General features: G+C 43.3%; 1 long non-coding RNA gene across 1 annotated transcript; it reads right to left on the reverse strand.

Moving 5' to 3' along the window:
• Positions 1–97,405: 97,405 nt before the first annotated feature.
• LOC132815842 (uncharacterized) lies at positions 97,406–102,595 on the reverse strand. Its single transcript, XR_009644713.1, has 2 exons — positions 100,766–102,595; positions 97,406–99,228 (listed from the first exon to the last, which is right to left on the reverse strand). It is a non-coding gene; the product is annotated as an uncharacterized LOC132815842 (long non-coding RNA).
• Positions 102,596–288,358: the final 185,763 nt, after the last annotated feature.

The following is a 288,358-nucleotide window of genomic DNA, read 5'->3' on the forward strand; positions in this document are numbered from 1 at the left end:
GTACCAATCTTATTCCCCACTGTCAGCCTTAGATTGAATATTGTCGAGGTCTCTGTCTGTGAATACAGGCTGTGACGAGTCACAGATTTGGCTGAACATTGTCACCTTACGATGGAGGGAAGGTCAGTGATGAAACGACTGAAGATTGTAGGACCCAGGACATCACACTGAGCAACTCCTGCAGAGACTTTTAACAATCCTTTTGCTAAGTATGATTCCAGCCACCTGGCAGATTTCTTGCTGATTCCCATTGATACCAGTTTTGCTGGGGCTCCATGGGGCCACACTTGGTCAAATGCTGCTTTGCCTTCAGGGACTGTCACTTTCACCTCACCTCTGGAGCTCAGCTTTTTCATCCATGTTTGGACCAAGGCTGTCGTAAGGTCTGGAACTGAATGGTCCTGGTGTCACCCAAACTGTGTAACTCATAGCTACACAGGAGGCGCTTCATAGCACTATTTGTAATATTTTCCATTACTTTACTGATGGTTGAGAGTAGTCTGGATTGGATTTGTCCTGCTTTTTACAGACATGGCATAACTGGGCAACTTTCCACATTGCTTCCCCCATCTTGCATATGCTGCATGTACTGCATGCTATCCACTCTCTTATCCACACATGTCAATTTACTAACCCAATTAAAATGTACATCTTTAATTAATTTAACCAAGTGTTTCTTTCTTTTATGTATTATTTATCTAGCTTCAAACCCTGGGTAGATTCAGAGAAATATTTATTTATAAGCTTATAGTCGCCACCCTGCTTGTACTCTGGCATCGTATTGAGAATAGTTTTTCTCCTGTCATTCATTTTTCTGTTGTTGCTCTAATAAGCTCAAAATTAAATCCTTGGGACTGTCCCCAGTGATCTCTCATTCTCTCTGTATAAACTTCATCCTCTCAATAAATAATATTTGTGGCTTTGACCTGAACGCTGTGGCATTTTTTCCACCTTTTTAATGGAAACGAGCACTGAACATCGAATATAAAAACCATCCGATTGTTAGCTCTGCTCTCACTCCTTTAGCTCATCAGATGACAAACTTCAACTTTCAACTTCAGGAATAATGGTTAATCAATCACAGAAACTTTAACCCTTTGCAGCTATGCATGGGGAGGGTCAAATATGCCTGGGTCATAGAGCTCATTCAAAGCTTAAAATGAAATAACTAAGAAATGAGCAAGTCACTTGGTGGCACGTTGGCTTAGTGGTTAGCACTGCTGTCTCACAGTGCTAGGGACTAGGTTCAATTCCAGCCTTGTGTGACTGTGTGGAGTTTGCACAATCTCCCTGTGTCTGTGTGGGTTTCCTCTAGGTGCTCCAGTTTCCTTCCACGATCAAAAGGTGTACAGGTTAGGTGAATTGGCCATGCTAAATTGTTCATAGAGTTCTGGAATGTGTAGGTTAGGTGCATAATGAAGGGGAATATTTCGGGGTTACTCTTCAGAGGGTTGGTATTGACTTGTTGGGCCAAACAGCCAGCTTCCACACTGTGGGGATTCTAGTGAAGAGACCACAGGTTGCAAGAAGCAGTTGATTTGGGGGAGAGGGTATTGGGAAAGGTGGGGTTTGAAATATTCATAAATAATATGTATGTGCAATATGTTTTTGACTCTGCCTGAAGCTCAGCAAATTCTGGAAGGAGATGCAGCTAAATTGATCTGATAAAAGTCTATGTGATTGTACATGCTGATGATATCAATGGATTAATAATCCAGAAGTCTGGGCTCATGCTTTGTGGACATGGGTTCAAATCCAACCAAAAGAGGTGGTAGAGTTTAATTTCCACTCACAAATTTGTCATAGTGATGTTAACAACTGTTGCTGATTACCGTAAAGCCCCATCTGGTTCATTAATGTTCTTCAGGGAAGGAAATCTTTGCCTGGTCTAGCTTATAATAGACTCCAGACCGACAGCAATGTGTTGACTCTTCAGTGCCCTCTGAAATAGCTCCGCAAGCCACTCAGTTGAAGGGAACACTTAGGGATGAGCAACAAATAGTCACAGAGGTCTGCAGGATGGAAGCAGGCCCTTCAGCCCAACTTGCCCAGGCCACTCAGTTTTCACAATTAAACTAGTCCCTGCACTCGCCTGCACTTCATCGATATCCCATCCATGTACCTGACTAAATGTTTCTTAACTGACTAAATTGTACTAACCTCCACCACTATCCAGCAGCCTGTTCCAGACCCTCATCATCTGTCTGAAATAATTGCCCTTCTGGATCCTTTTGTATCTCTCCTCTCTCACCTTAAACCTATGCCCTCTAGATTCAGTGAGTCAGAGAGATGTACAGCATGGAAACAGACCCTTCGGTCCAACCTGTCCATGCCAACCAGATATCCCAACCCAATCTAGTCCCACCTGTCAGTACCCAGCCCATATCCCTCCAAACCCTTCCTATTCATATACCCATCCAAATGCCTCTTAAATGTTGCAATTGTACCAGCCTCCACCACATCCTCTGGCAGCTCATTCCATACACCTACCACCCTCTGTGTGAAAAAATTGCCTCGGAGGTCTCTTTTAAGACTCCCCTACCATGGGGAAAAGCTGTTGGTTATTGACTTTATCTATGCCTCTCATTATTTTACAGACCTCTATAAAGTCACCCCTCAGTCTCCTGTGCTCCAGGGAAAAAAAGTCCCGGCCTATCCAACCTCTCCTTGTAACTCAAATCTTCCAGTCCAGATAGGATCCTAGTAAATGTTTACGGCCTTCTTTCTAGTTTAATAATATCCTCTCTACAGTGGGGCAACTAATGTTGGGCTTGGCAGTGATAACTACATCTCATGAAAGAATTAACAAAATAAATTAAAAATAAAGTGTAGCAACAGTCTCAAATGAAACATAAACCAATTAGAATGAATGACCCACTTCTGTACTATAAGTTCTACAAACATATAAAAACAGAAGGGGCAAGAAATTTCAAGGCTATCTTGATGGAATACTATTAGAGACGCACCTTACATGACTTACATTATGTCACAGGGACCAGTAATGTTACTGATAGCTCTACTTAAGCAGAGAGGAAAGTGGCACAATATTTTGTTAATAAATTCAGCCTAGCTAATAGTCATATCATTGAAATCAGCAAGTTAACAACAGGCCTATCATTAACCAAGTATATTGACATGCAACCTTCCAATTTCAGTAGAAAATGAGTTTCGTGCTGCTAGTGTTATGGTTGTTTGGGGATGGATTTAAGGAGGAAATCACAGGTATTATAGACTTGGGAATCACTCTCAATCAGTTTGTGCTGGATCCTCCATGGAGCATTTTTGGATGGCATTTCACTGGGGATGGATTTAAGGAGGAAATCACAGGTATTATAGACTTGGGAATCACTCTCAATCAGTTTCTGTTGGATCCCCCATGGAGCATTTTTGGGTTGCATTTCACTGACTACTGTGCAAGAAGGTCTAAGGTCATATGCATTACGGAGCAGAAGCTGTTAATTATTGTTGCTAGAAGTTCACCAAAGTATAAGAACAAAATAGAGAGAAGTTGAATGTTGCTACAAGAGCAGGTCAGAGGCTAGGACGTCCATGGGATTTACCTGAATCTCTGTCTTGCAAATGTCTGGCCACCATCTACAAAGCACAAGTCAGGATTGTCATGGATTACTCTCCACTTACCTCCAGTAACAAACTTGATGCCATCCAGGAGAAAGCAGCCCACTTGTTCGGCCCCACTTCCTGAACCACCAACACACAGTGGTATTAACATGCACCATCGACAAGATGGAGACCATAACAACGCATCATAGCTCCTTCAACAACCATCTCAAAACCCATTATCTCCAGCATCGAGAAAAAAAGGGCAGCAGCTGCATGGCATCACCACCAATCTAAACCTTCTCGCCAAGCCTCCCACCTTCCTGATTTGGAGACAATTTGTCATTCCTTTAGTGTTGTTGGAACAAACCCTTGGAACTCACTCCCCAATGACATTGTGGGTCTTTCTGCAGCAAATGAAGAACAGCAGCTTAAGAAGGCAGCTCACCACAGTTTTCTCAAGGGCAATTAGGGAGAGGTGCTCAATAATAATCTTGGCAGTGATGCTTAAATCCTGAGGAAGAATCAATAATTTTAAAAAAATCACTTTTCACCTTTTCAGTTTGACCAAAAGTGTTTTGTAACCAACAAAGTACATTATGAAGGGTAATCATTGTGGTCATATAGACATTGTAATAACCAACATGTGCATAGTGAAGTCTTTGAAACAGCAGCAAGATCATATCCACACCATGTGCCGAAGTCTCCTAGGTTGAGGGATAAGTAATCTATAAAAAACTTCCTTGATCTTCTTCATAATGTTTCCATAAAAACTTCCACATTCTTCAGAGGAGGCAGATGGGTCTCAATTTAATGTCTACTTCAAAAGACAGTGCCTCATATAATGCAGCACCCTCTCACCTTGCTCTCAAGCCTAGATTATATGCTCAAGTATCTGGAGTGCGACTTGTCCCTAAAGACTATGAATTTATACCAGAATGGCATATTGCAGAATTGAATGTGATGTATTTATTGACATCATTCCATTCCATATAGCAAATTAATTTTGTATCCTTTACACCTTGAACATAATGCACACCGATGTAAATGTCCCAAATATTGTTGGCCCAAAGCCATCTTCTTTCTACGACGTACTCATACAGAATACAAGTATTGATCAGCTAATATTCAGGGGCTCTCAAATATCCTGCTTTGCCTTTTCTGGAATACATTAGTACTCTTGTCCTTGGTGTCCTTTCTGTTGTGAACTTTGATGTGGAAACCATCACATTTACGGCCTTGGTCCGGGATATCATTCTGTCTAATCCTATCAAGAATGTCTCCGCTCTTTGGGAAAGGCACTTAACCAAACAATTGTCTCAATGCAATGTGTAATTAATTCAGTCTCGTATCCGTTAGTTTTACAATTCACTTAAAAGTGGAATGATGACCATATGTCAATGCTTTATAATCAATGAACATCAGAAGGGAATAGATGCAAGAACAAGGCCTTGCTAGGAATATCATTGGCCAAATGATTGAAATGAGCTTCTCAATATAGAAAGATCTGTATGTGGTGGTGTAGTATTTTGTCTGGAATAGGGTGGTGGGTGGGAGAGATGGTGGGGATGAGGTGATTCTATACCTTCCCAATTCTCTTGTTTCCATGTTACAAAAAATGATGCTAGTTTCTTTTTTCTAATTACTCGATTAATGTTGGCTGCTGAAGAATCCTAAGGCCCAAAACTTTCTCTGCTGATCACAAATATTGGTGAGCAGGCTAGAGCATGTTTTAAGCCCTTCATTTGAGAGTCCTAATTATGAGGATAGGTGGCCATAAAAAAGGCCTGAAATGCTTCCTGTTCTAAAAAGGAAGACTCCATGAAATACAGATGCTTAGTGAGCATGGAATGTTGTTCCCCAAAATACTCTCTTTTGACATTTTCTTTTGCAGATTAATGCAATTAGGACGAATATCTTAATTTGTTGAAGGGCTATCTACAATATAGATGTCATTTATAGATGCGTGACTTTAAACTTTGCCACTGCTTACAATCACTTTTCCAATCATATTTGAATTAAAGTTCTGCTTTACCTGTCTACTTCATTGCTACATCTTTTCCTGTTGCTGTAGGGTGTAACTTGATGTTCAAGACAATGGATCACGATGATATTATCCATCTGTTAGTTAGGATCTTCAGTGTACAGTGTGTATGCAAACACCCCTCCAGTATTCAGTAAAAGGCTTGACCCTGCATCAATAACCATGGATGGGCATTGTCTGCCTTTGCCCTTTGTACACCCCAATTGTATTGTGCTTGGATTGTACTTGAGATCAGCAGTATGTTTGGTTTGTGCAAAGAAGAGAAATCAGGAGGTCTGCCAGAACAAGAAACAGAGAAACAAGTGCTAATAACTTAGCTAGCAGCACAATATGAAATTGCGTAAGTGCATACCACCTCAATGGCTAAAAAACATTAGATGTCAGGAACATAGAAACACAGGAAAATAAGGACAGGAGTAAGCCATTCAGCACATTGAGCTCCTTCTATCATTTAATGAGATTATGGCTGATCTATGGCCTCATTCCATATACGTGCCTTTGGCGCATATCCCTTAATGGCTTTGTTTAATCAAAAAAATGATTGATTGCAGACTTAAAACCAACAACTGATCTAGCTCCAAACCTCTACCACCCTTTGTGTGTAGAAGTGCTTCCTAACATCTCTCCTGAACATTCTAGGCCCTAATTCTCAGACTATGTTCCCTTGTGTATAGCTTATTTGTTTAAGACTTAGAAAATCAAATAATGGCTCAACAGTGCTAAGATGAAGGCTGGTCATCCATCTACAGTTGCTCAAGTGCCATTGGTATTAACTCAAGGGAGGAATCACTTTAAACCCAATCATTGAAAATAACTCACGAGTATGTTTGTCCACCTTGGAAATCGTGCGCCACTGGCCATGCATGCTGTGTGTCCTTGTGTGGATGTTAACCCTGATCATAGAGGCGCATCTCAGCTCCAATTTGATGGAAGGAGCCCTTGACCTTGATGTCATTTTGCTAAAATAAATCATTTTATTCATGATGACTGAATTTGATTTTAAGATTTTTGTCCTCCTGCTCCACCGATTTGATGGAAATATTTTTTAATATATTGAAACAGTAACCCTACTGCTCAAAACTAAACCTGCCCTGTCGCTATTGGCCTGTTACCTACAGACTCCCCTTCCACTTGGCATCTCCAGTAAGTCTCACAACCTCCCCCTCATCTCCCAAGAAGAGATGCCCCACAATTATCTGGTCCTAGACTTGGGAAGCAGAACCTGGTCATTGCTTATGGTCCTAGTCCCTCTCACTACCACGAGTGATATAGGGACTTCAGAGTTGTCTAAGACCATCAAGTGGCTGTGGGGTCACTGTGATTGATGGGGGATGGGGGATGTGGGCTTGGTGGGGAGCGAAGGGGACATACAGCATAGTACAGGCCCTTTGGCCCTCAATGTTGTGCTAACTTTTTAATCTACTCTAAGATCAAACTAACCTACATACCCTTCATTTTACTATCATCAATGTGCCTATTCAAGAGTTAATTAAATGTCCCTAACATATGTGACTCTACTACCAGTGCTGGCACTGCATTCCACACGCCAAACACTCTCTGTGTAAAGAAGCTATCTCTGACATCTCCCCTAAACCTTCCTTCAATCACTTTAAAATTCTGCCCCCTCATGATAGCCATTTCCGCCATGGGGAGAAAGTCTCTGGCTATTCACTCTACCTGTGTCTCTCATTATCTTGTATGCATTTATTAAGTCTCCTCTCATCCTCCACTCCACTGACCATTCCGGGAAAGAGCAGGAAGCCCACTATTTGGAACCTCTTGCCTGGAGTTAACGTTTCAGGTAGCTGGCCCTTGATTGGGATGAAACTGTCTGATCTGCTGAGTTTTTTCAACACAGTCTGTTTTCATTTCCCCAGGTAGGAAAGGGTCTCACATTGTAAAGCCAGCCTTCCATCCTTAAAGCAGACCATCCCTTTTAAAGGGAAAATGTGCAGAATAATATTGTCATAATCTAAAACATGAAAAGGATTAGGACCGGCATCGAATTTCATGTCCGAGGGGCTTTTGTACACACTTAATCACAATTTATACTCTCAAAGAACAAAGAATATTACAGCACAATGATATGCCTTTTGGCTCTCCAAGCCTGAGCCGATCCCAATCCTCTATCTAAAACTGTCACCTATTTTCCTAGGATCCGTATCCTCTGCTCCCTGCCTGAACCAAAGTCCTATACAACTGCAGCGTGACCTGTCAACTCTTGTACGCAATACCCCGTCTGATGAAGGAAAGCATGCTGTATGCCTTCTTGATCACTCTATTGACCTGCATTGCACCTTCAGGGTATAATTGACCTAAACACCCAGATCTCTCTGTACATCAGTTTTTTCCAGGGCTTTTCCATTTAATGTATAGTTTGCTCGTGAGTTGGATCTTCCAAAACGCATCACCTCCCATTTGCTCAGATTGAACTCAGTCTGCCATTTCTCTGCCAAATCTCCAATATATTTATATTCTGCAACATTGTCTGATAGTCCCTTCACGATCTGCTCATCAAAAATCTTAGTGGCATCTGCAAACTTGCTAATCAGACCACCTACACCTTCCTCCAAATCGTTTATGTATATCACAAAAAACAGTGGTCCCAGCACGGATCCCTGTGGAACACCACTGGTCACAGTTCTCCATTTTGAGAAACTCCCTCCCACTATTACTCTCTGTCTCTGTTGCCCAGCCAATTCTCTATCCATCTACCTAGTACACCTGGACCCCATGCGCTTTCATTTTCTCCATCAGCCTATCATGGGGAACCTTATCAAATGCCTTACTGAAGTCCATGTATATGACATCTACAGCCTTTCTCTCATCAATCAACTTTGTCACTTCCTCAAAGAATTCTATTAAGTTGGTAAGACATGACCTTCCCTGCACAAAACCATGTTGCCTATCACTGATAAACCCATTTCTTCCAAATGTAAAACGAGCCTATCCTTCATTATCTTCTCCAGCAGCTTCCCTATAACTCACATATGCAGAAATGACAGCAAAAGAGTGACACTGCTTCAAGTGGAATCACATCTCAAATCTAAATTCGTCTGTTTATGGACCATGGATCAGAGCTGTGATGTCTGTAACCATCACAGAAAGCAAATAATGGGTTTCACTTGTTGAGGTAAAATGGATTAGAACACAGAAAGTACCTACTCTCCAAACTTTGTACCATGTTCACACCTCAGTCATGTGTTGCCATTCCAAACTGCGTGCTTATTTTCCTCACAACACAAAGGCAGTGTTTGTTGCTGTTCTGTGAACATTTATCCCATCATGATCTCTCCAGCTATCTGATATGGAAAACATTTTAAATGCAATTAAACCTGCAACTAAACATTGACTGTCATTGATTTGATGATTTCTGGACCCATAGAATTATACTGTTCAGGCAATTTCCAGTTCACATTGCCCTATTGATTGGCATGGTAATTCAGTAGATAGAATGGCTGCCTTATAACACCAAGGACCTGGGTTCAATTCCAGCCCTGGGTGACTATCTGGAGTTTGCACATTCTCCCTGTGTCTGCATGGGTTTCCGCCAGGTGTTCTAATTTCCTCTCGCAGTCCAAAAATGTATAGGTTAGATAGATTAAGCATGCTAAATTGCTCATAGTGTGCAGGCTAGATGGATTAGCCATGGTAAATACAGAGTAACATGGATAGGAATGGGGTGTGTGTCTGGGTGGGATGCCTCTCAGAGGATTGGTGTGGACTTGATGAGCTGAAGGCCTGCTTCCACCTTGAGGGAACTCTGTGATTCTAATATACAGTATGTGCCTGACTATCTGAAAAAGCATTAGGTATTGTTCCATCCAGTGAATCATAAGTTCATAAGACACAGGAGCAGAATTAGGCCATTCAGCCCATCGAGTCTGCTCCACTATTCGATCATGGCTGATGTGCTCCTCACCCTCATTTTCCTGCCTTCTCTCCATATCTCTTCAATCCATTACCAAATAACAACCTGTGTAACCCCTCCTTAAATTTACTCACTGTCCCGGCATCTATTGTACTTTGGGGGAGTGAATTCCACAGACTCACAACGATTTGGGAGAAGTAGAGTCAAAGTGTCATAGAGATATACAGCACGAAGACAGACCCTTCGGTTCACCTTGTCCATGCCGACCAGATATCCTAACCTAATCTATTTGCCAGCACTTGTGCCAAATCCTTCTAAACCCTTCCTATTCATATACCATACACATGTCTTTTAAATGCTGTAATTGTACCAGCCGCCACCGCTTCCTTTGGCAGCTCATTCCATACACGCACCACCCTCTGTTTGAAAACGTTGGCCCTTAGATCCCTTTGAAATCTTTCCCCTCTCACCCCAAACCTATGCCCTCTAGTTCTGGAGCCCCACCTCAAGAAAAAGACTTTGTCTATTTATCCTATCCATGCCCCTCATGATTTTATAAACCTCTATAAGGTCACTCCTCAGCCTCCGACGCTCCAGGGAAAACAGCCCCAGCCTGTTCAGCCTCTCCCTATAGCTCAAACCCTCCAACCCTGACAATATCCTTGTAAACCTTTTCTGAACCCTTTCAAGTTTCACAACATCCTTCTGATAGGAAGGAGACAAGAATTGCACACAATATTCCAACAATGGCCTAACCAATGTCCTGTACAGCTGCAACATGACCTCCAAACTCCTACACTCAATTCGCTGACCAATACAGGAAAGCATACTAAATGCTTTCTTAACTAACTTATCTACCTGTGACATTACATTGAAGGAACTATGAACCTGCACTCCAAGGTCTCTTTGTTCAGCAGCAGTCCCCAGAGCCTTACCGATAAGTGTATAAGTCCTGCTAATGTTTGCTTTTCCAAAATGCAGCACCTCACATTTATCTCAATTAACCTCCATCTGCCACTCCTCAGTCCATTGGCCCATCTGATCAAGATTTCGTTGTACTCTGAGGTAACCACTACAACTGTCCCCTACAACTCCAATTTTGATGGCATCTGCAAACTTACTAACTATACCTCTTAAGTTCACATCCAAATAATTTATATAAATGACAAAAAGTAGTGGACCCAGCCACAAGGACCCATCCTTGTGGCACTTCACTGGTCACAGGCCTCCAGTCTGAAAAACAATGTTCCACCACCACCCTCTGTCTTCTACCTTTGAGCCAGTCTGTACCCAAATGGCCAGTTCTCCCTGTATTTCATGTGGTCTTAAGTTGATAACCAGTCTCCCACTAAGAACCTTGTCGAAAGCCTCACTAAAGCCCAAATAGAACACATCCACCACGCTGCCCTCATCAATCCTCTTGTTACTTCTTCAAATAATTCAATCAAGTTCATGACACATGATATCCCATGCACAAAGCCAAGCTGCCTATTTCTAATCAGTCCTTGCCCTTCCAAATACATTTACATCCTGTCCCTCAGGATTCTCTCCAACAACTTGCCAATACCAATGTCAGGCTCACTGGTCTACGGTTCCCTGGCTTTTCTTTACTCATTTCTTAAACAGTGGCACCGCGTTTGCCAACCTTCAGTCTTCTGGCACCTGACCTGTGACTATTGATGATACAAATCTCTCAGCAAGGGGCCCAACAATCACTTTCTTAGCTTCCCACACAGTTCCAGGGTACACCTAATCAGGTCCTGGGATTTATCCACTTTTTGTGTGTTTCAAGACATCCAGCACTTCCTCCTCTTTAAAATGGACATTTTTCAAGTTGTCACCAACTATTTCCCTCTCTACAGTCTATATCTTCCATATCCTTTTCCACAGTAAATACTGATGCAAAATACTCGTTTAGCTTCTCCCCCATCTCCTGCGGCTCCACACGTAGGCTGCATTACTGATCTTTTGAGGGGCGCTATTCTCTCCCTAGTTACCCTTTTGTCCTTAATGAATTTGTCAAAACCCTTTGGATTCTCCTTAATTCTATTTGCCAAGCTATCTCATGTCCCCATTTTGCCCTCCTAATTTCCCTCTTAAGTATACTCCTACTGCCTTTATACTCTTCTAAGGATTCACTCGATCTATCCTGTCTATGTTTGACATATGCTTCCTTGGTTTTCTGAACCAAACCCTCAATCTTTTTAGTCATCCTGCATTTCCTACACCCACCAGCATTACCTTTTAGCCTAACAGTAATATACTATCTCTGGACTCTCGTTATTTCATTTCTGAAGGCTTCCTCTTTTCTAGCTGTCCCTTTACCTGCAAACATCTGCCCCCAATCAGCTTTTGAAAGTTCTTGCCTCCCTCCAATTTAGAACTTCAACTGTTAGATCTGGTCTATCCTTTTCCATTACTATTTTAAAACAAATAGAATTATGGTCGCTGGTCCCAAAATGCTCCCCCACTGACTCCTCAGTCACCTGCCCTGCCTTATTTCCCAAGAGTAGGTCAAGTTTTGTACCTTCTCTAGTAGGTACAGCCACATACTGAATCAGAAAATTGTCTTGTACACACTTAACAAATTCCTCTCCATCTAAACGCTTAACACTATGGCAGTCCCAGTCTATGTTTGGAAAGTTAAAATCCCCTACCGTAACCACCCTATTATTCCTCCAGGTAACTGAAATCTCTTTCCAAATTTGTTTCTCAGTTTCCCACTATGTATTAGGCGGTCTATAATACAATCCCAATAAGGAGCTCATTCGTTTCTTATTTCTCAGTTCCACCCAAATAACTTCCCTGGATGTATTCCCCGGAATATCCTCCCTAAGTACAGCAGTAGTGCTATCCCTTATCAAAACGTCATTCCCCCTCCTCTCTTGGCCCTCTTTCTATCCTTCCTATAGCATTTGTATCCTACAACGTTTGTTTTCCTCAATTCTGTTTTAAATTTGCTACCCCTTATCCTAAGACTATGACCTTTCATCTTCGAATGCCCCTTAGGAGGAAGCGTCCGCTCCATATTTATTTTGTCCACACCTTTCATCATCTTGAATACCTCAATCTGATCTCCCCTCATTCTTCTAAATTCCAGACAGTATAGGCCTAAACTGTTCAATTCTCTGACTTGTCAGACTTTCTCATTTGTCAGACATCTCAGTTGCACCTCAATTAACTCACAACGCCATGCTCACTGACCTACTCTCAGTGCCTTTCAAGCAGCATTGTAAGTTTTACATTCGCAACCCTGACGTCAACTCTCTCTCTGGCATTGTTCCCCCCTTCCCCCCTCCCCCCACCCCGTAATCTCCTCCACCTCACAATGCTCTGATATATCTGCATTGAACTAACTCTGGCCTCTTGAACACCTCTGGTTTTAATCACATAAACAGTTTATTCAGTTGCCTAGATCTCACTCTCTGGAATTCCTTCCACGAACAACTCCATACCTCCACTGCACTAACTCTGCTCTGAAGTGTGCTGTTTAGGTTTGAATGCTTTAACCAAGCTTTTGCCTTTTTGCTCTATTGCACCCATATATGTTCATCCAATTGTGCATCATAATACTCCTAGGAAGAGCCTTGATGTTTTACTAAGTTTAAAAGAACCTGCAGCTATACAAATGCACATTTCTTCTATCTGTCTCTCTTACTTGTCACACAAACTTGTTAATAACTCATCCATTTTCACCAAGTACTCTCTGTTCGATAGGTGGACTTGGCTGTTTTTTTTAATCAAAAAAGCAAAATTAATCTTTTTTCCTTGTAAAGAATTGCTTAGTTTATGAGCCCATTAATCTTCAATAAATGAAAACGCTGTTGCTTCCCCATTTATTATCAGTTGGAAGCCTGCCAAGACAGAGCTCTGCAAATGAGCTGTATGTCAGCCCAATATGAAATTGTGACGCTGGATTTATTTCCACTGCATTTAATTCACATCGAGAAATGCTAAATGGTATTCCTCGTGTTTAAAGTGGACTCGGTCATTGAAAGGCGAGGAAAGGGTGAAATTCCCTGCAATGGATTCACACCAAGGTTTTGTGAGCCTTTTCCATGTGACACCAGTCCATGCTGAGGTTGTTTTTCTGAGCTGAGCTGCTGATGACAACCCCCAGATCTATGGGAATGAAAGACAAATCAATCAGATTCCGACCAATTGCTTTCGAGTGATGCCAATTGCCTGAGAAGAAAATTCGTTCTGCTTTGATTCGCTGAGCCTTTGGGCTACGAAATTCATGGCCTTAATTTCAGATACAAATTGGCATCTGAGAGAGAGGGACTGAGAAGACTGCGTATCTCATATTAAGAGATAGATAAATCTTTAGATATTGAAGGCATCAGGGGGAGTGGAGAGAAAGTGAGAATAGGGTTTTGAGATTAAAGATCAGCCATAATCATATTGAATGGCCAAAGTCAGAAGTCACACATGTCATCAGGTTATAGTTCAACAGGGTTATTTAAAATCACAAACTTTTGGAGCACTGCTCTTTTGTCAAGTGAAGTCCTATTAAATGGTGAAAAAGTGCAAATGGTCTACTCCTGCTGCTAGTTTCTGCATTTCTATGTTTTTAAGTATCCAGTACATCAGAGTTAAAAATCACACAACGCCAGGTTATAGTCCAACAGGTTTAATTGGAAGCACTAGCTTTCGGAGCAACGCTCCTACATCACACTGTAAATTTTTGCTATAAATTCTGTGTTAGGATTGAGCCCTCCAATATCACCTGATGAAGGAGCGTCGCTCCGAAAGCTAGTGCTTCCACTTAAACCTGTTGGACTATAACCTGGTGTTGTGTGATTTTTAACTTTGTACACCCCAGTCCAACACCGGCATCTCCAAATCATCAATACATCAGAAACATTCTTGTTATACCCCAGAAGAACTCTGCCCATTATGTTGGTAAAGGCAGGAAAGAAAATGTCCAAAGACATTGTTGGACAATAATAAAATCTTCTCGGTTGCATTATTATGTGTTCATAGTGTTTTCTGAAGCTATGAGTAAAAGTCAGAGGTGCTGAAAAACATTTTGCATCCGTCTTCAAAATTACTTACCAGAGGATAATATGGGATTAATAAAAATGAGAAACTTAAGATTAATGTCAGTAGAGAAACTTAATTAAATTAGAGAGAGTAAGGAGCTAAAAGTCAATAGATGCCAGGATCTGATGGCCTACATTTGATGACTGGAGATATTGTATTAGCAGGGATGCAGGATTGGACAGTAGTTAGAAAGAGGGATAAATGGGGCATTTTAAGTTAGCAGCATGAAAAAGATCCATTTATTCCTACGGCCAGTTTTCAGTTTGATAGCCAATCATTAATCCATAGGTGAGTGGGGGAGGGGATGAAGGTGACAGGTCGGGGGCAGGGGGACGGTGGAGTGGATAGGTGAAAAAGAAGATAGGCAGGTAGGACAAGTCATGGGAACAGAGCTGAGCTGGAAGTTTGGAACTAGGGTGAGGCTGGGGAAGGGGAAATGAGGAAACTGTTGAAGTGCACATTGATGCCCTGGGGTTGAAGTGTTCCGAGGCGGAAGATGAGGCGTTCTTCCTCCAAGTGTCTGGTGGTGAGAGAGCGGCGGGGAAGGAGGTCCAGGACCTCCATGTCCTTGGCAGAGTGGGAGGTGGAGTTGAAATGTTGGGCCACAGGGAGGTGTGGTTGCTGGGCGCACTGTCCCGGAGATGTTCTCTAAAGCGCTCTGCTAGGAGGCGTCCAGTCTCCCCAATGTAGAGGAGACCGCATCGGGAGCAACGGATACAATAAATGATATTAGTGGATGTGCAGGTAAAACTTTGATGGATGTGGAAGGCTTCTTTAGGGCCTTGGATAGAGGTGAGGGAGGAGGTGTGGGCACAGGTTTTGCAGTTCCTGCGGTGGCAGGGAAAAGTGCCAGGATGGGAGGGTGGGTTGTAGGGGGGGCGTGGACCTGACCAGGTAGTCACGGAGGGAACAGTCTTTGCGGAAGGGGAAAAGGAGTGGGGAGGGAAATATATCCCTGGTGGTGGGGTCTTAGCACTGTTCCCATGACCTGTCCTACCTGCCTATCTTCTTTTCCACCTATCCACTCCACCCTCACCCTGCCCCCGACCTATCACCTTCATCCCCTCCCCCACTCACCTATTGTACTCTATGCTATTTTCTCCCCACCCCCACCCTCCTCCAGCTTATCTCTCCACACTTCTGGCTCTCTCTTCATTCCTGATGAAGGGCTTTTGCCCGAAACATCGATTTTCCTGCTCCTCGGATGCTGCCGGAACTGTTGTGCTCTTCCAGCACCTCTAATCTAGAATCTGGTTTCCAGCATCTGCAGTCATTGTTTTTACCATCATTAATCCATGCCAATAATTATTATAAAATGAATGATAAAGAGGTGGCATGGTGGCTCAGTGGTTCGCACTGCTGCCTCACAGTGCCAAGGTCCCCCGTCCGATTCCAGCCTTGAGTGCCTGTCTATGTGGTGTTTGCATATTCTCCCCGTATCTGCATGGGTTTCCTCTGGGTGCTCCGGTTTCCTCCCACAATCCAAAGATGTGCAGGTCAGGTGAATTAGCCATGCTAAATTGTGTTCGGTACATTAGTCAGAGTGGGATGGGTTACTCTTCGGAGAGTCACTGTGGACTTGTGGGGCCGAAGGGCCTGTTTCCACACTGTAGGGAATCTAATCTAATCATAAATGGACACTTGAATAAAAATTACCTGAATTGGCATAGTCAGCCAATATGATTGGAAAATGAATGGAAAATCATGTTGGACAAAGTCATTGGAGATTTTTGAGAGGTGACTAATAAAGAATCAGTTTTTACAATCTATGTTCATGACTTAAACAATGCTCCTGAGACATCACTCTCCAAATCTTCAACATTTATGATGGGGAAGGCAAGTTGATAAATGGGTATGTACCTGACTTCGTACTAGAATGCCAAACCTTCACTGCAAGTCTGTTTAAAATCTGGAATTCCTTCTTTAATAGCACTGTGGATGTCCCTTTACCTCTGGACTGCAGTTGTTCAAGATAGCAGCACATCACCAGTTTCTCAAGGGCAGTTAGGAATGGAAAGTTAATAATGGTCATGGGTGTTGACTAGATACAGGAAGGATGTTCTTGATGATGGGAGGATCCAGAACCAGGGGTGATAGTTTAAGGACAATGGGTAAACCTTTTAGGACTGAGATGAGGAGAAATTTCTTCACTCAGACAGAGGTCAGCCTGTGGCATTTACTGCCACATAAAGTGTTTGAGGCCAAAATATTGTGATTTCAAGAAAGAGGTGGATATAGCTATTGTGGCTGAAGGGATCAAAGGATATGGGGGGAGCGGAGGTTGAGGGTATTGAGCTCGATGATCAGCCATGAGCATATTGAATGGTGGGGCAGTCTCGAGGGGCTGAATGGCCTGTTCCTGCTCCTACCTCTATGTAATACCTTGCAATTTTAGGGGTATATTCTGATCTGCCCATCAGACCAACCCGTCTGTCAACGGTCTTGTAAATAACAAACACCGAGTAAAGAAGATGCTGAAATAGGTCCTATCAATGCCATTCTACCTAATCACATCATTTGTCAGTGTATATGGTGCATATCAGGAAAGTCCCTAAGGTGGACAAATTTGCTTCTGTAAGGTACCCAGTCTACCTCATGCTAACTTGTAAATGGGTGCCGATCCAAAATGGCAGTGGGGTTGGGCTCCTGTACTGGAGCTCATCCACTCCGACTGCTTTTCTTTTCTCTTTCCCTCTCTTCTCTTTTTTTCCTGTCTTACATTGACCTGAGCTTGGACGGCATTAGCAGCGGTAAGAGCCCAGTGTGCAGGCCTTAAGCAGTCTCAAACCTGGCCCTGGACGTGTACCTTGTGTGGGCCTACTATGGACCCTGGGCAGACAAGGGTGCGGAGGAGAGTGGGCCCAGGGCGGACCTCTAATGAGCCACTACTTACTTTTCTGGAGCATGCACAGGACCCTGAATGATCAGCTTCTGTCACATCAGCAGACGCAGCACTGGCGCCGTAGACTTAGCGCAAAAGATGGCACCTGAGGATTGGCGACTTTGTTGATTGCAGCGAATCACTGATGGAAGGGCAAGATGGCAGCATTAGTGACGTGGGAGCAGTGGCAAGCGATGCGACTCTGATATTGATTGGGCAAGCCCAGGAGGCAGCGAGGCGGTGGCGGAGGAGAGTCAGGTCAGCGGCAAAGATGGCACCTGATGAGTAGTGACTCCAATGTTGGTTGGGTCCAATGTAGATGTCGGCAAAGCAATGGGGGAGCGATGGTGGCACAGGCCTCATTGATGATCAGCCAGTTTAGGACTGATGGACACTCTTCAAGCAATATCTTTTCTTTTCCTTATTCTTATTCAAAATAGTGCTGTCCAGTAGTCATAGAGTTATAGAGATGTACAGCTTGGAAACAGACTCTTCTCTCCAACTCATCCATGCTGACCAGGTATTCTAAACTAATCTAGTCCCATTTGCCAGCATTTGACCCATATCCCTCTAAACTCTTCTTACTCATATACCCATCCAGATGCCTTTTAAATGCTGTAATTGTACCAACCTCCACCACTTCCTCTGGCAGCTCATTCCATACAAGCACCACCCTCTGTGTGAAAAAAGTTGCCCCTTACATCCCTTTTAAATCTTTTCCCTCTCACCCTAACCCTATGCCCTTTAGTTCTGGACTCTCCCACCCCAGGGAAAAGACCTTGTCTATTTACCCTATCTATGCCCCTCATGATTTTATAAACCTCTATAAGGTTACAAATGAAAACGTTTCACTACATTTTACATTATTCTTACTGTAAATTACATGTGACAATAAATTCAAAAATCAAAATCAGTAAGGTATCTTAAACGTTTGAGTGATAGCTGAAGTAAGCGGATTCATGCTGATACTGAATGATAGCAACATGAGTGATGTTTGTCACAATCAGGATGTTGTCTCTAAACCAAAGAAATGATTTGCTCACCACACGACTGAGAAATTCAGTGTACGAAGTTCGATGCCAGTGTGATGCCACATATGTAAGGCATTTGCCCCAAAGACTGGTGGATTAAATCAAGCAGCATATCCAGTCTGAAAGAAGGGTCATATTAGACTCCATGGAGGTAAAAACAATGATTATGAGGTAAAAACAATGACTGCAGATGCTGGAAACCAGATTCTGGATCAGTGGTGCTGGAAGAGCACAGCAGTTCAGGCAGCATCCGAGGAGCAGCGAAATCGACGTTTTGGGCAAAAGCCCTTCATCAGGAATCTTCCAGCACCAATAATCCAGAATTAGACTCCATGGAGTGTGCCAAACCTGAGACCTGTGTGACAGCTTTTGGTCCAGCACTACAGAGACTGTTCTCTTTGACTAGACTGTTCTTATCTTGAGTCTGCTGCATTTCTGCTTCAACCTCATCTCAGAGTGGCTATTGTCTCTTGCAGTGGAATTCCAATAATCTCTTTGCTGTGTACACTTTTCTACAGAACACTGATCTTTGTTTACACCTCTCCAGTGCTGTCTTTATATTTTCTTCTCAGTCTTGTGACTACTGACATCAAAGTTCCATCATCTCACTAACAGACACATTCTCATTATACGACAAATAAAAATGACTCACACGCATCTCCCAAAAATGTTTAATTTTTTAAAAATTATGAATGCTGCTTTGGGAGGTCAGATTTTGGACTTTTGCCTGAACAGATTTGTTCATCAACAACTTGAATTTCTAATGCATCATCAGGCTTAGAGTTGACGTACTCAGTGACTGAACATCCAACTCCCTCAATCATAAATGGTCAATGCCTTATCCTGTGGCTATGACCATTATAGAATACCCATCAGGAGAACCTATTTCTCAGTGTCCACCCAGTCAAATTCCTGAATCATCTTCCACATAGCATGGTGGAATATCTCAAGGTGTTTCTTTTTGTTTATGATGTTTCTTTGTTTTTCCAGTCGTGTTTTTTATTGCTGGTGGAAAATTAAAACATTTCCTGATTGTTTCAGGCCAACTCTGGGTCACTGATTTAATTTTCTCCACAGTCTCTCACATTAATTCCTTTGAAGGTTAGTTTGTAAATCAACCTATCATAGAATCCCTGCAGTGCAGATGGAGGGTATTCAGCCCATCCAGTCTGCACCAACCCTCTGAAAGGCATCTTGCCCAGATCTCCCCCCCCCCCCCCCCACCCCTCCCCCTTCCTGGTCCCATAACCCATATTTCCCATGGCCAATCCACCTCAGCTGCACATCTGTGGAGGAAATCTTACATGGACAGTCACCCAAGGCCGGAATTGAACCTGGGTCCCCAGCACTGTGAGGCAGCAGTGTTGCCTTTGCATATTAGACAAACAAGAAATTAAGGTTGAGAACACAATCAGATAAGCCATGATCCTACTGATTGGCAGAGCAGGCTTGAAGGGCTGAATGGCCTAATCTCGCTCTTAAGTCCTATGTTCATGATATTAATTTTCCAAATCATAAGACCATAAGAAATAGAAACAGGAGTAGGCCATTTAGCCCTTTGAGCCTCTTCTGTCATTTAATAGGATCATGGCTGATCCTACATTCCTCAGGTCCACTTTCCTGCATTTCCCCCATAACTCTTGATTACCAAGATTCTATCTGTCTCAGCCTTAAATATACACAAGGGCTCTACACCCAGAGTTCTCTTTGGCCAGGAGTTCCAAAGTCTTACAACTGTTTGAGAGAAGAAATTCCTCCTGGTCTCAATCTTACACTGGGGAACCTTGATTCTGAGATATGCCCTTTGGTCCTACACTCTCCCATGGGGGAAACATCCTGTCAGCATTTAACATGTCAAGCCCCTTAAGAAGCCTATATGCCCTATTAAGAACCCTTGTTACCAGGTTTACTTAAGGCCAGGGGAGGAGATATTGTCCTACACACCAAGCTACCCAGATTGGGAGGAGAAAGTGAGGTCTGCAGATGCTGGAGATCAGAGCTGAAAATGTGTTGCTGGAAAAGCGCAGCAGGTCAGGCAGCATCCAAGGAGCAGGAGATTCGACGTTTCGGGCATAAGCCCTTCTTCAGGAATGACTCGCCGTTTCGGGCATAAGTCCTTCTTCAAGAATGATTCCTGAAGAAGGGCTTATGCCCGAAACGTCAAATCTCCTGCTCCTTGGATGCTGCCTGACCTGCTGCGCTTTTCCAGCAACACATTTTCTACCCAGATTGGGAATCCACCTGAAATGGTAGGGGCAAGGAGATTCCATAGTGTGCTTAAATAAGATGGACTTTATCGAGTTAGTCGGTACCCTCCTTTGATGTCACTGCTGTTTTACAAAAAGGAATTCAGAAAAAACTTGCAGGGCAAGGGGAAGGGAATGGGGAAACTTGGCTTTCTTGGAAGTCAGCACTGGCCCAATAGGCTGGACAACCTCCTTTTCTGTTTGTTTAGCACTCCTTGCTCCCCTGAAATGCTATAGCAGTGTTCTGAAGGATGTTGCAGGCTGATTAACTGGCTGCTTTGAAGCACACCATTGCTGCTTCATTGTCAGAGAGTCCTGGAGTGTGACTCAAACCCAGAGCTTTCCTGATCAAAGCCAGATGGACCAATTACTCCTGAGCCACTCGTGAATCTATGAATAAATAGCTACTCTATTAGTTTGATCTCAAGATCAGATGGTTGGGAGATGAGACGAGATGGTAAAGATGGACTAAATGGGGGCAAATACATATTGAGAGAAAGTGAGGACTACAGATGCTGGAGAGTCAGAGTTAAAAAGTGTGGTACTGGAAAAGCACAGCAGGTCAGGTAGCATCCGAGGAGCACTGGACTCGATGTTTCCGACATAAGCCCTGACACATTCCTGATAAAGAGCTTATGCCCAAAACTCTCCTGCTCCTCAAATGCTGCCTGACCTGATGTGCTTTTCCAGTGTCATACCTTTTGACCCAGTACATTTTCAGACTAAGGTAAGTCAAGGGTCCGTTCCTGAGGGAACAGTGAAACATTTGGTTGTGAGAATGGCAATAGGTGAATTTGATTTTAGAATGACAAATAAGCCTTTTTTTATCATTTTGCCTCATATAATGGTCACAAACCACTGCTTATTATCAATTGACAATATTAGTACAAAAATATTATTCTGAACTCTACGTTTTCCAACCTGGTCTCCTCTCTATCCCCCAATTCTTTTGTAATCCCATTGCCATCTGTGCTTCAGCTGTCCAGAGTTAATTTATTTCTGTATTTGTTCTCCTCCCTTAAGATCCTATTTAAACCCAGTACTCCTGAGCCACTCATAAATCTATTAGTAAATAGCCACTCTGATTGTTCGATCATGAGATCAGATGGTTGGAAGATGGGAGGAGATGGTAAACAAAGACTAAATATGGCAGAGACAGGATGTACATGTATTTGGAAAGTCAAGGACCAAATGGGGATAATCAACATGGCTTTGTACAGGGAAAATCATGTCTCATAAACTTTATTGAGTTTTTAAAAAAGTAACAAAGAGGATTGATGATGACAGAACTGTGGATGTGATCTATATGGACTTCAGTAAGATGTTCGACAAGGTTCCCCATAGGAGACTGATTAGCAAGGTAAGATCTCATGGAATACAGGGAGAACTAGACATTTGGATACAGAATTGGCTCAAAGGTAGAAGACAGAGGGTGGTGGTGGAGGGTTGTTTTTCAGACTGGAGGCCTGTGACCAGTGGAGTGCCACAAGGATCGGTGTTGGGTCCATGACTTTTCAACATTTATGTAAATGATTTAGATGTGAGCATAAGAGGTATAGTTAGTAAGTTTTCAGGTGGCACCAAAATTGGAGGTGTAGTGGACAGCGAAGAGGGTTACCTCAGATTACAACGGAATCTTGATCAGATGGGCCAATGAGCTGAAAAGTGGCAGATGAAGTTTAATTTAGATAAATGGGAGGTGTTGCAAATTGGGAAAGCAAATCTTAGCAGGACTTATACACTTAATGGGAAGGTCATGGGGAGTGCAGGTTCATAGCTCCTTGAAAGTGGAATCGCAGATAGGTAGGATAGTGAAGAAGGCGTTTGGTATCCTTTCCTTTATTGGTCAGAGTATCGAGTACAGGAGTTGGAAGGTCATGTTGTGAATGTACAAGACATTGGTTAGGCCACTTTTGGAATATTGCTTGAAAATCTAGTCTCCTTCCTATCGAGAGGATGTTGTGAAACTTGAAAGGGTTCAGAAAAGATCTACAGGGATGTTGCCAGGGTTGAGGATTTGAGCTATAGGGAGAGGTTGAATAGGCTAGGACTGTTTTCCTTGGAGCATCAGAGGCTGAGGTGTGACCTTATAGATGTTTATAAAATCATTAGGGGGATAGATAGGATAAATAGTCCCTTCCCTGGGGTGGGGGAGTCCAGAACTAGAGTGCATAGGTTTAGGGTGAGAGGGGAAAGATATAAAGAGACCTAAGGAGCAACTTTTTATGCAGAGGGTGGTACATATATGGAATGAGCTGCCAGAGGATATGGTGGAGGCTGGGAAAATTACAACATTTAAAGGCATTTGGATGGGTATATGAATAGGAAGGGTTTGGAGGGATATGGGCCGGGTGCTGGCAGGTGGGACTAGATTGGGTTGGGATATCTGGTTGATATGGACAAGTTGGACCAAAGCATCTGTTTCTGTGCTGTATACCTCTATAACTCTCTGCCTCTGTCTGTCTATCTAAGCTTTGTTTTTGCCACATTTCCTAATATCTCTTTGGCTCAATTTCAATATTTATATCTGGCTGCGTTCCTGTGAAACACCTCGGGCCATTTCGCTATGTTAAAGGTGTGATGTTCTACCAGTTGTTCATTGGAGATTACATACGTTCTCTCCTAGTCTTTTCAGACAGCGGCTTTACCGTCAATCAGGAAGTGAATCCTGGTGTGTCACATGTCATGTCAATTACACTGAAATGGAATATACCCTGATACTCAGTTCTAAGTCCAAATGAGAGGGAGAGAGAGTGTTCCTATTAGTATTTTATGACTCTGTGTTATTTAGGCCACCTCTTCCCTCATTGTAATTTATGGTCAACCACAACATTTCTTCATTCCAATAAATCCCTTCTTCCCTTTGCACTAGCCCATCCAAAGTGGTTATCCATTCATGTATGACTATATTAAAATTTGCCATAAACAAGCTAACATAAGCCAATTTTAAAAAACTTAAACAGATTTACAAGTCCGGGTTTCTTCATTTACTTTTACTTTATGGTTGGTTAAATTTGGGCTTTTCCAACTTGGGCTTAGATGGGAGTGGACCAAGGATATTGGGGGACACTTGGCTTTTTGTTATGTTCAAATGGTTTCCAGAATGAATTCCTGTCTTCCTTGGGGGTGGCCAGAGAAATGGCTCATCAGCCAACGGAATGGAGGCAGGTCGGAAATGTCCATATTTCAGGCCCTCAATTAAGAATGATTTCACGGCTCCATTGGCTAGATGCTCTATAATCTGTAATTTCTGCCTGTGAGGGTGCTTCCATGTAACTTGTGATATGAGTACATGCATGGCCCAAAGATCATGAAACAGAATCCTTTAATCAGATCATTACAATCATGAAGGGAAATTAAGGAATGAAGCCTGTCATTTGCACGGGTTAGAGGAATCCTTTGTCTGTTTGCTCCTTCTTCCCAGAAGCCCCTTTCTTTTCCAAGAGAGTGTCCATTTGACTGCTCCAGCTGGTCCCTCCCTCACCATCGCCACCTGCTGCTGGGTGTCTTAACACAAGTGATTGAGCACCCCCCCCCCCCCCCCCGCTCAGTGCCCTCCCTCTCCATATCCACATGCTGCCATAGGTTGTGTTACAGCCACTTTGAAGCCACCAATCGATCACAATATTACAGAATTACTCTGATGCTGACACTGACTCTATGGTCTAGACCAGCTGTATTACCTAGTTGTTGTGGTTCTGTTCGCCGAGCTGGGAGTTTGTGTGGCAGACATTTCGTCCCCTGTCTAGGTGACATCCTCAGTGCTTGGGAGCCTCCTGTGAAGCGCTTCTGTGATGTTTATATCACTATAAATGCCAGAGGAAACATCGCAGAAGCGCTTCACAGGAGGTTCCCAAGCACTGAGGATGTCACCTAGACAGGGGACGAAACATCTGCAACACAAACTCCCAGCTCGGCGAACAGAACCACAACAACGAGCACCCGAGCTACAAATCTTCTCCCAAACTTTGTGTTATCTAGTGCTTAACCTAACATTTATTTTGCTTGTTGGTTATCCAGCCATTTCCTCAGGAGAAAGAAAACTCCACATTTCCACAAGTGGTTCTGGTTCCAAAGCCTTCAGGAAAGCTTTCTCTTTGTTCTCGTTTTGAAATTTTCACTCTTGTGAACAGCACTGCATTTTTTCCCAAAAGGAATAGATCTGTGGAAAGATTTTGACAAATGCTTTAAATGTACATTAGGTCTGAAATGATTTCGATTCCACCACTACTTTGAAAGCCCGACCTGTTGATTACACACAAAGTATTCCCCGAGAAGGCTTTGATGACTTATTCAAAAGAACATGTACATGCTCCAGTTGCTTATCTCACGTTGTTCCAGACATATGTTGCTTTAAAATTCAGTTTGAAAGTGTTCTGCCTGTCTTGAGACATTGATTGATTGATTGATTTCAGGTGTTGGTGTTTTGGACTCCTTTACCTCAGGAGGATTGAGAATTAGGCATGATGCGTGCGCACCAAAACCTTCCCATAGACAATGTTTAAATGGTCAGCATCCACGGTCCCTTGCTTTTGTTTGAAGTACAAAAGCACTTTTTGACTGAAATCCAGATATTTTCTGAGCAAGTGTAGGCTTTTTCATTAGATCTCTGACTTATGCCTTGTTGATAGTGGATAGGATTTGAGGAGTCAGGAAATGAGCTACTCACTGCAGGATATTTAGCCTCTGTTGAAAGTGTGTTGCTGGAAAAGCACAGCAGGTCAGGCAGCATCCTGACCCAGTCTTGTAGCTGCAGTATTTGTATAGCTAATCCAGTTCAGTTCCTGGTCAATGGTAACCCTCTGGGATATTGATAATAAGAGATTCAGCAGTGACAATGCCATTGAATATCGAGGGGTGGTGGTTAGATTTTCTCTTGTTGGAGATGAGTATTGTCTGGTACTTGTACAGTGTGATAGTCATTTCGAGTCAGAAAGCTGTGCAGCACAGAAACAGACTGTTTGGCCCAACACATCCATGCCAAACAGACATCCTAAATTAATTTAGCCCTATTTGGCCCATATCTCTCTGAACCCTTCCTATTCATGTACCCATCCAGATGCCTGTTGTAATTGTACCAGTCTCCACCACTTCCTCTGGCAGTTTATTCCATACACTCATCACCCTCTGTATGAAAAAGATGTCCCTTAGGTCACTTTTAAATCTTTCCGCTCTCATCTTTAGTTTTGGATTCCCCTACCCTGGGAAAATGGTCATTGCTATTCACCCCGTCAATACCCCTCATGCATTTATAAACCTCTGTAAAGCGACCCATTAACCTCCAATGCTCCAGGGAAAATAGCCCCAGTTTATTCAGCCTCTCCCTATAGCTCAAACTCTCGCAACATCCTTGTAAATCTCTTCTGCAGTCTTTCAAGTTTCACAACATCTTTCCTATAGCAGGGAGGCCAGAATTTCACGCTGTATTCCAGAAGTGGTCTAACCAATGTTCTGTCCATTGTCAAGGAGAAAGTGAGGTCTGCAGATGCTGGAGATCAGAACTGAAAATGTGTTGCTGGAAAAGCACAGCAGGTCAGGTAGCATCCAAGGAATAGGAAATTCGATGTTTCGGGCATAAGCCCTTCATCTGGAATCCGAAACGTCGAATTTCCTGTTCCTTGGATGCTGCCTGACCTGCTGCGCTTTTCCAGCAACACATTTTCAGCTCTGATCTCCAGCATCTGCAGACCTCACTTTCTCCTCGAAGATTTTAACCTACTGTGAATCCTCTTGCAAGGATGCCTTCCTTGAAGAAGCTCTCTTCCTCCCTCTACATTCCTGATGAAGGGCTTATGCCTGAAACGTCGAATTTCCTGCTCCTTGGATGCTGCCTGACCTGCTGCGTTTTCCAGCAACACATTTTCAGCTCTGTACATTGTCAGCCATTTCAACTCCCCCTCCCACTCCTTCACCGGCCTGTCCATCCTGAACCTCCCCCACTGACAATTGGAAGCCACACGCAAACTGAAGGAACAACACCTAATATTCCATCTCGGGAGGTGACAACCCAATGGCCTCAACATAGAGTTCACCAGCTTCAATGTCTCCCACCCCCAGCTTCATCCCCACCTTCCTGATCTGCCTTGATCTGTCCACCTTCTTATTTACCCATTCACTCCATCCCTTCCCTCTGACCAGTCACCTGTAACCCCCTTCCTGCATCCTCTATCACAATCCCACCCACCTTTCACCCAGCTCCACCCTCTTCCCTCTATTTATTCATGGGTTCTTCTCCCTCTCCCCAAACTAATTAAGGGCTTTTCGCTCAAAATGTTGACTTTCCTGCTCCTCAGATGCCATCTGTTCTGCTATGCTTTTCCAGCTCCACATTTCACCGACAATGTCCTGTACAGCTGCACCATGACATCCTAATTCCTCTACTCAATACACTGACCAATAAAGGCAAGTGTACCAAACGTCTTCTGCACCACCCTGTCTACCTGCGACTCCACCTGCAAGGAACTGTGAACCTGCACCCCAAGGTCACTTTGTTTGGCGACACTCCCCAGGACCTTACTATTAAGTGTAGAAGTCCTGCCCTGATTTGCCTTACCAAAATACAATACCTCACATTTATCTAAATTAAACTCCAAGTGGCCCATTTGATCAAGGTCCTATTGTTATCTGAAGTAACCTTCTTTCCTGTCCACTATATCACCAACTTTGGTGTCATCTGCTTACTGATGAATCATTCTACCTTTATTCACATTCATATCATTTATATAAATGACAAAAAGAAGTGGAAATAGCACTGATCCTTGAAGCACACCGTTGCTCACATTGAATTTCATCAGCCATTTCCTGGATCACTCTCCCAAACTGTTTGATTCTTTCTGCAGCCTCCCCACCTCCTCAATACTACCTGCTTGCCCACCTAACTTTGTATCATCAGCAAACTTTGCCAGAATGTTCCTAGTCCCTTCATCCAGATCACTAATATATAAAGTGAACAGCTGCGGCCCTGCGGGGCACTACTTGTCATCAGCTGCCACTGGAAAAGAACCTGTTATCCCATTCTCTGCCTTCTGTCAGACAGCCATTCCCCAATCCATGTCTCGAACACTATGGGCCCTCACCTTACTTAGCAGCCTCCCGTGAGGCACCTTATCAAAAGCCATTTGGAAGTCTAGATAGATAATATCCACTGGGTTTCCCTGGTCTAACCTACTTGTTACCTCTTCAAAGAATTCTAACAGGTTTATCAGGCATGACTTTCCCTTATTAAATCCATGCTGACTTGTTCCAATCTAAGCTGAAAATGTGTTGCTGGTTGAAGTGCAGCAGGTCAGGCAGCATCCAAGGAACAGGAAATTCGACGTTTTGGGCACAAGCCCTTCATCGGGAATCCCTTCATCAGGCTTGTGCCCGAAACGTCGAATTTCCTGTTCCTTGGATGCTGCCTGACCTGCTGCACTTTAACCAGCAACACATTTTCAGCTCTGATCTCCAGCATCTGCAGACCTCACTTTTTACCAATCTAACCCTGCATTTCCAAGAATTTAGAAATCTCATCCTTAACGATGGAATCTAGAATTTTGCCAACAACCGAGGCTAGGCTAATCGGCCTATAATTTTCCATCTTTTGTCTTGATCTTTTTTTGACAAGAGGGTTACAACAGCGATTATCCAATCATCTGGGACTTTCACCGACTCCAGTGACCTTTGGAAGATCACAACCAAAGGCTCCACTATTTCCTCAGCCACCTCCCTCAGAACTCTAGGATGTAGTCCATCAGGGCCAGGAGACTTATCAATTTTTAGATCTTTTAGCTTTTCTTGCACTATGATCTGACCTTGCTAACCAAACTACCATGTGGAACTTTGTTGAACTTGATATTTGTAAGACCAAGTCCCAAGTGAGATATTAACCAGAAGATTATGAAGAATTTCTCGAAAGGGCAGATGAGGTAGTATTTTAATGTCTTATTCTAAACCATGTATGTCACATGACAGAAGAGTTGTTAATTTTGTATAGTTGAATTGTCACCTTCAAAATTCACCAAATTTCATCCCTTTGCTGCGGTAGAAGTGTCTTAATGAGATAAATTTGCCTTCCTTGCAAAGTTTTGTAAGATGACAAGCGATAGGACCCATTGATCATATGACCCAACGAGTAGGTCTGCTGTGTCCACTAGACAGTCACCTAGGATGACAAGGTTTGGGAATGGGGGTATCAGAAGAGGCAGCAACCATAGCACAGGCATCACAGCAAAAAGCTGAAGTCTGAGAGGTCATCTGGATTTGACTGTGAGAAGCTCCGCAGTTGGAACAGAGAATGAGTGACTTAATCAAGCTCCCATTGTTGGAGTTTCTATCCCCTCTGCCAGCTCATTCCCTCACTTCCTGCGCTGACACTCCCTTAGTCTTGAACTTTCAGGCTACAGCGATGAGGAGGCCCAACGCTTGGCAGGCCCCACTTCTGCCCCACACATTTGCTTAATTCATTCACAGGGTGTCAGCAGCATCACTGGCTAGGTCAGCACTAATCTTCCCACCACAGTTGCTCAGATGGCAATTGAGAGTCAACTGCATTGCTGAGAGTCAGACATAGTCCCGAACAAGTAAGACAAGAAGACCACCAGAAATAGGAACAGGAGTAGGCCATTTCGCTGCACTTTAGATGCTGCCTGAACTGCTGTGCTCTTCCAGCACCGCTGATCCAGAATCTGGTTTCCAGCATCTGCAGTCATTGTTTTTACCTCATGTGGCTCCCAAGCCTAGTCCACTACTTAATTAAGAATCACAGCTGATCTGACATTCCTCACACCCACATTCCTCTCTGTTCCCCATAACCCCCTTAGCAAAAGGATGAATTTTGATGAAATTTTGAAGTGTCAATTCCCTACTGATCAAGAATCTATCTATCTCAATCTTAATATACATGCAAACCTCTGAGAGCAGAAATTCATCCCCATCTCAGATTTTAAATCCCATTTATTTTGCGACTCTGCTCTTTGGGTGGCACGGTGCCTCACAGCACCAGGGTCCCAGGTTCAATTCCAGCCTCGGGTAACTGTCTGTGTGGAGTTTGCACATTCTCCCTGTGTCTGCGTGGGTTTCCTCCGGGTGTTCTGGTTTCCTCCCCCAGTCACAAAAATGTGCAGGCTAGGTGAATTGACTATGTTAAATTGCCCCGAGTGTTAGGTGCATCAGTCAGAGGGAGGTGGGTCTAGGTGGGTTGCTCTTCGAAGGGTCGGTGTGGACTTGTTGGGCTGAAGGGCCTGTTTCCACACTGTAGAGAATCTAATCTAATCTTTGGTCCTACAGTCTCCCTTGAGCGGAAACATCCTTCAGCATTTGCCCTTAAGAATCCTCGGTATGTTTCAATGCGGTTGCCTTTTAATCTTCGAAACTCCAATGAATGGAATCCCAACATGCTTAGCCTTTGCTCATAACACAATCCCTCCATACCAGGGATCACATAATGATCCTTCTCTGAACTGCCTCCAATGAAATGATATCTTTAGAGTCGTAGAGTCACAGAGATGTACAGCATGGAAACAGAGCACTTGGTCTAACTCGTTCATGGCGACCTGATAGCCGACCTAATCTAGTCCCACCTGCCAGCAGTTACCCCTTATCTCCCTAAACCCTTCCTATTCATATACCAATCCAGATGCTTTTTAAATGTTGCAATTGTACCAGCCTCCACCACTTCCTCTGGCAGCTCATTCCATACAAGCATCATATTCTGTGTGAAAAAGTTGCCCCTTAGATCCCTTTCAAATCTTTCTCCTCTTACCCTAAATGTATGCCCTCTAATTCTGGACTCCCCCAACTCAAGGAAAAGACCTTGTCTACTTATCCTATCCATGCCCTTCATGATTTTATAAACCTCTACAAGGTCACCTGTCAGCCTCCGACATTCCTGGAAAAACAATCCCAATCTATTCAGAGAAAATGCTGGAAAATCTCAGCAGATCTGGCAGCATCTTTGTTCAAAGGGTCAGTTAGACTCGAAGCATCAGCTCTTTTCTCTCCTTACAGATGCTGCCAGACCTGCTGAGATTTTCCAGCATTTTCTCTTTTGGTTCCCAATCTAGTCGGCCTCACCCTATAGCTTAAGTCCTCCAACCCTGGCAATATCCTTGTAAATCTTTTCTGAATCCTTTCAAGTTTCACAACATCCTTCCTATAGGCGGGAGACCAGAATTGCATCCAATATTCCAAAAGTGACGTAACCAATGTCCTGTAGAACTACAACGGGACCTCCCAACTCCTATACTCAATGCTATGACCAATAAAGGAAAGCTTATCAAATGCATTCTTTACTATCCTATCGACCTGAGACTCCACTTTCAAGGAACTATGAACCTGCACTTCAAAGTCTCCTTGTTCAGCAACACTCCCCATGACCTTCCCATTAACTATATAAGTCCTGCCTTGATTTGTCTTTCCAAAATGCAGCACCTCGCATTTATCTAAATTAACCTCCAGCTACCACACCTCAGCCCATTGGCCCATCTGATCAAAATCCTGTTACACTCTGAAGTAACCTTCTTTTTGTCCACTGCAACTCCAATTTTGGAGCCATCTGCAAACCTACTAACTAGAATATTGGAGCGGCACAGTGGTTAGCACTGCTACCTCACAGTGCCAGAATCCTGGGTTCAATTCCCACCTTAGGCAACAGTCTGTGTGGAGATTGTACATTCTCCCCGTGTTTGTGTGGGTTTCCTCCAGGTGCTCCGGTTTCCTCCCACAGTCCAAAGATGTGCGGGTTAGGTGAATTGGTCATGCTAAATTGCCCATACTGTTAGATGAAGGGGTAAATGAAAGGAAATGGGTCTGGGTGGTTGCTCTTCGGAGGGTTAGTGTGGACTTGTTGGGTCGAAGGGCCTGTTTCAACACTGTAAGTAATCTAATTTATATCTCTTATGCTCATATCCAAATCATTTATGTGAATGACGAAGAGTAGTGGACCCAGCACCGATCCTTGTGGCACACCATTGGTCACACTTTTCCTTAGATAAGGGACCAAAACTGCTCATAGGACTTCAGATGTGGGTCTCACCAGCCCCTTGTACAGTTACAGGATGGTAGGATGTGGTTTCCATACTTAAAGGACATCAGTGAACCAGATGCAATTTTACAGCAATCAACATGGATTTCATGGTCATCATTAGACCCATAATTCCAGACTTTTAGTGAATTCATCTGCGATAAATATGATTTGAACTAAGGTACTTACGACATTGCCTGGGTCTCTGGATTAACAATCAACAATAGACCATAAGACCATGAGACATAGGAGCAGAAATCAGGCCATTCAGCCCATTGAGTCTGCTCCACCATTCAATCATGACTGATACATTTCCCATTCTCCTACTTTTTTCCCGATAAGACTGTAGTCGCCTTTACTTCCTTACAGCTTGGCTTATGTTTCCCTCCACGTGACACAGGTGTGTGTATGTGAGTGTTGTGAGAGTGTGTGTGTGAGAGAGAGTGTGTGTGTGTGAGACAGAGTGTATGTGTATGTGAGAGAGTGTGTTTGTATGTGACAGAGTGTGTGTGTGTATGTGGTAGAGAGTCCAGGTGTGAGTGTGTGCACGTGTATATGAGAGAGTGTGTGTGTTTATGTGTGTGTGTGTGTGTGTGTGTATGTGAAAGAGTGCGTGTGTGTGTGTCTGTGAGTGTCTGTGTGTGTATGTGAACTGGCCATCACTTCCTTGGTGACTTTGCTCCACTAATTAGCTCAGGCTAACTGATCCTCCAATCACTTTCCCCAGCCACAATCCTGTGGGAAGTTCTGACCCTCTTTCTCACGATTGGTCACACCTGCTTCATCACGCCGTCTTTTTTTGTCCATGTCACATTGACTTGGTTGCCCTTCAGGCCATTTTATCAAATCAAAGCAAATCAAAATCATTAAACACAAACACTGCCTTCCGGGTCTTGTTCCCCTCACTGGTTAAAAATGCTCCTTGAAGGAAATTACCTCACAGAAATTCAGTTTTCCCTTTCCTGCCAAAAAGCTTTATGCCTTCAAGAACTGTTAAATGATACAAAACACAAGAATACTCCAAAACTTCAATATTGCTATCATAGCTTGAAAAATTTCTTTTAAACCTTCTCCTACGTTTCTGGTGAAAACAAAGCATGCAAAAGATGGTTATTTGCAAGAACTACTGAGATTACCCCATTCAATTGCCTTTTCGCCTGAAAATATTTGATTCTTCAGATAAATAGCTAATTCCTTGTAAAAGCCATAATTGAATCTGTCTGCAACTTAATCTTAAGCAGAACATTTCAGAACATAACAACTGAGACAGTGAGTAAAATAAATCCTAATCTCACCTCATTCCGTTTTGTCAATTGCTTTAAATCTAAAGCCCTGGTATCCAATCTTTTTTTTAGCACGAATGGTCCTTATTTCCTGCAGCAAATAACTCTTGGATTTAGAAATTGATTCAGATTAATCCATCATAGTTCCTTCTATTCTGAATATTGAATAAATGACAAACTTATTGGCATGTCACCTGTCACTTTGAAACTGATTTTATAAAATGCCTAAAGCATGGAGGTTGTCAGTAATTCCACTGCATTCATCAAAATTAATCTGAATGTTGGAACAGAATGTTTCCAGCATTAATGGATAGCAGTACCCTGCTATCTGCATTTATCATGCCAGTCAATACAATTTCACACTTACCTTGCGTTCTGCAATTGAATTGCAAAAGGAACAGATGGCATGGAATCATTTGCATACAATTCCCTCAATAAGCCTTTTACATAAGTTTGAATGATGATCAATTATATCATAAGGTAGAATGAATTTCGTCTTTAATATCTAAGCAGCAGCAAGCTGGAAAACGGGATTTAGAAAAGAACTACCCTGAATAATCAACGATATATTGTCAAGCCATTTGTGATGGCCAATTCATCAGCATCTTCTTGATAAATGAACTACCATACTTGAACTATGTCCTTTAATATCAAGCTTTTATAAAGTCTTTTTACGGGACAGAATAATTAGTTCAACATTTAAGAATCCAATCTATTGTATTAAATGGTATAAAAAAGATGTTGTGAAACCTTAAAGGATGTAGGAAAGATTTATAAGGATTTTTCCAGGTTTGGGGAGGTTGAGCTATAGGAAGAAGTTGAACAGGCTGGGGCTGTTTTCCCTGGAGTGTCAGAGGTGGAGGAGTGACTTTATAGAGGTTTATAAAATTAAGAGGGTCATGAATAGGCTGAATAGCCAAGATTTTTTTCCCCAGGCTAGGGGAGTCCGAAACTAGAGGGCATAGGTTTAAAATGAGAGGGGAATGATATAAAAAAGACCTGAGGAGCAACCTTTTCACACAGAGGGTGGTGCGCGTATGGAATGAGCTGCCAGGGGAAGTGGTGGAGCCTGGTACAATTATAGCATTTAAAAAAGTTCAGATGGAGATGGGCCAAGTGCTAGCAAATGGGGTTCGATTAATTTAGGATATCGGGTCGGCATGGCTGAGTAGGACCAAAGGGCCTGTTTCCATGTTGTACATCTCGATGACTCAGTGATTTTAAATGCCCTAATTGTGTAATACAGATGTAATGGGACCAAAGGCCTCCTCTTTGCAATAGATTTTCTATGTTTCTACATGCACATAGGATTGAGATTTGGCTTTATCTCATATAATTAAAACCCTTTTTACTTGCAGATAGTTTTTGGGGAAACACTGACATAGAAATGTACAATATGGAAACAGAACCTTTGGTCCAACTCGTGCATGCCGACCAGATATCCTAAATAAGTTGTCTCATTTGCCAGCATTTGGCCCATATCCCTCTAAACCCTTCCCATTCATATACCCATACAGATGCCTTTTAAGTGCTGTAATTGTACCAGCCTCCACTACTTACTCTGGCAGCTCATTCTAAACATGCACCACCCTCTCCATGAAGACATTGTTCATTAAATCCTTTTTAAATCTCTCCCCTTTCACCTTAAATCTATGCTCTCTAGTTTTGGACTCCCCCACCTCAAGGAAAAGACCTTGTCTAAATACCTTATCCATATCCCTCATGATTTTATAAACCTCTGCAAGATCAACCCCAAAGCCTCTGATGTTACAGGGAAAACCACCCCAGCCTATTCAAATGCTCCTGATAGCTCAACCCCCTCCCAGCCCTGGCTTGGAGATGCTGGTGATGTACAAGGTTAAAAGTCACACAACACCAGGTTATAGTCCAACATGTTTAATTGGAAGCACTAGCTTTCAGAGCGCTGCTCCTTCATCAGGTGGTTGTGGAGGACACAATTGTAAGACACAGAATTTATAGCAAAGGTTTATGGTGTGATGTAACTGAAATTATACATTGAAAAATACCTTGATTGTTTGTTGAGTCTTTCATCTGTTCGGACACCATGACATTTCACTTCTTTCATATATATATCACAAACGTTTTTCTAAAAGTTACATTTTCAGGTTAACTGTAACAATTGGTGTTAGCCAGACAATATGTCGAAGGTGTTAGCCCCCTGTGCTCTCTGTCTGTGCCATAATGTTTAGACTAATTCTAATCTAAAAAGTGAGTTAACAAGTCTTACATGAATTCATGCAGTTTTTGAACAAAGTACAATGTAACTCTGCAAGTACAAATTCACCTCACAAACGTATATGTGGACACACACTCCCACACTCACACATGCACCCCTCACAGACTTAGACACTCTACACTCACATACACACACATATACACTCTCACACTCATAACCCCCCACCCCAGACAGACAGACAGACAGACACACACACACATATACATATACGCTTGTGAGGTGAATTTGTACTTGCAGTTACATTGTATTTTGTTCAAAAACTGCATGAATTCATGTAAGACTTGTTAACTCACTTTTTAGATTAGAATTAGTCTAAACATTATGGCACAGACAGAGAGCACAGGGGCCAACACCTTCGACATATTGTCTGGCTAACACCAATTGTTACAGTTAACCTGAGAATGTAACTTTTAAAAAAATGTTTTGTGATTCACATATGAAAGAAGTGAAACTATCATGGTATTTGAACAGATGAAAGACTCAACACACAATCAAGGTATTTTTCAATGTATAATTTCAGTTACATCACACCATAAACCTTTGCTATAAATTCTGTGTCTTACAATTGTGTCCTCCACAACCACCTGATGAAAGAGCGGCGCTCTGAAAGCTAGTGCTTCCAATTAAACATGTTGGACTATAACCTGGTGTTGTATGATTTTTAACTTTGTCCAACCCTGGCAGCATCTTTGTAAGTATTTTCCAAACCCTTTCAAATTTCACAACATCCTCCCTATAACAGGGAGACCAGAATTGCACACAATATTTCAAAAGTGGCCCAACCAATCTCCTGTACAGCTGCAACATGACCTCTCAACTCCTATATTCAGTGGTTAAATCATGTCCATTTCCGGGTTGCTTTTACACTTAATGGGTTGTGGCTCAATTTAGCTGGTGCCCAATGTTGAATTGAAAGCAAAATGTTATAGATGCTGGAGATCTGAAGTAAAAACAGAAATCGATCAAAAAATGCAACAGATCTGGCAGCATCTGTGAACAGAGAAACAGCATTGACATTTTAAGTTCAATTTGACTCATCTTATGAATTGTCCGTTCAAAATAAATTCAAAAACAAAAACAAAGTGAAATCGCTTGGAAAAGCTGCAGGATGTGACTCTTGACTTGTTTTCATGGTCACTGGGGAAGAGATGGTCCAGACCATGTGAAAGAGTGGAGGCAGGATTGACATCTTTTCTGAAGTAAATCCATCCATCTTCATAGTAGCACTTATGCTCAACACAATCTAATTTTATGGTTTCATAATAAACAGATTATAAAGATCTCAAGTTTTTCTTTACAAAAGAATGTGGATTACAATGTAACAATGACAACCCGCCTGATTATGAGTGATAGGCTGATTGGCCTATCCTCCTATTTGGTGAACTTTTTCTGATTCTTGATGATTTCTGTTTGTGAAAAGGAAATGCAATTTATTTCTCAGTCCATCTTCTGTTTACATACATTGCCTGTTTCAAGGCATGAACTCATAAAAGTAAAAAATAAAACATTGTTGCAATGTGTAATCTGATTTCAGGAACTACACTTCGTCCATACCACAGAATGACCAAAAGGAACAGTAAGTTAAACATTGTATTTTCTTAAAATAGTTCTTCAACGTATGCATGTTTACAACCTGCTGTGCCTTACATTAATTGTGTGCATTGGGCTGGCAGTAAACTTGAAAGGTACATGCCTATAATAATGTGGGCATTGTTGGATGCAAGTCCATCAATTTTTTTTTGCATTTGTTCCCAGGAATGTGAGGTGTTGTTGACTGGGATACCACTTATTGACCATTGATCTAAGTGGCTTGCTCGGGCAATCACAGAGTCAGCCATGTTGCTGAGGGTCGATGGCGTCAAGTGTAGGAAAGACCAGGTGAAGAAAGGTTGCCTTCCCTGAAAGTCATCAGTTTTTTGGTGACAAGGAAAGGCTGAGAGACTTGGGGCTGTTTTTGCTGGAGAGAAAGTTGAGAGTGACTTAATTGAGATGTATAGAATAATCAGAAGAATAGATAGGTTGGACAGTGAGGGCCTTTTTCCTCGGATGGTGATGACTAGTACGAGGGGACATAGCTTTAAATTGAGGGGTGATAGATATAGGACAGATGTCAGAGGTAGTTTCTTTATTCAGAGATTAGTAAGGGTATGGAAAGCACTGCCTGCACAGTAGTAGTCTCGCTAACTCTAAGGGCATTTAAATGGTCATTGGATAGGCATATGGATAATAATGGAATAGTGTAGGTTAGATGGGCTTCAGATGTTAGATAGAACGGCGCAACATCGAGGGCTGAAGGGCCAGTACTTAGCTGTAATGTTCTCTGAATGAAAATGCATCTTGTGTCTAGAGCTCTGATATCAGGTAATTGCTATTGTTGCATTCTTTTCTTTCCTATGAACTGATTATGATTTCAAGGTCACCATTAGGTTAACTTTTAATTTCAATTTTTTTCAAATCAAATTTTAACATTGGCCATAATGGGATTTGAACCCCTTTCCCTAGACCGTTATCTTGTCTCTTGTGGTCCAGAGATATTACAACTGTTCCACCACCTCCATCGTTCTGGTCATCACATTAACCACAGTGATGGGATTGTAGCCTGATCATAGCAATCAATCTCTATCAATTAAGTGTACAAAACAGACTCAAAACTGAAGTGAGGGAAATGCCAGTGTTGGCGAGCTTTGTGAGTTATTGGTCCAAAGTCTTCTATTCCTCAAAAGCAGAGGGCATTTAATATGTGGCATAATGCAGCACAAACTAAAGCAGCTTGATTCTCTTAGGGAGTGAAAACGCTCGTGTCTGTTACTGTTAATTAGACCTGCCATTGCACATTTAGATTTAATTTAATGTTGGTGTGTCAAGTTGCTCGAGTTGTAGGCTAGTAGTGTCACAGTGAGGGAGACAGGGCTTTGGACAGCTGACTGAGCAGGGTAAGCATGTATAAATGTCTTTGACCAACAAGATTGAATGGTTGTGAAATCAACATTGTAAGGACGAAGAGGAAGTGCACTTTAAATTGAGTGAATTCAATGTCAAATTAGATACAGAAAGACAAGTCAAAAGAGGAAGAGAATGATTAGATTGACAGAGACACACAGAGTTAAAGAGAGAAAGCAACAATTTGAAAAGTGTTTAAAATTAAAATTTGACAACTCAAATTTCTAATGATTAGAACCTGAAAGAATGAGAATCTACACTTGTCATTTTTTAATTTTCTGTGCCAGAGAGTTGATTGACAGTAATGAATACTTATCACATTGTCAAAATGGTACTTAGACTCAAAATAACTAGATTTAACTTTCTGAAACAAGGCTAGTTCATATTTACTATTCCTATAAACCACACAAGTCACACTAGCTAACAGCAAAGTTTATAATTGTAAGTTTAAGCATGTAGCCATCCCTCACCTGACTTTGTTCTCCCAGATGCACATGAATAATAGTAACTTTAGTAGCCTTGACATTAATTTGACAGCAAAATGTATCTCATTATTATCGGAAAGAGACCATTATGATTTGTATTTGGAAGAATCAGTTTAAGTATTGCTGGCAAATTAACCTCAAGAAGTGTTTTCATCAGATAAAATTACACAAGGTTCCATACCAATTAGGATTGAATAATGAAATAATTGCTGATGTAAGGCATGTGCATCCTTCTCGAAGCTGTGTTCTACATTGTAAATATATGCAGAAACATCTGCTGTTCGACATTGGAATCATATATATTTCTTTGCAATGTTTTAGCAATTTCATAGGTCATCTTCATAAAAGTATTGTTGGTGATAATGCATGTCTGTACAAAGCATCCTTAACTGAGCTTCCTTTATCTCACTGTTGACTATATGGTTGAAAATTGTCCTAGATAAAATTTTTCCATATCCTGATCCAATGTATTTTGCTAGATTTAAAATTTTAAATGATAATTCATTAAACGGACATCAATACAACAAAGTGTTTGTTGCAGCATTCTCTGACAATTCAAGAAAAATTGAAAGTTGTCATTATAATGTGTGATGTTGGAGGACATTATTCTTTCAGTCAAGGTGGAAAACAGAGTACAGCAATTAATGATCATTCGTCAGAAGCATGACAAGGCACTACATTTTATAGTCTGATCCTCAATTCATGTTTTCAACAATCAAAGCCACAGAAACTATCCCATTGTCATGCAAGACCATCTGTGGCAGTAGATAGCACATCAAAAGAGTGCACTTTCAACAAAGAGAACAACATGCTTCACAATCCCAAAGATACTAATAGGGCACAGTGACGATCTTTGAAAAACCTCAGAGCTACTGCAGCAGCATTTTGAATCTAATCTCTGTTCTGCTACATTTCCCGACAAGATAAGGAAGCATTTGGTGGTCCGCTCATCATCTTTGAAAGTGCTGCAAGAAAAAATAATGAGAAGGGGTGATTGAGCAAGGTGACACAACAGGCATAAATTACGCTTTTAACTTGTCAAGAACATGCAGCAATGGAATACCTAGAACAGCATGGGTTTGAGGTTACACAATGCGTTCATTTAAATGTTGCTACATTGCATAGGCAGCATTGCTTGATAAAATAATTAAAAACAGCATTGTGTGCAAATTGTTCTGATTTATGGAGGAAATAAAAGTCACAATATTTAGCTTATTCTGATCCTAAATCACAATCAGCACATTCTCATTTTTTAAAAAACCTTTGATTTAAACAAAATTCCTCATGAATTTATGGACGGAATGTGTATCAGTCTATTTCAGTATTATGTGGTCCAGTGTGTTGACTGCACTGCACTTCAATTACAGGTTATGCAGTGCTGGCTGTGTCTTGTTCAATTTTCCACACAAAGGACGCACTGGAGGGCAGTGATCAATTCAAATATGAGCTTCTGGACTTGCTTTGCAGTTGTTTGCAGTCAGGTGGAGTTGACTGGGCCATTGCAAAGATCAAATCAATCTATAAGACAAGTACAAAGCAGGAAATTACAGGAAGTGAAAGCATACTACAGGTTAGGCTTATTAAAAATTCACCTTCTCCAGTGGAATCGTTCATGCAAATTGCATCACAACTTAGGACAACTGGCATTTACAGCATTGAAGGATGCTATATAGGCCTCTTTTTCTCAGTAAGCTCTTCGGTAAAGTAACACATAACTAATTAGATAGCTTCCTTTTTTCTTTCATTATAAACATTTAACCACTTCCTCTTTAGAAGTGCCTCAACCCATCCCAGTGAGAATGTGTTTCATGATCCACTTACCTCACTGTCAAGAAATTTCCTCCTTATTTTGTTCTCTGTTCTCATGGTCCTAAACATTACATATCAGTCACTTCCCACCAAGAGGAACTCACTTCTCCTGAGTTCCCTCTGCCAAAACCCTTCACCTTTGTAAATACTTCATCTCTGCTTCAATAAAAATAGATCCAGAGTGTCATCTCTCTTTACAAATGCTTTCCAATCCCTGGGATTAGCCAAGTGAGTCTACGTCAACAATTTGGACTATACAATGCACTTAACAAATCAGATATCTAGGAGCTTCTCAGGAGAGTTTGCACTGTCTAAGAACACAACATACTTAGGAGCAGGAGAATTCCACTTGGCACCTAGTGCCAGCACACTATTCACTAAAAATCTGGGTAATCTGTTTGAGGCCTCAATTCCACTTTGCTACTTATCCCTATGGGGATAAGGAAGCTTATAAAGTTGCCCAAAAATAAGTAAGCCGAAGGATTGGGAGACTTTTAGAATTCAGAAAAGGAGGACACCATTGAAACATGAGACTGGTGCATTGATAGAATGAGCTGCCAGAAGAAGTGGTGTTAGATGGTCAAACAACAATATTTAAAATGATTGGTATATGAATAGGAAAGGTTTCGAGGGATATGGGCTAAATGCTGGCAAATGTGACTAGATTAATTTAGCATGTCCATTTGGCATGAATGACTTGGAGCTGAGGGTCTGTTTCCATGCTGTATATCTCTGTGCCTCTATGCAGAGAGCTGATTCCTGCAGCAATTTGCCTGCACAGTAGCAAGATATTACCCAGAGTCACTATTACCATGTGTCAAACCAATATTTAATATAAAGTTATCAAAGCTTCTTTACTCTTAAACTAAATATGGTCCTATTTATAAAACCTAAAATACTGTTGCCCTTTCTAAAGCATTTTCTGCCTATGCCTTCAGCAAATTATTATGTGATACTGAGTATATTTGGTGAGCCACGATAGAACATAGAAAAAAATACAGTGCAGTACAGGCCCTTTGGCCCTTGATGTTGCGCCGATCCAAGCCCACCTAACCTACACTAGCCCACTATCCTCCATATGCCTATCCAATGCCCGTTTAAATGCCCATAAAGTGGGCACTGAGAACAAACCTTGAGCTGGTGCGGCTAATGCTTTGCCTCACATGATAGAGGGTGGTTTGCTTAGATAAAATTGGAATGGTACACTGTAGGTACCTCCTTCCCATACATCTGTAGGCTGTCACTGAATTAGATTTAAATATGTTTCCAGCTGTAACCTTAGGTTGATCCTGCTGGAGCAGTGGGGTTGGAGGATGTGATGGGGACAGAGAGCAAGACTGATGTGAAACTAGTACAGGTCGCATCTACCCAAGATGCTGAGAATAGATCAGCTCAGATTATCCAAAGGAACTGTTGACCTGTGATTTATGTCAATACAGTGTTTGGAATTGACTGGTTCAGCACCAACAAAGGTATGTTTCAGATAACTGCATTCAAACCAATAACCCATGTTTCATTGAGTAGACTGAGACCACATGAGTGGTCCAGGATTATACTCATTGGAATTCAGAACAATGAGGGGGATCTTATAGAAACAGATCAAATTATGAAGGGAATAGATAAGACAGGAGCAGGGATGCTGTTTCCACTGGCAGGTGAATCTAGAACTAGCCTCAAAATAAGGGGGAGCAGATTTAGGACTGAGTTGAGGAGGAACGTCTTCACCCAAAGGGTTATGAATCTGTGGAATTCCCTGCCCAGTGAAGCAGCTGAGGCTACCTTGTTGAATGTTTTTAAGGCAAAGATAGATAGATTCCTGAACAGTAAAGGAAATGGCATTGTGGGTCAACCCTTTAGCAGGTTCAAGAAGCAGCTCACCACCACCTTCTCGACAGGCAATAAATGCTGGCCCAGCCAGTGATGCCCACATCCCACAAAAAGAATTTTGAAAAATGAAGAGTTATGCTGAGTGAGTGGGTTTTTGGAGCGAAGTCCACAAAAAGATCAGCCATGTTCTTATTGCATGGTGGAGCAGATTCGAGGGGCCAGATGGCCTCCTCCTGCTCCTATGTTCTTATCTTCTTAACCCCATATCTCCATCAATCCTGTGCCACCCATAGACGATGAAGTCCTTCCAAATCTGCAATCTCCATATCCTGGAAGGTGAAGAGCAGCATGATTATGTACCATCCACAAGATATACTGCAGCAACTCACCAAGGCTTCTTCAATAGCACTTTCCAAACACACAACCTCCACAAATAAGAGGGACTAGGGAAGGAGATATATGGGAACATCGCCAATATTTACATTATGTATCAAGGCCACAGGACATTCCAACTTGGAAGCATATTGCTGTTCCTTCAGTGTCGCTGTATCAAAATCCTGGAACCCCCAGGTGCACCTATCCCAACCCAGGGACAAGCAATGGCTCAAGGTGGAGCTTGCCACCACTTTTCTCAAGAGCAATGAGGGACGGACAAATCCAAAGATGCTAAAAACCTGTGAACATATTTGGAACCAAGTCCTCCTCAGCCCAAAGCATGCCCAGTCTGGTTTGGGGATTGGATTTAATTCAATCGGTGCAAACAGCCAAGCCGAGCGGGTACAGGAATCGCAGTTTAAGGCTGAAACAGACTTTTTTCAACCCGATAATAATGAGGATGTTGCAACTCTGGCTGAGGAAAGTAACCCTCAACAAAATCCACTTCTCAGAGCATTTTTGTGAACGGTTTCATGAACTTCGATGAAAAGCATAACTCAACATAATAATCCAATGCATCCGGAACTCTCTTGTTATGCAGCTCTAGCCGTGGAGACTATTGACTGAAATTGTGGTTTGAGTGCTCGATGTCCCTTTGGGGGCCGAAAGATTTGCGACAAGGGTAAGACTTCAGAGTCAATTTGAAAGAAAAATCGAAAGGCTGCAAGGGACTTCAGAAGGCAGACAGCAGACATCCATCATTGTCATCTTGTATACACCAACTACAGAAAGGATGAAACTGGAATAGTCAAATGCAGTAAAAAGAATGTCCTGCAGACATTTAGAATCCTGCCAATATATGTACAAGATTTTGATTGCGAGCAACTTGAGGAACTATTTATGCATTAGTAGGTGCTGAGAGGTAAGAGAAGGCTGACAGTACACTGCTGATATTTGGATGATAATATCACACAATGTAATATCTGAACCTACAATATATCATTCAAAGGTAACAGCTAAGATAAATGAATATATCCACATTATCATTCCACAAAACATTTTCATTTAAATAATCAAAGGGTTCAAAGTTTATGGGCATTCGAGACTCTTTCATGCAAGTAAAATCCCCAGTCTTCTCATATTAATGCCCTCCGTACTGCACATTTCTAATAGCTGGAGGATACATAGAATCCCTACTGTGCAGGTAGAGGCCATTCGCCCATTGAACCTGCACCGACCCTCTGAAAAGCAGCCCATCCTATCCCTGTAACCTTGCTTTTCCCATGGTTAATCCACATAGCCTGCGCCTCCCTGAACACTACGGACAACTTAGCTTGGCCAATCCACATAAACTGCACATTCTTGGACTGTAGGAGAAACCAGGGCACCCAAAGGAAACCCACGCAGACACGGGGAGAATATACAAACTCAGCCTAATGATGAGTATTTACATATTCGGTTGAATCCGAGGGCTCTTCGGTCAAATGCGAGTCACTTCGAGTTTGTTGAAGTGATTCTTGCTGTGAGGACAAGTGAGCTTTCTTGTCATATCTTACTAAACCAGCGACATTAATTGGTATCTCAGCCCTTGAGGTGAGTAGCATGTCTGATTTCTGGCCATATCCTACCACATGACTATCATAGGTCACGTCGCCAGTTACCAGAGATTCTGGAATTCCCAAACTCCCTGACGATGGCTTTGTTTAAGGGGCTGTTGTGTGGCTGGACAAGTCCAGGAGCTGCCCTGCATGGTTCCTGGCAGATGGAGGAAATCAGCACCTCACTTGTTTCTCTGCTGCTCCGTTGGCAGCTCTTCCTTTATTTGTCTCAGCGCCAAGCCTCACTGGTATAGCCTCCACGAACCTCCACATCACTTGACCTCTTGTGATGTAAAGCTATCACTAGTGTTTTAGTGTTAGAATCCTTTGGAGGGTGGAATCGAGATTTTTGGCCTGAGGAAGGTTAGTTTTGAAGAAATTTGCGGCTGACATTCACGCTGTAGTTACAAAATGGACTCCCCGGTAACTCTGAGATCTCTTTACAATATCTGCCATTTAAAGTGGAATTTATGGTTTCTGTAAGAGCAAAGTAACTGGTGTCCATTGACCCTGTTCCACCATTCACTATAGCTGACCATTGGGTGACAATCACTCACCTTGCCAGCAGAGATCCCATGATTGTTTTACAGAAAATTGTCCCTCACTCCTAATTTCCCTCACTATGTTTTTTTATGCCATTAGTCTCCAGCAATCTACTGATCCCTGCCTTGAACATGATCAAAGACTGAGTTTCCATATTTCTCGGGAGTAGAGATTTCCAAAGATCTATCAACTTCCTCATGATGAAATTCAGCCTCCGCTCAGTCCGAAATGGCTTGCCTCTTATCTTGAGGTTCCATCACATTGTTCCAGACCCACCAGCGGAAGACATGTTATCGACATCCATCCTGTCCCACCTTGTAAGGAGTTTGTACATTTCAATGAGTGCACCTCTCATTCTTTGATACTGTCCAAAATACTGACCATAATGTCTTTGTTAAATCATGTTTAATTAACATTGTATTTAGTTTAATTGTTCAATTAAAATTTATAAAAGTGAAATCTTGCACATTACTTTTCTCATTAGAGTCATTGATAAACTCAATCTTCTCCTTGCTGGTCTTCACTGTGATCATTTTTGTTTCTTTGCTCCACCTTAAAACATATCTCTTTGAGAAATCAGTTGATCACTTGTCTAAGTATCTGTTTATGTGGTTCAGTTATTATTTAATAACAGACCTAGCTAAAACCTTGGGATGTTTATTACGAGTGCTGCACAAATGCAGCTATTGCTATTACTACCAACTGCGGGTGTGGGTTTGGTGATGGTGGCGGGGTTTGGGGGTGGACGGTGGGAGTTTGGTGATGGTGGTGAAGGTTGGGCTGGAGGGTGGGAGTGGATGGTGTGGGGTGGGGGTGGAGGGGTGGGAGTGTGTGGTGGGGTTTAGGGGTGGAGGGTGGGGGGTTGGGTATGGTGATGATGGTTGGGGGTGAGGGGAAGGGAATATGATGGCAAAATATGAATTCTCACAGCGTTTTACTCCAAAAGGTTTTGTCAGGTCAGGGGGGTTAGTACATGTCATCTCTCTTCTTTGTAACAAAACCTACTTTTGTACCCGAATCCTTATCTACTTTTCAATTCAAGGGGCCTGCTCCCACATCACTGTCTACCTGACCCTATGACCATGCATCAACCCACTTTGGCCTTGAATAGCTGCATCGGCAACATGACCTGAATGAAAATCTTAACCTTTGCAAGTACACCTTTTCCTATATGGCCCTAATGGTAAAGGTCAAGTTACCATAGTCCTAGATGACTGTAGGGCTACTATCTCGTTAGGAAAAGACAACTGGTGGCGGTTTAACCTGAGGGTCACCATACGTCAGGTGAGGGGTTGAGGTTGCGAAGGTGGGACTTTACACAGCACTTAGCTAGTCCTGGACTTGAATCAGCACCCTTGGCATCACTCTGCATTGCAAACCAGCTATCCAGCCAACTAGTCCATGCCTACACCTTCACCCTAAGCCTTAATTTATTTTTTAAAAATTGCTACAGAAAATTGGAAAGTGCAGACAACCAGCCTAACTTTTATTTACACTGTTTTTCTGCTAATTTACCACATGACTTATTTATGTACTCAATGCAGGTGCCAACTACGGAGTCAGAGTTGTTGGTGGTGATTCACTGTTCATGTCCTAGGGAAGGCTCCAGGCACTGGGTTAGCCTTCAGTTCCTGGCAGCTTGCTTCCAGCAGGTGCCTACTCCTTCACTGTAGGATAGGCCTTGCCAACCTGTCTCTCATTACCCACGTTGGCCCAGCCAACTCAGCCAATCACTGAGACTGAGATGAGAATGAGAGCTGAGGTATCAGTTGGGTTGCAGCTGTAGCCAGTTTACGGGGGGCTGAAAAGGCTGACTCACTGATTCCTGGGATACATTGTAAAATGAGGCCCTGAAGCTAAAATGCCACTGGACGGGCAATCCAGAGATCCACACTACCGCTCTGGATCACAGATTGAAAGCTCATTGCAGCACCTGGTGGAAGTTGAATTCAATTAATGAAAGAAAGAATCTGCAATTTTTCAAAAAAAGCTAATCTTGTGGTGACGAGGAAACCAATGCTAGTTGTGGCAAAAAAAACCCTCCATCAATCATGTCCTTTAGGGAAGGAATTCCGACAGTTCTCAGTTTGGTTTACATATGATACCAGATCAATAGCAATGCCTCTGAAATGACCCATGCAAACCATTCAGTTTCAAACTAATTTTGGGTCGACAGCAAATGCTGGTCATGCTAGTAATGGCCATAATCCATAAAAGAAAAGGCAGATTGACACCCCTACTGAAGAACACTGCATGGGGCATGAAGGCAGGAGCTCAATGGTCTCTTGCCTTGCTGAGTTTGGAATAATACTATGCCTTTAAGAGATGTGTTATGTTTTTCTTGTAGAGGGATGTTGCTCCAGTGATGCCAAAATGTCTCCTTCCGGCAGGCAGTTGGCAAACAGCTTTGAGCTCTCTCTAGGTGTTTTCTTTTTGAAATGAGACAAAAGAATCATGAATGGGCAGGATGGACACCTCCTGGCAGAGCGCTTTAGGGAACATCTCTGGGACACCCGCACCAATCAACCACACCGCCCTGTGGCCCAACATTTCAACTCCCCCTCCCACTCAGCCGAGGACATGGAGATCCGGGGCCTCCTTCACCGCTGCTCCCTCACCACCCGACACCTGGAGGAAGAACGCCTCATCTTCCGCCTTGGAATACTTCAACCCCAGGGCATCAATGTGGACTTCACCAGTTTCCTCATTTCCCCCACCACACCCCAGTTCCAAACTTCCAGCTCAGCACCGTCCCCATGACCTGTCCTACTGGTCTATCTTCCTTTCCACCTATCCACTTTCCCCTCCTCTCTGACCTATCACCTTCATCCCACCCCCATCCATCCACTGTACTCTTTGCTACCTTCCCCCACCCTCCTCCCTGACCTATCATCTTCATCCCCACCCCTAATCACCTATTGTACTCTATGCTATCTTCTTCCCAGCCCCACCCTCCTCTCATTTATCTCTCCACCCTTCAGACACTCTGCCTGTATTCCCAATGAAGGGCTTTTGCCCGAAACTTCGGATTTTCCTGCTCCTCGGATGCTGCCTGAACTGCTGTGCTTTTCCAGCCCCCCTCTAATCTAGACTGCAGTCCTTTTTTTTTACCTAGGATCACTCACACAGACCCAGAGGACGTAAGTTTTTCTTTCAGCGTGTTGGGGGGCTTTGCTGGCTACTGGAGCTGAATGTGAGTTCCCTGCTGCTTGAGCAATGTCTTAGACAAGGAGGCTTCCTCTTAAAAAAAAATCAAAAGAGGCAGGTTGCTTCTTTCAGCATTTCTTTCCACTGGACTGGAGAGGGACAGAACATAAGGCTAATAACTATGTTCCTGATGAAGGGCTTTTGCCCGAAACATCAATTTTCCTGCTCCTCAGATGTTGCCTGAACTGCTGTGCATTTCCAGCACCACTCTATTCTTGGCTCTAATCTCTAGCATCTGCAGAACCCACTTCTGCCTAAAACCGTGTTGTTGAGTTGGCTTTGCCAAGGGTGTGTTTATGGGATGCTGCTGATATCAGAACTGTTAATGATTAGTGGTGACATAACACATAATCTTGCTGAATAATTTTATAAAATTACACCAATCTTTTTGGTTTTATTTTAAATGTGCTGTAAGGATAAAATGTATTTTGATTAAGGTTTGATGATAGAGCAATCAAATCACATCTGCCTAACACTTACCTTTTTTAAAAAAACATAAAAGTTAGGGTCTAGGCTATCTCTATAATATACATTGGGATGTCTGGTCTGGACCATAACAAGTTGACAAACAAATATTTTCCCCATTTTTATAATTTGTTCATGGTGTGTGGGCATCGCTGGCTAGTCTAGCCTATCCCTAATTGCCCAGGGGGCAGATTGAGCATCAATAACATTGCTGTAGATCTGGAGTCACTTATAGCTTAGGCTGGGTAAGAATGGTCCTAAAGGATATTTGTGAACCACGTGGGTTTTTCCAACAATCAGTGACAGATTCATGGTCAACAAGAGACTCTTTTTTTAAATTGAATTCAAATTCCATCATTTGCCATGGTGGAATTTGAACCTGGGTCTCTGGATTAATGGCCTAGCATTAATGCTACTCGGTCATCACTTCCCATTGAACTTAAAAGCACAGAACGAGGCCATTTGGTTAATTGTATGTTTTGTGGATCTTTGAAAGAATTATCCATTTGGTCCCACATCATAGTCTTTCCCAATAGCAGTACAGCCTGTCTCTACTTCAAGTATTTATTGAATTCCCTTTTAAAAGCTTCTGTTAAATATATTTTTACCAATCTTTCATGATGTAACGACTCCTTGAAAAATATCTCCTAGCCTTGCCTCTGGCTCTTCTGTCAATTGGATCTGTCAAGTTGTTTCCCAACCTGCTTTCTGTTTAGTTACTCTATAAAAAAAGTTCATGATTTTCAGCGCTTCTATTAAATCTCCCCTTCACTCCCCTGTTCTAAGGAAAACAGCTTTTCTAATATGTCCATACTACTGAAGTTATTCATTACTGGTGCCATTTTAGTGAGTCTTCTCCGGACACTCACCAAGACTTTGGCAGACTTTCTGAAGTGTGTTATTTTACTTTAATTGTTCAAAGTTGTTCATGGGACATGGGTGTCCCTGATTGGGCCAAAACGTATTGTCCCAAATTCTCTTGGTGATGATAGTGAGCTGCCTTCTTGAACCACTTCAGACCATAGGTAGACCCACAATGCCATTAGGGAGGGAATTCCAGGATTTTGACCGAGCGACACTGATGGAATGATGATATTTTTCCGTGTCAGGATAGTGTGATAATTGCAGGTGCACATATTTCCATGTATCTACTCATTCTAGATAGTAGGGGATGTCTTTGAATGACAAATCTAACCTAGACAATTACCACCCCATCAGTCTAATCTCGATCATCAGTCATGTGATGGAAGGTGCCAACAATAGCGCTATCAAACAGCACCTGCCCAGCAGTAACCTGCTCAGTGACACTCAGTTTGGGTTCTGCCAGGGTCATTTAGCTCCTGACCTCATTACAGCCTTGGGTCAAACATGGACAAAAGAGTTGAATTCCAGAAATGAGGGGAGAGTGACAGCCCTTGACATCAAGGCTGTGTTTGACAGAATGTGGCATCAAGGAGCCCAAGCCAAGTTAAAGTAAATTCGGGGAAACTCTTGGCTGAGAGAGCCATATCTAATCGAGGGTAATGATTGTGGTTATTGGGTCATCTCAGCTGCAGGACATCTCTACAGGAGTTCCTCAGGTTAGTATCCTCTGCCCAACCATCTTCAACTGCGTCTTCAACAGCCTTCCCCCCCCCCCCCCCCCCCAACTGAACAGTCTGAAGTGGGGTCTTCCCTGATGACTGTGCGAAGTTTAGCAACATCTGAGACTCATCAGATACTGAAGCAGTTCTGTAACCACATGGAGGTACCGGTGTAGGACTAGAGTGGGCAAGGTTAGAAGTCCCATGACACCAAGTTGTAGTCCAACAAGTTTATTTGAAATCACAAGCTTCCAGAGCACTGCTCCTTCATCAGGTGAAGTGAAGGGAAGAACACAGGCACAGAATATTTAGGCAGAGAGATCAAAAGTTCACACAAGCGATCAAACGTGTCAGAGGGAGTGAGTAAAGTGTCAACAGCTGGAGTATTGCGTGCTATTCTGGTCTCCTTCCTTTTGGAAGGATGTTCGGGAACTTGAAAGGGTTCAGAAAGTATTTACAAGGATGTTGCCAAGGTCAGAGGATTTGAGCTATAGGGAAAGCTGAATAGGCTGTGGTCATTTTCCCTGGAGTGTCGGAGGCTGAGGGGTGACATTATAGAGGTTTACAAAATCATGAGGAGCATGGACAGGGTAAATAGACAAAGTCTCTTCCCTGGGGTGAGGGAGTCCAGAACTAGAGCGCATTGGTTTCGGGTGAGAGGGGAAAGATATAAAAGAGACCTAAAGGTCAGCTTTTTCACACAGAGGGAGGTACATGTATGGAATGAGCTGGCAGAAGAAGTGGTGGAGGCTGGTACAATTGCAACATTTAAAAGGCATCTGGATGGTTATACGAATAGGAAGGGTTTGGAGGGATATGGGCCGGGTGCTGGCAGGTGGGACTAGATTGGGTTGGGATATCTGGTCAGCATGGACAAGTTAGACCGAAGGGTCTGTTTCTGTGCTGTACATCTCTATGACTCTATGATTCTATAATCCAATTAATTGAGGCAGAGAGATAATTATGAAGAATCAAAAATAAGATAGTGCTAGAGACAAGTCAAATGGCTGGAATAACGTGTTAGGTATCAGAGTCACATGACGAGGGTGTAAACAAAGTAACAAGTAATCTAAAACTGGACAAACTAATTAAGTAAAAGAGATCATAACAAGTGATCAAGGAGAAGATGTTAAAACAGGATAGTGAAGAAACTTTTACAGACACAGAACAGTATGGTGGGGTAACATGCAATGCAACATGAACCCAAGATCACGGCTCAGTTTGTCTTCATGGGTACAGAACTTGACTATCAGTTCCTGCTCAGCAATTCTGTGTTGTTGTGTGTCTCTGACATGCCTGTTATATCTGTCAGCCAAGGCTCCCTGATTGAATCAGATTAACAGCCTCAATAAGGGAACTCATATTCTTTGAGGTCCAGTTGGCTGACATCATTACAATCACTACACCTAGCATCCCACCTCACTAACTGAAATATCACTGCCAAGGTTCCGATATCTCCTTCCTGCTTCCTCGCAGCCTGGGATACATCTTATCTGGGCCTGCTGATCTATGCACTGCTGAGGTTGACGAGCCCTGTAGTACTTTCTCACTCTGTCTTAATTTCTTCTAATATTTCACAGTCATGCACCTTTATCCAAAACCCTCGGGACCAGCTGTCTTTCGGATTTTGGATTTGGGATTAAATGACATTTTCATTGTAAAATAAAATTAAAACCGAACAGCAGACACACTGCAATTAATATGAGCACTGAGGCAGAATTGCTGCGTTCAGTGTTAGGCCACGCCACTTTGTTACATCTGAGTGACGTGGGTCGAGTGGGTGTGGAGTTGCTTTAATTGTTTGAATGCCAAACATCCTTGTTAATGAGAAAAAATCTTCAGGGAAAAAGACTTCAACTTTTGGAACTTTTCAGATTTTAGATTTTCGGATAAAGGATTGTCTACCTATATCTGCATCACCCCCTTCCAAATATACATTGAATCCATGTCTGCCAGGTCTTCACACACATTACCTCTGTGATTCCTCCAACTCTTTCCCTAGTTATTCTCTTGCTCTTTATATATTTCAAAGAAAACATTGCATTTTCCTTTACTCTATCCAACAATGCTTCCTCATGCACTCTCTTTGTTTTCTGAGTTGCCTTCTTAAGTTCCACCCTTTTTATATGCCCCCAGGGACTATTCCATATTGAGCCATATTGACTTGCCAGGCCATATCAGAGGGCAATTACGAATTGGTTATATAACTGTGGGCCTGGAATTGTGTGCGACTGCACCTATGTGAGGATCGTAGATGTATTCTCCAAAAGGACATTCACAAAGCAGAGATCTTTTACAACAATCTGGCAGTTTCATGATCATTTTTATAGAGACGAACATATTTCTCAGAGTTATTAATTAGTTGAATTAAAATTCCCCAGCTGCTGTGTTTATACTGAAGTCTCCGGACCATTAACCAGACGACAGTAGTTCTGAAGAAAGACTGGTTAGGTTGTCAGGTTGCAAGTGTAGAACATAGGCATATAGGTCCGACTTAGTCAAAGGCAAAGTTCAAGATTGATAATGGAAGTTCTTCAAGTAAACAACCAACACATAATGTGGACTCTCAGTGAGAGTATTGGCTGCCATATTCCTCGAATTATTGAAAACTCTTCTGGATATTGGTTTTCATGCGAGTTCTTTGTGTAACCAAAGGTTTTCAGACAAAACAAAGCACAAAGAAGAGTACAGCACAGGAACAGGCCCTTCGGTCCACCAAACCTATACCAACACATGAAGCCTCACTGAACGAACATCCTTCTGCCTCTACAAGGCCCTCTATTTCCTGCCTATTCATGTATCTATCAAGATTCTTCTTTAATGTTGCTGTTGTATCTGCTTCTACCACCTCCTCTGGTGTGCATTCCAGGCACTTAGCACCCTCTGCGTAAAAAATCTGTCTCTCTCATCTCCTTTAAACTTGACCCCATCTCTCTTCAGCTGTTGCCCCTTAGTAATCGACATTGCTATCCTGGGCAAAAGATTCCAACTATTCATTCATGCTGTGCCTCTCATAAGTTTGTAAACATCTATCAGCTTTCTGCTCATCATTTGACATTCAAGTGGAAACAAAGCAAATTTGTCCAATCTCTCTTCTTAGCTAAAACCCTCCAAACTAGGCTACATCCTGGTAAACCTTTTCTGTACCCTCTATAAAGCCTCCAGATCCCCTGGCAGTGAGACAACAAGGAGTACATGCTATGCTAGGGGGAGCAATGGCCTAGTGGTATTATCGCCGGGCTATTGGTGCAGAGACCCAGTTAATGTTATGGACATCCAGGCTTGGATCCCACTACGGCAGATGGTGGAACTCGAATTCAATGAAGTTGAGAATCTAATGATGATCGTGAGTCAGTTGTCAGAAAAACCCATCTGGTTCAGTGATGATCCTCAGGGAAGGAAACTGTCATCCTTACCTGGTCTGGCCTACATGTGACTCCAGACCCACAGCAATGCGGTTGACTCTTAACTGCTTTCTGGGAATTTAGGGATGGGTGATACATGCTGGCCCAGCCAGCGATGCCCACATGCTGTGAATGAATAAAGCAAATTCCCAGAAGTGATTTAACTACAGTTCAATGCAGCTGCAACGTGACTTGCCAATCTTTTATACTTTATGCCTGATTGATGAAGGCAAGCATGCCATCTACCTTCTTGACCACCTTATCCACTTCTGCTTCTACTCTCAGGGAACTGTGGAAGTGTGCACCTAGATCCCTCTTTACATTATTGCTCCTGGAGTTCTGCCATTTACTCTTTTCTTCCATCCTGCATTGGATCTTCCTTGCATTTGTCCAAACTAAATTCCATCTGTTATTTCTTCGCCCAATTCTCTACCCAATCTTACATCTTCTGACAATTCTCTTCACCCATCCGCAGCTCCCCCAATCGTTGTGTCATTCACAAACGTATGAATCAGACCACCTCCATTCTCCTCCAAATCATTTCTGTATGATTTTGAAGTAACAAGGATCCTAGCACTGATTCCTAGGAATACCATTGATCACAGATCCCCAATTAGAGAAAATAGCCTTCAAATGCGACCCTCTGTCTCCTGTGACCAAGTCAGTTCTGTACCCATCTTACTAGCTCACCACGAATCCCATGTGACCTCACCTTCTGTATCGGCCTGTCATGAGAGACCTTGTCAAAGGCCTTGCTAAGGCTCATGTAGACAACATTGACCACTTGCCTTTGTCACTTCCTCGAAAAATTCAATCAAGTTTGTGAGACAGGACCTCCTCCATACAAAGCCATGCTACCTGCTTCTGATAAATCAGCACGGGGCGGCACAGTGGTTAGCACTGCTGCCTCACAGCGCCAGAGGCCCGGGTTCAATTCCTGTTTCCACACTGTAAGTAATCTAATCTAAAAAAAAATCCGTATTTTTTCCAAATATGAATAAATCCTGACCCGAAGAATTTTCTTCAATAATTTCCCTACCATTGACCCAAGGCTCACCAGCCTGTAATATGTAACTTTGCAACAGCTCATATATACAGTCGTCACCTTTCAGAAATCAGCCTGTATATGGTCTGGCGATCTGAGCATGCTTGGTGTTATTGGCGGTTGAGCTGATGTTTTCTGAGCCATCCTACTAATCTCAAAGCAGACAGAGCAAGCAATCATCAGAAATATCACAGGCCCACTCACTGATGATTCAGATAATTTACATTCTTTTCCTAAATCGGACTAATAATCAAATATATGTAAAAAGATGCATTTTGTCTTAACTTTTTGTCTTGGAGATACGAGGATAATTTGTGAGATTGCCAATTCAAAGGGAAAGCCAAACTTTATCCTGCAGTCTGATGTCCCAAATATTCACAGTTTGTATCAAACAGCATATTCGTTTCACGTTTTGTAACAAACAAGTTACTGGCCTTATCCAACCAGCCTTCACTTGTGAAACTTGCAACATAATAGTCAACATTAGCCATGGTCCTGCGACTGAACAACCTGAGAGTGCAAAGAACCAGGCTGACTCCAATTTCGGATCGTCAATGAGTCACATTAGTATGTACTGGAAATGGTACCTATTCGGACATGGGACCCAGCTTCCTGCAGGCACGAAGCCAACATGTGTCTGTTCTCTCGCTTTGTGTCTGTTACAACTCAACATAGTAGGTGACATCCACTCACTGGTTTCTCAGAACAATCAGTATCAACCTGCCTGGTTTAAAATTTAAACAATACTCAGTCGTTTACTGTCAGTCGTGATTAATGGTTACATACAATGTCTCTACCGATCAGAGTCCAAGCAATCAGCATTCTCCTCTCATACAGTGTATACATTGGTTTTCCTCTTGAATTGGGGTGATGATGAATTGTTCTGAGGAGGGGAAGAAAGATTGCCAATTTGAAGGGAAAACCAGAATGAATGCTGCATTCCTATATCTCTAAATGTGCCAATTAAACATGTATCTGTGAAATTAATAATTGCCCATAAACATCACCCAGTTTTCTGTTTGTGGATCTTCCTGTGGCCTCACTTTGCTGGTGATATCCTACACCCAAATTCGCACCTCAGCTGTCAGCCCTTTTTTATTCCCACTCAGTCATTAATTAATGACAAAAATTTCCTCTCAAGACTGTTTCTTCCCATGTGTCTGCAGGCGAAGTGCTGTGTCATTTATTTGCATTAATGGTTGTGGAAGGATAGAAATATTTATGATGTAAATAAGGCTGTCAGTCCACTGATGAATATTTGCAATATTAAAATTTAACAGAATAAAATATGAGATTTGTTACTGTTATTAAACCTATTCCAAATATTTACAATTCTAAATATTGACCTACATTTCAATTCCCAGTACTAGCCTTACCTTGATAACAGACTATATACACTTGCATCATATTCTGCTTCAAGTGGAAGTAAGGAATGCAATTTTATGTCATGATACAAATACAAGCACGTAGAGATTGGTAATGCGTTTTCTTTATTTTGTATTACGATGGATTTTCTGGCAAGACTGAAGTGAATCAGAGAAACGAAGAATCCCTACAGTGCAGAAAGAGGCCAGTGAGGATGCATAGATCCTCTGAAGGGCACCCTACTGTTTTGGGTAAATCATCACAAGTTACCTTACCATGGGTGGCTCAGTGGTTAGCACTGCTGCCTCACAGCACCAGGGCCCCAGATTCAATTCCAGCCTCAGGCGACTGCCTGTGTAGAGTTTGCGCATTCTCTGCGTGGGTTTGCTCCGGTGTCCTCTCACAGTCCAAAGATGTGCAGGTTAGGTGAATTGGCCATGCTAAATTGCCCATTGTGCTAGGTGCATTAGTCAGAAGGAAATGGGTCTGGGTGGGTTACTCTTTGAAGGGTTGGTGTGGACTTGCTGGGCCGAAGGGCCTGTTTCCACACTGTAGAGAATCTAATCTAAAAAAAAACCTTTAATTCAGCTGTCCATTGAGACAGTCAAGTACTGAAACAATGATTTAAACATTTTTGCAAGCTGCAACCAAAACAATACCCCTCAAGTAAGCATGTTAAGCCTCACATCCAACTTGGCTATCACCTGATTAATGGTGGAATCTGGTCAGGATTTCAACCAACATGTGTTAGCCATCTTGACCCTTAATTTTTGTACGTGTCCCAAAGCCCAGAGAGATGCTTGGTGCCTGGAAAGCTGTGACTTCAATGCATCAACGGCATTGAAAGTGATCAGCACTCTGCACTTGTTGCTCAAGCTGTGTTTGTTGCAGCCATTTGAGTGCTGCTTGGAGATCTTTACATTTATTTTCCAGCGCCTGAGTCTTATGTTCTGACCCCTGAACCTGCCTCCTTTGCATTTCTGTTCATTGTCTCCGATTAATATTGATAATTTAGGAGGTAGACTGTCTTCTCCTGATTGGCAATCCGTAGGGATTTAAATTTTTCCTTTAACTCTGTGTTTACCGGCTGGAAAGCAACCCATTCCTGATTGACAGCCGCTAGGGCATCAGGTTTCAGTTTGAGCGCTGCATTTTCTGACTGTAGTTCCTCATTTTCTGACTTCAACTCACTTATTTCAGCATTTCTCCACTTTAACACACACTTCACGTCTTTGCAAAAAGGAAAAAAATTCCCATCAGACCATCCTATCTGCACTTTCCCATGGAACTCTTGACTGACTCCAACAAATGATCTGATTCCCAGGACTTGTAACATCGCAAGCTTCCTAATCCCCTGACAATTTTGACAACTTCTCATTCAAATATTCCTTAACCAAGCTCTCTCATTCAGGTTGTTTGTCTGCCATGATTTCAAATGATTTCAATTCTGATGCCAACTTCAATAACACAAAAGCTTAAATGTCCCAGTTAAATCTGAAAAATTGTTGCTCCTAATCTCATTCACACAGGCGAATTTCTGACCATCTAGTGGGGCAGCTGCCCTCTTAATCAGGCTCAGGCAGGATTTCTGACAATACAAGGCTGATAGGTTTGACTTTGGGTCAATTTAAAGTCGCTTCTTACTGAAGCCCACCCAAGGATGCCAACTGTTGGAGGTAAATCAGTACAAGTTACCTTTAATTCAGCTACTTACAAAGAAATCTCACAGTCAAGTATTGAAACATTGATTTAAACTTTATTACATGTAGCAACCAAAATAAGACCCCACAAGTAAGCAAGTTAAGCCTCACAACTCAACTTGGCTACACCTGATTAGTGGTGGAATTTAGCTACACATCCAACCAACCGTGTCTGTCTCTTGAAGTGCCCAGGGTTCGATCATCGCGCACTGTTTTTCTTTGAAGTTCTGCTGCTGGATTGTTGTGGTGTTGGATTCCTATACAATTTTCAGCCTTCGGGGTCTCTGATGTGATGATCCTTTAAGTCCTTTCATTCAAATTATTGACTATTCTTCTGATGCCATCACCTGCAGCTTTCCTTCTTCTCAGCAAGATGTCCTCTGTTCCTTGTTCCATTTGGGCCTTTCTATTCAAAGGCACAGCTTTCCAGCTTCTAACTCCTTCAATTCTTCTGCAGGGTGAATAGTTCTCCTTGTGCCATAATGCAACCACTTATCAAGCAGACGTCAAAACAGTTTTGTCCATGTAGCTTTGACTCCCTCTTTTCCCAGGAATAGTTAATTGCTTTCAATTCCTGTATACGTTTATAATTGAGCCACAGTCATAGAGATGTACAGCATGGAAACAGACCCTTTGGTCTAACTTGTAGATGCCGACCACATATCCCAATTCAATTTAGTCCCACCTATCAGCACCCGGCCCATATCCCTTCTCTCCTTCCTATTCATATACCCATCCAGATGTCTTTTAAATGTTGCAATTGTACCAGCCTCCACCATTTCCTCTGGCAGCTCCATTCCATACACGTACCACCCTCTGTGTGAAAAAGTTGCCCCTTTTATATCTTTCCTCTCTCACTCTAAACCTATGCAGTCTAATTCTGGACTCCACCACCCAAGGAAGAGACGTTGTCTATTAATCCTATCCATGACCCTCATAATTTTATAAACATCTATAAGGTCACCCTTCAGCCTCCAACACTCCCAGGAAAACAGCCCCAGCCTGTTCAGCCTCTCCCTATAGCTCAAAGCCTCCAACCCTGGCAACATCCTTGTAAGTCTTTTCTGAACCCTTTCAAGTTTCACAGCATTTGTCCTTGTCTTTCATTGTTTATTCGAGACAGAGTTATTGCTGCATCTTTCCATGTGTAACAGTTTACCTTTTGTTGACTCTTTCAATCTGTGAATGGTTACCGCAGTTTATAACAATCACAGCACACCCCACCATCCTACCCCCATAACCCCACATCTGATGAGGGCTAATTCACTAAACCTGCAGAACATTGGATTGTGGGAGGAAATCGGAACACCTGGTGGAAACCTGCACAGACGTGGGGAGTATTCGACCACACACACGACTCGTGCCGTATAGATGGTGGACAGGCTTTGGGGAGTCAGGAGGTGAGTTACTCGCCACAGTATTCTGACCTGCTCTTGAAGCCACTGAAGCCAGTGGGTCCAGTTGAGTTTCTTGTCAATGGTAATCCACAAACCATTGATAGAGGGGGATTCAATGATGGTAACACCATTTAATATCAAGGAGCAATGGGTTATGAAATACCTTGATGGTTCCTGCCTCTACCATCTATTTAGGCAGTTAGTTCCAGATGCCCAGAAATCTCTGGATGAAAAATGTTTTCCTCCAAAACCCAGCTCCTTACCTTAAACTGTGCTCCTGGTTATTCTTCCTGGAAGTGTGACGGAGAAATTTTTGCTATCTGCCCTGTCATAGACTCATAGAGATGTACAGCATGGAAACAGACCCTTCGGTCCAACCCGTCCATGCCGACCAGATATCCCAACCCAATCTAGTCCCACCTGCCAGCACCCGGCCCATATCCCTCCAAACCCTTCCTATTCATATACCCATCCAAATGCCTCTTAACTGTTGCAATTGTACCAGCCTCCACCACATCCTCTGGCAGCTCATTCCATACACATACTACCCTCTGCGTGAAAAAGTTGCCCCTTAGGTCTCTTTTATATCTTTCCCCTCTCACCCTAAACCTATGCCCTCTAGTTCTGGACTCCCTGACCCAGGGAAAAGATTTTGTCTATTTATCCTATCCATGCCCCTCATAATTTTGTAAACCTCTATAAGGTCACCCCTCAGCCTCTAACTCTCCAGGGAAAACAGCCCCAGCCTGTTCAGCCTCTCCCTGTAGCTCAAATCCTCCAACCCTGGCAACATCCTTGTAAATCTTTTCTGAACCCTTTCAAGTTTCACAACATCTTTCCGATAGGAAGGAGACCAGAATTGCACACAATATTCCAACAGTGGCCTAACCAATGTCCTGTACAGCCGCAACATGACCTCCCAACTCCTGTACTCAATACTCTGACCAATAAAGGAAACCATATCAAACGCCTTCTTCACTATCCTATCTACCTGTGAATCCACTTTCAAGGAGCTATAAACCTGCACTTCAAGGTCTCTTTGTTCAGCAACACTCCCTAGGACCTTACCATTAAGTGTATAAGTCCTGCTAAGATTTGCTTTCCCAAAATGCTGCACCTCGCATTTATCTGAATTAAACTCCATCTGCCAATTCTCAGCCCATTGGCCCATCTGGTACAGATCCTGTTGTAATCTGAGGTAACCCTCTTCGCTGTCCACTACACCTCCAATTTTGGTGTCATCTGCCGATGACCTTCATAGGTTCCCCCCTCAGCCTTCTTCACTCTAAGGAAAACAATCCCAGCGTATCTAGTGTCTAGTTATAGCTGAATCGCCCCAGTCCAGGCAACATCCCAATGAATCTCTTCTGCACCTTCTCCTGTGAAATCCCATCCTTCTTAAGGTACGGTGACCTGAATTGCTGTGCCCTCAACAATGCTTTATACAGTTCCAGCATTAACTCCCTGACCCCCTTGTGTTCTATGGCCCAGCAAATAATGGCAAGTATCCCAAATGCCTTCTTAGCTACCTTATCTAACTGCCTTGTTGTCTTCTAGAGTCTATGGACATGCACAGCATGGTATCTCTGACCCTCTGCACTTCCTAGAGTTCACTCTTTACCTTTGGCAAGATAAACAAATTCATTTGAATGTATTATTTGACTGACCCTCAACTCGATAAGCTTTCAGACCAGTGACGGAACCTAGTCAGTGCTGTTAGTGATGGATGTGGTCCCGAAATGGAATATCCTCTCTCTTGGGAGTATTCTGAAGGGCAAATGTTTTTCAGAATAAAACATATCTCTAGAATTATTAAAGCAGAAACAACTAATTTGAATTAACCAGCATATAGATTCCTAATGTAAACATTATCGAATATTGTTATAGAGCTATACAGCACGGAAACAGAGCCATTGTTTCAGGAGCAGCAAGGAGAGAGGGAGAGAGGAGCAAGGGCTGCTGGGAGGTAAGTTTCCCACTTGATAGAGATTTACCTGGAGAGTCAGGCCAGCAAGGCAAGAGGCTGACAGGAAAGTAAATGAGTGCTTTAAAAACTTACCTCATGAATAAGCGGAGCGGATGCTGAGCAGGAGTGGACGCGGGACTGCTGAGTGAGTGAAATAATATATTTGGACGGTTGCGTTACCCGAGACACTACTTAGGTCTAGTCTCCCACCCATTCTTCTCCTCTAACCAAATAAAAAGGTTCTGCGCGCCAGATTGATAAGGTATATAGTTTTTTCATTATTTATTTTTCAACAGTCTCTTTGTGAATTTAGAATACTGGGAATGGAGGTGAGGGCAGTCCTGCACAATAAGGGAGGTAACGGTCACCACCCGTGTCCCTGCTGACTGTATCTGTGGGAAGTACACCCAACTCCAGCTCCTCGATAACCGCGTTGGGGAACTGGAGCTGGTGCTGGATTAACTTTGGATCATTCGGGAGGTGTAGAGGTTATTGAGAGGAGTTACAGGGAGGTAGTCACAGCTCAGGTAAAAGAAGAAGATAGATGGGTTACCGTCAGGGGATAGAAAGGCAACTGGCTGGGCAGTGCAGGGAGGTACGTATGACCGGGGTAAGCAATGGGGCACAAGTCTCTGGCACAGAGTCTGTCCCTAATGCTAATAAGGGAAGGGGGGAGATGAGCAGAGCATTAGTCATTGGGAACCCATAGTGAGGGGGATAGATAGGAGGTTCTGGAGGAACGAGAGACACTCAAGGTTGGTGCCTTGCCTACCGGGTGCCAGGGTTCGTGATGTCTCTGGTCCTGTTTTCGGGATCCTTGAGGGGGAGGGGGAGCAGCCCAGTCGTGGTTCACATAGGTAAAAATGACATAGGTAGGAAAAGGGATTGGGTTTTAAAGCATAAATTCAGGGAGCTAGGATGGAAGGTTAGAGCACGAACAAACAGAGATGTTATCTTTGTTATCTCGTGCCACATGTTAATGAGAGGAATAGGGAGAGAGAGGAGTTGAACACGTGGCTATAGGGATAGTGCAGGAAGGAGGGTTTCAGATATCTGGATAATTGGGGCTCATTCCGGGGTAGCTGGGATCTCTACAAACAGATGGTCTTCACCTGAACCAGAGGGGTACCAATATCATTGGGGGGGGGGGGGTGAAATTTGTTAATGCTCTTTCGGTGGGTTTAAACTAATTCAGCAGGGGCATGGGAACCTAAATTGTAGTTCCAGTGTCCAGGACATTGAGATTAGTGAGGTCAAAAACAGGATTTCAAGATTGCAAGAGTTCACCAACAAGCAGGAAGGTGGTTTGTAGTGTGTCTACTTCAACGCCAGGAGCATCCAGAATAAGGTGGGTGGACTTGCAGCGTGGGTTGGTACCTGGGATTTCGATGTTGTGGCCATTTCAGAGGCATGGGTAGAGCAGGGACAGGGATTATTAGATTAGATTAGATTAGAGATTAGATTACTTACAGTGCGGAAACAGGCCCTTCAGGCCAACAAGTCCACACCGACCCGCCGAAGCGCAACCCACCCATACCCCTACATTTACCCCTTACCTAACACTACGGGCAATTTAGCATGGCCAATTCACCTGACCCGCACATCTTTGTGACTGTGGGAGGAAACCGGAGCACCCGGAGGAAACCCACGCAGACATGGGGAGAACGTGCAAACTCCACACAGTCAGTCGCCTGAGGCTGGAATTGAACCCGGGTCTCTGGCGCTGTGAGGCAGCAGTGCTAACCACTGTGCCACCGTACCGCCCACAATTGTTGCAGGTTCCAGGATTTAGATGTTTCAGTAAGAACAGAGAAGATGGTAAATGAGGGGGTGGTGTGGCACCATTAGTCAAGGACAGTGACAGAAAGGACGTTTGAGGACTTGTCTAATTAGGTAGTATGGGCTGAGGTTAGAAACAGGAAAGGAGAGGTTATCCTGCTGGGAGTTTTCTATAGGCCTCTGAATAGTTCCAGAGATGTAAAGGATAGGATAGCAAAGGCAATTCTTGATAGGAGCAGGAGTAATAAGGTAGTTTTTATGGAGGACTTCCAAATATTGACTAGGAATACTATTGTTCAAATAAGATGGGTCAGTTTTTGTCCAATGTGTGCAGGAGGGTTTCTTGACACAGTATGTAGACATGCCAACAAGGGGCAAAACCACATTAGATTTGTACTGAGTAATGAACCCAGTCAGGTGTTAGATTTAGAGGTAGGTGAGCACTTTGGTGATAGTGACCACAATTTGATTATGTTTACTTTAGTGATGGAAAGGGATAGCTGTATACTGCAGGGCGAGAGTTATAACTGGGAGAAAGCAATTATGATGCGATTAGACAAGATTTAGGATGCATAGGATGGAGAAGGAAACTGCAGGGGTTGGGCACAATTGAAATGTGGAGCTTACTTGAGAATCAACTACTGGGGGTCCTTGATAAGTGTGCACCGGTCAAACAGGGAGGAAGTGGTCGAGTGAGGGAGCAATGGTTTACTAAGGAAGTTGAATCTCATGTCAAGAGGAAGAAGAAGTCTTATGTTAGGGTGATATATGAAGGCTCAGTTAGGACACTTGAGCATTATAATTTAGCCAGTCAAGACCCAAAGAGAGGGCTAAGAAGAGCCAGGAGGGGACAAGAGAAGTTGTTGTCAGGTAGGATCAAGGAAAACACTCAAGCTTTCCTTAGGTATATCAGGAATTAAGAATCACGAAGTAAGATTAGGACCATTTAAGGACAATAGTGAGAAGTTGTATGTGGAGTCTGAGGACAAATGCTAGATAAACATTTTCCATCAGTATTCACACTGGAAAAGTTTTGTTCAGGAGAATACTAAAATACAGACTACTAGACTAAATGGGATTGAGGTTCACAAGGAGGAAGTGTTAGCAATTCTGTAAAGTGTGAACATAGGTAAGTCCCCTAGGCTGGATGGGATTTATCCTCGGATTCTCTAGGAAGCCAGGGAGGAGATTGCATAGCCTTTGGCTTTGATCTTTATGTTGTCATTGTCCACTGGAATAGTGCCAGAAAACTGGAGGATTGCAAATGTTGTCCCCTTGTTCAGGGAGGGGAGTAGAGACAACTCTGGTGATTATAGACCTGTGAGCCTTACTTCAGTTGTGGGTAAAGTGTTCAAAAAAATTATAAGAGATAGGATGTATAATCATCTAGTAATGAATAATTTGATTAGGGAAAATCACAACGATTTTGTGAAGGGTAGGTCGTGCCTCACAAACCCTATTGAGTTCTTTGAGAAGGTGTCCAAACAGGTGGATGAGGGTAAAGTGATTGATGTGGTGCATACGGATTTCAGTGAGACAATTGATAACGTTCCCCAAGGTAGGCTATTGCACAACATACTGAGACATGGGATTGTGGGTGATTTAGCGGTTTGGATCAGAAATTGGCTAGCTGAGAGAAGACAGAGGTAGGAAATACTCATCCTGGAGCTCAGATACCAGTGGTGTGCCTCAAGGTTCTGTTTTGGGGTTACTACTATTTGTCATTTTTATAAATGATCTGGATGTGGGTGTAGAAGGATGGGTTAGTAAATTTGCGGATGGCCCTAAGATCACTATCCAGAGATGTGGATAGTGCCAAAGGATGTTGTGGGTTACAGAGGGACATAAATAAGATGCAGAGCTGGGCTGAGAGGTGGCAAGTGGAGCTTAATGCAGAAAAGTGTGAGGTGATTCGCTTTGGTCAGAGTAACCGGAATGCAGAGTACTGGGCTAATGGTAAAATTCTTGGCAGTGTAAATGAGCAGAGAGATCTCATTGTCCATAAACACAGATCTCTGAAAGTTGCCACCCGGGTTGATAAGTTTGTTAAGGAGGCAGACGGTGTGTTCACCTTTATTGGGAGAGGAATTGAGTTTTGGAACCACGAGGTCTTGCTGCAGCTGTACGAAACTCTGGTGCAGCCACACTTTTGCGTACAGCTCTGGTCACTGCACTATAGGAAGGATGTGAACGTTTTGAAAAGAGTCAGAGGTGATTTACTTGAATATTGCCTGGTATAGAGGGATGGTCTTATGAGGAAAGGCTGAGGGACTTGAGGTTGTTTTCATTAGAGAGAAGAATGTTGAGAAGTGACTTAATTGTGACATATAAGACAATCAGAGGGTTAGATAGGATGGAAAGTGGGGGCATTTTCCTCAGATGGTGATGGCTAGCACAAGGAGACATAGCTTTAAATTGAGGATGATAGATATAAGACAGATGTCAAGATAGTTTCTTTACTCAGAGAGTATTGGGGGTGGGGGGGGGGGGGGGGGGTGCGCGGAACACCCTGCCAGCAACTGTAGTAGACTCAGCGATAGTGTGGTCTGCAGATGCTAGAGATTAGAGTCAAGAGTGTGGTGCTGGAAAAGCACAGCAGGTCAGGCAGCATCTGAGGAGCAGGAAAATCGATGTTTCAGGCAAAAGCCCTTCAGCTCGCCAACTTTAAGAGTATTTAAATGGTCATTGGATAAGCATATGGATGAAAATGGAGTAGTGTAGGATACATAGGCTTCAGATTGGTTCCACAGATCGTCGCAACATCAAAGGGTCGAAAGACCTTTACTGTGCTGTAATGTTCTCTGTTCTATGAGTTAGACAGAAGGGTCTCTTTCCACGCTGCATAGCTCTATATTAATATTCTTAAATGCCTAAAATACTATTATCTCTGAGTTTACAAGGGATTAATATGGTAACTGCAGCCTTTTAATACTTGCTTATTAGAACATTGAATTCTGAGTTACATTATTTTTGTGATTACATTATTATAGTAAATGATCTACATAAAACAAGATATTCAATAATGTTTCCACTTGGCAAGGAATGTTGGCTCTGTGTTCACCTAAAAATGGTTGCAACATAATAATTCTCCTTGAAATATGACACAATTTTCAATTCCACTTCTAAACAAAATGGATATTGAAACAAACATTTCAAGAAGATTATACTCACTGTGCCTGAATAATTCCTTAGTAAGTTAACCGTTCTTTCAGAGGAAGGTTTCAGACCCAATGGGTGGAATTTTATTGGGGCCTGAATGGCGTGGGCTATCATGAGAAACATGATGTTGCGCCCTGTTGTGATGGAGTTCAAGTGTCTCTCCTCATGGATAAGGGGGCCTGAGTTCAAGTCCTGCCTGCTCCAGAGATGTGTCATTACATCAATGAGCAGCTTGCTTAGAAAGCAGGTTCAATAAAACAAAATTCAAATTATGCACCAAGGCCTACCTCAATGCTGGGGACAATTCACTGCCTCTTTCAACTATGTTCTGGGAGTTGAGGTGAGATTTTCACTAGGGAGTAGCGAGTTGCCTGTTAATTGGGATCATTCCTCGCAAATGCCCTCAATAACTGCGCATCTCACCTCATTAACCTGCAGGTTCCCATCTGACCATCCACAACAGCAAACTCAAGAATTCTCAAAGTCTTGTTGCATGGCATATTGGGACATCACTCTGGCACAGTAGCATGTGCCAGCTGCCTACATGGCAAATGCAACTGCAAGTTTATTCAACAAATGGCCGTGTCAGAAAGTAGGTGTGGTCCAGTTCTCTGTCCAGTCAAGAAGCGAGGCCACTGTCAGTCAGAGGAACCTGGCAACATCAGTCACAGGGTGCAGTCTGCACCACTGCCCAGGGCCTTGGGCACAGTGAGAGAAATGATCCAAGCCCTCTATGAGGAAAGGGCAACAGTCAGTCTTCCAGGGCAATCAGGAGCAGTCATGAGAATGCCCGGTGGTCAGTCAGGGATCTGCAAACACAGCAGTCAGGGGTCGACATGAATTCTGTCCTACACCTGGGGAGGACACTGTCCTGGGGTCTGTATGTTGTTGGGTGATGTAGGTGTGAGGAGGTGGGATGGGATTGGCTTTAAGGGCAAAGGGGTAGGTGCACCCAAAGCTGGAGGAGGGAAGAAGAGGCATTTGTCGAGGATGGGGAAGTGGAAAGTGAAAGAGGCAAGATTTCTAGATATAATGAGGCTTCTGTGGAGGGCCTGGTAGATTATGGGAGGGGGATTTGTCAAAGTTCCCATCATCATGGCCTCCACAGGAAGAGAATAGAGGGCCATACTAGACATCTGTAACATATAATGTCAAGGCTCAGGGGCAAGGAGAAAAGTTAGAGAGAGAATTCAATGTGTGGCTGTCCATAATAGGGATCGGGGGAATGAGTGGGAATGGGATGTTGGGACAGTGCAAGGTAAAACAGAACATGGAGACTCTGAGGGATACCTGGTGATTGAGCAGGACCCTGTGTTGATGGTATCCAGGGCGAGCTGCGTTCTTGCCATTCATGAGATGCGGAACACAACTGGAAACTGGCTGGAACATTGACCAGGGTGGGCAGAGTCAGAAATAAATGAAAGAGTGCGATCCTCTGCTGGACTTTAAAACATTGGAAGGGCAAATACACAAAAGATGGATTTGTAAACTCCAGGTAAACTTCATTTCCAATAATTTCATCACCCCTTTGCAATGCATGCAGAGTGAATGTGCTTAGTGGTCAAATGCCCATAAAGATCATTTTGCACCATGCCATTTCACCAGCAATTTCTGTTTTTCTTAAAATTGTGTCCATCTCAGATTTAAAATTAACAACTGATCGGGCATCGTCAGTTGTGGAAGAGAGTTCCAAGCACCTACCACCCTTTGTGTGTAGAAGTGTTTCCTAACATGATTCCTGAATAGTATAGCCCCAATTTCCTGACAGTACCTTCTAGTTCTAGCATCCCTAACCACGGGAAGTTGATTATCTTTAACTACTCTGCCTGTTACAGCTATTATCTTGAAGATTTCAATCACATCATCTCGTAAACTTCTACATCTTGACAATACCAAACCTAGTTTGTATAATCTCTCTTCATAACTTAAGCCCAATATCCAGAATTATTCTTGTAAAGCTACAATGTCCTCCCTCCAAGGACAGTATATCCTTCCTAAAGTGTGGTGCCCAGATCTGCTCACTGTACTCCAAGTCGGTTTAACCAGGGTTTTGTGTAGCTGCAGCATAACCTCTACATCCTTTTACGCCAGTCCTCTGGAGAAAAAGGGCCAACATTTCATTGGGATATGGGCCAAATTTAGGCAAGTGGGACTAAATTAGTTTGGGACGATGGACAGCGTGGCCTAGTTGGACCAAAGGGTCTGTTTGCTGTGCGACTGTACAACTCTATAACTATTATTTTCTGCACCTGTTTACGACAATTTATACATCAATGCATATGAATCTCCAAGTCTCTTTGGACATCCACTGTATTTAACTTCATGCCATCTAGAAAGTATCCCGATCCATCCTTTTAGCAGTCCAAAATGGATATCCTCACACTTGCTTACATCGAATTCCATCTGTCACAGCTTTGCCCATTTACTGAATCTATCAATGTCCCTTTGTAATTTTATGCTGTCATCTATAATGTCTACGATGCCACCTAACATCGTGCAATCAGCAAATTTTGGCACAAAACTTTCTATGCCATTACCCACTTTGTTAATAATTACTGTTTGTAAATTAAGGCCCTCACACAGATCCTTGAGGGACACTGCTGGTCACATCTTGCTAATTTGACTACCTACACATTATCCCTACTTAAGACCATAAAACATAAGACATAAGACCATAAGACATAGGAATGGAAGTAAGGCCATTCGGCCCATTGAGTCCACCCAGCCATTCAATCATGGCTGATGGGCATTTCAACTTCACTTATCAGCATTCTCCCCGTAGCCCTTAATTCCTCGTGACATCAAGAATCTATCAATCTCTGCCTTGAAGACATTTAGCGTCCCGGCCTCCACTGCACTCCGCGGCAATGAATTCCACAGGCCCACCACTCTCTGGCTGAAGAAATGTCTCCGCATTTCTGTTCTGAATTGACCCCCTCTAATTCTAAGGCTGTGTCCACGGGTCCTAGTCTCCTCACCTAATGGAAACAATTTCCTAGCATCCACCCTTTCCAAGCCATGTATTATTTTGTAAGTTTCTATTAAGTCTCCCCTTAATCTTCTAAACTCCAATGAATACAATCCCAGGTTCCTCAGCCGTTCCTCGTATGTTAGACCAACCATTCCGGGGATCATCTGTGTGAATCTCCGCTGCACACGTTCCAGTGCCAGTATGTCCTTCCTGAGGTGTGGGAACCAAAACTGGACACAGTACTCTAAATGGGGCCTAACCAGAGCTTTATAAAGTTTCAGTAGCACAACGGTGCTTTTATGTTCCAACCCTCTTGAGATAAATTACAACATTGCATTTGCTTTCTTAATCACGGACTCAACCTGCATGTTTACCTTTAGAAAATCCTCAACTAGCACTCCCAGATCCCTTTGTACTTTGGCTTTACAAATTTTCTCACCGTTTAGAAAGTAGTCTATGCTTGTATTCTTTTTCCAAAGTGCAATACCTCACATTTGCTCACTTTGAATTCCATTAGCCATTTTCTGGACCACTCTCCCAAACTGTCTAGATCCTTCTGTAGCCTCCCCACTTCCTCAGTACTACCTGCCTGTCCACCTAACTTCGTATCATCGGCAAACTTCGCTAGAATGCCCCCAGTCCCTTCATCCAGATCATTAATATATAATGTGAACAGCTGTGGCCCTAACACTGAACCATGCGGGACATCGCTAGTCACCGGCCGCCATTCCGAAAAAGAACCTTTTATCCCAACTCTCTGCCTTCTGTCAGACAGTCAATCCTCAATCCATACCAGTAGCTCACCTCGAACACCATGGGCCCTCATCTTGCTCAGCAGCCTCCCGTGTGGCACCTTATCAAAGGCCTTTTGGAAGTCTAGATAGACCACATCCACATGGTTTCCCTGGTGTAACCTACTTGTCACCTCTTCAAAGAATTCCAACAGGTTTGTCAGACACGACCTCCCCTTACTAAATCCATGTTGACTTGTTCTAATCAGACTCTGCTCTTCCACGAATTTAGAAACCTCAGCCTTAATGATGGATTCTAGAATTTTGCCAGTAACCGTGGTTAGGCTAATTTTTGTCTTGATCCTTTCTTGAACAAGGGGGTTACAACAGCAATCTTCCAATCATCTGGGACTTTCCCTGACTCCAGAGACTTTTGAAAGATCTCAGCCAGTGCCTCCGTTATTTCCTCAGACACCTCTCTCAGAATCTAGAGTGTATCCCATCAGGGCCATGAGATTTATCAATTTTAAGACCTTTTAGCTTTTCTAGCACTTCCTCTTTTGTAATGGCAACCATACTCAACTCAGCCCCCTGACTCCCTTTAATTGTTGGGATATTACTCATGTCTTCCACTGTGAAAACTGACGCAAAATACTTGTTAAGTTCTCCTGCTATTTCCTTATCTCCCATCACTAGGCTTCTTGCATCAGTTTGAAGTGGCCCAATGTCTACTTTTGCCTGTCATTTGTTTCTTATGTATTGAAAGAAACTTTTACTATCATTTCTAATATTACTGGCTAGCCTACCTTCATATTTGATCCTCTCCTTTCTTATTTCTCTCTTTGTTATCCTCTGTTTGTTTTTGTAGCCTTCCCAATCTTCTGATTTCCCACTGCTCTTGGCCACTTTATAGGATCTCTCTTTTTCTTTAATACATTTCCTGACTTCCTTTGTCAGCCATGGCTGTCTAATCCCTCCCTGGATAATCTTTCTTTTCTTGGGGATGAACCTCTGTACAATGTCTTCAATTATACCCACAAACTCCTGCCATTTTTGTTCTACTGTCTTCCCCGCTAGGCTCTGCTTCCAGGCTATTTTCATCAGTTCCTCTCTCATGCCCTCATAATTACCTTTATTTAACTGTAACACCATTACATCCGATTTTGCCTTCTCTCTTTCAAACTGCAGACTGAACTCTACCATATTATGACCACTGCTTCCTTAGGGTTTCCTTACTTTAAGATCTTTTATAAAATCTGGTTCATAACAAAGCACTAGGTCTAGAATAGCCTGCTCCCTTGTGGGCTCCATGACAAGCTGTTCTAAAAAGCCATCCTGTAAGCATTCCATGAATTCCCTTTCTTTGGATCCGCTGGCAACATTATTTACCCAGTCCACCTGCATATTGAAGTCTCCCATGATCACCGTGACCTTGCCTTTCTGACATGCCTTCTCTATTTCCCGGTACATGTTGTGCCCCTGGTCCTGACCACTGTTAGGAGGTCTGTACATACTATACATTATCCCTAAATTTATGTCGACTGCCATTCAACCAATTTTCCAGCCATGTCAGTTATTTGCCCTCAGTTCCATGGGTTTCTATGTTAGCTAATAGTGTTTTATGAGGGACATTATTAAATGTCTACTGGAAGTCCATATGAACACTATTTATACATAGTCCCCTGTCCACTACCTTAGTCACCTCTTCAAGAGGTTCAAGAACAGATGTTTCGGATGACACGCTGTGGATGGTCAATTATTAAACAGCAGCTAGTTGTGGCTTCTAGGTAGATAGAAGAATGAATGAATGGATCCACCAGCCTTAAAGCAGCAAGAGCATCAATCTCAAAGCAAGATCTTTGTGTACTGACATTGGCTGAACTGATGGGCATGATAGTTTAGGATTCAGGGTGTTAGTCAATTGCACAAATCTCGTTTACCTGCCTCTGTGGAAATATGAACTCCCTTCCTAACAGCAATTGAGTGCATCTACACAACATGGAGTGCGACGATTCAAAATGGCTGCTCACTTCTAACTTCTCAAGGACAATTGGGATGTCCAACAAATATTGGTCTAGCCAGCAGCATCCAGATTCCATGAACGAATCCAAAAAGGTATATGCGAATGACAGTACTAATACAAAATCACCTGATTTGCAGTGAAGAAAAGTCGAATATAAGTCTAGTAAAGATTGAGATTGGGCTCAGCATCGCTCCTCAGTTTAGAATTGCTCCACAATATTATTTCGAACCAATGACAACAACAGAACCAGCCACCTCAAAATAAATACTTTATTCAACTAATAATGTCTACCTGGTTGAAGAAATAAATGATGTTCAGTGAGGGCAAGTTAATAGAGCAAGATAGCACACGTTCTATGATTTTTATTCTGTCTAAACCTGCTATGATGTGGAGGAGTAAAAAGTGAGGTCTGCAGATGCTGGAGATCAGAGCTGAAAATGTGTTGCTGGTTAACGCACAGCAGGTCAGGCAGCATCCAAGGAACAGGAAATTCGACGTTTCGGGTCAGAGCCCTTCATCAGGAAAGGGCTATGATGTGGAGGAGCCGATGTTGGACTGAGGTGGATAAAATTAAAAATCACACAACACCAGGTTATAAGTTTGTGCGAAGATTTGTAGCTCGGGTGCTCGTTGTTGTGGTTCTGTTCGCCGAGCTGGAAGTTTTTGTTGCAAACGTTTTTGCTGAAACTGACAACCGGAAGCGGCAAGGACAGACCACTATAAATACCGGAAGAAACATCAAAGAAGCGCTTCGCAGGAGGCTCCAAAGCACTGATGATGTCGCCTAGCCAGGGGATGAAACGTTTGCAACAAAAACCTCCAGCTCGGTGAACAGAACCACAACACCAGGTTATAGTCCAACAGGTTTATTTGGAAGCACTAGCTTTCAGAGTGCTGCTCCTTCATCAGATAACTGTTAGAATTGTGTAGGTTTCTATGTCATTCCCCTCATTCTTGTAAACTTCAATAAATGTAGTCTGAACCCATCCAGCTTCTTTCCATATGTCAGATCTAACCACAAGTAAACATTATTTTCTTCAGCTTTTATTTACATGCTTGCTAGTGCTATTAACATCTATATAATACAAGCATTATTGGGCCCTCTGTAATGTCTTAATAAACTGAATCGTGTAATCGACCAATTTACATAAAACAGTCACTCAATCAAAATATAATTCAAGCAGGAGAAAAGCCTGTTTGCTTGTGGTTATATCTGACATATTATGAGAGACTGGATGGGTTCAGACAATATTCATTGGAGTTTACAAGAATGGGGGGAATCTCATTGAGAACTGTACACCTCTAACAGATTTAGACAGAATACATACAGGAAGAACCAGGGATAATCAAGGATTTCAGAATGAGAGGTCGCAGTCTAAGGATACAGGGAAAGCCATTTAAGACGGAGATAAGGAGACATTTCTTTATTAAAATGGTGAGCTTGTGGAATGTCTGTTGCAGAAAGGCATTGAGGTCAAACCTTGATTTTTTTTCAAGAAGGGGATAGATCTAAAGGGATTAAACAGTATGAGGTGAAAGCAGGAACATGGGTGATGATGCATGATCACAATGTATTGAAAAACCTACTCCCGCTTCTACTTTCTAAAAATGAATACATTTATAATACCACTGGACAGCTCATAGTTCTTCACAGCCAAAGGGATATTTCTGAAGTATACAGTAATTTTAGTTTGAACAGGCTATAGGGCTGTGAGTGAGAGTGAGAGAGACACACAACTGGAGGTGTTGTAATAATCCTGTTGTTTGACCTGTGGGCCACCACACCTTCATGGCAACTGCAGATGGTGTGAGAATTGAGCCCACTCTGGCAGTCACACTAGCTATCCAGCCCAATGAGCCAAACCGCCTTTTGAAGTGCAGCTGCAGTAGGAAACCTGAACCCAATTTGTAGACAGCAACCTCCTAAAGCCAGCAACGTGATCATGAGCAAGCAATCAGGTTTAATAATGTTGATTGGGAGATAAACATTATCCAGGAGTCCCTTGCTCAACGTGCAACTAGTGCCATGGGATCTTTTATATCACTCCACGTGGGCGAAAAAGGGTTTAGTTTAATGTTTGATCTGGAATGCAGCACCATGGACAGCTCAGAGCTTCCTCTGTGCTGCATTGGATTGACAGCCTTGAGTTTAGTACTGAAGTCTTGGATGATGATTTGAATCAATCATCTTATGATTCAGAAGAAATGGAATATTGTCAATTCCTGATTCCCGATTGTCACTTGCAATCATGATACCTTATTGAACAACCATGAGGAAGAAATTGTAATCACATAGCATGTTGCATGACTTCAGGATGTCCCAAAGAACAAGTAGTGGAACAGTGGGATCTTGGTGCACAGTTCTCTGAGAGTGGAGTCACAGGTAGACAGGATGGTGAAGAAAGCTTTTGGCACACTGGCCTTCGTCAGTATGGGCACTGGGAGAAGTTATATTGCAGTTGTCCTTCCACTAATACTGTCTGTCTCCTGTTAGTCAGCCAGTTCTTTATCCATCTAGCTAGAACACCCTGGACCCAATGCGACATCACTTTCTCTATCAGCCTACCATGGGGAACCTTATCAAATACATGACTGATTAATTGGTTAGGACGCACTTGAAGTTTTGTGTTTAGTTTTGGTCACCTTGCTACAGGAAGGATATTATTAAACTGGAAAGAGTGCAGAATAAATTTAGAAGAATATTGCCAGGATGCACTGGTCTGAGTTATAGGGAGAGGTTGGACAAGCTAGGACATTTTTCTTTAGACTGTAGAAGACTGAGGGGGGACCTTATAGAGGTGTATAAGATCATGAGAGGCATGGATAGAGTGAATGCACTTAATGTTTTTCCAAGGGTTGGGGAATCAAAGACGAGAGGGCATTATAAAGAACTAAGAACAAAGAAAATTACAGCACAGGGACAGGCCCTTCAGCCCTCCAAGCCTGTAATAATCCAGGTCCTCTGTCCAAACCAGTGGTTTATTTTCTAAGTGTCGTATCCCTCTGCTCCCTGCCCATTCATGTATCTGTCCAGATACATCTTAAACAAAGTTATTGTGCCCAGCTCTACACCTTTACTGGCATTGCATTCCACCACCCTCTGTGTAAAGAACTTTCCACGCATATCTCCCTTAAACATTTCCCCTCTCACCTTGAGCTCATGACCCCTAGTAATTGAGTCTTCCACTCTGGGAAAAAGCTTCTTGCTTTCCACCCAGGTCTATACCTCTCATGATTTTGTAGACCTCAATCAGGTCCCCTGTCAGTTTCCATCTTTCTAATGAAAATAATCCTAATCTACTCAACCTCTCTTCATAGCTAGCACCCTCCATACCAGGCAACATCCTGGTGAACCTCCTCTGCACCCTCTCCAAAGCATCTCTATCCTTTTGTTAATGTGGCAACCAGAACTGTACACAGTATTCTAAATGTAGCTGAACCAAAGTCTTATGCAACTGTAACATGACCCACCAACTCTTGTACTCAATACCCTGAATGATGAAAGAAAACATGCTGTATGCCTTCTTGATAACCTATGTTGCTACCTTCAGGTAACAGTGGACCTGAACACCCAGATCTCTCTGTACATCAATTTTCCCCAGGACTTTTCCATTTACTATATAGTTCGCTCTTGAATTGGATCTTCCAAAATGTATCACCTCGCATTTGCCCGGATTGAACTCCATCTGCCATTTCTCTGCCCAACTCTCCAATCTATCTACATTGTGCTGTATTCTCTGACAGTCCCCTTTACTATCTGCTACTCCACCAATCTTAGTGTCATCTGCAAACTTACTAATCAGACCGTCAATACCTTCCTCCAAATCGTTTATGTATATCACAAACAACAGTGGTCCCAGCACAGATCCTTCTGGGACACCACTGGTCACAGTTCTCCATTTTGAGTTCTCCCTTCTGCTACTACTGTCTGTCTCCTGTTAGCCAGCCAGTTCTTTATCCATCTAACTAGAATACCCTGGACCCCATGCGACTTCACTTTCTCTATCAGCCTACCATGGGGAACCTTATCAAATGCCTTACTGATTAATTTAAGGTTAGAGGGGAAAGAATAAAGGGAACCTGAGAGGGAAACCTTTTTACAGAGGGAGTAGTATGCATATGGAATGAGCTGCCAGCTACCCAGCTGAGGTGAGTACGTTGGCAACATTTAAAAGGCATTTAGACAAATACATGGATAGGAAAGGATTAGAAGGATTTGGGCCAAGTGCAGGGAGATGGGGTTAGCATGGATGGACATTTTGGTCAGCATGGACCTGTTTGGGCCAAAGGGCCTGTCTCTGTGCTGGAGATCTGAGTCTATCTGAAGAACTTCACAGACAAGAAATTCCTTAAAGCATAGTCAGGGCTACACTGTGGGAAAACAGTGGCAGACAATGTGGTCATAGTGAAGCTCAGGCGCAGAACAACATAATAATAGAAAGTTCAACTTTTAATGTGGATAATAAATTGGAAGAACTGTTGGTTTACACTCAATGAAATTAATATGTAAACAAGAAATTATTAAATCCCACTGCACAGCAATGAATGTAACTTATAACAGTATGCTAATACAAAATTCCAACAGGGAGATGACGTACCCAGATAAAAACTACACACATAGTGTCTTACCCCGAGGTCTTTGTTCTGAAGTTTGTTGTGTCTTTATGATTCAAGTATTGAGACAGAATGCTGCCTCCATCTGTCTGGTGTTTGAGGAATGATTTCCTTCCCTTGAGCAGTCAATTTTATTTTGAAGGAGACAGACGACCATTGAAAGATCCTGAAGAGTTTGAAGTTGAAACATGCTACAACTGTTGTAAAGATGCAGTATTCCCGATTGTAACGACAAAACAATATTAACTCGGTCTTTCAAGATAAATGCGATGATAAAGAACTCATTTATATTTGTAAGACAATGTCAATGATCAAAAGACAGGAGGGATTAAACTAGGGAGAACAATACATAAATTGTCCATGTCCTCATCAAGAGGGCAGTTGTAAACTTTCTGTTTACAAGATTCTTGAAGAAAAACTCATATTTATCAACCACCTTTCATGGCCTCGGAATGTCCCAGAATGCTTTACAGCAAGCTAAGTACTTTTGAAGTGTGGGTCTTTTGTATTTCTCTGTTATTTAACTGCTGAATGGGCCTCTCGAACTCAAATAATGTTGATCTTGCTTTGTACACTTGCTGTGCAGCCATGACTGTGTATGCCTCACTGTCTTAGCATCCTATCACCTGTATGTCCTTGTTTGCTATGATCTGCCTGTATTGTTCACAAAACAAAACTTTTCATTGTACTTAGGTGCACGTGACTTCAATAAATCAAGTTAAATCAAATCCAGTCACTGAAACTTGGCAGTTGATTTAAGTAGTGCACACAAACAGAGGTGTAATAATGAACAAGGCAGAAGTGGGTACTGCAGATGCAGGAGATTAGAGTCTAGGTTAGAGTGGTGCTGGAAAAGCACAGCAGGTCAGGCAGCATCTGAGGAGCAGGAAATCAATGTTTCGGGCAAAAGCGCTTCATCAGGATGGAAGGCTTTTGCCCAAAACATCGATTTTCTTGCTCCTCGGATGCTGCCTGACCTGCTGTGTTTTTCCAGCACCACTCTAATCTTGCTGATGGAGTGGCAAGTTGAGAGGCTGGGAGTATGGTAGGGGGCCCAGAAGGGTGAAGGTTGTGAGTGGGTGCCTCTCCCTGTCACCATGACATTTTGCCCACCTTGGGAAATGAGTGGTATGTCACCGGCCGAGAACTCAGCTGAGCTACTTCCTTACTTTGTGGGCCTTTTGACCACTTTGTGGAAACAGAAGAGGTGAATCACTGTCACATGGAAAGAGCCATCTAGTAAAGCAGCCTTCCTGTAGGCTTGGAGGGGTTGTCAGGCCATCTATTTGAGTTCTCCATAGAGATACACCTGGGCAATAATATCTACCCCTGTACAATGCAGAGGCAGAAATTATGGGCCCAGTGCTGCTCCTGCCCTGGGATTATCCTCCCTTTAACTCCCAAAGCCCCCAACAAGAGGGCCTGTCACAATCTAAGTATAGCAGGCTCATCTCCAACCCCAGCACAGCCATAAGAAGACAAGGATGTAAGAGCAGAAGTCGGCCATTTAACCCATTCATGCCTGAATGGATAATCCTCAACTATACCTTCCAGTCTGTCCCCATAGCCCTTGTTTCCCTGACTGATTAAAAATCTGTCCATCCCAGCCTTAATGACCCAATCTTGACATCCCTCTCTGTAAAGAATTCCACACATTCACTGAGAGAAGGAAATCCTCCTCATCTCTACCTTAAATCTTATTCTGAAATTAGTCCCTTAGTCCATGGACTTTCCTACGAGGAACACAACCTCTCAGCTCCTACCCTGTCAAATCCCCTCAGAACCTTGCATATTTCCGTAAGGTGACCACTCATTCTTCTATACTCCGTAGGGTACAAGATACATCTACTCCATTTCACCTCACAAGACAGACCCTCCACACCTGGTATCAAACTAGTGATCCTTCCCTGGACTGCTTCCAACATCACCTATATCTTTCCACAGATTCGGGGCCCACAGCTGTTCACAGTATTTCAGCTGTGGTCTGACTAGTGCTTTGTGTAGTTTCAGCAAAACCTTCTTTCTTTTATATTCCATTCCCTTTGAAATAAAGGCCTTCCCATTGAACTTGGATGCTGGATTCATGAATGAGTACTTCCAAATCCCTGTAGTTTTCTGCTATCGATCTCATTTAAGTAATATTTAGCGTCACTTATTTTTCCCATAAAAATACATAAACTCACATGCTCCTGCATTATATTCATTTGGGGTTTTCCCACTCAGTTAACCCGTCTATGTCCCTCAGCAGGATCCTATTCCATGACACCCCTCTGTTGGCCAGGAACACTGAGGTTAGATCTCTTGTTCCTCTTCGAAAGAGTTAATGTGTGATCATGTTACATTGATCATGTGTGAGCGCATAGGGCCTCAGTGAAACATTATAACCAAAGGACAGCTCCTCTGACAGTGTAGCACTAGCTAAGTGCTACTTCGGGAATTTCAGCCAAGTTTTGAAGACAAATCTCGGATTTGAATCCACAATTGCTTCATCTGCTGCACATAACAGAATAAGGACAACTGATTGAACTTTTTATGCAGCAGGTACCTTCAAAGTGAACATGCTATTGTATTGCAGGCAACATGGCAGACAGCATGACAAACAACAGGGCAGACAGTGGGGTGGCACTGCTGCCTCACTGCGCCAGGGACCCAGGTTTGATCCCAGCCTTGGACGACTGTCTGAATAGAATTTGCATACTCTCTCTGTCTGTGTGGGTTTCCTTCGGGTGCTCTGGTTTCCTCCCTGATGAAGGGCTTATGCCTGAAACGTCGAATTTCCTGTTCCTTGGATGCTGCCTGACCTGCTGCACTTTTCCAGCAACACATTTTCAGCTCTGATCTCCAGCATCTGCAGACCTCACTTTCTCCTTTCCTCCCACAGTCCAAAGATGTGAATCGGCCGCGCTAAATTGCCCATAGTGTTAGGTGCATGAGTCAGATGGAAATGTGTCTTGGTGGGCTACTCTTTGGAGGGTCGGTATGGACTTGTTGGGCTAAAGGGCTTGTTTCCACAATGTAGGTAATCTAATCTAATTTGCACAAAAGCAAACTTCCACAGTCAGCATGTGAAAGTAGAAAAGGGACTGGATAATGCAGAGTATGACACACTACTTCTCCTTATCCATAATGGAATCAAAGGGCTTGGGTTCAAACGAAGAAGGGTACATTTAAAGCTAACCTAGGAAAATGATATCAACTGAGTGGTCAATTTGTCAAACATAGTCCTTGGGGAGACTGTAGACGCAAGAAGTATTGATTCATTCACATGCAAGTGAGATATTTATCTCGGAAGGTAACATTTTAAGATATGTTGAGTAATTTGAGACAAGACATGTGACAAAGGCAATGTGGTTTGGAAGAACAGTTGATTTTCACTGTGTAGTTTCTAAGGGTATCCACCATCATGCGTTATGTCTGCTTTTGAAGCCAAGTACTATATATGCTGAGGGACTGGAGTAAAGCCAACGAGGCTAAAACCAGCTCAAGCAAAGGAATCCAACTAAAACCAACTAAAGCATTCTGGGATTGTTTCCACTGGAGTTTAGAAGAGTGAGGGTTGCTGGATTGATGTCTCTAAGATCCTGAACAGACTGGATGAGATGGATGTGGAAAGGATGTTTCCTCTTGTGAGTGACTCCAGAACCAGGGGGCGCTGTTTTAACATTAGCTGGTCCCCTTACAGGTCAGATGAGGAGAATTTGTTTTCTCTCGGAGGGTTAAATGATTTAGGAATTCTGCCTTTGAAGGCAATGGAGACAGGGTTAAGGAACATTTATAACTTGGATATAGATAGATCCTTATGAGGTAGAGGAATAGTAGGTTAATCGGGGTAGATGGGAATGTGGAGTTCAAAACACAAGAAGCAGCCCCAATCTTATTGAATGGTAGAGCAGTCTCAAGGAGCTAAATGGCCTATTTTGCTCCTTATTCATGCAGAATAGAATCTCTACAGTGTGGAAGCAGTCTATTTGGCCCATCAAGTCTACACTGACTTTGTGAAGAGCATCCCACCGAGACCCCCCCCCCCTTACTCTATCCCAGTAACCCTGCATTTCCCATGGCTAATCCACCCACACTGCATATCCCAGGACACTATGGGCAATTTAGCATGACCAATCCACTTGACCAGCACATCTTTGACCTGTGGGAGGAAACCAGAGCACCCAGAGGAAACCCATGAAGTCATAGGGAGAACGTGCAGTTGCTCAAGGGTGGAATTGAACCTGAGTCCTTCATGTTGTGAGGCAGCAATGCTAACCACTGAGCCACCATGCCATATCCTTGCAAAATGTGAGTAAAGAACTGTAATACAAGACCAAACCATTACTGTCAAACTGTACAGTGACTAGATCAGCATTGGATGACAAACATCTATGCAGAATATGATGGTTGTAAATACCAAAGAACATAATTATTAAAAAAAAGTCATAAAAGAAGTCTTTACATGTAAATACATTGAGTTTCTGTTCACACACCCTGGCTTGGAGAAAGTATAGACTTTGTCATTGTTGCAGTTCCTGAGAGGAGCTTTGATCATATACTCAAACCACCAATAAGACTGGTTTAACCCAATGACATCACCTAACTTCATCCCTGCCTCCGGTTGTCTGCTGCTGAACCCTCATTCAAGCCCTGTTCACCTCTATTCCACCATACCCCTGGTTGTACACCCATATTCTACACTTCATTATTAACAATGAGGATATTCAGAATTCTTGCGGTCTTACCAACTCCACTCCACAAATAGCCCCATCACCAATGATGGGGGAAGCACAGTACATCAGTGCAGAAGGTAAGGCTGAAGCATACGTAACACCTTAGCCAGAAGTACTGAGTGGACAATCCACTTAAGCCACCTCTGGAGATCCCCAGCACCATGGGGGCCAGTGTGCAGTTCTAAACAAGGTCACTGGATCCAAAACATTAACTCAGATTTCTCTCCACAGATGCTGCCAGACCTGCTGAAACTTTCCAGCAATTTCTATTTCCATTTTCTTTTACAGTCTACAGCCGTAACGATTCACTCAGCGTAACGTCAAGAAACAGTTGGAGGTACTGGATACTGCAAAGGCTGTAGGCCCTAATAACATTCCAGCAATACGACTGAAGATTTGTGCTCCAGAACTTGCCGCAACCCTAGCCAAACTATTTTAGCACATATACAACGCCGACATCTATCCAACACTGTTAAAAATTGCTCAAGTGTGTTCTGTACACAAAAAGCTGGGCAAATCCAACCCAGCCAATTACCATCACATCTTGATCATTACTAAAGGGATGGAAGGTGTCATCAACAGTGCCATCAAGCAGCACCTGCTCAGCAATAACCTGCTCAGTGACACTCAGTTTTAGTTCCACCAGGGCCACTTAGCTCCTGAACGCATTACAGCCTTGTTTCAGACATGGAAATAAAGGTAAACTCCAGAGTTTTCCTCAGGAGCCCTGGAAAAACTAGAGTCAATGGGAATTGGGGGGACATTCTTCATTGGTTAGCGTCATACTGGACACATCCAAAGATGGTTGTGGCTTTTGGCGGTCAGTCATCTCAGCTCCAGGGAATCTCTTCAGTGGTTCCTCAGGATAATTTTGTGGACTGAACTTTCCTCAGCTACTTAACTGTTGAGCTTCCCTCAACTATAAGGTCAGAATTTGGCCTACCTGTGCTGTGGCAGTGCTCTAGAGGCAGTGTCAGTGGACTAGCAATCTAGAAACCCAGCCTAATACTCTGAGTACTTGGGCTTGAATGCTACTATGGCAAGTGGTGAAATTTGATTCCAATAAAACCTGAAATAAGATATTATCCTAATGGTGACCATGTAACCATAGTGATTGTTGTGGAATTCTATTTGGTTCATTTTGGGAAGGAAATCTGCCATCTGGACCGGCCGACATATGACTCCAGACTCAGAGCGATGCGATTGACTCTAAATTGTCCTCCAGGATTGCCAATAAATACTGGCCCAGTCAGCAATGCCCATAATCCCAGAAACAAATATTGTAAAATATTCAGCACCATTCACAACTCCCCAAAGGCTAAAGCAGTCCAAATGCAACAAGACTTGAACATTATGTCGGCTTAGGGTGGCAAGTGGCAAGGAGCATTCACACCACACAAGTGCCAGGCAATGACAGTGTCTAACAAGTGACGATCTAACCACTACCCTTTCACAACATTTCACTGATTCCCCCACTATCAAAATCCAGGAGGGTACCATTGACGAGAAACACAACTGGAAATGTTATATTAATGAAGTGATTACAAGAGCAGGTCTGAGAGTAGGAATACTGTAACGAGTAACTCCTGACTCCCAAAAGCCTGTCCATTATCTACAAAGGACAAGTCAGGACTGTGATGGAATAGTCCCCACTTGCCTGGATGAATGCAGATCCAACAACACTCAAGAAGCTTGATGCAATTCTGAAAAAACGCCTGCTAGATTGGCACTATATCCACTAATAACCACTCCCTCCACCACTGACGCTCAGTAGCAGCAGTGTGTACTATCTACAAGATGCACTGCAGAAATTCATCAAAGATCCTCAGGGAGCACCTTACAAACCCACGGCCTCTTCCAAAAAAACAGAAAAGGACAGCAGATAGATAGGAGCATCAACAATTGTATACAAGAAAAATCAGGGATGTTGAAAATCGGAACCACAACCAAAAACTGACACAGCTGGAAAAAACTCAACAGGTCACACAGTATTTGTGGAGAGAAATCAGGGTGAACATTTTGGGTCCAGTGACTGTTCTTTAGGACAACAGTATATTCTCTTCCAAATCACTCAGCATTCTGACTTGGATATATAGCTGTGTTCCTTTACTGCTACTGTGTCAAAATCCTGGAATTCCCTCCCTAATGGCATTGTGGGTTAACCCACAGCAGGTAGACTGCAGCAGCTCAAGAAGGCAGCTCACCACCACCTTCTCAAGGGCAACTAAGGATGGGAAATAAATACTCACCCAGAGTAGAGTACACACTTCATCAATACTATTCAATGAAAAAGAATGCAGAGAAGATCTACTAGGCTGTTACCTGGACTGGAAGGCTTGTGCTATAAGGAGAGATTGGATCGGCTGGGTCTTTTTCCCTTGGATGTAGGAGACTGAGAGCTGACCTTATAGAAGTCTATAAAATCATGCGGGGCACAGATAAATTGGATAGCTACCAGCTTTTCCCGAAGGTAGGGGAGTCTAAAACTAGAGGGTATAGGTTTAAGGTAAGAGGGGAGAGATACAAAATAGTCCAGAAAGCCAATTCTTTATCATCCAGCAGGTAGTGAGTGTCTGGAATGAGGTGTCAGAGGTAGTGGGGGAGGTGAGCACCATTTTGTCATTTACGAAACATTTGGATAGGTACGTGAATGGGATAGGTATGGAGGGAAATGGACAAAACACAGGCAAATGGGACTGGATTCATTATCAAACTGGCCAAAGGGCCAGGTTCCGTGCTGTAAACCTCACTGACTCTATGATTCTAATAAAGAATAAATGCAATTGTGGCTTTCAAATAAAAATAAGACAATCTCTGAAAAGGAACATTTATCCCATTACAGCGAATAGTGGGAGGACTGGTTAGGTTGTTCTTACAGACATCGACACAATGGACCAAACGGTCTCTTCTATGCTTTACTATCCTATGACTTTATTCCAGAATTTACATCAGTTACAGTTTCTATGAAATGGCATGCACATCGATTTGGTTAAGTTGGTGGTTTTCCCAGCCACCAAAGCATTCTTTAGGAAGCCAAAAATAACACAAGGCTTATTTGAAGGATTTTCGCTTTAGGCTCTTGTTTATGGCCACTTACCTTTAAGTGGTCATCTTCCCTTTAATTTACCAGGAAATCTGTAAGAGCTGCTGTTGCTTGCAATCTCCTTGCTTCGGTACTTTAGCAAGCTCCCAGCCTGGTGTTTGCAGTGACTAAATAATGAGGGTCAGGACCTGGGAAATCCCAGGACATTAGCTTTGCTAGAGACCTGGTGCGTTTTGTGCTCAGTGTGCAGACACTCCATCAGTTTTTGTGTGTTTCTGCATATAATCAGCTCCTTAACAGAATCTCGTATTAGATTTCATCAAAGATATTGAGGGGTACTGTCACTATATCTCAGTCAGCTTCTCAGTCAATTGGAATTTCATTAATATATAATATTGCAGATTTGATTAGTAAATAACTAATGAAAGAAAGTAAATCGTGCAGCAGAAATATTTCTTTTGAAAAATATTATTGTAATTTTTTTCTATGCCGCACTTGGTCAGACGCATGGAGGTGCCTTTTGTCGGTGTTGAATTTTTAGTGGTCTGATGCTGCCTTACAAGAGCCTCGCATAGAACATGGTGCCAATCTCCATTTGTTCTGCTTTATGTCATTTGTAGAGGTCAGATGGATGGTTCCCTGGTGGATCCTAAGGCAAAAATGGCTGTGGAAATAATTTACTTCATCTCCCTGATCAGAAACCTGGATAAAAGTTTCCTGACAAGTGAAAGACAGGCATGATTTACCTTGCAGATACCTTCTCTGGATCCATCGCTTACATGAATAAAACACAGAATAAAATAAATGCAGTTCTCAGTGACCTGACACCCCAATGCTCGCTGACTAACCTTGCATCTTTGCCTTGTAATGCTTCAATTTTATAACTCCCATCCTTGTCTTCAAATCTGCCCATGCACTTGTCCCTCTCCAGGATTTCCAGCAACTCTGTAGCCTTCAGGGATATCTGCCTGAATTCCTCTCAATCTGACCACTTTGCACATTCCTTCAATCTCCACCATTGGCAGCCCTTCAGCCCCTGCGGCTCCAAGCACTGGAATCGTTTCCCTGGAGCCTCCTGCCTCTCTCTCTCTCTCCTTTGCAGTCTGTCCTTAAAACCTCTTTCAACAAACATTTGTTCAATATCTCCTCAGGTGATTCACTGTCAAATTATGTTTGAAAATGCTCTGCTGATGTGCCTGAGAATGTTTTTCAAGGTGAGAGGTACTAGGGAACTATGGATTGTTGTATCTTGCAATGAAACACTGGAAATAATGTCACAATAGATTATGGACTGTTAACACGACAAGAGAAACATGAATATCTTGCTTCAATCCAAGCACCACGATGTTTCACTTCTTTTTTTCCAATCAAAGCACAACTGTTATTGTAGACAAAGGTAGGAGGCATACCTAATGTAAAGAAAGTTGGAGCTAAGTCCATCAGCTCCAGAACGTCTCTGCAGAAGTTCCTCAGGGTAGTGTCCTTGACCCAACCATCTTCAGCTGCTTCGTCAATGATCATCGCTCTGTCATTGAGGTCAGAGATTAAGCTTTTCACTCATGATTGCACAATGTTCAGCACCATCTGTGGCTCCTCAGATACTGAAGTAGCCCATAACCAAATGAAGCAAGACCTGGACGATGTCCAAGCTTGGGCTGACATTGGCAATGGATATCGATACCACACTAGTGATCAGCAGTTGTTATGCAACTTTGCTGTTATATTATAACTGTTACCACACATACATTTTGAAAAAAATGCTTGGTTGGATTGAATTGGTGAATTGAATTGAATTGAATTAATTGTCACATGTACCAGGGCACAGTGAAAAGCTTTATCTTGCGAGCAATACAGGCAGATCACAGAGTTAAGTAGCATAGATAAGTAAATAATAGGTAAACAGCAGCCAAAACAAAAACACAGATACAGGCAAATGTTAAGAGTTTGTGAGTCTATTCAGTTTTCTAACAACAGTAGGGTAGAAACTGTTTCGAAACCAGCTGGTTTGTGTTCAGGCTTCTGTACCTTCTCCCCGATGGTATAGGTTATAGAAAAGCATTGCCAGGGTGGGATGGATCTTTGAGAATGCCAGTGACCTTTCCTTGACAGCGGGCCTGGTAGATGGATTCTATAGATGGGAGGTTGGCCTTTGTGAGTTCAGGCTGAGTTCACCATTCTCTGTAAACACCTCTGATCTAGAATGGTACAGATGCCATACCAGGTAGTGATACATCCAGACAGAATGCTCTCGTTGGTGCACCTATAAAAGTTGGCAAGGGTATTCACCTTCATGCCAAATTTCCTTAGCTGCCTGAGGAAGAAGAGACGTTGTTGGGCCTTTGTAACCAGTGCATCCACATGAAGAATCCAAGAAAGCTTGTTGTGAATGACCACTTCCTAGTTTGACACTCCACTTGTTCCACCTCTGTGCTGTTAATGTGTACGTGGTCATGAGTAACATCCCGCCAAAAGTGAATAATGAATTCCTTGGTTTTGCCAGCATTGAGAGCTGGGTAGTTCTCAGTGCACCATTTTTCCAAGTCTTCCACCTCCTGTATGTAATCTGTTTCACCACCATCTGAGATTTGACTGACTATGGTGGTGTCATCAGCAAACTTGTAAACGGCAATGGTCTGGTATTTGGCGACGCAGTCATGGGTATACAGTCAATACGTAGGGGCCTGAGTACGCACACCTAGGGGGCTCCAGTGTTGAGTATTAGTGATGAGGATTTTAAAGCACTTTGAAATATCTGAAAGCCATGAGCAAAACTATGCCTGTGTTTCTCCCGTTCAATCCTCCAGATTAGATCTGTACTCTTCAGTAATTGAATATGAATCATTAGAACACTGCTTGGGGGAGGTCTGAAGAAAAAGAGAGAAAAAAAATCACAGGGTAATTTGTAAAGAAAACTATTACTATGTTGAAATACTCACTTGCTAAAAGGTTGCCAATGAGGTGAAAGAGTTAATTTTGTGGCCATCAAGAATTTAAGGGTTACTAATCTGTTTATTGCAACTTTATTTTGGGAAGGGAGTGTAGTGTGAGGCTGGAGGTGTCAGGTGGCCAACATTGGGATCATGGGAATTGGGATTCTTTGAGGCAGAAGTTCATGTGATAGGACATTCTGGCCAACCAAGGGTTGACAATCGTAGGTGTGAGCGTGGGTGCAGTGCTGTCTTCTGACCAGACTGGAAGCTTCACAAAGTAAGATCCATCCCAGAAACCTAGCACCACTACAGTCGGAACTTTACCTTGACCCTCGACTTTGCTTCACTACTGATTCCATTCCACAGTCTCTGCCCTCCACCAGGATTTGTGTCCCATGAATCATCATATCATTGTGAGAAATAGGAGCAGCAATGGGCCATTCAGCCCATCAAATCTGCCCTGCCATTCACAACGATTATGGCTGATTTGATTTCAGCTTGCCCAACGCCGTATCTCATCAGTGACCTCTTTCTGCCCAAAGTTCTGCTACAGCTAGACCTGGGATTCCGACAATCTCCACAAAAGTAACACCTGACAACTAAAATAGGTTGGAAAGGATATCCTCAGAGTTCCCTAGGGCTCATCACCTGCCACAGATCCCCTATCTCATCCCAATCCAACCCAGTGTTAAGATCAACCCCGCGACTGGCTGAAATTTCTTAATTTCTTACATTGTCAGCTGAGAGCCAACGAATATCATCATTGGTCAGACCACATTTGGAGAATTGTGTTCAGGTCGGGGAACCTTATTGAAGGAAGGGTGTTAAAGTCCTGGAGGGCACGTAAAGAAGCTTAACCAGAATGATACTAGAAATGAAGGATTTTAGATACAGAAAAATATTAGAGATATTGGGCTTATTTTTTCTTGGAGCAGAAAAGATTAAGACGTGACCTTATTAAGGTGTTCAAAATTATAAACAATTTTGACTGGGTATAGAAGGATATTTGGTTTCCAATAGTTGGCATGTCAGTAATTAAGGGCTCACAACTTCAAGATTTTCAGCAAGAGAGTTTCTTCTCCCTGAGACAGGGAGAAACATCTTTATGCAGAAAGTTGTTAGGGTTTGGAATGTGCTACCTGGGAGAGTGATGGAGATGGATTCCATCGGAAGATTCAAAAGCGAGCTGAAATATATGCTTGAAAGTGATGAGGTTAGAGAGCTATGGGGATAGGCTTGAAAATGGGCCGAGCTGGGTAGCTTTTTTGGGAGCCAGTACAGACTCAATGGGTCAAATAGCCTCCTGATGTACTGTAAAGCTCTCTGATTCTATGACTCTAGAGGCTTGTGTGATGATGCTGCTCCTTTAGCAAGTTACACTGTCCTTGGCTTTTATTTCAGAGAGGTCAGAAAAGTAACAATTCTGAAAGGTCTGGGTTTGAAGGGTTTTATGGCCCATTTGATTATAGATAACAGATACTGCCTCAGAAAAAAAAGACTCTCAATGTTTAAAAAAAACACTTGTACAATGAAAGGAGAGTGGCCAGTTTTCTCAGCTCAGCTTCTCTCTGCTTTGGTTTTTTTTTAGCAGTCTGACTGTTCAGAGCAAGCAGCCAGTTTTGAAGCTGTTGGCCCAAGAAACAGCTCCATGGGAGAAGGTATTCCATGCTGCCATCTCCCTGCCATCTCTCTCTCTCTGGTAAGACCCTGTGTTTGTATTTATCTTTTTTACCGAGGAGTGTTTATGGGGATTGTTGCAGGAAATTGGAACAGCATCATTAAGTTGGGGTAGTCTGTTGGATTTTCGGAGAGGTTACGTTATTCCATATTCTGATCTCTTTATTTTGTGCTTCATTTGGTCATCTTGTAAATAATTTCTGTTTTAGAACAAAGGATAAAGAACAAAGAAAGTTACAGCACAGGAACAGGCTCTTCAGCCCTCCAAGCCTGTTCCAATCCAGATCCTGGGCGGCACAGTGGCATTGGGCGGCACGGTGGCACAGTGGTTAGCACTGCTGCCTCACAGTGCCAGAGAGATGGGTTCAATTCCCACCTCAGACGACTAACTATGTAGAGTTTGCACGTTCTCCCCATGTCTGCGTGGGTTTCCTCCGGGTGCTCCGGTTCCCTCCCACAATCCAAAAATGTGCAGGTTAGGTGAATTGGCCGTGCTAAATTGCCCGTAGTGTTAGGTGAAAGGATAAATGTAGGGGAATAGATCTGGGTGGGTTGCTGTTCGGTGGGTCGGTGTGGACTTGTTGAGCTGAAGGGCCTGTTTCCACACTGTAATTAATGTAAAAAAACCCTGTGTGATTTAGGAGCACTGCTGATACCAATACTTAAGGAAAAACCAAGTAGGGCTCACACATGAATATCAGTGTTGAATAGTTTAAATTAATAATTTCTTAATACTAATAATGGGTAGATAAGTCTTGTTTTTAACACCTTGTTTCATTTATTGGTGGCTTAGCCTTGGAAACTTGGAAGCACATGAGTAGTAGGTATGTGCTGGAGTGGATTGAGGATTGACTCACAAACAGAAAGCAGAGAATAGGAATAAATGTGACATTCTCATATTGGCAGACTGTGTCTCGTGGGGTATTTTAAAGATCAGTACTTGGGCCTCGCCTGTTCACATAGTTCGGTGATTTGGATATGAGAACCAAATGGAATATTTCCAGATTTTCAGATGGTACAAAGTTAAGCAAGAGTGATATAAAGTAACTTCAGGAGGATGTGGACAGGCTCAGGGAATGGGTAAGGACACAGCAGATAGGTAATTAAAGGGTGGCATGGTGGCTCACTGGTCAGCACTGCTGTCTCAAAGTGCCAGGGACCTGGGTTTGATTCCATCCTCAGGTAACTATCTGCATAGAGTTTGCACCTTCTCCCTATGAGTGTGCAGGTTAGTGGGATTGGCCATGCTGAACTCCCCCACAGTATACAGGATAGGTGGGTTAGCCATGCTTTTGTGATCATGGCCGATTCAACATTTCTATGTCCCCAAAACTGTAACCCTGTCTGCCATGGCATTCCATCCCATGGGAAATGCAGGGGTACAGGAATAGGGTAAGGAGGGGGGTGGGTCTGGGTGGGATGCTCTTCAGAGGGTCGGTGTGAACTCGATGGGCCGAATGGCTTGCTTCCACACTGTAGAAGATTCTGTGATTCTCTAATGTGGATAAATGTGAAGTTGTCCAATTTGGTAGGAGGAATAGATGTATACAGTATTTCTTAAATGGTGAGAGGTTAGAAAGTATAGATATGTAAATGAGCCTAGTGTCCTTGCCAATAAGTCACTGAAGGTTAACATGCAGGTTCAGCAGACAATGAGGAAGGTTAGTGGAATGTTAGCCTTTATCACTTGAGCATTTGAATACACGAGTAGTGAAGCCTTGCTTCAATTGTGTAGAAGTTTGATTAGATTGTAGTTGGAATACTGTGAGCAATTTTACTCTCCTTATCTCAGGAATGATATTATTCCCTCAGGAGGGAATGCAATGAAGGAACACCAGACTTAGATACGCTCTTCCCCACAAGTGGAACCATTTTCTCTGTCTCTCAGAACCTTTCAGGACTTTGAAGTTCTTGGTTTGGCCACCCCTCTTGCCTTGAGAAAAGTGCTTCGGTCTGTTGATTCTTTCATGATCGGTATAACCTTGCATTTCTGGTCGCATCCTTGCAAAGCCTCTTTGTCTTTTGCCAGTGTGCCCATATTCTTTCCACACTAGTGAGAAAGCAGGGTTGCCACAGGAACATTGGGCTTGCTTTCCACACTAGTGAGAGAGAAAGAGAGAGACAGCTGTCAGAGGTTTTACCTGAGGATCAACACATCCTCAGGCAAGGGATAAAAGTTTAGAAGGCAGGATCTTTAAGGTAACCTCAGTTCGTGCTGGAATTGAACCAATATTGGTGATATCATCTGAATCATAAACTAGCCACCCCAACTAACTGACTGTTTCTATACTATGGCTCCCTACGGTGAACAGACTGTTCACATTTTCCAAGTGTAGTCTAATTGAAATTCAATACAAGTTCAGCATAATATCTGTTCCTTTCAATTCTATCCATTTAGAACTTAGCCTAGCTTTGCCTCCCTATAAACCTTTATACATGCATGAGTACTTTATGTGACTTATGTTTTTTATTTCACTTAGATTCTTGTTTTCCAAATAATACATGACCTCATTAGTTATTTTTAACCACAATCTAATTCCTGAGTTTGAGTTAGGTATACGCTGAAGTCGACAAATTTATTATTATTTCATTATAATGTGTTGCAGTAGTCCTTAACACCGGCTATCCTCAACATGGTAGTATTTTTAAAATGCATTTTGATTCCAGCATCGAATTCATAGAATCCCAACAGTGTGGATATAGGCCATTTGGCCCAACAAGTCCACACTGAACCTCTGAAGAGTATCCCGCCCCACACCTATTTCTCTACATTTCCCCTGACTAATGCACCTAAGCTAAACATCCATGATCACTATGTGCAATTTAGCATGGCCAATTCACCTAACCTGCACATCTTTGGACTGTGGGAGGAAACGGGAGCACCCGAGGAAACTCACGCAGAGAAAGTGCAAACTCCACACAGTTGCTCGAGGCTGGCATCGAATCCAGGTACCCGGTACTGTGAGGCATCAGCACTAACCACTGAGCCACCATGCTGCCCTTAATTCTTTTGCATAAATTCCAAACAATAACAGCCCCATCGCTAATCCTTCTGGGAGTCAATTTTACACCTTCTGCAAGTCTGATTAATATTGACTGACCCTGCTCCCTGCTTCAACACCACTAGCCACACGTTTTGCATATTTATTTATGTATACACTGAATTACTTTGAAATATTGACACTTGATAATTCAGCAAGTAATTTAAGAATACTAGTATTGAATTATTCAAGAATATCAACACTGAGAAAACATTAGCAATGATTAACTGAGTAAATTAATAATATCAGCACTCAGGAAGAAAAATATCATTTTCATTCATAGTCACTTATCATACCTCTTAGGCCATCCCAATGAAAACCAAACAAGGAACAATTCAGTGCAGTATGAGGCCCTTCAGCCCTCTAAACCTGGTACATTTTGCCCTTCCATACCCAAACTGTCTTCACTTACAGGATCCATATCCCTTCCTCTTCATATATTTGTCCATATTTTTCTTGAATGCTGCTGTCATGTCTGCTTTCACCACTTCCTCTGGCAGCAACTTCCAGGCACTCACCACTCTTCATATGAAAAACTTGTCTCATACATCTCTGTTAAACTTCTCCCCTCCCTGCACCTTGAACTTGAGTCCCCTAGTAACTGACTCCTCCACCCTGGGAAAAAGGCTAATACTTTTCACTCTATTTACACTGTTCACAACTGTATAAACTTCTATCAGGTCGTCCTTGCATTCCAGTGAAAACAAACTCAGTCTATCCAACCTGTCTTCACAGCTAAAATATCCCATACCAGGCAACTTCCTGATAAACCTTTTCTGTAGCCTCTCTAAAGCATCCACAACCTTCTGGTAGTGTGGTGACCAAACTGTGAGTAATATTCCAAGTATGTCTTAACTGAAGTTCTATGAAACTGCAGTATAACTTGTCTATCCTTTTACTCAATGCACCTTCCAATGAAGGCAAGCATGGTGTAAGCCTTTTTTACCACCTTATCTACCTGCTCTGCCACCTTCAGTGATCTGTGTACCTGCACACCCTGATCCCTCTGCATATCAATACTCCAAATGGTTCTGCTATTCACTGTATAATTTCCACCTGCAGTTAACCTTCCAAAATGCATCACCTCACATTTGTCCAGGTTAAACTCCATCTGCCATTTTTCTGCCCATGCCTCCAACTGATCTATATCCTGGTGTATCCTCTGACAATTCTCCTCACTATCCACAACTCCACCAAACTTTTCATCAAAATTTGCCTCACAGCCAATGGAATTTTTAATCACCATAGTAAATCTGTCCATGCAGCAGCCAAATATGCACGGTGTGTTCCTGGAAATGGCAATAAGAAAAATGACCAGACGCTCTTCTAAGCAATGGTGCTATATTAATGCCAATCAGTTCACTGTAATGAGTTGGTTAGGAACCACATGCCCCAGTAGAACAATAATATCAATTTCAACCAATTTCAGAATTCTCAGGCATCAGAAGATGAAAATAGGTGACTGCACCATGACTGAGTGTGCAATATTTCCCAACAATTACATTTCGAAACACAGATTGTTGAGATGAGATTGCCACACAGTGTAAACTGCACCATTCATAAAACGAGCAAACAGGAACTATTCGCTCCGATGGCCAATGTCATATATCATTTTTCAGGAGGTTCTTCTCCACCTTAGGCATTACCCACTTGATTAAAGCTGGATCTGAAACAATCTTTTCTCTTTATGTTTCAGCTACTTGCAGTGCCAGCTGTTTCTGCTTGTGCTTTTCTCGAGTTTGCCTTGAGCTGAATCACACGTTACAGTGAAATAAATTCTTAAATGAGTGAACGGTGAGGTAATTTGCGACTTTGACACTCCACATTTTAACTTGGCTTCAATGACATAAAGTTCAGGCGTGCACACACTCTCTTCAGCAACTCAGAATACTGAAGAGAAAAATATTGGCATCAGTTTAGCAAGCTGGATATAATGATGGATTTCTATCATATGTATATGTTTGATTTGATTTATTACTGTCTCATGTACCAACGTACAGCAAAAAAGGTATTGTTACAGGTAGGTTCTACGAGACAAGGACATCAGGGTAAGAGTACGGAGTGCAGAATGCAATGTTACAGCTGCTGAGAAGGTGCAGAGAGAGATCAACAGTAACTTGAAAGAGTTTCATTCAAAGGTCTGTTAACAGCTTTGTTTTACAGTGCTTATTTTTCCCCAGCACCCATGTTGTGTGTGTGTGTGCAGGTGTAGGATACAATGAAGAACAACAAGCGCGTAATTCTTTATTTATATTCAAACACCAGGAAGAAAAGAAACGCCCGAGTGGCCAGTGACAAGCATCGCCCTTCTCAAATGGCAATGTTGCATAATCAGACAGTGAAGAGGAGGGCAGGGACTAAATCAAAATAGAGTTGGAGGGGCTAATAAAACACTCCACTCCCTGCGGCGCCCACCTCTCCCTGAACAGCTCAAGGGTGTCGGTGGACACCGTGTGCTCCTTCTCCAGAGACACCTGGGCTTGGACATAGCCACAGAAGCGGGGCAGGCAATTGGCTCTAACAGCCCCTTCCACGGCCTGCTGCCTGGACCTGTTTATGGCCAGTTTGACCAGGCCCAGGATCAGACCCATGAGGAGATCCTTTGACTTACTCTTCCCTCCTCCGCACTGGGTGCCTGAAGATCAGGAGCATGGGATTGAAGTGCAGCCAAAAGCAGAGTAGAAGGTTCTCCAGAACACTAAAAAGGGAGAGCAAACCCCTACACCCCAAATATACATGATCTACGGACTCCACAGCACCACAGAACAAGCAGTTGGACTGGGAGTCCGTGAACCACCGCAATCTACGGTTGCAGGGGCCACTGCGTGCAGCACCCTCCAATCCAGATCCCCGAGAGAAAGGGGGAGGACTCCCACGTAGAGAGCTCTTCACTGGGGATCTCCACCACCCGGTGGCAAATGGGTATGCCAAGGGGTGCCCGGGCGATGGATGAGGGAGAAGAGGTGGACGGTGTACAGCAGAGGTCTGTACAGGGCCCGCCGTGATACATCCTTAAAAGGGACAATACTAAACTTTCGGAGGTGGCTCAGGTTGTGGGGCACAGGTTTCTGGGGGAAGTGTGAAATTTTGTCCGAGCCGGGGTGAGCGCAGACGGGATTCCACCGCACACCTGAGCATCCTCCAACTGGTGCACTGTGCCGGTTCCAAGCACCACTGTTTAAAGGCGTCGAATGGCCGTAGCCACAAACTGGACGTCTACATCTGCCCTGCAGCAATGTCCAGCCCAGACCCCCACCACCCAGGACGTCTCCAACCCTGGTGAGAAGCTGTTCATACGTGTAATGAGAACGTGAGTACCAATGATTTAAAGACGCTAAGTTTAGAAGTGATTGGATTGGGCTTTGCAAATTGATGTTGGAATGTGATTCTGTCGATCAGTTATCGAAACTAAATGAGTGAGGGACGACCAAATGTCTCACTCTGTGTCCAGGCAGTTGCCTGTGGTGCCATTCCCAAAGAGTAAGGATACTGTGCAACGTTGCAAACAAGTTCATAGAGGTTCCTCAAATAGGAGCTAGACCTGCCTCTTCCTGGGATGGAGTTCCTCCCTTAAAGAGGAAGGTGGTTTGTAACATTGGTCAGGACTCCAGTGGTCTCCTGGACTAGTTTTCATCACTGTATATCTCATGTGCTTGCCTCCATCGACAAAGCAATCACAGAACCAATTCTTTCACAGTCCATTCTTCTCTATCATATTGTTCACTCAAGCATTCCTGAAACACAATTGCTTCCCTTATTTCTCCATAAGCCCAAACCTGATATTTATTCCTCATTCCTCTCCTCATTCCTGATGAAGGGCTCTGGCCCGAAACGTCAAATTTCCTGTTCCTTGGATGCTGCCTGACCTGCTGTGCTTTGACCAGCAACACATTTTCAGCTTTATTCCACATTATCCAGGTTTCTGTTCACTCATACAATCATACAGTACAGAACAGGGTCTCCAGTCCATTGGTTCTGTATTATTTTCCAGGTGCTTCCCACCAGTCTAACAACTCTTGCTAAGACCATTGTTTGCTGTATATCCCGGCAGGGAAAATGCCATCTGGAGCAAGTGCCTTGTGCAATATCTCTCTGCTCTGTCCAAATATGGTCTCGCAGCATACGAAGCGTATAAAGTTCTGAGAGTTGTAGACTTTATGAATAGGGTGAAACTATTCTCCTTGGTAGAGGGGTCAGTAATGATGGGGCACAAATGTAAAGAGAAGGAGGTTTAGAGGAGATTTGAGGAAATCAGTTTTCCAACCAGACAATTGTGGGTATGGAACATAGAACATTACAGTGCAGTACAGGCCCTTCAGCCCTCAATATTGTGCTGCCCTCTGAAACCATTGGAACTCAGTGCCTTAAAGAGTGGTAGATGTGGAACCCTCTAGACATTCAAAAGCTATTTAGCTGTGCACTTAAAAATGCCATAGCACACATGGCTATAGACCAAATGCTGGAATATGGAATTAGAATAGATGGATGCTTGATGACCAGTACAGATGTGATGGGCAGCAAGGCCTTTTTCTGCTGTAAAACCTTCTATAACTCTGGCTGTCCGTGAGACTTACGACATGAACATGCTCCCTCATTTCTATCTGAACTTGCCGAATTTGACCTTCTGCACTGAGTAGCTCAATGCAAATTTAGAATACAGTCAGATGCATTCACTGATCTCATGCTCACAGCATGAAACATGAACAAAAACAATGGATTAGTGATGGATTAAGACAGGGATTAATCCGTAACAATGGATTAAGACAGGACTGTCTTGATAAGTGGCAATGCCCTATTGGGAACTTAGAATTACTAAACGTATCCAAGTTTCCGATCTTCTGTGATTTCCTGTGAGGATCTAGTATCATAGCATTGTATGTCACAAAAGAAAGGCAATTGTTGCATCATATCAGTCATCGCTCTCTCGCATTCACATGCTTAAGTTAGACAATAAGTTTTCAACCCACAGGCTTGAGCAAACAAACATCTACAAACAAACAAAAACATAATGGGGGGTGACACGGTGGCACAGCGGTTAGCACTGCTGCCTCACAGTGCCAGAGACCCGGGTTCAATTCCCGCCTCAGGCGACTGACTGTGTGGAGTTTGCACGTTCTCCCCGTGTCTGCGTGGGTTTCCTCCGGGTGCTCCGGTTTCCTCCCACAGTCCAAAGATGTGCGGGTCAGGTGAATTGGCCATGCTAAGTTGCCCATAGTGTTAGGTAAGGGGTAAATGTAGGGGTATGGGTGGGTTGCGCTTCTGCGGGTCAGTGTGGACTTGTTGGGCCGAAGGGCCTGTTTCCACACTGTAAGTAATCTAATCTAATGTCTGAAGGAGGGTCACTGGACTTGAAATGTTAATTCTGCTTTCTCTCCACAGATACAGCCAGACCTGCTAAGTTGTTGCGGCATGAAACCTATGGGCCACATATTGACACACCACTAGAAATTGTCCCTGTGAGTAATTCGACCTGATCAGATCATTTCTCTCCATGTATCACACAAATTACCAAAGAAGCTGAAGCATTCACTCTCAACCTCAGATTACTTTGGAATTATTCATCAGCTCAAGCCTGTCTAGATCTCGTTGCATTTGACCATGGACTGCTTCAGTCTCTGAGGAGTCACCAATGGTACTGAATATTGTGCAATCATCAGTAAACATCACCACTTTGGACCTTATGATGGAGAGAAGGTCATTGATGAAGTAGCTGAAGATGGTTTGTCCTAGGACGTGTTAAGACGGTTCAACCGTCCCCGTGTTCTTTTTCGGAGGAATGAGACACCGGGTCAGATTCTAAGAAACAGACTGCTTTATTCGAGAGAGAATCGGTTACAGCTAGACATTTGTCCAGCTGGAGAAGGCGTTCTGATCTATTGTTCTCTTTGTCTAGCTTTTAGCCCCTCACATCCCAGTGCTACATCCTTATTTGGTAAGAAGCGGTATTCTCTAATAGTATTGGTTCCAGAAGAGATAAGATTCAGTTACCTCAGTATGAGCTACGTGCAATCTAACACGGTTTCAATGTCCTGTTATCTGTTCACCCTCCCTGTGGCCCCATTATGCCATCAGTGTTTCAGTCTGTTCTTAGTGTAACATAATGGCTTACTGTTGTCTAGTGAAGCTAACAGTTTCCAGACTTGCTAGTACTACCTTACGTGAGCACTACCTAACAATAAAGTTTCTGAACACAACCTACCCTTAATAATGCTTCCTAACACTCCCTCCCTTGGCCTCGAAAGAGGCCACACAAAATACAGCAGTTCGCGCGCAGCAGTCAGGACCCGGATGGTCGGTGAGCGCCCCTCCATCGCTCCTCTGCAAGGCCGACCAATTGGCTCAACCGGGCTTGTCTGACTCTAGGGAGACATAGTTATAGTGGAGAGGAGTCCCTAAGCAGCATACAACTACAGAAAGCATTCCGCGATGCAAAATCCCTACTCTATGCGCCTCTCCAGTTCGCATACAATCGTTAAGGCACAAGAAGCAGTGAAATAATACATAACAGATGTAAGCACTTAAAAGTTGTAAACATATACAAAAAGCCACCTCAAAACCAACAAAACGATTACTGAGTATGATAACAAAAGCTAAGAGAACCAGAGGAAAACACAAAGTGGATGAGTTAGGACACCTGCAGAATGAAGCTCTGCTGTTCAAAGAACACCCAATTGTACAACCTCCCAGTAAAGTCGGTCGTATTATACTATGACACCTTAAAATAAAATTTCAAACTACTGACATAGTGTCAAATCTTTTTGCAATAGGATTCAATGAGCTCTCCTTCCTTCCTCAAGGGTTGTTGTTAAGTCGGTTCTGGAAAATGACACAAAACTGGCATTTTCCTTCGTCAAAAATACAGTGAATACAATGTCAAACTGCTGGGCACACGATTTTCCTTATATCAAGCTGCTTTGCAAGCCAGAAACTTGACCAGATTCCCGACACGGATACAAAAGCCAGGCATCTGCTAAAACCACATGACCACAGGCCATTATTCTGAAGGTCAATGCACGACTGTGCCTGTCTTAGGTTGTCCCTCACTCGAGGAATCTTACCCGTCATTGGCTAACCAGTCACCTTCACTTGACCAATAAAAACCCACATCCATTTTACAGCTGTCAAGTACGGACACGGGCAGTGGTAACTGGCTTATTATTGTGAACAGTGGCCGTCGAGACCAATCGAAGCCATTTAGGAATACCAAATGATGGCTAGGAAATCTCTTGAGTGAACAATAGTCTCTTGAGTCTCGAGGCATATAGCACTTCACAATCTCTAACTGCAGCATAAAAGCACAAATTTACCTGTTGTCAATTTGAACGGGAAAGAGAGAGAAAAAATACACTACTAGGGGGTCTCTGCACCTCAGCCCTCACATTCTGAGGCCCTAATATGGGAAGGATTAGAAATGAGAGATACAGTTATAAAGTAAAATCATAAGTTGTCCCGTGCTTCCCTCGCAGGCATATCTCCTCCATTCCCTCTGATACCGATCCCGTAATCTTTCCATCGGGTGCCCCCATCACAGGCTCCTCCAGCCCCGCTGCCTGGTATGCGGGTGGGGGGTTATCCTTTCCCGTCAGGGCATGGTCGATCGTATGTGTCACAAGCATCCTGATACATGGTATACAACAACAACCACAGGTAATAAAGATAGCAACAGAAATGCATAAACCAAGGGCCAGCTGTCCCAGCACAGTTCTCCATCTACCGAATGTGCTATTCAGCCAATCTATCACTGGGTTTTTTTTTACCCCTGACTGCTCAGAAATGATGCCAGTTGTCGTTCCCCTCCATGTCGTTATCAAAAATCATAAGCGGAATGGCTCTTTCTTCCCTTTTTAGATCAGGACACCCCCGCCCAAAATGCCCTATCCTTCCACAATAATGGCATCCTGCCTGTGGAGACCTTCGTCTCTGCCCCTGTCGCTCAAACTCTCTATCAAATGCTCCTCCTTGTCTCTCCCTACTCCCTTTCTTCTCTGCCCTACATGCTATCACTCGCTGCTCCGGTTGCTCACTTTTGGCTGCATTCTTCTCCTAATTACCTCATCAACCGCAGCTACCATCATTTACGCTTTCTGTTCCTGTCACTCGTCCTCTCTCTTTACAAACACTTTCTGTGCCCCTCCTAACAATTCATTTAATGGATTTATCCCACTTCACCCTTCTATCTTCCGTATCTTTCCCTATCCAGCATCCCCATATAAGTCTCCTTTCTCCCGCAGTAAATAGTAACATTCAAAATAGACATTAACTCAGCCCACAAATACAGACTGGGCCTCAAAAATAAATTAACTTGTTCTGACAATCCTATCGGATTCTCAACCAGGACCGTCATTTCCTTTTAAATGTTCCGACCTCCCCACTGGTGAGGGGAACACACACAAACCCAATCTCCTTGTCCCCTATCAACACTTCCCGAAGGGGACAAGTCGTTATGTTCTTCCCTGTCTCTTTCTTTTAAGAAATTTTCCAATGTTCCTATCTTCTCATATGCTCAAACACCAATTTATCAATTCATGCTTGACTACCTTTAATGTCTGTAACTAACTTGTAAGCATATTCATATATTTACGTCCATTTATTCAGTGTTTAATATTTAAAATGTAAAATGCATACAGTTCCCAATTTTGAAATCCACTGTAACCGTCCAGATTTAGTACCTTAATTTAGATCCAAAATTAGTTTTCTTATGTACTCCTGGTCAATCATTACTCAATTAAAATACTTTAGGTCGTAAAAATAATCAGAGCTGTCTTACAACAATTTGTCAATTCAAGTTAAAAACTTCTAACGCATGCACAATGGTCGAATCCAAGGTCACAGATAATAACCATGGAAACTTTCATTTCATACAACTACCCACTGTCGAACGAAACTTCGACTGTCCTTCATAAATTGCTTTTATGTAAAAATAAAAGAGGTTAGTAAGAAAAGTAGTTAGGGAGTCATGACTCATAAAAGAACAGGAGTTATTAGCCTTTAAAAAATCATGTTAAGATCACATAAAAAGAAATCACTTTAAACAGCAGTCCCGGAATTCAAGCTCTAGAAACAAAAACAAGAATTCAATCACCAAACAAACAGATGCATCTAAATCATGTTAAACAACCATAACAATCACATCCAAAACAGTCCCGGGACTTACGCCCTAGGTGACAAGACTTAAACATTCAATCACTATCAAACAGATGAACTCAAGCCAGAGCACAAAGTGTTAAACTGCCTGTTAGCAGAGAAGCTTTCAGCCAGTCTCTCTCTCTTACACAGACACACCGCTGACGCACGCAGCAATAGCTTTTTCTCTCTCTTTGGGCAACAATACAGACTTTTACAAACACAGAAATACTTATACACACACAGATTTTTACACACCCAGAGACTCTATCTTTCTCATAAACAGACTCCCTCTCACACACACACAGTCGCTCTGTCCGGAACTCTGTCTTTCTCTGTCCCCTCGTACCGTTGCGTCCGTTATTATGTCAGCGCAGTGGAAGCTTCCCAGTCCCCAAGTCCGTCAGCGCGTGGGTTTATACTCCCGTAACCCCAGTACCCGTGTCTTACACTATCCCCCGACCAAACTCCCGTTCCGGGAGCCGTGCGGTCCGTAAGCCACAATCGCCTCGCCTCCTACCTCCAGGATTTTGAAATTGCAGAGCTGTTTCCACGCACACCTGGAGAAATCACCGACTCACCACCAGGAGAGAAAACGAATGAAAGAATAGTACTCACCGATTCTAGGACTTTCAATCTGCAGTGATGTTCCAAAGCACACCTAGACGGTTCCCTTGTCTAACAATAGGAGGCTACAAACATATGCCTCACCGTCTCCAGGAATTTTAAATTGCAGGGATGTTTTAACGCACACCTGGAGAATTCATCCACCCTAGGACTTTCAAATTGCAGGGCTGTTTTAACGCACACCTAGAGGATTCACTTTTATAAACTTAAGAGACCAAAAATAAATAACTCACTGTCCCCAGGACTTTTGAAATTGCAGAGATCTTCCCACGCACACCTGGAGAATTCATCCACTCTAGGACTTTCAAATTGCAAGGCTGTTTTAACGCACACCTAGAGGATTCACTTTTATAAACTTAAGAGACCAAAAATAAATAACTCACCGTACCCAGGACTTTTGAAATTGCAGAGATCTTTCCACGCACACCTGGGGAACTTACTCTTCTTACTACAGAAACAACAAATAAAAAGAACTCACCGTGTCCAATACCTCCGGCTTATCCGGGATGCCCAACACACCTAAAGGGCTTACACTTAGATCAAGCGATTCTCTGTCGTCTACTCACGTCTGCAATTTAGGTTGGCGAAGGTATTCGAGACGTCGGAACAACTACTAATTTAGAGTGGTCAATGCCTACTGGAGACCTTTATACAAAAGGCGTCCCCGTACCCAGTTCAGAATGGCCGGCCGCCCGGCGGCTCTCAACCCCTGCCAACAAGCGTGTCTCCGTTCCCTCCGCACGTCAGGGGTCACCATCTGTTAAGACGGTTCAACCGTCCCCGTGTTCTTTTTCGGAGGAATGAGACACCGGGTCAGATTCTAAGAAACAGACTGCTTTATTCGAGAGAGAATCGGTTACAGCTAGACATTTGTCCAGCTGGAGAAGGCGTTCTGATCTATTGTTCTCTTTGTCTAGCTTTTAGCCCCTCACATCCCAGTGCTACATCCTTATTTGGTAAGAAGCGGTATTCTCTAATAGTATTGGTTCCAGAAGAGATAAGATTCAGTTACCTCAGTATGAGCTACGTGCAATCTAACACGGTTTCAATGTCCTGTTATCTGTTCACCCTCCCTGTGGCCCCATTATGCCATCAGTGTTTCAGTCTGTTCTTAGTGTAACATAATGGCTTACTGTTGTCTAGTGAAGCTAACAGTTTCCAGACTTGCTAGTACTACCTTACGTGAGCACTACCTAACAATAAAGTTTCTGAACACAACCTACCCTTAATAATGCTTCCTAACAGACGCTACCCTGAGGAACTCCCGCAGAGACGTCCCGGAGCTGGGATGACTGACCACCACCAACCAGGACCATCTTCCTGTGTGTCAGATATGGCTCTGAACAGCGGGCAGTTTATTCCCAGATACCCATTGATTCCAGTTTTGCTAAGGCTCCTTGATACCACACTTGGTCAAATGCAGCCTTGACATCAAGAGCTGTCACTTTAATCTCCCCACTGGAATTGTGCTGTTTGTCCAGGTTTGACCCAAGGTTGTAATGAGGTCAGGAACTGACTGACCCTGGCAGAACCCAAACTGGACGTCACTGAGCAGGTTATTGCTGAGCAGGTGCTGCTTGATAGCACTGTTAATGACACCTTCCATTACTTTACTAATAATTGAGAGTTAACTGGTGGGGTGGGAATTGGTGGTAATTGGAACGGGGGGAAGCAAATTCTGGAGCAGAAGCCTTCAGTACTATTGCCGGAATGTTGTCAGGGCCCGTATGTCTACGGTTTCCAGTGTCTCTAACCATTTCTTGGAATCACATGGAGTGAATCAAATGTGCTGTAGACTGGTATCTGTATTTCTGGGGACCACTGGAGGAGGCCAAGGTGAATCATCCACTTGGCACTTCTAGCTGAAGATTGCTAAGAAAGCTTTGTGTCTGTGCTGGTCATCAAATGTCTATCTATTGGAATTCTATTTGCCAGATCTTGGCCTGTAGCCCTGTGTGCTGTGACTCGCCTTGAATGCCTTGATGGTTTCTGCCTCTATCCTCTTTTAGGCAGTGAGTTTCAGATTCCTTACCAGACTGAGGACAAGAAGCATGTCCTCAATCCCCCTGATCACATAATAAACTCGCATTCGCTTTACACCTTCCACAACCACAGGGTATCACAATATACTCACAGCTGGAAAAATAAATGCGTTTGAAGTCGGTTCAATGCTGTGATGCAGAGAAATGGAGCAAGAGCTTTATGCATTGCAAGGTTCTGCAAGCAGCAATGAGATAAATGACCTAACCTTGGATAACTAATATCACATTCATCAGGCATCAGGATGTTGGAGTCTAAAGAAAATCGTTGAAGTTCCCTTCAGGTGAACTTTGCAGGAGATTGAATTCTGAATAAAGCCAGAAAGAAAAGTGAAGCGCACAACAAGAACCAAATCCATATAATAGCAGGATTCTTACATGTGTAACAAACAATTGATGTGTAGCACTGAGCACTCCATAATACAATCAATTTCAACACATGAAGGTTGGGGGTGGGGGGGAGGGGATGCGGTTTCCCTCAGTAATATGAATGGTGTGCATCTTCAGTGAGCACTTCTGATGCAAATGGCCTTATTATGCATGTTATCTGGGAAGCTTTTAACAAGCGGCCATCCACCAAGTGAGCCTTGATGGCTTTATGTATCTGGATGGCTGATTCCTAAATCAGACAGATCCCCACCATTCCCAGTTTAGAATTTAAGTTCAACAGGCAAAAGCGGAAAGTAAATATAATGAAGTCAAGGGGGCTGCAAGAACTTTAATAGCATCTTAAAGTTTTTGTTTAAGATTTCAAAGTGGACTTAGCTATAAATCAGCAGACCCAAGGCAGTTTGGTGTAATCTACATTGGTCATTGTGCACAACGTTGCAACACTCTGAAGTTGAAAGAGCCGTTAAAATTTTCAGATGTGGGGTCACCTACTAGAGGAGAATAGATGGAGGAAGAGGCCCATCTCCCTCCTGAAATGGTGGGAAAATATTAGACCCGGGGGCTTCATCCAAGCCAAGCTTGAGAAGCAGAAACAAACCTGCCTCCTCTCTTCCTCCACCCATTCCTCTGTTAGACTCTTCCCAATCCAGCCAACACTCAAAGATTGATGTGAGCTGACCTCTATATCACACAAGACATTGTCTCACACATGGGTGGAGGGGTGGCATAGTGGCTTATTGGTTAGCACTATTGCCTCACAGTGCCAGGGACCCAAGTTCAATTCCAGCCTCGGGTGACTGTGTGGAGTTTACACATTCTCCTGTGAGTGTGTGGGTTTGCTCCGGTTCCTCCCCCACCATCCAAAGATTTGCAGGTCAGGTGAAGTGGCCATGCTAAATTACCCATTGTATTCTGAGATATGTAGGTTAGGTGCATTAGTCAGAGGTAAATGTAGATCAGTGGGAAATGGGATACTCTTCAGAGGGTCAGTGTGGATTTGTTGGGCCGAAGGGCCTGTTTGCACACTGTAGGGATCCTAAGATTCCAACCTTCTAAATAGCAAACAACAACACTGAAACTTTGTTGTCAATTTTTACTTTTCAGAACAAAATTCACCAAGAAGTACATTCCAATGTAAATGATACCATTTTCTCACCCAACTCATCAGCTATCTTCTTTGTTTTATTGAGCTGTCAATCTGGTAAAGCTACAGCATGGGACTGCATGCTAGCTAACACTGGGCTCAGCATGCTGCAGGCAGAGCTATGCAATCCAGCGACTGATGGATCAAAACTGTCCTGTCCTGTCAAATCCAACTTGATAGTGAACAGCAATGGATAATTAAACATCAATCTGCATGTGGTATCTCCAGAAATACCTGAGGACACCGGATACCACAAAAACTAAAGGTGTCGTCAATATCCCAGCAGTAATAGTGAAGATTTGTGGTGCAGAACTGGCTGTGATCTTAGCCAAGCTCTTCCAGAACAGCTTCACCACTGACAGCTATCCACACAAAAAAAACAAAGGGACAACTCCAAATCAACTACATACCTCCCAATCAGTCTTTGCTCAATCAGCAAAGTGATGAAAGGGAAGAAACAGAGACGTGAGGCAACAATTACTGAGCAAAAGGGCTTTTGCCCGAAATGTCGATTTTACTGCTCCTCGGATGCTGCCTGAACTGCTGTGCTCTTCCAGCACCACTAATCCAGAACAATTACTGAGTAACAATATGTCCATGTGCACAGTTTGGGTACTCCCAAAACCATCCACCAATCCTAATGCAAACATAGATTAAAAACCTGAATTCAGGAAGTGAGGGGAAAGTGACTAGAATTGATATTAAGGCAGTATCTGACTGGGTATGTCAAAACTGAAGCCAATGGGAATGGGCAAAGGGGAGAAGCTCATCATTGATCTATGTCTAGCACAAAGGAAAATGGTTGTGGTTGTTGGACACCTATCATCTCAGCACCATTTCTGTTCCTCAGAGTTCGATAGATGTGCATTGACGCATGTCTGGAGCATGTGGGAGTTGTACCTGGGCCTCCTGACCCAGATGTAGGTGCATTGTCACTGCATCACAAGAATCCAAAGAGTTCCTCTGGGTATTGTCCTCAGGGTAGTGTCCCAGTGCCTAGCAACGTCAGTTGCTTCTCCAATGACATTCCAGACATCACAAGGTCAAAACTGGAGGTATTTGCCGATGATTGCAACATCTGGGATCTACTATTAGCCAGTTCTTTTTATAATTCATTCGTGAGATGTGGGATGCATTGCCTATTCCTAACTGTCTGGAGATAGTGGTGATTAATTGAGCTGCTGAAGTCCTTGGAATGTGCTTATGCCTACAGTTCTGTCAGCCAGAGATTTTCAGGATTTGAGCCCAGCTCCAGGGACTGTCCAGCGATATACTTCTAAGTGAGGATGGTGTGCATCTTGGAGTTGCATTTGGTGGCATCCACATGAGTGTCTGTTTGCATGGCAGATGTCAGTTTCTTTTTTTTTAAATTCATTCGTAGGATATGGGCATCACTGGCCAGGCCAGCACTCTTTGCCCATCCCATTAAGTGTCAACCAATTGCTGTGGCTCTGCAGTCACAGTTAGGCCAGACCAGGTCAGGATGCTAGCTTCCTTCCCTAAAGGAACTAGATGGGTCTTGCCAACATTCACCAATGGTTTCACAATCATCATTAAACTATTCCAGATTGTTATTGAACTCAAATTTCACAATCTGCCAAACCCAGGTCCCTAAACATTTGCCAGTGTTTCTGGATTTATAGTCTAGTGATAATACCACTCGTCCATCGCTGTGTCCAGCATACGACCTTGAGGACCCCCTGCAGTGATGTCCTGAGCCTGAGATGATTAACATCCAACAATGACAACTGTCTTCCTTTGTGCTAAGTATGTCTCCACCTTACAGAGTGCTTTCTCCTGATTCCCATGACTCTGGTTTGGCTAATGTCATTTGATGCCACTTTCAGTTCAATACTGTCTTGGTGGCAAGGGCAGATTCAAATACCTGAGCTCTGGAAGCCAGCATTTCTTTTATTCTTCCATTGAATGTGGAAATTGCTGACTAGGCTAATGTTTATTGGCCATCCCTAATTTAGCCTTGAGAAGGTGGTAGGGAGCTACCTTTTTGAGCCATTGCAGTCCCTTTGTTTCTTTTGTCTATGTTTGGACCAAGACTTCATTGAGGTGGATCTCAAACCATGGATCCATAAGTAGGTTCTTGCGAAGCAAGTGCCACTTGATAACGCTGCTGATGACCCCTTCCACAACCTTGCTGACACTGGGAATAGGTGGATAGAACAGCAATTGGCTGAGTTGGATTTATCCTGCCTTTTTATGGATAGGACATAGCTGGGCAATTTTCCATTGCAGTTTCCAGTGAGTTTGACCCTTTCTTGGTCCCACATTGAAGTGAAGCAACGTGGCAGAAAACTCTTTCGCTGAAGAGTCATAGAGACATAGAGATGTACAGCATGGAAACAGACCCTTCGGTCCAACCCGTCCATGCTGACCAGATATCCCAACCCAATCTAGTCCCACCTGCCAGCACCTTGCCCATATCCCTCCAAACCCTTCCTATTCATATACACATCCAAATGCCTCTTAAATGTTGCAACCAGCCTTCACCACATCCTCTGGCAGCTCATTCCATACACGTACCACGCTCTGCGTGAAAAAGTTACCCCTTAGGCACCTTTTATATCTTTCCCCTCTCACCCTAAACCTATGCCCTCTAGTTTTGGACTCCCCCACCTCAGGGAAAAGACTTTGCCTGTTTATCCTATCCAGCCCCTCATAATTTTGTAAACCTCTATAAGGCCACCTCTCAGCCTCCGACACTCCGGGGCAAACAGCCCCAGCCTGTTCAGTCTCTCCCTGTAGCACAAATCCTACAACCCTTTCAACATCCTTGTAAATATTTTCTGAACCCTTTCAAGTTTCACAAGATCTTTCCGATAGGAAGGAGACCAGAATTGTACGCAATATTCCAACAGTGGCCTAACCAATGTCCTGTACAGCCACAACATGACCTCCCAACTCCTGTACTCAATACTCTGACCAATAAAGGAAAGCATACCAAAAACCTTCTTCACTATCCTATCTACCTACCACTTTCAAGGAGCTATGAACCTGCACTCCAAGGTCTCTTTGTTCAGCAACACTCCCGAGGATCTTACCATTAAATGTATCAGTCCTGCTAAGATTTGCTTTCCCAAAATGCAGCAACTCGCATTTATCTGAATTAAACTCCATCTGCCACTTCTCAGCCTATTGGCCCATCTGGTCCAGATCCTGTTGTAATCTGAGGTAATCCTCTTCGTTGTCCACTACACCTCCAATTTTGGTGTTATCTGCAAACTTACTAACTGTACCTCTTATGCTTGCATCCAAATCATTTATGTAAAAGACAAAAAGTAGAGGGCCCAGCACCGATCCTTGTGGCACTCTACTGGTCACAGGCCTCCAGTCTGAAAAACAACCCTCCACCAATACCCTCTGTCTTCTACCTTTGAGCCAGTTCTGTATCCAAATGGCTAGTTCTCCCTGTATTCCATGAGATCTAAGCTTGCTAATCAATCTCCCATGGGGAACCTTGTCACAGGATTCAAAGCGATAACTCTGCTTTCTTCCCCCAGGTGCTGCTAGACCTGCTGAGTTTCTCCAGCAAGTTCTGGTTTTGTGTCAGAAAGCAATAGTTTCTGTGAAACTGCTGTCCTCTGGAGATGGTAACGGTGAATCATCCACTCGACACGTCAGGCTGAAGTTGAATGAAACTATTTCAGCCTTTTGTCTTTTGCCTTGATGGTCCGAGGATCCCATCTTTGAGGAGAGAGATACTTGTGGAGTCTCCTCCTCTAGTGAGTTGTTTTAACGTCTGTGATTTGATGTGGTGGGACTGAAGAGGTTAGATCTAATCCTTTGGATTGCAAGAGAGACTCAGGTCTGCTTACCACTTGCTGGTGAGGCTGCTTGGCATGCATTGTCGCTTCACCAAGTTGATGTTTTCTTTGGTTCATGGATGACCAGTTTTGAGTTACTAAATATAAATGCATTAAGGACAAAAGGGTAACTTGGGAGAGAATAGGGCCCCTTAAAGATCAGCAAGGCGGCCTTTGTGTGGAACAGCAGGACATGGGGGAAATACTAACCAAGTACTTTGCATCAGCGTTTATAGTGGAGAAGAATACAGAAGATACAGGATGGAGGGAAATAAATAGCGACATACTGAAAAATGTCCGTATTACAGAGAAGGAGATACTGGACATCTTAAAACGTATAAAGGTGGATAAATCCCCATGACCCAATCAGGTGTACCCCCGAATTCTGCGGGCAGCTATGGAAGTGATTGCTGGGCCTCTTTCTGAGATATTTGTATCATCGTTTGTCACAGGTGAGGTGCCGGAAGACTAGAGGTTGGCAAATGTGGTGCCACTGTTTAAAAAAGGTGGTAAGGACAAGCCAGGGAAGTATAGACCACTGAGCCTGATGTCGGTGATGGGCAAGTTGTCGGAGGGAATCCTGAGGGACAGAATGTACATGTGTTTGGAAAGGCAAGGACTGATTAGGGATAGTCAACATGGCTTGGTGCATGGGAAATCATGTCTCATAACTTGATTGAGTTTTCTGAAGAAGTAACAAAGAGCGTTGATGAGGGCAGAGTGGTGGGCTCTGTATGGACTCCAGTAAGGCGTTCGACAAGGTTCCTCATGGTAGACTGGTTAGCAAGATTAGATCCCATAAAATACAGGGAGAACGAGCCATTTTGATACAGAACTGCCTCAAATGTAGAAGGTGGTGGTGGAGGGTTGATATTCGAGGCTTGTGATCAGTGGAGTGCCACAGGAATCTGTGCTGGGTCCACTACTCTTCATCATTTATATAAATGAATTGGATGTGAAAATAAGAGGTATAGTTAGTAAGTTTGCATATGATACCAAAATTGGAGGTGCAGTGGACAACGAAGAAGGTTACCTCAGAGTACAATAGGATCTTGATCAGATGGGTCAATGGGCTGAGGAATGGCAGATGGAGTTTAATTTAGATAAACGTGAAGTGCTGCATTTTTGAAAAGCAAGTTAGGGCAGGACTTATAGACTTAATGGTAAGGTCCTAGGGAGTGTTGCTGAACAAAGAGACCTTGGAGTGCAGGTTCATAGCTCCTTGAAAGTGGAGTTGCAGGTAGATAGGATAGTGAAGAAGGCATTTGGTATGCTTTCTTTTGTTGGTCAGAGTATTGAGTACAGGACATTGGTTAGGCCACTGTTGGAATATTGTGTGCAATTCCGGTTTCCTTCCTATCGGAAGGACATTGCGAAACTTGAAAGGGATCAGAAAAGATTTACAAGGATGTTGCCAGGGTTGGAGGATTTGAGCTACAGGGAGATTTTTGAGGGGCCCTATTCTCTCCCTAGTTACCCTTTTTGTCCTTAATGCATTTGTAAAAACCTTTAGGATTCTCCTTAACTCTATTTGCCAAAGCTATCTCATGTCCCCTTTTTGCCCTCCTGATTTCCCTCTTAAGTATACTCCTACTACCTTTATACTTTTCTAAGGATTCAGTCGATCTATCCTGTCTATACCTGACATATGCTTGCTTCTTTTTCTTAACCAAACCCTCAATTTCTTTAGTCATCCAGCATTCCCTACACCCACCAGCCTTTCCTTTCACCCTGACAGGAATATACTGTCTCTGGACTCTCGTTATCTCATTTCTGAAGGCTTCCCATTTTCCAGCCATTTCGTTACCTGTGCACACCTGCCCCCAATCAGCTTTTGAAAGTTCTTGCCAAATGCCATCAAAATTGGCCTTTCTCCAATTAGAACTTCAACTTTTAGATCTGGTCTATCCTTTTCCATCACTATTTTAAAACTAATAGAAGTATGGTCGCTGGCCCTGAAGTGCACCCCCACTGACACCTCTGTCACCTGTCCTGCCTTATTTGCCAGAAGTTGATCAAGGTTTGCACCTTCTCTAGTAGGTACATTCACATATTGAATCAGAAAACTTTCTTGTACACACTTAGCAAATTCCTCTCCAGCTAAACCTTTAACATTATCGCAGTCCCAGTCTATGTCAGAAAGTTAAAATCTGTTGCCATAACCACCCTATTATTCTTACAGATAACTGAAATCTCCTTACAAATTTGTTTCTCAATTTCCCTCTGACTATTATGGGATATATAATACAATTCCAATAAGGATTCTTATTTCTCAGTTCCACCCAATTAACTTCTCTGGGGTATTTCCGGGAATATCCGCCCTTAGCACAGCTGTAATGCTATGCCTTATCAAAAACACCACCCCCTCTCCTCTCTTGCCTCCCTTTCTGTCCTTCCTGTCACATTTGTATCCTTGAACATTTAGCTGCCAGTCCTGTCCATCCTTGAGCCACGTTTCCATAATTGCTATGATATCCCAGTCCCGTGTTCCTAACCATGCTCTAAGTTCACTTGCCTTCCCTCTTAGGCCTCTTGCATTGAAATAAATGCAGTTTAATTTGTCAGTCCTACCTTGTTCTCTGCTTTGTCCCTGCCTGCCCTGACTGTTTGATTCGCTTGTTTTCTCAACTGTACCAGTCTCAGATTTATATTTTTTCCATACTATCCCCCTGGGTCCCAACCCACTGCCCCCCCTCTCCCGACACCACCTTACTAGTTTAAATCCTCTCAAACAGTTCTAGCAAATCTCCCTGCCAATATGTTAGTCCCCTTCCAATTTAGGTGCAATCCGTCCTTCTTGTACAGGTCACTTCTACCCCAGAAGAGATTCCAATAATCCAAAAATGTGAATCCTTCTGCCATACACCAGCTCCTCAGCCATGCATTCATCTGCTCTATCCTCCTATTCCTGCCCTCACTAGCTCGTAGCACTGGGAGTAATCCAGATATTACTACTCTCGCGGATCTCCTTTTTAAATTCCTGTCTAACTCTCTGTAATCTCCCTTCAGGGTCTCATCCTTTTCCCTTCCCATGTCATTATTTCCAATGTGTACAATGACCTCCTGCTGGTCCCTCTCCCCCCTTGAGAACATTCTGCATCCTCTCTGAGACATCCTTGATCTTGGCACAAGGAAGGCAACACATCATTCTGATTTTTCGCTGCTGGCCACAGAAATGTTTGTCTGTGCCTCAGACTAGAGAGTCTCCTAGCACAATCAATCTCTTGGTACCCGACTACCCCTCATTGCATTACAGCCAGTCTCAATACCAGAAACTTGGCTGTTCGTGCTACATTCCTCTGAGAATCCATCACCCCATACATTTTCCAAACAGCATACTTGCTTAAAATGGGGATAGCCACAGAAGACTCCTGTACTACCTTCCTACCTCACTTACCTTTCCTAGAGTTAACCTATTTATGTGATTGTATCTGTGACTTGTCTCCCTTCCTGTAACTGCCATCCATCACAACCCTTGCGCTTGTAAATTCCTCATTACCTCAAACTGTCACTCCGACTGATCCACTCTGGATCCGACTGATCGGATTCGCAGCCAATGGCATTTATTGCAGATATAATCCTCAGTAACACATAAACGCTGCCTAAACTCCCACATCCGACGAGAAGAGCATTTGACTCTATTAAGGGCTATTTTTGCTTATTCCAATCTGCAGACCCAGAAAATAGCACCATCTTATTCATCTACAAAACATTGCTCCAGGCTAACTTAGTACTTATGTTTTGTTTTTTAAGTTTTATCAAGAGACATATCTCAATAAAACATATAATCAAGAAAGAACCCATACTATTCACTACTGCAGACGTACAGCAAGGCCCCAAGACAGACTTAAAACTATTCATGTATCTGTTTCTGTGTTGTCTCCTCTCCCAAACAGGTTCCTCCAAGATTAGTTGTGAATTTCACTGTCTGTTAAGTTTTCCTCAACACATTCCCATGTCCAGCGATACATGAATTCAAACAGCAAAGGCAGTAACTGCAAGTTCACTACCGTGTCAGTTAGCAGTGTGGGTTTCTTTCTCTCTCTCTCTCTCTCTCCTGCACTGACCTCACTATGTGCTTCCTTTGTCTGTTCCTCTCTGTTTTAAAAGTGTTGTTGTTTTGACTTTTTTTTCCTCCAAAGTCCAAAAACAATGCAACAGCATATAAAACAGTAATTGCTGCTCCTAGAATTCAAGGCAATCACCTCCAGCACCTAAAATACCTCAAAAAAGGCACAGCCTTTATCCCCAGTGAAGTCTGAGGTAATGAGTTCTATGGATTCACAATCCTCTGAGAGAACCGGTTTCTCCTTATCTCAGTTTCGAACCTGCCCCCTCTACTCTATATCGATGACCTTTAGTTGGAGACTGTCTCACAAGGAGGAGTATCTGTTCAATGGCCACCTTAACAATCCCCTTTAGCATTTTATACACCTTAATCAGATCCCACCGCTCATTCTTCTGAATCCCAGCGAGTACAAGCTCAAACTATTCAACCATTCCCCATCCAACAGCCCTTTCATCACTGGAATCAGCCTGGCAAACCTCCCCTGAACTGTGTCTGGTGCCAGCACATCCTTCCTGAAGTAGGGCTTATGCCCGAAACGTCGATTCCCCTGCTCCTCGGATGCTGCCTGGCCTGCTGTGTTTTTCCAGCACCACATTTTTCAACTCTGGTCTCTAGCATCTGCAGTCCTCACTTTCTCCTACTTCACCCTTCTTCAAGTAAGGAGAGCAAAACTGGACAGAATACTCCAGGTGTGACCTCCCTAACACCTTATATAATTGTAACAATAAATGCCTGGGTTTGCTCTTCTTCTTATATGATGCATACATAAAAACACCTAGATCCAATAGTAGTGACACATTTTGAATCTGCTTCCCATTTTCATAATAATTTGCCCTTTTGTTTTTCTGGTCAAAATGAACAATCTTGCACTTGTCCACATTAATCTCCATCTGCCAGATTCTGGCTCATTCACCTAGCTCATCAATATCCATATGTCAACCCTTTATCTCCTCATCTCTGCTTACTTTCCAACCTAATTTTGTGTCATCCATGAACATTGCTAATTACACTTTATCTCTGCTTGTAAATCATTGATATAGATTGTAAATAGTTGAGGCCTGAGAACTGAGCCCTGTGGGACCCCACTAATTACAGTTCGCAATCTAGAGAAGTGCCCACGAAACGACACGACCAGCTATTCTTAGTAGCCATACACGTAGATGACAAGCAACATGAATTTGACTGGGACAACACTACTATTATAGGGCAAGCAAAACAGAGAACAGCCAGGGAATTCCTAGAGGCATGGCAGTCATCCACAGATTCTATCAACAAACACATTGACCTGGACCCAATATACCGGCCACTGCAGCGGACAGCAAGAACTGACAACCGGAAGCGGCAGAGACAAGCCACTATAAATGCCGGAGGAAACATCACAGAAGTGCTTCACAAGAGGCTCCCAAGCACTGAGGATGTCACCTAGACAGGGGATGAAACGTTTGCAACACAAACTCCCAGCTCAGCGAACTGAACCACAACAACAGTGCCCATTTATCCTGATCATCTGTTTTCCATCAGTCAGCCAAGCCAATACTCTGCTCTTAACACCCTGGGATCAAAACTTCTGGATCAGCTTTTAATACAGCACCTTGTCAAATGTCTTCTGGAAGTCTAGATATACCGCATCCACCAGATCAATTATCCACCTTGCGGTTACTGTGACAATACTATGGTTTTTAGAGGTGTATTTTGTCCTGTTGTTTTTTTGAGAGAGGTTTTGAGATGGTTTGTCTCTTTGAAGCCAAAAAAAAGTAAACAGGTTGTGAGGCCCTGGGTTTTATTTTTAAAGTTAGAATAATAGAAGCAGCCTGAATGGGTGGAGTGAGGTTCCCGCATGACGAGGGTTTTAGTTTAGCTTTCAGTCATCGTACATCATACATCATAAGCTGTCATACATCTCTCACAGCCACAGCAAAAAGCTTGAGTTCTCTCTCTGCCAGGATTCTCTCTTTCCTCCTGGACCAGAGTAACACTGTATGGGAGACAATCGATTTTACTGAATATGCCTTTGCCAAGGGTTTGTGGGTTGTTACGATATTGGAACATTTGCTGTTTACTTGTTAAATAATCCATTATTCTGTTAAGTCTTCTATTAGAAGTACAATTATACCAATTCTTCTTGCCTTTGTTTGTACTTTAACTGTTTTTTTATATTTCATATACTTACTACAGTATGGAAACAGGCCCCTCGGCCCTACAAGTCTACACCAACCCGCTGAAGAGTAACCCACCCAGAGCCATTTCCCTATCCTATAACTCTCCATTTCCCCTTGACTAATGCACTTAACCTACACATCCCTGAACACCATGGGCAATTTAGCATGGCCAATTCACCTAACCTGCACATCTTTGGAATGTGGGAAGAAACCGGAACACCTGGAGGAAACCCACACAGAACACTGGGAGAACGTACAAAAAAATGAAAGAATAAAGTGTGTTTTGCTTAAAACTGAGTAGCTTTTTCTTTCTTTCAAATTAGATAAAACTTAGGGTCTTGATGGCATTGGCGGCACGGAGGCATAGTGGTTAGCAGCGCCACGGACCTTAGTTCAATTCCTGTCTCAGGCGACTGACTGTATGGAGTTTGCACATTCTCCCCGTGTCTGCTTGGGTTTCCTCCGGGTGCTCCGGTTTCCTCCCACAGTCCAAAAATGTGCAGGTTAGGTGAATCGGCCATGCTAAATTGCCCGTAGTGTTAGGTGAAGGGGTAAATGTAGGGGAATGGGTCTGGGTGGGTTGCGCTTTAGCGGGTCATGTTGGGCCTGTTTCCACACTGTAAGTAATCTAATCTAATCTCCTTGACATAACTGAAAGTGGTCTGGCCCATAACAAAGTTATGCACGCATCCAGGATATAAATCTCTAATTCCAGATTGGGTTTATGATTATTGGACTCAAAAACAGTGAGTGGTGAGTGCTGGTGGAGTTTGTTTTCAGGTGTTGTATTTGCTTGATTTAAATAGAGTGCGCCTTGTGTAAGAATGGTTCTTTGAGTTGCTAAACATTTCCTTGAGGTGCAGGAAGTCACTCAAGAATATTTTACAGAAAGTGAGCAAGGCAAAGCTTTCGGAATTGTCAGGCAAGCTGAAATTGGAGTGACCTGCATCTGTGAGCCATGATTTGGAGATGCCGGTGTTGGACTGGGGTGTACAAAGTTAAAAATCACACAACACAACACCAGGTTATAGTCCAACAAGTTTAATTGGAAGCACACTAGCTTTCGGAGCGACGCTCCTTCACACTGCAAATTTTTGCTATAAATTCTGTGTTACGATCGAGCCATCCGCTATCACCTGATGAAGGAGCATCACTCCAAAAGCTAGTGTGCTTCCAATTATTGGACTATAATCTGGTGTTGTGTGATTTTTAACTTTGTATCTGTGAGGATAGGGATGATAATTGCAGCAATAGCTCTGCATTTACAATTGCCAGGAATGCAATCAGAATCATTGGAAATTGTGAAAGTTCAATTGGAAATGAAACAGCTTGAATTAGAGACAATGACAAAAAAAAAGAAGAAAGAATAGCCCTAGCAGACAAAAAGGAGTAAGAGATAAAAGAAGGGAAAAATGGAAGCTTTTGAACTTCAGAAGTTGGCAGTGAAAGAGGAAAATCAACTTAAAATAGCAAAGGTAGACGGTAGGAGTAGTGATGACGACAGTGATGGAGATCTGGTGGGGTTCTGTTTAAATACATCTCAGTATTACCTAAACTTGATGAAAAAGATGTAGAAGCCTTTTTCACTTTATTTGAGGAAGTGGCGAAACAAATGAAATGGTTGGTGACCATGTGGGTATTGTTGATTTGAACAAAATTGGTAGGTAGAGCGAGTGAGGCATTTGCATCACTATCAGGGAAGGTATCTGGGGCATATGAGGAGGTGAAAAAAGCCAGCTTAAATGCATGTGACCTGGTGCCAGAAGCCTACAGATAGTGTTTTAGCATTCTAAGGAGGGAAGCTGGTCAAAAGTACACAGAGTTTCAAAAGGTCAAACAAAGTAACAGTGTATGTGAATGAAGGCATTGCATATAGATCAGACATAGAAAGGCTGTTATTTTGGAGGAATTCAAAAATTTGCTTCCTAAAATAGTGAGAACAGATGAGGAAGAACAGAGAATTAAAACTGCAAGGTCTGAAGCAGAAATGGCAGGTAATTATGAGTTAGTTCATAATCAAAGTTTGGTTTCTGACATCAACTTCAATCTGTGAGGGATAGAAATTGGGGAAAAGAGGAATCCACAGGTGGTAAAGGAAAAGGAGATCTCGTAGAAAATAAGGGTAGTTCACCACAGAGTCAAAAAGGAAATCCACAAGGGGGTAAGAGAAATAAAAACCCTCAGGTGCTTTTACGATAATGAAGTGGGACATGTGAAGGCGCAGTGTCAGTGGTTTAAGAAAAGTACGGGGAAGACAAATATAGAAAAATAGGAAAAGTCAATGGGGTTTCTGAAAGTGGTAAAGGAGATCGCAGAGGAAGCTTATCGGCTGCAAAAGAATGTACAGTCTGCTCAGGGTTTGGTTGTTAAGAAAGTACCAGATCTCTTTAAAGAATTTATCGTGTGGGTAAGGTTTACTCATGAACCAGAAAGAGTAAGTAAATAAATTCAAACTTTAAGAGATACAGGAGTAAGTCAATCTTCGCTGGTAAGAAATGAGGCGGAATGAACTTTGGAAGGAGCATTGCCAGAAAAGGTGATGATATGTGGAATTCATGGTGAAAAGAACAGTATAAGGTGAGGTAGGAGAGTGTGCTCAAAAGTAGTGGTAGAGTAAGAGGGAAATTCTCTGTTCTGGAAATACAGTTTATTCTGGAGAGTGATGTAGCTGGATTCCAGCTGGGATTAATACCTACTGCGATTGAAAAGCCATTGGAAAATCAGGTGACTGAGGTGTTGCAAGAAGTGTATCCTGGGATTTTTCCTGACTGTGTGTTAACAAGATCAAAAAACCACAGGCTGAAACACGAGGAGATATCGAAGAATAAAGATAAGGAAGTTGAAATTCAATTATTAGAAACTATGCTTGCTCAAAGGGTTGCGAAAAAACAAGAATACGTGGAGGACAAAATAGATATTTTTAGTAAAGATAGGTTAGTTGAATCACAACAAAAAGATGAACTAATAAAGCAGTTGTATCTAAAAGCATACACCGAGAAAGAATGTGAGTGTATCCCAAAATGTTACTATCTTAAAAATGAAGTCTCAATGAGAAAATGGAGACAATTGCATATTCGGGCAGATGAAAAATAAGCATACATTTCTCAAGTTTTATTACCATTGGGTTATAGAACGGAGGTATTGTGGGTAGTACATGAATTATTCAAAGGAGGTCAGTGGGAGGAAGGAAACTCAAGCCAAAATATTAGAACATTTTATTGGCCTGGGCTATATAGAGATTCGCATAAAGCAAATCATCCGCCAACATTTCTGCCACCTCCAATGGACCCCACCACCAGGGATATATTTCCCTTCCCACCCCTTTCCGCCTTCTGCAAAGACCGTTCCCTCTGTGACTACCTGGTAAAGTCCATGACCCTAACAACCACCCTCCCATCCTGGCACCTTCCCCTGCCACCGCAGGAATTGCAAAACCTGCGCCCACACCTCCTCCCTCACCTCCATCCAAGGCCCTAAAGGAGCCTTCCACATCCATCAAAGTTTTACCTGCACATCCACCAATATCATTTATTGTATCCGTTGCTGCCCATGCGGTCTCCTCCACATTGGGAAGACTGGACTCCTCCTAGCAGAGTGCTTTAGGGAGCATCACTGGGACACCCGCACCAATCAACCACACCGCCCCGTGGCCCAACATTTCAACTCCCCCTCCCAGTCTGCCGAGGACATGGAGGTCCTGGGCCTCCTTCACCGCTGCTCCCTTACTACCCAACACCTGGAGGAAGAAAGCCTCATCTTCCGCCTCGGAACACTTCAACCCCAGAGCATCAATGTGGACTTCACCAGTTTCCTCATTTCCCGTCCCCCCACTTCACCCCAGCTCCAAACTTCCAGCTCAGCTCTGTCCCCATGATCTATCCTATCTGCCTATCTTCCTTTACACCTATTCACTCTACCCCCTTCTCTGACCTATCACCTTCATCACCACCCCCATTCATCAATTGTACTCTATGCTACTTTCTCCCCACCTGCACCCTCCTCTCATTTATCTTTCCATTCTGCAGGCACCCTGCCTGTATTCTAATGAAGGGCTTTTGCCCGAAATGTCGATTTTCCTGCTCTTTGGGTGCTGTCTGAGCTGCTGTGCTTTTCCAGCATCTCACTAATCTAGATCTATATAGAGATGTGATTGAATGTTGACAGACATGCCACACATTTCAGGTAATAGGAAAACCTCCCGCAGTGATAACACCAGCACCGTTAATACCCATTCCTACATTGAGGAGCTTTTTTATAAGAGTCTTAAGTGATTGTGTAGGACCCCTACCTGAAACAAAAAGTGAGAATCAGTATTTGTTCACTATAATGGATATATTTACTGGATTTCTGGAGGCAATTCCATTATGCAGTATCACAGTTAAAAAGATTGCAGAAGAGTTATTCAAATTTCTTACTTGATACGAACTATTCATACAGATATAATCAGATTTTTAACATCAAAATTATTCAGTGAAGTTACGGATGGCTCAGGAATAAAACAATTAAAATCCATTGCGTATCATCCAGAATTGTAGGGAGCATTAGAATAGTGGTGTCAAATTTTAAAGACTATATTAGTCAAAAATATCCGGAGGATTGGGATAAAGGAATATCATTTGTGTTGTTGAAATTAGGGATGCACTAATAAATTAACTACATTCAGTCTAATTAAATAGTTTTTGGACATGAAGTGAGAGCACCACTAAAATTAATTGACAAAATATTGATAAGTCAGAGTTCAGAGACCACAAATTTAGACTGTGTATAAAATTTTAGGTACACATTAAATAGAGTGGGTGAATTGGCTGGACAGCATTTGAAAGTAGCATAGCATGTGATGAAGCAGGAAGCAGGCAAGAAACCAAAAATTTGTAGTTTCACCAGAGGAGATAAGCTGTTAGTATCACTACCAGTGAACCTTTAAAAGTAGGGTTTAGTTTGCCTATTAAATCAAAAGGAAATTGACGGAGGTGAATTCCAGATTGAAGAAAAACTCTGTGTCATGTGTAGAATAACTTCACAGAGTCTGGAATCCCATCACCAATTCAATTTTGTTTAAATATGGAGAGTCCTTGACACTGAACCAGCTCCCTCAGAGCCAGCTCTCAGGATGTCTGATACTCCTGTTTTTTATCTGTCAGCCAGGGCTGTTTGAATTGAGCTCATATTTCATGAGGTCTAGCTGGCTGACCTTGTTACTATCATTACATCCCGCTCCCTCAGTGTCAGAGGACATAGGCTGTTTTCTCTTCATACAGCTCCTCCTGAGGTGTTTTAGCACCGGGTCAGGTTCCCACTGACTTTGCCTCAGATACGGGCAGTGTGTAACATGCAGTAGTTTGTCTCTTGTGCCTGGAGTATCTCAGAAGAAATCCATTCTCGTCTTCAAGCAGCAAAGATGTCGAGGAAGTGACATCGGCTGTGTCCATCTCAGATTCTGAGGTCTCTTCCAATGGAACACTGCCCCTCTCACCATGAATTCTCCATTTACCACCTTTTCTGGTGATACTCCTTCCAAAGCGTGTTCCTCCTCATCTCTCACCAACAAAGTTTGACTTGCTCCTGTATCTCTTAAAGTTTTAATTTCTTTACCACCGGTCTCACCAGCTTTTCCAACTGATCCGAAGATCCCATCTTCCCATGTAGGACCATTTATGTGGTTTCCACAGTAAACATGGAAGGAAACATAGCCAGCTGCTTCTCATAAGGGATCAGAAATAAAGTTGTATCATTAATGTGTAAAGGCTCCTCCGTGTAGGTTCTCAGTCAAGCCAAGGTCTTGTGCAAATTTAAGGGTTGAGCCCAGAATAAATTTTGTTAGAGACTACTTCTACGATCACTGAAATGGCCACACTTGTATCAATCTCCATTCGAATGGGGTGATCATTTAAACAGGCATTTATTTCAATTGGTTCTGGTTTGGGTGTTGCTAAGCAATTTAACTGTTCCAAACCAGATGGAGGTAAAGGGTGGGCACTCTCCTGGATCCCAGCTTATGAACTCATAGAATCACAGGGTCCCTATTGTGTGGAAGCAGGCTATTCAGCCCATCAAGTCCACACCGACTCTTGAGTGATGTGGTCAAGGAGGATTACAAGAATAATCCTGGGGATGAAAGACTTGTCATATGAGGAACGGTTGAGTACTCGATGGAGTTGAGAAGGATGAAAACACTCAGCCTGTCTTCCAGGGAAGACCGTGCGACACAAGAAGCAACTGTCTCTGTTCCTGTGATTATTCCAGCCTCAAAGTGTTGGGGAGTGTTTTCTTCAATCCAGGGGCAGCGTGTTACTTCACAGCAGCGGGGACCCATGTTCAATTCCCACCTCAGGCAATTGTCTGTGTAGGGTTTGCACATTCTCCCTGTGTCTGCATGGGTTTCCTCTGGGTAGTCCAGTTTCCTCCCACAGTCCAAAGATGTGCTGGTTGGATGAATTGGCCATGCTAAATTGCCCATAGCAATTGCTGCTACTGAGTGTAAGTGGTGGAGGGAGTGGATGTTTGTGAATGTAGTGCAAATCAAGCAAGCTGTTCTAGCCTGGGTGGTATTGAACTTCTGGAGTGTGTTGGAGCTGAACTACATCCAGGCGGAAGTGGGTACTGCAGATGCTGGAGATTAGATTCAAGATTAGAATGGTGTTTGAAAAGCACAGCAGGTCAGGCAGCATCCAAGGAGCAGGAAAATTGATGTTTCAGGCAAAAGCCCTTCATCAGGAATGTTGAAGGTCTTTTTGCCCGAAACATTGATTTTCCTGCTCCTCGGATGCTGCCTGAGCTGCTGTGCTTTTCTAACACCACTCTAATCCTGAATTACATTCAGGTAAGTGGGGAGTATTCTATTCCATTACATTCCTGATGAATGTTGATGGTGGACAGGCTTTGAGGAGTCAAGAGATGAGTTACTCGCTGCAGGATTGCTATCCTCTAATCTGTTCTTGTAGACACATTGTTTATTAGACTCATCCAATTCGATTTCTGGTCAATGGTAGGACCAGGGTGTTGATAGTAGGAGATTCAGTAATAGTTATACTAATGAATTTCGAGGGAGGGTGGTTAGATTCTCTCTTGTTGGCAGTGATCATTGCCTGGGACTTGCTGGAGCTAATGCTATTTGTCATTTGTCAGCCCAAGATTGAATATTGTCCAGATCTTCTTGTATTTGGGCAATCGATAGTATCTGAGGAGAATTGAATGGTGCTGAACATCCTGAGATTGTTGGAGAACATCTCCACTTCTGACCTTATGATGGATGGAAGATCATTGATGAAGCATCTGAAGATGTTTGGGCCTTGGATTCTACCCTGAGGAAATGACTGGCATCCAGCAACCACAACCATCTTCATTGGTAAAAACTATGATTCCAACCAATTTCAGCTCCTGGAGAAAGGGGTAAAGAGGAATTGTTTGGTGCACCATCGAGAGACAGCTTAAATACCTGATACCATCATTCCATCAGTGACAGAGGCAGTGAGAGTCTACTCACTGAGCTAGGATATGGTCTCTATGTTATGTTCATTGGATTTGCCCTTGATGGCTGGGTCACCATTGATTGCCTGTTCTTAATCATCTTTGGTGAATTTTAACATCATAAATGCATAAGTTTGGACTCATGTTGGAAAAACTGATGTAAAAAAAATCTCTAACCCAACCAAATTCACCATTTCCAGTCTTAATGGAGATGGAATGGAACGGCTTGGTGTTGGAAAGTGCAATTAATCTGCTTCCAAGAGACAGGCCTTAGATTTATGTACATGTATATAATGAGGTTTTGTGCCCTATTGTTTTCTCGATTCCAGCTGGCCTTTCAGCAGCTAGAGGGAGGTAATAAGGGTAACTTCATTGAGGAATGTTTCTAGCACAGCTTGTGGGCCGAGAGGAGCAGGAGTCTTACTTCACAGCACCTGCCAGTCAAACTCACAAACCTTCACGGTGTTCACTCCATCATGATCAGATAACCATCCAGTGTTCTCCACTGTCTCCTTGTGGCCTTCTCAATCTCTTCTGCTCTTCCGTGACCTTCATCCCTCTTCTCCTGATCTCCTTCTCCTCCACCTCTGCCACACTCCACCCCTGTCTGCCGCTTATCTGAACCAGTGTCACCGTCTGACAAATGGCCAAATTCTCAATAAAAACAAAGGACTATGGATGCTGGAGATCCAACATAACAGCAGAAAATGCTGGAGAAACTCATCAAATAAACAGTATTTTATTCAAGCCTGATATGACTCATCTTGGGAACACAGTCTCTCAATGTGGCTGTCTCTAGCCAGGATCAATTGGGTCAACGGGCTGAAGAGGGCGGATAGAGGTTGATTTGGATTAGTAAGAGATATTGCATTTTGGTAAAACAAACAAGGGCAGAACTTACACAATTAATGGGCACTGGCTCATGTTATTGAACAAAAAGAACTCTGGGTTCAGGTACATAATTTGTTGAAGCTTGCATCACACATAGAGAGGTTATGAAGATGTTTAGCATGCTTGCCTTCATTGCTCAGATCTTTGAGTGTCGGAGTCAGGACATCATTTTGAGATTGTACAGCATGTTAGAGTCATAGAGATGTACAGCATGGAAACAGACCTTTCAGTCCAACCTGTTCATGCTGACCAGATGTCCCAACCCAATCTAGTCCCACCTACCAGCACCCGACCCATATCCCTTCACACCCTTGCTATTCATATATCCATCCAAATGCCTCTTAAATGTTGCAATTGTACTAGCTTCCACCACTTCTTCTGGCAGCTCATTCCATACACATACCACCCTCTGTGTGAAAAAGTTGCCCCTCAGGTCTCATTTATATCTTTCCTCTCTCACCCTAAACCTATGCCCTCTAGTTCTGGACTCCCCAACCCCAGGGAAAAAACTTTGCCTATTTACCCGATCCATGCCTCTCATAATTTTGTAAATCTCTATAAGGTCACCCCTCAGCCTCCGACGCTCCAGGGAAAACAGCCCCAGCCTGTTCAGCCTCTCCCTATAGTTCAAACCCTCCAACCCTGGCAACATCCTTGTAAATTTTTTCTGATCCCTTTCAAGTTTCACAACATCTTTTTGATAGGCAGGAGACCAATATTCCAACAGTGGCCTAACCAATGTCCTGTACAGCCGCAACATGACCTCCGAACTCCTGTACTCAATACTCTGACCAATTTTTAAAAAAAGCATACCAAACGCCTTCTTCACTATCCTATCTACCTGTGACTCACTTGGAGCGATGAACCTGCACTCCAAGGTCCTTACCATTAAGGCCCTAGGGAATGTTGCTGAACATTACCTTACCATTATAACTCCTGCTAAGATTTGCTTTCCCAAAATGCAACACCTCACATTTGTCTGAATTAGATTCCATCTACCACTTCTCAACCAATTGACCCATCCGATCAAGATCCTGTTGTAATCTGAGGTAACCCTCTTTGCTGTCCACTACAAACCTCTCCTGGAGTTAAGTATCCAGTCCTGGTCTCCCTTTCATAGAGGGTTCAGAAGAGATTTATCAGGATGTTGCCAGGAATGGAGGTCTGACTTATAAGGAGAAATGGAAAAGGCTGGGACTTTTTTTTTGTTGGAGTGTAGGCAATTGAGGGGTGACGTTATATATAGATTTATGAAATAATGAACAGTATGCATAAGGTGAATAGCAAGTGTCTTTTCCCTAGGGTGGGGAATGTCAAGACTAGGGAGCATATTTTCAAGATGAGAGGAGAAAGACCTAAAAAAGATGGGAGGGGCAATTATTTTACACAGAGTGTGGTTCGTCTGTGGAATGAACTTACAGAGGAAGTGATGGATGCGGAGACAATTAATGTTTAATATTTAAGGATGCTTCGATGAGAACATGAAGAGGAAAAGTTTGGAGGGACATGGGCCAAGTGCAGATAGGTGGGACTAGTTTAGTTTGGCATTATGGTCAGCATGGACTGAATGGCTTTATGAATCTACAAACTTGGATTCTCGAAATAGTAGTTCTGTCTTGTCATTAAATGTGACAGGAGCTGAGGGAGATTTTTATTCCTGGAAAACTAGCCCTCCAAACCACTCACCCACTCACGCAACACACACAGTTCCTCTGGCTTTCTCCCTGCTTCTGCATTAGTATGGGTCCAATGGTTTATATTGATTCCGAAGCCTCACTTCCGAGTCTATGAGCCATCAAATGTCTGGCATGATCACCTTACTGTTCATTCTCTGGTCTGGATGTTGTCCAATCATGTCCTTGACTTGCAACATTCAGAGGGATTTTAGCCATCCACACAGCTGTTAGGGAAATTCAGAAGTAGGATAGCAAGTGTGTCTTCCCTGCAATCATCGTTATCATGAGAGCATATAGAGAATACAAAGAAAATACCGAAATAAAATAAACCAAAGAACTATGGATGCTGAAGATCAGAAACAGAAACAGGAATTGCTGGAAAGACTCAGCAGGCCTGGCAGCATCTGTAGAGAGAAAGCAGAGTTAACATTTAGGGTCCGGTGACCCTTCCTCAGAGCACACCTACCAAGAAAATACCTACATTGGCTTCACAAGTGACAGAAGAACATTGAGACTTGTTTTAGGTGGGGTTTCCATCCATTGCTCATCTTTAAACTCTTAAAAACACAGAAAATAGGAAAAAGAGAAGGCCATTCTGCCCTTCAAGCCTGCTGTTTCATTTAGTCTGATCGTAGCTGATCGTCCAACACAGTACAGTGTTCCCACTTTCTCCCCAAGCCCTTTGATCCTTTTAGCCTCAGGCACTAATATCCTTAAGGGAATCCATCTTGAGCAGGTCTGGCCTACACGTGACTCCTGACCCACAGATTGATGCTTAACTGCCCTTTGAGCAATTAGGGATGGGCAATAATGCTGGCCTGGTCAGTGATGCTCACATTATTGCCCATCCCTAATGAAATCAATTATTAAAAAAACATTCTATTTACCTCTTTCTTGAAAACTTTCAATTTGTTGGTCTCGCCCACTTTCTGTGGTAGTGAATCTTAAAAGGTCACCACTCTCTGGTGAAGAAACTTCGCATTGCATCCTCTATCCTTAGACTGTAATCCCTGGCCTGGACTCCCCGGACATCAGGAACATCCTTTCTGCATTCATTCATTCAAATTCTCCATGAATTAATGAAATGCAATGTGGCCTTGATAAGATTTTTATTGACGATCCCAATGTTTTCCCCAGTGACCACAAATATCATTCAGGAATTAAGGTAAAACTCATAATTGAGCTAAAACACCTAATTTCTTGGGTTATCCCTTTCTACTTTTATTAATGATTTGGAGATGCCGATGCTGGACTGGGGTGTACAAAGTTAAAAATCACACAACACCAGGTTATAATCCAACAGATTTAATTGGAAGCACACTAGCTTTCGGAGCGACGCTCCTTCATCAGGTGATTGTGGAGAGCTCGATCGTAACACAGAATTTATAGCAAAAATTTGCAGTGTAATATAACTGAAATTATACATTGAAAAATCAGACAATCAAGCCCTCCACAATCACCTGATGAAGGAGCGTCGCTCCGAAAGCTAGTGCTTCCAATTAAACCTGTTGGACTATAACCTGGTGTTGTGTGATTTTTTAAATTTTTATTAACAAATAGTCTGCTCCTTTCACACTAGTTTTTAAAAGATCTTGGCAAATTCTGATTAGTTCCTGGGCTGTGTCTTTACTCACTTTCTTCATCACCCTGAACAACACAATCTGAGGTTCGGGCAATTTTCTATTTTAGTCGGATTCATTTTATTAACACGGTCCCTATTTAAATATTCTACCTCCTCCAGGCAGGAGATTCTGCAGCTATTGTTACCAACCATAAAAGCTGAAGCAAGTTACCTTTCACTAATCCCCACCAGCCTCTCACTGTCAAGCTCAAGAGTCACTTTTATTTTTAATTGATTCCACAACTTATTTGACAATCAGCATATTTCTTATGCGCCTATAAAAAAAGAGCCTTTGCAATTTTCCTTCACATTGGCTACCAATCTTTTTTATGTTCCCTTCATTTCCCATGTCTTTACCTTCACACTATGTTAAAACACCAGGAATTTTACTTCTTTTGGAAAATGGTGATGCTTTATATTCATTTTGTGTAGAGCATTATAGATGGAATTAAACTATCTAGAAATGGCACTGTTTGAGAAAGCAGTAGATTAAAGTTTTAAAACTGTCACACAGTGGGCATAGATTGAAAAGAAAAGTTGTGTAATACTCTTACAGATTGGTCCACTCATTTTGTCATTGTAAAGGTTGCACTCTTGTTGTTATGGTAAATAAGAATGCATTTGACTGAACGAATTCTACAAGCAATAATCCTTTAAGTGTCCTTGCACTGTCCTTTGTACAACCATCAAGCAGAGGGTTACAACGGGTCGACAGCCAACCGATAGAATAAAAATCAATCTTAAGACATCAAATAAAGTTATTGGACAGTAATCATTCCCACTCCTTGCCATTGCATCTTTGATAGTGTTGGTGCTGTGTGCTAACAAAACAACAGATCAGTGAGGCATCAAATCCCATTTGACACAATCAGGCAAACTCATTCTTCTGATCTTTCTGAGTTCTCTGCCTGAACGTGTTCCGATCCACAGTGAGTCAACTTCCAGAATGGATAGAGCAAGGAGGCATGTCCTGAATACTCTCCAGACTGAATGAGGAACAAATCCTATCCTGTTGGAAACTAGGAGTGACCCTGGACTTGTTTCTGTAAAGGTTAAAGATGAGGAAGTACGTGCAATGTATTCATAGAATCCCTACAGGAAGGTGGCAGGCCATTCTGCCCATCGAGTCCACAACAACCCTCAGAAGAGCATCCCACCCAGACTCATCCCACCCCTGTATTGAATTGAATTGAATTAATTGTCACGTGTACCGAGGCACAGTGAAAAGCTTTGTCTTGCAAGCAACACAGGCAGATCACAGAGTTAAGTAGCATAGATAAGTAAATTATAGGTAAACAGTGGCAAAAACAAAAACACAGATACAGGCAAATGTTAAGAGTTTGAGAAACCATTCAGTATTCTAACAACAGTAGGATAGAAACTGTTTCAAAACCAGCTGGTGTGTGTGTTTAGGCTTCTGTACCTTCTCCCCGATGGTAGAAGTTATAGAAAAACATTGCCAGGGTGGGATGGATCTTTGAGAATGCCGGTGGCCTTTCCTTGACAGCAGGCCTGGGAGATGGATTCTATAGATGGGAGGTTGGCCTTTGTGATTGTCTGGGCCAAGTTCACCACTCTCTGCAACCATCTCCAATGTTGAATGGTACAGTTGCCATACCAGGTAGTGATACATCCAGATAGAATGCTCTCGATGGCGTACCTATAAAAATTAGCAAGGATATTCGCTGTCATGCCAAATTTCCTCCACTGCCTGAGGAAGAAGAGACTTTATTGGGCCTTTGTAATCAGTGCATCCACATGAAGAGTCCAAGAAAGCTTGTTGTGGATGACCACTCCCAGGAACTTGACACTCTCCACTCATTTCACCTCTGTGCTGTTAATGTGTGGGGGGGCATGAATAACATCCTGCTGAAAGTCAATAATGAGTTCCTTGGTTTTGTTGGCATTGAGAGCTAGGTTGTTCTCAGTGCACCATTTTTCCAGGTCTTCCACCTCCCATCAGTAGTCTGCTTTGTCGCCATCTGAGATTTGACGGACTATGATGGTGTCATCAGCGAACATGTAAATGGCCTTAGTCTGGTATTTGGCGATGCAGTCGTGGGTATACAGTGAGAACAGTAGGGGCTGAGTACTCACTTCTGGGGGCTCTAGTTTTGAGTGTCACTGAGGATGAAATATTGTCCCCAATCTTCACTGATTGCGGCCTGTTGGTCAGGAAACTGAGGATCCAGTTGCAGAGAGTGGGGCTTAGTCCAAGGTCACTAAGTTTAGTGATCAGTCTCGAGGGGATAATAGTGTTGAAGGCTGAACTGTAATCAATGCGTGGGATTCTTATGTAACTATTCTTGGTGTCAAGATGTTCTGGGGAGGAATGAAGGGCAAGTGATGTGGCATCTGATATGGATCTGTTAGTCCGTTAGGCAAATTGGAGTGGGTCAAGAGTAGTGAGGAGGCTGAAGTTGATTAATGCCATGACCAGCCTTTCAAAGCATCTGATGACCACTGAGGTTAAGGCCACTGAGCGGGAGTCATTGAGACATGCTGCATGAGCGTTCTTCGGCACAGGGATGATGTTGGCCCTCTTGAAACAGGCAGGGACAGTGGCCTGCTGCCGGGAGAGGTTGAAGATGTCCAAGAAGACCTCTGCCAATTGATCTCCGCATGCTCTGAGTGCACAGCCTGGTATTCTGTCTGGTCCTTTCGCTTTCCTTGGATTCACATGAAGGAAAACTGAGCTGACCTCTGATGCAGTGACTGTTGGGATAGGTTTGTCAGGACTTGTCGGAATAGGTATTACCTCTCCGCCGAAATTCTGCTCAAAGCGAGCATAGAAGGCATTGAGACGGTCTGGGAGGGACATGTCACCATCTGCTATCTTGCACTGTCTCTTTATAGATCCTGTGATGTCATTCAGTCCTTGCCATTGTTGTCTGGTGTCTGTCTGAGTCTCTAGTTTGGATCAGTATTGGTCCTTGGCTGTCTTAATGGCTCTACGAAGGTTATACTTGGATTCTTTATATTTGAGTGGGTCTACTGATCTGAAGACGTCACACCAGGTTTTTAGCAGATTCTATATGTCCTTATTCATCCAGGGTTTCCTGTTGGAGAACATCCGGATTGACTTCCTTGGTATTCAGTCCTCCACACACTTGCTGATAAAGTCTGTGACGGTGGTGGCGCACTCATCCAAAGTACCTGCAGACTGTTTGAGCATGGCTCAATCACCTGATTCCAGACAGCACCGGAGTTGATCCTCTGCCTCCTCTGACCAGCACTGGACCTGTATCTGCGAGGGGGTCTCCTGCTTGAGCTCTGGAAGCCAGGAGAAGAAACATGGCATTGTGGTTGGAGTTCCTGAAATGAGGCAGGGGGATGGAGTGGAAGGCATATTTCACAGTGATGTAGCAGTGGTCTAAAATGTTCGGGCCCCTCGTGGGGCAGGTAATGTCCTGGTGGTACTTAGGCAATATCTTCCTTAGATTTGCTTGATTGAAGTCACCAGTTACAATAAACAGGGCCTCGGGGTGTTCTGTCTCCAGGGTGTTAGTGGTGGAGTACAGCACATCCAAAGGTTCCTCACCATTGCTTGTGGTGGTACGTACACAGCAGTTAGTATAGCAGCGATAAATTCCCCTGGTAGATAGTAGGGGCAGCATTTGATGGTGAGGAATTCAAGGTTTGGAGAGCAATGGCTGCCAGAGTTGCAATGCTGTGTAACACTGCATTTCCCATGGCTAATACACCTAGCCTGCACATTGCTGGACACTATGTACAACTTAGAGTGGCAAACCCACCTAACCTGCACACCTTTGAATTGTAGGAGAAAATTGGAGCATATGGTAGAAACCTACGCAGACACGGGGAGGATTTGCAAACTCCCCTTAGACAGTCACCCAAGGTTGGAATTGAATCTACATCCCTGGTACTGTGAGATAGTAATGCTAACCACTGTGTCACCCTAATAACGGTGGAAGATTTTTGTTGTGTTAGGAAGTTAAAGGAGGGATAACTTTACTGCAGTTTACTTAGGAGTCAACTAATACATTAATGTTTAGCCAATGTCGATTTTAACTTGTTCCAGTGAAAATCAGAACATGAAATGTTGTTGTGTGAACATTTGATTCTGGCAGTGGGAATTTGATTTTTTTAAAAAAGTGACCAGTGTTTACATGCAGTGTAGTGTCTGAATTGCCCGTAGTGTTAGGTGCATCAGTCAGTGGGAAATGGGTTTGGGTGGTTTACTCTTCAGAGGGTCGGTGTGGACTGGTTGGGCCAAAGGGCCTGTTTCCACACTGTAGGTAATCTAATCTAATCTAAACCTTGAAGAGGTTGAGCAGGCTTTGAGGAGTCAGGAAGTGAGTTACTGACTGCAGGATTCCATGCCTTCGACCTGCTCTTGTAGCCACTGTATTTATGTGGCTGTTTCTGTTTCCTTTCCAGAAAACGACAAAAAGGAATTGGTGGTGATAATGCTACTGGACTAGTTATCCTGTAATCCCAGTTTATACTCTGGGAATATGTGTTCTAATGTCCCTATGGCAGATGGTGAAATTTAAATTCTATCAATAAGTGCAAATGAAGAAAAACTACCTGAATGCAAGCATGAAATTATTGTTGATGGATGCAGAAACCTTGTTTGATCAACTGATGCCCATTAGGAAGGTCATCTTTATCTAGTCTGACCTACATGTGACTCCAAACCCACAGCAATGTGGTTGACCTCTGGAGTGGCTGCAAAAAAATGCTCAATTGCATCCAGTAGCCAAAAAGTCTAAGGAAAGTCATGAAACCAGATGAATGACATGATATTGTTCAAGGCACCAGAAGAGACAATGGGAGGACCCAGCCATAGGGTTCTCATCATATCAGCCTCTCCGCTGAGCTCATTTCCTCCTACCTTGACTCCACCCTCTCTGCCCTTGTCCAGACCCTGCCCACCTACATGCACGATTCCTCTGATGCCCTTTGCCATTTTGACAGTTTCCAGTTCCCTGGCCGTAACTGCCTCCTGTTCACCATGGATGTCCAATCCCTCTCTATCTCTATCCCCTACCAGGATGGTCTGAAAGCTCTGTGCTTCTCCTTTAAGCAGAGGCCTGAACAATCCCCGTCCATCCCCACTCTCCTCCGCCTGGCTCTCCTCACTGTACAGTTTCTCCTTTAATTCCTGCCAAGTCAAAGGAGCAGCTATGGGCAGCTGCATTGGTCCTCGTTATGCCTGCCTCTTTAGGGGATATGTGGAACAATCCTTGTTCCAGTCCTACACTGGCCCCCTCCCATAACTCTTGGTAAATCTACAACTGTTTTGGTATTGCTTCATGCTTTCATCTGGACCTGGAAAATTTATTCATTTTGCCCCCATTTTCCACCCACTATACCTTTCACATGGTCCATCTCTGACACATCCCTTCCTTTCCTTGACCTCTCCACCTCCATTTCAGGGAATAAACTGTCCGCTGTCATCTGCCATTGGCTCCCATAGCTACCTTTACTACAGCTATTCCCACACCATGACCTGCTAGGACTCTATCCCATTCTCCCAGCTCCTTCGCCAATGTTGTATCTGTTCAGATGATGCCACTTCCCAAAACTGCACTGTTGACATGTCTTCTTCCATGACCACGGTCTCCCACCCACTGTGGTTGATAGAACACTCAACTGATCACTGTGCTTCAGCCCTTGCCCCTTCCCATCATCAATAGCAGTGTGATAGAGAGCCCCCATGTCCTCACTTTTTATCCCACCAGTTTGCAGATTCCAGGGATCATTCTCTCCCATTTCAGACAACTCCAGCACATCTTTCCCTCACTCCCTGTTTGCATTTCACAGAGATTGCTCCTCCTGAGATACCCTAGTCTACTCCTCGATCACCAACACCCCCCTGCCCCCCACATTCTCACAGCACCTTCCCATGTAACTGAAGGTGCAACACCTCCTCCCAAGGGCTGAAACAGTCTTTCTAGCTGAAGCAGCATTTCACCTGTCCTTCCTCCAAACTAGTCTATTGTATTCGCTGCATCCAATATGGCTGCACTACATTGGAGAAACCAAACGTAGACTGGGTGAACACTTTGGAGAACACCTCTGGTCAACACGCAAACATGACCCCAACCTTCCCGTAGATGGTCATTTTAACACAGCATCCTATTCACAGTTCCGTTAACCTGTCCTCGGCATGCTGCAATGCTCCAGCGAATCACAATACAAACTGGAGGGACAACATCTCTTCTTCAGACTTTCCAACCTGCTGGGCTCAATATTGAGTTCAACATCTTCAGATTGTGAACTCAGCTCCACTCCTTCTCATTATTTTAGCTTTCCTTGTTAAGTTCTCTGTCACCATGCCCTCTCTCCCCTCATCCCCCACTCCAGTGGGACTGTCTGTTCTTTCCAGTCTGACAATTAGACACACCATTGTCCTGCCATTCTCACATTCCAATCCCTTAATTTGCTCTATCAACATCCTTTCTCCTCCCCCATCACTCCATGCCCCCACTATTGTGTAAATACTGCCCCCACCACATTTTAGTTTAGCTCTGATTAAGTGTCATCTAGATGCAAAACATTAGCTTTCTTCCTCTCCTTGGATGTTGCCTGACCCGCTGCGATTTCCAGAATTTGTTGTCTTCAGTAAAGTCTCCTAGAAGCTGTGTCAAAAATTGAGAGCACTGTCCCACAGACTTGTCCAGCAACAGAACAATCATACACATTGAATCATAAAGGCCGTGCCCCCATCACAACCACTTCCATCAGTGGTGACACTATGGTATACAGTCAGTGAAATGTACTCTGGGAGTCCTCAACATTGACTCTCAACCCCATGAAGTCGAGCAATAGCAGGTCCACAACATTATAAATCTATAAGCTATCAGAGCAGAATTAAGTAATTCAACCCATCAACCCATTCAATCATGGCGGTTATGTTTCTTAACCCCATTCTTCTGTCTTCTCCCTCTTGCCCTTGATCCCCTCACTAATCAAAAACCTGCCTTAAATACAATCAATGGCTTGGCCACCATAGCCTTCTGCATCAATGAGTTCAATGGATTCATCACTCTCCGGCTGAAGAAATTCCTCCTCATCTTAGTTTTAAAGGGTTGTCCTTTCACTTTGAAGCTGTGCCCTTGAGTCCTATTCTCTCCCACTAGTGCAAACACCTTCACCATGACCACTCTATTCAGGCACCTCAGTACTCTGTAAGTTTCAATGAGATCACTCCTCAACCTTCTCAACTACATGGAGTACTCAACCGTTCCTCGTATGACAAGTCTTTCATCCCCAGGATTATTCTTGTAAACCTCCTTGAGACCCGGTCCCATATCAATATATCCTTCCTTATATATAAGGGCCAAACTGCTCACAATATTCCAAATTCAAAAGACCAGAGCCTTATACAGTCTCAGCAGAACACTTATGTTCTTGTATTCTAGTCCTCTTGAAATGAATACTAACATTACACTTGCCTTCCAAAATGTCAACTGTACCTGAACGTTAACCTTTAGAGAAGCCTGAACTTGGATTCTTAAGTCCCTTCTGGACTTAAGAATTCACCAAAGATGATTAAGAACAGGCAATCAATGGTGACCTACCCAGCAAGGGCAAATCCAATGAACATAACATAGAGACCACATCATAGCTCAGTGAGTAGACTCTCACTGCCTCTGTCACTGATGGAATGATGGTATCAGGTATTTAAGCTGTCTCTCGATGGTGCACCAAACAATTCCTCTTTACCCCTTTCTCCAGGAGCTGAAATTCATCTGGAATGCAATGGAGTAGAATACTCCCCACTTACCTGAATGTAATTCAGGATTAGAGTGGTGTTAGAAAAGCACAGCAGCTCAGGCAGCATCCGAGGAGCAGGAAAATCAATGTTTCGGGCAAAAAGTCCTTCAACATTCCTGATGAAGGGCTTTTGCCTGAAACGTCAATTTTCCTGCTCCTTGGATGCTGCCTGACCTGCTGTGCTTTTCAAACACCATTCTAATCTTGATTCTAATCTCCAGCATCTGCAGTACCCACTTCCACCTGAATGTAGTTCAGCTCCAACACACTCCAGAAGTTCAATACCACCCAGGCTAGAACAGCTTGCTTGATTTGCACTACATTTACAAACATCCACTCCCTCCACCACTTACATTCAGTAGCAGCAACTGCTATGGGCAATTTAGCATGGCCAATTCATCCAACCGGCACATCTTTGGACTGTGGGAGGAAACTGGAGCACCCGGAGGAAACCCATGCAGACACAGGGAGAACATGCAAACCCTACACAGACAGTTGCCTGAGGTGGGAATTGAACCTGGCTCCCCACTGCTGTGAGGTAATAGTGCTGACCCTGGATTGAAGAAAACACTCCCCAACACTTGGCTACTTTGAGGCTAGAATAATCACAGGAACAGAGATGGTTGCTTCTTGTGTCACACGGTCTTCCCTGGAAGACAGGCTGAGAGTCTTCATGAACTGAAGTGTACCCAACGAAAGGGAAGGGAAGAATTTCTCCACTGCAGCAAAAGTGGGTAGAAGCAGAGCGGGAAGTCCACAGGAAGATAGCAGCCCTACCCTGGAACAGTGAAACTTGAGGACCCAGGACCTCAGGAGAGCAGTGAAGGTGAGTTACACATCAATTCTAAGTGCCAAGACTCTCCTATGCAGCATGGCTCAGCTCAGCATGTTATAATCCTCCATTCTCCACCCAGCTTACACCTCTGACTGATCCACCAGCTTCTTCCCTCACCCTATTCTGGTCTTACACCAGGATCCTTGCCTCCTCTCCACACAAACCATTATGAACCCTCATGCCTCATTACTTATGGAAGAGAAAACTTACGAAGTGACTGTAGCCCAAGGATGAGAGGGTGTGGGCCTCCAGTGACAGGCATCATGCCTGCTATCTCTGTGGTTCGTGTGTCAGGAGATTGTTTCCCAGGAGCCTGGGCATGAACAGCAACCCTGATGTGAGAGCTCAAGCCTTGTGTGGCACTGGTGCCGTTTGGCATGCAGTCACTGTGTTGGAACTATTGCCACCTCCCCACTAATTTCTGGCCAACACCACCTTCCCACCATCTGGATGCAGCTGAGGTAAGAGTTTCTGGTGGTGCTGCTCCTCCTGTTGCTGACATCGATCTTCCTGCTGGTCCTGTTCCTCCTGCTGCTGGTCTTAATCCTCTACCTACTAGTATTGCTCCTCCCGTTGCTGGTGAGATTAGATTTTCTACAATGTGGAAACAGGCCCTTTGGCCCAACAAGTCCACACCGACCCTCCGAAGAGTAACCCACCCAGACCCATTTCCCTCTGACTAATGCACCTAACACGTGGCTAATTCACCTGACTTGCACATCTTTGGACTGCAGGAGGATACCAGAGCACCCAACGGAAACCCACGCAGACAAGGGGAGAACGTGTAACCTCCACACAGACAGCCACTCGAGGCTGGAATTGAACCTGGCACCCTGGTGCTGTGAGGCAGCAGTGCTAACCACTGAGTCACCATGCCGATCCTAGCATGTGCTGCTTCTCCTGCTGGTCTTACTCCTCCTGCTGCTGGTCCTGCTTCTCTTGCTCCTGCTGTTACTCATCCTGTTGCTGGTCTTACTTGTCCTGCTGCTGGTCTTGCTCCCCTTGTTGCTGGTCTAGCATGTCCTGCTATTGGTGTTACTCCTCCTGCTGCTGGTGTTCCTCCCCCTGCTGCTGGTGATGCTCTTCTTGCTGCTGGTGTTGCTCCTCCTGTTGCTGGTGTTGCTCCTCCTGCTGCTGGTGATGCTCTTCTTGCTGCTGGTGATGCTCTTCTTGCTGCTGGTGTTGCTCCTCCTGCTGCTGGTGTTGCTCCTCCTGCTGCTGGTGATGCTCTTCTTGCTGCTGGTGTTGCTCCTCCTGCTGCTGGTGTTACTCCTGCAGCTGCTGGTGTTGTTCCTCCTGCTGCTGGTGTTATTCCTCCAGCTGCTGGTGTTGCCCGTCCTGCTGCTGGTGTTGCCTCTCCTGTTTCTAGTGGAATTCACCAGAGAGTGGCTTCTGCTCCTGACACATAGTAGGGGTTGGGGGTAGAGAACCATAAGCTGCCTCCATTACATGGGGAAGACATGGAAGTGCAGCTGAAGTGAAATGCTGGACAGCTTGAGGGGATGCCTTCCAAACTGTTGGCAAGCACCAGTATTACAACCTCCCCAGGTGAGGGAAGGTGAAACTGGTTCCCATTTTTGCCGCAAACAACCACCTCTACCCTTGCCACTGAGATACAACGAGAACAACTTGAAATAAAGACACCCTTGGTTTATGGATACATTCTTCATTTATAGGAAGAGTGAGTGTATCAGTCAATACAAGCGAGTAAAAAATAACACGGTGCACAAATATGCAGATTGGAAATGAGAAGTGAGTAAAAAGATAACAGTTACAAAAATATCTAAGATGTGGCGCGAGGCAGCACGGTGGTTCAGTGGTTAGCACTGCTTTCTTACAGCGCCAGAGACCTGGGTTCCATTCAGCCTCGAGTGACTGTCTGTGTGGAGTTTGCACATTCTCCCCATGTCTGCGTGGGTTTCCTTCGGGTGCTCTGGTTTCCTCCCACAGTCTAAAGATGTGCAGGTCAGGTGAATTGGCCATGCTAAATTGTCCGTAGTGTTAGGTGCATTAATCAGAGGGAAATGGGCCTGGGTGGAAACTCTTCGGAGGGTTGGTGTGGACTTGTTGGACCAAAGGGCCTGTTTCCACACTGTAGGGAATCTAATCTAATTTAATGTGGGGGTGCTGTTGGGGATTGGGGTGGACAAAGTCAGAAGTCACATGACATCAGGTTATAGTCCAACAGGTTTATTTGAAATCACAAGCTTTCAGAGCTCTGTTCCTTCCTCAGATGAAATGAGAGAGTAGGGCAGGCACATACACACACAGGCACACACACGCGCACGCGCACACACACACACACACACACGCGCACACACGCACACACGCACACACGCACACACACACTTTATAGGCAGAGAGATCAAGGGCAGAGGAATACAACTGTTGTGAGTGAAGTGTTAGATAATGCATCTCTGCAGGTGACCGAGAGTGTTAGACAGTGCGTTAAGTGTTTATAAAGTTAATGTCAGTGCTGTGCTGTCATAACGATCAGGCACAGTGATAGGAATATTCAAAAGGTGACATCTCAGGCGGACACTGAATTGTAGCACAACACGGCACTGATATTAACTTTAGAAACACTTTACACACAGCCTCACACTCTCAGTCACCTGCAGAGACATATTAGTTCACACTCCACTCACAACAGTTGCATGAACTTTTGATCTCTCTGTCCTTGATCTCTCTGCCTATAAACTGTGTCTGTGTGCCCTGCTCTCTCACTGCGCCTGACAAAGGGGCTGTGCTCTGAGAAATATCGATATCACTGCTTGGTTTGTCCATATGCCGTGTATGTTGTGACAGTGCAGCTGTTAATTTGGATGATTCTGGTGCTACTGATTCCAGCAGTTGAGCAGTTGATTTGGAGAGGCCGGGTTCGCAGATTCACTCAGAACAGTTGTCTGGTTTCCAGTTTGACTGTGACATCTCACTGACAACCTGTTGCCAAGAATCAGAGAGAGTCTTTTCATCATTTGTCCTGCAAGTACAGAGATATCCAGGGGATGTTCACAGCTGTACCTTCCACAGCAGACTCTCTCCCAGTGGCACTAAAACTCCAGGCTCAATGATCAGACGTGCAGTTGAATTTTATCCCTTCACTTGTGCAGTCCTGGCAGGAGATAACATAGACATATTTTTCACACACCAAAAGAGAAAATGCTGGAAAATCTCAGCAGGTCTGGCAGCATCTGTAAGGAGAGAAAAGAGCTGACGTTTCAAGTCTAACTGACCCTTTGTCAAAGCTTTATCACACAGACTGTTTCCTTTTTATATCCCATAATGTCTGCAGTCTGCAGTTGTACCTCATAGGAAATTGTTCAGCTTATTTTTTGCATTGCATCTCTTACTTTGAAGCATCCTTCTGAAATTTCTGGAAACCTCTCTAAGTGTGACATTCCAGGGTCTCTCCTGAACAAAGAACAAAGGACAAAGAAAATTTACAGCCCAGGTACAGGCCCTTCGGCCCTCCAAGCCTGAGCTGACCTAAATCTACTGTCTAAACCTGTCGCCAATTCCTAAGCATTTGTATCCCCACCTACTCATGCATCTGTCCAGATGCATCTTAAATGAATCTACCGTGCCTGCCTCTATTACTTCTGCCAGCAACGCGTTCCAAGCACCCACCACCTTCTGTGTGAAGTACTTGCCATGTGTATCCCCCTTAAACTTTTCGCCTCTCACCGTTATTGAATTCTTCAAGCTGAGATAAAACTTATCTCTATCAACCCTTCATAATTTTGTGAACCTCAAACAGGTCCCCCTCAGTCACCTTTCTTCTCATGAAAACAATCCTAACCTACTCAACCTTTCTTCATAGTTAGCACCTTCCATTCCGGCAACATCCTCGTAAACTTTCTCTGCACCCTCCCCAAAGTGTCCGCATCATTTTGGTAATGTGGCGACCAGAACTGTACATAGTATTCTAAATGTGGCTGAATCAACGTCATGTACAATTTTAACATGACTTGCCAGCTTTTATACTCTACATCCCATCCAATGAAGGCAAGCATACTATATGCCTTCTTGACCACTCTATCCACCTGTGCAGCAACCTTCAGGGTACAATGGACCTGCACTCCCAGGTCTCTCTGCTCATCAACTTTTCCCAAGGCTCTTCCATTTACTGTATAACTTGCTCTAGAATTAGTCTTGCCAAAATGCATCACCTCCCATTTGCCTGGACTGAACTCCATCTGTCACTTTTCTGCCTAACTCTCCAGTCTATCTATATTCTCCTGTATTCTTTGACAGTCCCTTATGCTTTCTGCCACTCCACCAATCTTTATGTCATCTGCAAACTTGCTGATCATACCAACAGTGCCCTCTTCTAAATCATTTATGTATATTACAAACAACAGTGGTCCCAACGGAACACCACTGGTCACCTTTCTCCATTTTGAGAAACTCCCTTCAACTACTATTCTCTGTCCCCTGTTGCTCAACCAGTTCTTTATCCACCTAGTTAGAACACCCTGCACACCATGTGACTTCACTTTCTCCGTTAGTTTACTATGGGGAACCTTATCAAATGCCTTACTAAAGTCCATGTATCTGACATCAACAGCCCTTCCTTCATCTAACAACTTGGTCACTTCCTCAAAGTACTCTATTAAGTTGGTAAGGCACAATCTCCCCCGCACAAAACCATGTTGCCTATCACTGATAAGCCCATTCTTTTCTAAATATAAATAGATCCTATCCGCCAGTACATTCTCCAGCAACTTTCCCACCACCGACGTCAGGCTCACTGGTCTGTAGTTACCCAGAATATTCCTACTACCCTTCTTGTACAGGGGGTCAACATGAGCAACCTTCCAGTCATCCGGCACCTCACCTCTTGAGATTAAGTGTATTCCAAACAGTCGCTGAATTGCATTCTCAGCCCTCCCCAGCTTGTATATTCTTTATTTTTAAATCAAAACAATCCATTTTACTTAAGAGTTCAATATTTCTGTCAGCAATTTGGAATTACGATCTGTTGTCATGATGCGTAGCAAGCTCTGAAAATACTCTCAGATAGAAGAGGTGCTTTGAACAGCCGTCTTATACCTGGCTATTTTCGAATGAAAATCGTTCCTCATCTTAGTTTCACCGTGGAAAAGTTTCTCACTGAACACTCCCCTTGGTGACCTAACTGAGAGATCAGGATCAGTTTCCATAACTTGTGATGTCCAGTATTTGTGATGTCCAGCAGCTCCTAATTGGCTTCTGAGCAACATTAAGCCCTACTTCACTACTTGTATCAGGACTGTGCAGCTAGTCAATATTTTGCAAAAATAAAAACTAATTGCTCTTTAAATAGGCACAAAGAGCCTAAAAGCTGATTCCCAGAAGTCAGTTGACTCCTCTTGTTAATTCAAGGTCATCCAACATGCAGAGAGACTGGTGTAATCTCTCAGCATCAGTCACAAAGGGAACGATTCACAATTTGCTTAATCCTCAAACAACACAATGAATCCTTATAAAGGTTAAAGAATTCAAAGAAACAGGAGATTGGATGACCCCACACAGGCAAGTAGAGCATCATTGACTTTGTGTTGTCGAACAATGACTCATAGAAAGTTAATATATCAATAACATTAAGTTTGATCTGTGTAAGGCAGGCTCTGAGGTACTGTGTTAAATAAAGCTTCTCTAGAAAGGCTGTGGAGAGGCATTCTCATTGTGAGAGAGTTCTCAGCCAAAGAGAATTCAAGAAAAAGAGATTTTAACAATCGCCCATAATTCTGTCAAAAAGAATTCAGGCAATCACAAGTGTCATATTCATCAAGCTCCTGAAGAACAAAAATAAATCTTTTTTGTCTCCGAAAGCCTTCTCTACCTACTGAGTCCACCTTTATCACATCCCAATCTTCAACTAAAGAAGCCATCAATGCTGCTGGGTCCTGATTTTAATCTTGAACCTTTACTTTAGAACAGAAGACTTTAAAGAAACTAACAGGCAAGCAATGATGCAGACTGATCTTACTTCCGTTGTATCCACATCTACTTGAAGATTAGATTAGATTACTTACAGTGTGGAAATAGGCCCTTCGGCCCAACAAGTCCACACCGACCCGCCGAAGCGCAACCCACCCATTCCCCTACATTTACCCCTTTACCTAACACTATGGGCAATTTAGCATGGCCAATTCACCTAACCTGCACATCTTTGGACTGTGGAAGGAAACTGGAGCACTCAGAGAAAACCCACGCAGGCACGGGGAGAATGTGCAAACTCCACACAGACAGTCACCTGAGTCAGGAATTGACCCGGGTCTCTGGCACTGTGAGGCAGCAGTGCTAACCACTGTGCCACCGTGCCACCCACGGTGTCTTTATAATCTGTATTTTAGCCCATAATTCCATCACCGACATACTTAAAAACTTTCAGGATGACTTGTACAATGGAAAGCACCTTTAAAATTGCTCAAGATTCAAGCTGTGACGCAGATTGTTTTTAAATTGGAACACTCAGAAAACAAGAAAAATGGAGTTCAAAATGAACTATGTCAGTTCACAGTTCACAGACCAGTGAGAGGACAGGTCCAATGAGATTGTGACATTTGACAAACCCAAGCTGCCCTTCAGTGCTTCCTGGTAATATCTGGGAAAGGGGGAGAGAAATCACATTGGGATCTTAACGCAAAGTCAATTTCCAGAATTCTTGCTCACCCCAAAACCTACCCCTACTGTACTACAGCAATTCAGTTCTGCTTCTCTCTCAAGAGTTGCTGACTATTTCAAACATTTTCTGTTCATGTTTCTGATTTATGGCATGTGCAGTATTTTGCTTTTGAGGTATTTCATTGATGTAGCTCTCTAAAGAACACCTTGTGTCCAGTGGGAGAGTCGAGACCTGTCAAAGGTCATGACTTTGCGAAGTAGCTGTACTGTCTCTCCAGAAAAACACCAGAGTGAAAGACTGGATCCAAAGACATAAGGAGCTGTCTAAAGCTACATGTACTTTGCTGAAATTGCTGAGCTATCCTGTACTGTACACAGTCCATTTAACTACACTGCACAGAAATGCTTTTTGGCATTGGCAAAAAATAACTCACCAGACCACTGTCTCTGCTCTCATCTTACAGGAATCAACTCAAGAAGACAGGCTCTTCCTTAAATGCAGGCTTTATTTTTAGCCTGATTCCCTTTGATGTTCTTGAGAGAGTTTATTTTTACCTCACTGGCCTGTCTTGAATTTAGCCAAGTATTGATTTGGAAGTGTTTAATGAGGGCGTTCTTGTATACCTTACACTTTTGTCATTGGTTCAGCTTACCGTAACTAGTGAGGTCAAACCATGTGGCAGCATTCCAAAGGAACTTTAAGACGACAGAGGAGATTAAACCCCATGTTAAAGGGAAAAAAAAGTTAACTCGTCACTTCCATCTTAGTCAATTTACTGCAGCAACAGAATGCTCAATATTAACAGAAGAATACATCAGTCATGCAACAATTAAGAGTAAAAACTAATACTGAATTGCTACAAAATTGGCATCCCTACATTTATGCCAATATTCCATGATATTACAGCAAAACTGTATGGTCAACTTTAACCTAGAAATATCCTAATGCAGCTTGTGTTAACAAAATAGTGATTTTTTTTATGATTCACTGATCAGACCTGGGCATCGCTGACAAGGCCAGAATTTATTGTTTGCCCTTGAAAAGGGCAGAAAAAGCTGTCCTAGCGAGGCATAGAAAGAATCCTGGAATAATACAGCACTGAAGAAGGTTCTGTTAGGCTGTGAGGGCATTGTGGGAAGAATTCTCCACATGTGTACTTGACTGTAGGGAAAGGATATTTTTCTTGCAAGTTTTCTTTCCTCATTCAAATGGAGAAAAGTGTAAACCAGCTCTTTACCCGAACATTAGGTGCTCAGCACGTGTCTAAGGAGCTGCAGCCCAAAGCTGTAGGGTTTCACCTCTTACCATCCCTTATGAAGGGTTATGTTCATTAAATGAATGTTCGCTCACATCAATGCAGACCTGACCTTACTACATGGTAGCAGTGGGAACCAGACCTATAGCAACAGAGGAAGGATCACTCAACCTGAAACATTAACTGTGACTTCTTTCCACAGTTGCTGCCAGATCTGCTGAGCTTTTCCAACAATTTCTATTTTTGCCATAGATACATAGGCCACTGGAACTAAAGAGAAGTTTGGAGATAGGACAATAATATAATAAGGGGAAAGTGATGACGTTGTGGTATTATTGCTGGACTATTAATCCAGAGACCCAGGTAATGCTCTGGAGACCAGGTTTGATCTCACCACAGCAGATGGTGGCATTTGAATCCAATAAAAATATGGAAATAAGAGTCTAATGATGATCATGAATCCATTGTTGATTGTCAGAAAAGCCCATCTGGTTCACTAATGTCTATGATGATGCTGCTCCTTTAACAAGATTGTTCTAGCCTTGGCTTTTTTTCCAGAAAGGTCGTAAAAGCAGCGATTCCAACAGGTCTAGGTTGGAAGGGTTTTTGGACCATTTTGAGTATAGCTTACAGATACTGCCTTAGGAAAAAAGGCTTTCAAGTTTGAAATAAACAGACTTGTACAATGAAAGGGGAGTGGCCAGTACTCCCAGCTCAGCTTTTCCCTGGTTTAGTTTGGTTTTAGCAGGCTGGCTGTTCACTGAAAGCAGCAAGTTGAATTTGAGGCTGCTGACCCAAGAAATAGTTCCATGGAAGATGGTCTTCCATACTGAATCCCTCTGCCATCTCTCTCTCTCCTGTACAACCCTGTGTTTGATTTTACCTTTTGTGCCAAGGGGTGTTTATGGGGATTGTTGCAGGAATTTGGAACAGCGTCATTAAGTTGGGATAGCCTGTTGGGTTTTCAGGTAGGTTGTTATTCAGTATCCTGTTTCTTTTGTTTGTGTTTCATCTGGTGATCTTGTGAATAAATTCTGTTTTGTTTAAGTGGTTGGACCAGCTGCATCCCTCCTGGAATAGCCACTTCACACCTGCTCAAAATAACGAGCAAAGTTAGGGATGGGATACTTTCTTGAAATGTTTTGATGGGGGCCTGGCCTGGTCCATAATAGATTGGGGGCTCATCGGGAATTGTTTTTCCAAATTGGGATTAGTGTTATTGGACTTGAAGGCAGCAAATGGTACATGTTAGTGTCTTTTGTTCCAGGTGTTGAATTCAATTGGTTTAAGCAGTGCCCAAGCAATGGCTCTTTCAGCCAGCAAGAGTTACTGGGGTTGGAAGAAGTGACTGTAGAGGTTTTACAAAAAAGGATTAAGGCTAAGCTACTGGAATTAGCAGATAAAGTGGGATTGGAGCTGCCTCCTTCCGTGAGGAAAGGATAGATAATTACTGCAATAGCTCAGCATTTAAATTTGCTGTAAATTCCGTCAGAACCTTTAGAGATGGTTAAAGTTCAATTGAAAATGAAGCAGCTTGAGTTAGCAAGGAAACAGCAATAGAAATGAAATGGTTTGCATTATAATTACAAGCAGGAGACAGAGAAAAGGAAAAAGGGAGGGAGTTTGAACTTCAGAAATTGGCACTTAGACTGGAAAGTCAGCTTAAAAGGATGAAGCTGAAGGCTGAAGGTTAGCTTAGTGAGGAAGAGAGTGAGGATGAGCAAACCCATGGCAGCCAAAGGCCTGGTGAGAATCTGTTTAAATATAATCAAGCATTGCCTAAATTTGATGAGAAGGACGTAGAAGCCTTTCTTATCTCATTTGAATAGGTGGCTTACCAAATGCAGTGGTCAGTGACCATGTAGGTTTTATTGATCTAAACAAAAGTTGTAGGTACAGCTAGTGAGGTATTTGTATCACTATCAGAGGAGGTGTCTGGGGCGTATGAGGAGGTGAAGAAAACCATCTTAAATGCATATGACCTTGTGCCAGATGCCTACAGACAACATTGCAGGAATCTCAGGAGGGACGCTGGTCAAACCTCTATTGAGTTTGAAGTAATTTTTATAGGTGAATAAAGTCATTACCAGATTACCCAATTGCGTCGTACATATTGATGACCTGGTGATATTTCAGTCAAGCATGGAGGGAACATTTGCACTATTTATAAGAATTATTTGATCGCTTTGAAGGCAGGCTTGGTGATAAACCGGGCCCAAAGTGAATTTGCAAACCCAAGTCACCTTCTTGGTGACTTCCTGTTACTGAACACGGACAAATGGCCCCTCAGGATGCAAAAGCCAAGGTAATTGGGGAGTTTCCTATACCATCATCAAAAGGAGCAGTACTCCGGTTCCTGGGCTTGACTGGATTTTATTGAAAATTCGTAATAAATTTTAGCAGCGTGGCTGTTTCACTCACTTGAGTTGCTAAAGAAAGGCAAGGAATTTCAGTGGACAACAGACTGTCAGAAGGCATTTGACAACCTGAAAGCTGGATTAACCACTGCCCCAGTGTTAGCCAGACATAATTACGCAAAGCCATTCAAGATGGCTATCGATGCAAGTGATGTAGCTGTTGGTGCTATGCTCCTACAGGAAGACAATGTGGAGATAGAAAGACCCATCAGGTATTTCTCCAGGAAATTGAATATTCGTCAGCAGAAATATTCGACAGTTGAGAAGGAGACCTTGAGCTTGATGTCGGCATTAAAATTCAATGTTTATGTCACCAGTAATGTATCTGAGACGATCACATACACTGATCATAACCCATTGATATTTGTGGAGAAATTAAATGACAAAAATGCCAGACTCTTTAGATAGAGCTTGGTTTTACAGCCATTCAATTTGGAAATTGTACACATAGCAGGACAAGAAAATGTGTTGCTGACACACATTGAATGAGAAACAGAAGCATTCAGTGGCGGAAAAAAAACCAGACTGAAACAGAATGTAGTTGCACGTATTTGCAAGAGTATTGGCAATGTCATGTACAGGGGTGTTATCGAGTACTAACTGTTTAAGATTAAGGGGCTTTAAAATGAAGCCATCTTTAGATATTGAGTGTTCATTTTTTTTGAAGGGGAGAGGTGTGATGATGTTGCTCCTTTAACAAGGTTATGCTGTCCTTGGCTATTTTTTTTCTGAGAAGTCGCAAAAGCAGTGATTCCGAAGTGTCTGGCTTGGATGGGTTTTAGGGCCAGTTTGATTTTCACTAACAGATACTGCCTCAAGAAAAAAGGCTTTCAAGTTAAAAAAAATACATATGTAAGGGGAGTGTGGCCAGTTCTCCCAGCTCAACTTTTCTCTGGTTTGGTTTGGTTTTTTAGAAGTCTGGCTATTCACAGAAAACATTCAGTTCACTTTGAGGCTGCTGGTCCAAGCAACAGCTCCATGGAAGAAGCAGGCCCTTACTGGTCCTCTCTCTCTGACATCTCTCTGGTAAGGCCCTGTGTTTGATTTTATCTCTTGTGCCAAGCTGTGTTTATGAGGATTGTTGCAAGTATTTGGAACAGCATCATTAAGTGTAATTTGTTGGGTTTTTGGGTAGGTTAAGTTATTCGGTATTCTGTCTCTTCTCTTTGGGTTTCATTTGAAATCATGTAAGTAAATTCTGTTTTGTTTAAAACTGAGTGGTTTGACCAGCTGCATCCCTCCTGGAATACCCACTTTACACCTGCTCAAAACAACTCGCAAAGTTAGAGTCTGGGCTACTTTCTTGAAGTGTTTTAATGGGATCTGGCCTAGTCCATATCACATCCCTTAGCGAAGGAGACTGGTATGGCCTACATATGACTCCAGACCCACAGCGATGTCATTGATTCATAACTACCCTCTGGAATTAATCCCAATTGGGGATGGGCAATAAATGCTGACAACATCAGAGACCCCCCAATTCCCATGAAAAAAAATACCAGTTGCAATAATACTCAGTTGGAAGGTGATAGAACATTTGGCAGGGATGTGTGTTGTCGGGAGATGCAAAGACGGTAAGGTTTAGACAGGTTGTGTGAATGGGAGCAGGTCAGGAATATGATGTGGATAAGTTTGAGGTCAACAACTTTGCTGGATGGAATGCAAGTGCAGAATATTTCTCAAACAGTGGGAGATCAGTAAGTACTTACTTCCAAAGGATGGGTGTCCTTGTTCTTCAGCTGCTGAAAATTAACATGCAGTTGCAAGCAAACAATTTGGAAGGCAAATGCTGTGTTAGCCTTGATAACGGGTACAGGTGCGAATAAGACTTGAATCATTATGTAAGATGTGAGAGAGAGTGCACCTGGCATATTGTGTTTAAATCTTGTCCTCTTGCCAAGAAAGGATATATTTACCACAGAGGGAATGCTGCAAAGATTCACAAGTCTGATTGGTGGGATTGTAGGACAGTCCCCAGAGGAGAGCTTGAAGAGTTTAAGCCTGTCTTCTCTCAATTTTAGAAGAATGAGAGGCAATCTCATAAAAGCTTATACAATTCTTAAAGGGACAAGCAGAGGGTATTTCCCTTGGCTATGGAGTTTAGCACCAAGGGACAGAGTGTCGGAGTAAAAGGCTGAAATGAGGAAGAATGTCCTTAGAGGTGGTGAATCTTTGGAATTCTCTATCCCAAAGGGATGTGGAAACTCAGTCATTAAGTCAGGTCACAACAGCTAGCTTTCTACTTACGAATGGCATTAAGGGCAATTGGGGATAGTGTGGGAAGTAGCAATGATGATCTCAAATGGTGGAGCTGGCTCAGGAAGCTGAATGGCTTACTCCTGCTCCAATGCAGTCCTACAATCCTAAAGGTGATGTACAAGAGCAGCCCAGTGCTCTGATCCCAGGAGTGTGGAAAAATAAAACATGATGAAGATACAGTAGCAACAGGAAGCAGAAGATCACAGACTTCAAGATCCACCAAGGCAACAAACTGGAGGAAAGGGGACCCCACATGACCTGGGCAAGGATAAGATGAAGCCCACCACTGGGACTGTGACAAGTAACATGAACATCAATCAGTAACAGTGAGTAAAACATTACAATGAGTCAGACATCTTTACAGGAATGAGGATGGAAAGAGAACTCAGAAAGCTTGCTAGCAGAAGGTGTGCAAAGAAACAGGGTGTGCAGATTCTATGAAAGTAGCTAGGCACAGCCAGTATTACAGAGCATTATGAGTACCATTGTCTATTACATAGTTACATTGGCAGCATGGTAAAGACTAAACAGACTCCAGCCAGGTTGTTCAGGTTGGATAGCATGCTGGGGAACAAAGTGACCCACAGGAGACACTTGAGTCCCTGATGTTGCAAACTATAAGCTGAATTCAGGTATCCTGATAACATGGTTAATGGAAAGATTGGTAATTTTAAATTGGGTATAGGGGCAGTTGTAATTATTTGTTTTGATGACTATCTATGATTGAAATGAAAATTGGTTCCATTGTTCAACTTCGCCACACAGGGGGTGTTAAAATCAGAGTGAGAGGAAAGATGCATTTTACAATTTCTCACAATGGAAGGGAGACCACAGGAAGCTAATACACCATTATTATACTTGTTTATTCAATAGTGAAGCTATAAATATTCCTCACTTAACAGACACTGGAGCATCTTCCAAACCCACAACCACCCGTATTCAAAAGGACAAAAGCAGCAGATATATGGGATCACCACCACCTGAATATTCTGCTCCAACCAGCCACCATCCTGACTTGGAAATATACCTCTGTCTAAGGAGCCTTGGTTAATTTTTGCAGAGCCTCTTGCTGTTACTGCTGTGACTGAGCGTCAGTGGTTGGGGGAATGGATGCTTGTGGATGTGCTGTCAATCAGGCCGGCTGCTTTGTCCTGGATGGTGCAAGTTTCTTGAGTGTTATTGGGGCTGCACTCATCCAGGTAAATGGAAAGTATTCCATCACACTCCTGACTTATATTTTGTAGATGGTGGGCAGGCTTTGGAGAACCAGGTGGTCAGTTACTTGCTACAGGATTTCCAGCCACTAACCTGCACTTCTAGTCACAGTAGAACTTAATATCCATAACTATGTGAGTCCAATTGAGTTTCTGGTCATTGGTAACCCCCGGGATGTTGATAGTGAGGGATTCAATGATCATAACAGCATTGAATGTCAAGGGACGGTGGTTAGATTATCTTTTACTTGAAATGGTCATTGCCTGGCATTTGTGTGGCATGAATGTTACTTGTCACTTGTCAGCACAAGTCTGGATATTGTCCAGATATTCCTGCATACAGACACAGACTTCTTTAGTATCTGAGGAGATGCGAATAGTGCTGATCATTGTGCAATCATCAACAAACATCCCCACCTTTGGCTTTATGATCGAAAGAAGACCATTGATGTAACAGCTGATGATGCTTTGCTACTTCTCATCTCACATCTGGAACTCTTTTGTTGGGGCTTGACCTAACTATGTGGTCAGAAGTGGTCCTGCCAGGATGCAAACTGATGCTAAGTCAATGTTTAGCATTGTCAGTTACTCCTTCCACCACTTTACTGAGAGGAAACTAATGGGGCTGTAATTGGCTGGGTTAGATTTGCCCTGCTATTTGTGTACATACTATACCTGGGTAACTTTCCACCTTGTCAGGTAGATGCCAGGGTTGCAGCTGTATGGGAGCAGCTTAGCTACAGGCGCAGTAAGTTCTGAAGCACACATCTTCAGTCCTATTGCTGGAGTGTTGTCAGGGCTCAGTGCTTTTGCAGGATCCAGTGCTTCTTGCCAATTCTAAAAAACTAGAGTGAATTGAATTGGCTGAAATCTGACATCCCTGATGTTGGCGACCACTAGAGGAAGCCAAAATAGATCAACCGCTTGGCACTTCTTGCTGAAGATTGTTGCAAATGCCTCAGCCTTATCTTTTGCATTGATGTGTTGAGCTCTTCCATCATTGAGGATGGGGATATTTGTGGAGCCTCTTCCTCCAGTGAGTTGTTTAATTGTCATCCACCATTCAGTATAAGATGTGGCAGGACTGCAGCACTTGGATCTGATCTGTTGGTAGTTGGATTTCTTATCTCCATCTATCATTTGCTACTTATGCTGTCTGGCGTGCGAGTAGTCCGGTTTGATAGCTTCACCAGGTTGATCCCTAGTTTTTACGTATGCCTGGTGTTGGTCCTGGCATGCCCTCCTGCACTCTCCATTGAACGAGGGATGATCCCTTAGCTTGATGATAATGGTTAAGTTCTGGAGTACTATACTTCTTCTAATGATGACTCACGATGTCTCATGAATACCCTGTCTTAGGTTGCTAGATCTGTTCAAAGTTGCACACAATAGGATATGAGATAATCTTGATGTGAAGTCCCTATGAGGCCTGTGTGATGGCCATCCTTACCATTATTGCCACCGACAGACCCATCTTCAGGAGGTAAGGATGAGGTCAAGTAATCACGAATCTATCTTTCTTAGCCTTAATGATACACAAAGACTCTGCCACCACAGCTGCCTGTGCAAGAAGCTCCAAAGATTCTCAACCTTCCGAGGGAGGAAATTCCTCTTCATGTTAGTCTTACTTTGGTATCTCTTTATTCTAAGACTATGCTCTCTGGTCTTAGCCTCTCCCATGAAGGATAACATGCTCTCAACATTGACCGATTAGCCTAAACTCGGTCATGGGTAAGATCTGGAATCCATGGCGAAGGATGAAATTTCTGAATACTTGAAAGTATATGGTGAAATAGGGCAACATCAGCACAGTTTCATCAAGGGGAGGTCATGCCTGACAAACCTACTACAATTCCTTGAGGAAGTAATGAGCAAGTTACACCAAGGAGAGCCAATGGATGTTCCCAACCTAGACTTCAAGAAGGCCATTGACAAGGTGCCACACAGGAGGCTGCTGACTAAGATAACAGCTCATGGTGTCAGAGGCAAAGTGCTAGCATGGATAGAAGTTTGACTGTCTGGCAAAAAGCAGACAGTGTGGATAAAAGGATCATTGTCAGGATGGCAGCCGGGACCACAACTTTTCACTTTATACATTAATGATCTAGATGAAGGAACTGAAGGCATTCTGGCTAAGTTTGCAGATGATACAAAGATAGGTAGAGGGACAGGTAGTATTGAAAAGGCAAGGAAGCCGCTGAAGGATTTGAACAGGTTAGGAGAGTTGGCAAACAAGTGGCAGATGGAGTAAAGTGTGGGAAAGTGTGAGGTCGTGCACTTTGGATGAAGAATAGAAGCATGGACTATTTTCTAAATGTGGAGAAAATTCAGAAGTCTGAAATGCAAAGAGATTTGGGAGTTCAAATCCAGGGTTCTCTCAAGGTAAACTTGCAGGTTGAGCCAGTAGTTAGGAATGCAAAAGCAACGATAGCATTTGTTTTGAGAGGACTTGAATATAAAAGTAGGGCTGTACTTCTGAGGCTCTATAAGACTCTGGTCAGACCACATTTGGAGTATTGTGTGCAGTTTTGGGCCTGATATCTAAGGAAGGATGTACTGACCCCAGAACGTGTTCAGAGGAGGTTCACAAGAATGGCCCAGGAATGAAAAGCTTAACATATGAGGAACATTTGAGGACTCTGGGTCCATACTCGATGGAATTTAGAAGGATGAGGGGGCATGTAATTGAAATCTACAGAATACTGAATGGTCTGGACAGAGTGGATGTTGTGAAGATGTTTCCATTGTAGGAGAGACTAAGATCTAGGGCATAGCCTTAGAGTAAAGGGAAGACCTTTTAGAACAGAGAAACTTCTTCAGCCAGAGAGTGGTGAATCTGTGGAATTCATTGCTACAGAAGGCTGTGGAGGCCAGGTCAATGAGGATATTTAAGACTGAGATAGATAGGTTCAAGGGTTATGGAAAGAAAGTGGAAGAATAAGGTTGAGAAACTTATCAGCCATGATTGAATGGCAGACTCAATGGGCTGAATGGCCCAATTTCTGCTCCAGGTCTTATGGTCTATCAAGCCCCTTAAGAATCCTGTATGTTTCAATGAGATCACCTCTCATTCCTCTAAACTCCAGTGAATAGAGTCCCAACCTGTTTAGCCTTTGCTCATGAAACAATCCTTGCATACCAGGGATTATCCTTGTGAACCTACTATGAACTGCCCCTAATGATGTTTTATCTTTCCTTAAATAAGGAAACCAAAACTGCTCAAAATATTCCAGATGTGGTTTTACCAGCATTTTGTACAGTTGCAGTAAGACATCACTACTCTTATATTCCAACCACTTTGAAATAAGGGCCTAGATCCCATTCGACATTCTTATCTCTGAGTGCTTCCTCCAGGTATTGATTAATGTGGAGGAGCACTGATTCAGCAGCCAAGGGGAGGTAGGACGTGATAATCATCAGGGGTTTCCTTACCCATATTTGTTAGCACATGCTGTGAATTGAGGGGTGCCGGTGAATGTAATACATTAATCTAATATAGAAGACATTTGTAAGGTGGCACACCAAAGGTTGGTGTGAAAATAAAAGCCCATGGTATGAGGATGTGCCATACTGGCATGGAAAGGTGATTGGCTGGCTATCAGAGAGGAGGTATTAATTTGCGTTTTCTCCAATCCTTGCTTTTTAACACAATCATTTTCCCATTTTAATCCACAATCAAATATCCAGGGAATGGGAAAGGCAAGGTCTTCGCAGGTGCTCCATAAGCAGAGAAATGGAACAGGATCAGAGTGGCACAAGTCCAGGGCCAACACCAATCTCCATCAGGTGCTGAACGGCTTCCAGATGAAGAAGCTACCATTGATGGAACAGGAGACCCACTGTCTATTATCCTCTGGATAAGCAAGGCTTAGTATCTTCAAAGGCTAAGGGTGTCCTGGGACATTGTCATAGAAGTGTGCCAACTGCTGGAGTAGGACAGTGTGCCATGAGGGTTAGTGATAATCCTATTCCAGTGGTCATCAAGGTGAGAAATGCATTAAACATCAATGCTGCTCGCTCCTATGAAGGATCCACTGGGGACCCATGAACAATTTCTCAATTCTCAAGCCACAAATGCATTGAGACTGTTTCTGGGACACTGTGTTCAAGATCACCCAGCATCATCTTATTTCCCTATGACGACAACTGTGCTGCAGCCTGGGCAGGAGGCTTTGGCAATACGACTGGCTTCTCCCAGGTGTAGGACATTAAAGACTTTACACACTCGCAGTGAGAGGAGTGCATCTTAATGCAGCTGAACTGATGAATGGAGAAGAATTCCATTCCATCGATGTGCAAGAGATCTATGATCCTTGATACCACATTATAGAAGCCTATTTCAGTTATCCTCAGGGTTACCATAAGGTATCTCATGTTCCTGCTTCATTTTAAAACCTGGATGCTTTACCAGGGTGGTTGTTAGGCAACATAGGCTTTCCTTTGTGATCATGTCCAATGGCTATATTATGTAAAAGCCCTGACTGCGGTTGAGCGTAGATACAATGCAGACCATTCTTTGACAAGGGCCATCATGGAGCTAGCAACAGAAATCTTGAAGATGAGGTTCCAATTGCTTGCATCTGTCTGCTGGCATCTTGCAATACACCCAAGACAGAGTTCTTTTTGAGTTCATTCACGGGGTGTGGGTGTCTCTGCCTAGGACAGCATTTATTGCTCAGGGGGCAGTTAAGAGTCAACCACATTGCTGTGGGTCTGGAGTCACATGTAAGCCAGACCAAGTCAGGATGGCAGTTTCCTTTCCTAAAGGCCATTAGTGAGCCAGATGGGTTTTTCCAACAATCGACAATAGACTTATGGTCATCATTCGATTCTTCATTCCAGATATTTTGTTGAGTTCAAATTCCACCATCCGCTATGAAGGGATTTGAACCCAGATTCCTGGGATATTATCTGGATTAACAGTCCAATGACAATACCACAAGGCCACCTCCCCCTGTGTGTATCACATAATCCTTGCATGTTGCACAAAGATGGGCTGTGACGAGCTGGAAGAGCAGCCAAAATCTTCCTTTACTGGTCAGAGCATTGAGTACAGGAGTTGGGAAATCATGCTATGGTTGTACAAGACATTGGTTTGGCTACATTTGGAACATTGTGTGTAATTTTGATCTCCCTCCTATCAGACGGATCTTGTGAAACTTAGAAGACTTCAGAAAAGATTTACAAGAATATTGCCAGGGTTGGAGTGTTTGAACTATAGGGAGAGGCTGAATAGGCTGAGGCTACTTTCTCTGGAGGATGGGGTGTTATAGAGGGTTATAACATCATGAGGGACATAGATAGTATAAATAGACAAGGTCTTTTCCCGGAGGTGGGGAATCGAGAACCAGAGGGCATAGGTTTAGGTTGACAGAGGAAAGATTTAAAAGAGACTTAAGAGGAAATTTTTTCATGCAGAGGGTGGAGCATGGAATGAGCTGCCAGAGGAAGTGGTGGAGTTGGTACAATTACAACGTTTAAAAAGGTATCTGGTTGGGTATATGGATAGGAAGGGTTTAGAGGAATATGGGCTAAGTGCTGGCAAGTTAGACTAGTTTAGGTTAGGATATCTGGTCAGCATGGACAAGTTAGGCCAAAGAGAGAGGTCATGGAGAGAAACCTTCCATGAAACTTGCCAAGGCTAACACTGAGCTGCTTTCAAGTAAAATTCAAATATTGAATGAGGGAGCATGCTCGAGGGGCTGAATGGCCTCCACCTCTTCCTATTCCTTATGGTCTATGGCCTGAAGTCTAACTAGTGATTTATCAAAGTTTACCACAACACCATTCTTTTTGTTCTCCAATTAGAACATAGAACATAGAAAAATACAGTGCAGTACAGGCCCTTTGGCCCTCGATGTTGCGCCGATCCAAGCCCACCTAACCTCACTAGCCCACTATTCTCCAAATGCCTATCCAATGCCTGTTTAAATGCCCATAAAGAGGGAGAGTCCACCACTGCTACTGGCAGGGCATTCCATGAACTCACGACTCACTGAGTAAAGAATCTACCCCTAACATCTGTCCTATACCTACCACCCCTTAATTTAAAGCTATGCCCCCTCGTAATAGCTGACTCCAAACGTGGAAAAAAGGTTCTCATTGTCAACCCTATCTAAACCCCTAAACATCTTGTACATCTCTATCAAGTCACCCCAAACCTTCTTTTCTCCAATGAAACAGCCCCAAGTGCCTCAGCCTTTCCTCATACGATCTTCCTACCATACCAGGCAACATCCTGGTAAAACCTCCTCTGCACCCGTTCCAGTGCCTCCACATCCTTCCTATAGTATGGCAACCAAAACTGCACACAATACTCCTGATGCAGCCCCACCAGAGTCTTATACAACTGCAACATGACCTCAGGACTTCGGAACTCAATTCCTCTACCAATAAAAGCCAGTACGCCACATGCCTTCATCACAGCACTATTTACCCGGGTGGCAACTTTCAGAGATCTGTGTACATGGACACCAAGATCCCTCTGCTCATCCACACTACCAAGTATCCGACCATTAGCCCAGTACTCCATCTTCTTGTTACTCTTACCAAAGTGAATCACTTCACACTTACCTACATTGAACTCGATTTCTGCCCAGCTCTGCAGCTTATCTATATCCCGCTGTAACCTGCCACATCCTTCCTCACTGTCAACAACTCCACTGACTTTCATATCATCCGCAAACCTGCTCACCCAACCTTCTAGCCCCTCCTCCAGGTCATTTATAAAAATGAAAAACAGCAATGGTCCCAAAACAGATTTTTGCGGAACACTGCTAGTAACTGCACTCCAAGATGAACCTTTACCATCAACTACTACCCTCTGTCTTCTTCCAGCCAGCCAATTCCTAATCCAAACCTCTAACGCACCCTCAATGCCATACCTCCGTATTTTTTGCAGTAGCCTACCATGGGAAACCTTATCAAACACCTTACTAAAATCCATATACACCACATCCAACATTTTACCCTCGTCCACCTCCTTAGTCACCTTCTCAAAGAATTCAATAAGGTTTGTGAGGCACGACCTGCCCTTCACAAAACCATGCTGACTATCCTTGATCACATTATTCCCATCCAGATGTTCATAAATCCTATCCCTTACAATTCTCTCCAAGACTTTGCCCACAACAGAAGTGAGACTCACCGGCCAATAGTTACTAGGGTTATCCCTACTCTCCTTCTTGAACAAGGGAACCAATAAATCCTTTATTTATAAAACAAAACATATTTTTCTAACAGCAATCTCCACTTCCTCTGCCATTTGACAATATTCAGCATGGTGGCTCAGTGGTTAGCACTGCTGCCTCACAGCGCCAGGGACCCAGGTTTGATTCCAGACTTGGGTGACTGTCTGTGTGGAGTTTGTGCATTCTCCCCATGTCTGCGTGGGTTTCCTTCGAGTGCTCTGGTTTCCTCCCACAGTCCAAAGATGTGCCGGTCAGGTGGATTGGCCATGCTAAATTACCCATTGTGTTCGGTGCATTAGTGAGAGGGAAGTGGGTTACTGTTTGGAGGGTCAGTGTGAACTTGGGCTGAAGGGCCTCTTTCCACACTGTAGGGAATCTAATAAAAAAAAACAGAATAAGAAGAGTTGCATCAGCCCTTAATAAGAAGAATCACAATATTTCTCCACATCTATGTTTACACGTCAGGGATCTCTGTGACTTTTCATTGTATAATTTTATGCCACTCTTACTTTACTGTTGCAAAGCTTTATTACTGTGTAGAATATTCAAAAAACAACTGACTTTTCAACACAAACATTGATGTGGTACTTTCTCAAGGACAATTAGGAATGGACAATAAAGGCTAGTCTTGCCAGGAATTGTCATATTTCCATAAATTAATAACAAAACCTAGATATTGTGCTGAAACATCCTACAAAAGCCATTCCTCAGTAATGTAATCAATCATCTGTCACATCTCCATTTTCCAGTGAAACTGTTACCTCTGGCTATTAACAATTGTTATTAATCCTTAAGAAGACAGTGTACTCATTATTTCATTTTAATGACCAGCATTTTTTTTCTCTATATGAATCAATTAAAATGATTTAGAAATTGCCACAATTATTAACTTTATATCTGTTTTCTGCCAGCTGAAGTCAATGTGTAATAAATAGTGCATACACATGCAAACTAAAGCAGAAGAAATCCATGATAACACAGCAGGTCATGTTACATCAGAATCAGCAGTAATTTACAATTCATTCTTGTACTGCATGTCATAGTAATGTATTTGTTACATTGATGGTCGACAAGGAGACCATGACTTTACCATTTTACATTGGTGCCATCTCTCGTGATGCTAAACCAAACCCTGCTTTGCTGTGGGTTCAGTAATCTTGCATTTCCAATCTTTGAGATTCCAACCTTTAAGGGCATTTAAATGGTCATTGGATAAACATATGGATAAAAAATGGATTAGTGTAGGATAGATGGGCTTCAGATTGGTTTCACAGGTCAGCGCAACATCGAAGGCTGAAGGGGCTGTACTACGCTGTAATGTTTTATGTTCTACAGAGAGTCGGTATTGGACAGATGAGTGAAAACTTTGTGGTGATCGGTCTTGTCCTGTACAGGCCTAGTTTTGTTCTCATCATTCGATCAGATACCGTTTAACTGCTTGCTTTGAATCTGTCAAGAGTTATTTATGTTCCCATATGGTGGGGTTCAACTTTGGGATTCAGGTGCCTTTATATCCAGTTTGAGCTCAGCTGGCTGTAGAGTGCCCTTATATCATGAGATATTGTTTCATTGAAGCCAATTCAAGGAAGGTTCACTTGGATGATCCCTGGTAAAGAGGAAATATCGTGTCAGTAAAGACTGAACTTAGTCGAGTTTAGAAGGATGGGATATGATCTCATTGAAACACATCAGATTCTTAAGGGCTTGAGAGGATAAATGTGGAGGAGATGTTTCACCTCATGGGATAGTCTACGACTAGAGGGTGCAGTCTCAGAATAAAGGGGCAACAATTTAAGGCTGAGATGAGGAGGAACATCTTCTCTCTGAGGGTTGTGAGTTTTTAAGAACTCCTTGCTACAGAGGGAGCAGAGTCATACAGCATGGAAACAGACCATCTGGTCCAACTCATCCATGCCAACCAGATATTCTAAATTAATCTAGTCCTATTTATCAACATTTGGCCCATATCCCTCTAATCCCTTACTATTCATATAGCCATCCAGATGCCTTTTAAATGTTGTGATAGTACCAGCCTCCACCACTTCTTTTGGCAGTTCATTCCATAAGCACACCACCCTCTATGTGGAAACATTGTTCCTTTGGTCCCTTTTATATCTTTCCCCTGTTACCTTAAACCTTGGTCATCTGGTTTTGGACTTCTCTACCCTAGGTAAAAGACCTTGGCTATTCACCCTGTCCATATCCCTAATGAGTTTATAAACCTTTATAGGGTCACTCCTCAGTCTCCAAGGTTCCAGAGAAAACAATCCCAGCCTATTCAGCCTCTCCCTGTAGCTCAAACCCTCCAACACTGGCAACATTCTTGTCAATCCTTTCTATATCCTTTCAAGTCTCACAGTATATTTCCTCTAGCAGGAAGAATAGAATTGAATGCAGTATTCACCCAAAACATGACCTCCGAACTCCTATACTCAGAGCACTGACTAATGAAGGCAAGTGTACCAAGTACTTTTTTTCTCTAGTAAAAAGTGAGGTCTGCAGATGCTGGAGATCAGAGCTGAAAATGTGTTGCTGGTTAAAGCGCAGCAGGTCAGGCAGCATCCAAGGAACAGGAAATTCGACGTTTCGGGCCAGAGCCCTTCATCAGGAATGAGGAGAGGGTGCCAGGCAGGCTAAGATAAAAGGTAGGGAGGAGGGACTTGGGGGAGGGGTGATGGAGATGTGATAGGTGAAAGGAGGTCAAGGTGAGGGTGATAGGCCGGAGTGGGGTGGGGGCGGAGAGGTCAGTAAGGAGATTGCAGGTTAGGAGGGCGGTGCTGAGTTCAAGGGAATCGACTGAGACAAGGTGGGGGGGGGGGGGGAAATGAGGAAACTGGAGAAATCTGAGTTCATTCCTTGTGGTTGGAGGGTTCCCAGGCGGAAGATGAGGCGCTCTTCCTCCAACCGTCATGTTGTTATGTTCTGGCGATGGAAGAGTCCAAGGACCTGCATGTCTTCGGTGGAGTGGGAGGTAGAGTTAAAGTGTTGAGCCACGGGGTGGTTGGGTTGGTTGGTCCGGGCATCCCAGAGGTGTTCCCTGAAGCGTTCTGCAAGTAGGCGGCCTGTCTCCCCAATATAGAGGAGGCCACATCGGGTGCAGCAGATGCAATAGATGATGTGTGTGGAGGTGCAGGTGAATTTGTGGCGGATATGGAAGGATCCCTTGGGGCCTTGGAGAGAAGTAAGGGAGGAGGTGTGGGCGCAAGTTTTGCATTTCCTGCGGTTGCAGGGGAAGGTGCCGGGAGTGGAGGTTGGGTTGGTGGGGGGTGTGGACCTGACGAGGGAGTCCCGAAGGGAGTGGTCTTTGCGGAACGCTGATAGGGGAGGGGAGGGAAATATATCCCTGATGGTGGGGTCCGTTTGGAGTTGGCGGAAATGACGGCGGATGATACGCTGTATATGGAGATTGGTGGGGTGGTAGGTGAGAACCAGTGGGGTTCTGTCTTGGTGGCAGTTGGAGGGGCGGGGCTCAAGGGCAGAGGAGCGGGAAGTGGAGATGATGCGGTGGAGGGCATCGTCGATCACGTCTGGGGGGAATCTGCGGTCCTTGAAAAAGGAGGCCATCTGGACTGTACGGTATTGGAACTGGTCCTCCTGGGAGCAGATGCGGCGGATACGGTATTGGAACTGGTCCAGTTTTTTCTCTATCCTGTCTACCTGCGACTCCACTTTCAAGGAATTATAAACCTGCACCCATGTTCTATTTGTTTGGCAACACTCCCCAGGACTTTACCATTAAGTGTTTTAGTCCTGCTCTGATTTGCCTTTCGAAAATGCAACACCTCACATTTATCTAAATTATAGTCCGTCTGCCACTCCTCAGCCCATTAGCCCATCTGATCAAGGTCCTGTTGTACTCTGAGGTAACCTTCTTCGCTGTCCATTATACCTCCAATTTTGGTGTTATCTGTAAAACCTACTAACCATTCCTCTTATATTCACATCCAAATCATTTATAGAAATGACAAAAAGCAGTTCACGCAACACCCATCCACTGGTCACAGGTCTCTAGTCTGAGAAACAGCCCTCCATCCTCACCATTTGTTTCCTATCTTCAAGCAGACCTTTTATCCAGATAGCTAGCTCACTCTGGATTCCATGTGATCTAACCTTGCTAACCAGTCTACTATGCGGAACCTTGCTGAAGTCCATATAGACAATATCCATCACTCTGCCTTCATCAATTTTCTTTGTCACTTTCAAAATTTTCAGTCAAGTGTGTGAGACACAATTTCTAATGGACAAAGCTATGTTGACTATCCCTAATCATTTCTCAAATTTCCACACAAATGTAGGTCCTCAAAATACCTTCCACCAACATATCCACCACTGATGTCAGGCTCCTGGTGTATATTTGAGGCGGAGATAGATTTCTGATCAGTAGGGGATCAAGAGTTATGGGGAAAAGACAGAATATGAGGAATGTCAGATCAGGTATGATCCTATTGAATGGCTAAGCAGGTCCGAGGGGCAAAACAACCTATTTCTGTTCCTAATCTTTACAGTTTCATGGTCTATACTTTGGAAATCTTTCACATAAGCCTGAGAATATGATCCAGTGAAGCTGAGCTCTGATAAGTTTGCTCAGGATATTGGGCATACATTAACTTGTGAGAACTTTGTTCTTAGAGGTTTTCGAATTGGTAAACAGAGCTTAAGTAGTGAAAGTTTAATGCATCTCATTGCTTTATGTGATGCTGGTAAGAAGTCCATGCCTCACAGCTATATGAGTGAAGTGAGAGCCATGGCCTGATGCACTGGTGAAGTCTTGGTTTGAAGGGGACACAGGAGGCAGTATCAGTGGGGCTTACATAATGGGAGGGGCTAGCTGATCCTAAAGGAGGGCCTGTTATGAAGTCCTTTGACAGGCCTCAACCGGTGGTGCAATCAAGCTTTTCTGTCAGGCTTGGTCCTCCCTGCACCCCATTATTCTCATACCTGAGCCAACACCTATCCTCTGGACCTCAAACTTATGATGGAAAGCAACCTACTATTAATTGGCCACTTAAGAGCTTTTCTGATGAAGGGCGTACGCCCGAAACGTCAAATTTCCTGCTCCTTGGATGATGCCTGACCTGCTGCGCTTTTCCAGCAACACATTTTCAGCACTTAAGCGCTATCACTGGGGTAAAGATAGGAAGGCCACTGTGGGCTTACAGTCAGTTCAGGGCAGGTGGCAGGGTGACAGGAAGACCACCCAGCGAATGGTCAGCACTGTATTTACAAACCTGCCTGAAAATTGGTTCAGGTTGCTGTGAAACTGGGTGCCCACCTTTCAGTCAAACACTGGTCCCCCATTTTATTAATGAGAAATGAATCATTGGCTCTTCAAAATCCTTCCACAATGACCACATCACATCCTCTCGACCGATGCTGATGGACTTGCAAAGTGATTCCTGTAGTTTTGTCTTTCGGATCAGGTTCATTATGACAGAGCATTGAAATCATTTTTCTTTCACCTTACATGCTGAATAAAACATGTCTCGCGGACTTCTTGTTGTTTCAGCGTAAGTACAGAAGAAACACTTGAAAATTGATTATATTTTCTGCTTTGCAGAGATAGGGTAATAGGCCATGAATAATGGAATGCAGCTCACTGAAGCTGGAAGTGTTATTGTTTCATTTATTCAGAGTTATTTTAATTATTCGTGAGAGTGGTTGAATAAATAGGAACTTGCTGCCGATATTTGTGAATGTGACTGAATACTCCCAGATGGGTTGCATGCACTCTTCCCGTACAGAATAGAGATAGAGATAATTGGACAATTTCCCCTGTCAATCAAGTTACAAGGTTCATGTAGTACTGGAAGTTCAAAGGTTAAGTTATAAGGAAACATTACACAAACTCAGGTTATATATCGCCTGAAATCTTGAAGCTAAAAGGTTAGGTCTTCCAAATATTAAGGGCAACATTAGGGTCAATAGATACCACCCTACCAACCTTCGCATAAACCAAATCATCCGCCGACATTTCCGCCACCTCCAAAAAGACCCCACCACCAGGGATATTATTTCCCTCCCCACCCCTTTCCACTTTCCGCAAAGACTGTTCCCTCCGTGACTACCTGGTCAGGTCCACGCACCCCCCTACAACCCACCCTCTCATCCTGGCACCTTCCCCTGCCACCGCAGGAACTGTAAAACCTGTGCCCACACCTCCTTCCTCACCTCTGTCCAAGGCCGTAAAGGAGCCTTCCATATCCATTAAAGTTTTACCTGCACATCCACTAATATCATTTATTGTATCCGTTGCTCCCGATGCGGTCTCCTCTACATTGGGGAGACTGGGCACTTCCTAGCAGAGCGCTTTAGGGAACATCTCCGGGACACCCGCACCAATCAACCACACCGCCCCATGACCCAACATTTCAACTCCCCCTCCCACCTGCTGAGGACATGGAGGTCCTGGGCCTACTTCACCGCCGCTCCCTCACCAGACGCCTGGAGGAAGAACGCCTCATCTTCCGCCTCGGAACACTTCAACACCAGGGCATCAATGTGGACTTCAACAGTTTCCTCATTTCCCTTTCCCCCACCTCACCCTAGTTCCAAACGTCCAGCTCAGCACTGTCCCCATGACTTGTCCGAACTTGTCCTACCTGCCTAGCTCCTTTTCCACCTATCCACTCCACCCTCTCCTCCCTGACCTATCACCTTCATCCCCTCCCCCACTCACCCATTGTACTCTATGTCACTTTCTCCCCACCCCCACCCTCCCCTAGCTTATCTCTCCACGCTTCAGGCTCTCTGCCTTTATTCCTGATGAAGGGCTTTTGCCCGAAATATCGATTTTGCTGCACTTTGGATGCTGCCTGAACTGCTGTGCTCTTCCAGCACCACTGATCCAGAAATAATTTCTGCTCATTGGGAAATCTAAGAAGGGGAGGAATAATGTAAAAATTAAGATTGAAATTGGGAAACACGCTTCCACAATAAGGGGACTGGTAGAAGCTCCAACATCTTATTCTCTCACACATGATGTCAAATCAATTACAAATTTTAAATCTAGCACTGGTAAATTGTTAGACGGAGGTGGGTACTGCAGATGCTGGAGATTGGAGTTAAGATTAGTGTGGTGCTGGAAAAGCACAGCAGGTCAGGCAGTATCTGAGGAGTTGGAAAATTGACATTTTGGGCAATAGCCCTTCATCAGAAAAAAAGCTGATTTTCCTGATGAAGGGCTTTTGCCCGAAACATCGATGTTCCTGCTCCACAGACATTGCCTGACCTGCTGTGCTTTTCCAGCACCACTCTAATCTTGCCTTGTAGATTGTTGTTAACCAGTGTTTTAAAATTATGTGAGTCTTTGGAACTCCTTGCCACGGAGACCTGTGGGATATATACACAAAGAATCTTTGCGTACATTTAAGGCTGAGCTGGATAGGTTCTTAGTCAAATGTAGAAGCAAGGTTTATGGAGAAATAGCAGGAAGGTGGATGTGAGGAATGTCAGAAAAGGTATGATCCTATTGAATAGACAGTTCTTATTTCCTGCTCCTATTTCATATGGTGTTATCTTATGTTCTGGGACTAAAACGGTTGCATAGATAAATTTCAAATCGGTTAGAATTTCACAAAACCATAGAACAAAGGACAGATTTACGTCATCTAGCCAATCAAGTTTGCTCTAACGTTCAATGAGATCATGGCTTATCTGATAAGCCTTAACTCCATTTTCCTGCCTTAGCCCCTATAACCCTTGACACTCTGACTGATTTACAAAAATGTTTATCTCAGCCTTGAATATACTTAATGACCCAACCTCTCCATCCCTCTGTAGTAAAACATTCCACAGATTCAATACCCTCTTGAAGAAAGAAATTCCTCTTCATCTCTGCCTTTAATGGGCTGCCTCACTCTGACATTATACTGTCTGGTCCTACAAGAGGAACCTTTATTGCGTCCAGGCCCAAACTATTTAACTTCTTCTCACAAGGCAATGCTTCCTTTCCCAGGATCAACCTCTATGACCACCTCCAATATGGTATGCCCAATTTGGTTTCCACCAGAGCCAATCAGCTACTGACCTCATTATAGCCTTGGTTTAACAAGGACAAAAGAGCTGGATGGCAGAGATGAAGTGAGAGTGACAACCCTTAACATCAAGATCACATTAGAGTAAGTGTGGCATCAAGGAACCTAAGCAAAACTTGGATCTATGGGAATCAAGCAGCCAATTCTCCATTTGTTGGAATCATACCTGGCACATAGAAAGATAATTACGATTGTTGGAGGTCAGTCACCTCAGCTTCAGACCATCTCTGCAGGAGTTCCTCAACCATCTTCAGCTACTTTATTAATGATCTTCCATCCATCATAAGGTCTGATGTTTGCTGATGATTGCACTATGTTCAGCACCACTTGAGTCTCCTCAGATACTGAAGTTGTCCGTGTTCAAATGCAACAAGATTTGGGCAATATGTAAGCTTGGGGTGACAAGTGGCAAATAGTGCCACACAAATGCCAGGCTATGACCATTTCCAGTAAGAGACAATGTAACCACAATCCCTTGACAGTCAATGGTGTTACCATCACTGAATCCCACAAACAACATCCTGGGGATTACCATTGACCAGAAACTCAACTGAACTTGCCACAAAAATACAGTGGAGACAGGAGCAGGTCAGAAGCTAGGAATACTGTGGTAAGTAACTCACCTCCTGACTCCCCAAAGCCTGTCCACTATCTACAAGGCACAAGTCAGGAGTGTGATGGAATACTCCCCACTTGCCTGGATGGAACAGCTCCAACAACGCTCATGAAACTTGACACCATCCTGGACAAAGCAGCCACGTGACTAGCACCACATCCACAAGCATCCACTCCCTGCACTACTAACTAGGAAAACGTGAGCACTGTAGATGCTGGATATCAGAGTCTAGAGTGTGGTGCTGGAAAAGCACAGCAGGTCAGGCAGCATTGGAATAGCAGGAGAATTGACGTTTCAGGAATACGCCTGACCTGCTGTGCTTTTCCAGCACCATAATCTCAACCTTGCACTACTAATGCTCAGTACTCTGGATGTATCCTATTTACAATATGCAATGCGGAAATTCGCTAAAAATCTTTAGATAGCACCTTCCAAACCCACAACCACTTCCATCTAGAAGGCCAAGGGCAGTATATACATGGGAGCACCACCATCTCCAAGTTCCCCTCCAAGCCTTCCTGACTTGGAAATATTTCACTGTTCCTTCATAGTTGCTAGGTCAAAATCCTGGAATTCCATCCATGAAGCCATTGTGGGTCTATCTGTAGTGCATGGAATATAGCAGCTCAAGAAGGCACCTCACCAGCACCTTCTCAATGGCACCTCAGGGTGGGTAAAAAAAGCCAGTCAGTGACGCCCACGTCCCATGAGTGAATGAAAATATATTCTTAGAAATGAGGAACTGAACTATTCAGAGTATTCCAGGTGTGATCTCATTAAACTCTTGATAGATTTACCAAAACTTCCCAATTTTTATACATCATTCCCTTTGAAATAAGAGCTACTGTTCCTTTCTCATGAAGAAGGGCTCATGCCCGAAACATCGATTTTCCTGTTCCTTGGATGCTGCCTGACCTGCTGCGTTTTTCCAGCAACACATTTTCAGCTCCGATCTCCAGCATCTGCAGTCCTCACTTTCTCCTCATTACCTGATGTACATGATGCTAGCTTTTTGTGATTTATGCACATGGAATCTCAAATCCCTCTGTGTTGAAGCTTTCTGCAGTCTTGCTTCATTTAATTAATATTCAGTTCATTCACTCTTTCTGCCAAAGTGCATAACCTCACATTTTCCCACATTAGATTTAATCCGTCAAGTTTTTACCCAATCTCTTCCCCCTGCCTTATTTCTCTGCAGATGCTTTGTGTTATCATCACTACTTGCCTACCTATTTTTATGTCATGTGCAAATACGGCTATTGCAAATTCACTTCCCTCATCCTGCAACATATTTCCCCACATTCAATATCTTCCATGTCCTTCTCCAGAATAAGCACTGATGCAAAATTCTCAGTTAGTTTCTGCCCCATCTCCTGTGGCTCCACACATAGGCTGCCTTGCTGATCTTTGAGTTGCCCTAATCTCTCCCTAGTTACCCTTCTGTCCTTAACGTATTTCTAGAGGAAGCGGATGTGCCGAAAATTTTGTCAAACATTAAGATTGACAAGTCGCCAGGCCCGGACCAGATTTGTCCTCGGCTGCTTTGGGAAACGAGAAATGCGATTGCTTCACCACTTGCGAAGATCTTTGCATCCTCGCTCTCCATTGGAGTCGTACCGGAGGACTGGAGAGAGGCAAATGTAATTCCTCTCTTCAAGAAAGGAAATAGGGAAATCCCCGGCAATTACAGACCAGTCAGTCTCACATCTGTCATCTGCAAGGTGTTAGAAAGGATTATGAGGGATGAAATTTATGATCATCTGGAAGAGCATGGCTTGATTAAATGCAGTCAACACGGCTTTATAAGGAGCAGGTCATGTCTCACAAACCTTATCGAGTTCTTTGAGGATGTGACTAGAAAAGTTGAGGAGGATTGAGCTGTGGATGTGGTGTATATGGACTTCAGCAAGGCATGTGATAAGGTTCCCCATGGTAGACTCATTCAGAAGGCCAGGAGGAATGGGATACAAGGGAACTTAGCTGTTTGGATATAGAATTATCTGGCCAACAGAAGACAGCAAGTGGTAGTAGAAGAAAAATATTCTGCCTGGAAGTCAGGGGTGAGTAGTGTTCCACAGGGCTCTGTCCTTGGGCCTCTACTGTTTGTAATTTTTATTAATGACTTGGATGAGGGATTGAAGGATGGGTCAGCAAGTTTGCAGACAACACAAAAGTTGGAGGTGTCATTGACATTATAGAGGGCTGTTGTGGGCTGCTGCAGGACATTGATAGGATGCAGTGATGGGCTGAGAGGTGGCAGATGGAGTTCAACCCGGATAAATGCTAGGTGAAGGATTTTGGAAGGTTGAATTTAAAAGCTGAGTACAGGATTAAGGATAGGATTCTTGGCAATGTGGAGGAACAGAGGGATCTTAGTGTGCAGGTATATAGATCCCTTAAAATGGCCACCCAAGTGGACAGGGTTGTTTAGAAAGCATATGGTGTTTTGGCTTTCATTAACAAGGGAATTGAGTTTAAGAGTTGTGAAATCTTGTTGCAGCTCTATAAACTTTGGTTAGACCGCACTTGGAATACTGCGTCCAGTCTGGTCACCCTATTATAGGAAAGATGTGGATGCTTTGGAGAGGGTTCAGAGGAGGTTTACCAGGATGCTGCCTGGACTGGAAGGTTTATCTTATGAAGAGAGGTTGACTGAGCTCGGACTTATTTCATTGGAGAAAAGGAGGAGGAGAGGGGACCTAATTGAGGTATACAAGATAATGAGAGGCATAGATAGTCTCTGGCTATCGACTCTATTTCCCACGGCAGAAATGGCTAACACGAGGGGTGATAGTTTTAAGCTGGTTGGAGGAAAGTATAGAGGGGATGTCAGAGGCGGGTTCTTTACACAGAGTTGTGAGAGCATGGAATGCGTTGCCAGTAGCAGTTGTGGAAGCAAGGTCATTGGGGACATTTAAGAGACTGCTGGACATGCATATAGTCACAGAAATTTGAGGGTGGATACATGAGGATCAATGGTCGGCACAACATTGGGTGCTGAAGGGCCTGTTCTGTGCTGTACTGTTCTATGTTTTATGTTCTATAAAATCCCTTTGGATTCTCCTTAACCCTATTTACCAAAGCTATCCCACGTCCCCTTTTTGCCCTCTTGCTTTTTCTCTTAAGTATACTCCTGCTGCCTTTATACTCTAAGGATTCACTCACTCTCTCCTGTTTATACCTTACATATGCTTCCTTCTTTTTCTTAACCAAATCCTCAATTTCTTTAGTCATCCAGCATTCCCTACACCTCCCAGCCTTTCCTTTCACCCTAACAGGAATATAATGTCTCTGGGCTCTTGTTATCTCATTTCTTTAAGGGTTCCCATTTTCTAGCTGTCCCTTTATCTGTGAACATCTGCCCCCAATCAGCTTTTGAAAGTTCTTGCTTAGTGCTGTCAAAATTAGCCTTCCTCCAAGTTAGAACTTCAACGTTTAGACCTGGTCTATCCTCTGACATCACTACTTTAAAACCTGGATCTAACATTTTCTCAAGAACAGATATCAAGCTAACTGGCCTCATATTGCCTCATTTCTTTTTGTTTTGTCTCCTTCCCTCTATAAATAAAAGTGTTACATTGACAGTTTTTGATCCTCTGGAACTTTGCCAAAATTGAAGGATTCTTAAAGATTACTACTAATGCATCCATTATCTTTGCAGCTGCTCCCTTTAATATCCTAGGATGCAACTCATCAAGTTCACACAATTATTCATCTTTACCCCCATTAATTTCTCGTGCAATTTTTTTCTAGTGATAAGTATTCTATTTATTTCCTCTTCAATATTTTCCAAATTTTTGGACTGCTATTAGTGTCTTCTGTATGAAGGCTGATACAAGATATTTACATATTTCCCTCAATATTTGCCATTGTTCCTCAACCAACTTTGCAGCTAATCTTCTTCCCCAGTCCACACCAATAAACACGGTCTTAATTCATTTGTAATTATTCTTATTTAGGTTTAGTACAGTTACTTCTGATCAACTGCATTTGGCCAGTGGTGCAATGGATAATGCATCTGACTTTGGAATCAAATGATTGGAGGTTTGAGTCCTACCTGGTTCGCGTGTGTTGCGCTAGTTGTTGGTTGACTGTCTGTCAGGTGTTGCAGGGATGGGGTCAGTGTGTTTTTGAATTGGAAACTTGCATTTGGGTCTTTTTAGTGGGTGGCATGGTGGCTCAGTGGTTAGCACTGCTGCCTCACAGTGCCAGGGACCTGGCTTTGATTCTCATCGTGGGCGACTGTCTGTGTGGGCTTCTCTGGGTGCTCTGGTGTCCTTCCATAATTCAAAGATATGCAGGTCAGGTGAATTGGTCATGGTGAATTGTCCATTGTGTTGGTGTATTAGTCAGGAGTAAATATAGGGTAGGGGAATGGGTCTGGATGGGTTACTCTTTGGAGCGTCAGTGTGGATTTGTTAGGCCGAAGGGCCTGTTTCCACACTGTAGGGAATCTAATCAAGTTTCTCTATCTTCAAATGAATGCAAAATGTAACCATGTTATGTCAATTGTTTCCTTGGAAATCTTTTCCTTGGACGCCATTTGTTAAACTTGCCTCATTACACATCATGTTTCAATGTATGTCAGAAGAGACTGGAGGGATTAAATGTCTTGCTCCTGTTTCGGTGTTCCTCATTATGCTGTAAGTGCTTTGTTTCATTTTTATACATATTCTTGGTATTATGCAGTTATCATTTCACCAAGGATCCCAGCTGACTTTTATTTGGAGCAGTTTTTGTTGTCTTAGTTGTAAAGATGCTTCTTACAAAAAGTTTGCAATTAGACTTTATTTGCTTTGCTGAGCAAATGGACAGGCTGCATTACTTCGGGTAAAAAATGAGGTCTGCAGATGCTGGAGATCACAGTTGAAAATGTGTTGCTGGTTAAAGCACAGCAGGTTAAGCAGCATCCAAGGAATAGGAAATTCAACGTTTCGGGCATAAGCCCTTCATCAGGCTGCATTACTTCCCAGCTCATCTCGACTTCATTGACTGACAAATTGCAATTTATTGCCTGGCATAATGGTGCCAGTAGTGGTGTCAATAGATACTCTGATCAAACTACATAGAGCTTAATAAAGTCAGGATGGCAGAAAACAGAAGAATAGAGGAAAGAATCACCAAGACATCATGAGGTTAAAACCTAATAGCCTTCATTCCATTTATTTATTTTTGATAGAACGTGAATGTCACTGGCTACTATCAGCATTTATTGCATATCCCCAAATGCCCAAAGAATATGGTTGTGAGCTAGCTTCTGGAACCTCTACAGTTCCTGAGGTGTAGGGACACCCATAATGCTGTTATAAAGAGATTGGTCAGATTTAGACCCCACAAGGACTGGTAACATGTAGCTGGGTGGGAGGGTGAGCTGTGGAGAGGATGCAGATCCGCATCAGCAGGATTTGGACAAGTTGAGTGAGTTGTCAAATACATGGAAGACACAATATAATAATGATATATGTGAGGTTATCCATTTGAGAGCAAATGGCAGAGGGACTCTGACTCTTACCTGAATGGCTATAAATGGAGTGGGGAAACAGTGCAATGAGATGAGGGTGTCCTCATACACCAGTCACTGGAGGTAAACACACAGGTGCAACAGGTGGTAAGGAGGGTAAATGGTATGTTGGCCTACATAGTGAGACAATTAAGAGTGTAGGAGCAGGGATGTCTTGCTGCAATTGTACAGGGGCTTGGTGGGGGCATACCTGGAATATTACAGTTTTGGTCGTCTTATCTGAGGACGGGAAAAATTTCTGGCTGCAAGAGCTGCTCCTTTTTTTTTTAGGTATTTAGGTGTTGGAGGTGATTTCCTGGAATTCCAGGAGCAGCAATTCCTGTTTTATATGCTGTTGCCTTGTTTTGGAACTTTGGAAAAAGAGAAGTCAAATCAACAGCAGTTTTAAAAGGGAGAAGAGCAGATAAAGGAAGCACATGGTGAGGACAGTGCAGGAGAGAGAGAGAGAGAGAGAGAGAGAGAACCTGCACAGTTACTGCCATTGCTGTTTTGAATTCAGGTGTCACTGGACATTGGAATGCATCTGGGAAAATTAACAAACCGTGAAATTCACAACTAAACTTGGAGGAACTGTTGGGTGAAGTTCACAGCACAGAATCAGATAAGTTAATTTTGTTTTACGTCTGTCCAACAGAAAGGCTGCAGTAGTGAGTATAGTGGATTCTAGTGAAGCAGATTGGTTTGTTGTTTCCCTGGTGCCAGGATCAAGGATGTCTCAGAGAGAGTGCAGAATGTTCTCATGGGGGAGAGGGGCCAGCAGGAGGTCATTGTCCACATTGGAACCAATGACATTGGAAGGGAAAAGGTTGAGACTCTGAAGGGAGATTACAGAGAATTAGGCAGAAATTTAAAAAGGAGGTCCTCAAGGGTAGTAATATCTGGATTACTTCCAGTGCTACGAGCTAGTGAGGACAGGAATAGGAGGATAGAGCAGATGAATGCATGGCTGAGGAGCTGGTGTATGGGAGAAGGATTCACATTTTTGGATCATTGGAATCTCTTTTGGGGTAGAAGTGACCTGTACAAGAAGGATGGATTGCATCTAAATTGGAAGGGGACTATTACACTGGCAGGGAAATTTGCAAGAACTGCTTGGGAGGATTTAATTTAGTAAAGTGGGGGGGGGGGGGGGGGGAAACCCAGGGAGATAGTGAGGAAAGAGATCAATCTGAGATGGGTACAGCTGAGAACAGAAGTGAGTCAAACAGTCAGGGCAGGCAGGGACAAGGTAGGACTAATAAATTAAACAGCATTTATTTCAACACAAGGGGCCGAACAGGGAAGGCAGATGAACTCAGGGCATAGTTAGGAACATGGGACTGGGAGATCATAGCAATTACAGAAACATGGTTCAGGGATGGGTAGAACTGGCAGCTTAATGTTCCAGGATACAAATGCTACAGGAAGGATAGAAAGAGAGGCAACAGAGGAGGGGGAGTGGCATTTTTGTTAAGGGATAGCATTATAGCTGTGCTGAGGGAGGATATTCCCAGAAATACATCCAGGGAAGTTATTTGGATGGAACTGAGAAATAAGAAAGGGATGATCACCTTATTAGGATTGTATTATAGACCCCCCCAGTAGTCAGAGGGAAATTGAGAAACAAACTTGTAAGGAGATCTCAGCTATCTGCAAGAACAATAGAGTGATTATGGTAGGGGATTTTAACTTTCCAAACATCGACTGGGACTGCCACAGTGTTAAATGTTCAGATGGAGAGGAATTTGTCAAGTGTGTACAAGACAATTTTTTGATTCAGTATGTGTATGTACCTACTAGGGAAGGTGCAAAACTTGACCTACTCTTGGGAAATAAGACAGGGCAGGTGACTGAGGTGTCAGCGGGGGAGCACTTTGGGGCCAGCGACCATAATTCTACTCATTTTAAAATAGTGATGGAAAAGGATAGACCAGATCTAAAAGTAGAAGTTCTAAATTGGAGAAAGGCCAAATTTGACGGTATTAGGCAAAAACTTTCAAAAGCTGATTGGAGGCCGATGTTCGCAGGTAAAGGGACGGTTGGGAAATGGGAAGCCTTCAGAAATGAGATAACGAGAATCCAGAGAAAGTATATTCTGTCAGGGTGAAAGGGAAGGCTGGTAGCTATAGGGAATGCTGGATGACTAAAGAAATTGAGGGTTTGGTTAAGAAAAAGAAGAAAGCATATGTCAGGTATAGACAGGATAGATCGACTGAATCCTTAGAAGAGTAAAAAGAAAGTAGGAGTATACTTAAGAGGGAAATCAGGAGGGCAAAACGGGGACATGAGATAGCTTTGGCAAATAGAATTAAAGGAGAATCCAAAGGGATTTTACATATATATTATAAAGGACAAAAGGGTAACTAGGGAGAGAATAGGGCCCCTCAAAGAACAGCAAGGCAGCCTTTGTGTGGAGCCACAGAAAATGGGGGAGATACTAAATGAATATTTTACATCAGTATTTACTGTGGAAAAGGATATGGAAGATATAAACTGTAGGGAAATAGATGGTGACATCTTGCAAAATGTCCAGATTACAGAGGAAGAAGTGCTGGATGTCTTGAAATGGTTAAAAGTGGATAAATCCCCAGGACTTGATCAGGTGTACCCGAGAACTCTGTGGGAAGCTAGAGAAGTGATTGCTGGACCTCTTGCTGAGATATTTGTATCATCAATAGTCACAGGTGAGGTGCCGGAAGACTGGAGGTTGGCAAACATGGTGTCACTGTTTAAGAAGGGCGGTAAAGACAAGCCAGAGAACTATAGACCGGTGAGCCTGACCTCGGTGGTGGGCGAGTTGTTGGAGGGAATCCTGAGGGACAGGATGTACATGTATTTGGAAAGGCAAGGACTGATTCGGGATAGTCAACATGGCTTTATGCGTGGGAAATCATGTCCCACAAAGTTTTTTGAAGTAACAAAGAAGATTGATAAGGGCAGAGCAGTAAATGTGATCTATATGGACTTCAGTAAGGTGTTCGACAAGGTTCCCCATGGGAGACTTATTAACAAGCTTAGATCTCATGGAATACAGGGAGAACTAGCCATTTGGATACAGAACTGGCTCAAAGGTAGAAGACAGAGGGTGGTGGTGGAGGGTTGCTTTTCAGACTGGAGGCCTGTGAACAGTAGAGTGCCACAAGGATCAGTGCTGGACCCTCTATTTTTTGTCATTTATATAAATGATTTGGATACGAGCATAAGAAGTACAGTTAGTAAGTTTACAGATGACATCAAAATTGGAGGTGTAGTGGACAGCAAAGAGGGTTACCTCAGATTACAACAGGATCTGGACCAGATGGGCCAATGGGCTGAGAAGTGGCAGATGGAGTTTTATTCAGATAAATGTGAGGTGCTGCATTTTGGGAAAGCAAATCTTAGCAGGGCTTATAAATTTAATGGTAAGGTCCTAGGGAGTGTTGCTGAACAAAGAGACCCTGGAGTGCAGGTTCATAGCTCCTTGAAAGTGGAGTCGTAGGTAGATAGGATAGTGAAGAAAGCGTTTGGTATCCTTTCCTTTATTGATCAGAGTATTGAGTGCAGGTGTTGGGAGGTCATGTTGCGGCTGTACAGGACATTGGTTAGGCCACTGTTGGAATATTGCGTGCAATTCTGGTCTCCTTCCTATTGCAAAGATGTTGTGAAACTTGAAAGGGTTCAGAAAAGATTTACAAGGATGTTGCCAAGGTTGGAGGATTTGTGCTACAGGGAGAGGCTGAATAGGCTGGGGCTGTTTTCCCTGGAGCATCGGAGACTGAGAGGTGACCTTATCGAGGTTTACAAAATTATGAGGGGCATGGGTAGGATAAATCGACAAAGTCTTTTCCCTGGGTTGGGGGAGTCCAGAACTGGAGGGCATAGGTTTAAGGTGAGAGGGGAAATATATAAAAGAGACCTAAGGGGCAACGTTTTTATGCAGAGGGTGGTATGTGTATGGAATAAGCTGCCAAAGGAAATGGTGGAGGCTGGTACAATTGCAACATTTAAGAGGCATTTGGATGGGTATATGAAAAGGAAGGGTTTGGAGGGTTATGGGCCAGGTGCTGGCAGGTGGGACTAGATTGGGTTGGGATATCTGGTCGGCATGGACGGGTTGGACCGAAGGGTCTGTTTCCGTGCTGTACATCTCTATGACTCTAGGATGTTTTTGCTCTTGTGGCAGTGCATGAATGGTGTGACTTTTATTTTAATGCAGGGAAATTACTCTCTACGGGAAAGGCTTCTCCTCTTTGATGTTCACAATCTAAATGTGGGTGCATTTACTGTACTCATGAATCAACAGCCCACAGGGGTGCACCACCTTTGAGCCAGTTACAGTTCCACAAATAATTCCTGTGGGTTTTATCTTGAGGGCAAGCAACTAGCAGTTTTGTCATAACAGATAGATGCTAAGGAATATCTGAAAGGAAAATAAAGCTTTGAGAGAAGAACACAGAGTTCCAGAACTGAGTCAGTACCAAGGCACAGCTGCCAGTTGTGGAATGAAGTAAATTGGGATGTATAAGCAGTCAGACCCAAAAAACAACAAACCAGTGAATGAGACATACTCATCTGACTCAACCTGGATACTCAAACAGAACTTCCGTGTAACCAAAATGATTTCAGGTTCCCGTCCAGGGATTTGGAAGAGTGCAGTGCTCTGTGAGGGCTATGGGATGGAGGAGGTAATACTTATTGGGAAGAGCAAGGTCACACAAGGTTGTGAAAATGGGAAGGAATATTGTAAAACGAAGGCATTGCCAGTGTGGGTCATTGAGGGCAGGAACGTTCTGGGAACACAAATTTGATGCAATTTGGGAAGGCATGTTTGCGTTTTGGTTGATGACAGCAAACAGAATGTGTCTAATCCCAGCGCTTCACCCATTGCTTCACGTTTGCCGGTGTTAAAGCAGAGGCTCCGGGGTGATGGAGCAGCTTAACAATCAGGAAGTCAAGAAGGATTTGTTTATCTCAGATCTCGACGAACTTAACAGCAAGATCCCATTAATGTCTTTGGAGTCTTTTCTTCGGGCTGCAGAATGCCAGATTGAGAACTTGACTGAGTGTTGGAGGGTAGACATTTCACTGCAGACAGGGTTTGAGGGAGTGTGGAGGTGGAGGCCGATCAGGGCCTGGAAGAAAATTATGGAAGGGCCAATGAGTTTAAGGTTGGGAGGTCCATTGGAGATATTGAGGAGGCAATGGGACCTTACACGATATGGAAAGGTCAGTGGTGTTCAATTGCTGGGCATATTTAATCGATTTTCTGGAGTATGATGTAGGTGAAGGGACTGATGGAAATTCTCCTATTCCTCCTGGATCTGGGCTGATCCACCAAATTTTTGGATTAGTGGTGTTGGAAGAGCACAGCAGTTCAGGCAGCATCCAAGGAGCAGCGAAATCGACGTTTCGGGCAAAAGCCCTTCATCAGGAATAAAGGCAGTGAGCCTGAAGCGTGGAGAGATAAGCTAGAGGAGGGTGGGGTGGGGAGAAAGTAGCATAGAGTACAATGGGTGAGTGGGGGAGGGGATGAAGGTGATAGGTCAGGGAGGAGAGGGTGGAGTGGATAGGTGGAAAAGGAGATAGGCAGGTAGGACAAGTCATGGGGACAGTGCTGAGCTGGAAGTTTGGAACTAGGATTTACCACCAAATTGTATCCTCTGCAGCAACCCACCCCCAGACCAACCAATCCTCCCTTAAAACCAGCCCCATACGATCTTTATAGTGTTTGTAAAAAGCATTAGTTCAGAGTAGACAAGAGAGTGACCCCTAGTGTATTGACCATTACTTATCCCTCATTCTTAACGGATTGCCTGACTATTGCTCCAACTACCCTGATTTACAATGCCAAGGATGGTTCAATTTATTTCATCATCTGTGAATCCCTATGAGATGAACAGTCAATAAGTGTAGGTTCTTTGTTTCTACAGTTATTTTCATCGACCTGTTTCGACATCTTTCCAGACAGGATGGATGTTAGCCCTGTACTGTAAGGCTTGAACTGAATTATGGTGGGATTTGTATCCATGTCCCAAGGGCATATAAACCTTAACTGCTCGCAATACAAAGGTCACAATTACTGGGCTACTTTTTCAGACTGATCGATAGAACACATTGGCCAGTTTATATAATCAGAGGTTGGCAATTCAGATGAGAACCATAGAGATCTGTGGAATTTTAATTCCAGAAAGTGCATTGCATGATTTTGACGGATTCCCCACCTGAGAGCCAGACTGACAAGATTAGCTTCCAGCTAGTTGGGACTGACCTGAGCTGATAGTTCCAGAAAGTGGTCGTAGTCCTGATGGTGGAGGTCCAATTCCCGATCACACCGCTTTGAATCCTAAATCCAGTATTATGGAGGTTCAGATGGAGCATTGAGGGGGAAGTGTTCCAGTCCTTTCGGCCCTCATGTGGTGCTGTAAAAGTTTTTACCTTAAGCCTGAAGCTAAATTGGAGGCTTGAGTTGCCAGACTTTCTAAGGTTTGGATAAATCAGCCAGTCATTGTGAAATATGCAAAGCAGATTAAACTGGAATCTGGAAGTTAATTAAAATAGTTAACTTTTTCAAGTGATTCATGCAAGTGAGTTAACTGCCAATCCTCATTAATCCCCCTCCCTCACCCTCACTGATATTGAGCACAACATGGTTGATATCTGAGGAAGGATCACCTGACCTGTTTCTCTAGCAGAGGGGCTTTGCTCCTCCAGTAATTTCTATCTTTGTTTCTGATTTACAGCATTCACAGTTCTTTCAAATGTTAGAGCTGAGTTGGAGATGGGTTTCAATTTATTTTAAGTTTTATTTCTGAGAATGTAAACTGTCCGATTTTTGGTTTGAAAATACAACCCATTACGACGGCAACTATGCTGCAAAAGTAGCTTGTAGTTTGAGATGTTCTGAGCTTATAAAATGCAAATATTTCTTTCTTCCTGTCATTCTGTAAAGAACATTTGGCGCAGAAATAAAGTAGCGTTGCTGAGTGACATTTTCAACTCATTATTTTGATTAAAATCTGAAAAATCTGATTAATCGTCTGTGGAATGTGAATCTTTATTGAACAAGATGTGAGTGTGTCAGATAGGATCGAATTTAAAAAATCTACAAGTTCCGTTCTTGTACCTCACTTCAGCAGATTTGAAAGAAGGTATTAGGTCAATGTGGAAAAGATATTATCTGAAATCACAGGAAATATATGACAAGGTTTTTGTGAGACTGATAGGCTTGGTATCTCTAGATAATCAACCATAGAATCTCATTATTTCTGATAAAGAATTTCAAAACCTAACTTAGTATATGCTAGGTCACCATGGAGGTTGTGTAATTATTCACAATAATGAGAATTTCAATCAGGTCCGCTCCGCTTGAAGAGAAAGTAAAAGTGATGAAAACTTGAGTCACATTTTCAAACTTCTCAAAACATTTATGAACTTATTGAAATTTGCTGTGTTCGAAACCATAAGGAACTAGGACACAAAAAGTGGTGATTCAGTCTCAACAAACAATCTTCTGACACAAAGGCAAACAACTTTATTCCCAATCCTATAATCCTCTCCTTTGATCACTGCTCTAACTTACAAACATACGAACAACAAACAGGAATAGGCCATTCAGCCTTTCCAGTCTGGTCCACCATTCAATAAGATCGTGGCTGATCTGATTTTAATCTCAACTTGACATTACTGCATATCCCTGATAATCTTTCATGCATTTGGTAATTGAGAATCTATCTAATTCTGCCCTCAAAAAATTTAAAGATTTTATATCCACTGCCTTTTGAGAAATTATATTCTAAAAACTCACAACCATCTGAGAGAGTTATTTTTCCTCCGTCTCTGTCTTAAATATATAACATCTCATTTTTAAACTATGGCCCCTAGTTCTAGATTCTCCCACAAGAAGAAGCATCTTTTCCACACCCACCTGATAAATCCCTTCATGATCTTAGGTTTCAATTCAGTCATCTCTGACTCTTCAAAACTCCAGAGGATCGAGGCCTAGTCTGTCTAACCTTTCCTCATAAGTCAATCCACCCATGCCAGGTATTAGTACAGTAAACTTTCTCTGAGCTGCTTCTAATGTGCTAATCTCCTTCCCACGTGTACAGTAACCAGTACTATACGCAGTACTCCAGATACAGTCTCATTAATGCCCTATATAACTGAGGTATACCCTCCCTACTCTTACATTCAATTCTGCTCACAAAAATCACAACACTCTATTAGTTTTCTTGATTACTCACTATATCTGCATATGAACCAGCTGCAATTCATGCATCAGGACACCCAGATCTCTCTGCATCTCAGAGCTCTGCAACCTCTCACCATTTGGCTTTTCTTTTATCCTGTCCACCAAACTGGACAATTTCAAATATTCTCATATTGTACTCTATTTGTCAGAGCTTTGCCTACTCACTTAACCTATCTATATCCCTTTGTAGGCTCCTTGGGACCTCATCACAACTCATACTCCCCTGTATTACTGGGCAAATTTAGCTAGCACATCTTTGTTCCCTTCATCTTAAACATTTACATCAATTGTAAAGAGCTAAGACCTTAGCACCAACCCTTGTGGCACACCACTTGTGACATGCGAGCGTGAGAGTTGAGCTGAAAATTAGATCAGCCGTGATCTTATTGAATGGTGGACCAGACTGGAAAGGCTAAATGGCCTATTCCTGTTTGTTGTTCATATGTTTGTAAGTTAGAGCAGTGATCATAGGAGAGGATTATAGGATTGGGAATAAAGTTGTTTGCCTTTGCGCCAGAAGATTGTCCGTTGGGACTGAAACACCACCTTTTTGTGTCCTAATTCCTTATGGTTTCGAACACAGCAAATTTCAATAAGTTCATAACTGTTTATGCTAGGATGAGATGTGAAGGCTCAGTTAGGGTGATTGAGAGTTATAAGGTAGCCAGGAAAGACCGAAAGGGAGAGCTAAGATTTGTGAGGAAGGGACATGAGGAGTTGTTTTCCAGATAGAATCAGGGAAAACCTTAAAGCTTTCTACAGGTATATAAGGCATAAAAGAATGACTAGAGTTAGATTAGGGCCAACTGAGGACAGTACTGGGAAGTTGTGCGTGGAATCAGAGGAGATAGGGGAAGTGCTAAATGAATATTTTTCATCAGTATTCTCACTGGAAAAAGACAATGTGATGAGGAGAATACTGAGAAACAGGCTACCAGACTAGATGGGATTGAGGTTCACAAGCAGGAGGTGTTAGCAATTTTGGGAAGTGTGAAAATAAGTAAGTACCCTGGGCCAAATGTGATTTATCCTAGGATTCTCTGAGAAGCCAGGGAGGAGATTGCCGAGCCTTTGGCTTGGATCTTTATGTCATCATTGTCTACAGGAATAGTGCCAGAAGACTGAAGGATAGCAAGTGTTGTTCCCTTGTATACAAAGGGGAGTAGATTCTGGATTAGTGGTGCTGGAAGAGCACAGCAGTTCAGGCAGCATCCAAGGAGCAGCAAAATCCTTGGAAGCTGCCTGAACTGCTGTGCTCTTCCAGCACCACTAATCCAGAATCTGGTTTCCAGCATCTGCAGTCATTGTTTTTACCATGAAGGGGAGTAGAGACAACCCTGGTAATTATAGACCAGTGAGCCTTACTTCGGTTGTGGGTAAAGTGTTGGAAAAGGTTATAACAGATAGGGTTTATAATAATCTCGATAGGAATAGGAATAGTTGATTAGGGATAGTCAACACAGTTTTGTGAAGGGTAGGTCATGCCTCACAAACCTTTATTGAATTCTTTGAGAAGATGGCCAAACAGGCGGATGAGGGTAAAGCAGTTGATGTGGTGTATATATGGATTTCAGTAAGGTGCTTGATAGCCCCATGATAGGCTATTGTACAAAATACGGAGGCATGTGATTGAGGGTGATTTAGAGGTTTGGATCCGAAATTGGCTATCTGAAAGAGGGTGGTGGTTGATGGGAAATGTTCATCTTGGAGTTTAGTTACTAGTGGTGTACTGCAAAGATCTGTTTTGGGTCCACTGCTGTTTGTCATTTTTATAAACGTAGAATGATGGGTTATTAAATTTGCAGATGACAAGAAGGTCGATAGAGTTGTGGATAGTGCTGAGGATATTATAGGTTACAAAGGGACATAGATAAGCTGCAGAGTTGGGCTGAGAGATGCAAATGGAGTTTAATGCAGAAAAGTGTGAAGTGATTCACTTTGGAAGGAGTAACAGGAATGCAGAATACTGGGCAAATGACAAGATTCTTGTGAGTGTAGATGAGCAGAGAGATCTTGCTGTCCATGTACATAGATCCCTCAAAGTTGCCAATCAGGTTGATAGGGTTGTTAAGAAGGCATATGGTGTGTTAGCTTTTATTCGTAGAGGGATCGAGTTTTGGAGCCATGAGGTCATGCTGTAGCTGTACAAAACTCTGGTGAGGCTGCACTTGGAGTATTGTGTACAGTTCTGGTCACCGCATTATAGGAAGAATGTGGAAGCTTTGAAAGGGTTCAGAGGAGATTTACTAGGATGTTGCCTGGTATGAAGGGAAGGTCTTAGGAGGAAAGGCTGAGGGACTTGAGGCTGTTTTCGTTAGAGAGAATATTGAGAGGTAACTTAATTGAGACATAAGATAATCAGAGAATTAGATAGGGTGGACAGGGAGAGCCTTTTTCCTTGGATGGTGAAGAATAGCACAAGGGGGCATAACTTTAAATTAAGGGATGATAGATACAGCACAGATGTCAGAAATAGCTTCTTTCCTCAGAGAGTAGTAGGGGCATGGAATGCACTGCCTGCAGCAGTTGAAGACTCACCAACTTTACGGGCATTTAAATGGTCATTGGATAGGTATATGGATGAGAATGGAATAGTGTAGGTTAGATGGGCTTCAGATTGGTTATACAGTGTGGTGCGACATAGAGGGGTGAAGGGCCTGTACTATGCTGCAATGTTCTATGTTCTATATCCTATGCTGCCAGCCTGATAAAGACCCATTTATTCCTACTTTCTGCTTCCTGGTCTCAACCAATCTTCTATCCATGTCAATATATAACCCCTCAGACAATATGCTTAACATTTTCTGCCTTTAGTGCAGTAACTAATCAAATGCCTTCTGAAAATTAAAGACTGTACATCTCGTGGTTTCCCTTTAGCTTCAACACATGTCACTTCAAATAATATCAATAAATTAGTTAAAAGTGATTTCCCTTTAACAGATCCATGTTGGCTCTGCCTGATTACCTCAAACTTATCCAAGTGCCCTATTATAACATCTTTAATAATAGTCACTCGACACCAGGTTATAGTCCAACAGCTTATATGAAATCACAAGCTTTTGGAGCACAGCCCCTTCCTCAGGTGAAGTCACTTCACCCAACAAAGCAGCAGCGCTCTGAAAGCTTATGAATTCCAATAAACCTGTTGGACTATAACCTGGTGTCATGTGACTTCTGACCTTGTCCATCACCAGCACCTCCACATCATCTTTATCGATAGTTTCTAACATTTTCCTTATGACAGATGTTGAGCTAACTGGCCTGTAGTTTCCTGCTTTCTGTCTCCCTCCCTTTTTGAATCAAGGAGTTACATTAGCTGTTGCGTTCCTGGATACCCACTTATTCAGAGAAAAACCTGAGGGATGTTTTCAATTGGTAAACAAAGAGAAAGGCAATTTCCAGAGAGGTAGCAGAGAAAGATGAGAGTCCTCACACCTAAGTGAGGGTAGCAAGGTGAAAGAGGAAAGTTTTCAGAGATAGGAGATTGTGAGGAAAATAATGTGGAAACAATGCCTTCTTGAGTGAATCTGAGGTGATTCCTGTCTGTAAATCTCGTCAACAGAGGACCAGATTCCTTACGTTGAGTTCCAACGATGAGCTTCTGCAATGAGTCCTATCATAAATAAATAGAAAGTCAGAAAGTGCAGGAGAAACTCAGCAGATCTGGCAGCATTTCAAGTCAGATATTATGTTTTTTCAATGTGTTCTGCGTTTTCTTCAGTTTGTGTTGAATAAAATCTAATCCATGATAACAGAACAAGATGATGCATTAACTGGCATCAGTATATGAAGATCTTAGAAAGTTGTCGATTAAATCTGTTATCCATGAGAATCACAGGTTTTTTTTCAATGTGATGAAATTGATTTCCCTGATTCAATGTCATTATTTTCAAACACAGTGGAAGCCAACAGAAGAAATCAAATTTCTACAGAGAATAAATCAAATTGTCAGCAGCTTTCAGGTTAAATGTACATTTCCAAAGGTAAAACTGTACAAACTGTTCTGCTTAGAATTCATATAACAGTGGAAAGCTGATGGAAATGGCAAAGAGATGAGTTAAAGAGGAAACAATTAAACTGTTTTGTAGTGGGTGAAGTTGGGTGACATGATGGCTCAGTGGTTAGCACTGCTGCCTCACAGTGCCAGGGACCCAGATTCAATTTCACCCTTGGGTGTCTGTGTGGAGTTTGCACTCTCTCCCCTTGTCTGCGTGGGTTTCCTCGGGGTGCTCCAGTTTCCTCCCTCAGACAAAAGATGTGTAGGTTAGGTGGATTGGCCATGGGAATACAGAGTTATTGGGTGGGGGAGTGGATCAGGGTGGGATGCTCTTTGGAGGGGAGGTCTGGACTGAATGGTCTGTTTCCACACTGTAGAGCTTCTATGATGCTATATTGACAATACGGTACAGAAATATGTCATTCAGACCAACTGATCCATGTTTTATATAATTATCATCCTATCCTTAATTAATTTCACAGTGGTTCAAAAATTGTATGAGCGCTTGTAATCTGAATTGCAAATTCTTGTCAGCTGTACAGAGAAAAGCACACTTGTTCAAAGTGTTCTTTATAAAATGATCTCACCCTGGTTTTTCATTAAGTATATTAAGATGATTTTTCCCACTGCTATAGATCATGTGGTGGGCGAACACAACAAAATGTCATCTGCAGTGTCAAGTAAAGATAAAAAAAAAGGGATTTTTGAGACTGAGGTCTATTGGCAAAAGCTAACTTAACACAGTAAGTCAGCGGGGAGGTTAAACCATTTTCGCAAAACTGAACATTTTAATCAGAGAGGCCACTGTATAGGTAAGAGGCTGAGATTTGAAAAGAAATTCCACTTAATATTCACGTAATAATACCTGTAACTTTCCTGGAATGCAAATCAACATAAAATGCAACTCACCAAATGTCTGCACTTTATTTCAATAACGATAATTAAAAATACAGACACAGGATTTTTTTTCAGCTCAGTAAAACAGAGAGAGAAATTTTTCAAAGAATAGATTGGGCCAGAGGGTGAATTTTTTTTGGAAGAATGCATGCTAATAGGTAATAAATCTGGATTAGTAATAGCAGAGTTTATTGCAGAACAGAAAGGATCATTTTTATATGAAGCAATGAATAGAAGAGAAAGAGAAATTGCTGATTAATCTGTCAGTTACGAATGAAGGCAAGTAAAGCAAATAATAAGTTCTCTGTGAATCTAGCAAAGTAGTGTACTATATATCAAGATTGCTAAAGGTCAAGTGAATTTTGCAGTTGGATTGGTCCATATATAATACAGAATTAAGTTCTTATGCAACATGTGAACTACAATTCTTACGTAATAATGAATCTTGTTCATTTTTAACAGAAAGTAACATGAATAATAAATGGAAAATTATATCATGGTGAAGGAAAATGGTGTAAATAAAATTCAAACTAAATGAAGAGGGTGATAAGCCATCTGGTGAAGGACATATGAGAAGGACAAAGGGTCAAACAGTGTATCAACGTTAATCTTTTAAGAGGCAATTGAATGTTTCCTTCAGTTCAGTTGGATATTAATGCTCTCCATCCCAACTGTGTTCTCAGCTGAATTTCAGGAGCACATGCTATGAGGGGTGGGGTTGGATTTGAACTTGTACACGGAGCTGTGTTGTTGAATGGGTACCTGGTTATCCGGACTGGAATTGCTGGTGCATCAGGAACCTGGAAGCAAGCTGCTGGTTTCTGCCTTTAATCTCATCGTGTCTGCTGTGTGCATGAAACCTATTGTGGGAGAGACAAGAGCATTACAAAAAGACCTCCTTTTCAGCTGTCTGATGTCCATACTTAAATGGGTCGGTGTGGGTTTCTTGGGCTTGGTAATACATGCCTGAGGAAGTGTGAGGTGAGCACTGCAGTGTTTTAGGGACCAAGGAAAAAAGCAGGTAATCCTTTACACACTAAGAATTAGCACCTGCCTCCTTGCCTTAACAAAAGGTCGATTGCAGAGGATTTATACTAAGAGCATATTTTGTCTTGTGAGGTCAAGCTGACTACTTTAATCCATTGCTTTTTATCTGCATTTTCCTGCCATTAAACATCCATTCAGCAACGGAGCTGCTTACTCAGTTTTTCTATGGACCTCTGACACAGAAGATGAGCTATAGTAACAGAGGCAGCAGCAGCATTCCCCTCTGCTGCATTAACTGAGAAGATCCACAGTACAGAGCTTCCTGGACAAGGCTGAGCACTCGTGTCTCTGAAAGTGCAGGGTTTTCGAATCAGATGGTTGCTGATATGTGTAGCCTTCTGCAAAGAAACCTCCTGAGCAAACCCAACAGGCACGCGAGCTTATCAAAATCACTACCACCTTCAATTTCTCAACCACTGGTTCTTTCCAGCAATCAGAATGCGATCTTTACTGAATCTCATAGCCTCTTTCCATTGGCTTATTTACATGAGATGGCACTTCTGAATGGATATGGCCATTCAGACTGTGTAGGACAATGCCTTTGCAGCTCTGGACAGCTTTCCACAGATCAACAGTATCAATGACGGCACTCCAGCAGCAGTCAAAGTGCCCAAAACCACTTCCACTACATAACTGTTCGTCTTACCTAGAACCACAAAGGCATCAGAAACAAAAGGCAGAAATTGCTCGAAAGGCTCAGCAGGTCTGGCAGCATCTGAGGAGAGAAATCAGAGTATAGCTTCATGTCCTTCCTCAGATCTAAGCTATCATTATGTTTATCGTGGGAAGATTCCCAGACAGCTTCCAAAACCCTTTCCTCCCATCCCTGAGATCTTCGCACCTCAAAGTAGAGTTCTAGCATTTTGACCCAGTGACAGTAACGGAATGGCGATATATTTCCAAGTCAAGATGGTGAGGGGAACTTGAAGGTGGAGGTGTTCCCATGTATCTGCCTCTCTTGCCTTCTAGATGGAAGTGGTCATGGGTTTTGGAAGGTGCTATATAAGGATATTTGGTGAATCTCTGCAGCACATCTTGTAAATAGTACACACTGCTGCTACGGAGTGTTGGTGGTGGAGGGAGTGGATGCTTGTGGATGTAGTGCCTATTAAGTAGGTGCTTTGTCCTAGATGGTATTGAATTTCTTGATTATTATTGAAGCTGGACTCTTGATGTGTGCATTTAAGATGGCAGACGGGCTTTGGGGGAAGTCAGAAAATGAATTACTCACTGCAGGATTCCTCGTCACTGACCTGTTTTTGTAGCCACATTATTTATATGACTTGTCTAGTTTAGTTTCTGGTCAACAGTCATTCCCAGGTTGTTGGTAGTAGAGGATTCAGCAGCAGCAATGCCATCGAATGTCAAGGGGTGATGGTTAGATTCTCTCTTATTGGAGATGGTCTTTGACTGGCATTTGCGTGGCATAAGTGTTAGTTAGTAATTATCTTTCCCAATATTAATTAAGGTAAAGCACACATATTCGGATGGAGTTGCAAAGCGATGTCTGGACACGGAGTCATTGGTGCAGCTGCAAAGTCAGGAGTGATTTGAAAGGATTGGAAAAGTAAAATGCTGGTCGATTTGGGTAAGAAGCACATTAGGATAACATAGTGTGCAGCTTTCATATATTTATTGTGCAGTCACACCTCTTCCAGCATTGTATCCAGAAATTTGGCACCACGTTCCCACTCCTGGCCTCCTCAGCAATGTCCAACTCTACATTCTCCCTCTTTATTACAAGGAAACAAAATATCCCTGGAAGTACTTACATGCCAGAGTCCCATCTTGAGGCAGGCATCAATAAGGTGTGGTGCTGCCCTGCAACTTAGCAACTGGAGCATTTTCTGGCTCCATTTAAACATCTGTGCCAATGTTCCACATCTCACCCTGAGGGACCCTTTCAACAGTTAAGCTGAACCAAACTGCTGAGGAGACTACCACCAGCCACTCTTGTGCTAATTGGTTGGGGAAACATGCAAGTGAGATCCAAGTTGAGCTCTGGACATCTGCAAGTAACCTGACTCTACCTCCAAGTAAACTATGAGCTCACAGCTAAATGGAAGTTTGTGCAAGGAGAGCTTAAACATTTTAATGTTATTGCTGTGACATTTAGAAGATTGACAGGAGGAAAAATGCAACTAGAAGCATGGAAGGAAACAGAACACCCGATTTCCAGGGGAGTCTGACTGTGTTTTTGCATCTTCTTCACTGAAAGAAATTGAATAATGCCATCTGACTCAATAACTCCTTGCTGTTGTTTTGTTTTGCTGTACATGAAAAGCTTTGGTCAATCCTATGTTTCATGTTATATTTACACCTTGCTACATACATGCTGGCTTATACTGCTTAGTTGTAGAATGTCGCAACATAGAAACAGACCACTGGTCCATCAAATTTGAACGATTTTTTACATGCGCCCCATTGTCCAACCCCTCTCCTCACAACCACTGCTTGTTCTACATATCCCTTAACCTTCAAGCAAATAACAGCTTCTCTTCAGAAAAAGAATTATCGTCTCTGCCTGAGCAGTTGTTTTTGGGAATGAATTCCATTTTCAAATCATCTCCTGAGCAAACAAAGGCATCCCAATACATTTTTGTTTCCGATTGCCTTAAATGCTGACCCTCATGCCCCAGTATTGTCTTGCTGACAAGTGAATGTTACTTTACATTGTGTTAGGTTGAGCCGCCTCTGCATAACTTTCACATCTTTCGAAGCTACCAGTGACACTACTGGCCCATCTCCACTCACCCACCCACCAGACTCTTTCATAGCCCTCACCAAATTTAATGCCCACCCCAATCCACCCCTACTCAATCTAGGTCCGTCAATGGCTTGGTCACCGTCTTCACTTGTAATGCTTATTCTCCTAAAGAAGGAAAATAAAATAAATGCATTTATAAGCATCATGAGATGCCTCATAATTGTTCAGAAAAGTGTTTCATATAATGAGGGTGAGAAATGATAGCATGCACAACTTGCATTTTCAAGGAGCTGATGAATATCGATTTGTAACTAGTATTAAGAACCACAGCGTACTGGCACTTAATTTAAACAAATTCCACAGACACCATTCCTCAATATTTTCCAATTGTCTGCTAATATCAGCATTGACAGTCCAGGTTGAAAATAGATTAAATATTTTAGCTGTCAAGGGTAAGAGTGAATTATTGATGCGCTAAACTCTTAATATCCTATTCAAGAAAGATGATCATTTGACCATCTATCTCCTGCTTGGAAAGAATTTCATTCATTGTCAACCTGAATTGATTGTTCTAAATGAATCCTTTTATCAGATACTGCCCAACTGCTTTTGACAGTCTGAAACTCTCCTGTCTGCATCACAAATAGAACATTGAAGCCTCCATTACCAAGAACAATCTTTTCCAAGTTGGACCTTGCGCCTTCATCTGAGCTACCAAGCCCAAGTTGAGGGTTAATCTGTTGATGGATCTGCTGCCCATGTTCGGACCAAGCCTGTAATAAGGCTGCTGCTTGATTGTGGAGGTGCCAGTGTTGGACTGGGGTGGACAAGAGTAGAAGTCACACAACACCAGGTTATAGTCCAACGGTTAGTTGAAAAAACAAGCTTTTGGGGCACTGTTCCTTCATCAGGTGAAATCACTTGATCAAAGATCAAATTACTCTAATTCACTGGTTGTTTCTCCTGTGTTCACTTTTAGAAAAATCAAACCAGGAGACAGTTGGACAAAAGATCATCTTTCTTGAATAGGACATTTAGAGTTTATCACATCAAAAAGTCACTCTAGTGACAAAATGGTAGACAGCACACAACAAAGTAATTTGGTCCATTGAGTTTGTTTATGGCATCTCCTGACCGAATAAAAGTGAATGACTTTATGACACTTTGACATCTAAGAACATAAGAATAGCAGCAGGAGTAGGCCATCTGGCCCCTCGAATCTGCTCTGCTATTCAATAGGATCATGGCTGATCTTTCTCATGGACTGAGCTCCACTTACCTGCCTGCTCACAATAACCTATAATTACTGTTCAAAAATCTATCTGTCTTTGCCTTGAAAATATTCAGCGAGGTGGTCTCAACTGGTCAGGGAATTCTACAGGTTCACAATCCTTTAGGTGAAAAATTCCTCCTCAGCTCAGTCATAACTCTGCTCTTTGAGGTAATGTCTCCTAGTTCTAGTTTCACCCGCTAGTGAAAGCAACCTCCTGGCTTCTATCTGGAAACAACAAATGCTGGAGATCACAGCGGGTCATGGAGAGAGAGCGAGCTAACCTTTCAGATCGGGATGACTCTTCATCAGAGCTGACATGAAGTGTGAAGGGGGCAGCATTTATGCAATACTTCAGGCGGGGTTGGTATTGGGTGAGTGGGTATAGGGTGCTGGGGGAGGAAAGATATTGATGGTTCAGATTAAGTGATCGGAATTTGAGAACAGTGTGTCTTAACGACCAGCCTTGAAAGGGCAAATGATCCCATTGGGATGGGGAGAGGGAAGAGAGGACATGATAACAGAATATAACAAGCTAAAAGAAAGGGAAGAAATGGGAGCTGGTTCACAATTTGAAGGTGTTAAGCTCAATATTATTTCCAGAATGTTGTAAAGTGCCCAATCTAAAGATGAGATGTTGCTCCTTAAGTTTGCGCTGTGATTCACTGGAATACTACAGCATGCTGAGGACAGACAGGTGGGCGTGTGAGCAGAGCGCTGTGTTAAAATGACCAGCTACAGGGGAAGGTTGGGGTCCCTCTTTCTATATTACCTATTCCTTTCATAATTTTATGTGTATCTATAAGATCACATCTCATTCTTCTAAATTCCAGTAACTACAGTCCTGCTGTACTCAATCTTTCCTCATAAACCAACCCTATTAACTCCAGAATCAACCTAGTGAACTTCCTCTGCACCCTCTCCAGCGCCAGTCATAGGTAAGGAGACCAAAACTGTACACAGTACTCCAGGTATGACTTCACCAGTACCCTATGCAGCTGCAGCATAACTTCCCTGCTTTTAAACTCCATTCCTCAGGCAATGAAGGATGAATATTCCATTTGCCTTCTTAATTACCTGCTACATCTACAAGGAGAAAGTGAGGTCTGCAGATGCTGGAGATCAGAGCTGAAAATGTGTTGCTGGAAAAGCGCAGTAGGTCAGGCAGCATCCAAGGAACAGGAGATTCGACGTTTCGGGCATAAGCCCTTCTTCAGGAATGATTCCTGAAGAAGGGCTTATGCCCGAAACATCGAATCTCCTGTTCCTTGGATGCTGCCTGACCTGCTGCGCTTTTCCAGCAACACATTTTCAGCTGCTACATCTACAAACCAACGTTTTGTGATTCATGCGCAAAGACCCCCAGGTTCCTCTGCACAGCATCATGCTGCAATTTTTCACCGTTTAAATAATAGTTCATTTTGTTGTTATTCCTACCCTTCTGCATTTGCAAAGTGTCTAGATCTTCCCTTTATCCTTCTTGGAGATAGATCATTATGCAATAATAAAAGATACTAATTCACAATATAACTTGTCTACACTGACCCACAGATTCACAAACTACCCCAATGCATCACTAACTACCTGATGAAGGAGCAGCGCTCCGAAAGCTTATCATTCCAAATGAACCTGGTGTTGTATAACCTGGTGTTGTATGATTTTTAACTTTGTACATATAATGAGTAAATAATAAGACTGTGTTCAACGTTAACAAGGTGGAACTGTGCACTATACAGCCCAAACTCTTACCTTTATAACAGCAAATGAAAAATATTCAGCTGTGAAAGAATGCCTTCATATAAGTAATGGGTGAGTTTTTATTCTTTCATGGGGTACAAGCATTGCGGGCAAGGCCAGTGTTGGTTGCTCATCCCTAATTGTCCTTGAGAATGCTCACGACTCATGGAAGAATTAAAAAGAACTTTGGTCATTTGATATCAATGAACAGCCTTGACAGGTCTAATATTCTGATGTTAAAATGTGAAGAGCAGATACATAAGCTGCAAAAACACATTTTATTAGCAGGAAGATTGTTACATTAATCTCTTCCTTCAGGTTTTCATCATCAAAGAACTTAAAAGGATCTTTCAAGTTCGTGCACGAATTGGAAAGTCTCCTTCATGGTGCTGCTGTGCCTGTGGAGCCAAATGCATTAGATTGTAAACATTATTTTTCATTATTGGAAGCAGCAAAGAATAATGAAGCCTCATGATGGCACACTGTCAGTTCGAAAGTCTCCAGTCACCCACAGTCCTGACTGGTTATTGCACATCGCCTCTCATAATGAATACAAAAACTAACCTAATTCCCGAGTGGCTGATTTTCCAGTGCAAATTCAAAATTATCTAATTTGCACAGCACCTTTTTAAATAAATAGATGGGATGAAATAATTGTGCATTGCCTATAACTAGCTATTGCAATTTTTTATTATTTCTGAAGAAGTAGAATTTATCTGGTCATCAAGAGACACATTACACGAAGATGTAATACGCATCATTGTCTGTCTGACCATGTTATGGAGACAGACTCATACAAATTTATCTCTGTTGTGCAGTCCCAGCCAGGATACAAGGGACATCTTTTAGTCTGAGATGTGATTGATTCCTTTGCCATTTTCAAGCCTCCACTTCCTCTGTTGTAGTCTTTTGTTACTTTTTCAGTGCAAATTTGGAAAGTTTTCCTTGAAAAACGTATACAGTTCCACACACGGGTGCACACACACTCACACATGGATACACAGACAGCACATACGCACACACACACAGACATACAGACACACAGATGCACGGACAGCATATACACACACACACACAAGGACACACAGACACACACAGCACACATAGATACACGGACAGCACATACACACACAGCACACAAGGACACACAGACACAAACAGCACACACAGATACACGGACAGCACATACACACACAGCACACATGGACACACAGACACACGGACAGCACATACACACACAGCACACATGGACACACAGACAAACGGACAGCACATACACACGCATCACCACGGACACACAGACACACGGACAGCGCATACACACACAGATACACGGACAGCACATACACACACAGCACACAAGGACACACAGACACACCAACAGCACATACATACACAGCGTACACAGACATACAGACAGCAAATACAGACACACAGACAGCAAATACACACACAGCATACGAGGACACACAGACACATGGACAGCAGATTCACACACAGCACACACAGACACAAGGACAGCGCATACACACACAGCACACATGGACAGCACATTCACACAGCACACACAGACACACAGACACACGGACAGCACATACACACACAGCACACAAGGACACACAGGCACATGGACAGCACATGCATACATAGCGTATACGGACATACAGACACACGGACAGCAAATACAGACACAGCACACACAGACACACAGACAGCAAATACAGACACAGCATACAAGGACACACAGACAGCAAATACACACACAGCACACACAGACACACGGACAGCAAATACACACACAGCATACACGGACACACGGACAGCACATACACACAAACTCACACATGGACACACAGACACACGAACAGCACATACACACACAGCACACATGGACACATGGACAGCACATACACACAACGCACAATGACACACATACACACACAGCACACATGGGCACATGGACAGCACATACGCACAGCACACATGGATACACAGACACATGGACAGCACATACACACAGCACCCACGGACACATGGACAGCACATACACACAGCACACACGGACACACAGATACGTGGACAGCACATACACACAGCACGCATGGACATACAGACATACACACAGCACATACACACACAGACACAAGGACAGCACATACATACACACACAGCACACGGACAGCACATACATACACACACAGCACACGGACACACAGACACACGGACAGCACATACACACACAGAGCACACACGGACAGCACGTACACATACACTCACACACAAACTAGATATCCTAAATTAATCTAATTCCATTTGCCAGCACTTGGCCCATATCCCTCGAAACCCTTCCTATTCACGTACCCATCTGGATGGCTTTTAAACGTTGTAATTGTACCAGCCTCCACCATTTTCTCTGACAGCTCACTCCAGACATGCACTACCTTCTGCTTGAAAATGTTGCCCCTTAGGTCCCTTTTAAATCTTTCCCCTCTCACCCTAAACCTATGCACTCTAGTTCTGGACTCTCCCTCCCTGGGGAAAAGGACTTTGTCTATTTATCCTATCCATGCCCCTCATTTGTTTGTAAACCTCTATAAGGTCACCCCTCAGCCTCCGGCATTCCAGGGAAAACAGGCCTTGCCTCCTCAGCCTCTCCCCATAGCTCAAACCCTGCAAACCTGGCAACAGCCTTGTAAATCTTTTCTGAAAACTTTCAAGTTTCATAAAACCCTTCCTGGAGGAGGGGGTCTAGTATGAGTAGGAATTTCTTTTTTCAGGATGGTGAGTCTTCAGAATTCTCTGCTCAGACAGCTATGGAGACTCAGCCAAGATTGAGTTCGATAGTTTTCCACATGGTAAAAGAAAATAGGGAAGGTTTAGAGGAGCTGTACAAGATTTCAGCGAGACCATATCAGGGGTACAGCTTTGGTCTCTTTATTTGGCAAAGGAGCTAATTATATCAGATGCAGTTCAGAAAAGATTCACTCACTCATGACTAGAATGAGGAGATTGTCCCAAGAGGAAGGGTTGGGTAGACTGGGTCTGTATCAGTGGAGTTTAACAGAATGGAAAAACTTAATAAAATACGTGTATCCTGAGGGATGTTACAGAGTGAATCATGGGAGAATGCCTTCTCTTTGTGAGAGAGATTATAACTAATCCCCGCAATTTATGAATAAAACATCTCCCTTTTAAGACAAAGGTAAGGAGACATTTGTGCCTCTCAAGTTGTTAGTCTGTCCAATTCTCTTCACCAGAGAGTGTTGGAGACTGTGTAATTTTCAAGGGTGAGTTAGATAGATTTTTGCCGGACAAGGGTTCAAATGATATTTTGAGGAAAATGGAAAGTAGGAGTGAGACTACATCCAGATCAGCATTGATCTCATTAAATGGTGTAGCAGGCTCAAACAGGAAAACTGCTAACTACTGTTCCTGAATTCAAAGTTGCTATGTTTAATTAATTGTGACTTGTAGGATTCTGCTCACAATCTGATTACTGCTATTGTTACGACACAGGGTAAACCCCTCTGCTAATTTAAACCTGACACACATAAAAGTTCACCTTGCACTGTAATCTGTTAAATTTCGAGAGGGAAAGAATTATCCCAGAAATCATCATTTTAAGTAAACAAAATAACAATTTTATTCTTTAATTCCAATAGAGATCATTAAAACCAACAACTATTTACAACTCCTTTCTCTTCAACCTATCTTTTACCTCCCACTCTCCAATTCTGGTCTGATAAAAAACCCAATTAAGATTTACAAAAAAAAATGCATATTTCAAAACCAGCCAGCTATCGAATCTTCTCTTTGTTTTTTTCCTCTGTAGATATTCCTCTGTCGTCTTTTCTTCAGTATTCTGCTTCACACGTCTTTCATATGAACAGGTACCTTTCAGAGAGCTATTCAGTTAGTAGTCTATACTTGTTGGTTTTCTTGGCAGTTCTCTCCCTAACGGTTCAAAATGTCCAGTTTTAGACCATAAAACATCAAATCATTTCATTAGTTTGATGTTGTCAAAGTACTAAATTCAAATTTGATTGGATTTTGGTATCTGGGGCTAACATATAACTGATTGGCCAAATTTGCCTTGTTTTTGTATCATGGCAACTCATCTGCACTATTGGTTTCACAGTCAAATGTTACATTTTAAATTCTTTCAGCATACCCTGTGTCTCTCTAAGTCTGTGCCAGCTTCCAGTGTCTCTTAAAGGTACAGTACACACCTTTACCTTCATTTCACCTTCTCCCTTAAGAAAAAATGAACCATTGTAAAGAAAAGATGGGTTCATTTCTTTCTCTATTCCTTAACCAAATTATTATGACATACATATAACTTTAATCTAAGTCTATATTAACTTTTTACCATACATATATATAAAACATTGAATAGATACTAATGTCATCTATACTTTGTCAGTTAAATCCACGATAAAACATTTGCAATTACATTCTTATGATCCCAAAATGTATGATTTGTAAATTACAAGTCTACAAGTTAATACTTCAATGGAATAGTTGCATATTCTTGACTTTAAAACATTCTAAGACTATAAGCAGATTGTGATCCGTGTACACTACTGTCTCCGACACATTGTTCGTGACGTACACATTAAAATGTTATAAGGCAGTACCAAACTCAATAGTTCCTTTTCATTTGTGGAGTACTTCCTCTGGCGGATATTGAGTTTCTTTGAAAAGTAACCAACTGGTGGTTCAATCCCACCAATATCTTCCTGTAGCAGTCCAGCTCCAATCCCTATGTCACCAGCATCAGTAGCAACTTTAAAGGGCTTTGAAAGGTTTGGTGTAGCTAAAACTGGTGCAGTGGTTAATATTGCTTTTAAATGGTCGAATTCCCCCAGCATTGTTCTATCCACTGAAACTTTGTGGTTTTTCTTCAGCAAATTGGTTTACAGTGCGACTACACTTCTGAAATTTGGAACAAACTTCCGATAGAATCCGCTTTTTCCCAAAACTCAAAGCACCTCAATGGCCTTTGTCTTTACATTCCGTGGGGTCAACCTTCCATGACCGATGTTATCTCCCAAGAACTTCACCTCTGCTTTCACAAATTCAGTTTTGTTTAAGTTTCTCACCAGTTTTGCTTCGTGCAGTTGTTCAAAGAGCTCTACCAACTGTACCATGTGATGTTTCCAGGACGTACTAAAGATTACTACATCGTCCAAATAGACTGCACAGTTTATTAGCCCATCCACAACTCTGTTCATGAGTCTTTGAGATGTGGCGGGTGCATTCTTCAATCCAAAGGGCATCACTTTAAACTGATACAGCCCATTTGGGGTGAAAAATTTATTTCACCGTCTGTGATAAAGGTACCTGCCAATTAGCAAGCAATAAGTCCAACTTGGTGATGTAACTGGCTTTCTTGATATAATCCTCCAATCTCAGTATTGGATCTGAGTCTGATTTTTGTAATAGCGTTGACTTTGCCATAATCCACGCAAAAGCGTTGAGTCCTGTCTGGTTTGAGAACTAAAACAATCAGTGAACTCCACTCACTCTGGCTCATTTTGATGATGGCCTCATCGAGCATGGTCTCCACCTCTATCTGGACCTGTCTGGTTTTGAAAGGATTAAGCCAATACGACTGTTGTTTTATTGGAGCAGCATTCCCTACGTCTACTTCATGTACAATAGCATTAGTCCTCCTCATCTGATTCTGACACATGTCCTTATACTTGCAGTAACAAACCTTTTAACTGTGTTCTATGCTCCTGAGACAGATAATTTATTAACCTATCCCACTCCTTAAAGACTTCTTCATTTTTTAACATATTTTGAGGCACCTCAAAATCCATAACATTGGGATTTGATTCCTCACCCTGCGGGGCAGTAACTAACACAGTTCTTTCTCTCTACTATAATTTGGTTTCAACATGTTCACAATACATACCTTTTCTATCTGACACCTTTAATGGATAGTTCACCTGACTCAACTTTTTATCAATTTGATAGGCACCACTAAACCTGGCTTTGAAGGGTTCTTCTATCATTGGTAACAGTACTAAAATGTTTTCCCTGGGAAACGTCCAAGTCTCAGAGCTTTTATCTGCCACCTGCTTCATTCTATGCTGTGCCCTCTTTAGGTGCTGTTTAGCTAACTCACCTACTCGATTTAATCTCTCCTTCGCCTCTGTTACATACTCTAAGTGTGAGATCTCTGACTTTGGTCCTGTCAATTTTTCTTTAATTAATTTGAAAGGGCCTCTCACTTTATGCCTGAATATTAACTCGAATGGAATAAACTGAGTAGATTCATTTGGGGCATCTCTAATGGCAAACAATATGAATGAGATCCCTTTATCCTAATTATTCGGGTAATCCTGACAGTATGCTCTCAACATGGTCTTCAAGGTCTGATGCCACATTTCTAAAGCTCCCTGGGATTCAGGATGATACACACTGGATTTAAAGTGCTGTATACCTAAGCTATCCATAACCTCCTTAAAGCCGAGCAGTAAAATTAGACCCTTGGTTCAACTGAATCTCTCTAAGTAGCCTATACCGTGTAACAAAAACTACTAATCCACTACCAACTTTTTTGCCTTGATACTCCCTAATGGAATTGCCTCCGGAAATTTGGTAAACATATCCATTATGGCTAACAAGTATTGGTTCCCACTTTTAGCTCTCAGGAGGGGACCTACACAATCAGTTATAACCCAAGTGAAAGTTTCTTCAGATGCAGGAATGGCAACAGAAGTGCTAGCTTTTGAGTGGGAGCAGCAGCTGAGTAAAAGTGAACCTGGGAGACTACAGCTAAGGTAAGACAGTTTGTTTTAAAATTACTTACCTGTAGCGGGCAGCGGTGTTTTTGTTTCTCTCTCTCTTCACAGAAAGAGCGGGAGCAGCAGAGGAAGTGACGGCGAGCAGAGGGGCAGCCGGGAAGGAAAGCAGTGAGTATACAACTCAGAAAGGCAGTTAAACCCGAGATTCTACACCTGTAGTATCTCCCACCCACCCTCCTCCTCTAACCTTCTTAACTACTCTAGTTTTTTTTTAAGGTAAGGATTTTTTATTTCTTTACCAGTGACTAGTTAAAAATTTACTTTGTTTTTTGTGTGTATATATATTAATTCCTTTTTTAGGGAAAAACTATAGCAGAGAGGTATCAGAAAGTATTCTAACTCAAACTTGTACGAAGTAACTAAGTAATTAACTAACTAAGCAGAAATGGCTGGGCAGGTGATGTGCTGTAGCTGTATGATGTGGGAGCTGGCTGATCCCATTGTGAACGGCAGTGACCACATCTGCAGCAAGTGTTGGTTGCTGGAAGAACTCCGGATCAGAGTTGATGATCTGGAATCTGAGCTTCAAACACTGCGGCACATCCGGGAGGGGGAGAGTTACCTGGACGCTTTGTTTCAGGAGGCAGTCACACCTGGGAGATTAAGTAATTTACATTCAGCTAGTCATCAGGCACAACAGAGTGTGACTGTAAGTGAGGCAGGTAGGGGGAGCCTGAGTTCAGGAGTGGAGGAGCCTCAGCTCTTGACCTTGTCCAACAGGTACGAGATTCTTGCTCCCTGTTCGGATGAGGAAAAGGGCTCTGGGCAGGATGAGCAACTGACCAAGGCACCATGGTGCAGAAGGCCATTCAAGAGGGGGGAGCTAATAGACAAGTAGTGGTTATAGGGGATTCTATAATTAGGGGGACAGATAGTATCCTTTGCAAGCCGGATCGGGAGTCTCGCATGGTGTGTTGCCTGCCCGGTGCCAGGGTGCGGGACATCTCCGACCGGCTTGAAAGGATATTGGAGCGGGAGGGGGAAGATCCATTTATTGTGGTCCACGTTGGTACTAACAACATAGGCAAGACTAGGGTGGAGGACCTGTTTGGGGATTACAAAGCACTAGGCAGGAAATTGAAGCACAGGTCCTCAAGGGTCATAATCTCCGGATTACTGCCCGAGTCAAGTGCCAATTGGCATAGGGACAAGAAAATTAGGCAAGTAAAACACGTGGCTAAGGGATTGGTGTGGGAAAGAGGGATTCCACTTCATGGGGCATTGGCATCAGTTTTGGAACCGGGGGGATCTGTACCGTTGGGACTGTCTCCACCTGAACCGATCAGGTACCAATGTTCTAGCGAAGAGGGTGGTCAGTAGGACTTTAAACTTCTGAGTTGGGGGGAAGGGAAAGTGAAAGCGACAGGGAGTATGGAGTTAAATGGAAAGATAAGCAGCAGGATAGTATGTGTCCAGGCGGATTTAAAATTGAGGCAGACTGAGAATGCAGAAAAAAGCAAGGATAACTTAGGACATCATATGACTTCCAACATCTCTAATGATAAGAAAGTTAGCAGTAAGGCACTTTACCTGAATGCTCGTAGCATTCATAACAAAGCCGATGAACTAATGGAACAGATAATAGTGAATAATGATGACGTGGTAGGCATCATAGAGACTTGGTTACAGGGGGGTCAGGACTGGCAGTTAAACCTCCATGGTTTTTCAACTTATCGAAAAGACAGAGAGGTGGACAGAGGGGGTGGGGTTGACTTGTTAGTTAAGAACAAAATTAAATCAATGGGATTGAATGACATAGCGTCGGATGATGTGGAGTCTGTGTGGGTGGAATTGAGGAACCACAAAGGCAAAAAAACCATAATGGGAGTTGTGTATAGACCTCCGAACAGTGGTCAGGACCAGGGACGCAACATGTACCAGGAAATAGAGAAGGCATGTCAGAAAGGCAAGGTCACGGTGATCATGGGAGACTTCAATATGCAGGTGGACTGGGTAAATAATGTTGCCAGTGGATCCAAAGAAAGGGAATTCATGGAATGCTTACAGGATGGCTTTTTGGAAAAGCTTGTCATGGAGCCCACAAGGGAGCAGGCTATTCTGGACCTAGTGCTTTGCAATGAACCAGACTCTATAAAAGATCTTAAAGTAAGGGAACCCTTAGGAAGTAGCGATCATAATATGGTAGAGTTCAGTCTGGAGTTTGAAAGAGAGAAGGCAAAATCGGATGCAATGGTGTTACAATTAAATAAAGGTAATTATGAGGGCATGAGAGAGGAACTGACAAAAATAGACTGGAAGCAGAGGCTAACTGGGAAGACAGTAGATCAAAAATGGCAGGAGTTTGTGGGTATAATTGAGGACACTGTACAGAGGTTCATCCCTAAGAAAAGAAAGATTATCCGGGGAGGGATTAGACAGCCATGGCTGACAAAGGAAGTCAGGAAATGTATTAAAGAAAAAGAGAGACCCTATAAAGTGGCCAAGAACAGTGGGAAATCAGAAGATTGGGAAGGCTACAAAAACAAACAGAGGATAACAAAGAGTGTAATAAGAAATGAGAGGATCAAATATGAAGGTAGGCTAGCCAGTAATATTAGAAATGATGGTAAAAGTTTCTTTCAGTACATAAGAAACAAACAACAGGCAAAAGTAGACATTGGGCCACTTCAAACTGATGCTGGAAGCCTAGCGATGGGAGATAAGGAAATAGCAGGAGAACTTAACAAGTACTTTGCGTCAGTTTTCACAGTGGAAGACATGAGTAATATCCCAACAATTAAAGGGAGTCACAGGGCTGAGTTGAGTATGGTTGCCGTTACGAAAGAGATAGTGCTAGAAAAGTTAAAAAGTCTTAAAATTGATAATCTCCTGGCCTCAATGGGATATACCCTAGAGTTCTGAGAGAGGTGGCTGAGGAAATAGCGGAGGCATTGACTGAGATCTTTCAAGAGTCACTGGAGTCAGGAAAGGTCCCGGACGATTGGAAGATGGCTGTTGTAACCCCCTTGTTCAAGAAAGGATCAAGACAAAAGATGGAAAATTATAGGCCAATTAGCTTAACCTCGGTTGTTGGTAAAATTCTAGAATCCATCATTAAGGATGAGGTTTCTAAATTCTTGGAAGAGCAGAGTCTGATTAGAACAAGTCAACATGGATTTAGTAAGGGGAGGTCATGCCTGACAAACCTGTTGGAATTCTTTGAAGAGGTGACAAGTAGGTTAGACCAGGAAAACTCAGTGGATGTGGTCTATCTAGACTTTCAAAAGGTCTTTGATAAAGTGCCACACGGGAGGCTGCTGAGCAAGGTGAGGGCCCATGGTGTTCGAGGTGAGCTGCTGGGATGGATTGAGGATTGACTGTCTGACAGAAGGCAGTTGGGATAAAAGGTTCTTTTTCAGAATGGCAGCCGGTGACGAGCGGTGTCCTGCAGGGTTCAGTGTTGGGGCCACAGCTATTCGCATTGTATATTAATGATTTGGATGAGGGGACTGGGGGCATTCTAGCGAAGTTTGCCGATGATACGAAGTTAGGTGGACAGGCAGGTAGTACTGAGGAAGTGGGGAGGCTACAGAAGGATCTAGACAGGCTGGGAGAGTGGTCCAGGAAATGGCTGATGGAATTTAACGTGAGCAAGTACTATGGTCTTGCACTTTGGCAAAAAGAATAAAAGCATAGACTACTTTCTAAATGGTGAGAAAATTAGTAAAGCCAAAGTACAAAGGGATCTGGGAGTGCTAGTCGAGGATTCTCTAAAGGTAAACATGCAGGTTGAGTCCGTGATTAAGAAAGCGAATGCAATGTTGTCTCTTATCTCAAGAGGGTTGGAATATAAAAGCAGAGATGTGCTACTGAGACTTTATAAAGCTCTGGTTAGGCCCCATTTGGAGTACTGTGTCCAGTTTTGGTCCCCACACCTCAGGAAGGACATACTGGCAATGGAACGTGTCCAGCAGAGATTCACACGGATGCTCCCTGGAATGGCAGGTTTAATATATGAGGAACGGCTGAGGATCCTGGGATTATATTCATTGGAGTTTAGAAGATTAAGGGGAGACTTAATAGAAACGTACAAGATAATACATGGCTTGGAAAGGGTGGATGCTAGGAAGTTGTTTCCATTAGGCGAGGAGACTAGGACCCGTGGACACAGCCTTAGAATTAGAGGGGGTCAATTCAGAACAGAAATGCGGAGACATTTCTTCAGCCAGAGGGTGGTGGGCCTGTGGAATTCATTGCCACAGAGTGCAGTGGAGGCCGGTACACTAAATGTCTTCAAGGCTGAAATTGATAGATTCTTGTTGTTGTTGTGGTTCTGTTCGCCGAGCTGGAAGTTTTTGTTGCAAACGTTTCGTCCCCTGGCTAGGAGACATCATCAGTGCTCTGGAGCCTCCTGCGAAGCGCTTCTTTGATGTTTCTTCCGGTATTTATAGTGGTCTGTCCTTGCCGCTTCCGGGTGTCAGTTTCAGCTGTCCGCTGTAGTGGTTGGTATATTGGGTCCAGGTCGATGTGTTTGTTGATGGAGTCTGTGGATGAATGCCATGCCTCTAGGAATTCCCTGGCTGTTCTCTGTCTGGCTCGCCCTATGATAGTAGTGTTTTCCCAGTCGAATTCATGTTGCTTGTTGTCTGAGTGTGTGGCTACTAGGGATAGCTGGTCGTGTCGTTTCGTGGCTAGTTGATGTTCATGTATGCGGATTGTTAGCTGTCTTCCTGTTTGTCCTATATAGTGTTTTGTGCAGTCCTTGCATGGTATTTTGTAAACTACATTAGTTTTGCTCATGTTAGGTATTGGCTCCTTTGTTCTAGTAAGTTGTTGTCTGAGCGTGGCTGTTGGTTTGTGTGCCGTTATGAGTCCTAAGGGTCGCAGTAGTCTGGCTGTCAGTTCTGAAACGCTCCTGATGTATGGTAGTGTGGCTAGTCCTTTTGGTTGTGGCATGTCCTCATTCCATGGTCTATCTCTTAGGCATCCGTTGATAAAGTTGCGCGGGTATCCGTTTTTGGCGAATACCTTGTATAGGTGTTCCTCTTCCGCTTTTCGCAGTTCTGGTGTACTGCAGTGTGTTGTAGCTCTTTTGAATAGTGTCCTGATGCAGCTTCGTTTGTGTGTGTTGGGGTGGTTACTTTCATAGTTTAGGACTTGGTCTGTGTGTGTTGTTTTCCTGTGTACCCTTGTGGTGAATTCTCCGTTCGGTGTTCTCTGTACTATCATGTCTAGGAATGGGAGTTGGCTATCCTTTTCTTCTTCTCTCGTGAATCGGATTCCTGTGAGTGTGGCGTTGATGATCCGGTGTGTTTTTTCTATTTCCGTGTTTTTGATGATTACAAACGTGTCATTGACATATCTGACCCAGAGTTTGGGTTGAATTTGTGGTAGGGCTGTTTGTTCTAACCTTTACATAACTGCCTCTGCTATGAGTCCCGAGATTGGTGATCCCATGGGTGTTCCATTGATTTGTTCGTATATCTGATTGTTGAATGTAAAGTGTGTAGTGAGGCACAAGTCCAGTAGTTTAAGTATGCCGTCTTTGTTGATAGGTTCAGCCTCCTGTTTTCTGTTCTGTATGTCCAGTAGGTTGGCTATTGTTTCTCTGGCTAGGGTTTTGTCAATCGAAGTGAACAGTGCCGTCACGTCGAATGAGATCATAGTTTCTTCTTTGTCTATGTGTGTATTCCTGATGGCGTCCAAGAATTCCTGTGTTGATTGTATGGAGTGTTTAGATCCGCTGACCAGGTGTTTCAGTTTCTGTTGTAGTTCTTTGGCCAGTTTGTATGCTGGTGTCCCTGGTAGTGATACTATGGGTCTGAGTGGGATATCTGGTTTGTGTACAGAACCACAACAACGAGCACACGAGCTACAAATCTTCGCACAAACCTTGAATTCTTGTTGTCACGAGGAATTAAGGACTACGGGGAGAATGCTGGTAAGTGGAGTTGAAATGCCCATCAGCCATGATTGAATGGCGGAGTGGACTCGATGGGCCGAATGGCCTTACTTCCACTCCTATGTCTTATGGTCTTATGGTCTTATAGTTTTATTACCACCTGTGGCTTACTTACCATTTGGTATGTATGACACGTATGGCAAAAGTTAACCAAATCCTTGTGCATTCCAGTAAAAAGTGAGGCCTGCAGATGCTGAAAATCACAGCTGAAAATGTGTTGCTGGTCAAAGCACAGCAGGTCAGGCAGCATCGAAGGAACAGGAAATTCGACGTTTCGGGCCGGAGCCCTTCCTGATGAAGGGGTCTGGCCCGAAACGTCGAATTTTCTGTTCCTTGGATGCTGCCTGACCTGCTGTGCTTTGACCAGCAACACATTTTCACCTTGTGCATTCCAAGCCAGTATAATTTTTTTTTTATCTTAGCCTGAATCTTTCATACCCCAAGGTGACCTCCTACAGGTAGTTCATGTGCTATCCGTAACACATGTTGCTACAGGCAACACAATCTGCCGTCTTAGGATTCTATCTTTCAACTAATAACCCTCAGGAATATTCCACGCCTCCTTTTCAGAGTACACACACGCACACACACACGCACACACACACACATTCACACACGTTTTACCGTCTTATCTTGCTGTTGCAAGTCCCTTAGCCTTTCAGGACTAAATACTTCTGTCTGACCCTCTGCCTGTTCAGGCTTTTCCTGCACCATTACATCAAACAGGGTATCCACTAACTGAACCTCAATTCCTTCATCTTTCTCTTTACTTTTCACTTTGTGCTGTGACTTACAATAGTGGGATCTGGTTACCACACAATCTGCGAAAATACCAGGATATTTCTGTTCTAACTTCTCAGTTTTTTGATCTTCCTTGGGTTTCTCCACAACAAGAAGTGTCACTCCCACCTTGGGCCCTGTTTAATCATTTCCAAGAACAAACTGGATTCCTGGAACTGACACTCTGTCAATCACTCCCACTGTAACTTCCCCAGTCTTGAGTTAACACTCCAACCTGATCTTACATAGGGGAACGCTAAATTTCTGTTCATCTATCCCACAAATTACCACACTCTCAGATAACAGATCAAAAAGAGTGCATAATCGCTCATCTCTTACTATTAGAGATTGTTTAGATCCTGTATCTCTCAAAATTATAACTTCTTGTCCTTCTCCCCCTGTGCTTTCTGAGTAAACTTTACCCACAGAGGTGCATCTTTATAGAGACCAATTACTCACTCCACACCCGGGCCCTGCCTAGGCTGTGCACTCTCCTGCAGCTCCTCAGCTCTTCTTGGGATATCCTTTACTACCTTCATTAATGCCACTGGCTTAGCTTCTTTTACAACATCTTTTCCCACAGTGCCTTTCTTTAATGACCAACACTGTGACTTTACGTGTCCCACTTTGCCACAATGGTAACACCTGAGGGCTTTCACCTCCTTTCCACCCTCTTGGGCTTCTTTTTTATCCTGTGGTAAATATTTATCAGTGCTCTCTACTCTTGGTTTCATAGTGTAGGATCTCCCCTTCTCCCAACTTCTATCCCTCACAGGACAAAATTCTGGCCAGGAGCTTGTCTTATGCACCAAAATGTATTCATCTGCAAATTCTGCTGCCCTTCTCATTTGCTGAACTTTCTGATCATCCACGTGAATACTTATCATCTCTGGAAGTAAGTTTTGAAACTCCCCCAGCAAAATAATCTCTCTTCGAGCCTCATAGCTCTTATCTATCTTTAAGACCTGCACTCATCTATCAAAATGGCTATGATTAATTCTTTCAAACTCAACATAACTTGGACCAGGTTCCTTCTTAATGTTTCCGAATCACTGTTTTTTCTGAGTGAGCAGTTGTTGTTGCAAGTGATGCACAGGTTTGTCCCTCTGAGACAGGTAAGAAGGGGTAAGATTAAGGAGCCTTGGATGACGAGAACAGAGGAGCTTCTCATCAAAAGGAAGAAGGCAGCTTATGTAAGGTGGAGGAAGCAAGGATCTAGCACAGCTTTAAAAGGGTACAGACTCGCTGTAAAGGAGCTCAGAAATGGACTGAGGAGAGCCAGGAGAGGGTACAAAAAAGACTTGGCTAGAAGCATTAGGGAGAATCAGAAGGCATTTTACTCATACGTGAGGAAGAAGAGAATGATCAGGGAGAAGGTAGGGTTGATAAGAGATAGCCTAGGGAACTTGTGCGTGGAGTCTGAGCAGATAGACGAAGCCCTGAATGAGTTGCTTTGCTTCAGTTTTCATTGAGGAGAGGGACCTTGTTGTGAAAGAGAACTTTGAGGAGTTGGGAAACAGTCTTGAACAGATCGAGATTGATGAAGTTGATGTGCTAAAAATTTTGGCAAAGATTAAGATTGATAAGGCCCCAGGGCCAGACCAGATTTATCCTAGGTTGCTAAGAAAGGAGGTTGCTAAGCCACTGGTGAAGATTTTGCCTCCTCACTCTCCACAGGAGTCGTATCGGAGGATTAGAAGGAGGCGAATGCTGTCCCTCTTTTCAAGAAGGGGAATAGGGAAATCTCTGGCAATTACAGCCCAGTCAGTATTACATCTGTGGTCAGCAAAGTTTTGGAAAGCATTCTGAGGGATAGGATTTATGACTATTTGGAAAATCATAGCGTGATTAAAGGCAGTTAGCATGGCTTTGTGAGGGGCAGGTCACATCTCACAAATCTTATTGAGTGCTTTGAGGAGGTGACAAGACAGGTCGACAAAGGTCGAGCAGTGGATGTGGTGTATATGGACTTCAGCAAGGCATTTGATAGAGTTCCCCATGGTAGGCTCATTCATAAAGTCAGGAGGTATGGGATACAGGGAGATTTGGCTATCTGGATTCAAAATTGGCTGGCTGGCAGAAGGCAGAGTGGTTGTGGATGGAAAATATTCTGCCTGGAGGTCAGCAGTGAGTGGTGTCCCAAAGGGCTCTGTTCTTGGGCCTCTGCTCTTTGTAGTTTTTATAAATAACTCGGATGGTGAGGTTATGGGGTGGGCTAGTAAAATTTGCTGATGACACAAAGGTTGGAGGTGCCGTTGATAGTATCAAGGGCTATTGCAGGCCACAGCGCAACATTGACAGGATGCAGAGCTCGTCTGAGAAATGGCAGATGGAGTTCAACCTGGATAAATGCAAAGTGTTGCATTTTGGAAGATCGAACTTGAATGCTGAATATAGGATTAAAGACAGGGATTCTTGGCAGTGTGGAGGAACAGAGGGGTCTTGGTGCGCAAGTGCATAAATCCCTCAAGGTTGTCACTCAAGTGGATAGGGTTGTTAAGAAAGCATATGGTGTTTTGGCTTTCATTAACAGGGGGATCAACTTTAAGAGCTGCGAGGTTTTGCTACATCTCTACAAGCCTCTGGTGAGACCACACTTGGAATATTGTGTCCAGTTCTGGTCACCCTGTTATAGGAAAGATACGGAGGCTTTGGAGAGGGTGCAAAGAAGGTTTACCAGGATGCTGCCTGGACTGGAGGGCTTGTCTAATGATGAGAGGTTGACTCAGCTCGGACTTTTCTCTCTGGAGAGAAGGACGAAGAGAGGTGACCTGGTCGAGGTATACAAGGTAATGAGAGGTGTGGAGAGAGTCAATAGCCAGAGACTTTTCCCCAGGGCAGGATTGACTGGCATGAGGGGTCATAGTTTTAAGATATTAGGAGGAAGATATAGAGGGGACATCAGAGGAAGGTTCTTTACGCAGAGAGCTGTGAATGCATGGAATGTGCTGCCTGTGGGGGTGGTGGAAGCAGAGTCATTAGGGACATCTAAGTGACTGCACATGGACAGCAGTGAGTTGGGGGGTGCATAGGATATGTTAATTTATTTTAGATCAGGAATAATTCTCGGCACGACATCATGGGCCAAAGGGCCTGTTCTGTGCTGTACTTTTCTATGCTGTATGTTCTGAGTTAATACACATCTGGTATCAATTCATAAGCACTTAAAATAGCCTGTTCGACCTCTTCGTTATCTCTTGATCCCTCATCTGACAGTGCGGCAAATGCCTCCTTAGCTCTGCCTACCCACTTAGTCTGAACTAGCATCACCCATAAATCCTCAGACCACTCCATCTGCCCAGCCAATTTTTCAAATGAAATAAAGGTGGCTTCAACATCTTTGTCATCAAAACGTGGCAGAGTTATGATGTATTGATATGTAACATTACCTTCTCTTTTAATCTCCATCCTGTTAACTTGAATTTGCTGACTAAGTCACTACATGCCAAGTTCAAATTTTCTCTCTTTTTGCTCAGCTAAGAGACCTCTCTCTCTTTCTTTATCTTCTATCTCCATTTTCCTCAATTGCAATTTAAGTTTTTCTACCTCTACAGCGCTTGTCTGTTTCTCTGACATACCTAAGTATTTGAGTAATTCCCTTACAATTTCAGCTTTATTTTTGTCCTTGGTTAAACCAAAATCTAACCTATTTGCTAATTCTAAAAGTATGGCCTTTTTCTTTCCTTTTAAATTTTCTTGCAAATTTGAGAATCATCTTCAAACCCCAGAATCTCTTTAGCAATTTTAAGAGCCATTTAATCAACCACAAGTTACCAAAATTAAACAAATTGTCTCATCTACATTCTATTTAAAGATCTAGGACACTAACCAGCCAGTGTTTAAACCTGCTGGGATTTTATTGTACCCCCAAATCCATTCATATCTGTTCAAATCTCAGATTGAATCTATCTAAACCTATTCAAATCATGGATGAAAACCCCCAAACTGTTACAACAAGGGGTAAGCCCCTCTGCTAATTTCAATCAGACACACAGAGAAGTTTACCTTGTGCCGTAATCTGTTAAATTTTGAGAGGGAAAGAACTCTCCCAGAGGTCACTATTTAAAGTAAAAGTTAACAATTTTATTCTTTAAGTCCAATAAAGAATATTAAAACCAACAACTATTTACAACTCCCTTCTTTTCAACCTATATTTTACTTCCCACTCTCCAATGCTGGTCCGATAAAAATCTCGATTAAGAATTACAAGAAAAAAAGTAAATTTCAAAACCAGCCAGCTATCGAATCTTCTCTCTGTATCTTCCTCTGTAGATTTTCCCTCTCTGTCGTCTTTTCTTCAGTGTTCTTCCCAGGTTTTCGTATGAACAGGTACCTTTGTTGGTTTTCTTGACAGTTCTCCCCTTAACTGTTCAAAATATTTGGTTTTAAACCCCAAAACATCACATCATTTCATTGGTTGATGTTGCCAAAATACTAAATTCAAATTTGATTGGATTTTGGTATCTGGGGCACAATGTAAACTGATTGGCCAAATTTGCTTTGCTTTTTTTGTACCATAGCAACTCAGCTGCACTGTTGGTTTCACAGTCAAATGTTACAGCACACTCAGCACACTCTGTGTCTCTCTAAGTCTGTGCCAGCTTCCAGTCTCTCTTAAAGGTACAGTACACACCTATACCTTCATAAAGCTTTTGCTACATGAAAAGAACATGCTTCAAAAAGAAATTTGTTAATTTGAAAGTGCTTTAGAATGTCATCAGGTTGTTATAAGACAGAAAAAAAAAATGCATTGTATTATCCATGCCCAAATGTCAGGTCTAGAAAATGCTACCAGAGGCTTCAGGCTACTGAACAATATCATTATAAGAGATTCAACTGCAGAGTTGCTGCAAGTGATTTCATTATTTCACATTGATACTAAAAAACAAGACAATGCCATTTTGTTGAAACTGTTGGTTGAGTCATCAAAGTCAAAGTTCAAGAATAAGACGGAACCAAATGGGATTAAATCCAATACTTAGCTTCATTGTCACATGTACTCCCACAAACAGTGACATGTTTATAAGCTGCCACTTACAGTGCTAACATACATACCACAGCTCCTAGGTCCAGATTCTTAAGGTACAAATTCTTTTGAAAATAAAATTAGGAAAATGCAGAAAGATAAAAGTCCCACAATAAATTAGAAAAATAGAGAAATAAGAGTTCAGAATATAAGTCCTGCCTGCATTGACTGCAATGGGATTCACGGAATCAGGTCCACATTGAGGCCAGGCATCAAGACTGCGCAGAGGCCGAGAGTCTGAGTTCATACTCAGGTCAAAAGTGGAGACCACTCTGAGGCTGGGAATCTGAGTCCATGCTGAGGCCGGGAGTGGAGTTCACACTGAGGCTAGGAGTGGAGACCACACTGAGGCCGGGAGTCTGAGTCCACACTAAGGCCGGGAGTGGAGTCCACGCTGAGGCCAGGGAGCGGAGACCACACTGAGGCCAGGGGTGGAGACCACACTGAGGCTGGAAGTGGAGACCACACTGAGGTTGGGAGTGGAGACCATGCTGAGGCCGTGAGTCTGAGACCACACTGAGGCCGTGAGTCTGAGACCACGCTGAGGCCGTGAGTCTGAGACCACACTGAGGCTTGGAGTCTGAGTCCACACTGAGGCCGAGGGTCTGAGTCCACAAGGAGGCCGAGGGTCTGAGTCCATACTGAGGTTGGGAGCCTGAGTCCATGCTGAGGCCGGGGATGGAGTCCACACAGAGGCTGGGAGTACAACTTCACGCTGAGGCCGGGGATGGAGTCCACACAGAGGCTGGGAGTACAACTTCACGCTGAGGCCGGGGATGGAGTCCATACAGAGGCTGGGAGTACAACTTCACGCTGAGGACGAGGGTCTGAGTCCACACTGAGGCCGGGAGTGGAGACCAAGCTGAGGCCGGTAGGCTGATTCCACACTGAGGCCGGGAGTGGAGACCAGGCTGAGATTGGGGAGAGGAGACCACACTGAGGCTGGGGAGTGGAGACCACACTGAGGCTGGGGAGTGGAGACCACACTGAGGCTGGGAGTCCGACTCCACTCTGAGGCTGAGGGTTTGAGTTCACACTGAGGATAGGAGTCCATGTTGGTTTTCATTGGGGACATCGCCAATGTTGCCTGAGGACAGGAAATAAAAAGAAAATGAAAATCAAACTGAAAAGAGGGTGATGGAGAGAAAAACAGACGAAGCAGGCACACTTCAGCTCTGGAGTCCTACTCCACCAATCAAAGATAAGTTTATATAAATTTGGCAATTTTAAGGATAGTTACAGCACGTGATAATCTGAATAAAATACTCTAATCTTACTGTTACATTATTGAAAGACTATTCCATAAGTTCTACCAGCTCATGTTATTCGATGTACTTCACATGCCTCTTGATACAAATTTCTAATTTATTCACTTTCCCACTTTTGTCGACTCTGTTTCTGTTGCTGTTTATGCCCAGTGAGGAGTATCTCTGTCACATCATCACAAGGTAGCTCCATGGTCCCAAAGCAGTTGCACAACAATTTTTACCCAAGCTTCTCTCTCCCCTATCATAAACACTCATCACCTTCACATATACTCTCAAGTGAGAAAACTAGATTATTTCTCTAACAACATTTCCTGTATACTTTTCCTTATATCTTCCAATTCTCATTTATCTGTTGTTTGTAAAGATATGATCTGACATTCCTTCCAAGCAGCTGACAGTGTGCTCTGTATTTGATTTGGTGTCTAATTCTGCAATTGGTTGAAATCTTAGGAATTGTGCTTTCACACTTTCCAATTTGCTGATTTATCAAATGGATTTGACATTGTGAATTGTTCTGGTGCAAAGATTCAGTCAAGAGAATTTTGGTGCATTGACTGATTGTTGATGGGTATTTGAAGCTGTTGATTATTATTGGAAATCAGAAGATGATTGTTATATTTTTGATTTCCTTGTACTACACTAATTTTCTTGTCTTGTTATATTCTTAACTGCTTGAGGTTGTTGTTGTAGTACTCACATTGAAAGCTGTTAAGGTTTCTCAGAGCCGTTTGTAAAGTTTCCATGTAAAGTTTGGTGTCCCTTTACCAATATGGCCTCTTCATTACAGCTAAATGAAGATATTCCTTTCCAGGGTGGCCGAAGGATTTTTAAAAGATCTGTAAATACAAATTTTCTCAAAATGACATTAATCAAGAAGATTCAATGGAAATTTGACTGTATCAAAGTTGGTCACTGTGGTGTCAGGCATGTTGAGAGTTTTTGGCAATTTGACGCCACGTGGTCAGGCTTACATATTAACTTATCTCAGAGGTTGTTTTGGTTAAAAAAAAGTAGATGAATCTTCATAGTTTCTGAATAAAATTTTGTATAAACTGGTAAAGTAACATCATTAGCTTCACTATTAGATACCTGAAACTTTGTAAGTACCGTGAAACAATTGAATTGAATTAATTGTCACGCGTACCGAGGCACAGTGAAAAGCTTTGTTTTGCGAGTAATACAGGCAGATCACAGAGTTAGGTAGCATAGATAATAAATAATAGGTAAACAGCGGCAAAAACAAAAACACAAAAACAATCTTTATACCTGCTTTTTAAATTCAATTTCTGCTCATTTCTGAATAAATTTCTTAACTTTCCTGTTGTTAAACTTTTTTAACAAGTAAGAACTATAGAAATTGCAAAGTCACTGCTGGAAGTCTTAATAATACTTCCCAGATGAATTGGAGAAACTCAACAGGTCTGGCAGGATCTGTGGAGAGAAAACAGTGTTAATGCTTCGGGTTCAGTAACCATTCTTCACATTAACACTGCTCCTCTCTCCACAGACTTGTTGAGTTTCACCAGCAATTTCTGTTTTGATTTGGGCCCATTAAGTCTGCACTGATCCTCTGAAAAGCATCCCACCCCAACCCAATCCTTGTAAATCCACATGGTTTTTTTTAACCATAGTTAATCCACCTAAACCAGACATTCCTGGAAATATGCAGGGCAATTTTTATCCTGGTCAATCCACCAAACTCATACATTAGAACATAGAACATAGAAAAATACAGTGCAGTACAGGCCCTTCGGCCCTCGATGTTGCGCCGACCGAAGCCTACCTAACCTACACTAGCCCAATAACCTCCATATGCCTATCCAATGCCCGCTTAAATGACCATAAAGAGGGAGGGTCCACCACTGATACTGGCAGGGCATTCCATGAACTCACAACCCGCTGAGTAAAGAATCTACCCCTAACATCTGTCCTATACCTACCACCCCTTAATTTAAAGCTATGTCCCCTGGTAACAACTGACTCCATTAGCGGAAAAAGGTTCTCACTGTCAACCCTACCTAAACCCCTAATCATCTTGTACACCTCTATCAAATCTCCCCTAAACCTTCTTTTCTCCAATGAGAACAGGCCCAAGTGCCTCAGCCTTTCCTCATACGATCTTCCTACCATGCCAGTCAACATCCTGGTAAACCTCCTCTGCACCCGTTCCAGTGCCTCCACATCCTTCCTATAGTATGGCGACCAAAACTGCACACAATACTCCAGATGAGGCCGCACCAGAGTCTTATACAACTGCAACATGACCTCAGGACTCCAGAACTCAATTCCTCTACCAATAAAGCCCAGTACACCATATGCCTTCTTCACAGCACTATTTACCTGGGTGGCAACTTTCAAAGATCTGTGTACATGGACACCAAGATCCCTCTGCTCATCCACACTACCAAGTAGCCTACCATTAGCCCAGTAATCCATCTTCTTGTTACTCCTACCAAAGTGAATGACTTCACACTTAGCTACATTGAACTCCATTTGCCACCTTTCTGCTCAGCTCTGCAACTTATCTATATCCCGTTGTAACCTGCCACATCCTTCTTCGCTGTCCATAACTCCACCGACTTTCGTGTCATCCGCAAACTTGCTCACCCAGCCTTCGAGCCCCTCCTCTAGGTCATTTATAAAAATGACAAACAGCAATGGTCCCAAAACAGATCCTTGTGGAACACCGCTAGTAACTGCACTCCAAGATGAACCTATACCATCAACTACTACCCTCTGTCTCCTTCCAGCCAGCCAATTCCTAATCCAAACCTCTAATGCACCCTCAATGCCATACCTCCGTAGTTTTTGCATTAGCCTGCCATGGGGTTCCTTATCGAACGCCTTGCTAAAATCCATATACACCACATCTACTGCTTTACCCTCATCCACTTCCTTGGTCACCTTCTCAAAGAACTCAATAAGGTTTGTGAGGCACGACCTGCCCTTCACAAAACCATGCTGACTATCCTTGATCACATTATTCCTATCCAGATGTTCATAAATCCTATCCCTTACAATTCTCTCTAAGACTTTGCCCACAACAGAAGTGAGACTCACTGGCCTATAGTTACTAGGGCTATCCCTACTCCCCTTCTTGAACAAGGGGACCGCATTCACTATCCTCCAGTCTTCTGGCACTATTCCCGTAGACAACGACGACATAAAAATCAAGGCCATTGGCTCCGCTATCTCCTCCCTGGCTTCCCAGAGGATCCTAGGATAAATGCCATCAGGCCCAGGGGGCTTATCTATTTTCATCCTTTCCAGTATTCCCCAGACCTCTTCCCTACATACCTCAAGGTCATCCATTCTAATCACTTGTGACTCAATATTCACATCAGCAACCGTGTCCTGTTCCTGAGTGAATACTGACGAAAAGTATTGATTTAGTGTCTCTCCAATCTCCTCCGCCTCCGCGCACAACTTCCCACTACTATCCTTGACTGGACCGATACCTACCCTAGTCATCCTTTTATTCCTGACATACCTATAGAAAGCCTTTGGGTTTTCCCTAATCCTACCAACTAAGGACTTTTCATGTCCCCTTCTCGCTGCTCTTAGCTCTCTCTTTAGATCCTTCCTGGCTACCTTATAACTCTCAATCGCCCCAACTGAACCTTCACGCCTCATCTTTACATAGGCCGCCCTCTTCCCTTTCACAAGGGATTCCAATTCCTTATTAAACCACGGCTCCCTCACAAGACCCTTTACTGCCTGCCTGACTGGTACATACTTATCAAGGTCACCCAATAGCTGCTCCTTGAACAAGCTCCACATATCATTTGTGTTCTTCCCTTGAAGCCTATTTTTCCAATCCACGCATCCTAAGTCATGCCTCACCGCATCATAATTTCCCTGCCCCCAGCTATAACTCTTGCCCTGCAGTGCACACTTATCCCTCTCCATCACTAAAGTAAAAGTCACCGAGTTGTGGTCACTGTCTCCGAAGTGTTCACCTACCTCCAAGTCTAACACCTGGCCTGGTTCATTACCTAGAACCAAATCCAGTATAGCCTCACCTCTTGTTGGCCTGTCTACATATTGTGTCAGGAAACCCTCCTGCACACATTGGACAAACACCGACCCATCAAACGAACTTGAGCTATAGCTTTCCCAGTCAATATCTGGGAAGTTAAAGTCCCCCATAACAACCACCCTGCTACTTTCATTCTTCTCCTGAATCATCCTCGCAATACTTTCCTCTACTTCTCTCGGACTATTAGGAGGCCTGTAGAAAACTCCTAACAGGGTGACCTCACCTTTCCTATTTCTAACCTCAGCCCAAACTACCTCAGATGGCAAGTCTTCCTCCATCGTCCTTTCCACCGCTGTAATACTATCCTTGACAAGCAATGCCACACCTCCCCCTCTTTTACCCCCATCTCTGACTCTACTAAAACATTTAAACCCTGGAACCTGCAATAGCCATTCCTGTCCCTGTTCTACCCACGTCTCTGTAATGGCCACAACATCGAAGTCCCAGGTACCAACCCACGCTGCAAGCTCACCTACCTTATTTCTTATACTTCTGGCATTGAAGTATACACACTTCAAGCCACCTTTCTGTTTACAGGCACCCTCCTTCGAGATCGATGCCATGTTCCTAACCTCCCTACACTCAAGGTCCTGTACCCTAAAGCTACAGTCCAGGTTCCCATGCCCCTGCAGAGTTAGTTTAAACCCTCCCAAAGAGCACTAGCAAACCTCCCCCCAAGGATACTGGTGCCCCTCAGGTTCAGGTGTAGACCATCCTGTTTATAGAGGTCCCACCTTCCCCAGAAAGAACCCCAGTTGTCCAGAAACCGGAATCCCTCCCTCCTGCACCATCTCTGTAGCCACGCATTTAACTGTTCTCTCTCCCTATTCCTCGACTCTCTATCACGTGGCACGAGTAACAAACCAGAGACAACAACTCTGTTCGTTCTAGCTCTGAGCTTCCAACCTAGCTCCCTGAAAGCCTGCCTAACATCCTCACCCCTCTTCCTACCTATGCCGTTGGTGCCAATGTGGACCACGATCTGGGGCTGCTCCCCCTCCCCCTTAAGGACCCGGGAAACACGATCAGAGACATCACGTACCCTTGCACCTGGGAGGCAACATACCAATCGTGGGTCTCTGTCGCCGCCGCAAAACCGCCTATCTGTGCCCCTCACTATTGAGTCCCCAATAACTATCGCTCTACCTTTCTCCACCCTTCCCATCTGAGCAACGGGAACAGGCTCCGTGCCAGAGACCTGAGCCTCGTTGCTTACCCCTGGTAAGTCATCCCCCTCACAAGTATCCAAAACGGTATACTTGTTCTTGAGGGGAATGACCGCAGGGGGTCCCTGCACTGGCTGCTTCCTCCCACTCCCCCTCACTGTCACCCATCTCTCTATAACTTTCGGAGTAACTACTTCCCTAAAGCTCTGATCTATGACCACCTCTGCCTCCCGAATGATCTGCAGTTCGTCCAATTCCAGCTCCAGTTCTCTAACACGGTCTTGGAGGAGCTGGAGATGGGTGCACTTCCTGCAAGTGTAATCAGCAGGGATGACCATGGCATCCCTCACCTCAAACATGTTGCAAGAGGAACATTGCACTGCCTTCACTGCCATCACTGGATTGTGAGAGGAAACCAGAGCACCCAGACGAAACCAGAGCACCCAGACAAAACCAGAGCACCCAGACGAAACCAGAGCACCCAGACGAAACCAGAACACCCAGACAAAACCAGAGCACCCAGACGAAACCAGAGCACCCTGACAAAACCAGAGCACCCAGACAAAACCAGAACACCCAGACAAAACCAGAGCACCCAGGAAAAACCAGAACACCCAGACAAAACCCATGCAGACACTGGAAGAATGTGTAAACTCCATTTCTTTGCTTTATTCCCAGACGGTCAGTTTTGTTCACTTTGGAATAAAATCTGCTTTAGATATCTGGTAAGGAATCTCTTTTCCCAAGAACTCCACCTGAATTTGCCTCCTTAGCTACGCGTGGGCTTTTAATATTCTTACCGCTTATGTTTTCTTAAAAACATATTAGCTATCGGGAGAGGTTGAATAGGCTGGAGCTATTTTCCCTAGAGTGTCGGAGGCTAAGGGGTGACGTTATAGAGCTCCAGGCTGAATACTTTCCATCCACCACCACCCTCTGTCTTCTTTGGGCTAGCCAATTCTATATCCAGCCAGCCAGATTTCCTTGTATCCCAGGCATCCTTACTTTCTGAATGAGCCTATCATGGGGAACCTTTTAAAACACCTTGCTAAAATCTATGTACACCACATCCACTGCTTGACCTTCATTAATGTGTTTTGTTACATCGTCAAAGAATTCGATAAGACTTGTGAGACAGACCCACCCCTCACAAAGCCATGCTGACTATCTCTAATCAAACTATGGTTTTCCAAGTAATCATAAATCCTGTCTCTCAGAGTTCTCTCCAATACTTTGCCCACCACTGATGTAAGACTGATTGGTCTGTAATTCCCAGGATTCACTATCTTGAACAAGGGAATAACATTTGCCACCTTTCAATCATCCAGTGGACAGTGAGGACTCAAAGATCATCAACAACGGCGCAACAATCTCTTCCCTTATTTTCTCTAGTATCCTAGGATATATCCCATCTGGCACAGGGTATTTATCTCTCCTTATGTTTTTCAAGATTTTCAGCACATCCTCCTTCCTAACATCAAACTGTTCTATCATATCAGTTTATTTCACACTGTCTTTGAAAATGTCAATGTGTGAATACTGAAGCAATGTATTCATTAAGGTCCTCCCCGACTTCCTCCAACTCCAGGCACAAGTCTATCCCTGATTGGCTCTACCCTCACTCTGGCCATCCTCTTGTTCCTCACATAAGTATATGATGCCTTCGGGTTTTCCTTAATCCGACCCACTAAAGCTTTCTCATGCCCCATTCTAGCTCTCCCAAGTCCATTCTTCAGTTCCTTCCTGGTCACCTTGTAACCCTCTAGAGCCCTGTCTGATCCTTGCCTCCTCAACCTTAAATCAGCTTCCTTCTTCCTTCTAACTGGATTCTCCACATCCCCTGTCACCCAAGGTTCTTTCAACCTGCCATCCCTTCCTTGCCTCAGCAGGACAAACCTGTCCAGCACAATCAGCAAGTGCTCGCTAAACAATCCCCACATTTCCAATGTGCATTTCCCTGAGAACATCTGTTGCCAATCTAGGCACCCCAGTTCCTGCCTAATAGCATTGTAATTCCCCCTTCCCTAATTAAAAACTTTCCCATAACATCTGCTCCCATTCCTTTCCATGAGTATAGTAAAGGTCATGGCATTGTGACCACTATCACCGAAATGCTCTCCCATTGAGAGATCTGACACCTGACATTTTAAATATTGCAATTGTAGTGGCATTCGCCACTTCCTGAGGAAGTTCATTCCACACACAAATCACCCTCTGTGTAAAAAAAAATTGCCTCTTATATCTTTTTTACTCTCTCCTCTCATCTTAAAAACAGACAAGGTCTTTTCCACAGGGTAGGGGAGGCCAAAACTAAAGAGCATAGGGTTAAGGTGAGAGGTGAAAGATTTAGAAGGGACTAAAGGGCAAGTTTTTCATGTGTGGAATGAACTGCCAGAGGAAGTAATGGAGGCTGATACAGTTACAACACTTAAAAGGCAACTGGATAGGTATATGAATAGGAAGGGCTTAAAGGGGTATGGGCCTAACAATGGCAAATTGTTCTTGATTAATATAGGATATCTGATTGACATGGATGAGTTGGGCCTAAGGGTCTGTTTCTGTGCTGTACAACTCTATAACTCTATGACATAATCTAATTAGTCTACTCCACATGTTCCTCAGTAAATGTTTCTAACTTCTTCACTTTATTACCTTTTTATCATTATGTTCACACTCTGCTATTTATGCCCAATGAGGTGTAATGCTATGGCATCATCACAAGGTTACTCGATGATCCTGCAGTTCTTAAACAATCAATTATACTTTTTTGAACAGAATGGGAAGAATCAGCACTCACATCTTGGGAAATACATATTGCTCAAAGTCTGGTCACTGTCACATTGCTGTCTGTCGAAGATAGCTTTGCTCAAATTGACTCCCATGTTTCTAACATTACAACAATAACTACACTTGAAAGGTATTTACCTGACTGGTAACAGTGCTTGGACACCCTGAGGTGGTAGAGGATGCTTTGCAAGTACAAGTCTTTCTTTATTGCTCAGATGGATGTAAAAGATCTCATGAAGAAGTGTGAAAGAAGATAGAGGTGGTCTGTTACTGTCCTGACCAATACGAATCCTTCATTCCATCCCAAAGACAGATATTCTGGCCACTTACCTCATTATGCGTTGCTGTGTGCCAGTTGACTGCTGCATTTTCATTTCGACAGCAACTATCCTCCAAAAAATACTTCATTTCCTGCAAAGCTTTCTTGGTGTTTTTCTATCTTGTAGTAAGTGGTACATTTGTGTAAGTCTGTGTGTTTTTGTTTTGAAATACAAAATAAATGGAGACGATTACATCTGTTTAACACTAGAACCAAGGGCAGTGAAAAACTGTTGGTGGACTCTTGTAAGGAAGGAGAAAGTGAGGACTGCAGATGCTGGAGATTAGAGCTGAAGAATCTGTTGCTGGAAAAGCGCAGCAGGTCAGGCAGCATTCAAGGAGCAGGAGAATCGATGTTTCAGGCATGAGCCCTTCTTCAGGAATGAGAAGGGTGTGCCAAGCAGGCTGAGATAAAAGCTAGGGAGGAGGGAATTGGGGGAGGGGTGTTGGGAATGCGATAGGTGGAAGGAGGTTAAGGTGAGGGTGATAGGCCGGAGAGGGGCTGGGGGCGGAGAGGTCAGGAAGAAGATTGTAGGCCAAGAAGGAAGGCCCTGGATGACTTGTGGGGTGGCAAGAGAATTTCATGTAAAATCAAGTGAGGTTTTGCTCGACTCCCTCACCAGAGAGCAGTGAGTTCATTAACAGGAATTACCGTTTGTTACCATCCTCTTCAGCACCTTGTTGCATTAACTGACTGGTTCATAATCCATTTCCTGCAGAATAGAAACTAGACACTGAGAATTTGCACTTGCGATAGGGTTAGGCATGCAAGGCTATGGGCCAAATGCAGGAAAAGATGAGATTAGAATAGTTTGGCACTTGCTTTCGACCAGCAGGAACTTAATGGGCTGAAGGGTTGCTTTCTGTTCTGTAGACCTCCAGGAGGCTCATTCCTAACATGAGAGCCAGAGTGGGTGCCAGGTTCCACAAGTTCACTTTATGTTGGGAGAGTGGTCCAGGAAATGGCTGATGGAATTTAACATGAGCAAGTGCGAGGTCTTGCACTTTGGCAAAAAGAATAAAAGCATAGACTACTTTCTAAATGGTGAGAAAATTAGTAAAGCCAAAGTACAAAGGGAGGTGGGAGTGCTAGTCGAGGTTTCTTTAAAGGTAAACATGCAGGTTGAGTCCGTGATTAAGAAAGCGAATGCAATGTTGTCTCTTATCTTAAGAGGGTTGGAATATAAAAGCAGAGATGTGCTACTGAGACTTTATAAAGCTCTGGTTAGGCCCCATTTGGAGTACTGTGTCCAGTTTTGGTCCCCACACCTCAGGAAGGATATACTGGCACTGGAACGTGTCCAGCGGAGATTCACACCGATGATCCCTGGAATGGTAGGTCTAACATATGAGGAACGGCTAAGGATCCTGAGATTGTATTCATTGGAGTTTAGAAGATTAAGGGGAGACTTAATAGAGACGTACAAGATAATACATGGCTTGGAAAGGGTGAACGCTAGGAAATTGTTTCCAATAGGCGAGGAGACTAGGACCCGTGGACACAGCCTTAGAATTAGAGGGGGTCAATTCAGAACAGAAATGCGGAGACATTTCTTCAGCCAGAGGGTGGTGGGTCTGTGGAATTCATCGCCATGGAGTGCAGTGGAGGCCGGGACGCTAAATGTCTTCAAGGCAGAGATTGATAGATTCTTGTTGTCTCGAGGAATTAAGGGCTACGGGGTGAACGCTGGTAAGTGGAGTTGAAATGCCCATCAGCCATGATTGAATGGCGGATTGGACTCGATGGGCCGAATGGCCTTACTTCCATTCCTATGTCTTATGGTCTTATGGTCTTATGTTCCTCTGGGTCTCCATCTTGAATACCCAGTACCAACAACTCTGGGCATGCTCCAGGGCAGTGGATGTATGTACCACACATCTATGGATACTGACATCTACCACATGCCACCTTCCCACACCATCATGGTACTTCTCCGATCCAGTTCCACTTCTGCACTGCCATGCTGAACTTTGGGGCTCACCAGCAACTTTCAGCAGTGAGCTTAGACTCATAGAACCCCTGCAGTGCAGAAGATCCACACAGCCTGCACATCTTTGGATTGTGTGAGGAAACCCACGCAGACATAGGGAGAATGTGCAAACTACAGACAGGCAGTTACCCGAGGGTGGAATCGAACCTGGGTCCCTGGCGCTGTGAGGCAGCACGGCTAACCACTGAGTTACCATGCCCCCCTTAACTCCATTTTCCTGAATCCTTGAAAGACCTACTTGACCAATGTGGGGCTTGACCTAATAATGTAAGATTAACGGCATTACTGACTGAGCTAGCCAGGCCAGAATAAAGAGCTTGTTGAAAATTATACATCTAAAATAATGTATGATTTATCCCTTTTGTGTTGAATTTTATTTAATCTTGGTCATTCATATGGATGAACCTACAGCCTGCATACATTTTAAGCTCAGCGGTGGCCACGCTAAGAGATTTGTGGCTTTATTTATCAGGTTGGGCAGGACTCTGCCGCCAGTCTGAGTTGATTTATCTGCAATTTTCCAGATATAATATCCACAGGCATTTGTTACTTGTTCCAACAATGACTTCAGAGGCAGCTTTCATTTCTCCCATCTGTGAGAAACACGTTGAATAAATCCAATCAACACCTAATTTCTCAGCCTTCTGACACGTTCTGCAACCTTGTAATAACTTTACCTGTGTCAATCTCACACAGATTACTGCATTTCTAAATAACACCAGCAGACCCTCACGGACTTAAACAAGTTGTCTTAACAAAGCTTACGTGGCTAACCAGGCACTTTGTACTGAAGTATAGCACAATGCTCAGCAACAGACTACAAGCCATAATGAGGTGAAAGTGAGGACTGCAGATGCTGGAGATTACAGTCAAGAGTAGAGTGATGCTGGAAAAGCACAGCAGGTCAGGCAGCATCTGAGGAGCAGGAAAATTGATGTTTCAGGCAAAAGATTCCTGTTGAAGGGCTTTTGCCCGAAACGTCGATTTTCCTGCTCTTTGGATGCTGCCTGACCTGCTGTGCTTTTCCAGCACCACTCTAATCTTGACTAAAAGCCATATTAAGCAGGTTCGTGGATAAAGTCGGCAGCTTCTGTGGTTCTGGCTGCATGGCCTGATACCAACAGCACCTTATACAAAAAAGATCCTGCAGACCTATGCGTTACTCCAGACTCACAGCAAGATTGTTGATTCTTCACTGCCCTCTGAAATGGCCGAGTAAGCTACTCAGTTCTATCAATTGACCAGCCCAAAGCAGGTGGACTACAGCAATTCAAGAAGGCAGCTCACCACCACCCTCTCAAGGGCAACTTAAAAGCTGGGAGAAAGTGAGGACTGCAGATGCTGGCCTTCTTCAGGAATGAGGCTGGTGTGCCAAGCGGGCTGAGATAAAAGGTAGGAGGGGTGGAATTTGGGTGAGGGGCACTTGGAATATGATAGATGGATGGAGGTGAGGGTGATAGGCTGGAGAAGGGGTGGGGGCGAAGAGGTCGGGAAGGAGATTGCGGTTCAAGAGGGCGGGTGCTGAATCCGGGGGTTGGGACTGAGATAAGGTGAGGGGAGGGGAAATGAGGAAGCTGGAGAAATCTACATTCATCCCGTGTGGTTGGAGGTTTCCTAGGCAGAAGATGAGGCACTCTTCCTCCAGGCGTCGTGTTGCCATGATCTAGCAATGGAGGAGGCCAAGGACCTGCATGTCCTTGGCGGAGTGGGAGGGGGAGTTAAAGTGTTCAGCCACGGGGCGGTTGGGTTGGTTGGTGCGGGTTTTAGGGAACACCTCTGGGAACCACACTTTTCAACTTAAAAGCTAACCAGCCAGCGATGCCAACATCTCATGAATTAATAAAACAAATCTACATTGCAGAGCGATTAAGGAAGTGATCCTAGACCCAGTGGATCCATTGATGATTATTTTCCAAGATTCTATAGACTCCGAAACAGCTCTGATTTTGATGTGGGCGGGAGGGGAGGTGGGGTTGGGAGCGAGTGGGTGTAGAGGGGGAGGTGGTATAAGCTCATGTAAAATTACTATTTCAAACAGGAGATTATAGAGTGGTTAGCCTGACATCAGCAGGTGGGAAAGTGCTAGAGTCTGTTGTAAATGATTGAAAACAGAGTACTTGGAAAACAATGGCAGAATTGGACACATATGGATTCATAAAAGGGAATTCATGCTTGACAAATTGACAAGAAGTTTTTGAGGATGGAACAAATAGAGTTAACCAAGAGCAACCAGTGAATGTGGTTTCTTGTGATTTCAAGAAAGCTTTTGATGAACTCTCACATGAGAGATTGGCATGGAAAGATGAATGTATATGGGATTGGGGCCAGTGTACTAGAGAACTGGTGGGCAGACAGGAGTAGGAATGAATGGGTCATTTTCTGAGCAGCAGTCAGGAACAAAAAGGGTACCACAGGGATCAATGCTTGGACCTCAGCTACTCACGACATACATTAATGATTCAGAAAGAAGGAAATGCAATAGCTCCAAGATCACAGATAACACAAAGGAGGGTGAGCTGTGGGGAGGATGCAGAGATGTCTCGGTGGATTTGGGCATGTTGTGTAAATGGATAAATGCATGGCAGCTGAAGTATAATTTGGATAAATGTGATTTTGTAGCAAAAACAATGTCGGATTATTATCGGAATGTAGATAGTTTGGTAAAGGGAGAGTTCAATGAGGCCTGGGTGTACTTACATAGAACATAGAACATAGAAAAGTACAGCACAGTACAGGCCCTTTGGCCCTCGATGTTGCGCCGACCGAAGCCTACCTAACCTACACTAGCCCAATAACCTCCATATGCTTATCCAATGCCCGCTTAAATGACCATAAAGAGGGAGAGTCCACCACTGCTACTGGCAGGGCATTCCATGAACTCACAACCCGCTGAGTAAAGAATCTACCCCTAACATCTGTCCTATACCAACCTCCCCTTAATTTAAAGCTGTGTCCCCTAGTAACAGCTGACTCCATACGCAGAAAAAGGTTCTCACTGTCAACCCTATCTAAACCCCTAATCATCTTGTACACCTCACTGTACATCTTGTACATCAGTCACTGAATATCAGATACAGCAGGGGGTGAACAAGGCAAACAATGTGTTGGCCATCATCATGAGAGGATTTGATAAAGGAGCAGGAACATCTTCTTGCTGCAATTGTGCAGCACTTTGGTGAGACCACACCCAGAGTACTATATGCAGTTTTGATCTGATTATCCAAGGAAGGATGTTCTGGCTATGGAAGGAGTGCAACAAGGATTTACCAGACGGATTCCTGGATGGCAGGACTGTGGTATGAGGAGAAACTGGATCTATTAGGACTATATCCATTGGAGTTTAGAAGAATGAGAAGGAATCTCATAGAAACCTACAAAATTCCAGCAGCACTAGATAGGGTAAAGACAGGAAAGATGTTCTTGATGACCAAGTAGTCCAGAATCAAGGCTCACAGTGTCAATACGGAGGATGCCATTTTAGATTAGATTATTTACAGTGTGGAAACAGGCCCTTCGGCCCAACAAGTCCACACCGACCTGCCGAAGCGCAACCCATCCCGGCCCATTCCCTTACATTTACCTCTTCACCTAATGCTATGGGCAATTTAGCATGGCCATTTCACCTGACCTGCACACTTTTGGACTGTGGGAGGAAACCGGAGCACCCGGAGGAAACCCACGCAGACACAGGGAGAATGTGCAAACTCCACACAGTCAGTCGCCTGAGTCGGGAACTGAACCTGGGTCTCAGGCGCTGTGAGGCAGCAGTGCTAACTACTGTGCCACCATGCCACCCACAGAGTGGTGCTGGAAAAGCATGGCAGGTCAGGCAGCATTCGAGGAGCAGGAAAATCAATGTTTCGGGCAGGAGCCCTTCATCCTGCAGCGGAGAGTAACACTCATATACCTACTGCATAGGTGAAACAGTCAGCTTCACCCACTTGCTCAAACCTTTGAGACCTTCCCCTTTCAGGGTAATTTGAGGTAGACTGGGTAATTTCCCTTCGAGCCTTAGGCCTTTTGATGAGCTTGCACAATATAACATGAACAATGAACTGATCAAGTTGCTAATTTCCTTCAGTGTAGCTTGGAAGCACCAGTAATCTTCCCAACTCTTGCTACCTGCTTCCGGGGAGAGAATCTAGGCTAAGGTTTCGGGCCTACAATAACTTATCCTTGGAGTATTCTCTACGGTTTGGGTCTCTGTAACGTGTACCAAGGAAGGGTACATTTCTCCCTCACTGTGGGTGCAACAAACCTTTACTAATACACCCCCTGGCATGAAGGGACTTGAGAGTAGGATATTGAGTATAGAACCCAGAAAAATGAGGGGTGATCTCACTGCCAAATGCAAGACTCTGAGAAGGTTCGATATGGCAGACAGTTGTTTCCCTGAAGACTATAGAATGAGAGGACAGCCCTTGGGTAAGGCAGTGTCCACTTCTGACAGAGAAAATGAGAAACTTTGGGAAAGTTGTGAAACTTTGAAATTCCTTTCCCCAGAAACAGGAGGTGAGTTACTCATCAATAGTTTGAATCTCTTCAGTGCAGAAAGAGGCCATTCAACCCAATGAGACTGCAGCAACCCTCTGAAGAGCATGTCACCCAGACCCAACCCCAATCTATCCCAATGGTATTTCTACCATGGCAAATCCACCTAGTCTACACGTCTTTCGACTATGGGAGGAAACTGGAGCACTGAAAGGAAACCCATGCAAACATAAAGAGAATGTGCATGCTCCACACAGAAAATGGAATCGAATAAAGGTCCCTAGTACTGTGAGGCAGCAATGTTAACTACTGAGCCACCGTATTACCCAAACTGAGTGGGGGTGCTCAGCTATTGGATATTCAAGATGGAGATTGCTTTCAAAGGGAATCAAGGAAAACTGGGAACAAGCAGCAAACTGGAAGATGAGTTGAAGGCTCAACTATGCTTTGATTGAAGGGCAGTATAGCATTTAGGACGGACTGTGGCTCGTATTTCTTCATTTTTTTTTACATACCATAAAGCTACCCAACAGCCTGTCATGATTTTTTTTGGCATCACATGACAAAAGCATTTGTGAAGTAGTTCCTTCAGTCATCACTCCACAGTGAAATTGGCACTCTGTCTGTCCAGGCTACAGAATATTTTATATTTTGGAAACAGAGGAATTCTTGCCCATCCTCCAATCCAATACAGAAAGAAACAAAATGTACTTTGAACTAACAGAAGCATCATTCATGCTGGAGGCATGAGCCAGGGTTCAGTGAAGAGAAATGGCAGGTTAACATCTTGAGTGCACCTCTGACATGTGCAGAACTGAAGCAGTGTAATTACCAACTGAGAGTGAATGAGTGGCAGCAGACTAATAGTCCAGCACTCTGTTCCGATTAAATTGACTGTTGCGTGTACTTTATGTGCAATAAGTTGTCAGTCTGTATTGACTTGCTGGACAGAGACAGTTAGAATTAGAAATCCACTGATTATACAGGAGCTGTGATTGTGTAATGCTGCAGGATTATTGTTACTCTTAGTGCAGAAGGTGAAAAAGCTAAACTTATAGCGTCCAGGAGTTAGACCTAGCTTATCAAACTTTTTTTTTGCATGGTGAGCCACGTTTGAATGTTTCTCTCACTCAGAGGGGTGGTGAAAAAGTGTTGGGAAGGAAAGTGAGGGGACAAATTTACCTTCCGTACAGTGAAGTGAACACAGGCTTGATGAGGTACTGAGACTATCTTTGCTTACAAAGCTTATTTACTCAATTGATGTGACAGCACTGAGCATTCCATAGAAAACGGCAGAATATTCGTTTCAAGGATAGAGTCAGAGAGTTGTACTGCACGGAAACAGACTCTATTGGTCCAACTCATCCATGCCGACCAGTTACCCTAAATAAATCTAGTCCCATTTGCCAGCATTTTGACCCATATCGTCTAAACTCTTTCTATTCATATAGCCTTACAGTTTCCTTTCCAACACTGTAACTGTACCAGCCTCCACCACTTCCTCTGGCAGCTCATTCCATACACACACTACCCTCTGCTTGAAACAGTTGCCCCTTATGTCCCTTTTAAATCTTGACCTGCTCACCTTAAACATATGCCCTCTTGGTTTGGACTCTCGTACCCTGGGAAAAAAGACCTTGGCTATTCACATTATCCATGCCTCTCATGATTTTATAAATCTTTATAAAGTCACCCCTCAGCCTCCAATGATCCAGGGGAAATAGCCCGACCCTAATCAGCCTCTCCCCACAGATCAAACCCTCTGATTCTGGCAACCCTCAAGTATCAGAAAATGACCATCTCCACTCCATCAAGAAAGAGTCTCACCGTTGTCATTTGATGTTCAATGACATTACTGAAGCTGAATTCTACCAACCAACATCTTCTGGGTTATCTCATTACTATGGCTTCAAGAATAGATCGGGGCCAGGAATTTTGTACAGAGCAACTCACCTCCGGTCCCCCACCTAATGAGCAAGATCTACAAGGTACACAGGTCAGGAGCTTGATAGAAATGTTTCTACTTGCATGGATGACTGGAACAGCACTTGGGAAACTTGACACCATCCAGAATAAAGAAGCTGACTTGATTAGCACTTCATCTGTCACTTTCAATATTTATCCCTTTCACCACTGATGCCAACTGATGGCAGTGGGAACTGTCTACAAGATGCATGACGATAACTTGTAGATCCACCACCTGCAAGTTACATACCATCCTGACTTGGAACTATATCGCTGTTCCTTCATTGTCGGTCAGTTAGAAGCCTGGAGCTGCCTTCATGAAATTACTGAGGGTATACCTACATCCCAAGGCCTGCACTTTCTCCAGGTAGATTGGGAATGGGCAATAAATGTTGGCCTAGCCAGAGATGCCCACATCTCATGAATGCATTTTTAAAAGTCCTGACTCACAGAACCCATCTTGATTTTGCACATCCATTTAGATCCATAGAAAGGTTATAGCACAGAAAGAGACCATTCCGCCCATTGTGTCTGCGCTGGCCGTGAACAAAATCTAGCCACCCATATGATGTCTCTTCTTTTGATGTCACTACACAGAGTATTCCGGGCTATGCATCAGGAGTGATGCTGACTTTGATTTGATCCTTTTAAATCTTAAGAAAGGCTGATTGCAGAACTGTCAAACTGTGCAATGAATCAATGGATGGGCTTGCTTAGGACTCCAAAGCAACGTACTGGCTGGAAAAGAGGAAATCCTAGGTTCTTTTACATGAAGATTGAGGGTAAAAGGCCAAACAGGAGAAGGTTTATGAGGGGCCACAGTGGTATTTTGTGAGTGGAGTCAGAGGATTGAGGTAGGGTTCTAATTGAATGCTTTGCATCCATGTTCACTAGTGAGAGGGATTCATAGAAATCGGGGAGAGAGTCACTGGCACAATTAAAGAAATTAGCGTAAAAAAAGAGGAGGTTCTGAGTGGTCTGGCAAACATAAAAATTGCTAAATCTCCAGGGACAGATCAAATGTATCCCAAGTTGTTTAGTGAGGCAAGGGAGGAAATAGCAGAAGCTTGTAGAAAATGTTAATTTCTCTCTGGCTACAGGAGAGGTGCCAAGGATTGGAGGAGGGCCACGGTAGTACAGTTATTCAACAACATGGCAAAGGATAAAACAGGCCAGTCAGTCTAACCTCTGTGGTGGGGAAACTATTGGAAGCAATTCTGTGAGACAGAATTAATCTGCACTTGAAAAGTCAGGGATTAATCAAGGACCGTCAGCATGGTTTTGTTAAGGAAAAGTCAGCTCTGACCAACTTGATTGAATTGTTTGAAGAGGTGACCAGGTGAGGTCAAAGTTTTTGATGTAATCTTCTCTGACTTCAGCAAGGCTTTTGGTAAGGTGCCACATGGGAATCAGAAAGCAAAAGTAAAAGCCCAGGGAACCCAATTAAACTTGGCAAATTGGATGCACAATAAGCTAAGTGGCAGGAAGCAGAGGGTAATGGCTGAGGCATATTTTCTAACTCGAAGTCTATGTCCAGTGGGGTCACACGGGGTCAGTGTTGGGGCCCCTTGCTGTTTGTGGTTTATGTAAATGATTTAACTTTGAATGTAGGAGGGCTGATCGGTAAGTTCACAGAAAAAAAAACTGGTATGATAGTAAATAGTGAGGAGAATAACCTTAGATTACAGGAGGATATAGATTCCCAAAATGCATCACCTCACAGTTGTTTAGATTAAACTCCATCTGCCATTTCTCTGCCCAACTTTCCAACTGATCTATATCCTACTGTATCCTTTGCTAATCTTCTTCACAATCCCCATCTTGGTTGTGGTGAATGAAATGACTTTAGATTAGATTAGACTTACAGTGTGGAAACAGGCCCTTCGGCCCAACAAGTCCACACCAACCCGCCGAAGCGAAACCCACCCATACCCCTACATTACCCCTTACCTAACACTACGGGCAATTTAGCATGGCCAATTCACCTGACCCGCACATCTTTGGACTGTGGGAGGAAACCGGAGCACCCGGAGGAAACCCACGCAGACACGGGGAGAACGTGCAAACTCCACACAGTCAGTCGCCTGAGTCGGGAATTGAACCCGGGTCTTCAGGCGCTGTGAGGCAGCAGTGCTAACCACTGTGCCACCGTGCCGCTCTCCCAGAATCCACCTCAGTTGCTTCTCACTACCCATCGTTGATTTGTAAGGAAAATCATTTTTCACTGGGGGTGGTGGAAATCTGGAACTCACTCGCTGCTGAGGGGTGGCAGAGACAGAAATCCTCATAACATTTTAAAAATATTTCGATGTGCACGAGTAAAGCCATGACATGCAAGGCTATGGGCCAAGTGCTGGAAAATGGGATTAGAATGCTTTATAGATCATAGAACATAGAACATTACAGTGCAGTACAGGCCCTTCGGCCCTCGATGTTGCACCGATGTGTGGAACCAATCTGAAGCCCATCTATTCTACATTATTTTATTTCCATCTATGTGTTTATCCAATGACCATTTAAATGCCCATAAATTTGGTGAGTCTATTACTGTTGCAGGCAGTAATTTGTTGTTTCATTTGTTGTTTTTGATCAACATAGACTCAATGACTATCAATGTTTGAAACTCACGCTGTCTATAAGCTCTCTTCAATTTACAATCATTTTGAAACTCGATAAGCTCCATTTGGAAGATGTCACCTGCTTCAATAGTCGCTTCAGTTCCAAACGGGTCAACAGACAGCTTCCATTCATCACTGGGGCCCCTGAAGCCAACAAATCTAAGCTGACCTTTCCTTCCAAAGCTGCTGACCAGCAACATCGTCATGGTTCACTACCTGAGCATATGTCATTGACAACGTTGTGAAATGGACAGGGAGGAAAGGGTCGTGTGAGGGAGCCGTGGTTTAATAAGGAATTGGAATCCCTTGTGAAAGGGAAGAGGGTGGCCTATGTAAAGATGAGGCGTGAAGGTTCAATTGGGGTGATTGAGAGTTATAAGGTAGCCAGGAAGGATCTAAAGAGAAAGCTAAGAGCAGCAAGGAGGGGACATGAAAGGTCCTTGGTTGGTAGGATTAGGGAAAACCCAAAGGCTTTCTATAGGTATGTCAGGAATAAAAGAATGACTAGGGTAGGAATAAGTCCAGTCAAGGATAGTAGTGGGAAGTTGCGTGTGGAGGCTGAAGAAATTGGGGAGACACTGAATGAATACTTTTCGTCAGTATTCTCTCAGGAACAGGACATTGTTGCCGATGTGAATATTGAGTCACAATTAATTAGGATGGATGGCTTTGAGATAGATAAGTCCCCTGGGCCTGATGGCATTTATCCTAGGATTCTCTGGGAAGCAAGGGAGGAGATTGCAGAGCCATTTGGCCTTGATTTTTATGTCCTCATTGTCTACAGGCCTAGCGCCAGAAGACTGGAAGATAGCAAATGTGGTTCCCTTGTTCAAGAAGGGGAGTAGGGATAACCCTAGTAACTATAGGCGGTGAGTCTCACTTCTGTTGTAGGCAAAGTCTTAGAGGAAATTGTAAGGGATAGGATTTATGAACATCTGGATAGGAATAATGTGATCAAGGATAGTCAGCATGGTTTTGTGAAGGGTAGGTCGTGCCTCACAAACCTTATTGAATTCTTTGAGAAGGTGAGTAAGGAGGTGGATGAGGGTAAAGCAGTAGATGTGGTGTATATGGATTTTAGTAAGGCGTTTGATAAGGTTCCCCATGGTAGGCTACTGCAAACAGTATGGAGGCATGGCATTGAGGGTGAGTTGGAGGTTTGGATTAGGAATTGGCTGGCTGGAAGAAGACAGAGGGTAGTAGTTGATGGTAAAGGTTCATCTTGGAGTGCAGTTATTAGCAGTGTTCCACAAGGATCTGTTTTGGGACCATTGCTGTTTGCCATTTTTATAAATGACCTGGAGGAGGGGCAAGAAGGTTGGGTGAGCAAGTTTGCAGATGATACAAAAGTCGGTGGAGTTGTTGACAGTGAGGAAGGATGTGGCAGGTTACAGTGGAATATTGATAAGCTGCAGAGCTGGGCAGAAAGGTGGCAAATGGAGTTCAATGTAGCTAAGTGTGAAGTGATTCACTTTGGTAAGAGTAACAAGAAGATGGAGTACTGGGCTAGTGGTCGGATACTTGGTAGTGTGGATGAGCAGAGGGATCTTGGTGTCCATGTACACAGATCTCTGAAAGTTGCCACCCAGGTAAATAGTGCTGGGAAGAAGGCATATGGCGTGCTGGCTTTTATTGGTAGAGGAATTGAGTTCTGGAGTCCTGAGGTCATGTTGCAGTTGTATAAGACTCTGGTGCTGCCGCATCTGGAGTATTGTGTGCAGTTTTGGTCGCCATACTATAGGAAGGATGTGGAGGCACTGGAACGGGTGCAGAGGAGGTTTACCAGGATGTTGCCTGGTATGGTAGGAAGATCATATGAGGAAAGGCTGAGGCATTTGGGGCTGTTTTCATTGGAGAAAAGAAGGTTTAGGGGTGACTTGATAGAGGTGTACAAGATAATTAGGGGTTTAGATAGGGCTGACCATGAGAACCTTTTTCCACGTATGGAGTCAGCTATTATGAGGGGGCATAGCTTTAAATTAAGGGGTGGTAGGTATAGGACAGATGTTAGGGGTAGATTCTTTACTCAGCGAGTCATGAGTTCATGGAATGCCCTGCCAGTAACATTGGTGGACTCTCCCTCTTTATGGGCATTTAAACGGGCATGGATAGGCATATGGAGGAAAGTGGGCTAGTGTAGGTTAGGTGGGCTTGGATCGGCGCAACATCGAGGGCTGAAAGGCCTGTACTGCGCTGTATTTTTCTATGTTCTATGTTCTGTGTTCTATGTTCTTCATGTCCAATTGTCGTAGGAGCAATTCTAAACCTAAATAACTTGAATACACCCAAATAGTTTCTTGATAAAGCTGACATGTCCTGGTCAGCCATAGGTATGCAGTATCAACCAGGAATGGCAGGTCATTCAGCCACTCATCATCACTCAGAAACCTCTTTCCTTCTGTCTGATGCCAGCATTTCTATATCGGCTGGAAGGCTTGGAGCTGCCTAGGATAATCCATCGTGGACCTTGTGAGATAGGCTGCTGAGATCATCTTTTTATGTCACTTGCAGGGTGTTTGCACACCAAGATACAGTGATGCATGATGACTTTCTGCATTTTTACATGTTCAGCAGATAGCAGTCTGGTTACAGTGGAGCCTGTATTGTAGTACATCTAAGACGTGTGTTCCTCATGGTATTGGTAACATGTCTATAGCGGACCACGAAGGACATTTATACACAATTGAATTTCAATCCAATCTTTTTTATATATAATAAATTGCAATCAGAATCATGTATATTTTGTTATATTCCAACAGATGTAAATGGAAGCACTAGCTTTCGGAGCACTGCTCCTTCATCAGGTGGAATGGAGTACACAATTATAAGACACAGAATTTATAGCAAAAGTTGACAGTGTGATGTAACTGAAATTATGCATTGAAAAATACCTTGATTGATTTTCAATGTATAATTTCAGTTACATCACTCTGTAAACCTTTGCTATAAATTCTGTGTCTTACAATTGTGTACTCCACAACCACCTTATGAAAGAGCAGCGTTCGGAAAGCTAGTCTTCCAAATAAACCTGTTGGACTATAACCTGGTATTTTGTGATTTTTAACTTTGTACACCCCAGTCCAACATCAGCATCTCCAAATCATGTATATTTTGAGTTTCCTAAGTTATCCAATATATACAGGGCTGTTCTTATGCATTGTCAGCCCATAATTCTCATCAGTTGCTGTGTATGCATTGCTAACATGGTCTTTAAAACATGCTGGTGCCTTAGTTATATTTGTGCGTATTGCTGTTGGCTGCTCCATCTGGGTGATCTTCCTTTTTCAGGGAGTGTCGTTCACATGTCATTTATTCACAGAAGTGTTACGGTGCCATAAAAGGTAATTCAGTCCATCATGTAACTCAGCAGTTAGCACTACTGCCTCACAGCACCAGAGACCTGGGTTCAATTCCACCCTCAGGTGTATGCCTGTGAGGAGGTTGCACATTCACCCAGTTACTATGTGGGTTTCCCCTGGGCGCTCCAGTTTCCTCCCACAGTCCAAAATGCACAGGCTGGGTGGGTAGGCTGTGGTAAATGTGGGGTTACAGGGATAGGGGAGGGGTTTGGGTCTGGGTAGCATACTCTTCAGAGGGTCAGTATGGGCTCAAATGGGCCAAATGGCCTGCTTTCACACTGTAGAGATTCCATGATCTATGTCTGTAGCAGTTGTCCAAATAAGCATTGTGATTTAGTGCCATTCTCTTGCCTCTTCCCCATACTCTGGGACATTGGGCTGTACGTTTTGAGGGGTGGCACACTGGGTGTACCCACAGACTGGGAGTACCCACAGATAGGGAGGACCCATTCCCTGGAGTTACCCACACACTGGCAGTGACTACAGTCCGGGAGTATTCAAAGTCTGGGTGTACCCACAGACTGGGTGTACCCGCTGGGGTACTCTCATGGGATCCTCAGACTGAAAGGATTAAAGGCAGGATAGGAAAGTGATAAAGAGCATTGAGGTTCATTTACTTAGGGGATTTGCTGCTGTCTGGAATAAGTGCTGATATCCCATGTCAAAAAGCATGTCACTGAATATGAAAAAAACCTTTTTATGACCAATGAAAAATCGCTGACTCAGCAAATCCCTCACCGATTGAAGCATGTCAGGCTGCAGTCAGAATGACAGATTTTTTTTTAAATCAGCATGTCATGATAGTTTTGTATGATATTTTACTTTACTTTTACATTATGCTCATTTGTTGAGCCTTCCAAATAGCTTCTTCACAAAACATTCAAAAGCTTCGATTAAAAATGGATTTCTTGGAGGAATTCATAGCTTTCTCTGAAGGCGATTTATTAATGTGTTCAGTTAGTGAGAATCATTGGAAACAGCTATAGACCACGTTCTAGCAAATTGCTCCCAAGCTATTTCTTTCTGAATGGTATAAGCTACAAACATAACCTGGAGCTGGAAAATGAATGCACTAAACTAAGTGTTATTGCTTGGCTGACAGTTGACACACTTATTTGAAAGAAATAGTGGCAAAATAATGTGTCTTATTGAATGCCATACATCTATCTTTATGGATTAGTCACAGATGAAGCAGAGATCCCTTAATTTTTAAATGGTTTCTTTGCTTCTGCCTTGGAAAACAAGCCTGCAACATTATTATCAGCTTTATAATCCATTTGACAGAGTATCCAAGGAATATAACAATGCCAAAGTAAGGCTTATTAAAAACTATACCATGGTAGCACAGGAGACTGAATGAAATGCCAAAGTCTAATTAGGGAATTCTTTACAGAAATAAAAAAAGTTGGAGTGAAACCCTGACAGAAATAAATTAATAATAACAAAAAAAAACATGGTCCTGGGGATAGCAAATCCCTAAACTTAATATCAACAATTAACAAAAAAATCAAAAATATTCAAAGGATTTTAAGAAATAAGTGGCTTTCGGCTCCTGGTTGAAAATCAATTATGAAAAGAAATCAGCATTTCCTCCTCCTGCAATTACACGCTTGCTTCTTCTGCATGGTCTAAGTCTCACTGACATTGTAGGAGGGATTAGAACTGGTAGACATTGAATCAAAGGAAAGTGGCCCCCTTTCAGGTTGAGTTGAGTAGCGTCCTTTTCCACTCAGAGGGCCTTGGGTCTGCAGAATTGTCTTCCCTAGACAGTGGTGGGGGTGGCAGTCTGGATGTGGTGGGGGCAAAGTGTGTTGGTAATTGACTATTTTAAAGACAGAAGATTGGTTAATTCTTAACCAACAAGGGAGTTAAAGGTTACTGAGGGGTTAGCAGGAGTGTGGAGTTGGAACCACAATCAGATCTCATCAAAATGTGAAGAGGGCAGTTAAGAATCAACTCTTAGGGCAGCATGTGGCTCAGTGGTTAGCACTGCTACCTCACAGAGCCAGAGGCTTGGGTTCAATCCCACTCTCGGGCAACAGTCTATGTGGACATTCTCCCCTTGTTTGCATGGGTTTCTTCTGGGTGCTCTGGTTTCCTCCCACAGTCCAAATATGTGCAGATTGGCCAGTTCCATACGCAGTATGTAGACAGGCTGATGAGGGAGAGACCATTTTGGATTCGGTGCTCGGCAATGAACCAGAACAGGTGTCAGATCTCACAGTGGGAGAACACTTTGGTGACAGTGATCACAACTGCCTCACATGGATGGCACAGTGGCACAGTAGTTAGCACTGCTGCCTCACAGTGCCAGAGACTCGGGTTCAATTCCCACCTCAGGCAACTGTCTGTGTGGAGTTTGCACATTCTCTCCATGTCTGCATGGGTTTCCTCCGGGTGCTCCGGTTTCCTCCCACAGTCCAAAGATGTGCAGGTTAGGTGAATTGGCCATGCTAAATTGCCCGTAGTGTTAGGTGAAGGGGTAAATGTAGGGCAATGGGTCTGGGTGGGTTGCTCTTCGGAGGGTTGGTGTGGACTTGTTGGGCCGAAGGGTCTGTTTCCGCACTGTAAGCAATCTAATATAATTTAATCTAATTTACCATAGCCTTAGAGAGAGAAAGGAGAAGTTACCATGGGAAGATATTTAATTGGGGAAAAGGAAATTATGACACGAACAGACAGGAGTTGGGAAGTACAGCCTGGGAGCAATTGTTCCACAGGGAGGGCACAGCAGACATGTGGAGACTGTTTAAGGAGCAGTTGTTGCGAGTGATGCATGAATTTGTTCCTCTGAGACAGGTAAGAAGGGGTAAGATTAAGGAGACTTGGATGATGAGAACAGAGGAGCTTCTCGTCAAAAGAAAGAAGGCAGCTTACGTAAGGTGGAGGAAGCAAGGATCATGCACAGCTTTAGAGGATTACAGGCTTGCTGTAAAGGTGCTTGAGGAGAGCCAGGAGGGGGCACAAAAAAGGCTTGGCAGGACGGATTAGGGAGAACCCAAAGGCATTTTACTCATACGTGAGGAATAAGAGAATGATCAGGGAGAAGATAGGGTTGATCAGGGATAGCGGAGTGAACTTGTGCGTGGAGTCTGAGCAGATAGGGGAAGCCCTGAATTAGTTTTTTGCTTCAGATTTCACAAAGGAAAGAGACCTTGTTGTGAATGAGAACTTAGAGGAGCCGGGAAACGGGCTTGAACAGATAAAGGTTGTAGATTTGGTTGTGCTGGAAATTTTGGTAAACACTAAGATTGATAAGTCCCAGGGCCAGACCAGATTTATCCTAGGTTGTTCCGGGAAGAAAGAAAGGAGGTTGATAAGCCACTGGCGAAGATTTTTGCTTCCTCAGTCTCCACAGGAGTCGTACCGGAGGATTGGAAGGAGGAGAATGGTGTTCCTCTTTTCAAGATGGGGAATAGGGAAATCCCTGACAATTACAGACCAGTCAGTCTTACGTCTGTGGTCAGCAAGGTTTTGGAAAGCAATCTGAGGGATAGGATTTATGACTATTTGGAAAAGCATAGTGTGACTAAAAGCAGTCAGCATGGCGCTGTGAGGGGCAGGTCATGCCTCACAAATCTTATTGCATTCTTTGACGAAGTGACAAGACAGGTTGATGAAGGTTGGGCAGTGGATGTGGTTTATATGGACTTCAGCAAGTCATTTGATAGGGTTTCCCATGGGAGGCTCATTCATAAAGTCAGGATGAATGGGATATAGGGAGATATGGCTGTCTGGATTCAGAATTGGTTGGCTGGCAGAAGGCAGAGAGTGGTTGTAGATGGAAAGTATTCTACCTGGAGGTCAGTGTTGAGTGGTATCCCACAGGGCTCTGTTCTTGGGCTTCTGCTCTTTGTAGTTTTTATAAATGACTTGGATGAGGAGGTTGAGGGGTGGTTTAGTAAGTTTGCTGATGATACAAAGATTGGAGGTGCCGTTGATAGTATCAAGGGCTATTGCAGGCTGCAGCGTGACATAGACAGGCTGCAGAGATGGGCTGAGAAATGGCAGATGGAGTTCAACCTGGATAAATGTGAAGTGATGCATTTTGGAAGGTCGAGCTTGAATGCTGAATATATGATTAAAGACAGGATTCTTGACAGTGTGGAGGAACAGAGGGATCTTGGTGTTCAAGTGCATAGATCCCACAAAGTTGCCACTCAAGTGGATAGGGTTGTTAAGAAAGCATATGATGTTTTGGCTTTCATTAATAGGAGTATTGAGTTTAAGAGATGTGAGGTTTTGCTGCAGCTCTACAAAACCCTGGTGAGACTGCACTTGGAATATTGTGTCCAGTTCTGGTCATGCTCTTATAGGAAAGATGAGGAGGCTTTGGAGAGGGTACAAAGAAGGTTTACCAGAAGGGCTTGTCTTACCAAGAGAAGTTGACTAAGCTTGGATGTTTGTTCTTGGAGCAAAGAAGGAAGAGAGGTGATCTGATCGAGGAGTACAAGGTCATGAGAGCATGGATAGAGTCAGTAGCCAGAGACTTTTCCCAAGGGCAGGATTGACTGCAGTGAGATCATAGTTTTAAGGTGTTAAGAGGAAGGTATAGAGGAGATGTCAGAGGTAGGTTCTTTACGTAGAGAGTTGTGAATGCATGGAATTCGTTGCCAGCTGTAGTGGTAGAAGCAGAGTCATTAGGGACATTTAAGCAACTGCTGGACATGCACATGGATAGCAGTGAATTGAGGGGTGTGTAGGTAAGGTTATTTTGTTTCAGATAGGATTAATCCTCGTGGGCCGAAGGGCCTGCACTGTGATGTACTGTTCTATGTAATTGGCAATGGATTTGTGGTCATTGTAAGTTTGGAAGAGATTACAGAGATAAGGAGGGGTGAGGAATTTAAGCAATAGGGCTTCTGGTGTTAAGGTGTAGTCTCTAAAGTAAAAGGGAGGAAATCCTATTCCAGTGATACAAAGTCCAGGTTACACCATGTCTTGAGTACTGTGTGAAATTCTGGGCACCGCATCTCCAAAAGGATATATTGACCTGAATGCACTGAAGATTCATCAGAATGTAACCGGTCTAAAGGGTTGGATTATGAAGTGAATTTATACACAGTAATGTTTCCTGGGATACAGAAAATTAAAGACTGAGTTCATTAAGCTGTCCTGATGAGAGCAAGACAAAAAGCTTGAACAAATGTTTCTTTTCCCAGCAAGATTCAAGTTCTGTACAACCAACAGATTAGAAATAACGTACTAAAACCACTCAGCAGGTACGGCAGCTCCTGTGGGAAGAAAGCAGGATTAACATTTTGAGTCCAGTGACCCTTCGTCAGAATAGATGAAGATTCACAAGACTGAACATATTCACTTTCCTTCTTCCCACAGATGATACCAGAGCTGCAGGGTCTCGGCAGCAGCATGAGCTTTTGTTTCAGGTCTCCAGCATCAGCAGTTCTTTGTTTTATTTTAATAGAGTAGAGTAACTCTGTGTTGTCAGCTTTTATAACAGGAATTATCATAGATGCTGATGCATGCACTGACCTTTGAAGTATTGAAAATTCATCGCAGAATATTGAGTTGACTTACATGCAAAGTTTTTTGTTACCCTTTATTCATTCACAGCATCACTAGCTAGGGCAGCATTTATTGCACATCCCTAATTGTGCAGAGGGCAGTTAAAATTTAACCACATTACTGTGAATCTGGAGTCACATGTAGGCTAGAGCAGGTATGAATGGCAGTTTAGTCCTCTAAACGACTTTAGTGAACCTGATTGATATTTCCCCAAACAATGTATTCATGGTTATCGTTAGATTTGTAATTCCAGATATCTGTTGAATTCAAATGCCACCATTTGCCATGGCAAGATTCTAACCCAGGCCCCCAGAAAGTTATCTGGGTTGCTGGATTAATAGTCCAGCTATAATACCACTAGGCCATCACCTCCCCTATAACCACTGAACCACAGACATTGATATGGCTAGTTGCCATCTTTGTCAGGCGCAGCCCTGTGTTGGCATTTCTTAAACTCCCGTTACACCTTCATATTGCAATCCATACCAGATGTTCTTTATCTTGAGTATTTGATAAGTTAAAGTTATGTGACAATAGCATGTTATGCCTGAGAGGAAGGGTTTGACCTATACATATATTCAGAGATATGAGAAACATAACATGAGCAGCTGAAAAGTTGTGATCGCCTTAAACACTGGGTTGACCTATATACCTTGAACTATGGTGCAATCTGAACAAAAGCACATTATTGCATGTCCTCACACTGTCAGCTACTTTACATATTAGGGTCTGAGTGGCATTTAATTAAAAGATGGCAGACAAAATCAATTAAAGTTGAAGTCATTAATCTGTGATCTTTCATATCCTCAGGTGACCGATGATGAATTTCTTTTCTTGCTTTGTGTTTAATATTACATTAAAACTGCCGGCTGTTACAACCCACGGGACCTGCGGATAGAAAAGGAGAGAAATGAACAGGCAAAAACAAAGACAGATCAAACACAACAATAACAAGAGAGAAATAATGAGCAGGACAAATGTCAAAAGATTTTTTTTTAAATATTCAAGCTGGAACAAGAACAAAACTAGGAGAAAGGTTGAACAAACTTGGTTAGAGCCAAAAATCTGCAGATGCTGGAATCCAACCAGGCAGGAGGCTGGAAAAACACAGCAAGCCAGGCAGCATCAGGAGGGACAGGCAGGAGGCTGGGAGAACACAACAAGCCAGGCAGCGTCAGGAGGGACAGACAGGAGGCTGGAAGGACACAGCAAGCCAGGCAGCGTCAGGAGGGACAGGCAGGAGGCTGGAAGGACACAGCAAGCCAGGCAGCATCAGGAGGGACAGGCAGGAGGCTGGAAGAACACAGCAAGCCAGGCAGCAACAGGAGGGACAGGCAGGAGGCTGGAAGAACACAGCAAGCCAGGCAGTATCAGGAGGGACAGGCAGGAGGCTGGAAGAACACAGCAAGCCAGGCAGCATCAGGAGGGACAGACAGGAGGCTGGAAGAGCACAGCAAGCCAGGCAACATCAGGAGGTGCAGAAGTCGACATTTCGGGTGTAACCCTTCTTCAGGACTGGGGGTGGATGTCGGGGGAGCTGCAGCTAAGTGGGGTGGCGGGGCAGGGTTGTGAAGTGGAGATAGGTGAACACAGGCGGAGGGTATGACATGGTTGATCAATGGGAAGAATTAATCCAGTCAGTGGCAGGGAGCAGGGGAAGGGAGGGGGAGTGGCTGGGAAGGGAGATTATTTGAAATTGGAGAATTCATTGTTGAGTCCTCCAGACTGTAGGGTGCCCAGGCAGAAGATGAGGCTTTGTTCCTCGAATTTGTGGCTGTGTTTGTTTTGCCAATGGAGGAGATCAAGGATGATCATGTCGGAAAGGGAGTGGGAAGGGGAATTCAAATGGACGGTGACTGGGAGGTCCTCCCCCTTCCTTCCACTCCGCCCTGCCACTGACCGAATTCATTCCTCCCATTGGCCAACCGGGTTGCACCCTCTACCTGACTTCACCTCTCCCAACCTCATCACCCTGCCCAGACCTCCCCATTTATCTGCAACTTCCCCTACACCCACCCCCAGTCCTGAAGAAGGGTTACACCTGAAACGTCAACTTCTCTACCTCCTGATGCTGCCTGGCTTGCTGTGTTCCCCCAGCTTCCTGATGCTGCCTGGCTTGCTTTGTTCCCCCAGCCTTCTGATGCTGCCTGGCTTGCTGTGTTCCTCCTGCCTCCTGCCTGTCTAGAAAGGTTGAACAAAGCAGAGAGGTTGAGCTGAAGACTGAAAATAAGTCTTTCTCAGGAGGACTCAATGCCTCTGTTCCTTGTCCAAAAGGTGGATGCCAAGCTGTTTTGAATGACAAGGCATAGACCTGGATGGGGGAGCAAAGACAGAAAGTGCTGGAGAAACTCAGCAGGTCTGGTGGCTTCTATGGAGGGAAAAGCAGATTAAGTGTTTTGAGTCCAGTGACCCTTCATCATAACTGGGAAGGTTGGTGGTGCTGGTTGCGTATGATGGTGCCTCTCAGCTGCACCCCCACCCCTCACCCCCCCATAGACCTCATGCAATTCCCAGGTGTCTGCTTCAGAAACTAGTACCCATTCATCAGCCATTTCAGAGTTCAAACAAAAATCGGCTTCAGAGAGTGGCTGGGCAACATAGCCTCTCAATTTGATTTTGTGAACACTGAGGCAACAACATAGCTCACATAGAAAAATTAACAAATCCACAATAGGAAATAAAGACACATAGGCAGAATAAAAAAATACTAGCACCTCTCAGTAACAATAGCGGCAACTTGCATTTATACAGCAACTTATCACACAGCATCGAGACACTCACTGGAGCATTATCACAGCAAAATGTAATGCTGTGCCAGATAAAGAAACATCAGGCCAGATCACTAAGAGATTAGGGGGGGTTCAAAGAGATGATTTTTAAGGAGTATCTTAAACCACAAGAAAGAGGTGATGAAGCAGTGAGGTTCCAGGAGGGAATTCCAGGGATCAGGGCTGAGGAAGCTGAAGGCACATCAGCCAATGATAGAAACATCAGTGATAGAAACCCACAGAGGTTCAAGAGGTCACCATTACAGATGAAACAGAAACCTTCAACGGTTATGTGGCTTCTATGTTTTTATCGCCAAATGTAAAACGATGAAGAAGCTAAATAAATATTACCACCAAATTATCATCAAGGTTTATTTTAACAGAACCTGCCAATATTTGCTCTAGATTTTCAATATAATTCCCCTAAATTCTGGCTGTACTTTAAAATATGATTTTTTTCACTGTGCCTTGGTGCAAGGTTTGTGAAGGCTTGTAGCTCAGATTGAGATTTAGGGTGTAGGTTTGCTCGCTGAGCTGTAGGTTTGATATCCAGACATTTCATTACCTGGCTAGGTAACATCATCAGTGGCGACCTCCAAGTGAAGTGAAGCTGTTGTCTCCTGCTTTCTATTTACATCTTTCTCCTGGATGGGGTTTCTGGGGCTTGTGGTGATGTCATTTCCTGTTAATTTTCTGAGGGGTTGATAGATGGTATCTAGATCTATGTGTTTGTTTATGGCGTTGTGGTTGGAGTGCCAGGCCTCTAGGAATTCTCTGGCATGTCTTTGCTTAGCCTGTCCCAGGATAGATGTGTTGCCCCAGTCGAAATGGTGGTTTTTTTAACTCCGTGTGTAGGGCTGCGAGGGAGAGAGGGTCGTGTCTTTTTGTGGCTAGCTGGTGTTCATGTATCCTGGTGGCTAACTTTCTTCCTGTTTGTCCCACGTAGTGTTTGTGGCAGTCCTTGCATGGAATTTTGTAGACAACGTTGGTTTTGTCCATGGGTTGTACTGGGTCTTTTAGGTTTGTTAGTTTTAGTTTGAAGGTTTTGGTGGGTTTGTGTGCTACTAGGATTCCGAGGGGTCTCAGTAGTCTGGCTGTCATTTCCGAAACTTCTTTGATATATGGTAAGGTGGTTAGGGTTTCTGGCTGTGTTTGGTCTGCTTGTCGTGGTTTGTTCTTGAGGAATCAGCAGACTGTATTTCGACTGGGACAACACATCTATCCTGGGACAGGCTAAGCAAAGACATGCCAGAGAATTCCTAGAGGCCTGGCACTCCAACCACAGTGCCATAAACAAACACATAGATCTAGATACCATCTATCAACCCCTCAGAAAACGAATAGGAAATTACATCACCACAAACCCCAGGAACTCCATCCAGGACAAACATATAAATAGAAAGCAGGAGACAACAGTTTCACTTCACTTGGAGGTTGCCACTGATGATGTTACCTAGCCAGGTAATGAAATGTCTGGATATCAAACCTACAGCTCAGCGAGCAAACCTACACCCTAAACTGTGCCTTGGTACTCGTAACAATAAATTCAATTCAATTTAAAAACACGCAAATCCATCTGAAGAAATACAAAGAAGCCCTTTATTGCTTCCCTAAAACTAAGTCTTTTTGTTGGGCTTAACCTGCATTGCTTTTGATTGGCCACAACTCTCTCTGTGGAACCTCACTGACCTTTGAGTCATGTTGCCACGGGATGGTCTGAGTACAAGATAACCAAGTTCAAAGTGTACACCATGTAAATCGTCAGGAGATCTGAGCCTTCGTTTTCCTCCAATCCAATTTCCCACTGTCTCAGTATAACAAGATAAATTGGTGCAAGGTAGCTCCCAACCCCTCAGTTCTGGGAGTGAACAAGCTGTTTCTCTCCATTTAAAGTGCTTGTCCAAAATAAATAGTGGGAGAAGAAGGTTCATGTCATGGTTGTTTTGAGTTCTGCTAGCTGTAGCTTCAGAGTGTGTGAGTTTTCTGTGTCATCTGTTTTCACATTGTAGGGATTCTATGATCTAGCCACCTTCTAGTCGAAAGAGAGAAGTTTTGTAGAGTAAGCAAGATGGAGGTTCTCACACTCCTGTATCTAGTCACAACAATATTCCCTTTCATTTTTGGAGCTGCTGCATGGACCTTCCCTCACAGTAACAGTTATGCATCAACATGCCACTTGACAGGGGTGAAGCTCCCAAGGAGTAGGAAAATCGACATTTCGGGCAAAAGCCTTTCATCAGGAATGAGGGGCTTTTGCCCGAAACGTCGATTTTCCTGCTTCTCAAATGCTGCCTGAGCTGCTGTGCTTTTCCAGCACCACTCTAATCTAGACTCTGATCTCCAGCATCTGCAGTCCTCACCTTCGCCCAGGACTAAAGCTCCCCAAAAGCTGGGTGGCCCTACAATGTAGAAGGAACGTTGAGGAGAAGAACAGGTCCTATTTTGCAACAAAGACCTTTGGCAGGATGTAACTTTGAGTCTATCTTCTTTTGAGATGCTACTTTTCTCTGCCAAACCCTCGTCCTCATGACATCAGTACAACAATATGTTATTTATCTTTTGGAAATTTGTTTGAAGAGATGATATATCACTGCGAGTTTGATCCATATTGTTAACAAGGGAGAAAGATGGTTTTCATTTTAGTTTTGAGTTCTGGGTGGCGGTGCATTGTCTGAAAGTTTGTTTTTCAAGCAGCTAAACAGAGGCCTTTAAAACACTTTAAGTAAATCATTCAGTCCATTCCAGGATAAAAAGGAAAAAGAAAACTCCCGATATCTAGTGACAGGAGTCCAGCAACCCGTTGGCAAGTTGGCATAGGGAAAATGAGATTGTCATAGAGTCATAGAGATGACAGCACGGAAACAGACCCTTTGGTACAACCTGTCCATGTTGACCAGATATTCCAACCCAATCTAGTCCCATTTGCCAGCATCTGGACTATATCCCTCTAAACCCTTCCTTTCATATACCCATCCAGATGCCTTTTAAATGTTGTAATTGTACCAGCCTCCACCACTTCCTCTGGCAGCTCATTCTTTGCATCACCCTCTACATGAAAGAGTTGCCTCTTAGGTCCCTTTTAAATCTTTTCTCTCTCGCCTTAAACCTATGTCCTATAGTTCTGAACTCTCCTACCCACCTAGGGAAAAGACCTTGGTTATTCACAGTATCTATGTCCCTCATGATTTTGAAAACTTCTATAAGGTGACCACTCAGCCTCCAATGCTCCAGCGAAAACAGCCCCAGCCAATTCAGCCTCTCCTTGTAGCTCAAACTCTCCATCCCTGGCAACATCCTTGTAAATCTTTGCTGAACACTTTCAAGTTTCACAACATCTTTCCGATAGGAAGGAGACCGGAACTGAATACAGTATTCTAATAGTGACCTAAACAAAGTCTTGTACAGCCACAATATGGCTTCCCAACTCCTATACTTAATGCTGAGAAATAAGAAAGTGTGGGTGAAAGATTAGGGTGGGAGAAGTGGATTGCAGTATTCCAGTCTGGCATCAGTATTGGGAAATGTGGAATCTATACTGTTTTGACAGGCTACACATGAACTCTGCTGGACTGCTCTTCCAGTGAGCTATATAACTACAGAGATAGAGACAACTTTTAACTAAACTGAGAGGTGCATTGACTGGATCAAGCTTAGGGTGAATATAACAAACCAAGAAGTAGAATTGAGGCATGCACAAGCACGGTACTATTGGAAATGGCGGTCAGGGAGTGAAGGCAGAGGAAACCTAAGAATATACCAACAGTAAACCCCAGGTGTTACAAAGATAGCAAAAAGACAGAACTATTAGTTTTGTACCTGGATGAACATGGCACTCATGATAAAGTTATTAAGTAATAGTACATTTTAAAATAAATATATATGAATTAACAAAAGCATGGCTGCAGGTTGACAAGGTTTGGGTCCTGCATTATGAGAGATATATGATATTCAAGAACACTAGGAAGCGAGTTCAAGGTGGAGGGGTAGCTCTGCTAGACAACAACGGCATTGGGTATAACAATTAGAGACCATCACAGTTGAGGAAATCAGATGTAGACTTGGTCAAGATGAAGAATACTTGGGGGAAGATGTCAAATGGGGACCCGTGAGATGGTTGCAATACCTGGATTTGATGACCTTCAATTGGGAGAATGTTGACTTACAGAAATGGATGCAGCCAAAGTAAGGGTTCACTTCAAAAGCCCAGAGAATGAGAGTGGGCATTTCTGAGTCCCTAAAAATCACTGCTTCTTGATCTGACTTTCAACTCAATATCAGTTTGCACAGTCATCTCTATGTTGACTCCACTACTTAGTAAACCAAATCCCTTTTCTGGATTAGTGGTGCTGGAAGAGCACAGCAGTTCAGGCAGCATCCAAAGTGCAGTGAATTTGGGCGTCAACTACCAATGATTACTTGAAAGAATGGATTTGAGATAAATGAGACCATTTGTTCCATCACACCTACTTCTTGAAATTCCATTGAATTCCTCTGCTCACTTCCTCAGGTGGGAGTGTGTATGCAAAGAGAACAAAGAACAGGATAGCACAGCAACCGGCCATTTGGCCCACCAAGCCTATCCCAACACATGATGTGTTTCTGAACTAAACACCTTCTGTCTCCACATGGTCCATTACTCTCTACTCCCTGTCTATTCCTGTTCGTCAGGATTCCTTTGAAACTTCGCTGCTGGGTCTGCCTGACAGGAGGTTGCCTGGCTTGCTGTGTTCTTCCAGCCTCCTGCCTGTCCCTCCTGATGCTGCCTGGCTTGCTGTGTTCTTCCAGCCTCCTGCCTGTCTCTCCTGATGCTGCCTGGCTTGCTGTGTTCTTCCAGCCTCCTGCCTGTCCCTCCTGATGCTGCCTGGCTTGCTGTGTTCTTCCAGTCTCTCAACTTTTCTAAGCATCTATTAAGTCAATCTTTAGTTTCTGATGTTCAAATGAAAACAAACTAGATCTCTCCTCATCGCTAAAACCCTCCAAATCAGACAACATTGTGGTAAATCGTTTCTGTACCTGTTCCAAAGCTGCTACATCCCCCTGGTAGAGTGATGACTTGAACTCTGCATAATGTTCAAAGTGCTGCCTCACTAATTTCTCTGCAGCTGTTCTATGACTGCCTAGAGGCTGGTAGCCCATCACCAAGTCACCCCTTTAGTTAAAGGTGCACAGCACATGGACTCTGACCAGCCAGCTCAGAGCCAGTCCCAAGAATGAAGAGAATCCCTGAATCTACTGTTTATATCTGTCAGCCTGGGCTCCCTGATTGGCCCAGGCTAGCATCCCCAGTCAAGCAGTTCATAGTCAATGAGATCCACCTTCCAATCACGACAGAGTCTGCTCCACCATTTGATCTTGCCCAACATGTTTCTGAACCCCATTCTCCTATCTTCTCTCCGTAACCTTTGGTCCCTTTACTGATCAAGAAACTATCTATCTCTCAGTTAAACACACCCAATGACGTGGCCTCCACAGGCTTCTTCAGCAATGAGTTCCACACTCCTCTGGGATGACACAGCAGCTCAGCGGTTAGCACTGTTGCCTCACCACACTCGGGCCCTGAGTTTGATACCCCCCTTGGGCTACTGTCTGTGTGAGCTTTGCACATTCTCCCTTTGTCTGCATGGGTTTCCTCCCTTGTTTAAAGTGTGCAGGTTAGGTGTATAGGTCATTCCAATGTCTAGAGGGGTGTAGGTTAGTTGAATTAGTCATGGGGAGATAAGGAAGGGGCGGGTCTGGGTGGATTGCTGTTCAGAAGATTAGTGTGGACTCAATGGACTGAATAGGCCTGATTCCACACTGTAGGTGTTCTAAAATACATTGGATGCAATTCCTCCTCATCACAGTTGTATCCCATTATTCTGATGCTGTGCCCTCAGGTCCTAGTCTGTACTGCTATTGGAAACATTTTCTCCATGTTCACCCTATGTGGGCCACTTAGTTTTCCTTAAGCTTTAATAAGATTATCCCCCTAAACCCCAATGCCATCCTTCTAAACTCCATCGATTACAGACCCAGAGTCCTCAACCACTACTCATATGACAAGCCCTTTATCCCTTGGATTATTCTTATAAACCTCCTCTGGACCCCCTCCAAGGCCAGTACACTCCTCCTAGATACAGGGCCCAAACCAGTGCACAACATTCCAAATGCAGTGCAAAAGAAAAGTGATGGTTTCGGGCATCATCTCGAAAAACCTTTGCAGGACCTTCCCTCAACATAACCACCTCACGATTAGTTCACCGTGGGCACTATTGGGTTCATCGGGGAAGGATTTAAACAAGTGGCACTGGGGTGGGGGCTCTTGCTCGCAAAAGGTTTACAATCATTACCTGAGATGGATGCAAAACTTTACTCACTCATGCTTGTTGGTGCATTTGCGATGGGAATTGATAATCGAGGGAAAATTAGGATCATTTCTGCAAAATGCAACAAAACCGTTTGTGGCAAATATGGTTGGTGCCTCATCAGCTGTGATAGAAACCAGTTCCTTGAATCGAATATTTACTTAAGGATATACTTTTTGAATTTGTTCTAGATATGTACATGGTTTGTTCTGTCTTTAAGAGGCAGAAGGGTGAACTCTTTAGTTATTGTGACTTTAAAAATCATATGCACAGGAGACATTCTTGCCAATGGGCCGATGAATAGCCTCCATATGTTTCTAGTGCAGCAAGATACTGAATTCGCAAACCAGCTCTTGGGATATTTCTTGTTCATTTGTTTCTGTTGTTATCAGAAACTGACTTTACCCTGAAGTGACAGTTCTTTTTAGTCAAACTGAAACATGTTGCCACAAGCTGACAAAGCCTGTCAAATATCATTCACATTTCTCTTACCATGAAGCTACCAGAAGTAGACATCACTTTGCAACATGATGGTGTGTGTGTGTGTGTGTGTGTGTGTGTGTGTGTGTGTGTGTGTGTGTGTGTGTGTGTGTGTGTGTCTGTGAAAGAGAGTGGCAGAGTGTGAGAGAGAGAGAGAGGATGTAAGTGTCAGAGAGAGTGTGTGTGTGTGCGTGTGTGTGAGAGTGTGTCAGAGTATGTGTGTGAGTGAGAGACAGAGAGAGTGTGTGTGTGAGTGTGGGTGTGGGTGTGTGTGTGTGTGCGTGTGTGCGTGTAGGTGTGTGTGTGTGTGTGTGTGTGTGTGTGTGTGTGTGTTTGTGCTTGTGTGTGTGAGGTGAGGGAATGCTGGTGTGCAGTGTTATCAGTTGTCAGAGATTCTGTGACCGACAACTCAATTGTGATTTGTAGACAGGAGACCATGAGCAGGGGACATCACATTAGCCTGGATAGAAGATTGGCTGGCTGGCAGAAAACACAGAGTATACGTAAGCGGACCTTTTCGCTTTCGACAGGATGTGAACACCCGCAGACATTAGTGCTGGGGCCTTAGCCTTTCACTGTCTATATCAATGAGCAAGAAAAGAGGAACCAAAGCATCGAAATGTAGATGGTGCACGGAAAGGGAGGAGAGTATGTTGTAAAGAGAATGCAGGGCGATTGGAGACCATTTGGATAGGTTGATGGAATAGGCTTATTTTCAAAGAATAAAGAGAACAAAATGGACGTACAGCACAGGAACAGGCCCTTCGGCCCTCCAAGTCTGGGCGGACCACCATGCCCTGACTAAACTAACAAACAAACATTCTACCTTTATTCAGTCAGTATCCCTTCCCTATTCATGTAACCATCCAGATGCTTCTTCAATGTCACCAAAGTGCCTGCGTCCACCACCTCTACGAGCAGTGCACTCCACTCTCTGCATGAAAAACATCCCTCACACATCTCCCTTAAACTTTCCTGCTCTCACCTTGAACCTGTGTCGCCCCTTAAGTGAAACTTCAACCCTGGGAAAAAGCCTCTGACTATCCACCCTGTCTGTGCCTCATAATTTTGTAGACCTCTATCAGGTCTCTCAGCCACCATCTTCGCAGTGAAAACAATTCTAGTCTTTTTAAGCTTTCCTTGAAGCCGACCAGGCAACATCCTAGTGAACCTTGTCTGCACCCAGTCCAACTCTTCCAATTCCTTCTGGTAATGTGGCGACCAAAACTGCACACAATTTTCACCAGAGTTTAGAAGAGTGAAAGGCGATTGAAGTCTGTCAGATACCAAATGGTCTTAACAAAGGTGGAGTCCAGAATCAGAGGACAATGTTTTAAGATTGGGGGGAGTCACCATTTTAGAATAATTATCAGGAGGTCTCTCTGAGCAGGTGTGTTCTCTGTCTCAGAAGGCAGTGGACGCAGTGTCCCTGAGCATTTTTAAGGTGATGGTGCATGTATTCTTGCCAGGCAATGGAATCAAGGAATATCAAGGGCTTGAATCTTAATTTCTGCTATTTGTAATCATACCTTTTCTGGTAGTTGCTACGTCACTTAATATAGTGTTTATTCATTTTGTGCATAATAAACTTTGATGTTCTTTTGTTGAAAGTGCATGGGGAGTTTCTGGAGAATATGTTCAGTGACTGATCATCACAGCAATCAAAGAGCAAAAATTATTATTGATGATCTATCAAGCCAGGCTTTTACACATTGGGATGTAACTTTGCCTAGTACTGCTGTCTGCTGGGATCATAACACCACTCTGACTTTTTTTAAAAGCCATAAACAGCAGATAGGCTCATTCTTTTTATTTAAACTGTTTGGGTTGTACATTTGGTTATATCATTGTATTTACTGTAGCCCCACTCCCACCCGCCAACCCCACACACTATGCCTCATGGTCACTGCAATGGTGATGTTCAATCTGAGCTGCAACTGTTTCTTTTTAAATTCTTGCACGTTCAGCTTGAATTACGGTGACATTTAAAGATCCTCCTTTTTAATTGTTTGTGTAATGTCAAGCATCTATTCAGTCACCAGCTGAACTCGAATTCAGGATCAATCCAGAGATCCGCAACTCATGATGCAGCCTGCCACTTTTCCTTGGAGTTGCAAATTTTTCTTCTAGTGCACCTCCAGAAATGATTACTGCCTCATTTTTAAAAAAGTTATTCTTCAGTGTTGTGTGTTGTTGTGGGCGTTTTTTTTTGAGGAGTTGTTAGCGGTCAACAGGACATGTTTTCCTTGAAGTTCACAGGGTTGCTGGTATGTTCATCTCCTTGGTACTGATGCTGCTAAATTCAGGCCTGTGGCCTGGAGAGAGAGCAGTGGTCAATGAACCTGGTAAGGGAACAGCGGCCAGTGGGCCTGGAGAGGGAACAGCGGCCAGTGGGCCTGGAGAGAGGGAACAGCAGTCAGTGGGCCTGGAGAGAGAGAACAGCAGTCAGTGGGCCTGGAGAGAGGGAAACAGTAGCCAGTGGGCCTGGAGAGAGGGAACAGTGGCCAGTGGGCCTGGTGAGGGAACAGCGGCCAGTGGACCTGGAGAGAGGCAACAGCGGCCAGTGAGCCTGGAAAGGTAACAGCAGCCAATGGGCCTGGAGAGAGGCAACAGTGGCCAGTGAGCCTGGAAAGGGAACAGCAGCCAATGGGCCTGGAGAGAGGGAACAGTGGGGAACAGAAGCCAATGGGCCTGGAGAGGGAACAGTGGCCTGTGGGCCTGGAAAGGGAACAGCAGCCAATGGGCCTGGAGAGAGGGAACAGTGGCCAGTGGGCCTGGAAAGGTAACAGCAGCCAGTGGGCCTGGAGAGAGGCAACAGTGGCCAGTGGGCCTGGAAAGGGAACAGCAGCCAATGGGCCTGGAGAGAGGGAACAGTGGCCAGTGGGCCTGGAAAGGGAATAGTGGCCAGTGGGCCTGGAGAGGGAACAGCAGTCAGTGGGCCTGGAGAGGGAACAGCGGCGATGGGCCTGGAAAGGAAACAGCGACCAGTGGGTCTGGAAAGGGAACAGTGGCCTGGAGAGGGAACAGCGGCCATGGGCTTGGAGAGGGAATAGCGGCCGGTGGGCCTGGTGTGGAAACAGTGGCCAATAGGCCTTGAGAGGGTACAGTGGTCAGTGGGCTTGGAGTGAGAGAACAGTGGCCAATGGGCCTGGAGAGGGTACAACGTTCAGTGGGTCTGGAGTGAGGGAACAGCGGTCAGTGGGCCTAGAGTGAGGGAACAACGGCCCGTGGGGCTGTTGAGGGAACAGCGGCCAGTGGTCCTGGAGTAAGGGAACAGTAGTCAGTGGGCATGGAGTGATGGCACAGTGGCCAATGGGCCTGGAGAGGGTACAGCGGTCAGTGGGCCTGGAGAGAGGGAACAGTGGCCAGTGGGCCTGGTGTGGGAACAGCGGTCAGTGCGCTTGGAGAGGGAACAGCGGTCAGTGGGCCTGGAGAGGGAACAGTGGCAATGGTCCTGGAGTGAGGGAATAGTGGCTAATAGGCCTGGAAAGGGAACATTGGCCAATGGGCCTGGAGCGGGAACAGTGGCCAATGGGCCTGGAGCGGGAACAGTGGCCAATGGGCCTGGAGAGGGAACAGTGACCAATGGACCTGGAGCGGGAACAGTGGCCAATGGGCCTGGAGAGGGAACAGTGGCCAATGGGCCTAGAGAGGGAACAGTGGCCAATGGGCCTGGAGAGGGAACAATGGCCAATGGGCCTGGAGAGGGAGCAGCGGTCAGTGGGCCTGGAGTGGAGAATCCTGGTTGGGAATAAGTGAAACCTGGTTAGATCACTGGAAACACTTACACAAAGACTTAAAGACTATCTTTTTAGCTTTTTTTTATTTTCCTAACTTATACTATGTATACCTGTCATGTCGTTTAACATTTTTTCTTTATTTCTTTTTTTTGTATCTTAGATTTGTACCTAGGTACTTTGTACCTGAGAAGCCCATGCCCTGGCAACATTCTACACTTTTCTCGCTACGCCTATCCTTCTGTAACTTGGGTACTTATGTCAGTAAATTTAATTCTCATCCTAAAAATTCGAAGTCCTCAGATCCCAGGCTAATCACCATGCTGTGCACACTACCAGTCCTGAACGAACAATCAGTCCTCAGCAAAGGACTCACCTTCATCCCCCTCCGCCCACACGTCAATGAATTTGATACACACTGTGACGTTGAACACTTCTTCTGCTGCCTCTGCCTCCAAACTTATTTTCACAATCAGGACTCCTGTCCACCTTCCGAGGACCCCTTCGCCCGCCTCCAACACACTGCATGCACCTGGACACCCCGCGCTGGCCTATTACTCGCCCTCGACCTCTTCATTTCCAACTGCCGCCGAGACATTAACCGCCTCAACCTGTCTACCCCCCTCCCCAACTCTAAGCTCTCACCCTCACAACACGGAGCCCCCCACTCCCTCTGCTCCAATCCCAATCTCACCATCAAGCCAGCAGATAAAGGGGCACAGTGGTAATTTGGCGCACTGACCTCTACACTACTGAAGCCAGATGCCAACTTGAAGACACCTCTTCCTACCGCCCCCTCGACCGTGACCCCACCACCCCCCCATCACCAAACCATCATTTCCCAGACCATACAGAACCTCATCACCTCAGGAGATCTCCCACCCACAGCTTCCAACCTCATAGTTCGGGAACCCCACACCACCCAATTTTACCTCCTTACCAAGATCTACAAGCCTGACCACCCTGTCCGACCCAATATCTCAACACGCTCTTGCCCCACCGAACTCATCTCCACCTACCTCAAAACTGTCCTATCCCCCCTAGTCCAGGAACTCCCCACATACTTTCAAGACACCACCCACGCCCTTCATCTCCTCCAAGACTTCCATTTCCACGGTCCCCAACACCTCATCTTCACCATAATAATCCAATCCCTCTACACCTCCATCTGCCATGACCAGGGCCTCCAAGACCTTCGTTTCTTCCTCTCCCAACGTCCCCAACAGTTCCCTTCCACTGACACTCTCATTCGTTTGGCTGAACCGGTCCTCACCCTTTTTCCTTCGAATCCTTTCACTTCCTCCAGACTGTGGGAACCCGAATGGGCCCCAGCTATGCCTGTCTCTTTGTTGGCTACGTAGAACAGTCCATCTTCCGTAGTTACACTGGCACTGCACCCCACCTCTTCCTCCACTACATTGATGACTGCATTGGTGCCACCTCGTGCTCCCGCGAGAAAATTGAGCAACTCAACTTCACCAACACATTCAACCCTGACCTTAAATTCACCTGGACCATCTCTGAGACCTCCCTCCCCTTCCTGGACCTCTCCATCTTCATCAATGACGGCCGACTTGACACAGACATTTTTTGCAAACCCACCAACTCCCACAGCTATCTGGATTACACCTCTTCCCACCCGACCTTCTGCAAAAATGCCATCCCATATTCCCAATTCCTCTGCCTCCACCGTTTTTGCTCTCAGGAGGACCAGTTCCACCACAGAACACACCAGATGGCCTCCTTCTTTACAGACCGCAATTTCCCTTCCCACGTGGTTAAAGATGCCCTCCAACGCATCTCGTCCACATCCCGCCCCTCAGCCCTCAAACCTCACCCCTCCAATCGTAGCAAGGACAGAACGCCCCTGGTGCTCACCTTCCACACTACCAACCTTCGCATAAACCACATCATCCAAAGACATTTCCGTCACCTCCAAACAGACTCCACTACCAGAGATATATTTCCCTCCCCATCCCTTTCCACCTTCCGCAAAGCCCGTTCCCTCCATGACCACCTGGTCAGGTCCACGCCCCCCTACGACCCACCCTCCCACTCTGGCACCTTCCCCTGCCACTGCAGGAATTGCAAAACCTGCACCAACACCTCCTCCCTCACCTCCATCCAAGGCCCCAAAGGAGCCTTCCACATCCATTAAAGTTTTACCTGCACATCCACCAATATCATTTATTGTGTCCATTGTTCCTGATGCGGTCTCCTCTACACTGTGGAGACTGGATGCCTCCTAGCAGAGCGCTTTAGGGAACATCTCTGGGACACCTGCACCAATCAACCCCACCACCCTGTAGCCCAACATTTCAACTCCCCCTCCCATTCTGCCGAGGACATGGAGGTCCTGGGCCTCCTTCACCGCTGCTCCCTCACCACCCGACGCCTGGAGGAAGAACGCCTCATCTTCCGCCTTGGAATACTTCAACCCCAGAGCATCAATGTGGATTTCACCAGTTTCCTCACTTCCCCTCCCCCCACCTCACCCCAGTTCCAACTTTCCAGCTCAGCACCATCCCATGACCTGTACTACCTGCCTATCTTCTTTTCCACCTATCCACTCCCTCCTCCCCCTGACCTATCACCTCCCTCCGCACCCCCATTCACGCATTGTACTCTTTGCTACCTTACCCCACCCTCCTCCCTGACTTATCACCTCCATCCCCACCTCCACTCACCTAATGTACTCTATGCTACTTTCTCCCCACACCCACCCCCCTTCTCATTTATCTTTCCACTCTGCGGGCACTCTGCCTCTATTCCTGATGAAGGGCTTTTGCCTGAAACGTGGATTTTCCTGCTCCTCGGATGCTGCCTGACCTGCTATGTTTTTCCAGCACTACTATAATCTAGACTCTGGTTTCCAGCATCTGCAGTCCTTGTTTTTACCTGTGCGCACTACCATCCATTTCTCCTAAGTGCATGACTGTTTAGGAGATTATATCCTCTAGTATGTGCTATGGTTCTGGTCTAATGTGAGGCGTCTTGTAAAGTAAATAAGAAGTAGCTTATTGTGTCTCTGCAACCATTTACCATTGGCACCATGGCACCGTGGCACCATGGCATGGTGGCTCAGGGGTTAGCACTGCTGCCTCACAGCACAAGAGACCCAGGTTCAATTCCAGCCTTGGATGACTGTTTGTGTGGAGTTTGCACAATGTCTGCATGGGTTTCCTCTAGATACTCTGGTTTCGTTCCACAGTCCAACGATGTGCAGGCCAGGTGAATTGGCCATGGTAAATTGCCTATAGTGTTAGCTGCATCAGAGGGAAATGGGTCTGGGTGGGTAACTCTTCAGAGGGTCGGTGTGGACTTGTTGGGCCAAAGGGCCTGTTTCCACACTGTAGGAGAATCTAATCTAAACCTAAATTTCAAAGGAATATGCTGTACATTGCTACCAAAATTGTTGGGAGGACCTAACATCAAATCCTACAGGATTTAATGCTATACTCTGAATCAGGTTTTCAAGATGTTATCACATTGTTGATGCAATTGCATTCAATCAAATATTGGTCATTTTCAGTTTCACATACAATGGTCAGCACACAGGTAGTCTGAGTCAGATTGCAGAGTGGTGCTGATTGAAGAATACAGTTCGTATAGCCGACTGGAAAATGCCAATTAAACAAAAGCTACTAACGTAGTGCTGAGGCCAGCCTGAATCTCAGAACATAATGGTGTCTACCTGAATGTCAAATAATTTGAAACTCAGTGAGTAAAATCAATCAAATACTTAAAAGAAAGATTGTTATCTACTTCTAGGAAATATTTCATTCTGTTGATGTGCCTTTCAAGAAGCTCCATCATTCAGACTGGGCACACTATTGTTGCAGATGGAAGCTTTTTATCCTGTTCTGTGCTTTAATCCATCTCCACTGTAATCATGGGGACCACTTACTGGAGCTGGGGCCGAGGTGATGATAAAGGCTCACTTTGCTCTCGTGTTTTCTTTGTGCAAAGTGAATTCAGGGCAATGGGAGGTAACTATTATGGATATCTTTCAAAGGTGCTGACTGAGGGACAAAGCAAAAGGTGCCTGTGATGACCACCAAGAGTGAGACATAACTGGAATGTTAGCCACAACTGTAGAAATACCGACCGTCTGCAAATGTCAAATGTATTGTGAGACCCACAATGGAACTGTCCTGGGCATGGCTCATTTGGTAACCATCATGTCCCTGAGTTAGGAGGCTATGGTATTCAAATTCTGCTTCAAAGACCAAGGCAAATTATTTGGGTCTGATACTCAGTTCCACTGTCTACTTCCAGACTCCACCTCAAAGGTTGATGATTTATACTTATTTATCTGTTCGATAATGGATTGCTCTAATTGTGAAAAGGAAGTGAAATACTTGAGAGACAAGCGAAGAGTGAAGCCAAAACTAAATTGATTATTCTGCTGAATTAAACAGAGAAACAGTCTGACCAGGAGGGGTCGGGTTTGCCTGTGACATGTAGTTAAAATACTCACTCATTGTTGCAGAATCGATAGAGACGATGACGGGGGTGGGGGGTAATGAATATGCAAAAATGTATAGTACAGCAGGGGCAGGCCATTCAGACAGTTGAGTTTCCTCCACTATTCACTGAAATTGTTGTCAATCTGATCAATGCCATTTTCTGACATTACCCCCGAAGCCGAAATAAAGCAAATACCGCAGATCTGAAATAAAAAAGAGCAATTGCTGAAGAAACTCAGCCCATCTGGCAACCTCTGTGATGAGAAAACAGAGTTAATGTTTTGAGTCCAGTGAACCTTCTTCAGAACTCACCCACCCCATGTCCTGCAAGGATTCCATCCCATTCTCCCAGTTCCTTCCATTCTGTTGATGTACCTCCCAAGAAGCTCCATCATTCGGACTGGGCACATTATTGTTGCAGATGGAAGCTTTTTACGTATCCTTTATCCTGTTCTATGCTTTGCTCCAGCACTAAATGGATCGAAGCAAATAATCTGGGCATGATACTCAGTTCCATTGTCTACTTCCAGACTCCACCTCAAAGGTTGATGCCTGATGATTTATGTTTACACATGACCTCAGTTTCCCCACCCACTCTGGTTGACAAGGCCCTCAACTCCATCTGACTTATCACCTGTGCTTCTGCCCTTACCCCCTTCCCATCACTCACTGCAGTGGGATCGTGTTCCCCTTGTTCTCACTTTCCACCCCATCAGCCTCCACATTCCAAGGATCATTCTCTCCCATTTCACACGATTCCAGCAGAACATCACCACCAATCACAGCATCCCCTCACTCCTCCTGTCTATATTTCACATGGATGGTTACCTCCAGGACACCCCAGTCCATTTCTTGACCACAAATACCAATCCCCCACCCTTTCCCACAGCACCTTCCCATGTAACCACAGAAGGTGCAACACCTGCCCCTTCACCACCCAAGAGCCAAAACAGTCTTTCCAGGTGAAGCAGCATTTTACCTGCACCTCCTCAAATCTTACATATTCTATTCACTGCATCCAAGGTGGCCTACTCTATACTGGAGAAGTCACATGCAGACTGGGTGACTGCTTTGCGGAACACCTCTGGTCTGTGTGGAAGTGGGGCCCCGAACTTCCCCTGTAGCCGGTCATTTTAACACAGCATCCCGCTCGCATGCCCACTTGTCTGTCCTTGGCATGTTACAGTGTTCCAGGGAATCACAGCGCAAACTGGAGGAGTAACGTCACATCTCCAGGTGCAGTTTACAATCTTTGGGCTCAATATTGAGTTCAACACTTCAAGCTGTGAACCCATTCCTTCCCTTTTAGCTTTCCCTGTTACATTCTCTGTCACCCTCTCTCCCTCCCTCCACCCCTGTGGGACTGTCTGTTCTTTCCAGTCTTGCATTTAGACACCCCATTGTTCCGCCATTCTCACATTCCGAACTCTTAATCTGCTCTATCAACATCCTTTCTCCCCAATATTCCAACCACCAACCCCCATCCAGCCCCCAACTACTGCATAAATGCTGTCCCCTCCACACTTCACTTCAGATCTGATGAAGAGTCATCTAGACTCGTAATATTAGCTTGCTCTCTCTCCATGGAATCTGCCTGACCCGCTGTAATTTACAGCACTTTTTGTTTTCAGTAGATTCCAGCACCTGCAGTGATTTGCTTCTCGACTAAATGTAGAATCTCCCAGTGAACAGGAAATTCGACATTTCAGGCATAAGCCCTTCTTCAGGAAGGGCTGCGCTTTTCCAGCTCTAATCTCCAGCTGTTTTCAGCTCTAATCTCCAGCATCTGCAGTCCTCACTTTCTCCTAGAATCTCCAGTGTCCAGTACAACTGTGGCAAAACATGTCGACTTTTGCATTCCAGTTTCCTTTCAATATTCAACAACATCATGATCACTTGCTGCACTTACACACTGACTTTTTATGATTCGTACACCAGAATACCTGTTCCCCTCTACCTCAGAGTTGTGTAATCTATCCCTCTTAAATAGAGTATTGCTTTTTCTTATACTTCCTGCCAAAATCAAAAAAGTTCACATTTTCCCATCTTATACTCCATCCATCAATATTGTGGCCACTCACTTAACCTTTCTATATCGCTTTGCAAACTCCGCATATCCTCTACACAACCTACCTTCCGACCTATCTTTGCATCATCAATAAATTTATCATTCTATCCCTCTTCCTCATCACTCGTATACAATTTGATTGAAAATCCTTGAGTTCCTCAGCATTGATCCTGAGGCAATTCACTCGATACATGATGGGTTTTCTGGCTACTTGGTAACGGTAGAGTGGGGGATATATCAGGTCATGAGTTTGCAGGTTGAAGACAGAGTTTGCAGAGTTGAAAACAATTGGCCTACCTCAGCCCAGACTTGAATTTCTAGACTTATTTAAAGTCTCGCATGGTGGCAGTGTTGGAGGGTATTCTCACTATAAAGACAGGACCTCATCTCCTTTGTTTTTCTATAACAGTGGAAACAACCATTTCATTCTAGCTTTTTAAAAATTGAATGCTCATTTCAGTAGATGCCAGTATATGCCATTGGGGGTGGCATGGTGGCTCAATGATTAGCACTGCTGTCTCACAGCACCAAGGATCCGGATTCAATTCCAGCCTCATGTGACTGCCTGTCTGGAGTTTGCACATTCTCCCCTTGTCTGCATGGGTTTCTGCCAGGAGCTCTGGTTTTCTCCCTTAGTCCAAAGATGTGCAGGTCAAATGAATTGGCCACGCTAAATTGCCCATTGTGTTCAGTGACTCTAGGTTAGGTGCATTAGACATGGAAAGTGGGGGAATGGGTCTGGGTCGGATGATCTTTGGAGGGTTGGTGTGGACTTGTTGGGCTGAATAATCTGTTTCTCTAAAGGAAAGAAACCTGTGCCACCTGAAGAGAGATTGGGACTCTGGATTATTCGTCCAGTGACAGTCACCAGGATGTTTAACAGGATTAGGGATCAAACACTTGATGTTCAGAATCAGAGTAAATGCTATTTACCCCGAGAGCAAAGGCTAATCCTCTTAGCTGTATCTAAACAATAAAACTGGGGTTAAGGTTTATCTTAAAAAAAACAAATATAAGAAACAGATTGAATTTGTCCTGGATGCTGCAAAATCTGCTTGTGTTTAAGGGAGCATGGTGATGAGTTGATGAAAGCAATAGTGAAATAGGTCCATATGGGTATCACTTTGGAAGAAAAAACAAGGCGGCAGAATATTACATGAATGGCCGTACATTGGGAGAAGGGAGTGTGCAGTAGGATCTGGCTGTCCTTGTGCACCAGTTGCTGAAGGTAGGCATGCAGGCGCAGCAAGCCATAAAGAAGGTAATTGGTCTGTTGGCCTTCATTGCGAGAGGTTTTGAGTACAGGAGCAGGGATGAGTTGATGCAGTTATACAGGGCCTTGGTGAGGCCACACCTAGAATATTGGGTGCAGTTTTGGTCTCCTTTTCTGAGGAAGGATGCACTTGCTCTTGAGGGAGTGCAGTGAAAGTTTACCAGGCTGATTCCGGGGAAGGGGGCGCTGACGTATGAGGAGAGATTGACTTGGTTAGGATTTTTTTTTGCTGGAGTTGAGATGGATGAGGGTGAGATCTGATAGACTCTTATAAAATTCTAACAGGACTGGACTGGGTAGATGCAGGTTCCTGATGGTGGGGGCGTCCAGAACTAGGGGTTACAGTCTGAGGATTTGGGGTGGATCATTTAAGATGGACATGAAGAGACATTTCTTCACCCAAATAGTTGATGCCAAAAAATTGAATGTACAGGTCTATCTGCTATGACATGTGTTTCATCAGCACAAACTGGCAATAACGTGATCGATGAATTGTGGGCATTGTTTGGATAAGGCAAACTTTCTTATTCAATATGGTTTTCTATAGTGGTTTTTCATAATGCAATTTTCTATAGCTGTTTGCCATAATGCAATTTTCTATAGTGGTTCTTCATAGGACAATTTTCTACAGTGGTTTTATATCGTGCGATTTTCTATAGCGGTTTTCCAAAGTGCAATTTTCTATAGCGATTTTCTAAAGTGATTTTCCATACTGTGATTTTCTATAGGGATTTTCCACAGTATGATTTTCTATAGCGTTTTCCATAATGCGATTTTCTATAGCGGTTTCCGTAATGCGATTTTCTATAGTGGTTTTCCATAGTGCAATTTTCTACAGCGGTTTTTCATTGCATGATTTTCTATAGTGGTTTTCCACAGTGTGATTTTCTATAGCAATTTTCAAGAGCGCAATTTTCTATAATGGTTTTCAAAAATGCAATTTCTACAGGGATCTTCCAGTAGTGCAATTTTCTACAGTGATTTTCCATACTGCGATTTTCTATAGTGATTTTCTATAGTGCGATTTTGTATTGCGGTTTTCCATAGTGCAATCTTCTATAGCGGTTTTTCCATAGTGTCATTTTCTACAGATGTTTTCTATAGTGTAGTTTCCTATAGTAATTCCCCATAGCGCAATTTTCTATGGTGCAATTTCTACAGAGGTTTTCCAATAGTGTGATTTTCTACAGCAGGTTTCCACAGTGTGATTTTCTCTAGCAGGTTTCCACAGTGCGATTTTCTATGGCAGTTTTTCATCGTGTGATTTTCTATAGTGATTTTCCATAGTGTGATTTTCTATAGCAGTTTTCCATACTGCAATTTCTGATAATGGTTTTCCATTATGTGATTTTCTGTAGTGGTTTCCCATAGCATGATTTTCCAAAGTGGTTTTCCATAATGCTATTTTCTATAGTGGTTTTCCATAGTGCTATTTTCTGTAGTGGTTTTCCAAAGTGCGGTTTTCTATAATGATTTACCATAATGTGATTTTCAATAGTGGTTTTCCATAGCGCAATTTTCTATCGCAGATTTCCATAGCACAATTTTCTATAGTGGTTTTCTGTAATGCAAATTCTAAGGGGGTTTTCCATAGTGTGATTTTCTGTAGCGATTTTCCATAGTGCAATTTCCTATAGCAGTTCTCCATAGTGTGATTGTCTATAGCAGTTTTCCATATTGCGATCGTCTACAGTGGTTTTCCATAGTACGATTTTGTATTGCGTGATTTTCTATAGCGCGATTTCCTATAGCAGTTTTCCGTAGTGCGATTTTCTGTAAGCGGTTTTCCATAGCGTGAGATCGCAGTGGAAATCAGCTGAAGTGTTCGAGCAGAACAATCTGTTTTCAAGAGGCAGCTCGATGTAACAATTGTGGTGAATGGGATTAAAGGTTATGGGGAAAAAGCAGGATTAGGTTATTGAGTTGGACAATCAGTCATCATCATGATGAATGGCTGAGCAGGCTCAAAGGGCTGAATGGCCTCCTTCTACTCCTATCTTCTATGTTTCTATGTTTCTATCATTCTTACAATAAACAAAGAGGGATTTGGGAACTAAAACATACAGCAACAGCTTGATGAAATTTCTGTGCCTTGATACTTAAAATGCAGATTCTGCAAAATGTCCCGTGTGACAAAGATAAATTAGCAGGACAAAGAGACAAAGCAATGTATTCAAGATTGAGTTGAAATGCTCCACCATACCTGCTCATCTGACCAACAAAACAGGTCAATAAAGATAACAGCTCCTGACCATTGCTCATTGTCAAATCAAAAGCAGGTTAATTAGCCCTGGATTTTGCTGCTTCTCGATGGACTTCACTGTGTATCAGTTACTCAGTACAATTCCCTCTGTCAGATCAGTCCTCATATTCCAAAGTAAAGCTTTGAGAGTCTCCCAAGAGACAACATATGGTACTACATAAAAGTAAGTCTTTTCACTGTCAAAAAACAAATTATCCAGGGAATTTACATCAAGTTTTACTTCTGCCTCATGAGAACATCGAAACTGCTGGATAGAAAATAAGATTAATGTCTATCAACTTAACCTTCTACCACCCAGGCACTCACATGATACAACAATAGCGGCGTGGTTAACTAATCACAGCCTAAGGATTAAGCTATAACAGACTTCAACATGCAATGCTTCTCCTGTTAAAGGGGTACGTTAATACTCAGGCAGTGAGTTTGAGGTGCACCTTGTCATAGCCCCATCCCTGACCCTTGACCTGATCCTAATCCTAACCCATTATCACATGGTGTTTTGGTAATAACTTTAAAAGGATGCAGGTAACTGACCCCAAGGATTCCTACCTGAGTACAGAGCCAGCAGATCAGCAATGCTTCACTTGGCTCCACATTCAGACCAAGGGCCACCCAGCACTTGTTCCCTCCCACCCTGACTATGCTTCACCTTTCCACCTCCATTGTGACCTTGTTACCCTCCCAATCATTGTGCCCCCCAATCAAACTGCCTCTTCTCCGTTGTAACCCCATCCACTTCCAGCTTCACGCTTGACAATAGGGACTCCAATCCCTTGTTCAGGTCAAGAACTCCCCTGTCCTTTCCTCTCCCAACATTGTCAGGCCCCTACCCCAGTGTAAAGGCCACGTGATCATGACCTCACAATTGCACCCTTAGCTCTTCCCGATCATACCCTGCAGATCTGGAGCATTACCCTTCTCAGTTATAATTTCTCCTTCTTCCAATTGCAACTTCCTGATAGTGACCTCTCCCCGATGATCAATTCTGCTCCTGATCACAGCATCAGCCCCTCCTTTTCCAATTGTGATCTGGCCTCTTCAACTAACAGCAACCTTATTATCTCCGAGTCACTGACCTTGTGTCCCTGATCATTGAATTGTCCTCTGAACTAATTGCGACTTTGCAACTTAACTTCCCCTCTCAGTTCCAACCTCAGTCCGTCCCAACATTGACTTTGCTCCTTGGTGATAACTTTCTCCCTGACAATTGCAATCTTTCATTCTGTCTGATGAACTGAAGACCTGCGGAGGATTTGAGCCCATTGTCTTGAGACACAAAATTATATAGAGATTACAACAAAGAAAGATGTCCCTAGCCACACCAGTCAATATTATTCTCCGCATGCATAGTTATCTTAATCCCTGTTCTTATGTCATTTTCTGTCAATAGTATATTCCAACTAAATGTTGCCAGGTCACTGCATCGATCACAATGGATCACTTATAGAGTCATAGAGACATACAGCATGGAAACAAACCCTTCGGTCTAATTCGTCCATGCCAACCAGATGTCCTAATCTAATCTGGTCCCATTTGCTAGCACTTAGCCTATATTTCGCTAAACCATTCCTATTCATATACTCACCCAGATGCCTTTTAAATGTTGTAATTGTACCAGCCTCCACCACTTTCTCTGGCAGCTTGTTCCACACACACACCACTCTGGTGAAAATGTTACCTTAGGTCCCTTTTATATCTTTCCCCTCTCACCCTAGACCTATGCCCTCTAGTTCTGGACCCCCTTACTCTGGGGGGAAAAAAAATCCTCGACTATTCACCCTGTCTATGGTTTGAGACAAAAAAACTGCAAATACTGGAATCCAATGTGCTGAAGAAGGGTTACACCTAAAACATCAACTTCTCCACCTCCTGATGCAGCCTGGCTTGCTGTGTTCTTCCAGCCTCCTGCTGATCTACCTCAGCACGGTTTGGCAACTGGTCTTCTCAAGACTGCAAGAAGCTAAAGAGACTAATGAACACAGCTCAGTCCATTACACAAACCAATCCATTTACTTCATCTACACTTCCCGCTGCATCGGAAAGCAGCCAATATAACCAAAACCCCCTCCCACCCCGGCTCTACTGTCTTCCACTCACTTCCTTCAGGCAGAAGTTGTAAAAGTTTGTGTACAGGTCGTTCTGCTATAACGAATGTTTTGTCAATGCAAATTGGCTATAACGCGATTGACAAATTGTGGACATTGTTTGGATAGCACCAACTTTCAACGGAATGGGTTCTATTAGCAACCTCACACAGCCCGATTTTCTAGAGCTGAAGGTTGCACAGGAATGAAACTGTCGCATTACAGCAGAACAACCTGTACACGTATGAAAAGATTCGAGTCTTATTAAACTTCTGAATGGACCTCCCAAACTTTCAATTTAATGTTGATCTTACTCTCTGTGCAACCTCTCTGCAGCCGTAACATTGTATTCTTCCCCCTGTTCTATTACCCTTATACACTTTGTATAACATGATCTGCCTGAATTGCACTGCACGCAAAACAAAACTTTTCACTGTACCTAGGTTCATGTGAAAATAATACATCAAATTAAATCAAACGCTGTTCCATTGTTTAATCAATTGCCTTCAAACTTAAAATAAGATCAGAGGAGGGACATCTCATAAAAAAAACAACAAAGAGGATATAGAAGGGAAGGTGTTAAAATTGAATAAATAATTTATTATAAATAATTGCCTGATAGGGATTTTCTTTTTATTATCCTAGGCATATTACTATAAGCATACCTAAATCTCTGCGAGCTTCAACACTCCAAATGATATGGTGATTGAGACTCACCAATGCACATAATTTAAGACCTAAGAGATAGAAAAGGTTCATATGGATTAACAGCTGTGTTGCAGACTGTAGCATTTAGCTTAATTGATGCAAACATGTTAACAGCATCACAAACATATAAATTAGGGAAAAAGTAACTCATTCAGCCCCTCAAGCCCATCTGCCATTTTATTAAATCAGCTGACTAATTGTGGCATCTACCCTATTTTGTGTTCACCCCCAGTTAACCTTTGACTCTCCGTTAATCAAAAATCTATTTAGTGCAGCTTTGACAATATTCAATGACCCAGCGTCTACTGCTCTCTGTGGATAATAACTCCACAGGCTAATGAGCCTCAGAGAGAAAATGTTTTCCCTTACATTCATTTGAAATGGGAAACCTATTATAACTGTGTCCACTAGTTCTAGCCCTGTCCTTCAAGGAGAACCTTCTTGGTATTCTCCCTGTGAAGTCTGGTCTCAGGGAGAATAAGTTTCAGTCAGATCATCTCCTTTTCTTCTGAACTCCAGTGGACACAGGCCCAAGCTGTTCAACTTCTCCTCTAAAGGTAAGCCCTCCATCCAATGAATCAGACGAGTGAACTGCCTTTGATCAGCTTCTAATGCAATACTGTCCCAACTCAAATAAGGGAATTGAAACTGTTCACAGTACCCCAGGTCTCACCAGTGCCTTGTAAGCACCTCTGCTACATCCTAGCATCTTTAAAAGAAAGTGAATGCTTAAATTGTAGGTTTCTGTTTGTAATTTTCAAAAACGAACGTAGATTCTGGAAATTCTGTATCAGAATGGAAAGTAGTAAATGTCACTCAGCTATTCAACAAAATAAGAGAGTTAGCAATGCTTGATTCCCATCACAATAAACACTAACATTCAGCCTTCCTAATCACCTGCTGTACCTGCTTACTAATGTTTTTGGGATTATGTACCAGCACTTCTAGATCCTTCTGTTTTGCCAAGCAATGCACTCTCTCACCACGTAAATAACCGTGTTTTTGTATTCTTCCTGCCACTGTGAACAAGTTCACATTTCCCCACAACGTACTCTATCTACCAATTACTTTTTGACAACTCACTTAACTCATCTGTATTTCATTGGAAGCTGATTCTGCAAGCCCTCTTCACAACCTAACCTCCTACCTAACTCTGTGTCATCACTGAATTTAGCAACAATATACAGAGGAACCTTGATTATCCAGCATTTGATTATCCGAATTTCAGAGTATCCAAACAAGATCACAAGGTCCCCATGATTGGATAAAATGTTATCCGACATTCAGTTATGCGAACAATTCGATTATCCGAACAAAAGACATAACATTTGATGAATGCATAAATACGTCAGAAGGAAGCCAATTACAGATGAGAGAACGGAGCAAGATGCTTTACTGTGGAAAGCAAGTGATTGTTCAATAAAATTTGTGTGTCTGTAATATTATTGCTAGGGTTGACTCTTTCCTTCTAATGATTGCGATGAATTTGTTTCAATAGTTCTTGTATATTGTAATATAGATTGTTTAATTCCTTTTAATATTAAATTCCTTGTTTAAAATATTTTGGCAGACTTTATAACAAATATATTCCATGGCCACCATGGTAAACAAAAAAGAAAAGTAAAGCCTTTTGTCTATCAAATCCAGGTGTCATCTTACAGCCTGGGTCTTGCTCAGAACAAGCAGCCAGTTCATCATAACAATGGGATCATAATAACGTAGAGGTTCTTCTACAATCAGTTAAGAGGAAGTTGTGAAGCATTTAAAATGAGCACATTAAGATACTGAGTGTCGAAACAGGAGTTCCTGTGAAGTACGTCGATTGGGTTGGATTTTTAAAGTGACTTTGACTGCTTTGACGGCATGGGGAACATCACTGGCTAGGCCAGCATTTATTGCTCAACACTAATTGCCCAGAGGGTAATCAATCACATTGCTGTGAGACTTGAGTCACATGTAGGTCAAACCAACTAAGGTTTTTAGTGAACCAAATTTTTAAAATAATAATTGATAGCAATTGCATGATTGGCATTAAACTAGCAATTTTTAAAAGTAAATTACAGATTGAAATTCAATTCAAATCTTGTGATCTGTAACTGTGGGATTCAAGCCCATCTCCCTCCAGTACAAGTCTGGGTTTCTGGATTATTAGCTTAGGGACATTACCATTATATGACCACCTCCCTGAAAGACCTTGTTAGGAATAAAAGATGTAACAGCAATCTTTGACTCAGGATTAACCAGAAGCTAACTGGATAAATCGGCGGGTAATAATGATGAGAGGCTTAAAGGTAAAAGGAGAGAAACTTAAATTTCCACTGCTAGAATTAGCTCGGAATTAGATAGGAATGACAAAAGAAAACTTGAGTGAGAGGAAAAAGAGGCAAAGAAGAGATGGAAAAAGAGCTTGGATCTTACCACTCACTATTCAGCAAAAAGCTAGCCCCTTCCCTACAGCAGGAATGGTGTTTTGAACTTGCTCTATCATTCAAAATGATTGTGACTGATCATCCAACTCAGTACTCTGTTCCCTGTTACTCCCCATACCCTTTGATCCCAATACCCTATGACCCGTTCTCAAAGACATTTAGTGTTTTGGCCTCAACTGCTGTCTGTGGCAGAGAATTATGCGGATTTATCATTCTCTGGGGAAGAGGTTTCTCCTCGATTCAGACCTAAATGGTTTATTTAGACTGGGATCCCTGATTCTGGACTCCCCAAGCATCAGGAATATCTTCCCTGCATTTACCCAGTCCAGTCCTGTTCGAAGTTTAGGGGTATTATCACTTCGATAAACAGGAACATAAAGATTTTCTCCCCTTCTACTAATCTAATAAAAAGCTGAAGTTAAACACAACTTGAAAGATTTGGGATACTGCACAGTTAAAATGCAGTAAATATCTCCAATGCCATTGACAATACATTTCAGTCTCATATCAAACTGGGTAAATTACAAAGGATATGGACTCTTGTCTGAAATTTGCACTAGCTCCTTTGAAATAGAGGATGGTGACTGAATGAACTATTCCCTTTCATCACTGTCACCTGTCAACAAAAAGCAAATTCAATTTAATCCATTCAATTTGTTATCGAATACTCATTCATAAAATAATGCATAAATAAATAACAACAGTAAATATTAAGAAACTGCCCTATGAGTTAGAAAGTCCAAGTTTTAGTGCCAACGTTTGTCCGTACAACAGAAGACCTTACAGAGGAGGCTGCAAATGAGTTCAGGATCTGCTTTGCCCTGTATCTGAGGGACTGTACCCTTTTTCCAAATGTATCCAACATCGATAATGAGACAAAGATGATTCTCATTGACGATGAAACAAATGAAAACAAACCTTCAAGCTCAGTGAGCTAACTTACATACTTATGTTCTCATTGTTCACAAAATGTCTCGCTTTCCCCTGAAAGCTTCAGCAATGTATTTTGTTGAGAATATTCATTCTGCCCGGTCTGATAATAGAAGTTTGGACTGGAGAAATTGATTAAGCTGGAAGTTAATAAAACCCCAGAATCTTGGTCATCTACATCCTAAAGTGTTAAAGATTATGGCTAGAGAGAGACAGACTGATACATGTGCAATAGTCTTCTAAAATCTGATAGATTCTGGAATGATTCCTGTGGATTGAAAGTTAGAACATGTCACCCAACAATGTAAGAAGGGAGCAAGACAGAAATCAGAGAAAGACATACCTCTTTTCCTTACTTCAGTAGTAGGGAAATTGAATCTGTTGCAAAGGATGGGATAAATAGACACATGCTTGATCCTAATGTGATGAGGCATATTCAACATGGATTTGTAAATGGGAAATTGTGATTGATGGCTTTTGGAGTTTTCGAAGATGCTGCTGACAAAATTGGTAAGGGAAAGCCAATGGGTACGATATAAATAGATTTTCAAAAGGCTGTTGGTACGGTCCGTCAGTGGTTAGAAAAATTAAAGTCCATGGGGGAGGAGGGAATGTTCTGTAATAGAGTAACGATTGACTAAAGAACAAAAAAAAACAGCAAATTGGAATATATAGGCCATTTTTGCATTGACAGGCTGTGATTAGTGGGATGTCACAAGGATCAGTACTTGGGATCCAGTTTTTCACAATGTAAATCAATCATTTGTACATGCGGACTAAAAGTAATATTTCCAAATTTGCAGAGGATACAGAATTAACTGGGAGCATGCTGTGACGAAATCAGAAAACTGCTTCAGGAGGATTTGGACAGGTTTTGTGAATGGGCAAGAACATAGTAGATGGAATATAACATGGAAAAATGTGAGGCTATCTGCTTTGGTAGGAGCAACAAATGTACAGAGTATTTCTTAAATGGTAAGAGGTTCAAACATGTAGAGCTACAAAAAAGATAGGTGTCCTTTTCGATAAATCATTGAAAGCTATCTTGCAGATGCAGCAAGCTATCAGGTGGCTGAATGGAATATTAACTTTTATTGCAAGAAGGTATGAGTTCAGAAGCAGAGAAGTCTTCCTTTAATTGTATAAGAGCTTAGTTCAGCTGGAGTACCGTGTGCAGTTTTGGTCTCAGGTAGGAATGATATTACTGCCAGTGGACTGAAATGAAAGTTTTACCAGACATGTTCTAGGATGATGGAACGGCATGGCACGGTGACTCAGTGGTTAGCACTGCTGCCTCACAGTGTCAGAGACCTGGGTTCAATTCCTGCTTCAGGCGACTGTGTGGAGTTTGCACATTCTCCCCGTGTCTGTGTGGGTTTCCTCTGGGTGCTCTGGTTTCCTCCCACAAGCCAAAAATGTGCAGGTTAGGTGAATTGGCCATGTCTGTAGGGTTAGGTGATGGGGTAAATGTCTGGGTGGGTTGCGGGTTGGTGTGGACGTGTTGGGCCGAAGGGCCTGTTTCCACACTGTCGGTAATCTAATCTAAGAATGTCCTAAGAAAAGAGATTATGCTAACTGAACTTGTTTTCTGTATAGTCTTGAAGAATGAGTGGCGATCTCATTGGAACTTACAAAATACTTAAAGCAATGGACATGGTAGGTGCAGGTAAGATGTTCCACTTGGTTTGGAAACCAAGAGGCACAATCTAAAAATAATGGAGGGTGCCACTTGGGTCAAGATGGAGATTTTTCTTTATTCAGAGGGTTATAAACCTTTGAAATTCTCTGCCATAGGGGGCTGTGAAAGTTCATTTTTTGAGTATTTTCAGATTGATCAATTTCTGATTCCCAATGGCGTACTGGGAGGAAGTGGGTAAATGACATTGAAGAGTTTGATCAGCCATGATTATATTTTCAGGCAAAGCAAGCTCAATGGGCTGAATGGCCTGTCCCTTGTCCTGCATTCCTACAATCTTTACCTTCTTAATGATTCTGTCTTCCTAAAATAACAGTACCGGATGAGACTTCCAAAATGTGGAGCAGTCTGAACGACAGCCAGTTTCATGATTGTAGAATCTACTCGAAAGGATTTTGATTCCCTGAGGTGAAATATAGCAAACATTGTTTTAACCTGCAATTTTGATAAACCAGAAAAAAATTGTATACCTCAAATACTGCAATCAACCGCAATGTGTGAGTAATTATGCTGTAAATAAAGTTCAAAAGTGATATGTGTTACCCCAATTTACATTTCTATTACTTATTCTATGTTTCTGCATTTCTGTTTGTTTCGTTAATCTTTTTACATAGATTTTTTTGAGGGACGTTGATGTCTCGAAGCTTGGTCAGGCTTTACCACGAGTATGCGTAACTTTTGGTTAACCAGAATATTTGATCAACTGACATATTCCTGGTCACAAAGCTGCTGGTTAATAAAAAAAACTGCTGTAATTGTGCATGTTTCCTTCGGCGCCACATCAGATTGTGAGGCACTAAATCTCATTGAAAGTTCACAAAGGATTACAAATTGCCACTTTCAAAGACTTGAAATGACACCCCACCACGCACTGCCTCAGTGATTGCACATACTCTGATGGTCTAGCTCCCTTTTTTGGGATCACTCTCCACTGACCTCCTGGACATTGTGCTTCACCACTTACACTCAGACAAAACTTTGGCTTTTTACCAACATCCAGCTTCACAAAACTCTTCAGTGATCCCCTGAAATACTTTGGCTGATCTATTGAAAACTTTGCATCAACTCATATCCCTTTTCCAAGGCAGAATTGAACCTAAATACAGTTTTGGATTGTAAAACAGTAGTAAAATAATTGTGAAAAAATCCTCAGAATTCTCTATTCCTTCAATGTTATAATTTTCACAGAATACTGGGTTACAACATAAGTTGTATATATCAAAAATGGCTTCAATTGTACTGCCTACATATTTTACTATTTTCCACTGCTTTTTTTAATATAGAATCCCTATAGTATGCAATATGAATATATATATAAAACTTACCAGGAAAATAAATTGTAGAGTCTGAGTGGGCGTGTCCTCGGTGCTCAGAGGTCATGTGGTCCTCTGATGCATGTGCAGAGGATGATCACGTGATGCTCCGAGACGTGGGCGCGGTCAAGTGGTCTCACTGTTTCTCGTTCCGGAAGAGAGCCGGGAGGTCACGTGATTGGCCGTTTCGCACCCTGGAAGTGTGCGAGTCTGCCGTTTCGGGCCCGAAAGGAGGCCGCGTGGTGCTCCTTTTCAGAGACAAAGGAGGGTCACGTGGGATCGGACATCCGGGAATGCGAGGAGGCGGGGAATGGAGTCAGAGCAACAGCCAATTAGAAGACAATTTCACTTGAGTGATGATATGATGTTTTGTATGGTATAAAAGACTGGGTCAGGGACAGATATACGTCTTTTGTTCTTTCTGAACTGACTTATTGAGTAGTTTGTCAGGGACAGAAAGGTTTAGACCCAGAGCTCTGTATACTTTATCCACTTACTGATAGAATAAAACTAAAAGTGTAAGATTAAATATTTTTTCCTTTTGCTTTATTTAAAGAGCACGCAGGAATTGGCTTACACATAAAAGAAAATAAGTTTGTAGATTGAGCCTAAAGTCCATCAGTAAACAGGTCCTTCGGCCCAACAAGTCCACAGTGACCCTCCAAAGTGTAACCCACCAAGGTCCATTCCCCTATATTTACCCCTAATACACTTAAACTAGGCATCTCTGAACACTATGGGCAATTCACCTAACTTGCACATCTGTGGACTGTGGGAGGAAACTGGAGCATCTGGAGGAAATCCACGCAGACACAGGGAGAATGCGCTAACTCCACACAGACAGTTGCCCGCGGCTGGAATCAAATCCAAGTCCCTGGTGCTGTGAGGCAACGGTGCTAACCACTGAGCCACCGTGCCACCCTTTTATTGTGTGTAAACAGCAGCAATTCCTTTTAACTTTTTGGCAAGAAGCTTGGTACAATTTTAAAAATCCAGGAATGTGTCACGCCTTGCATATTATGAATACGTCTAAACAGAAGGTCCACCAAAACGAGATTTTTGTAGCCGCTGTGTTGACAAAACTGCAAATAATGTCTTGTTTTGTTTGATCAGGAAAGAGCAGAGATATTGCCTCAGGTTATGATTGCTTTGCTCAGTTGTTGGTTTACGGACCATTTGCCTGTAAAAGCAGTTCACAAATAAAAGCAACGCAGAGGTTATAGGTTTTCAGGGTCTAATCGGAGAGACCAGCAAGTTCACTTTCCCTTTAGCATTTAATACTATTCAACAATTCTCACTTACTGAAAAATTTTAAAATCTTGATATTAATCCTACTTTCTACTTTGGATTATTGATTTTCCTCACATCAGGACTCAATGAGTGTCAGTTTCCAGAATTTACTCACAACCCACGCTCATGAATGTGAGATCTCCTCAGGACTGTGTACAATAACTTCTGCTTTGTGCCCTCTTTACAATTGGTGTTGATTTCAGTACGGTGACAGGACAATCCTGCAGCCTGCTGATGCAATAATACCTGTGGGCATCATAAAGAATAGTAAAGTAGACTATGGGTTTTCTGCTCAGAGGTTTAGAATATAATAATGATGCTGCACAGTGACTCGGTGGTTAGCACTGCTGCCTCACAGCGCCATGGAACTCAGGTGGTTGTGCAGAGTTTGTAATGAAGTTGAACACATGTATTGTACCTTTAAGAGAGAATGTAGGCTGTTTTGACAGTGACAGTTTGCAGGCAACTATCATGTGACTGACTGGCAGTCTCAGAGTGTACTGGAAAATTGAAAATATGCAACATTTGGCTGTAAACTAGATACCTCAGTTGTTTTGACCACCATTTGAATTTAACCAACCAGTTTAAATTATGCTCCAGGATACTAAAACACAATCGAATTTGAATTTCACTGTTTCGCCAACATTGAACCAACGAGATACTCCCATGTTTTGGATATAAATAAGCCAACATTTTGGAGAGTTAGCTAGAGAGAGTAACAAACTACCATTGAGAGAGCCTACTATTCAAAACGCTCTCTGTCAAAGGTACCTTTTTCATATGAAACATCTTGCAGCAAAAGACAGAAGTTGGCCCAGGGAGACCTTCAGCCAGAGGAAGGAGGACAACAGAGATGGCTGCTGCTGTTTAGTTTTGAAAATTAAGTTGCTGTAAATTTTAATATGGTAGGTTATTGGAATATTAGATTGTTAGAGTTGTAGGCAGAGAACAAGTAGTCAGGACAAAGGAGGTTTAGAGCTATAAATAATTGTTGTTTATCGTTCACTTTTAGAGTTAAAGAAAAAAGTTATACTTTTCTTTAAATCATGGAATTTAGGGAGTTCTCTGTCACTCATACTTTAACAGATTATGAGATGAGGTGAGCTTTTCGGTTTGTTTGGTTTAATTCGCAGAAGGGTCCACCACCATGTTTTAGCTAGTTTATACATTCTCTCTGTGTCTGTGTGGATTTCCTCCAGATATTCCAGTTTCCTCCCACACTCCAAAAGTGTGTAGGTTAGGTGGATTGGCCATGAGAAATGCAAGATTAGGATGGTGTGGTGGCTCTAATTGGGATGCTCTTCGGAGGATTAGTTTGGACTCAATGGGCCAAAGGGTCTGCTTCCACACCATAGAAATTCTATGATTCCAATTCTCTTCAACTGAAGGAAAAAAAGACAAAAGACCAAATAAAGACTTTCGAGAAAAGCCCAATAATGAGATTGCTCCTGTGAATATTCATGATGCGATCATTTTCATTGTTATTCATGGCAAGTATCTAGGTGTCAAAATAGACGATAAGTTGAAACAGTGTAAAGACGTGGTGATCAGATTGCTAAGAAATTCATGGTATCCCCTTCATCGCATTTATTATTTGGTGCTTGACTAAAAGTTGTCTGTTACTCGCATTTGCCTCATATTACACTTGAGATGTTAGAATATAAGTCTTCCCTATATTTGCAAAGTCCAAACTTTCTTGTTTCTGTCAATAATTTTTGCATGTTTATTTGAGTAAATTTGAATTTGGAATTAACTAGCTTTTTTGTTGAAAAAGAAACAGTCTAAATCTTATATAATTAATCATATCATGAGTGTTAAGCTCACTAATGCTGAAAATGTGTTGCTGGAAAAGTGCAGCAGGTCAGGCAGCATCCAAGGAACAGGAGATTTGACGTTTCGGAAGGGCTTATGCCCGAAACGTCGAATCTCCTGTTCCTTGGGTGCTGCCTGACCTGCTGCGCTTTTCCAGCAACACATTTTCAGCTCTGATCTCCAACATCTGCAGACCTCACTTTCTCCTCGAAGATTTTAAGCTCACTAATGGCGGTATTTATACTTTTAAAAGCAATGGAAGTTAGTTGAACTATTATCACAGGAAACATCCATTACTGTCAACCTGTAGAATGGATCATGTCCTGTCTCATCTCTCAATATGGCCACATTAAAAATCTCTTTTCCAGTCATGTTAGATCAATGACCAAATAGTTTACCCTACGAGATAACATCTCATTATTTTTCTGACTATTACCACTGTAAAACAGCATTAGTTTGACTGAGGTGTTATGCTTCAATGTATGTCATCAAGTTTCCATTTAAGACAGATAGGAAGAGAATTCTTTTTCACTCAAATCGTCATTAATCTGTGAAAGTCTCACCCTCAGACAGCAGTCGAATCGGCTCCATTGAATATGTTTAAGGCAGCAATAGATAGATTTTTGATTGGCAAAGGGTTTGGAGAGTTTATTCAGGAAAGTAGTGCTGAGGCTATGATCAGATCAGTCACGGTATTGTCAGATAGAAGATCTAAGTGGCTAAATTGTCACCCTTGTTCCTAATTCATACATTGGTACCACTCCCTGATCATGGGCATCTCTTTTATAAGTCAAACAATTTAACTGTTTTCAGTCATTTCTCAAACATGTAGTAAAACTTTGCCCTTCCTTATTTCATTTGACACTACAGAACTTGAGCATTACTAAACAAAGATGCATTTTGTAAAAACCATTTGCCTTCTGCTCATCAGGACATTTCCCAAAAATTCCAAGTCACAGTGAAACTCTTTATACTACATGAGAGGGGGTGCTCATTAATTAGCAAGTGATGCCTAATTGGTAGAGGTGTTTCCATGGAGAATGCAACCATTGATGCTGATTGACAGTTAATTGCTAGGCAGTTTGATTTGATTGACCTGTCTTTGAAGATACCCGGCATCACACCAGCAATGAAATTCATACGGCATGTTATTCATTTGGGTGATAATACAAGATCTTTTTAGTTTGACAGCAACACCGTATTAGAGCGGAATATCACTCATGTTGCTACTGCAAAGTAACAGCGTGAAACAGCTCATTTCATCAGTTGCTGAAACTTTTCACAGAGCTTCCTTTTCCAAAGTAATCTGAAGTAGAGTAGACACTTCTCAGAATTAAGAATGGTTGCCATATGGCCTTTTATCATATTATATAATGGATGGCAGAAATGTCCAGCCTAATACAGGAAGTCACATTCAAGTGGGATAGAAGTAGCCATTTCAAACAGCCTATTTGTCTTCCAACATGGCTGTAGAGCGAAGGTTGCTCAGCACTAGAGCAGGAAATCCCAAATCATGGATCACTGTCCCCAATGGGGGCCGTGGAATGAAATTTTGGGGATGCAAGCTCTGAGACTGCCATGGTAGTGGTGGGACAATGGGGCCACTTTATGAGACAGAGAAGAAGTAGACCATTCAGCCCATCAAGCCTGCTCCTCCATTGAATGAGATCACAGCAGATCCTCAACTCCACCTTTCTGCCTAATCCCCATAACTCTCGATCCCTTTACTGATTAAACATTTGTTGATCTCAGCTGTGAAAATATTTCATGACCCAGCCTCAGCATCCCTCTGTGACAAGGAATTTCACAGATTCATAACCTAAGAGAAGAAATTCCTGTCTCTGCCTTAAGTGTGCCACCCCTTAATCTGAGATGATGACCTTTGGTCCTAGACTGCTCCACAATGAGAAGTAACGTTTCCACATCTACCCCTCAAGCCACTCGAGAATCTTGTATGGTTCAACCTGTTGGAGCTAGCCTTGATTTCAATGCAGAAACAAAGATCACAGGAGAAACTCAGCAAGTCTGGCAGCATCTGTGGACAGAAAGCAGAGTTAATGCTTTGAGTCCTTTGACATCTCTTTATTTTGGTGCCCTGAATTTGACCCAGTGATAACTGACACAAGGTCCTTGGTAAAGATGTAGCCAGTGGCAGTGATGGTTCTGAGTACCTCTGTTTGACAATGCAGCATACATTCTGACTGGTGTTGGTTAGGCCACGTTTGGAATACTGTGTTCAACTCTGGTCTCCCTCTAGAGGAAGAATGTTGTGAAACTTGAAAGGTTCAGAAAAGATTTGCAAGGGTGTTGCCAGAATTGGAGGATTTGAGCTATAGGGAGAGACTGAATATGCTGGGGCTGTTTTCCCTGGAGCGTTGGAGGCTGAGGGGTGACCTTATAGAGGTTTATAAAATCATGAGGGTAATGAACAGGGTAAATAGGCAAAGTCTTTTCCCTGGAGTAGGGGTGTCAAAAACTAGAGGGCATAGGTTGAAGATGACAGGGGAAAGATGTAAAAGGGATCGAAGGGGCAACTTATTCACACAGAGGGTGGTGTGTATATGGAATGAGCTGCCAGAGGAAGTGTGGAGGCTGGTACAATTACAATATTTAAAAGGCATCTGGATGGGTATAAGAATAGGAAATGTTTAGAAGGATATGGGTTAAATGCTGGCAAATGGGACTACATTAATTTTGGATACCTGGTCGGCATGGACGAGTTGGATCGAAGTGTCTGTTTCCATGCTGTACGTCTCTATGACTCTCTGACTCTAAGCATGTTCTCTGGGATTATATCATTATTTTATTGATTGTGGACTTAGATGCACAACATGTCATGAGCGTTCTGAGCTCCAGTCCTATGATAAGTATCTCCATCCCATGGATCAGTTAAAACACTCCACTTATACACTCAGCTTACTTTGCTACTGGAGGATGAATGGTTTCAATGCTGTCACCTGAGCAATGAACATATAAGCAAGGCACAGAAGGTCACTCAGCCATTTGAGCCTACTCAATCATTCAGTGAGATTATGTTGATCTGATTTTAATATCAACTCCACGTCACACCAGCCCTTGCACTTTCATATTCAAGATCTCCACATTCCACAACCTGGTCAACTTATAGAAACTTCTTAGCAAGTCTCCCTCCCAACTCCACACATGACACCACAACCTCACCCAACAACCCTCTCAGCAACAGCACTCAACACCCTACCCTCTCCCACGGGATCACACTTAACACCAAAACGGGATCATGTTCCCATTTGAGGATGATGTCCAGCAAGCATGACATTCTGGAGAGAAGGTGGAAATGATTTGGATTTTTTTTGTGGATTTACTCAGAGCTGATTCCTCCTGTGCTTTTTGAGTTGTTTCCTTGCCACTTGTTATTGACGACTGCTACCTTTGAGTCAATTGTTGGAGAGAAGCTCTTTCTTTCATCTTTGGCATCCCCACTAATTGCACAGATGTGGCTCTGTGTTTCCATTGCCAAGTCCCCTGGAGCTGCCTTTTGTAAAAGGAAGCAATGAAGCAAATTCCATTTGCCCAGGCAATTCAGGACAGACAAAGCATTAATCTGCAGGCGCTGCATACCAGGATGTGCCGATGGAGTTGAATTTAAAGGCTTAATGTCAGCAGAGAGCAGGTGGGCCGCACGGCCTTGTTTACTTAGGTATGTTCTGCATCACTCTGTATAGTTATATCCTCAATACAATGCAGAAGTAATAGACAAAGGACGTCTATCTCCACCTTTAACTGTTGTTTATTCAGCCGGATGCTAATCTTGGATTAGGCGGTTGCAATAAACAGAAATACAGACAGGATGTGCCCCTGTTGGGTTTCACTTCAAATCATTGGATTTGTCTGATCCTCTTCTTGAAATGTAATAATAAGCAAAGAGCTCCCATTGTGTGTTGCCTGCAGATCAAATCCAATGCCCTGTTTGAAGTAAATGACGGTGGTCTAACGTGCCTCAGTGTATTCTAATTCTTTCTCTATTATGTATTGGGAAATAAATATTCATTGCACTGTTGTTACCTGAAACTAGATTGGGTCACTGGGGGAGTTCTGTTCAACAGCAGCTGCAGACTCAACCAGCCTGTTCCTCAGTACCATCTCTCTTCAGTCTCTTCAATAAACACTGCAACACATTTTGGAATGCCCTGCTGCAACGTATTTTTTTTGTCAGATATGCTGCTAACTAAACTTTAGTGGTGTGACACACAGGAGACCCAAAACTAATGGCTGTATGTGTAAACTAGTCACGAATATTAGTCTGAAGAATTTTTTAAATTCAAAGGGTAGATTTCGATGATGCACGTATAAAGCAATGCCAATTTCCAAAACTAAAGTTGAACAATTGATGCCCCGATAGCATTGTGATCATCAAATTCTCACAACTCCACAACATCCTAATGTTTACTATTGATCAAAATTGAACTAGATGATCACTGTGGCAGAAACAGGTCAGAGTGGGGAAATTCAGCAGTAAGTAACCCAGCCCTGGGGTAGGAGAGATCCCATCCAGAGTGAGACACAGCCCGAGTGAGTATGTGGTTCAGGAATTTGGAGGCAAAGTGGGAATTCCGCACAGAAGGGAAGAGGTCCTTTTTGCTGGCTTTTTTGGCTCATAGAGCGTGTAAAGTCATTTTGCCGGATTAATTGAAGCTCAGGTTCAGCATCTAGCACAAAATAAAGAGTGAAATCACAGGAAAACTGTAAATTCATTGATTGGTAATACTTTCCAATTTATAGAGTCACAGCATGGAAACAGGCCCTTCAATCCAAAGTGTTCATGCCAACCAAGTTTTCCAAACTAAACCAGTCCCATTTGCTTTTATTTGGTCCCTATCTCTCTTAACCTTTCCTATTCATATATCTATCCAAATGTCTTTTAACGATTGTAACTGTACCTGCATCCCTAACACTTCCTCTGGCAGTTCATGCCACATCTGAAACACCCTCTCTGTGTGAAGAAGCTTCCCCTGAGAACCCCTTTTAATTCTTTCTCCTCTCACCTTAAAAATTAAACCCTTTAGTTTACTACTCCCCGACCCTCAGGAAAAGACCTTGGCTAGTCACTTCATATATGCCTTTGGAACTCTTTTCCTGAAAAGGTGGTGGAAGCTGAGCCCTTGAATATCTTAAGGATGAAGGTGAACAAATTCTTGTACAGCCAAGAGGCAAATTGTTGTTGCAGGAATGTGGATTTGAGGTTGCAATCAGATCAGCCACCATCTTATTGAATGGTACAGTAGACACAGTGGGTTGAATGGTCTGTTTCTGCTCCTAATTTTATGCTTGTAGGTTTGTACGTACACTCGCATGTGCCAATAAAGTGCCTTACTTTGTCTTGCATGATGTTGAGTTTCTTGAGCATTGTTGGAGCTTCAGCCATCTAAACATGTGGTAGGTATCCCTTCAGAATCCAAACTTGTTCCTTGTAGATTGTGGACAAATTATTGAGGAGTTAGAAAATGGCTACATACCACAGAATTCTCACCCTCTCAGCTACTCGTGTAGCCAGTTTATATACAGCTGGTCCATTTCAGTTTTGAGTCAATGGTAACCATAGAACATAAGACCTTGGAACAGAAGTAGGCCATTCATCCCATCAAGTCTTCTCTGTCATTCGATGAACTCACGGCTAATCTGATAACCCTCAACTCTACATTTCAATGTCTGTTCCCAAAACCCTCGATTCCCCAACTGATTAAAAATCTGAATCTCTTAGCCATAAGTATATTTGACAGCCTTGTTTCCACAAGCCTCAGTGGTAAAGAATTCACAACCCTTTGAGAGAAAGATATTCCTCCTCATCTATGTCTTTAATGGGTGACCCTTCAAATCAGAGATTATGCCTTTTGATCCTAAGCTCCCCAACAAGGTGAAACAACCACTCCACATCCACTCCAGTAAATGAGCCATTGCTTGTTTATTGATGCATTGGTATTGACAACAACAACTTACATTGGTGCAACATAAAGGAAAAGAAAACACTCCAAAGCACATTAAGTGGAATTCTGAACCATGCAAGAAGCCATGAAGAGTGAAAATAAATAGCTCAGTCAAAGAGTCGGGTTTGTAGGGTGACCTTCAGAAGCAAGATAGAAAGCTAGAGAGATTTACAGAGGGAGTTTGGGATTGTGAGTGACAGCAGATCTGACCACCAGTGACGTGATGAAGGGAAAGACACTACAACAGAGACTGGAGTCAGAGCAGTGGAGCATTTTGGGAGGAGGGTTGAGGGAGTTTACATACATATCAGGAAATTTTTCTTTATTTGTTTGGAGTTTGGTGTTGGTGAATGTATGAAGGGATTTGAACACTAGGATGACCATTTTAATTTTAAGGTGTTGAAGGGGCAGGCAACAATGTAGATCAATGAGAGCCCAGGTAACGAGTGAGTCAGGGGTAAAAAATGAGGTCTGCAGATGCTGGAGAATTCCTGATGAAGGGCTTATGCCCGAAACGTCGAATTTCCTATTCCTTGGATGCTGCCTAACCTGCTGTGCTTTAACCAGCAACACATTTTCAGTAATGAGTGAGTCAGACAGGCTCACAGTGTGATAGGAAATAGGTTGACGTTGTGGAGGCTGGGATTATGGGAAATCAAGGCACAACTCTACCATCGAGTCTGGACAAATATGTAGATTTCAGCAGCAAATGGACTAGAGTGAGGGCAGAAGTGAGTGATGAGTAGAAAACCTGTAGTGAAATGGGGAAAGGGCAGTGCAGGGGAATGAACTGGATTGCTTTTCAAAAGGCTGATTGAATAGGCTACAATGTAAAATGAGAGCAATGTCATGGATGTGGAGAAGGTAGGCTTTATAACGGGATTCAACAGTCTAGAAATAACACATTTTTCATCAAGCAGAAATTACTACTCAATGAGGTTAATTTAGCTTCAGTGTCTGGCTTTAATGAAGAAAGAATGTGATGGTGTGAAGGAGCATTGCAGTTAATTATCGTGGTCAGCAGCCAGTCACAGCCATGAAATTGGAGCCTGATTGTAACTCTTCACTGAGTAATTTCCCTGGAACATGAACAAGAGGGTGCCAAGGTGATCAGGCATTTGAAACTCATAACCCAGAGTTCATAAAATGTCTCCTCAGCACTTCAGCCTTTGCAAATGCTTCGCAATATACATGGAGTGACAGCCTCATGGGGTAGTCGTGCCCAAAAAAGTACCCATTCCCATTCGCGTGGGATAAAACCGAGACAGTGATTTACGTTCCCCAAGACCAGAGCAGTTATTGAAGGGCAATGAATGCTCAATGGGACTGGCAATATACACATATGGAAAGCATGCATTCGGCAACTGCATTTCGAAAAATTCTTTCACAGGCATCATTTGTTCATAGTGGAGTTTAAAATCAGTGGTCTTCCATGATGAGGAGAATTGTGAATCCTTCAGATTCTCTTTCCCAGGGCGAATGGTGGAGGCAGGTTTATTTCATACTTTTAAAGGCACAGGTTGTCAGTTCTTGGCTAACAAGGAAATCAAAAGATACATACGACACGTTAGGTTGGCAATCCTGGGGCAGGGGTGGCGTAATTGCCCTCTCAGGGAGAAACATTCCAATGGAAAATTTTCATCACTCATTACAAGGAAATCGCCCAAAATGTTGGGTGCATTAGTCGGGGTAAATATAAGGTAAGGGAATGGGTCTGGGTGGGTTACTCTTTGGAGGGTCGGTGTGGACTTGTTGGGCCAAAGGGCCTGTTTCCACACTGTCAGGAATCTAATCTAATCTAATCAAAATGCAACATTTTTTAGAAAGCTTGTCAACAAATGTTTCTCAATTCTCGATACTTGTAGCGCACATACTTTCACTTGATGAGCAACACAATAAGCGGGCACCCAACAGACAGCAAAATATAACGGCCGCTGGAAATCTGAAATAAACACTGAAGGAACAGTCTGGCAGCAGCTGGGGAGAGAGACAAACACACAGAAAAACACAGTTTTCCAGTCTGGCAAGATGGTCCTTCAGAACTGACCCTAGGTCAACCTTCTCCTCCCCAGTTGAGGAAGGTCATGGTATCCACCAAATCCATAAAAGAAAATATTTAATCATCAAAACAGGGGAAAAAGAGACAGAAATAAGCCATTCAGGCCCTTGAGGGACATTAGAATTGACTGTATCTATTTTGTACTTTAATTCCATTTCCTCTTGTTGCCCTTATTAAACAAAAACATTGCTCGAGCCATCAAAACCTAAACTGCCCCACTCAGAGGGAATCAGAGCTACATTTCCTCTACCCTTCCTATGAAAACGTGCTTCCGATTTCTTTCTTAAAAGACTCAACTCTGATTGTAAGATGTCCCCCTCCTCTAGATTTTCTCTGTCCAGGTAGAATGTTTGCTTAATCCTGGTTTTATTTCCAAAAAGCTCAATTGGTTAACCTTTTAAAACTCCCCAAACTCAGAATACAAAGTTATAGACCAATTGTAAAAGGTTCAATTCTAAATGATAAACTCTCGATCTTTTCCAAGATGAATCGTAGTACTACTACTGGTGCCTGCACATCGGGGCATCATTTTGTAACCCAATCCCCTTGATTTCAAGGCCATCCTTCCATTCAGCTTTATAATACTTCCCGAACAGAAAAAGGCATGGCCAAATCAGTCTCCAATGAAAAAGACAATTTCTCACAAAACTGATGCAAATGTAATTTTAAAAAAATTAAGATGAACAAAGATTAGCAGATGTAGTAGATGAAAGTTAAGACACCACAAACAATTCAACTGTGTTCTTATTGAATGTTCATATGTTCCTTGGAAAATTAATTGAAACAGTTTTCAAAGCCAGATGCAATAAATCCAGTAGTTTTAAGCACCAGTAAAAACATGTTTGAGAAAACAAGTCAAAGCTGCCATATTGTCACGGAACGCAATGACACACCAATGATGGAGGGAAGGAAATCTTGGCTTGACCTTCCCATAATCCTCCCCTCATAATGTTCTTTGAAGGTGGCCCATGGTCCACTGTCACTGAATAACTAGAGAGATGGACAATAAATGTGATAATCCAAATATCCATCATGCTTCGAGAGCGATTTTTAATTACTCCTTATAAACAATGGAGCAGAAGGGAGCAGGGACGAGTTTAAAAACATCTTGCTGAGACTACAATACAAAGCAGACAGAGAGAAAGCTGAGAACAATCTTTTTCTTAATAGCTAAGGGTGACTTGAGAGAATTGAGGGAGGCAACCCAAGGTGCAGTACATATAATTGAATGGCCTTCCATCTATATTTCCAAAAAGGCACCAAGAAGGTAATTGCATGAATGAATAGCAGTAGATAAGGGTAGGAATGGAGGCTAATGCATGAACACACTGTTAAATGAATATTAATAGTTTTCAATTCAAATGTGCAGCTATTACAGTAATCACACAGCAGTTTAATTCTACTACAGATTTTATTACCTCCTTCTATAATTTGAAAAATACCATTAATTGACTCTAATGGAGCTGAGATACCTCATATTTTTCTTACTTTCACTTACAGGACAAAGTAAACTATGCATTTAAGTCAATTTCTGTTCTATTATAACACATCACTAACATTCCTCTATTAAGAGATAAGGAGCAAATTTGAATAAAGCAAAACCCTGGGCAGATTCAAACTGTAAATAAAACTGTCACTAATAATGAATTAAAAAACAGGTAAAGCGCTGAAGAGGCCATTCATCATATTTCATCCATGCCAGCTCTCTATGAAAGCATTACATCTCTTGCTACTACATCCTCTATTCCCCATAGCCCCATATCACTTCTTCATATTCAGGTAATTATACAATTCTCTTTTGAAAGTCACAATTGGATCTGACTACACCCCTCAAATTCCTGTCCAAGCCACTCACCATCCTGACTTGGAAATATACCTTCACTATCACTGGATTAAAATCCTGGAATTCCCTCCCTAAAGACATTGTGGGTCAACCCACAGCAGGTGGGCTGCAGCGGTTCAAGAAGGCAGCTCACCACCACCTTCTCAAGGGCAGCTAGGGACGGGCAATAAATGCTGGCCCAGCCAGTGACACTGACATCCCACAGATGAACAAATTAAACAAAACACTTCCAGGCAATGCATTCCACAGCAGAAACTCTCACTAAAAACTTTTGTTGTTTCGTGTCTTCTCTAGTTCTTTTGCCAATTGCTTTAAATCAGAATCATCATGTTCTTGACTCTTTCCCCAGTGTGAGCTGCTTCTCACTATCTCTCTGCCTAGATCCCTCATGAGGCTGAACATCAGGTTCCCTGATGATTTTTGCTTCTCTAAGGAAGTCTCCCCAGTTGACCCTCATTAGTTAAGTTGATCATTGACAGAACTATCCTCAGAAATTGTCTCTGCGCTGTTTCCAATGCAGCACAATTCTAGCAAGGCTGCAAAACTCACCTTCACCAGGCTCTAAATCAATTAATAGACCTGGTTCCCAATCTGCCCTTGGGGAACTTCCACAGCAGCATTTTATATCCCTCCCCCACCTCCACTGTCTGAAACCCTCACCTCCTCCCCATCCTTATCGGGTCAGGAAAATCCAGCCCATGCTTGTGTGCAAATGAAGAAAGTCGAAGCATTTTAATGAAGATCAAAGTCAGGGATGACATTTGCAAGAGACTTGTAAGAAAAAGAGCCAGAGGTTTGGGAGTAATGGAGAAATTGAGGGAGTCTTAAAGACATACAGATCTACTATTGTGTCCATGCCTGTCAAAAACAAATACCTAATTATTCTGTTCCCATTTTCCAGCACTTAGCCTCTTGCCTAGCGTATCTTGGCATTACAAGTACACAGCAAAGTACTTCTTAAACGTTACAAAGGTTTCTGCCTCTACCCGTCCTCACAGGCAGTGAGTTGCAGGCCCCCACCACCCTCTGGGTGAAAACGGTTTTATCTCACATCCTCTCGAAACGTTCTACCCCCTACCTTAAATCTATGTCACAAAAAGAGAAATTGTTGGTGAATTTGGAGTGGCATGGTGGTTCAGTGGTTAGCACTGCTGCCTCACAGCACGAAAGTCCCAGGTTCAATTCCAGCCTGAGGTGACTGTCTGTTTGTGTGGAGTTTGCACATTCTCCTGGTGTCTGCATGGGTTCCCTCCCACAGTCCAAAGATGTGCAGGTCAGGTGAATTGGCCATGCTAAATTGCTCATAGTGCTAGGTGCATTAGTCAGAGGGAACTGGATCTGGGTGGGTTACTCTGTGTGGACTGGTTAGGCCGAAGGGCCTGTTTCTGCACTGTAGGGAATCTAATCTAACCTCAGCACGTCTGGCAGCATCTGTGGGAAGAAAGTGGAGTAAATGTTTTGAGTCCAGTGACTCAATGAAGGATGGGCCACTTTGGAGAGCCTGTGCTGAAATTTGATTTGTTTTTATTTGATTTATTATTTCACACATACCCAGGTACAATGAAATGTTTTGCGTGAAATACAGGCAGATCATACCATACAGTCGGTTCTGTTAATACACGTGCTTCTTCAATGCGAATTGATCATAACATAGAACATTACAGCGCAGTACAGGCCCTTCACCCCTTGATGTTGCGCTGCCCTGTCATACTAACCTGAAGCCCATCCCACCTACACTATTCCATATACATCCATTTGCCTGTCCAATGACAACTTAAATGCACTTAAACCTGGCAAATCTACTACCGTTGCAGGCAAAGCATTCCATACCCTTACTACTCTCTGAGTAAAGAAATGAATGAAGAATTTAGACAATTATTTGCAGAATTTAAACTTTCCTTACCTGTATTGGCTATGTCATGATTCGAGCCGCATTAGTTTAAATGGCGTGGTTATTATGCGATTTTCTTATAATGCAGTATTGCGTGGGAATGGAACTATCTCATTATATCAGAACCGACTAATAGACGGCTGCAGAGAAGCTGCACAAAGAGTCAGATTAACATTAAATTTATAATTTGAGAGAGCCGGTCAGAAGTCGAAGAACAGTGGGAAAGGAGGTGTTCTTGAATCTGTTGGTACATGTATTTAAGCGGTTGGAAGTGATTATGACCGGGATTATAATACAACTTTGATGATGTTGGCTGCCTTCCCAAGGCCATGAGAAGTATAGATGGAGTCAATCGATGGAAGGTTGGCTTGTGTGATGGACTGGGTTGCATTCATAACCCTCTGTAGTTTCATGCAGTCCTGGACAGAGCAGTTACCATACCGAGCCATGATGCATCTGGACGGAATGCTTTCTATAGTGCATTTATAAAAATTAGTAAGAGTCTTTACAGACATGCTGAATTTCCTGAGTATCCGTGCTTTGTTGTGCTTTCTTGACCATCGCATCAACGAGTATGCACCAGGACAGATTGTTAGTGACTGTCACTCCTAGAAACTTGACGTCCTTGACCATATTGATCTCAGCCCCACTGATGTAGACATTCCTTCCATCTTGCTTTCCTAAGTCAATGAGCAGCTCTTTCATTTTGCTGACATTGAGGGAGAGATTGTTACCTTTACACCATGCCACCAGGCCAATCCCAACCCCTGTGAAACCCTGGGGAAAATAACCATTAACCATTCCTATCGCTCAGCCAGTTTAACCTCCACATTGATACTGTCCTTTTTATTCCACGACCTATAGATTTCCTCACCAGTCTATTGTGTGACACTGGATTGAATGCCTTTTACAAGTCCATGTACACTACAACACTACTTGTCCTCATTAACCCTCTCTGTCACCTCTTCAAAAAGCTTAAGCAAGTGCTCTAGCTACCAAAAGCCCCAAAGAACCATTCACAATAATGTTGCAAGCTTTCAGACCTACATAGATCCAAGCCCAGACAACGTGTGCAAGGATCAGAATATTGAAGAGATTAACTGAACCACATGGGGAAGAAATCAATCTCCCTGACTCTTTTGCTGTGCCCACTAAATGGGCTCAATGCAAATATTTTGCTGACTCACTTACCAGTGAAATGAGACTTTGCCTCCACTATTTTCCGTTCTGTACTTAAATTACATAAAACTGTATAAAATGTACAATGCAGAAATAGGCCATTCAGTCCAACTGAAGGGATGTTGTGAAACTTGAAAGGGTTCAGAAAAGATGTTGCCAGCCTTAGAGTATTTGAGCTGTAGGGAGAGGCTGAATAGGCTGGGGTTATTTTCCCTGGAGCGTCAGAGGCTAAGGGGAGACCTTATAGAGGTTTACAAAATTATGAGGGACATGGACAGGGTAAATCGGCAAGGTCTTTTCCTTGGAGTGGAGGAGGCCCAAACTGGAGGGCATAGGTTTAGGGTGAGAGGGGAGAGATATAAAAGAGACCTAAGGTGCAACTTTTTCATGCAGAGGGTGGAGCGTATGTGGAATGAGCTGCCAGAGGAAGTGGTGGAGGCTGGTACAATTGCAACGTTTGAAAGGCACCTGGATGGGCATATGAATAGGAAGGATTTGGAGGGATATGGGCTGGGTGCTGGCAGGTGGGACTAGATTGCGTTGGGATATCTGGTCGGCATTGACAAGTTAGACTGAAGGGTCTGTTTCCGTGCTGTACATCTCTATGACTATGACTCTATGGCCTATGCTTGTATTTATGCTCCACATGGCCCTTCATTCCCCTTATGCCGATTAACCTAAATAGCACATCCTATTGGATTATGATACAGATATAACAAACAAAAGCATGAGTAAGTATTCCAGCCCTTCAAAGCTGCACCAGCATTCAATGAGACAATGGTTGATATTCTAATTCAACACAGTGTGGGTGGCATGGTGGCTCAGTGCTGCCTCACAGCTCCGGAGATCTGGTTTCAATTCCACACTCTGGTAGTGGTATGTGGAGATTGCACATTCTCCCTGTGTCTGCGTGGGTTTCGTCTGGGTGCTCTGGTTTTCTCCCATAGTCCAAAGACGTGCAGGCTAGCTGGAGTGCTAAGGAAAATGCAGGAATGGGGTGACTCTGGGTGGGATGTTATTCAGAGAGTCAGTGCGGGCTGAATAGCCTATCCCCACACTGTAGGGATTCTGTAACACTATTTTCTGACACAATCCCTGTTTCCTTTGATGATGTTAATAATACAAAGTTGCATTAGTATCAGTCTCGAGCATACTGCACCAACCTGTGGGTCAGAGAATTCCAAAGATTCCTCAGAGTGAAGAAATTGCTCCTGAGTGGCTTAGCCTTTTTACTGAGAGTGCTTTCCTGGGTTCTAGACCCACAGCCCCACCACCTAATACATCCCGAGTGGATCCACCCTGTCAAGCCCTGGAAGCGTTTTGCATTTTTCAGTGAGATCAACCCTCATTCACCTGAACTCCAGAGAATGTAGGCCCAGTCTGTTTAACCTTCCCTCAGCAGACTATCCCTCCATGCTGAAACAAATTTGGTGAAACTTTGTTGGATTTCCTCTTACGCAGTCATCATCTAGTGTCTATTTTATGTTTGGTACCGTATCTATTTGTGGTGACA

The sequence above is a fragment of the Hemiscyllium ocellatum genome, chromosome 5 (genome assembly GCF_020745735.1).
Source record: "Hemiscyllium ocellatum isolate sHemOce1 chromosome 5, sHemOce1.pat.X.cur, whole genome shotgun sequence".
In the NCBI taxonomy this organism is placed as follows: domain Eukaryota; kingdom Metazoa; phylum Chordata; class Chondrichthyes; order Orectolobiformes; family Hemiscylliidae; genus Hemiscyllium; species Hemiscyllium ocellatum.